The 288,358-nt window shown below is 42.5% G+C and overlaps 2 protein-coding genes across 3 annotated transcripts; one reads left to right on the forward strand and one right to left on the reverse strand.

Moving 5' to 3' along the window:
* Window positions 1-1,059: 1,059 nt before the first annotated feature.
* Window positions 1,060-240,416, reverse strand: PRKCH (protein kinase C eta). 2 transcript variants are annotated; one of them, XM_010354646.2, is made up of 14 exons: window positions 239,332-240,416; window positions 169,828-169,891; window positions 115,524-115,674; window positions 113,063-113,097; window positions 109,550-109,638; window positions 107,806-107,935; window positions 105,386-105,513; window positions 101,751-101,894; window positions 101,408-101,581; window positions 65,539-65,693; window positions 22,137-22,275; window positions 21,254-21,442; window positions 4,153-4,296; window positions 1,060-2,355 (listed from the first exon to the last, which is right to left on the reverse strand). In XM_010354646.2, the coding sequence occupies exons 1-14, from the start codon at window positions 239,692-239,694 to the stop codon at window positions 2,209-2,211; spliced, it is 2,052 nt and encodes a 683-aa protein (XP_010352948.1). In that variant the 5' UTR covers window positions 239,695-240,416; the 3' UTR covers window positions 1,060-2,208. The 2 variants fall into 2 exon arrangements, with proteins under 2 accessions (XP_010352948.1, XP_030787608.1); XM_030931748.1 differs by lacking the exon at window positions 239,332-240,416 and adding an exon at window positions 180,543-180,614.
* Window positions 240,417-280,250: 39,834 nt separating this feature from the next.
* On the forward strand, window positions 280,251-283,985 carry TMEM30B (transmembrane protein 30B). The gene has a single exon (XM_010354644.2). The coding sequence runs from the start codon at window positions 280,590-280,592 to the stop codon at window positions 281,643-281,645; it is 1,056 nt and encodes a 351-aa protein (XP_010352946.2). The 5' UTR covers window positions 280,251-280,589; the 3' UTR covers window positions 281,646-283,985.
* The last annotated feature ends 4,373 nt before the right edge of the window (window positions 283,986-288,358 follow it).

Here is a 288,358-nt window from a genome sequence, read left to right on the forward strand (position 1 = left end):
GTGATCACAGACTTACCAAAGACAGTGTTTTGGCTCTGCATGGCTATGATAATGAGTTTTGTGAATGAAACAGGAGGCATGCTTTATTTTTCGTGGTTCTTTACCAGAGTGGAGTTAACCATACCAAAAAGCTAATCAATCCCACAGAGCAATAGAAGAGCCAAAGTAGAGGAGCTATGAAGGCCAAAAAAGTCCCAAAGTCAGAATGATCTCTCCCTTTCCCAGACTAGAGCATCAAAGATTTCGACCCTAGACCTGGATCTACTCTTTATCAAGCCCAAACCCTTTGGGAAACCAATGAACTCAACTTCTCTGAGCCTTTCTTCGCATTTGTAGTATGTACTGCAGTACTCACACTATCATCAGTGGGAACAGTGGGCATGTCATGAAGATCTAGTGGCATGATGTGGGTGAGAGTGATGACTATGAGTGCTAAGTGCTACACAAATGGAAAGGGAAACTCCTAGCTACTCTATTCATTAAAAAGTAAGTGTTCACATTGGAATGCAAAAAAAGAACCTATGACAGAGAAGAGACTATCGGTACTAGCCAGCTACTCCTCAGCTGCTCTGTAATTCCCCCTTCCCATCTGTAGTTAGAGGGAAGCCATGTTTTAGTCAGTCAGTGTGAGGAGAGGTGAGGCGTGTCCCTCCTAGGAGAGGTAGGCAGGCAGCTGGTGTCCCCTCCATGTCTCTTCCTTGCTCTGGAGACTTTGGAAAGCTACATTTTCCAGATGGTGTAGTTATACGATGGAGGAGGATTGTTGAACTTACATGCTACTTTATGTGAATGAGAAATAAACATTTATGATGTCTAGCCCCTGAGATCTTGAAGGTTGGTCTGTTACAGCTATGCCTAGCAGTCATCACCCTCATTCAGGACAGAAGTTTTGGTAAGAGACAGGCCACATCTACTTCAGAGAATCACAGAAGCTTACATCAATCTCTCCACTCAGGAATTTTCTGTGAGTTGAGTTCTACCCATTCTGCTCAAGGTTTTATTTTGATTGGAAGTCTACTGTCTTAGTGGGAAGGAGACAAATCATTCCAGTCAAAAAACTGCCTTTTGCTACAAAATGCATTTATTTCCAGTCAGACAAAATTCTTGAACTGTATATTCGGGTACATATTATAAGGTCATCTTTGATATATGCCCTGTTTACAAGATCCATTTCTAATTATTAAAGTGAATATCAAACACACATCTTTGCATCTTAAAACATAAATAAACTGCTAATGTTTATAAGCCATAAGTCTGGTCACTGACATGAGTGGCCTGCAATTCTTCAGTGATGAGCACACAGTGATACAGACATGATCAGATTCCCCAGGTAGGCAGGCAGCAGGCACCTGTAATTCACCCGCTGACTGTGCTGCTGTGGCAGTGACCCTTCTTGTGAAAAAAGAGTTATGTGCAGACAAAAGTGTGACATATGCAATGTGGAGAGGCATTTCACAGAATGCAAACACCATTCAGGTAAATTGGTAGACTCCAGAATGAATGAAAGCTTAATGAATGCAAACCTGTTGTTTACAATACTGGGTATTGTGGCACCTTTTCACTGGACACTTTAATAAATATCTATTAAAGAAAGTAAGGATAAGAGAAGAAGCTGAAGCAGTTGTCTTGGTGCACAACATATTTTCAAGATTGGGCTTTAGGTTGTGAGTTTCAGAGATACCATTTTTTCTTTCTTCAGAGTAAATCATTCTATTTGGAAAGCCCCTCATTTCCTTAAAAAGACCTTTAAATTCTTCATTAGCATTAAGAGACTTCTTGTAGACTGCCAGGAATTGGGGTTCATTGGCTTAAAGAAGAGCACAGCACAGTTGACAGAAAGTCTTGGTTTGTGTCTTGAATTAAGAAGCCTGATTGGCTCAGAATTTCTTAGGTCTACTTTATTCTTCACACTTTCCCTCCTTTTGGCTCCTGTTAACATCCCAAGCCCATAGCCACAGACGCTCATAGGTGGAGCAGTATACTTCATAAAATCTCATTTCAGTATCAACGATTTCTACTGCCACGGCTCCCTCTGGACTCGAAATAGTTGATATCTTCAAGTTCCATCCTTCACAGAGTTCTCCACTTGCTCCTTGAAGGTAAGGTTCTTGTTCTAAGGCTGATGCTGGGAAGGTCTCATAGAGGAAATTCCTGGAAAATCTCTATTCCCTTCGGGTTCTTGTGCCCTCTCTCTCACTCCCCATAAGGCTACGGTTGCAATTCTGAAGACATGTAGGAAAAGTTTCTAAACTCATCCTGGTTAATCATTGGAAGATGTCCCTCATCAATTGGAGTTAAAACTGGCTCTTCCTTTATGAAGTCAGGGTCAAAATTACTGACATCTTCTCGGGATTTCTGCCAAAAAAAGGGAAACAAGGGTCAGATTTTATGCGCTTGAGGCTTACTCATCTTGCATGGGACATAGCCCATTCCAGTGAGTTCAGAGGAGTGCTCTGTAGCTTGTTCAGTGCATTATTTACACTTATTGTTATGATTAAACCATGCTTTACAGCAAGTCTACTGCATGGTGCATTATTATGGCATTTGGCAACCACCAATTCACTAATTCCATGAAAATCTTGCTGAGCAGGCCTGTCTTAATAGGAGGCTAAGGATTAATTTGGTCATCCAAAAGCAGCTGGCTCACTCACCCTTTATTCTCATTTCACCAAGGTGGCATTTCCCAGCAGGCCTTGCTGAGGGGTGTGCAGCTGTATTTGTCAACAGAGGTTGGTAGGTTCATATTTGTCCTACCTATTGTTTGCACAGAGTTCTATACATTTGAAGAGATCTTCCCAAAAGGCTTCTTGGAAGTGCTGAGCTTAGGGAATAACTGTCGGTCATTTTACTCTCTAGGTAGATGCATTACGCCCTGCTGGACCAGCTGTGCAGTCAGGACTACAGGCTCCAGTCTCTGAAGGCCATACTCTCCCTAATCCCAGGGGAGCTGGCAGGGGGCTGACCATTGAAGGAACGGCTTTACCTCTGGGTGCCTGGCATCCAACAGCCTAGTAGGCTGTTAGTGATTAAGTGCACTGTATGTTTTTAAAAGTTGAGTATTTTATATTTGTATAAACAAATGCTGCAAAGATCATTTCTAAGTGAGTATGACACATTTCACTGCTCTTACTTGGATCAATGATATTTCTTTATCACTCTTTTTTTTTTTGAGACAAAGTCTCACTCAGTTACCCAGGCTGGAGTGCATGACGCAATCTCGGCTCACTGCAATCTCCACCTCCTAGGTTCAAGCAATCCTTCTACTTCAGTTTCCTGAGTAGCAGTGATTAGAGGCATGCATCACCACACCAGGCTTTTTTCTTTCTTTTTTTTTTTTTTTGTATTTTTAGTAGAGACGGGGTTTTGCCATGTTGGCCAGGCTAGTCTCAAACTCCTGACCTCAAGTGATCCACCTGCCTCGGCCTCCCAAAGTGCTGGGATTATAGGTGTGAGCCACCATGCCAGGCTTCCCGATCACTCTTGATCTATCGCTAACCTGGCTTCTCTGCCTTCCCACTGTGGAGCTCTTGACCCACAGATGAGAACGAGCTCAGCTCTCAGACCACAAGCGGGACCACCCTCAGGAAGCCCACTCCCTCAGCTGCAGAGCTTGGAGAGGAGCCCCTGGAGCTCCCAGTATTTCTTTGGTCAAAGGGAGCCTGGCCTGGACTTTGCGCTGTAGCAGCTATTACAGACCCAGGCTCTCCAAGCCAAGAGGCCAGGCTCAGTGAAGTAAGCAACATCTCACACCCTCTCTGCTTTCTCAGGGGCTTAGAAAAGGCATAAAAAGTGCCCCAAGGAGCATGAGGAAATTGGCTAGAACAATGACTTTCTCAATTAGCCAAACTCTTTTGGGGAAACCTGCAAAGTTTCAGGCCTCTTATACCCTACAAGATTTTAATTTAGGTTAAGGGAAGTTGGAGATTGGGTAAACGAGAGGTGAAACTTCTAAGAATTAACCTGGGCACGTGAAGACATGTTGTCCCATGGACAAGGAGCCCAGGTTCCCCCCAGGGGAGGCTGCCCTGTGCAGTGACCAGCTGAATTTCTCGTCTGTCACCCACAGGGGCTATCTAGCTGTTCTATGGACTTTGGTGGAATGCTGTGACATCTGAAGAAAGGAAAATCTCTGTGACAGCCTGGGACACTTACGATTCTGGGTCTGAAAGGTGGTTCCAGTTGGCGATGGTTCAGCTGGGCCCAGTCGATTTCCTTAAAAAAAGGATGTCTCAAGATGGCGTGCTCACCTCCCTGAGTCAAGCTGCCCAAGCGCATGGTGGGGTTCTTGGTCATGAACTGAGTGAGAGAGACAGAAAGTGTCAATCATTCATTCACATACAACCAGCATGTCACAAGACAGCAGGCATCAGCCATGGCAGAGGAGCTGTGTGAGACTTTCTGGCAGGTCTTGCTTAACTAGCTGGGTTTTCCATCACAGGCAGCACAGTCAGTATGAATCATGCCTTAAAGGCGCGATTGCCTGTGTGGATTTATGGCTTTTCCCACTTCCATTTCAGACATGGCCACTAAAAGAAAGCAGGAGGGTCCAGTTTTCTTTTCTGTAAACACCATGTATTTTTCTTTCCTCTTTAAAGAAAAGAAGCTCTTTATAACAGTGTGCCTTTCCCCAGCACTGCAGTTGTGGGCAGCAGACATCTTCTGAATGGGGCTACTTTCAGAAACAGCTGTGTCATTTTTCTGAGTGACCTGACCAGCTGGCCAGGATTCCCGCTCTCTGACGAGACCGCAGAGAGGAGAGAGAGTCGTTATTTTTGAAGATCTGTGTGAAGAAGCAGCAAAGGTGACATACTGAAAAGGTCTGTGTCCTGGCTCTAGAAAAAACCAAGTTGGCCACTTTTCTTTATGCAGTGAAGATATCATAGCTCTAGATGAAAGGCTTTTCTTCAAGATGTTCCCCCCACCGCCACTGTTTCGAAGTAGGTTCAATGACTGAGATTCCATTGCTCCATAGACGAAAAACTAAAATGAGCACTGCCACACAGCTAAGCAATGTGTGCATAGAGCTTCTCCGTCTTTCCATCAGTTGGGAAACTTCCTTACTGCTGGGTTCCTATCAAAATATGCTGGGCTAAATCTGCTTTCCCAAAATAGCCAGGAAAGATGTTCTGATCGCTTCCTGAGCAAGGACTAGTACAGGATAATTCACTTTTCATGGCTGGAGTGTGGTTCTCAATTTCAAAGACATTGAAACTAATTCCCCATATTGAAAGAAAATTGTCTTGGATAAAAAGTTTTGTTTTTGTTTTGATTTAAATCAAACTATCTTTAAATAGACTTATGACAGTCTCCAAGCACTTCTTTCCAAATCTGATTTGTGAACAAGACAAAAGTAATGCTGTGTTTATAGAAATTGTTTTGGAGCAGAATTTACAGAGAAAATCTTGTTGAAGGTGCAGACACGGAAAGACGGTATTTGGAGGTGGTCCCCCCTGCCATGCCAGGTGTCCAGAGGTGTCAAGCTGCCAGTGTTGATTCAAATGAAAATGATAATGTTGAAGGAGGCTGCAAAAGTTCCTAAGCAACCTGATGGGATATACCTTGTAAAATGCTTTCAAAAAAGCTTCAAACGGCAGCTAATAAATGAATATACTGACAGGGTTTAATTGCTTCTCGTCTCTCCTAGTAACAGGGATTAAAGGCCACAGGTGGTTCTGGGTTGGAGGCAGGACCCAAAAGTAAAAGCAGCATTCAGAGCGGCACAGGTCCAATCAGAGCAGCTGCCATTCGAGGCACTTACAGTGGTCACCGGGGATTCAGGAGATGCATATCTTATAAGTAACTCAGTTCTGTAAGAGCTAGGAGTTAGTTCATACTACTTGGGCTCTCACTGAGTAAGCCTGTGCAATGCAGGCAGGAAGGGGGAAAATAGTTACAAAAAAGAAATGAGTAGATTCTTGTGTTAGGAAAGTCAACGGGATACAATTCCTGATGGAAGAGCAGTTGCTATTCTAAGAGCTAGTTAACAAAAACTAATGCTGCAAAAAACTCGGGAGACAGGACGGCAGAACACACCCAGATGGCCTGTGGGAAATTCTCAGGCCTGCCAATGATGTGAGAGAGGACATCTTGTGAATGGGTGGGTACAGCTTGTTCTTCTGGGCAAGACAAACAGTGCGGGACTCTATATGCCAGGGTGGCTGAAGCCCCAGTGTCCAAGAGGCTTGCTCATTCCTCCCTGCCCCTGGCACTGAACCCAAGCTTCCATGGGGCACTGTGGAAGAGGCCTTGCCTGATGACAAGTAGACCAAACACGACCGTCCATCCTCTAAAAACTGCACCCTTGGAACTGGGGAAAGGCAGAATAACCCTTTCACTAGCTTGATACTTAGCCTCTTGGGCTTCTGATAAATCCTTTTGAATAACCAAGCAGTTTTGTTTTTATTTTTAATACCTTGGCCTGAGCCCTTTAGATGCAGCCATTCTCAACTTCACACACACACACACACACACACACACACACACACACACACACACACACACACACTTTGATTCAACTGACAAAGGTTTTTAGGGAGTCTACTATATGTAAGGCAGCACACTAGGGGTTTCTCGGGGACATGCAGATGACAAAGACAGTGTCTCTCCACCCAGGAGCTAATGGAGAGAAGGCGGAAGAGTCAAGCAAACTTCATAATACACAGCCGGATGAAAGGAAAAGAGACTTAGATCAAGTGCTGTGAGAGTTCGGAGGAGGGACGGGGCAAATAACATTGGGGCTGGTGGTGGGAAGGCAAGTGACAGCCTCATGGAAGAGGTGGCATTTGACCAGAGATAAGGATGAACAGAATTAACATATTAGGCATGAAGGAAGAAAATGTGTCTGAGGACACAGCCAGCACAAATGCAGAGGCATACAAGTGCCTGGTACAGCTGGCATGCAGAGATGACTGAGGAACCGCGGGGGCAGCCAGTGGGATCCATCAGAGGTGAGTGATGAGAGCTGCATAGCAATTTAGGGGATGACTCTAGCCACAGTGTGATGAATAAATCTTAAATGGAGAGGCAGCGCCTGGTGCTAGCAGTTCGAGGCTGAGACAATAGCTGAGAACACACGAGAAATTCAGCAACTAGGAAAGTTTCTAGTTAATCAGAAGGAAGAGTTGGAAGCACATTCTGGAAGGCTGTGGAAGAAGGAACACAATCCACCAACTGCCTGGAAGGGAGTGAAAAGTCCAAAATCTCAGGTTCTCCCTGGCTGCCTGATGGGGCAGTGGTGTTGAGTAACAGAAACAGGGAACAAAAGAGGAACAAGAGATTATTCTTTGTAGCATGAGTATCAGTAGCAGTGTTAGTAGTAGTAGTAGTTTTGTTAGTGGAACAAAGACAAAAACAGCTCACACTTAATGAGATCCTATAGTCTGCCAAATCTGGGAGGTTGATGGGCTCAGCTTTGCATTGGAGGTGTATGGGCACCCATGTGCAGATGAATTCTAGGATAAATCTGGGGTGCAGGCCAGGGCTGGCCATCTAACGCTCAGAGACATTGAAATTTGAGTAACCACTAAAGCTGGGAGGATAGGTTAGATTGTGGAAAGGGACAGAGACAGACCAGAACTGAGACCAGCCCTAGGTCTCAGACACATTTTATTCGGTCTACATAATGCATTTTGAAATAATTTTAATTACTTCTCAAACATTTAAACATTAGGAAATGTCACATCACATGAAAAGTCAGGTTTTCCGCTTCTCAAGGAAAATGAGATGCTCAGGAACACGGTGCCTGCACTCCTCTTCCATAGAAATGGCCTGGAGTGGAGCAGGGGCTGCTGCTTCTCATGGGGCATCAGAGACCCAGTCAGCCACATGCCCCACCACTCCCTATCGCCTCCCACCTGGCTGGTGTCACTCATGGACTTTCATGGCTCCTGACCCCTGGCGTAGAGTGGGAAGCAGCCAGGGTGGCAGCTGGAGGAGCTCATGAAGAGGCCAGAGGAGGATGAATACCATGAAACAGAAACCAGGACTGGGAGGAGAAGGGTCCGGGGTGATGCTAAGGGGGTGGAAGCTTTGTGTGTCATGGTGGTGGTGGGGTGGCCCTTCTACCACTACCCCTCTCCAATGATGTGAAGATGAGTAAGTAAGGGAACACTCAACATTAGTCCCAGGGCTGAAATCTTTCACAGTTCACGTTGGTGCAGATGTGTGGAGTTGGAGGTGGATAGCTTTCCATCCTAGGCTGGGCACGGGCCTTTCCCTAAACACTCTGTTTCTACTGCTGTGGATGGTGACAGCATAATCCTTTTGCAGAAAACTTTCATTATTTGCTTATGTCCCTAATGGGACCCAAAGGCCAGTAAGTTAACAACTGTGCTGCTCAGGGCCATCACTTTCATCCACATCTAAGGTCACACTGAAAAGTTGCCTCACCTCAGCTGACCTTCTCCCTGACTGTGATCCAAGAGGGAAAGTCGGCCAAAGAGGAAAATAATGTGACTTCATGAAATATTCTGCACACGTTTACTGAAGGAAGCAGAATGTTTTCTAGGGCCAAGAAAAGCACTTTACAAGCTGCAGAGAGTGAGGGGACCAGGGTGGAAAATCTGGATTCTCCCCCAAATATAAGTCTCAGACTCACTGGAGAGCAGCAGAAAGAGAAGGGTCAAGAACTCGGGGAGTCATTTTGTGCTCCCCTTCCTGCTGTGGCCCTCATTACAGTGGAACTGAACTAGAGGATACTCAAGGACTCAGAGGCACACCTGGCCCTCAGAATGAGACACTTAACAGTTTTTTTCCCAGGCTACAGAGTAGGTGTGGCTGCAGGGGAAAACCAGTAGACATGCTCCCTCCTGAGGCTAGCTCTAACAGGACACATAAGGGATTTGGGCCAGGTTTGTATAAGAATGTCCTGGGAGGCCTTCTGCAAGCCAGGGAAGGCTGAAAGATCTAACAGCTTCTCTGACATGGAGGGTTGGTCAGGATCTGCAGCTTCACTGCTTGTGTTTGTGTAATTCTTTCACCACTGAGTTACTGTGTGACCTTGGACAAATTTCTTAGCTTCTCTGGGCCTTAGATTTCTCAATTCTAAGATGAAGATTTTCCTATATTTCAAAATGTTGTGATGAGTCCATGAGAGAATTAACATAAAGCGCCTGGCACAAAGAAAGCCCTCAAGAAATGCTAGTATTGTGACTATCTTGTTGCTGTCCTATGCTCGAATACACTGTCCCTAAACACTCTGTTCCCACTGCTGTGAACAGTGGCAGCATAATTCTTTTGCAGAAAACTTCCGTGATTTGCTTATGTCCCTAATGGGACCCAAATGCCAAACTTGTAAGTCCATCCTGTTCTACTTAAAGGCAGGGGCACAGATAGAAAGCTGCCGAGAGACTACACTCTGAGGTCAGCCTTGACCCTGAGGCTCAATTGGCTCTCCCTGTTCCTCTAGAGCCAGGAAAGAGAGAACAAGATCTCTTTCTGCCTTCACTGTCCTAGGCTCCAGTAGTGCAGTGGGGAGGAATGGTCTTCGGAAAACAATGTTTCTTTTTCTTGCTTTTTAAAAAAATTTCTGAAATAGGATCTTCCTATGTTGTTCAGGCTGGTCTCAAACTCTTAAGCTCAAGTGTTTCTCCTGCCTCAACCTCCTGAGTAGCTGGGATTATAGGTGCGCATCACCATGCCCGGCTAATTTTTGTATTTTTAGTAGAGACGGGGTTTCACCATGTTGGCCAGCTTGGTTTCAAACTCCTGACCTCAAGTGATCCGCCTGCCTCGGCCTCCCAAAGTGCTGGGATTACAGGTGTGAGCCACTGAACCCGGCCTACAAACAATAGGTTTTAATGTGCAACTGTATCTGTATTAACAACAGAACAGAGATACTAAATGCAGCAAGATGGGTGCAATGGAGCAACTTCTTTACAAATCTGGTGTCAGGTATGGTGCTTATCACATCTTGTGGGCTGTGCTACACATGAGGCAGCTTCAGTTTTGAGTTGTTGGATGTTCCAGATTATAGAGTTTAAACTAATGCTGTGTCATTATGAGTCTTGAAAAAACCGGGCCCAAATGTACTTTGAAACTCACTAAAATATAAGTAATGGCTAAAAGTATTTTTTTCCTCTTTCAAAATCTGTCTGATTTCATAGGAAGAGGACAAGTTATATAAATAAAGCAATTAGTCTAATAAGATTTTCTTCCAGGAGCCAGAGAACACTGTATTTTCTACCCAATGGCTGGATTTGGCTGTTGGGCAAACAAAATAACCTTCTCCATTCATTCAATTTCAGACCTTAAACAAAGGGCAGAGAGAGAGAGTTAGCAGCTAATGCTGGCAAGTTAGAAGGGAAGAAAACCATGCCACAGAACCTTCCTGCCAATATTCCAGAGAGATGATCCTAAATGGGGAAAAGGCATTTTATGGCTCTAAAGAGGGTCCTGGGGAGAAAGGGCAGAGAAAGAGCACAGGACACAGAATAGAGTATGGTTCACAGCCATGATGCCCAACCTCGCCATGGCCATAGACCCTAATGGCCACCTCGGGCTGGCGAGAAGCACATCACGCATGCGTGTTGCAGGCGCGTGTCCGTCTGAAGGATGCTGCTGGCACACGCAGAGTCTGACCCAGTTATGAAGACCAACCTTCTCCTTTCATACCCATCCTGCTGGCTGTTGGGGAGATCTGGAGACACCCTGTGCTAGCAGCACCCTCCAGTTCAGGGCAGTGGTCACTCAGGAATGTGGCTGCACAGTATAAGAAAGACACCAGGCTTGGACCTGGCATTGATAAGTCACTTTTCCATAGGAGAAGGCAGTGACAGACATTTAAATGTAAGATGAGGCTGATGACAGTCCACTGGAGTGGGATGGGGCTTGGTAGGGTGGAAAGGACAGACAACAGACTTCTGGAATCACTCTGGGGAAACTGTGATCTTCCCAAGTTCAGGTTCTTATACAGAATGGTGCTGCTATGGAATACTGGATGAGCCAAGAGAAGAAGTGCTCTAGCCTGCTCAGATTGGATCTGGATGGAATTTGCTGGGGAGGGCTGGAACTAGTAACCTGCACACTCATGGCAATGGCCCACCCTGCCAGGTATCCAGACTAGTTTGAGAAAGGGGAAGCTACAGGAGTGGAGAGAGTAGAGAATGATACAGTTTGATACAAGTTACCGCTTAAGAAGTGGTAGCCATTACCACTACATATGTATGCTGCATACTCTTTTGTTGCACTAGGCATTAAGTGTTCCAAATTCGTTGGATATAATCCTTATAGCAACTGTGGTTATTATTCCCATTTTAAAGATTAGGAAACTGAGAAACGGACCCATCTGTAACCTGTCACATAGTTTGGAAGTGCTACAGTCAGGATTCAAACTCAGACCTTTGCTCTCAGTCCCTGTGCTAGACTTCCTCTCGAGGCTACCAATTTTCTTATTTGGATTCTGGGTTAAGACACTTGGACGGACAGGTGAGGAGAATCACTACACAGTTATCTTTATTTTCTCCTAATAAATGACACTCAGGACTTTGCCAGACGAGAATTCACAGCACTCTGTGTGTTTCCTTATGTTGTACTTCTTTGCCGGCTCATGTGACATTCTTTTTCCTCTGATTCCATGGAAGGAGAAGGGCTGAGAAGTACATACAGTGCAGGTGCTAAGTGAAGGAAGAGAAAAGTAACAGGGCTGGAAAAAATCCCAGGCATCCTTCCGCCTGAACACCTGGTTTTATTTCAAACTACTGAGGGTCTTTATGCTGGAAAAGATAGAAGGACACTTAAAATTTTCAATACACAAAGAGCTGTTGACCAGAAGAGGGGTTAGATGAGAAGTAATTTCAGGGAGAAATAAATTCAGGGAGTGGAAGTTAAAGGAAGCATATCTAAGCGTTATCATAAGAAAAATTAAAACACATAATGTGGTTGTAATACTCAATACCATTAAGTGATGAGAGGGCTTCCTGGCAGGAACAGGATTGTGTCATTGAAAACATCTGAAGCAGAGCCGGACTGGCCTGTCCGGCGTCAGGTCGGTGGCCACACCAGCGGCCTCCACAGTCTGTGCCCATATCAAGGGACTCTTTTCTTTCTTCTCTTTTTGCATTTATCACTAAAAACTCTGGGAGGAGAAAAAAAGCTGGCATTTTGAAGACTGTCCTTCCCTCAGCTACAGATGCTTTGTTTTCCTTGAGTTTGAAATGGGCTTTTCTTTATAAAAAATAAAGTGAAATAAACTTGCTCAAGCTGATCTCCCTGAGCCAGTGAAGGAGGAAGTGGGCATGCGGGTATATTTGAGAATGCTGGCGGGTCAGTGCCTTCTCTGGCAGGTTGTAACTGACCGGCATCAGAATATTCTGTGCGATTATCTCCAGAGACACACTACACAGTGTACTTTATTTTCTCTTGATGAAACTCAGTACGGTAAATGCCCTATACTGTTCCTGCAGCGGGGCAGGGGCAGTGCTCAAATCTGTGGTGGGCTTGCTGGCTGTGTTTTCCATGCTATCTGCAACTGGAATCCAGCAGCCCTTCATGAGCACATACTCAATTCCTTTCCAAGGTTCCCAACACCCCGCACCTTTTCTGTGTTTTATAATCATTATTGCTTCCCTGTATCTTCATTCCTGTCATGGGACAATGTTGATTAACCGTAGGTAAAGGTTAGAGGCGAGTCTCGGAGATGGAAACCCAAGGTCATGCGGTTGTGCCAATGCCCGCAGTTAGACAACATGCTTTTATTCCTGACAAACCAGTCTCAGGCAGCTCTGACTGATGGGGCGGATTTCACTGCTCTCCAATGACTTCCAAGTGGTAAGAAAAAGCTGCTGCTACCCTACATGCCCAAGCTATACAAAGTACTTTTTTCCAGGTATGATTCCCCAAATGTAGCTACTGAAGAGAAGTGAGTGCTAAACAAAGATTCCCTAGTGGGGACTATACAATGTCCTTTATTCTTCTCTCATGAAATCGAGGCCAATACCCTTCTTTATCCTGGATGTGCATTATCTTTGGCATCCAAACCAAATCTAATGATCAACTGCCCAAAATTATTGACCTTTGATAGTTGGCAAGGACAAACAAACAAAAAACAACAAAGTCAAATACTTCTGTTTGCAAGAGTTTTTCTAACTTGAAACAAAAAGCTTTTCTGACCCACAGACACTGGTTAGCAAATCTCCACACAGGAAAAGTTTCCAGGGTCATTTTACAAAAGCTTTGACATCTTTATCTTCCTGGCAGAGATGGAGATAAATGAGACATGCAGCATGAGTACTCTATTCAAAATAAAGAAAAAAAATCCTTCACACAGCTATCAAAATGGAAGGACCTCCCACCTTAGGAAACTTAAAATCTAATGAGGGAAAAAGAAGTAGAGAACAAGAACTTCAACAAAATTGTATGACTTAAAAAGACCCAAATACAAAATCTCCGGGAAGAGCAGTGTTTTTCTGTTTTCTGCAGACACTGGCCTTGATCAGTGAGCAAATGGTTCCTTTTCTGAAGGGTGTTAAGCTCACTAGGGGTTTCGGTAAGAGGCCTGTGGGGCAGCTTCCTTTCCTCAGACAGGCATTCCAGTCCTGACTGCCAGGTTGCATGTTAACCACTCCTCTTACTCAAGGATCTTTTGATAACTTTTTTTTGGATTTCCCCTAACAGTGTTTGAAAAACCAGCCCTAATGATCTGGGATTGGGTCCTCTGCGTTATTCAGGTCCCATTTTTCCTTCCTCTTCCCCAGCCTTCTCCTGGCTGACCACCTTTGTTGGTTTCCTTGAGCATTCCAGCCTCTCCCAGGAGGGGAGTAGGGAAATGGAGAGGAAGACAGTCAATGCTCCTGGATGGAATTCACTGTCTGGCGACAGATGTGGGACACACTCAGGGCTAAAAGAGGATCCCTGAATTAACTGTGGTTCCCCCTCCTTTGTGCATAGAGGCAAGCAGGATTCCTGCAGAAAATGCTCAGATGACGAAATCTGAGAGGCTGGATCACAGAGAAATCCACATGCATACATACATACTTTAATTTCTATAAAGCTTAGGAACAAAAGCACTTTATAATCTCCTTCTGATGCCAAGTTTACAGTGCTTCCAGAGTCGACAAAGGTGACTCAGGAGAATGTACCCAGCTCCTTTCAGCACTTATTTAGCCCAGGCACCTGTGTGAGCTCAAAGATAAAGGTGCCGATTTCACCTGAGTAGAGCCTGAGCCACGTGATTTCTTCCTGGAGATGATTCAGCAAAGGAGTACTAACCTCTGAGACAAGGCCTTGGCTTCCTGAGCTCTGCTGACTTGCCTGGGACTTCCCTAAACCTTTCCGGACCTAGACGAGGGCAAAATTCAGCAGAACCTCAGAAGCCCTAAGCAAATGACAGACTTCCTTTTGCCTTATCATTATCAGCATTTTGGGATAATTTACTGCCAGCCTAAGAAACCTGATGGCATGGTGACACCAGAAAACAGGTAGTATATATTCCCAAACCAAGTAAAAAAAAAAAAAAAAAAAAAAAAAAAAAAAACAGAAATAACAGCTGGAATGCCTTTTATTTTTTCTTTACACAAACGTGTGTGTCGTCATACGCCTTTTTTCTGTTAACTTCTGAGGATCCTGCCAGTGTGAATACTCCGTTCTCTGCGAGTCGCAGGTGAGGCTGCTTTTGAGGCACACACATGTTAAGTATTAAACAAACATTTGAAACAAAGATGAGAAAAACAGAAGTGGAAGCAAGAAAAATACTCTTTCCAGTGTGCTTATTTGGGTGCATATAGAGTTACTTTTAGATGTGCGATTACTGGTTAATGATTTAGGGAATTCTTTTCCAGTAGAAATCCTGGGCTAAAAACTGTGTGTGCTCTAACTACCCCCGCGCCCACTGATTCTGCACTCCATGGGAAAAGTTCTCACAAGCAAGTCCTTTGTCCACTACCCACGTCTATAGGAAATGTTTGAACAGCTACACACAAAGAACTCACAAGTCCACAACCTTGGGGGTGTTGTGGGTGGAGAGGGCAGTGGTAAAGGTGATGACAGGGAGGGCCGGTTGGGACAGTAATATTAGATTAGGGGTGAAGAAGATGCTGGAGCCTGCCTTGCCAATCACACACTTTTAGAGGAAGGCTGGACAGTACACACCCTCCCCAATCCCGAATGTAGGCACTCGCTGACATCACGCCAGATGAAGCCCTGAGGTCTTCAACATCTGTAACTCTATGGTACGTAACATAAACAGGTGTCTGAACAGTTTCCCCAGATACAGAATAATAATAATACCTTTCATTTAAAAAGGTAAGAGGGAGTTCAACAAGCTTCCTTCTTAAATAAATCTCCATCTCAGGAAGCCATGGAAAGATGCCCCCCCCACACTGAGATGGCAGAGAAAGGCACTGTGAAGGGCTGGCTTGGAGATCTCAGCTCTTCCTGCCTCCCAGTGGGAAAGGGCAGATCCAGCTGGGAAAGGATCTCCCAGGGCCCCAAGGAGGGAGCATGGGGCAAAGTCCAACAATGAGGATTCTCTCCTTCTCTGGTCTCTTTTCTGTTAAAAATGCTTCTTTGGGGTACCCTTTGTTACTACCCTGGGGGTTGAAGGACGCTTCTTGAGAAGGCATAGAGTTTCTTAAGGGACGCTGAAGAAATGAGTCGTGCTAAAACCACTGGGTAATTTTGTCTGTGGCAAAAAATCATCAGGGTGACATAGACTCCCAGGCCAGGAACCCGAGACTCTTACTTGGATTTAAGAGATGTGGCCAGGATCCACAGGGCAGCTTGTATGTGGCTCATATCATCTGCTCTTTCTGTATATTTGTATTGTAAACCATTTCTCTTCATTTGTGAAGATAGAGATCACTTTTTCTATACAGGCTACAAATGTTTCTTCACACACACATGCTGAGCTTGTTTGTATAAGATATTCATTTATGTGGTGGTTTTAAAAACTTTTCCATTGTGGAAATTTTAGACAACAGTAACACAGACCCTCATGTATACTCATCACTCAGTCTTGATGGTTACTGACACATGCCCAGTCTTGTTTCATCTGTTCCTCCCCACAACTCCTGAATTATTTTGAAAGAAATCCTGGAAGTCACTTAATCAGTAAATACTTCAGTCTGTTGGTCCACTCTTTATACAATAGCCAGGGTGATCTTTTGCACATGAAGTAGTGATTGCATCATTCATGCTTGCTTGGAATTCTTCAAAGACTTACGCTGGCACTTCAGATAAAGTCCAGTCTCCTTCGTGTGGCCTAGGATGTCCTTTGGGCTCTCACTGTTCCCTCAGCCTCCTCCCCTGAAGCTCTCACTGCCCCACCCCTTTGCTCATCACACTCAAACCAGCCTGCCACTGAGCTGCTCAAATGGACTGCTCCTTTCTCAAGACCTCTGCACACTTTCAAGCCTGATTTCTCTTCAGTCTTTATTAAATGTCATATCCTCCAGATGGCCTCCTTTGGTGGCCCAGGTCATGTTAGATCTGCCTGTTAAATAAATGCTTTCAAAGAACTTTGGATTTTAATTTTTTTCTCATTCAATTGTAAGTATACAGTTAAGGTATAATTGCTCTTTAAAATTTCTTTCTCCCTCGCCACCCCAACTGGACTGTAAATTCCACAAGAGCAGGATCATATTTGCCTTGCTCGTCACTGGATTTCTAGCACCTTGCACAGAACCTGAGTGTTGCAGAACCCATGCCTGCTATGCACGTGTACGTTGATATAAGCCTATTATATAAATAAACAGATCAGTATCTATTTGGCTATTTACACCCCACCTATGCATCTTTGGTCAAGATTTAAAAGCTCCTGGAAAAACAAAAATACAATTTCCTTAGGAATAAAAGCCTACCACAGCCTTGTGTAAAATTAAGCACACAATAACCTTGATGACGTTGCTGAATTGTTCAAGGAGAAGATGAGGATAATAACACCTCTAAGTGTGTTGTGAAATTACTACTCACAAGTTAGCAATACTAATCACTTACTCTTGTATTGTGCATTCCACTTGGAAAACGCTTTCATGTATACTGCGTTATTTGAAGCGCGCACTGTAGGTGTTATTATCACACCTTTACAGACTGAAAACCAGCGGCAGAAGTCAAATGAGGTCTAGGGTATGTTCTTTCCGTTCTAATATGTAAAGTCCTTTCATCTCTCTGGGCCTCAGTTTCCTAATCCACAGATGAGGAAATGTGGACAAAATATTTTTAAACTATTTCTAGCTCTACAATTCTGTGTTTATGCTTCTAATGATCACACAAAACTATAAAATTAAGGGCAAAGACAAATAATTACAGTTCACAACTTAGCACTCATGATTTCCCTACTGTTTTTAGAACTAGGCAAAACACCATCCAATGGATTCAACTATTCACATCAGGAACTCTTGAAGTCACCAGGCTCCCAGAATGTCTGATCTTAGGTGGACACAAAATTCTGGAAAAAGGCGTCAAGTCAATAGTGGTAAACAACACAGTATACCTTGATCTGGCCCTGTGCAACCAAATGAATGCTTGTTCAGAGTGCACATACCACATCTTATTATCTATTCATCTGTTGATGGACACTTGGGCTGCTTCTACCTTTGGGCTATTGTACGTAATGCTGCTATGAACATGGGTGTACAAATACCTATTAGAATTCCCACTTTCAATTCTTTTGGGCAAATATCCAGAAGTAGAAGTGCTAGATCATATGGTAATTCTGTTTAATTTTCTGAAGAACCTCCCACCATACCATTATCCACGCCAGTTTACATCCTCATCAGCAGTGCACAAAGGCCCCAACTGATTTAAGTAATGTGTTAAATGGCCTTTGATGAGTCACAATTTCTCAGTGCTTCATGGTTTCCTCCTCTATAAAACGAGGGGGTGGGAATGGACAATCTCTAAGTTTTCTTCTGGTAGTAAAATAACTATATTGGCCTAATTAAATCAAGTTGCAATTAGAGCCAGAAAGCAGCCTGAGTGGTTGGCATAGCACGCCTTGCTATCTCAAACCCTCCTCCTAATATGACAAATACTTTTGCAGAGATAAGGACAGAGTGTAAAAAACTCATTTCATGCATGCAGCTCTCAGCGGTAACAGTGCAGGACACTTCCTGGTAGGTACCCTGTGGCAAGCACTGCTTCAGGCACCCACACATGTTATCTCATGCCAACCACGCAGTAGCCCTGTGGGTTGATACCCCACCTGCTGAGGCATGGAAGAATTATGCCATTTGTCCAAGGAAATGGAGAGGAAACTAAGGCATGCAAGACTTATGCCATTTGCCCAATGTCACACAGCCTATTAGTCAAAGAGCCAAGATCTGCCCCCAGGCAGCTCTGCTCTGGAGGCAGGTTCTTAACCAACCCAGTTCTGATGCCTTTCCCTCCTCAGTGTGTCTCCTCAAGTCTAGCCTTGAGTGCTCTGAATATTTCTTTCTTCTCTTTGATCACATTTCTATTTAAATGTCTCAGTCCCCTGCAAAGACTAGCTGAATGTTCTCATCTATACCATTTAAGCTTCTTGTTTTTAGGCATGGAGAGTAAAATGTACCAAAAAAAAAAAAAAAAAAAAAAAAGAAAAAGAAAAAGAAAAGAAAAAGAAAAAAAAAAATCCCAGAAATCCTCTTAGTGATTTTTTTTCGTAATTTTATCTGACAACATTTAAGTGTTTTTAAGAAAATTACATTGAAGGTACATGCCTTGAAGGAGGAAAACATGGAATGCTTATTGTGTGCTCGGGAAGTTTACCTATATTATTTCATATAATCCAGACAATCACCCTTTGATATGGATTTTATTACTTCTATTTTACAAGCAAGAACACTGAGATTCAGAGCGGCACAGAGGCTCGCCAAGGTCACTCAGCCGGAAGGTAACAGGACTGGGAGGCAGGCCTTGCGCTGTGAGCCCAGAGCCCCTGCTCCTTCCGATGTGGAAGATGCCCAGAGAGAGTGTCAAGTGTCACTTAGGAAAATGAGTGCTAGACACATGATATGTAACAGTCGCAGCTGCTGCCTCCATCACTGGAGCAGCTGGCGTGAGAAAGGAGCTGAAATAAAGAGAAGTGAAGGGACTTGTAGCTTCCCAAAAGTGAACCTGCAAGGAGAGAGAACTCAGTCTCCACTGTATGCGATTCTTCTTAGGCACCAGAGGCTGTTTCCTCTTAGAGGAAAGACCATGAGGCTATTACTGGATAATATATTTGCTCGTTACCAAAAATATCCATATTTACATAAAAGATATAGCTTGAAGTAACTGAGCTCACCTGGTTAAAAAAGAAACAGTCTTAGAAATTCCATATGAATCTTAACCTTGCTTAGTACTTGTCCTAGGTTCTAGGCTAAGGGGATGATACCTAATTTCAGATTTAGTTGGAAAGAACTCTCTCAAGAGGACTCTGAAACACGAGAATAAGGTTGAGGACTTCTGAAAATGTAAAGACAAAAAATTAGGAATGTCCAACCCAAATGGTGATGTGGCCTCTTAAGATTTCTACTAGACCTAGATTCAAAACGCATATGGTATCTATCAGAGAAACACTGATCTGGATTGCTAATCCAGTGTTTATATTAGAGAATACAAAAATTTCTTGAGGCATGGACTGACTTTTATTTCCTACCCTTCATGGTACCAAGCCTAGTGACCAATGCTGACAACAGGCATTTCTTTACGGCTTGAACCAGTATTTTCATGTGAATTATGAACTCTGGGATCCTTCGTCTAAATATTAAAAACTACTAAATCAGCTACAGTAATTGGACTAAATATGTGGGGTATGGAAAACCATTAGTATGATGAAGGTGGCTGTTGCCGGCCACAGAAGGCTGGCATGCTTTTTCGCAAAAAGCCAGGTTCTGGGCCATGGAAGTAGGAAAATGATCATGCAAAGTCCGCCTCCCTCTGCAGCATGATGAGGCTGTGTTATCATGGTTTATGTGATCAAAATTGGCTGCGGCCAACCTAGGTGAGTACATTTCCCTTCAGGAAGTTAAGAAACTTCATGGCACAAATCCACGAAGACAAGCCTTTCTCTATGACTTTTTTTTTTTTCATAAAATTATAAAAGCCATGTTTATGGTTTCCTCTAAAATTTCCACTAATATAAAAATGAACTGTTCTTACAAAAACATGTTAGATAGGAGACATTTGGTAGAATCCCAAAGTACTGTGAGATTTTTATTTCTGTGAGATTAGTGCTTTCTCAATTTCAGGAGGGTACTGGCACCTCAGCTTGAGAATCGAGCCATGTGTTATGATTCACTTTGGTAATATTTGCCTCAGAAGGATTTCTGTGATTATTTCTCTTTTAGTGATGTAGAGAATTCTCAGGGACAATCAAGCCTTCAGCCCCAGTGCACAGTGACCCACATAAAAAATGTCCTTGAAATGGCACTGATTATAGGGCTAGAAGTTTCCAAAGAGAAACAAGTCTTTCAACAAGATAGCAAATATTTCTCACATTTTGCTTTTGCCTAAAATTACTGAAGGGATATAACTTAAGGATAGTAATTCTTATGCCATAGATACTATCCAACAGAATATAGATTGTTCTGATTTATCCCTTCTCAAACAACTGATCTTTTATTTGCCTTTATATCCCCTCTGCATATAGTAGGTGAAAAAACATGATTTTAGAACTCAACTAATGTGGTTACAGAATTGACCCAAATTACATGTACTTTATTTTCAACATAAAGGCGTCCAATACATGTTTTTCCTCAACTCAAAGGCGTTCAGCACAGTGCCTTAAATGCACACACAGAAAAGACTTTCTCAACATGATCCATTACAACACTGCACCTGCAGCCTGGGCATGGCACCTGGCTTGCATAAGAATAACTTGGAGACAAAAGAGATCTGCAGAGGCTTGGAAAACCTTCCTTCTCCTCTCCCAGCCCTAAAAGAAAGGCCCTTCATCCTACCGCTTGAAGATGCCAACAGAAACACAACTGATATAATAACAGGCTGGGAATGGCATTCACTTGACCCAAAACTCTGGTGTGACCTGACTGTATGGAGGGGAAACATCACCTCCCCTCAACTAAAGTTTGAAGTGCTAGAAATACTTGCTATTTGGCAAACAAAGTTATCAAGGACTATCAAAATTGGCCCCAAAATAACTATTGCATAAGAGAGGGTGTATTGCATAAGAGAGGGTAACAGCCTGAGAGAACTCTGGTTCTTTGCTTCTTTAGATTAGAACACAAATTTTAGTTAGAGCTAGTGGTTTACTGGTGGGAGGCACTGAAAAGACACCAGAAGCACATGAAACAAGCTGGTCTGCAATAGATCAGAAGCTAGCTGGGTAAGCCAAACTCACAGATTTGAGGATCCCTGTGGCATCTTCATGGAGCCAGGTAGGGTAGACCACCTCGTCATTCAGTATGGCCTCAAAGAGGTCATCTTCGTTCTCTGCCTCAAAAGGTGCGTGACCGCAGAGCATCTCATAGAGCAACACACCCATTGCCCACCAGTCTACTGCAGGCCCGTACAGCATTTCCTGGAGGATCTGTGCAAAGGGGGCAGCGGGAGAAGGTGGTTCATACATCAGATTAACAAATGTGTTCTTCATAACTAGGGAAATTGGTGCACTAGGAAATATCAAAGTTTTTTTTTTTTTTTTTTTTTTTTTTTTAAAGTCTCCTGTGCTACCATGCATATTTCTTTCCATTTCTACAGAGTGGTCTGTTTTCCCTGTGGTCAACTCAGAGATGCCTTCTCCGGTATGGTGAGGAAATATTTATGATTGGGCCACAGTGATGGGCTCGTGCAGATTCCGAACAGAAAGCGTTCTGGAAATATATCCGTGAGGAAAAAAAAGGAGACTAGGTTCACTCACTCATACGGGAAGGATTCAAGAGCCTTTCTTTAGTTCTGCTAAATGATGCTGAAATTAAATCACTAAGTAGAGACGAAGAGGAAAATAAATAGCCATGAGTGGCGTTCACTTTGTCTTCATTTACTGCTAAAGCCCAAAGCAACTGCAAAATCTACAAATTTTTTTTTTTTTAACTCAAATTCTTATTAGAGTGACTTAGGCCATTTTCAGCCATCATTCACCCAATGAGCCATTAACGAGTCTAGAGGTGTCCGCTTTCAACAGTGCCCCCAACGCTGCAGCACATAAAAGCAGCCAGTGGCATTTCTGGTCAGAGTTACTGGAGAGCTCAGATTTCAGAGCTGCATCAAGCAGCTGCACTCACCTCTGGAGCGATATAGTCTGGCGTGCCACAGAATGTGGCCGTGGTGACGCCATTGCAAATCCCCTCCTTGCACATTCCGAAGTCTGCCAGTTTACAGTGACCCTCGTGGTCCAACAGGACGTTGTCCAGTTTCAGATCTCTGAAAGATACAAAGAGCAGCATGCGATAGGGCAGCCAGACCCCAAACCATCCACCTCTCAGAATGGGCACACACACACACACACACACACACACACACACAACAAGTGCGGCCACATGCGGCCGTGTGAGCTTCTCTGTGCTATCTGGATGACAAATTTAGATCAAGTCTCAGAACTTGCCTCATGGCTCCAAGATGATGGGCCCATTAAGAAGGGGCTAACCACAGGAAAATGTGGGTTGTCCTTTAAAAACGGAGGGCAGAATGTGGCTTTTCTAGGCTTTCCACTTACCTTGTACTCAGCCTGTCCCCCATCCTCCACTCGAGCACCCATCTCTACCCATCAGAGTCAGAGTGAACACCCAGAGGGGAGGTGGCCACTGTGTGCCAGGGGTGGTGACAGGCACTAGGAGCACAGCTGATCTTCATCTGCAAGGAACTCACAGTGTAATGGGAGACAAATATTTCCTAGGCTAGAAGCTCCATGACGGCCGGGATTGTGTTTATGTGGTTCGCCACTATGCCTGGCATAATGTACTTAAGAAATACTTGTTAGCTGGGTGCCTGTAATCCCAACACTTTGGGAGGCTGAGGCAGGCAGATTGCTTGAGTTCAGGAGTTTGAGATGAGCCTGGGGAACATGGTGAAATCCCATCTCTACAAAAAATACAAAAATTAGTTGGGCATGGTGGCATGCACCTGTAGTCCCACCTACTTGGGAGGCTGAGGTGGGAGGATCACTTGAGCCCAGGAGTGAGCTGAGAGTGCACCACTGCACTCCAGCCTGGGCGACAGGGTGAGACCCTGTCTTCAAAATGAAAAGAGAGAAAAAGAAAGAAATACTTGTGTGTGTGTGTGTGTAAAACAAATAGATATATATCTTATATACAGACACACACACACACATATGGACAGGATAGACAGGGGAGGGGCAGAGGAGGGGGAACACACCAATTGCTGTATCATCCTAGTGGCATGATGAAGGTATGAACCAAGTGCTACGAGAGAAACATAAGAGAGAACAATTCCTTCCAGTGGGAGGAGAGAGAGAGAGCCTCACAGCAGAAGTAGAAATTGAGCTGGGTCTGAAAGCATGAGTCAGAGTCTCCCAGGCAGAGAAGGGGGAGTGAGAAGGCCGCCATGGAGAGGTGGATGGGGCGGGGACATGGCAGCAAGCCCAGTGGTGTGGCTGTGCAGGTGGACTCAGAGAACCCTCGGTATGGTGGAGGAGGCTGAGAGGCGGGCAGCACAGGACACAGGAGTGCTGGGGCCATGAAAAATCTCAGGGCTACAAGGAAAGTTAAGTCCTTCAAACCATGAAGGGTCCTGAATGTCACACTAAGGAATTTTGATTTTCAGATATTAGGCAAAAGGAACTTCCTGATGCTCCCTAATTAAGGGAGTAACTGATTCCTGGCTGGACAAGAAAAGATCAGTTAGGGGAGGCTGAAACCGTCCAGGGAAGAGATGTTAAGACCTGAACCAGAACAGTGATGAATGGAATGAAAAATAAGGAGTCAGTCAGGAGAAAGGAAGCAGGGCTTTGGTGAAAGCAAAATCAGTAATAAGGCTTGATAATCACTTAGAGATAGGCAGAGAGAAGCAGCAGAAATGACTCCTGGGTTTCTGTCTTAAATCCAGTAGGTTTGTGGGGATGTTAACCAGGAAAAGGAAAACCAGAGTGAGAAGAGGGTTTGTTTGTGGGTACCCCAGGTGCACAAGAAGCCTAATAGATTATGGAGACTCTGATTCAAGGCATTTTCCACCCCTCCTCCAATCCCTAAGAGCAAATTCACGTGGAAGGAAGTGAATATTCAGCAGCAGGATTGTTTAGTAAAGAGTCCTCAAGGTCGGCAGGAACATGGCCGTGTACTGATAAAGCTGTCTATAAATAAAAGGCAGTGCTCTCTTAAAACAACCAGCTTCCCAGCACAGGCACATGGTTCTCCTGTTGCCAACCACACCCCAGGGCACTGTTACAGAGGGAAGGTGGCACTGCTAGCCTCACAGGCACAGTCTAGACTGGACAGAGCGGCAGCTTGGCCTTTTGGGTGAGACATTTACACTTTGGTTTTTAAAGGAACAATATGCTCAGAGGCAACCCACATAGGCTGATCAGTGACGAGGAGGCTGCAGGTCACTAGGGTGGCCTGGAGCTTTGTGGTTAACTGCCATTGTGGGAGGCTGCCATGGCCTTGGGCTGCCTGGAGCCCCCCTCGCTGTGGCATCTTCACAGTGGCTGCAGCTGACTGCTCTTTCTGGTGTGTCACATTCACTATGGGTTGTGTCAGGGCACTCGAGGTTCTATTTTCCTGCCTCAGTGTGAGAATCAAGGTCTGTTGGCCTGCATGGCCCAAGGCAAAAGGTTGGTCTCCGTCCAGCCTGGATCACGTTGCTGGCTTGGAGGAGGTAGGTGATGACAGAACTGGCATGACTGGTTTCTACACAGTGTCCTGTGAGTTGATAACAGCCTGGCCAGGCAGGTCTTACAGAAAATGGGCACTAGAAAATGCCCAGGAATGGAAAGCAAGTCTGGTATTCCAGGAATCCCCAGTAAGTGTGGTTAAAGCAGCAAAGCTTTCATGGCACAGATCAATGGAACGTAGAACAGACTTCTCTGCTCCTAGCAGCAGCCTCCCCAGGTGTCAGGGGCATAAGGCAAAGGCATGCTGAGTACCTGTGCACCCACTTCAGCGAAGCAAGCTTTCTGTGTCTCTAACCCAAACCCAGTCCTGGCTCCAAATCAGCCCTTCTCCATGCAGAATCCCATGTCCCATATAAGTGTTTTCAGTGGGCTGATTTGTGGAAGCTGCTTCCTCCCCTTGCCCCACCACACGCATACAATATGAGCACAACCAATTTAACCTACAAGAGGTTGCAATCACAGCAGCGCAGGTCGGGAGCAGGGGTGAGGATGATTGGGGTCCTGTCCAGTGAAGGAGGCCAACACTCTCAATTCTTCCACAAGTGTTTTCTGACTTGCGAGGCACTATAAGGCCTGGGTGCCTGGCTCTTCTAGGGCTGAGGGCACACAGCAGAGAGGCACCTGGCTGAGGTTGGACACACTTAGTCTGCAGCCCCAGGAGAGAGCACAGCCGGGGGGACAAAGCCCATGAGCCCAGCTTTATCGACACTGTGTCCTAGCCTGACAAGCCAGGCCTGTGTGGACCTAAGCCCAGAACACTCTCACTCACATTTCCAAACAAGGTCACTGAGTTTCAGAATTTTCCCGAAGCCAGTATGCCTGCTGAGGTCTTGGAAAGGATCTTCTTGGGCAACAGAAACAAGTGCTAACAGAAATCCACAACGGTCTCAAGAGTTGACCCGCAGTTGCTTAAGAGTTTGTGACTAATGTCCCAGGTAAGAGGTCTGACTGCTTATTACTCAGCTGCTGTCATGGGCAGCAGGAATAGCGCAGGGAGGGAAAGTGCTGGGCCATCAGTTTTGTCCGTCAACTATTACAATCAGCTCTGCATGGGGAAGTCTTGGGACGCAGCTCTCAGAAGACACAAGTGGGCAAGACAAGAATGTGACTCATCCTGGTCACAGGATGCCCGAGGCCACAAAGGCAGGTTAGAGACCTTAATCCTGATTTCAATCTAATTTTAGGCATTCTCAGAACTGTATGAGCCGTAAAGGAAAAGCCATGGCTGTTCTCACACCAGGTGCTATCTAGTAAGACAGATCACTCAAACTGGGATCCCAAGAGGGTTCAGTTAAGAGCATAATGTAATTCCAGGCTACCAGTTCTGCCTTCAGCAAAAGTATCTCATACCTGCTCTATGAAGTCTGTCCTGATGTCCCCAGAGAGTCATAGTAATATCAACTCTGCTCCTAGGGTGCCCAGTTTATACTTCTATGATAGCACACCCTGCACTGTATTCCAGAGGCTCTGTCTGTGCACCTGTTTTCCTTCTTAGCAGCTCCAGCATGGTCCTGGCAGGAGGTGCTGACCAAAGGGATACACAGAAGCATTTCAGATGGACCCCAACGTGACTGCCCTGGCCAACTCGGAGCCTATCTTACTTTTAGGGGATAGAAGGACACTTCATAAACTTTGCTCCAAAGTACTTAAACTTATAAAAAGCCACATGTTTTACCCCTTAGAGATAGACTCAAAAGGGAAAAGAAGAAACCTGCAATCAAAATTTAAATTATCCTCTTTGGTGAAGCTGGAGAAAGAGATTTTGAAGGGTCAATTATTAAACAGCAAGGATCAAGCAGAACACTTATCCTTGTGCTGGCTTGCATCCAAACGGAAGAGCAGAACATGGAGGGGGTGACTCAAACAAAGCCAAAGATTACAGAGCCATTTACAGTCATGGTCAGCTTCCACTCTAAAGGGAAATCATGCCTTTATTTTTTTTTAAAGCAAAAGAAGTCACCCTAAGCCTCCTGACTTTAGTTTGAAATATGCAGAGGTCAGTTTTTGGCTTAGGAGTGCCTCAGCTTCCTATGCCAACATGTAACTCAGCAGCTGAACTTAACAAGGCTACACAATGAAGATTACAAGTTCATACAGGGCAGAGGCTCAAATCCTAAAATGCCAAAACCACAATTACCGGCTCGCCATTCATTAGCTCACTGAGCACCGGTATTTAATAGCTACAGCTTTTGTCATGCAAGCATAGAAGGGTAGAAAGAGTTATTCTATCCTCTGTGCTTGTCTGAAAGCTACATTGTTCTTGCTGGGTAATCAGGGTTACTTAAAATGCCCACAGTAGTTTCAGAGAGAATTCCCAAGTGATTGAAGACAAAGGAGATTCAGAAATTGGATTTATTTTGTTTCCACCATAAGCTATCCCGAGAGTAATAAAACAGATTGACATGAGTCTTACTGCTTAGATCACTAGAATCAGTTACTCTTCCAAAAGAAATAAAGGAAAGCGAGCTGAGAGCTGGCTCCTTGAACAAGAATGAATCTAGGATGCTATTTATATGAACTATTTTTAACATATTTTTCAACTTTTATCATGGGAAATTTCAAAATAGACAAAAGTAGGGAGAATGACACAACTCTCATACCGATCAAACAGCCTCGGCGGCTGCCACTGCACGTCCAAACATGTTCCCTCTCTATATCGACTCCCTCCCTCCCTGATCCATCTTTTATCAGATTATTCTGAAACAAATCCCAGACATGAACTATGTCATCTATAAACATTTTAGTATCCGAATCTAAAAGATAATATTTAATTAAGTACAACTTTGATACCCGTTATCATAAAATACACAGTCAATTTATGACTGTCAGCATACTGCCATTTATCTGTTGCTCATTTCGGGGTGGTGAGTCTGTGGGTCTGTCCAGACAATCTGGAAAAAAGCTTTTGTGAATAACAACAACAACAGTGTCTTCAGTGGTGAATATACACTGAATGTTCATCAAATGCTAAGTGCTTTATCCGTATTATCTTATTTTATCCTCAAAATAACCCTATGAAGTAGGCTCAACCCCAAGATCATATAGCTAGACAGGGGTAAAATCAGGATTCAGATTTACTTCTGCTCACCTCCAAGGCCTGGGCTTGTAACTTACTACACCAGGCTCAATCCCTTCCATGTAGTGGTGTCACTGGCCAATCCTCCTGACAGACTGTTTCCCAAAAGGACTTTAATTGAAACAAGAACCACCTGAGAGAATCAATAAATATCCTAAGATGGCACTATGATAGAGGGATGTTTTATGCATATTACTGTGAAATGCATACTCGAAATATTGCAAAGCAAGGTTCTTTTTTTCTTTTTTTGTTTTGTTTCTTAGCTTGTGCATAAATAAAGAGTTCAATGGATTTTACAGTCCTTGAGGATACAGGAATAGGGGAGTGCACAGCAAATCTCTCAAGTGGTCAAATGTGCAGATCATTTGCTGCCTTCCCCTGAGGAGGAGGAACTAACATGTAGGTAAGTGTGAAAAGGGGGCATCTGCCAAGTGAGTGAATGTGGGTTATGATCTTAATTTCAGAATAAAACTACTTAGGACTGGCTTGTGTTTTGAGTGTCTCGGTTTATACTTAAAATTGTTTCAAAGCAAGACTGATCGTATTAAATTGGCAAAAGACTTTTGAAAAGTCACGGAATTAGCAAAAGTATAACATTTGGTTTCATCTTGAGTTAGACAGTAGTGCCATTCATGTATCACCTGACATGAGATATTCATCCCTTTACCCACCCAACCATTCTTTGAGTATCGTCCATGAGCCTGGCCATATGCCAGGATCTTGGGATACAATAGTAAGCAAAGGGGGCACCATCTCTACCCACAAGGGGGTTAATGTATGGTGGGAGAAACAGACAGATCACCACACAAGTAAATTTACAATTATCAACTGTGATGAGTGCAATGAGGAGAAAACATGGGAATAGATCAAGGGATGGCCTGACCTAGCACTGGGGGAAGATTTCCCAGGAAAGTGACATTTGAACTGAGCTGTGAAGATTATTAACCAAACAAAGAGACAGAAAGAAGGGAAAGTGAGGGTAAGGAGAATTTCAGAAGGAAGGAACAGAGGTGAGGGGGTTCAGTTAAGAAATGAAGACTAGTGTGGTTGGAGTCCTGGGTGGCAAGAGAAGGGAGTATGGAGATAGGAGAGAGCAGGGACCAGATGAGGCAGGGGCCAGTGAGGATTTCAGTCTTTAGCCCAATGAACCATGGAAAACTCTGACTCAGGAAAGGGGTGACATTAGATTTTCATTTTACAAGACTCCAGATCAGAGGAGCTGAGAATGAACATGAGGAGATCATTTGGGAAGCTACTAGAGTATCCAGGAGGTAAATGATGGTGGCCTGGTATAGGGAGGGCGGTGAGGTAAAGAGAACTAGATGTGTCAAGAACTATTGGGGGGAAGCAACGGAATTTAGTAATGGAAGGATGTAGGGGATAAAGGGAAGGAGGTATCAGCAGGTTCTCGATCACAGAATTTATTTTGGACAGATTGAGCTACTATTTTTAGACATACAAGTGGAGACATTTAATAAGCAGCTGAATACACATGGCTAGATGTCAAAGGGAAGGCTGGATCAGAGCTACAAATTTGAGTCATTACCTGGGTGTGGATGAGTTCACCTTGGGAGAAGGAATGAAATGAGGAGAGAGCCTGAGACTGAGCCTTGGGAAGAGGAGCTCCTGAGGCCAAGATCTCTGGTCTTCTTTACACTTAGACTACAAAAACTAGTGATGAATTATACTCAGAGTAGGGTAGCGGAGCTGTGTACCTAGAGAGTGCGGCCCAAATCTTTTGCCTCCATATGGGCCATCTATAGTCCAGGTAAGCTTTAAAAAGATTAAGGCTGGGCACAGTGGCTTACGCCTGAATCCCAGCACTTTGGGAGGCCGAAGCGGGAAGATCACTTGAGCCTGGGAGGTCAAGGCTGCAGTAAGCCATGTTCACACCACTGCACTCCAGCCTGGGTGACAGAGTGAAACTCTTAAAAAACAAGTAATAAAATTAAAAGATTAGAAAAACATCAACCTTGTACATTCAGAATAACCCAATGAATTCTTTTCAGGTTAAATTCTCAATCTCTGCTACGTGATGTGATACTCTTGTGAGTGTAAAATTAAGAATCTTATTTTACAAAGATATTGGTTGCTGCATCCTATGTAATTAGCAAAAAAGCTAAATGAGGTATCAATCGTGGAATGGCTAAATTATGGTATTTCTATGACAGAATCTTATGAAAGCTGCCAAAATTTTATGAAGGACTAAAAATGTAAGAAAATGTTTATAACAGAATTTTTAAATGTCATTTGAAAATGGTGTTTTTGATTATAAAATATTTTCATTATGTAAAATTGATCATTCCTGAAAAAAACAGAGAAAACGATGATGGGTTCAAAGTCTTCCAGTCTTTTCTTCTCAATGCTACACTAACACAGTATCATACAGTAACATACTTTTCTCACTTAACAATTGTCTTGGACATATTTATACTTCCTATGCCTCTGGCTCATTCTCTAAAATGGCTGCATACAATTCCATTATAAAAATGTACCACAATTTAACCAGTTCCTCTACATAAACATTTGGGTTATTTTAAATTTTTTGCACCTTCAAACAATGGCGTAATGAACATGATTTGCACACTTGTAGGAGTGTTTATCTAGGATACATTTTTTTAGAAGTGGAAATGCCACATCAAAGGGCATAAATATTTAAAATTTAAACAGATGTAGACAAACTGTCTTCCAAAAGCATTGCATCAATTTATATTCCCACCAGTAGCACATGAAAGTGTCAATGTTTTGGCTCCCTTGTTCAGGCTAGATGGAATCATCCTTATAATTCTTGCCAAACTGCCAGTGAAAAATGAGCTCATTGTTTCAACTTCATTTCTTGACTATTAATGCAATTAAGCTTTAAGAAGAATATATGCTTAAGGGCCATTTGTATTTTTTCTTGCCTATTTGCATGGTTTAACCATTTAAAAACTTGAGTTGTTTATCTTTTTTATTATTTTTTAAGAAGCTCATATTACAGAATAGCAATAATTTGTTATATTGGTTGTATGGGTTGTAAATATTATTGCCTGGTTGAAGTTTTGTTTTGATATAGTCCAGTTATCAATCTTTCCTTCATAGCTTCTGGGTTTCATGACTTACTTATAGGCTGACACAATGCTAAGTGAAAGAACAGGATACAAAGTTGTATTTTCAATATTCTCTTAATTTTGTTACAATTGTGAGGGAGAGGAATAAGGAAATGGAGAAAAGACAGGAGGAAAAAGGAGATGAGGAAAAACATAAAAGTCTATTTCCGAGTGATATGCTTATGAGTGATTTTTGTTTTCTGTTTTGGATTTTCTAAATTTCCTATAGGAATCATGTGTTACTTTGTTAACCAGGAAAAAAATCATTAAAATGTGTTTACATATTCTAGCTTTAATCCTTTTTTTTTTTTTTTTGGTTTCTCTAGTATTTAATGCCATAATTCCCAAGGAAGATGTGCAGGGAAAAGGACCCACTGGTCAGAGTGGAAAGGATTTCTTTTGGAACCCAGGCTCCAAGGGAATGTTGGAAAAAAACATCTTATTTGCTTAGAGAACCTGCACATTTGTAGACTTAGAATTGAACTTGTTGCCACCAGTTCATTTTTATTTTTTTTACCACAGAAATTACTTAGCGTCTACTAAGTGTCTATGATTGTCGTGGATGGCATTTATATTTTCAATAGCTCCACAATGTGTCCCTGAAGTCTGAATGAACTTAAGTATGAAAATGAATTTCCTACTAAAAGCAGCAGCATTTCTAATTATTAAATGAGGTCCCTATGCCATTTCTCCTCAAAAACACTTAATCAGGTGTTCCTGAGACTGACCTATTGGAATATCTGCTGAAGACCATGTATATGAGATGTGAACATTCATCATTATGAGGCTGAATGCAAAATAATTCATTTTATAATGAAGCAAGTCAGTAAAACAATATCCAGCCCAGTGTTACCAAGGCTCTTCTGAGGTTCTTCCCCACTACCCCCTCATACCTCCTCCCAGCAGCTACTTGGGATGAGAAATGACAAAAATGACTCTTATTTGAATCTGGTTATTTCACTCTCTTTAAAACAGAGCCAGGGCAGGAGAATCGCTTCAGTCTAGGAGATTGGGACCATCCTGGGCAACATAGTGAGACCCTGTCTCTACAAAAATTTCATTCATTCATTCATTCATTCATTCATTCATTCATTCATAGTCTCATTCTGTAGCCCAGGCTAGAGTGCAGCAGCGTGATTACAGCTCACTGCAGCCATGACCTTCTGGGCCCAAGCGATCCTCTCACCAGCTATCCAAGTAGCTGATATTCCACGCACATACCACCGGCTAATTTTAATTTTTTGGAGAGATAGGGTCTCGCTGTATTGCCCAGGCTGGTCCCAAACTCTTAGGCTCAAGTGATCCTCCCTCGTCTTCCAAAGTGCTGGGATTGCTGGGATTGCGGGTATGAGCCATTGTGCCCAGCTATACAAAATTTTTTAAAAAACTTAGCCAGGTATGGTGGCACACTCCTGTAGGTCCAGCTACTTGGAAGGTTGGGGTGAGAGGATTGCTTAAGCCCAGGGATTGGAGGGTACACTGAGCTATGACTGTGCTACTGAACTCCAGCATGGGCAACAAAGCAAGATCCTGTCTCAAAAAACAATAATGAAACAAAGAAACAAACAAACAGGGCACACAGACTCACAAACTAATTCCCATAGACTAGGTGTTGGTCTTCATCCTGTTCTGGGTGTTCAATGCCCTTGACGTGTAGGCAGTATGTTCCCACCGTCACCACTGCAGATACACAGGACCAACTTAACTTGAGCAAAGGGACTAAGAGATTTCCCCTCACTTTGTTTCATGGTAGAAAAAATAGACCAAAAACCCCCCATTTGCTGACTCTCTGGACAAATACAAGAGGAAATGAGTTTGATAAACATCCTCAGTGTACCAAACATACATCTCCTTAGGACCATCAAATAAATGAGCCATCAAGCTGACAGCTGAGCCTCATAATTTTTTTTGTTGTTGTTTTTTTGCATTCCACATCCCCTATCACCATCCCACCCAGGAGAGCTGAAATTCCCTGGCTGAAGTGGTGCAAATTTATTTAGCAGCTCCTTACAGTACTTTTATTTTATGGTTGCCAAGAAAACCTCTCTCACGGACTCTCCTTGCCAAAATGCTCAGACATGATACCTGGCAGCGGGTCAGCTTATAGATGCACTCAATGATGAAAAGCAGGAAGGCCAGAGGACTTCAGGCAAAGACACCAGGAGACAACAGACCCTTGGCGGCTAAGGATCTCCTGACCATAGGGCCTTGCTCTGATAACACAGATTGGATGCTGTGGCCAACAGTACACTTGGACCTGACAGTCCAAGGGGCATAAAACAGCCAACAAGCCAAATATCTTCCCCAGTGGAGACAGCCAAGTGCAGCTGACCCACAGAAACCACTGGGTCGGCTTTGCTTCCTGGAGGCAGAATCCAACAAGGAAACGAAGGTTTTCTGATAGCCAGTCACCCAAGGGCAGGAGGACAAACAGCATCCAAGAGCCATGGCAGATTCTGAGAGCCACCAGCCAGAAACAGGATAGGTATGAAGGACCCCTTACTGGCTGGCTGCCTGCAGGGCATGTGCATGAAGATGACAGAATGGTTTTGAATGACGAGAAATCAGAACTCAGTTCCCTCTTTAACATTAATATCTTAATCACAACCAGGGGTGGTTGTGGCACAGAATAAGCATGGGCAAGGACAGATGGGTCCTGCTAGCCTTATGTTGGACACATGGCACCAAGACCAACAAACGAGTTCACAGAGTGAAACTATTAAATGTTTCAGGGCACACAGTGCTAGGTAAATGCTAGCCATTATCAGCACTGCCACTGTGGCTGTTATTAAATGGATAAAGCTATGGCTCTCATCCTCAGGAAGGTAAGCTACACACCCGAGCTGTCATACAAATACACAGAGCAAAGAGTAATGAGACGTCTTAGCCTGTCTACCCATCCTGGTCCCCTCTAATGGAAACAGTGCTATTCTTACTAGAGGAATACAGACCCTATCAGCACTGAGGCCAGTTCCCTGAAGACATTCAATTGTCAGAAAATAGCGACGTCCTTGCTTTGCCAGCGTTGGAATTTTTCTTCGACTTGGGAAAAGCAAGCAGTGAAAGTTGCAGCCATTTGCTGTCCCAATGCAAGGCTTTGCACAGAGTGTGAAAAGGGAGGTGGTGATGAGGAATACTTTACCACAGGAAAGAGTGGAATTTACGGGACCAACCTCAGAGGGATGTGCAGGCTGCTTTTGGCAATTGGCTAAACGCAAACCGTTGCCAGCATCAGTAACGCCTCACGCAGTATCAGAGGGGAGGCAGCCTGCCCACTAGAATCAGAACTGTGGCCACCTCAGCAGGTCTCATCTGGTTCCCTGCTATCCCCATTAGAGATTAAACCTGAGCCATCTAAACAGAAACCTCTGAAAAACCCAAGAGGACGCTTGTAGTTCAGAACCACCCAACCAGGCTCTTGGAATTAAAAACATACCTCACATTTTACTTCTAGATTACAGATGATATTGCTTGGTTCTCTAATTATGTTTTGTATAAAAAGCTTTGCTTCTCCTAATTGGATTACAAACTCTAAGGTCAGGTCTGGAATATTTCTCATATCATCTCTAGAGTATCGATCACGGGCTAGACACAAGACAGCAACACACACAGTAAAGTGCAGGGAACTTTACTGATTTCCTACTAATACTGGACTCACACCATAGTAACATGTGCAAAAGGCATCACATTTTCCCCTAAGAAATCTCCCTTGGGAGAACTCACTGGTACTTCTTGAGCACTTACTCTGGTCCCAGCACTTGGTTTTGCAACCAAAGGGCCCAGTTTTCCCAAATAGCCATTTAGTTGTTTTCTTTAAATATCTAAGTACTTACATGTGAAGACACTGTCTGAAGAATGTTTCTAATTTTGTGTCATAGCATTCTTAATAAAAGTCATTATTAAATGTGCAAGTGTGAGTCATTATAACTTCCTAAGATTTTAAAAGTAAACAGAATTCAAAAATCAGGCAAAATTTATTTTTTAGCCTATGTGTGTTATTTTTACTTTAGAAAGTGCCACCACCATACATGCTACCAAAAGTAGCAGATGACTAGACTAACATTCTTCTTGCCTAAATGCTGGACTAATCTTGACCCAATAAATAGTGGCTATTTCAGTTTGGAGCCCTGTGCCACATAGAGAGATGAGCCAAAGGCAACTTCCCAACCATGCTTTTACGGTGGCCTCCCTCAATCTGCTTCCCTCCCCTACCCAGGTGGCCTTGGGGAGGTCATACAACATCTCATCTGTCTGTCTGATTTCAACAGGCAGCATATTGTGAGGCTACGGGCACAGACTTTAGAGCCTGATTAGCAAAATTTAGTTTTAGTTTTACCAGCTGTGTGATCCTGGGCATGTTACTTAACCACTCTGGGCTTATTTCCTCATTAAGAAATGTAGATAACAACAGTTCCTGCCTCATAGAAATTACGAGTTATTTAATGCAAATGGCTTAGTATAGTGCCTGGAATGCATTAAGTGCTAAAGAGCCCTTGGCTATTATTTATTCATCAACAAGAAAGATAATATCTACATGGCCTATTGTCATGATTTTTATCAGAATCGATATTGATAAAGAGTAAAAACAAGCTTTGTAAATTCTAGATAACTACTGCAAGCTTTTGCATTTTGGGCAGGTACGCCTACTATTAAGTGACACATCTGGCTTATAAACTACTTTCTGGGTAATAAAGTCAGGAGCCAAAGCCAGATGGGTCATACAGTGTCATGGTCTGTCACCAGTACTTTGGGGCAATGAGCAAAATGCCTCCAGAACTGGTTAAACCCCACCCGCCACAACACCCCTGTCTATCGACATCTCTGCTAAGACCAAATTCTGATGCATTAAGATACAGGAATTAAGATCTCTGTTTAGTGTCAAATGCCTAGATCGGTACAATGACAAAAAGCAGGTTTAAGTTGAGGTTGATTTGGTTCATCCTAGACTATCAAATGCCACTGAGTTCACCACAGGTGACTAGTTCTGGTAGGGAGAACAAGTTGAAAGAGGATGAGGGAAGTCACTGAATCCTGTTGCTATCCATGCCACCACTGTGGCTGGAGAACTTTATTTCCATTCTGGAGAATTTCGAATCTCCAGAAATAAAACACGAAATTCCTAGGAAGTGAAACAGTATCTGTACTTCACAATGTAATCAAATAAAATTCAACTGTACAGCCAGTCCTTGTTCTCCACCCTCTCCCTGTCTAATTGCTTAGGACCTATACCCAACGGCAGATGCTGGTTTGACACACTCAGTGGTGTGATAACACCCAGACCATGCAAGGCCACCTGCAGACTTTTCTTTTAAAATGTTCACAGTTATAAACAATTCTGTGATAAATGAAGGAATCTTTTTGACATGTCTAAATCTATGAATATTTTTATCATGTATTTTCACAAATAAGCAATCAACTCCAAGTACCGTGTTCACATTTAAGAATTTTTATCAATGCCACTGCACTGGTGTTTGCCTTCCTTGGTCATGGGGACAAAAGGAGGTAGGCAGAGAGAACAAATTTCAAAATCCTGCCTGGGCTGTTATATGACTTATTTCTCCACCTAAAATGCAGTCTCCATGAGAAGAGGTGACTCATTGCATTCATTTCTATATCTTTATATTTCGGAGTTATCTTTGGTGCCTAACACAGTGCTTTGCAAATAGCAGGCCCATAATAAATGGCTGTTAATTTGAACAGCAACTCCCTCCCCGACCATTGGGTTTGGCTAGGTTCTGAGGAGACCGCAATGAGGAAGGATTAGGGAGGATGTGGGGGGACTAGTTGGGAGCCGGGTGGATTCTGGTTTGTGCTGGGACCCTGGTACCCATCTGGGACCTCTAGGGCCAACATGAAGCTGCTATTGCCTGCAGAGGTCCCCTGTCTTGGGGATGACCTAAGACCAGGACAGCACACTTGTGGCTCTGTAGCTCTCAAGTCCACCCCAGACCAGGTGTCAATCCTTCAAGACCAGTCTAGAACCAAACTGATTCCAAGAGATAACAATGTGCCCTGCTTGGTGACTGCTACTCATGTTTGGCTTATAGATGAGAAAAACCTTTGTTCCTTTTTTTTTTTTTTTTAAAGGAGAGGAGTACTAAAAATTCCACTGACTGCCCAAACAGGATTTACATGAATTTCACTGGCTACTGAAGGACACAGTGAACTCTTGGAGTGGCTTCTGTCATTAAGACAGGGTCTGTGAGCAGACAAGTCAGCCAGGTTGGGCAGCAGGCTGGCGTCCTGGTATCCCCAGCACTTTCTGATGGACGCAGATTCTTCCCTTTCTTCAGAGGCAGTAGGCGTGGGTGAAGCGGGGCAAGCATGCTGGAATGCTCGTGCTATCTGGTGACTGTTCAGGTGAGTTAGTCAAAGGATAAGAAGAAGAACTGTCTTAAGTTAGAAAGCAGAGAGTCTGGTCTTAGTTCTGTCACCTTTCTGGGCCTCAGTTTCCTCATATGTAAAATGATGGGATGGGACACGATGATATTCCCTCCATATTTCTCACATCAGTCAATCACTATATCCATATGTCCTCCTCTGCCCAGGGCAATGCTACTCAAAGTGTGGTCCACAAACTGCTGCTCATCTGCAAACTGGCACTGACCCATGGTGAGGTAAAAAAGTAGAGGCACAGAGTTTTTAGAAACTTTTATAACTATTTGACAGTATGACAAACTATCATACTGTCATACTATAGGACAATATATGTCTGCTGAATCTAATAATAAACACGTGGGCTTCAGATTTATATGTATTTTGAAATTTCATTTTTCTAGTAATTTACTTTTAATATATTTTATAAAAAGTATTGGTCGTAATTGGACTGAAAAAGGAAAAATTAAAACACATTGGTTTACCACCACAGATAAATAGAAGAGCCCATTTCTCTCCTGGGCTGACTTCTGCACTCTTAACTGAAGCTTCTCTGTCTCCAAAGCCTCTGCATCCCTTCCTTGGCCAAGTTTGGTGTCTCTCTGCCTGTGCTCCAATGGTGTTTGGTACATACTTCTAACAACAGCATTTCTTGCACTGACTGTATCTGTTGGTTTCCCTGCAGATCTTCTCCATGGTTATTTCAGCTCTCTAGCCCCAGAACAAGGTACCTAGCACAAGGCTGGGTAGCCAATTAAGTACTAACTGAACTGAACAAACTCTTGAGTTTCTTACCTTAAACTTTGGTTGTATTCCCTTTATCCATACACTTCTTGAGTGTAAAGTGTAAGGTTCTGTGCATGGTGGATGCTGAGGAAATGAGGAAGCACTAGTGAGAACTGCTTTCTGCATCTGGTGGTAAATCTTTTATGCTACCAATCCCATTGCGCTGTTCCTTTTCCAGCTCTCAGTCTGATTCTACTCTTACTGTAAGTGTCAGCTTGGGCAACACAGTGAGACCCTGTCTCCATAAAAAATTTTTTAAAACTAGCTGGGTGTGGTAGTGTGTACCTGTAGTCCCAGCTACTTGGGAGACTGAGGTGGAAGGATCACATGAACCCAGGAGTTTGAGGATATGATCATGCCACTGCACTCCAGCCTGGGTGATAGAACAAGACCCTGTCTCCAAATAAATGAACAAACAAACTTATTTCAAAAAACCCAAAACAAAGAAAATTGGGCTTGTAGGTACAAAAGTCAGTGACTAATGTGTGTGGCTGGTGATTAAAAATCCTTACAAACCAGACAAGACAAATCACTCCTGTACATCTTGCATAAAATTAAAAGGTCAGTCAGGAAGAAAAGGAATGATGAAATTTCTTAAGTTCATCAAGCTGAAAAGCTCATTTGATGCTCTGGGTTTTTTTAAAAAGGCATTTCATGGAAAACTCCCAAACCAGAAGAAATGGAATATTACATAGGAAACCATTTAAAAGCTCAGAAAATCCTTTAAGCCCAAATCAAAGAATGCAATTTCCATCATATGGAACTCATTTCTTTTTGAAAGTCGGTAAGTCAAATTTTTTTTTTACCAGGAATCGGCTGGTTCCCTCTGCGTTTTTTCCAGAGAAGGCAGTTTAGGAACACAGTTCCAGAACCTCAGCCTCATGAGTTCTACTCCTGGATTTTCCTGGATTTTCTGAGGCTGTGGAAAAATTCTCTTTCCCTCTCTGCTTCTGAGCCCTACTTTAAACAACAAAAAACAAACAAACAAGCAAAAAAAAAAAAGGGCATGTGATCATCTGCCCAGTTTCTGGATGTAGTGTATGAAATCCTGTCCCCAGAGCTCCCTGAGTGCTTCTGATCCCCAGAGCCAGTCAGCCTATGCTCACGTAGAGTTTGTAAAACACAAGCAAGCACCACAGACACAACGAATGATATATTTTCCCATTAGAAAAGGAACTCTATTCCCCAAATTAAGAAACACAAAATCAACTGACGAAAAAAATTTACCAAAATTCAAGATCTGAAAAACATGAATTATTTGAAAGTAGAACATTTCAACTGTCTGATCTATGTTTAAATAAACAAGCTAGAGTGCCAGCCACTCAGATAAAAACTGCAATTTCACTCTGAGTTTGACAGCCTTTCCATACAATGTTCTATCTGCCCACAGAGCCTGGATCCCATCGACACAGAAGAGAACTTTAAGTTTTTGATCTGGGTTGTGTGACACATTCCTGACTAGGAAGGTGGTGCTATCTCTCCTCCTGTAACTTTCCACTGATGCAAAGGAGGTCACAAGCGCCAGGAAGCAGCAATGACAAATGTGTGTGGGCAGAGGATCATGTGCCAAGGCGGGGCACAAGCTTTCTCTTTCGCAAGAAGCATTTGTGCCATCTTATTGGCACACATTGGGGAGGCTGTGTGCCTTTGTAGTTTATGCCATAAAGAAGCCAAGCCTCCAAGCTATGGCTCTGGGGATGCCTTTTCTTTCTCATGTGGTTCAGGAGGCAAGGAGCTTCCTTCACCCTGCCAGGCCCTCAGAGGTGAGGACTTGGAGCCATCCGAGAGGCTCTGGCAGTTCTGGGTCGGGGGCTGCCCCAGTCTGACTCCTAGCAGGCTGGAGCCAGGTGTGACAGGTGAGTGGCCTGGAAGGGTGCCCTTTGCCCTCCTAGGAGTCCCCCAGGCAGGCTCTGCAGTGGGCCTTCTAAAGGAGGCTCTGCAACATGTGTTCGCCCTGGACCACGGTCACCCGCCAGGCATTGGCTCTCAAGAGCAGAACCACAGGTTTAATAATTCTACATCCCAACCAAATGGAGACAGTTAATTATCCCACTTGCTAGTGCCAAGGAAAACTCACCGGCTATATGAAAAGCAAGAACTGATGGATAATACGAGCAGAGGCTCTACTTGAGTCATTAAACCAAAGTAAGATTAGAGTTCACTGTGTGGTGACTCTATTTTCAGGCAAATTGGAGGCAACGACAAACTTAAATCCTACCTAAGTCTCTCGCCACTCCTAAGTGTCTCCTCTGGAGGCTCCTCCTCCTCCACCCTCCCTTAGAGGATAGGTGGTTCCCTAAGGTTCTGTTCTTGGCTCCTGCCTGGGTTTAATTCCAGCATTCCTGCCACACCATATGGTACCTTTGTGCAAATGAGAAAAAGGTATCCCTTTCTCAAGACATCTAACTGCCATCTGCCAGAAAATTCATAGTCATTACACAAATCTATGATGACTAGGATGCAGTGGCACTCCCTAGAGTTGTTTAGGGCCCGATCTGCCCAGTTGTGCACAGTAGCCCTGCCTGGCACTCTACCTGCGCAGCTGAATCCCATGAGTTCAAGTATTCCCCTAGACAGATGGCTCCCCAATCTAAACCTCTACCCCCACACCTCTCTCTGGAGTGCCAGGCCTACATCTCTCACTGCTTTATGGGCAAAACTACCAGAAGTGTTTCTTCAAACACAAAAAAATAAAAACTAAACTGTACTCCGTTGCTGTCCCTACTCAGTTAAAAGCTCCTTCACTGGAAATCTTGGAGTCATCTTTAATGCCTATTCCTTGGTCCCCCATTCACATCACTGGACTCCCTTCAATGTGAATCGCTCCCCCTCCTCTTTTCCTTTCTCTTCCCACCATTACTGGCTTGCCCCAAGCTGTGACTGTTTCTTGTATGACCTATGACAAGACCTCCTACTTGAACTCCTGGCTTCCAGGCTCACTCCTCTGTACTCTAACACATTGTATTTATTTCCTGTTAAGTCTCTTTCTCAAAAACCTCTGATGGCTTCTACTGAAAGGCAAATAAAGCCCACACTTCCTAGCCCAACATTCAAAATCTTCCAGGTTCTCACCCCCACCTACCTCAGTTGCCACCTCTGCCCTACTCCTTCCCAGGCTCTGGTCCTCTGGTCATACGGAGTCCTCATGATTCCTTAGCACAGGACGCTTTTCTGCCTCCATGCCTCTGTCCCTATTGCTATGTCTACCTAGCACGGACTTCCCTGTTTCACCATTAATGGAAAACTTGCATATCAGGCTCAAGTGTCATCTCTTCAAAGCCTCCACTGAATCTCTCCGTCAGAATTCATAGTTTGTTTTGTTTTGTTTTGTTTTGAGATGGAGTCTCACTCTGTCACCCAGGCTGGAGTGCAGTGATGCAAGCTTGGCTCACTGTAACCTCTGCCTCCCAGGTTCAAGTGATCCTCCTGCTTCAGCCTCCCAAGTAGCTGGGATTACAGGAACCCACCACCATGCCTGGCTAGTTTTTATTTCATTTATTTATTTTTAGTAGAGACAGAGTCTCACCATGTTGGCTGGGCTGGTTTCGAACTCCTGACCTCAAGTGATCTGCCCACCTTGGCCTCCCAAAGTATTGGGATTACAGGCGTGAGCCACCACACCCGTCAACATTCATAGTTGCCTTTTCTAAGCTCTCATTGTATTCTGTTTGCATTTCACTCTGAGCATTTATGGTACCATATCTTACACTGTCAATTTATGTGTGTTTGGAATTACCAGTAGTCTAAATCCTGAGAGCAAAGATCCTGATTTATCTTTTGATCTTCAGAGGCAAACAGCACAAGCAGGTGCTCAGGACCTGTTGAACCTGGTAACTTAATGGTGGAGAAGTCTCCCTCATGGTCAAACAAAGCCCACAGATGGCTTAACAATGGTCTCCGAGCCTGCATGTTTTCAAAGCGCCAGTCAACAAAGGGCTAATGAGTGTGTTGGAGTATGCCAGTCATAAGATGAAGGGCATTGTCCAAACTAAAAAAGTCATTTAAGACACAAATACATATTTATGCTGTAATTTACAATCTGCATCAAATGCAATTCCTGGAAACCGCAAACTCTGGTACCTTGGAGAGGGAATGGCAAGATTCAGGGCCCTCTTTCTGGAGTCCACTTCTATCTCTGCATAGCTCTCCAGACCCTGGACTGGCTCAGACCCAGCAGTCAATGCTAATAATGCATTACAGGAATATGAACATTAATCAGAATAATGGTCACCTTGGGGAAAGTGAGAACATGGATGGGAATCAAGTGAGGACAAATGGGACGCATACAAATCTAATTGGTAGCATTATCTTGAGAAAATAACAGAAAAAAACTTGACTCTAGGTTCTGACTGAGTAAAACAGTGTCCTCATGTTTCACTCTTCAAGATACATCTACAGAGTCAAGAAAGTTAGCAAGGAAAGACCATTTACAACACATGGCCTCATATGCAAGATAAACTCAATCATCTTATTCATGTTTTTCATCTTTACCATATGTGATACTGGGACATCCAAACCCTTTCCTCTTATCTGAGACCATATCCCCCAATTTCTGGGAAAGAAATGACCAGGAGCACAAAGATACCCAGATGGAAACTGGGGAGGGGTAGACTGACTGCTTTTCTGACACAGTGGACTTTATACATCCTCCTCCTGCAGAAGACTGACCAGAATATACAAAAGGAAGCACTTTCAAATTTAACTGATCATTTTACCCAACTATCGAGGCTCTGTCTTGTTTCCCTTTTGCTGTCAGTAAGATGGCCTTAATAATACCGTTAACAAAGCCACCCTCTATCACTGTACCTAGAGAGGAAACAATTCCTCTGTCACTACCTAGAGAGGAACACAACTCTAATCCCTGCATCGCTTTGATTCATGATCTGTGCTGCTCCCTCCCCTTTGATGCTTCTGAAACAGGAATGTTCCTTAAAACTAATGGCCAAAAAAAAAAACACTTGCCAGCTGCTAGTATAGTTGTTTTAATCAAATCAGCAATCATGGGCATTTTGTGATCTGTGGTTTTTTTGAATCAAGGAAATATAGTAGCTTTTATCATGTCAACTGCCGTGTCAATTGCCATGTTAAAGGTTGGAGGACCAAAAGGAAGAGGATTTTTAAAAATAACTGCTTTGACATACAAAAAGCTGTAGATATTTAATGTACGCAACTTGATGTGTTTGGAGAGGTGTATACCTCTAAAGTCATCACTACTGTCAGTGCAATAAACCTATACATCATCTTCAAAGGTTTCCTCCTGCCTCCTTTGTGTTTTTTCTTGGTGATAAGAGCACTTAAGACGTACTCTCTTAGCAAAATTTTAAGTATACAGTACAGCATTGTTAATCATAGGCCCTATGTTGTACATTAGATTTCCAGAGCTTATTTATCTTGCATAACTGAAATTTTGTACCCTTTGATCCACATCTTCCCATTTCTCTGTCCCCCAACCACCCTTGGCAACCACTATTCTACTCCTCGCTTCTATGAATTTGACTATTTTAGATTTCATACATGAGTGAGATCATGCAGTATCTGTCTTTCTGGGTCTGCCTTATTTCACTTGGCATAATCTCCTCCAGGTCCATCCACACTGTCTGGAATGATAGGATTTCCTTCTTTTTTAAGGCTGAATAATATTCCATAGCAAGTTTTATCTATTTGTCTGCAGAAGGACATTTAGATTGTTTCCATATTTTGACATCAATAATGCTGCAATGATCGTGAGAGTGCACAGATCTCTGAGATCCAGATTCCAGTTCCTTTGGTTATAGATCCAGGAGTGGGATTGCTGGGTCATATGATAGTTCTATTTGTAATTTTTTTGAGGAGCCTCCATATTTTTCTGCTTAGTGGATGCACCAATTTACATTTCCACCAGCAGTGCATAGGGTTCCGTTTTCTCCACACCCTTGCCAACACTTGTCCTCTGGTTTTTTGATAACCATCCTAACACGTATGAGGTGACATTTCATTGTGGTTTTCATTTGCATTTCCCAGATGGTTAGTGATGTTGAGCACCTTTTCATAAACCTACTGGTCATGTGCATATCTTCTTTGGAGAAATGTCTATTCAGGTCCTTTGTCCATTTTAATCAGGTTATTATTACTGTTATTATTTTTTGCTATTGGGTTGTACAAGTTGCTTATATGCTTTGGATACTAACCCCTTATCAGATCTGCAACTATTTTCTCCCATTCCATAGCTTGCCTTTTCATTTTGTCAAGTGTTTCCTGTCCTATGCAGCAGCTTTTTGTTTGATATACTCCCTCTCACTTATTTTTGCTTTTGTTGGCTGTGCTTTTGGTGTCCAAGCGAAGATGATTTTAGCAGGGAAATTTAGGGCTTAGACATGTGCATTCACCTTCAGAGAAAATAGTCTGTGGTCATTCCATTTGAAGACCCCACTGCCTTAGAAGAGGCGCTTTCTTATTGTTCCACACTATTTCATTAAATGCCTGTTCAGGAAGAGCCACTTTGGGACCACAGGGAAGATCAGGCAGCTAGGTCCCTGCTTCTGAGGGTTTTTTTCTCTACTTGGGAGCCTGAGAATAAAGAGCCCCAGGGCAGCTGGTTCAGGGCTGCTTCCATCCTTCATGGAAGTCTGAAGAGAAACTTTCTGGAAGAGTGGCATGGGGAGGGGTTGGCTAAAGAAGAAGAGAAGATGAGCTTTCCAGAGAAACTCATGGGAGAGCCCACGGGGGTTCACATTTGGTTCAGGAAGGCCAGCACTGCACACTAGAAATAGCCCCCATCCCTGGACTGGCCGGGACACCACTTACCCACCCCCCTGACTTCAATCAGAGCTGGGACGTACAGCCCCACTGACGTGAGGCCTGCTTGGTGCACCGAAGTTCCTCCTGCTGACTCACACTGAAGTACCGCCGCAATACGGAGAAATTCCATGACAAAAGTCAGTATTCCTGACATTTTCCCAAGCACTCAGATTTTCCAGTAGATTGCACTGAGCACAGTATTTCTGTCATCCAAACTGCGTAGGAATAGCTCAATGTTTCCAAAGTGAAGTGGAAAAACTCACCGTGGTAGTAAAATTCTAACGCTGCTCTCTTTTTCTCTGAGACCCACAAGGGGACCTATTGAAATGTAGGACTGAACCAGGCCTGGCAGGCGTTGATGTGGAACTAAAGTATACCTGGGGACTCTGGAAAAAGTGAATACGTGGCCAGAGCCAAATGCAACCTGAGGACACTTCCTGCGGGTCTGGCCCAGGGCTCACCTTTCTTAACTGAGCTTTAGGTGAATGGATATGCCAGTCCCCTCTGGTTAGAACCGTGAGACAGGAGTGTCCCCATTGGCCTCCACTCTGAAGGTATTTGAGTTGGAAACCCCAGAAAAAACACTGCTATAGACTGAATGTTTATGTATCCCCAAAATTGGTATGTTGAAACTTAACCTTCAATGTGACTGTATTTGGAGGTGGGTCCTTTGGGAGGTGGCTAGGTCATGAAGGTAAAGCCCTTGTGAATGGGATTAGTGCCCTTAGAAAAGAAATCCGGCTGGGTGAGGTGGCTCATGCTCGTAATCCCAGCACTTTGGGAGGCCGAGGTGGGCAGATCACCTGAGGTCAGGAGTTCGAGACCTGACCAACATGCAGAAACCCTGTCTCTACTAAAAATACAAAATTAGCCAGGCGTGGTGGCGCATGCTTGTAATCCCAGCTACTCAGGAGGCTAAGGCAGGAGAATCACTTGAATCTAGCAGGTGGAGGTTGCAGTGAGCCGAGATCATACCATTGCACTCCAACCTGGGTGACAGAGCAAGACTCCATCTTAGAAAAAAAGAAAGAAAAGAAAAGAAATCAAATCCTAGGGAGCTCTCTCACTGCTTCCACCATGTGAAGACACAGCGAGAAGGCAGCTATCCACGAACAAAGAAGCAGGCCCTCACCTGACACCAAATCTGCTGGTACTTTGACCTTGCACTTTCCAGCCTCTAGAGCAGTGAGAAATAATTTTTTGTTGTTTACAAGCCACCCAATCTATAGTGTTCTGTCACAGTAGTCCAAACGGAGTAATAAACACTTTAGACATTCAACAGTGAAAGAAGTGCGGAGAAAGGTATCTGTCTCTTCACTTCCTTCAGCTCTATGAAACAAAACCCCAAATAAAAGCTCACTTATTTCCTTCCATGTAACTTTCACAATTGGTAATTACTTTTACTTGTTTGTGTGCTTATGCTAGAATGCCTGCTTCCTGTGGGCAGTGAGCAGGCCTATTGTGGTCACTGCTATATCCCTAGGCAAAAAATAGGTCTCAATGAACATTTGTTGAATGAGTAAATAAATGACTGAATGCATGGATGGATTAATAAATGAATGCAAACCCATGAAGTTATGGCTACAGACAAATTTATACCTCATATAAATATATTAATGTCTTATATAATGTCTTATATAATGCTTTAGTTACTAAATTTCCGATTTCTGAACGAGAGGAGAATACTCCATCAAAGGAAAATGCTGGAGAAATTCCCCTCCTACAGAGGGACCCCTCTCAATTTGTAAAAACACCCTTTTTCGTTTGGTTCTACCATCTTAAAGAAAAAAAAGTAGAAATGCAGACACCTCTTTGTAGGATGACCATGCAGTGTACCGTCCAAAATGGGCCTCAGATGGCCAGGTGCGGTGGCTCATGCCTCTAATCCCAGCACTGTGGCAGGCCGAGGTGAGTAGATGACTTGAATTCAGGAGTTCAAGACCAGCCTGGCCATTATGGTGAGACCCCCCCATCTCTACTAAAAATAACAAAAATTAGCCAGGCATGGTGGTGAGCACCTGTAATCCCAGCTACTTGGGAGGCTGAGGCAGGAAAATGGCTTGAACCCAGGAGGTAGAGGTTGCAGTGGAGTACCATTGCACTCCAGTCTGGGCAACAGAGCGAGACTGTCTCAAGGAAAAAAAAAAAAAAAAAACATAACCCAATAAATAAAATGGGCCTCTGAGAGTAAAAAGGGTCATTAAGGGGGATTATGGGAGTAAATTTGGACTTTTCTGGGCAAATGATGACATGGGGTCTGACCTACCTCTGCACCAGGTAAGTTAATCTAAGCTCATTCAAAGTTAAAACAATTTTTAAAATAATTCTTCCATTTAAAGTGTGTTATTTATTGAATTCTTCTTATCTTGAACTCTGATGAGTTTTTATATTGAGAATTAATTCTTGCAAAGTAAAGTATCTTGAGCTTCTCTGGTAAGTTTTTGATTCTAGAGTTAAATCTTAAAACACAAAGTATAACACAGGTCACTTTCCCTGGATGATATATCAAGTGAGATATTGTGAAAATACTCTGCCATGGTAAGCCCTCGACTCTACCTCCTCCTTTTTATGAAAACAGAATATATGGCACAAAGCACAGCTGCCCCTGAGCCATGCTTCAGAGGTAAAGCACTTTGTAACAGACTCACTTCCTTTCCTAGCGCCACAGAACAAAGATTACACTCAGCCTTCCTGGCCATAAAACCTTCAGTTTTTCCCATTCCTGCTGCCAAAGCTGAAATGCCGAGAAATGCTGGGAACCTGGCCTGTGATTATACACACTTCATATTTTACATTCTGAAACCCCAAGGAATAAGCTGTCGAGAACAGAGTCCTATTTCTTAAATGGCAGTTGAACAGATACAACGCTCAAGCTCTGTTGAGCGTGGCTTAGTATTTGCATAGGCAGAAACAGACAAAGACTTCACAGATTCTGCCAGTCTGTGGGCACCTTCCCGGCATATGTGGCAGACCTCAGTTAACTTTTCTCACTTATTTCTGTTTTGTTGTTTTTTAACCTTCTGAATTACTCAACCAGATTCTTACAGGAAAAAAAAAAAAAAAAACCACTAACACACATACAAATCAGTCACAAGGAAACTCAGTTATGGCTTCTGACGAGTTTGAACCTGTCTGTTTGCAAATGAGAAAACAAAATTTCAGTGTTCTTTAGGCCAAATAGTATCTACCCTGCTCCTTGGTGCAGCAATAAAATGGACAGCCCCACAGTAATCAGATTTTGGGTTTGCTTTTGTCAAAATTTTCCTCCTCAGTTTTGTAAGTTGATTTCACTGCCACAGTGTATTTTTCTCAATTCCATCTTCTGTGTAGGAGTCAAAAAAAAAAAATAATAAATAAATAAATAAATAAATAAATAAATAAAAGCCTGCTTCCCTTCCTCTCCTTCATTCATCCCTTTCCTTCAAGAATCAACCTAAGAGCCACAGATCCCCCAGGAAGGGCTCGAAAGGGTGAATTTCATGACTCGGTGTCACCTGCCTTCCTCTGCTGCTCGGCCCCATTTCTTTGTCAAAGGAGTGTTAAAATCCTCACTGGGTGAACTTGGGAGAGGCAAGCTTCTAGCTGCTTGGATTAAAGACTGAATATCCCCTCTTGCTTCATTTGCAAGATTTGGGGCTGCTCCCACCTGTTCTTAGAGGGCAGGAGCTCATTTTTAATTTTTTCTCTCTTGACAGTATTTGGGACAGCGCCTATAGAGAAAGGTGTTTGAGAACTCCCTGGTGAATAAGCACTCTACTCTGCACAACAGAAGGCACTCTATAACCATGGTAGAAGTATGTGCTGCTACTCTTTAATCCAGTTATAAATAATGACTGGTGCAACTGCTCTACCTGGAGCAGTAGTACTGGAAAAAATCTTTGTAGCTTGTAACTGCAATAAACATTTATAAGACTGTTGCATGATCTGAAAAACTAGCAGTTTCTCCAACAAGAGATAGCAGAATTATTTACAGGACTTGAACTCTCACCCACAGACCCTTCTGATAAAAGAAAAGATTGGCTGGGCATGGTGGCTCATGTCTGTAATTCCAGCACTTTGGAAGACTGAGGCATGCAAATCACAAGGTCAGGAGTTGGAGACCACCCTGGCCAACATAGTGAAACCCATCTCTACTAAAAATACAAAAGTTAGCCGGGTGTGGTGGCATGTGCCTGTAGTCCCAGCTACTCAGGAGGCTGAGGTAGAATCACTTGAACCCAGGAGGCGGAGGTTGCAGTGAGTGAAGACCATGCCATTGCACTCCAGCCTGAGTGACAGAGTGAGACTCCATCTCAAAAAAAAAAAAAAAAAAAAAAAAAAAGAAAAAGAAAAAAGAAAAAAAGAAAAGATTGCCTACCTATTACCTTCTTTTAAAGGGTTTAGATTTCATCTCTCTAAAGACTTAGGAAAAAAATCTCTGTTCTTCAAGTACATAATATACCACCATTTGTTTTTCAACAGGAGACATTCAAATGCAGAGCTTGCATATGCATAGACCATTTCCGGAAGGACATGTAAGGACATGTCTCAAGGAAGAGGAATTGAGAGGCTCAGGACAAGGGTATGAAGAGGATGTAGCATTCACTGTAATCATTTTAGAACAGCTAAGTCCTTTTTATGTATATGCATTAATTTACATTTTACAATTAAATTAAAGTGACATTGCTCTTTAGTCAATAAATGATACTGTGTTTCCACCCATCTTCTTATCATTTATCTCCCCACCATGAATTCCTGCAGACAAATGTTGGCTCAGTTGCTAGAAATAAAACAGAAATGAAGACAAGAAGAGAGAAATATTGTCATGCCCTGTGCCAGAAATTGAAGGATAACAAACGAAACGAACAAGAAGAGCTCAAGACATAAGCCCTTATGTAGCCATGACAAATGAGGAAACATATGAGACGCTTGGTGTTTAATGCTGTACTGTCCTGTATACGTCTCTTCCCTGCCCATCTACTGCCTCTCACACCTCGCTGACTGATTTCTCTTCTTCCACGATCCACCACTCAGTCCTTTGGCTTATTTCCTTTTAAAAATTTTATCCTCAAAATAGTTAACACATTCTCACCACAATCAGACAATATAAGATACATAATGAAAAATTAATAACCACTCAACCCATCTCAAACTTTTGTTTCTGTTCTACAGCTTTCCCCATGTACATGTCTATGTTCAGATGGCTTTTGCTACTACTTTTAATGGGATTAAAATAAGCACACACCCCTCTTTCTTTTTTTCATTTATTTGTCTATCAGGGACAAACCATCCAGGTCAATATACGTAGATCTAATGTATTCTTTCTTTTAATTGTCGCAAAATATTCCACAGTATGGGTATAACCATAATTTATTCAACAATTTCCTTATGGAATCTGTCTTTCAAGTAAATTCATTGTTTAATTTCCTCCCCTGGATCACTCTTCTTCTTAACAACTGATAATGTACATGGAGGATTCACTGATGTCAGACACTGGAATAAGCAAGCCACATGAGTTAATTTTCACAGTAACCCCATGGAATGGATAGTACTGTCATCCTCATGTAGATGAAGAAACTGAGACTTAGAGAATTAAAGAGTTTGTACAATATCACAGAATTATAGTACACTGTAGGGGTAAGTTTTAAATCTAAGCTTGACTTCAAAGCCTTGTTCTTAACTGTAAGCCAATACTGTCTCATTTTCACGCTATTCCCATGCAATCAACCTGAGTCTGTGGCCACAATCTTAAACATTAGCTGGGTATTTACAACTTTGAGATGGACCATTTGAAGGAGTTCCAGAGGTACCTCTACTTTGACATATCCAAAAGTGATCCCCTTGTCTCCCCCATTCCCACCCTGTGTTTCATCTTGGGTAATTCACCCTTGGGCAAGTCACAGATTGACCTGAGAGGAAAATATCCACTTTGCAGAGTGGGCTGTGTGCAGAGATCCTTAGTTCTGGGATTTATGACTACCTTCTTTATTTTCATGTGCATGTAGAGGCTGAAGCTATACTCTCAGATAGATGCAGGGATTAAATTCCTGAGATCCTCACAACAGGGAACTTTAAATACCCTTTTTTGAGATCACCACACCAATTAACTTTCTACCATGCTTGCTACTCTACAGTCAGCATCAACGATATCCAATTAAAGACCAAGGACATGCATGGTGGCTCACGCTGCAATCCCAGTACTTTAGAAGGCCACTGTTGGAGGGGTGCTTGAGCCCAGGAGTTCCAGACCAGCCTGGGCAACACAGTGAGACCCCATCTCTAAAAATATTACAAAAATTAGCTGGGTGTGCTGGCACGCACTTGTAGTCCCAGATTCTTGGGGGGCTGAGGTGGGAAGATGGTTTGAGTCCAGGAGATCCAGGCTGCAGTGAGCTGTGATTGCACCACTGCACTCCAGCCTGGGCAACAGAGGGAGACCCTGTCTCAAAAAGAAGACCAACTCTTATCCAAAAGAAGTAACACGAGCTATAATAACATAACTCAGTTCAGTTAGCCAACTGCTAGTTCAGAGAGTTCTGATTTCATAAGAGAAGAATGTGACAAGTCAACTGGATACTGACCCAAGTATCTAGAATGCATAACATGGATGGTTTATGGATTACTGAGAAAACAGTAATACTGAAGAAACAGCCAGAATGAGCAACTATCAGGCTAATAGTATTTCCTTCGTTGACAGGTAAACCAGATTGGGAGACCCAGACTGACTTCATATATCTCCACAGCTTTCTTGTAAGAGAGTTATATTTTTTAAGTCTACCTCTTATAGGTGGTCCAGAACCAGTGAACTGAAGCTACCGGGAAACACTGTTTGAGTCAACAGAAAGGCGAAATTTCCGAAAGTCGTAGATCCCTGAAAGTGGAGGAAGTAAGTTCCTCTTTGCCCACAGGCATTTAAGTACAGAAAAAAAAAAAAAAGACTGCACGGCAGATGTTAGATATTCACGCTTTGAAAGAAGAGGGGTATACAACTTTGAACTCCATTCCAACTTCAAGATTCTAGAATTTTGTCAGTGGAACACAGTAAATTTTGATGCAAATGCCAAGAGCGGGGTAGAGCAGCAACTCTGTACACGAAAGCGCAGGCTTACATGGCTACTCCAGAGGTCAGAGGAGCAGTAAAAACGGAGGAGCGAGATGTGAGAGGCCAGGCAGTCAAACCGCCACCTTCCCATTGCTGCACCAGCCACACATCTAGCAAACCAGACACCCCCAGGACACTGTTCTCCAGGGTGTGGGGTAGTTTGCCTGTCAGGTTTCACTAACTTGTCTTTGCAACTCAACTGAGAAATTCATCACGTGGGAGCATTTTCACCAAAGAGCAACAGGGCACTTGTACCACTTTACATTTCTACGTAGGAAGTTTACAGAAAAGTACAATTTGACATTTGCAAGACAAAGGAAAAAAATCCCCTTTCAAGGACATGCTGCAAACTATTTATTATCAAAAGGTACACTCTAAAACCACAGTGCACTCAGCTTTTCTTCCTGCCAGGCTTAAGTACGGGGATCTAGGAGAAGGATTTGGTCTCCACACACCTCAAAATAGAGCTCCAAGACTAACATGCATGGCTAAATGAGCCAAACGCATGCCAACGCCTCGGTCTAATCTGTGGCTCTTCTCTCGTGCCCGTCTACTGTGTGTTCCACTGTAGCAGGAGCGGTTTTCCTGAGGGCTGAAATCATTTCCGGGTAGATTTTGCACTATCAAACCAAATAGCTTCAAAACACATTGCTTAATGTAACAGAAAACACTGAACACGTGTATGAATGAATGACTGTGATGGATTGAATGTTTTGTGTCCTGTCAGAATTCATATGTTGAAGCCAAGCTCTAATGTGATCGTATTTGGAGGTAGGGCCTTTGGGAAATAACTGGGACTAGATGAGGCCACAAAGGTGAGGTCTCATGATGGAATTTGTGACCTTATAAGAAGAGACACCAGAAAGCTTGTGCTCTCTCCATCCCCTCACCACATGAGAACACAGCAAGATGGCAGCCACCTAAAAGCCAGGAAGAGAGCCCTCATGAGGAACCAAATGGGCCAGCACCCAGATCTTGGAATTTCCAGTCTCCAGAGCTGTGAGAAATACATTTCTGTTCAAGGAATCCAGTCTGTGGTATTTATTATGGCAGCCTGAGTAGACTAAGACAATGACTTTGTAACTTCCATAGAACTGGGTTTCACAGACAAGCAGTGGTCACATCATGAGGTTGGGGCTTGACAGAACTTAACTGATAAAACAGCAGGTTACCAATGTCTGACATCATGTTGAAAAACATAGCATCACATGAGATCACTTCTAAAATAGCATTTTCGCCCAGGTGCAGTGGCTCACGCCTGTAACCCCAGCACTTTGTGAAGCCCAGGTAGGGGATCACTTGAGGTCAGGAGTTTAAGACTAGCCTGGCCAACATGGTGAAACCCTGTCTCTACTAAAAATACAAAACTTAGCCGAGTGTGGTGGTGCACACCTGCAATCCCAGGCACTTGGGAGGCTGAGGCAGGAGAATTGCTTGAGCCCAGGAGGAGAGGTTGCAGTGAGCTGAGATCAAGCCACTATACTCCAGCCTGGGTGACAGAGTGAGACTCCATCTCTAAATAAATAAATAAATAAACAAACAAACAAACAAACAAATAAGATAGCTTTTTTTAATGATAAAAAGACAACATTTGTTCAATACAGAACATTTGAAAACCATCAGAAAGAAAATAAAAATCACCTATATTACCTCAGACAACCACTGTTGATGTGCTTGGTATTTATCGTCCTGTAATTATTTTTCTCTACAGAAAGTAAAACTGACTGATGGGATGAAGTCTTTCTTTGGGTAGTCTCTTCTGATCACAACTGCCATTACACTCATGTAGTCAGTTTAAAGAACCCATCCTCTTATACTGAAAAGGACACTCCTGAGAAGCAATTCTACTTTCAAGACACTCAATAGTTCAATAGCTTCAGTGTGGATATCCACAGTCTACAATATCAACACAGAATCACTGGGTGCCTATGGGGGTGCTTGGGGACTAACTGCAAGGGGCACTAAGAAACTTTCTAGGATGACAGAAATGTTCTGTATAGTATTTGGAGTATGGATTACACAATGTGTACATATGTCAAAATGTATCCAATTGTGCACTTAAGATCTATGAGGGGAACTAGAAAGACAGCACCAATACCCATCACTGGAACATGTGTTTGATGCTTTTTCCAAAAGTGGTAGCAGACAGAATGTTTAAAAAGTGGACATCACTGAGCATGTACTATATACCAGGCCCTGGGCTAAAGGCTTTACATGCACCTCCACACCACAAACTTAATTCTAACAACTACTCTCAGGTGAGTATTTCCAGGACTTCCATTTTACCATTGAAGAAACTGAGGCTTAGAGAGGTAAAGTAACCTGATCAAGATCCCACAACTGAGAAGTGGCAGAACCAAGACTGGAAACACCAAGGTCCATTCTACTCAGAAGCCCCAGCTCTTATCCACAATGCCAGCTCTAAAAGTCGTTAATGTGTGTGCCTTTCCAGGAATCTGTTCTAAGGAAAGAATCAAAGATGGATTCAAATAAATATGTATGAGGATGCAAATGCATCACTACTACAGATGTGCAAACATGCTTTTCAATCAATCAGAGAAACTTTTCAGAAGGCTTTATTTAAAAAAGACTGCTCTGAGTTCTGAGAAAATCATGGGTTTGGGCCAGAATAAGACAATCAATGGGCAGCTCTCCCCAAGCTGAGTGTCATGTCATAGCGCTGTCATGAGGAGCAGGTGGGTTAACGCAGAGAGCTCAGAACAGAGCCTGGCTCATAGTAGGTGCTCAATAAATGGTAGCAATCATAATATACTCTCAGTCCTAACCTGTCATCTTAAAATAGAAAAAGCATAGACTTTGAGGCGTTGGTCAATTCCATGAACACCTAAGAACATCTAACACTCCTGTCATTGTCCTAGGGGGTGGGCTTGGACAGTCACAGTCCCTGCCCTCATAAGCCCACGTGCTGAGGGGAACAGCCTATGGAAAGCACTAAGGGAAGGGTTCCACAGGATGCCATGGAGCAGAGGGGGCACCTAACCTAGATGGAATCGGGAGGGTAGGGGAGTCCAGGAAAGGCTTCTCAGAGGAGGTGATGACTAAGCTGAGACTGCAAGGATTAGTAGCTGGAAGCTTGGCAAAGAGATGGGGCAGCATTCTAACCACAGGAAAATGCGTGGGGAAAGGCCTGATGGGTAAGGGCACGCAGCACCTGCATGGATTCAAAAGGATATCACAGAGTGGCACTGTAGATTCCACCACATACTGTGTTACCTTGAACAAGTCCTTTCACTTCCCAGAGCCTCAAATATAGGATAATGTCACTTACCTTTGTCTGTAAAATAAGGATACAGTTGTCATACAGAAGCTACAATTGAACAGAGGAGTTTATCCTTACAGGACAAATGCTCAACACTGTGGTTAGCATTCTGTATTGTAGACAGGAAAAAAAAAGGTTTGGGCCCTCGACCCCCATGACACCCGAATTCATCTGCTCCAGCCCACTGGTTTCTCTGCTGCTCCTTGATCCCCCTGCACACTCTCCCTCCAAGGACTCGGCCTAGAACGCTCTTCTCCCAGATATTCACATGGAGCTGTCTCCTCCCATCCTTAGGTCTTTGTTCATCTGCTCAAATGTCCCTTATCAGAGAAGCTTTTAAAAATCTCTATGTCAAACAGTAAATCTTTGTTCCTGAATTTTATATTGCTCTTACCAAGCTTTTATCCATATGCTGAATCACCCTAACATTCAATATATTTTCTTCTTTTGTCCTACTTTTGTCTACTTTCTATATTTTGTCCAACTACTTGTGCTAGAAGTTAAGCTCCCTGAGAGGAGGGGGTTTTGTCTGTCTTATTTCCTGTATTTTTCCAGAGCTCACAGCAGTGTCTGGAACACAGCGAGTGCCCAACAACAAAAAAAATTATTTGTTAACAGAAAGAACAAACACCCCAAGCTCGAGGGCAGGACCTGCCTTTATTTTTCTTTTACTCCCTGAGAGCCTGACAAAGCTTTGCGTTGGGTAGACTTTTCATAAACATTTGTTTAACTGTACAATTCAATTACTTTTCACAAATGGTTGTGTTCACTTAATATATAAAGATTAAATGACTGTATTTTTCTTGCTCAGCAAATAAATCCAAGATTGTCTGTAATTATAATGAAGCAATTGGTTGCTTGGTCAATTTGGTGGGAAGAAGAGCAAAACTGGTGGCCTGGTTTCATTAGCTGGTGAAAGCCACTAACACATTTATCAATTAGTTCCAAATAGCCACAGCCTTCACTGATGAAAAGGCCAAACCCTGATAATGCCAAACCAGGATGAGCATTCTGGTTTAATATATGAAGTACAGAAAAATGATCAAGGTGTCCCAGGGCTTAAATTTCTATCTTTTATAAAGTTGGGTCCTTTGAGAAACTGCATTACTGGGATTACACCCTCAGGGTGTTCACCCCACTAATGGTCTGAAAAAGTTCTTGAATGTCCTCTCAAATTAACCATCAAACATCTGCTTTAATACCAGAAGGCGTAAACTCAAAATGAGGTCAACTGCTTCCCCTAAACATTAGAAACTGTTGAAATTGAAACAAAATGCCAGAGTCTAGTCTTCAGGTTGTACAAACTGTCACATATGCCCTAGGACTTCCTAAAAAAATTATCTCAAGGGTTTACGGTAAGTACGTGGTAAGTATATTAATCACTTGCCATTTCAAAATATTGTGGAAATACAGAGAAAATGATTTCGTTTCAAAGAAAAGCATGACCAGAGTTAGTTTACTACAGAGACTAGTCTTCAAAAGGTTGATTTTTACAAGCTAAAACTCCAATTTCTATGAAGAATTACCTGTTGCTCAGGCAGTGTCTTGAGGATAATTGCTGCCTATGCCTATGGATACCAAGAAATCCCAAATCAGGTGACAGCACATATGCAAAGATAACCTCTTACATTGACACGGCATGTTCCGAAAAGCATTTGCATTTGCACTTCCATCTGATTTGAGTTTTACAAGGACCCTGCTGGGAAGCTGTGTCAATGGCACCTCTACTGTACAGATGGCCCAAAGGGCTAGGGGCATTCAGCAACCTGTCCACATCCCCAGGACCAGGGCTGGGTCTAGCATGCAGGGCTTCTGAACACCATGTCCAGCATTCTTTCAGTAGGAAGAATATATGCAGCATCACACACGTACTTTAAAGTAAGTGATCTTTTTCTACACTTTTATGGAATTATATTTTTTATAGACTGGCACTTTGGGGATATTCACTCTAAATGATGAACATACCAATTGTTTCTATAACCCTGGAGCCAAATTTAGGCAGATTTCTAATGGAGTCTGGTTCCCCAGGGTTCTGTCCTTCACTCGCACTGTTCCATTTAAGAGACTCCTATTGGGTGATCTCATCCAGTCTCGTGGTCTCAACTAACAGCTATGTCCTGATGACTTACAAATATTTAATTTCAGCCCATCCTCTTCACTGAGCTTCAGACTCCTGTCCCCCTGCCCACGGAGCATCTCCACTGGAGAATGCCTCAGGTAGCTGTCATTCAACCTTTCTAAAATTTCTTCCTCTTTTGCCTAGACTTCTTCCCAGGCACATGATCTCTCCTAGCTAATGGTACTGCCATCCACTCCACCTTCTAGCTAAACACCTGGAAATGATTTCCGGTTTCTTTTTTACCCTGAATCCACCCAAATACTAAGTCCTATCAGCTTTACTTGCTATTATCTCTTATGCCTTTCTCATCAGCCGTACCATCACTGTCTTAGTTCAGGTCCTCATTATCTTGTTACTTGGAACACAGAAACTACCTCAAAATGAACCTCTCCCCTGCAACCTGGCTGCTACTTACCATGCATATGTCCACACATGCCATGCCCCCTGCCCGCACATAAATGTAAAATATAAGCCCACTCATGTCATAAAACTTGCTGAGAATTCTTCAACGGTTACCTGCTCCATAAAGCCCAGACTCCCTGGCATGGAATTTGTGTCTGACACGGCAAGTTTTCTATCAAATAATGATTCTCTCGCTTCTTAATAATGGAATGCTGATTTTTAGCTGGAACATGGCCACCTGTAATACTGTATTTCCTGGTCTTCACTGGAGCTAGATGCAGCCATATGATCAAATTCTGGCCAATTCCATGGTCAGTGCTGTGTGGAATTCCAGGAGGCCCCTTAAAGGGAGCTGACTCAGGAGGAATGCTCTCTGGCCCTTCTTACTACATGGAATTGGAATAGAGAGATGATTCCTAGTTCTTCAGCAACCATTTAGACAAGGAGGTGACCCTGTCTTCAGCAGAACAGAAAGCACAGAAATGTGGGCTGCAAAAGGAATCCATGGAGCTTCCATGGCGGGGTTGGACTACCTACCTTCAGACTTTTCACATGAGAGAGCACTGTTTATCTGGCTTATGCCACTGTCATTTTTATGTTTTCTGTGATAGGCAATGGAGCCAGGTCCTAAGTGACCCAGAATTCAAACATCTCAAGAAGAGTAAGTGCTTAACACTTCATTTCTGCTGCCTCTTCTAGCCTTCCCTTTTCCCATGCCTCAAACTTCAGGGTCTAGTGCTATCAAACTTCCTGCTGTTTTCCATTTTAACTACACATTCACCACACTTCTCTGCTTTGCTCAAACTTGCTCCCCTACCTAAAAACCCTCCTTATCTTTGTTTAACTTTTAACTCTTCACACTCAGCTCAGGCCTCACCTCCTCCAGGAAGTTTGCCTGAACATCCATCTTAAGGCAAGTGGCCATTCTCTCTGCTCCTAAAATACCCTGGGCAAACTCCAATTATGGAACCCAGCTGCCATGACTTATTAATGGCTATCTCTCTTACCCCACAGAAAGTGCCTCAAAGGGCAGACATCGCATCTACTCATCTTGTATCTACACCACCTAATGCAACATCTGTCACTAAGTGGCAGCTCAGGAAATATGTTCTGATCTTGACTGGATTTTCCTCACTGCAATGGAGTAAACAGGGTTGAATGCCTCAAAATGTCTTGATTCACTCTTCATGTCAGCTCTAAGTTGAAGACTGAAACAAAATTTTCTAGCCATAGTTTTGTTTTCTTCGAGATGGAGAGCAAACAGCAGATGAGTCATCTGAAGAGAATATCCACTATGAGAAACGATTTTTGGACGTTTCAGACCTGAAGTCCCTCATCTGTAAAAGAGAACTTGGCCCTTAGCAACCTTTGAGGTCTCCTCTGGCTCTAATATTTTATAAACCCATTGTTGAGTATAAATGCACAGACCTAGACACAGGGAACTCACTGTAAATAGACGGCTCCTCCAGGGACTGGTAACATGACCGGCCTTACCTAACCTTCAAATAAATTATTTACAAGGAGTGTCTAATAAAATCTTGAAGTGATCAGCTGACTGAACACTGTAGGATAATAAAATGCCAAGTGAGGTAAGATAGGCTTCCTAGACTCCAGTCAGGCTGGCCTGCTCTAAAAACCCCTGACCTTGCCACACTCCTTCCTGTTACTGGGCATCTATCTGCGTTTGCTGTTTCTTCTGTCTCAAATGCTCCTTCCTTCCCTCTTTACTGTGACCTCAGCTCAAGAGTCACTTCCTTATAAAAATCTTCCATTTTTCCCTAACTGGGTAGAATCACCCTATTCTAGGTTCTCATTCATTGCATTATATTTCTCCTCTTCATAGCACTGGTCATGGTTGCTACTTTTTATTGGTATAATCATTTGATTGACATCTTTCTCCCTCACTGGATCATACCCTCCACCGGCGAGTATTTTTGTTTTTGCTCATCAGTACATCCGTATCCTTGGCAGAGGGTTGACGCTCAACAAATACTTGTTAAAAGATCTCCAGAGGCCGTGCAAGGGCGCAGAACAGTGACCAGTGAGTTTCACTATGGGAAAAGGGAAGACTCCATTTGAGGGAAACGCTGAGCTACTCTAATCAGCTGGAAAGCTCTCAGCTCTCCATCATATCCTTGAAGAAGGATCTTGGGAGTCAGGAATGGTGGTCACTTTCTGGTGAGAGTTGAAGAGCAGTCACTGAATGAGGCCATCATGGCACAGCAAGGCATGACAAGCTAAGTAAGAGAGGAGACAAGCACATGACTAAAAAACTCAAAGAGCCAGTATCAGTCCCAGGTGACGGCTCACAGCCAAAGTCTGATGTGAAAGTGACTAACACGCTGAGCATTCCCATGGCTGGCATGTACTGAATAAACAAGGACTATACAAACAACAAATGACAATTTGTAGCAGTCTCTGCAGTATGCAGATCAACAGAGAAGAGACCTACTTCTTGCAGCAGAAGGAATAACGTTAGCAGATGACAAAGGGAAAACAGAGTTGTTAAATTTTACTTTCATCTTTATCTAAAAAGATTTTTCTCACTGGAATGAGTAGAATGAATATAAATACAGAACTGAATTCCAACAGAGGTGAGGTGACAGTAAGAGCCCAAAATTCCAGGCTCAAATGAAAGACATCTGGGGGACTCAAAGTCTGCTGATAAGAAATACTGAGGAGTAAGAGAGGCCCCAGGAGGTGGGAATCAGAGAGAGACTGCCACAGGTTTCCAGAGGGGAAGAACTGCAGAGAGAGAGAGAGAGAGAGGGAGAGTGCACAGTAACTCATACATGTAAAATCCATCACTGGCCACAATTTTTTGTTTTGTTTGTTTGTTTTTTTGAGACAGGGTCTCACTCTGACACCCAGGCTGGAGTGCAGTGGTGCAATTTCAGCTCACTGCAACCTACACCTCCTGGGCTCAAGTGATCCTCCCGTCTCAGCCTCCCGAGTAGCTGGGACTACACAGGTGTGCACCACCTTGCCCACCTAATTTTTGTATTTTTTTATAGAGACAGGGTCTCCTCATGTTGCTCAGGCTGGTCTTGAACTCCTAGACTCAGCAGATCTGCCCACCTTGGCCTCACAAAGTGCTGGGACTACAGGCATAGGCCACTGTGCCTGGCCCCAACACACAAATTCATTTGGGAACAGATCACTTGTGAATTCTTAGACCAGGAAGTGATGCTCACAGACAAGGCCACTTGCCAAGCAAGGCTACGCCCAGCTGAGTTATCCAGAGTCAGAGAGGCACCTGTGGACCCTCATGAACTTTGAGAAACAAGAGCTAGATGATGTTGGCAATTGGCATATTCACTGATACCTCAACTATGTTCAGAGACTAGCTTAACAGGGCTTAATCTTGGGAATGAGATTGTTACTCTTCCCAAATTCTGAATTTTTAAAAGAGTCAAAGTAAGTAGACATTTTTCTCTCAATTTGAGGAGAAATCAGCAGTTCAAAGTTGAAAAGTTAATGTGCCACGTAATCATGGGAGTAGAACACAGCATGTCAGGGTTGGCAGTCAGCCTCTGTGGGGCAAAAGCTTCCTCTGTGGGCCACATCTGCAAAATGGGATGGCGAAATACCACGGGAAGCATTTGGAGCTTTTGGGGTAAACACTAATTACCACTCACCCAGCATGCCAACAACTGCATAAGGCACAAAGCAGTCAGACTCATTAGTTGAAAAGCCTGTGCTGGAAAGTGCTGTGTGCCCAAGTGTAACATGGTGAGGAGGAAGTGAAATTTAAACTGCCCTTCTATAAACTATTCCTCACCCAACATATTTCAGATACAGTATTCCACACTTCGTCAAAAACAGCAAATCAAATGTGTGCTGGTTGGCTTCAGGAGTTTGGGGTTGAAATGTCAATGACAGCTGAGTTTCCCTTTAATACAGTTGATGAAACACGCTGAAAGACGTTTGGTCAATGGGATGCATGCCCCTTTGTTTCCCTAACTTTTCTGTAGGGCTTGACTCTGGAAAAAAGTCAACACCATGAGTAAATTATTCATGAGCGCTGTCTGGCCTCCCAATTGGCCAAGAAGCCCAGGACAAAAGAATGAATAGTCTTTTTTTCCCCTTGGGAGAACTGACTTGGTGACTGCTTCCTTCCCAGCCTACTCTTCTTGGTTTCTGGGCCACAGCAGGTTCCAGACCCTCCAACCAAAGGCAGAGGGGCAGGCCCTTCCCTTGCTGAGTCTCCCAGGAACTGGGCTTCTGTTCCTCCACAAGATACAAGTGAAAACATCAGAGAATCCGGGTCAGAACACAAGTCAGAACGCGTGCAAACATTACTGGCCTGTGTCCTCTTGCGCAGGCACAGGCAGCTAAAGAAGAAATTCATGTCAGAGGAGCCTAAGGTACTACCTTCTGAAGCCTTCTTTAACAGTGACTTGCACATGGTATCATCTTTTATTTGCTGGAAAATAAACACCTCTCTCCCTCCCCTCCCTCAAAGAACCCAAACAGACAAACAACAGCTCTATTTGGATAGGTCAGAGGCATCTTCTGAGGAGATTATTTTTTAGCTCTGATAAAGGGCTTTCTGGGACATGCATGATAAACGAGGCTGTCTGATACTCCCAGGTTTCTTACTGGGCTCTTGTATCAAATCCACACCCTCTGTGACCTAAATGTGCCCTTTACTGTGTGTGAATTCCAAGGACTTGGCTTTCAAAGACTTATCCTTAAGACTGTGTTCCCAGCCAGTATACTGAATGGAATTAAATTATCCTGTGAAATAAATCCACGGGATAAAAATAGCATTTGAATCTATTCTAATTAAATGTGTTCCCTTCAAAGTCAACCATATCAGTTAGAGCCTGAACATGGGATTCCAGTCCAAACGTAAATTAAAATCAATTCTCAGAATTGAACCCCAGATACCATGAATTGAAATAAAATTTGTCAAGACGGGGGCTGACACTGCTTCACCAGAAACCACATCAAGTTACAGTGTCTACCCACCATATTTTGAGACAAATGAGACAAGTAGACTGAGGGGCAGTAACATCCAATGCAGGAAAGCAAGCTTGCTGCTCGGCCCAACTCAAAGCTTCTGAGGATTCAAGAAAACTTGAGATAAGACTGAATTGCTTTTGCCCACTCTACCTTATTTTCAGGAACTGAAGTGGTCCTATCACCAAAAAGGACTAAGAAGCTGAGTACCACTCTGTAGTGGTACTCTAAATCCTCAAGTCTCCCCTGAGGAGACAGTGTAGCCCAGTGGTTAGAACGATGGTTTGCATTCTGACTTCACTACCAGTTACCAGTCTGGTGATGAAGTCTTTGGAAGACCTAACTATTCATCTGAACAATGCGGATACTATTATTGTTATAAAATAATATTGTTAGAAGAATTAACAGAGGAATGCAAGGGAAGTGCTGCTCCTGTAACAAGTGTTCATTTTATTGATTTACTGATTGATTGACACACAGGGTCTCGCTCTGTTCACCCAGGCTGGAATGGCAATGGCACAATTACAGCACACTGCAGCCTCAACCTCCTGGGCTCAAGCAATTCTCCCACCTCAGCCTCCCAAGCAGCTATGAACGACCACAGGTGCTTGCCACCATGCCTGGCTAATTTGTTTAATACATATGTATGTGTATTTCTTTTTTTTTTAATAGAGATAGGGGTCTCCTTATGTTGCCCCGGCTGACCTCAAACTTCCGGCCTCAAGCGATCCTCCCCGCTCAGCGTTCCAAAGTGCTGGGATTAGAGGTGTGAGTCACCACACCCAGCCCAAGTGTTCAGTTTAGGTCTTGTTGTTAATATTATTTTGATCTGCAAAAGAAGTCCCTGCCAAGTAGGGGAGTCATTACTTACATGTAGTTTTTAAACTACATGTGGAAACGTCTCTCTTTGGGGCAAGTGGAGTGGAGATGGCTGGATTAGCCGCAGAGAGGAGAACAAAAATGGAACTCACTGCCCAGAGTCTGATAGCACAAGGAGGACGCTTAACTCCTTTCCCCATTAGAGATCATACCAGCAACCTCCACAAATCATACACTGGGAAGAAACTGGAGAGTGGGGAAAAAATGCTGTGCTCTAATCTCCACAGCCTGGTCAAGAAAGCTCAAAACAGGCTGCCTAATCAACCTGCAGCAGCCCCGTGACCTAAGAACGAGCAGAAATCCTGGACTGCGTTCAAACAGGTGGCTCCGACTGCCCTTATCCAGGTTGGTTCCCAGCTCTGCACCCTCTTCCCTCCTGCACCGTGCCATGAGGCTGTGATAAATGCACTGTATGGAGTTGAGGTCTGGGGGATCTGCACTGAGAATGAATTAGAGGAAGTGCCTCTGTGGTGCCTGCCACGCCTGCTATGCAGTGCTTGCCTTCCCACTTCACTCCAGCATCATCCACCAGTCCTACTGCATTCTCTCTACAAGATTTACTACTTGTTCCCTTCCTGTTTTGACTCCCACAGTATTTAAGAATATTCACTGTTTTTAAAGCTCTTATAATTTAATGATGATGTCAATACTACCATGAGTTTATGAAAGGAACTGCATTTAACAAGGTTAATAAATAGCAAATTTCAATCAGGAAATCCTTTACTTTGGCATTCATGCCCCTCATATACGAAAATTTTTCTCTAAGGAAAGCAACAATTGCATCTTAAGAGAAAAAGAGTTTATGTGAGCCGGGTGCGGTGGCTCACACCTGTAATCCTAGCACTTTAGGAGGCCAAGGTGGGAGGATTGCTTGAGGCCAGGAGTTCAAGACTGACCTAGCCAACATTGCAAGACCCTGTCTTAAAAAAAAAAAAGAAAATAAATAAAACAATAAAAACGAAAAAAAGAGCATATGTGGAAATTAGGTTATATGATTTAAAGAACAGGAGGACACTGACAGCAGAAAAAAAAACCAGGAAAATTTAAGAATAAAAATTGTCTAACATTCACTATTACATTTCTCACTGTCTCTGACCTTCTCTCTGACTAAAGTTACATTTGATATCTGTTGAATTCTGAGACTTAACAACATCAAGCAGATTTGGAGCCCATTCAAAGTATAGTATATTATGATCAACAGATTGTGTGTCACAAAATGGAGAATCAAATAATATTTGGGAGGGGGCTACACACGGAAGATATTATCATGCAGGGCACTGCTCACAAGCGGCTCACCTAGTTCCTGACTGGTGAGCCATGCTCCACATGACTGTGATTCTTCTTATAGCAACTTAGAGCAGGTTAGCCACACCCTTTAGTTAAGGTGTGGATTCTTAAAATGGAATAGAATCATGGTTAAGGGATTCACTTCAAATGTTAAAATGAAAAAAAAGAGAACAACGCTGTGTTTAGCATCTTGCAGGGCTTGGCTACGACAAGTCCTTAGCAAACCCTGGCTGAACCAACTGATGAATAAATAGTCTCTTCTGAGCTTCTCGGGCCTATTTTATGAATACCAAGTGGGGCAAATTTTAGTTTGGAGGCAGTGTTTATTACTGTCATTCATTTATCCTAATGGATCCTTGGAACCTTTGTGAGTCCTGGGCAACATAGCAAGACCTCTGTCTCTACAAAAAAATTAAAAATTAGCCAGGTGTATTGGTGCGTGCCTGTAGTCCCAGCTATCTACTTGGGAGGCCAAGTGGGAGGACTGCTTGAGCCCAGGAGGTCAAGGCTGCAGTGAACCATGATTGTGCCACTGCACTCCAGCTCAGGCTACGGAGTGAGACCCTGCCTCAAAAACAAAAACAAAAACAAAAACAAAAACAAAACTTCTGTGAATTCCAAAAAAGGTTTCAACTGATCGTCATGAGAAGTGGAAGGATGGATCATGCCAGGAGAGCGGGGGAGGCAGCGAATTAGAAGAGAGGGCAGGAACCAAAACTCACCTATAGATGATTCCTTTATCATGGAGGAACATGAGAGCCGAAATGATTTCTGCAGCATAGAAGCGAGCTCGTGCTTCATCAAAACGACGAGACTTCTGAATGTGGAACATCAAGTCACCCCCATTCACAAACTCCATCACAAAAAACAGACGATCCTGGATACAAACACAAGAGAGGGCCCAATGTGGTGTAGCAATTAACCTAGAGCTCCATCAGCATCATATTGCCCAGGGCTGTGGCACAGAGAGGAACTGTCAAGTGGATGTATTCCAGGAAACATCCTGACCATGGGTCAGAGTGCAGTGCAACAGGTCTGGTGGGATTAGATCCCTGGGGCAGAGCAGCACCTGGATATCCTGTAGTTAGTTCCACACAGCCTTGAATTGCTACATGAAATGAAAAGTACAGAAGGCATCAGAAACCTTTGATTCGAGTTCCAGCGCTGTTCCTTAAAGGTCATGTACTTGGAGAGAGAACATAAATCGAAAGGTATATGCCTTTAATCTGGAACACATGGGGTTAATTATCCAAAGTAAAGGACACCTAGTAGGTGCTCTAGTTCTCACAAGTGGGCAGAGAACAATCACAGAAAAAGAACACCCTTTTAGACAAGCCAGCCAAACAGAAGTGGAGGCCGGGTACAGTGGCTCATGCCTGTAATCCTAGCAATTTGGGAGGCCTATGTGGGTGGATTCCTTGAGCCCAGGGGTTCAAGGCCACCCTGGGCCACATAGCGAGACCTTGTCTGTAGGAAAAAAAAAAAAAAAAAAAAATTAGGCAGGAGGATCACCTGAGCCTGGGAAGTAAAGGCTGCAATGAGCTGTGGTTGTGCCACGGCACTCCCACCTGGGTGACAGGAGTAAGACTCCTTCCTCCAAAAAAAAAAAAAAAAAAAGGTCAAATGACAGCCTCATGGTAGCATCCACATTGGAAATACCACTCAGTCCTTCAAAAGACTGAGTCAAGAGTGGGAATGTAGAAATCAGTGAGATGCCATCTCCCCTTTAAGTGACTCTCAACCTAGGAGGTAAAGTGGACTCTTAAAATAAAAGTCACTATGGAGTGTACTAAGTACTATGCAAGTGGTGTGAATAAAGTGCTATGGAAATCTTGACTGCTTCATGAAAGAAATGTGTAGGTCTCATTTAAAAAGTGATCCAAGATTTATCTAAGTGTAAAACGTTTTGCTTCAAGCACCTCTAAGATCAATGGGTTTCCTCACTCCTTTCTGTGACATTTATGAAATTCCTAATTAGCTGGTGCTGAGTTCAGATGCGAGATCCAACAGAGAGTAGAGCAGACATAGCCTCTCCCCATACAGAGTTTGGTGTGAGAAACACATTACTCCAAAAAAAAAAAAAAAAAAAAAGTGACACAAGCAAATCGACAAATTCTGGTAAATCCTGTGAAGGAAAAGTAGAGGAAGTGTGACATCTGGTCACCTGCCTGGGGGTCAGACAATGTCTCTGAGCAAGTGAAACGTGAGCTAAGGCCCACAGGATGAGTGCCATTGACTTGGGACCCGTGCTACCATTTTGTGGGACTGGAGATTATTTTGTGAGGAAATTGGTATTTTACCAAAGGATGTGGATACGCATAACCCATCTTTATTTTGAGGGGAGACAGGGTCTTATTCTTTCACCCAAGCCGAAGTGCAGTGGCGCGATCTTGGCTCACTGCAGCCTTGACTTCCAGGACTCAAGCAATCCTCCCACCTCAGCCTCTTGAGTAGTTGGGACTATAGGCATGTGCCACCACGCCCGGCTCATTTTTTTGATTTTTAGTAGAGATGGGGTCTCACTACATTGCCCAGGCTGGACTCAAACCCCTGAGCTCAAGCAATACTCCCACCTCAACCTCCCCAAGTGCTGGGATTACAGGCGTGAGCCACCACACCCAGCCTTGAACCTGTCTTTATGTGTGGTTTTAAGTGCCACCGGCTTTGCACAGGGTGTTTCCACACATTCACAGCTGAACAATGGGCAGAGCATGGTGCGTGCTCCTGCTCAGCTCCCACTGCATCCCTGGTGTAACCACACAGATCCCTATCAGAAGGAAGCACGGCTTATGACCTCATATGCCCTATTTTAACTAACGCTTTAATTAGAAGGAAAAAAAAATCCTCTGAATTTATTAAACACTTCTTTCTGCTAAAAGTGAAGCAAGAATTTAATAGTGAAGAAGGAATGGCAAGATTCACAAAACAAAAACCACTACCACCAACACAACTCTTCAGGTTGGCCAATGTAAGCCAACAGGCAAACTATGTAAATACAGCAAGCCATCTGACTAAGCTGCTGGCCTTCATTTGAGGGTGACTGACAAGGGGAGAGGCAGAATTGGGTGGGACAAGCTTTGATGAGCAATGGCTGTCCTGTATTTTCTAAATGGGAAGGACTAAGGTGGAATTAGCAGGTTAGCAATGGGGTGGGCAGGGGATATACACACACAGGAAACATCCCAAAAAGCTGCATCTGCATAGTAAGTTTTTATGCCAATGCTGTGTCTGTCCATTTGGAGGGATGGCCACAGACGGCCTGAGGAAAACTAAGGTGAAAAGCCACCCTGAACCATCTCTGGGCAAGGAGGTCATTCTTAACATGTTTTCATTAACCAGCCTGTTCATCTTCCTCGTGGATCTGAGTGGCAGTCACATGAATTCCAATTGCTCTGAACACCTGGCTACTGGAACTGGGTCAGTGGGGAAGTGGCCATTCCTTAGGCTGCTATAAGTGGCACACTTGGCAAGAGTTTTAAGGCAGTAGGCATCGAAAGCCTAAAGTCTAAAAGCCAGACTGTGGGCTAAATTCCAGATCTGGGGGGAGAAAATCCTGCCCTCTAGTCTTGCTTTAGCCCAGCCCCATCCACAACCCTGGAGGCAGATTCTCAGATAATGCACAGACTCTGGCAGATTCACCTCTGCTACACAGTGAGGGACCATAAGCTTTAGAATTCTGGAAAGATGGGTTCTGCTGTACCTGTTTCTTTTCATTCAGAGTCTCATTTCTAACCTCCTGTCTGGCACCACCTGGAACACAGGGTGTAATTCACAGCCCTCAGGCTATGAGCAACTCTTGAAGCAGACAGGAGACATAGGCCAGCTGAGACACGACAACAACTTAATGCAGAGTACTGGTCCATCCTATCAAAGACCTCAAATAATGTCACCAGGCATAAAAACAAAGATATGTTCATCAACAAGCAAAATGTTTTTGCTGTGAGGAAACCCTCTGTTGACCTGCACTTCTGTTCACTCCATTTTAAAATGTTTGCTGCAGAGAGGGAAAGATTTGGCAGCAATTTCTCCAAGATTACTTTTGAAGAGAAGGAGATAAATGACAAAAAATCTCTAGTGTTTAGAAAAGAAGATGCAGGCCGGGCACGGTGGCTCATGCCTGTAATCGAAGCACTTTGGGAGGCTGAGGCGGGTGGATCACTTGAGGTCAGAAGTTCAAAACCAGCCTGGCCAATGTGGTGAAACCCTGTCTCCACTAAAAGCACAAAAAAATTAGCTGGGCGTGGTGGCATGCGCCTCTAATTCCAGCTACTCGGAGGCTGAGGCAGGAGAATCACTTGAACCCGTGATTGCAGTGAGCTAAGATTGCGCCATGTACTCCGGCCTAGGAGACAGAGGGAGACCGTCTCAAAAAAAAAGGAAAGAAAAGAAGACCCATACATCATCAGGTGGTGGTGGGGTGAGGAGTCATCATCAGAAATAAAATTATATTATGTCCTTTTTTTATTTTTAGTAGAGACGGGGTCTCACTATATTGCCCAGGCTGGTCTCGAACTCCCTTCAGGCAAGTGTGCAATAAGTGATAGCTGCTGCTGAAGCTGCCGATGCTTGTGCTCTCACGTAGGTATTTTTCAGTTTAAAAAAAGATCATAAATGTGAATGTGCAGAGTGATTTTAGTTATAGCCAAAAATGCAGATAGATGCATAGAAAGCATAAAACAGATGGCTATAGAGTGACAGAAGTCAGTTTTTTGTTGTGGGATCGGGGGTGACATTTCTTCTTTATACTTTTCAGTATCTTTCAAGGTTTCTATGATGAGTGTGTATTACTCTTGCAATTAGAAGCAAACTAAAGTCACATGTGCCTCCTCCGATTTTCATCTGAAAGACGGAAGATAAGACATGGGAAAGACACAGTTGTGAGGCTGTTTGAGAGAGCCCTTGTTTAGGCAATGGGAGTTGGAAAGCAGCGACAAAAAGAAACTGTTGCATCCCCGCTGCTCATTATTAAGGGACACGAGTAACCAGCCATGTCCCATAATGGCCTTTCTGCTGCCTAAAGTAACCAGGCCATTGGGCTTGTTGGAATGGCATCCACATTGAGAATTGGCTGGCTCTGGTTCGGGTCCCAGCGGCTCCACTTGAAGCCTGGTGCGCAGGCTTTACAGCATATATTACAGATTGCAGAGATCTTCTGTGGTTCCTTTAAGGTTCTGGACAAAACAAATGTTTACTAAACACACACATGGTATGCTAGGGCCTGGGTAAGGACCCAGCCTCCTAAAACTAATATGACTCCACACTGCTCTCAGGAAGCTTACGGACATGCAGGCACAGCATATCGCCACAGTGTGTTAAGTGCAGTGGAGGGGAACAGAAGGTGTTAAGGGGACACCGAGCAGGGCATCTGAGCAGCCTGGAGGTGGAGGTGGAATTTGGCAGGTGGGGTTTGGGGGGAAGCTTCTAAGAGGAGCCAGTTCCCCAGCCTAGAAGGATGAGGGCATGCAAGTCAGGCTGGAGTAGGGACTGAGGCGGGAGGTGTCAGGAAGCCTGTGCCGCTGAAGTGTAAGATGTCAGGCAGATGGGAGGGACCGCAAAGGCAGGCAGGTTGTCAGGTGCTGGAGTGGGTGAGTGTGAGGCTTCGCTGTAACTGTACTGCTATTTTCAAAATGAAATGCAGAAAAAGCAAAAAGCTACTTAGGGGTGCTTTGTTTCACTCCATCTCAGGTCACCCACAAATGAGACGTGCAGGGTCTCAGCTGCCATTAATAAACATGATCACTCACTACTGGTCTCTACTAGAACTATAAGCCCAGTGCCTGGGGTAAAACAGGTGCAGCTATGGTACTTGGCTTGAAAAAGACTCCAGTAATGTTGGAACTTGCCACATAGAATAAAACAACATCAGCTACAAAAGCAAATCACTCCAGCAAAATTTTACCCCTTTGGAATTAATTCCAAAGGAGTAAAACTTTTCACATTTAGTGAATGCCCTTTACAAAGCTAAGACCTGTATTTGAAGTTCTGAAAGGAGGCAAAAGATAACCTCTCACCTACAGCTCTACTCTCAGTCTGTGCTATTTAAGAATTAGTATCACTGATGACTCGACAAACACCAAATCATGCTTCACAAATTTAACTGTGAAGCAACTAGGTGAAGCATTTTTTGGAAATCCTGCATTTACGGAGGTACTGGAAGATGGATTATGGTTGTAGTGAGTCACTCCTATGGCAGAGAGGAGTTTCCCAAATCCCACTCTAGACAGAGATGGCAAAGATGACTGTTTCAGTATTTAAATCTGTGCATAGAACCATTTGGGTTTTTCTAAAGTCCAATTTCCTAGAAACTGAGGCTGCACATCTGTACAGCCTTACCTGAGGCTTTTGGTTCTGTCAGGTAAAGTCTGCCCTGACTTGTGTGGTAGGAAATCTCAGGGTCAGGAGACCGGTTTAACATCACTTCTAAAGCCCTTCGTCCCTGCTCCTCTCTTTTGTCCCTGATTCAGCCAACCACAAATACAAGTCATTAACATGGGGTGATGAACACCTGTGGGAGTGAAAGCAACTCAGAAATCCCTTTGTCCCACACCCGGTGTGGGAGGCCAAGGAGCTGCTGCCTGGTAAATACAGAATTCCTATCATCACTTGCTCTGATGACACTGACCTGCTGCAGTCTGGGTTCACTCTCTGCCCTGGCTATCAGTTCAGAACGATTCTTTCCCCAGGCCCAAGGGGCTAAAAACATCCCCTGAATAATGGTTGTCAGTATAAGTAGGGTGCATTCCCTAAGGTTCCCTCACTAAGGGCTGTTGGATAGAAGTTAAAGCTGATGGGCAATTTGTATGAACCAGAGACATAACACCTGGGTGGATGAAAGTGCTATGCCAGGATGATACAAGTGACAAGATAATGCTACCTAAGGAAAGTGACTGGAGAGCAAGCATGGACCAGGGCAAGATCCTGTAGGGTCACTGGGGCAAACATCTTTGGAGGCATCTGTTCAGCTCATGGTGATCCTTTCCTCAGCATTTACCCAGGCTCCAGCCCAGCCGCATGGGTAAACGCGAGCATCTGTGCACAACCAGTTAGATCGAGCTGCGCCTGTACAGAGTCTCTTTTCCAGAAAACTGAAACTGAGATAAAAAGCTTTTAACTTAGTCTGGGCTGTGTGCTGGAACTGAGGAAACACGGGTTAGGAAACGGAAACTGCTTTTGCAGTGTAAATGTGGGAAATGCCTAGGTATAAGAGAGTGGAGAAAGACTGGGTGGATGGATGAATGGACAGGTGGATGCGTGAAGGAGAAGAATGAAGCAGAAACATAGAGTGAGCCAGAGACAAGAGATCAGGGAGGGTGAGTGAGCCAAGAGCAAAACTGCCAGGGTTCCGCATGTCCTTCTGGTTTCAGATCAGCCAAGACCTGGCCAATTCCTGCCCTTGGGTTGCATGAGACATCCGTTGTACCTCCGAATCTTTATTTTTAGTTTTTTTTTTTTTTTTGCATAGCCTTAAATAAGTTTTTTTACTACCTGAAGTAAATTTTCTGCTACCAGGAGAATTTCAGCTAAAATATACACAATTTTTGTTTTTCTTTTTGAGACAGGGTCTCACTGTCACCCAGGCTGGAGGGCAGTGGCAGGATCATGGCTCACTGCAGTGCTGAATTTCTGGGCTTAAGTGATCCTTTCAACCTCAGCCTCCTGTGCAGCTGGGACCACAGGTGTGTGCCACCACACCTGGCAAATTTTTTGTATAGACTGGGTATCTCTGTGTTGCACAGGCTGGTCTTGAACTCCTAGGCTCAATCAATCCTATCTCGGCCTCCCAAAGTGCTGGGATTACAGGTGTGAGCCACCATGCCTGGCACACACACCAATTTTTTTTTTTTTTTTAATACTTTAAGTTCTAGGGTACATGTGCACAACGTGCAGGTTTGTTACATATGTATGCATGTGCCATGCTGGTGTGCTGCACCCATTAACTCGTCATTTATATTAGGTATATCTCCTAATGCTATCCCTCTCCCCTCCCCTCTCCCCACAATAGGACCCGGTGTGTGATGTTCCCCTTCCTGTGTCCAAGTGATCTCATTGTTCAATTCCCACCTAGGAGTAAGAACATGCGGTATTTGGTTTTCTGTTCTTGCGATAGTTTGCTAAGAATGATGGTTTCCAGTTGCATCCATGTCCCTACAAAGGACACGAACTCATCCTTTTTTATGGCTGCATAGTATTCCACGGTGTATATGTGCCACCTTTTCTTAATCCAGTCTGTCACTGATGGACATTTGGGTTGATTATAAGTCTTTGCTATTGTGAATAGTGCTGCAATAAACATACGTGTGCATGTATCTTTATAGCAGCATGACTTATAATCCTTTGGGTCTATCCCCAGTAATGGGATGGCTGGGTCAAATGGTATTTCTTTTTTTTTTTTTTTTTTTTTTTTTTTTTTTGAGACGGAGTCTCGCTCTGTCGCCCAGGCTGGAGTGCAGTGGCCGGATCTCAGCTCACTGCAAGCTCCGCCTCCCGGGTTACGCCATTCTCCTGCCTCAGCCTCCCAAGTAGCTGGGACTACAGGCGCCCGCCACCTCGCCCGGCTAGTTTTTTGTATTTTTTAGTAGAGACGGGGTTTCACCATGTTAGCCAGGATGGTCTCGATCTCCTGACCTCGTGATCCGCCCGTCTCGGCCTCCCAAAGTGCTGGGATTACAGGCTTGAGCCACCGCGCCCGGCCTCAAATGGTATTTCTAGTTCTAGATCCTTGAGGAATTGCCACACTGTTTTCCACAATGGTTGAACTAGTTTACAGTCCCACCAACAGTGTAAAAGTGTTCCTATTTCTCCACATCCTCTCCAGCACCTGTTGTTTCCTGATTTTTTAATGATTGCCATTCTAACTGGTGTGAGATGGTATCTCATTGTGGTTTTGATCTGCATTTCTCTGATAGCGAGTGATGATGAGCATTTTTTTCATGTGCCTGTTGGCTGTATGAATGTCTTCTTTTGAGAAATGTCTGTTAATATCCTTTGCCCACTTTTTGATGGGGTTGTTTTTTTCTTGTAAATTTGTTTGGGTTCTTTGTAGGTTCTGGATATTAGCCCTTTGTCAGATGAGTAGATTGCAAAAATTTTCTCCCATTCTGTAGGTTGCCTGTTCACTCTGATGGTAGTTTCCTTTGCTGTGCAGAAGCTCTTTAGTTTAATTAGATCCCATTTGTCAATTTTGGCTTTTGTTGCTGTTGCTTTTGGTGTTTTAGACATGAAGTCCTTGCCCATGCCTATGTCCTGAATGGTATTACCTAGGTTTTCTTCTAGGATTTTTATGGTTTTAGGTCTAACATTTAAGTCTCTAATCCATCTTGAATTAATTTTCATATAAGGAGTAAGGAAAGGATCCAGTTTCAGCTTTCTACTTATGGCTAGCCAATTTTCCCACCACCACTTATTAAATAGGGAATCCTTTCCCTATTTCTTGTTTTTGTCAGGTTTGTCAAAGATCAGATGGCTGTAGATGACACACACCAATTTTTAAGGGGTAAGAAGTTTCCTTATTTATTTCTGAATCTGGGATAATAACACCTATAGCTACAGTGATCATGTAAAGATTAAACCAGAAGCCAAATGCCTCACACAGTGCCAAGCCCAGAAAAGAATCTCAATCAATAGAAGCTATTGCTACCACTACATTATATAAAGAGGAGACGTTGTGCCCAGTGCCCAAGTCCCTGGTATGACTAAGAGGAAGCCCAGGGCAGCAGTGACACCTGGACTCTGGGGCCAGGATGCTTGAGGTCCAAGAGCAACTCCTGCTGTGCTGTACTTAGCTTCTCTCTGACAAAACTCACATCTGCAAAATGGGGATAAGACAACCCAGCTCACAGGTTTGTGAGGATTAAATTATTTAAGCTAAGGGCTTCGAATAGTGTCTGGCATACTATAAATGAAATGCTCAAGAGATGTTAGCAACTATTATTATCCTCATCATCATTAGTGCATCCGCTGCAGCTTCAGCCCCCATGGCCGTCTGCTACCAGGGCTCCAAAGGGCCTGCTGTATGAGGCATAGCAAGGCCCCTTGGCTGTGGCTGTGGCACACGTGGCAGTGAGCTGCGTGCCCTGGGTCTAGAGGTGATGCCTCCCTCATGGACCTCCAAGACTGGCAGAGGTGCACACACACTCACAAGTGGACAGGAATGAAACAGCAGCCGAAACAGCAGCTGCAGTAGCTCCCCCAACCCTCACTGTGCGACAGGGGTATAGTGGGTCGAAGGAGGTGGAAGGAGTCCTGGCCCAGCTGCTGGGACACAGGGACATTTCCTGATGCTATATGGTAATGGCCTTGACCGGATAAGGACTTTTCTTTCTGGGAAATGCTTGCTGAGCAAGGGGTTACAAACCTAGATTTGATAACCAAAACATACTAACCAAGGTTTCAGTTCTGATAAGTTTTCTAACACTGATTGGTAATTCATATTTTCTATTTTAAGGGGTTTATAATAATTATTATTGCAAAACAAATGCCCTCCTATGTACTACAAACATACTGTAAGCAAGACTTTTTATAGTATTCTCCCTTTCTATAAAGTTGATTCAATCTCAGAACCAGATTGCAAAAGATTTTCTTCCATTTAAAGTAAAAATCCGTTGTCTCTATGATTTAAAGACTGCATTTGAAGATGTATTATTGCAGAAACCAAGGCAGCAGGAAATAGTCACCATACTCAGAATTTTTGTGAGGATGCAGATTACCTTTTGGAAATAATTCAAAGATAGACATAACATGTAAGTTATGAAAAGTGTAGCTATTGCTTTAAGGCAATGTTAAGCTGGGAGCCACATCTATTCTTACTTACCCAAGTTCTAAGAACTGCCTTGGAGTATATCTATATGAATAACAAGCCCATGCTGTACGAAAAGCTGCAGAGTGCTATTGACGGCTGGGGGAAAGGAGAAGGAAATCTCCGTAACAGATAGCAGTGTTGAACTTCTCCTAAATACCGTTGCTTTATTATTCTTCTCAGACAAAGTCATCTACGGGGTGAGTAGGGAGCTCAAATCAACAGGAAACAGTTACTGACGTCAAAGAGGTCACAGTGGAAAAGCACCCTCATGAGGAAATCTGATTGCACCATGTCTGAACTGGAAACAACTTGAATTTAACCACATTAAGAAAGATTACACAGCCTTCAAGGAAGAAACAATGAGAAGGAGTCTAATGGCTGCATTTTTTTTTTGACTTATCATTTTGCACAGCCCAGAAGATGTCAAAGGTTAATTCAATCATCCAGCAACCCGTGTCAAGCCCACAGGCAAGACACATCCTGTCTGAGCTCAGAGACTAGTCTTTGGGAAGGTGAAATATGTCCTGAATATAACAAACTCTTAGGACCTTGCACTTCAAACCTGGAGGGACACACAGCTCTTTTCAAAGACCAAGTGTTTTCCTGGTAATCTGGATGCATTATAGCCATCTCTCATAATGAAACCCGACAAGGCTTACTGGCATGTATACACTAGACTACAGAAACAAAGAGGAAATCTAGCTTGCAGTTTAACACACTGTGAAACATACAAGCCAGGATGTTCTTTAAAGCATAAATAAGCGGTAACATATGATAGGGGGCATAGCAGAGTCACAGCACAAGTCCACCCTTCCTGATGGAAACTCCTTTGGCATTTCTGGTCCACATACAGCTTTCCAGTACCATGGTGTAGGGCTGGGCTGGATCTGTGCACTTGGTCTTGTTTTCCATGGGGGACCTGAAACCCTTGAAGGCAGAGCCCAGATGCTAAGTGAACTATCTTTAATAGCACTAAGCACAGTGCCTGGCCAATTGTGAGGGTTAATAAATGCTTCAGGAGTGAACATAACAGGAACCATTTTTGTCTCCTGGTACAATTAAACTGGCACTTTAGAAGAGCTGGAACAAACTGACAAGATTAGTTTCACCCAACCATTTTACAGAAGCAAAGGGCAAAGAAGTGAAGTACCTTGCCCATAGTTAAAACCGTTTGTAGAAGAGTTAAGTAGGAGAATCAGGTCTGCTGATGCTGCATTTTCCTTTATAAAGCTTTGATTTTTCTATTTATAAAACTAATTACATATCCATAGTTCAAATGTAATTACAAAGTAAATAGATAGAAAATTGAGAAGAAAATAAAGAAAATGAAAATAAAATCACCCTAATCCTGACAATCAGATATAGAAATCTCAAACTTTCAGCTTCCAAAGAACTGGAGATTTCAGGGCAAGTAAGAAATTTTCAAGGTAATGTTAACTATATTTAATTTTTCCTTTGTGTCCTAATTATACTTAACATTCTATAGCATGTTTTAAAAACAGAAAGGAAAAAGTAAAAAAAATACGCTTCTCTTTTCATTTATATTGCATATTATTTCCTGATATAATTAGTCATCAAGAACATAATTTTTTTTAAATAGTTGCATACTATTCCCAATGCCAGTTCTATGAAGTCCTGCAATTAGCTTGACTTCTAATTATGTTAATGAAAATAAGAGGACATGACTTTTATAGTCTCTATGCCATAATAAAGATCGTTTTTTTTTAGCCTGGTAAAGCAGGCATCTCTGAGTGGAGATGATTGCTAACTGGGCATGGTGTTTCAATCGATTGGGCAATCATTTAGACATCACTAACCTTTAGAGCACCCCCTAGTGGTCGAGAAGAACGTTTGAACAAACCTCCTAGTCAAAACTACCCACACTTGAAATACACTAAAACTAAAGAGTCACAAAGAAGATATCCAGGAAGATTATCTACTTTTAAAAAAAGGTTTAGCAACTTAACAAAAGCATCCACAATAGGATTTCTTTAAGTCACTATTTCACATAGTGAAATTCTCTTTATAAAGATTTTGGTTTAAGCATCAAATAGGGTATTTATGGACTTAGTTTGTATAGGGCCTATAGGATAAAGAGTAAAAATACCATTTCATTTATTTAGATGATTTTTCATGACAGAGAACCCTAAACTGTAAACTTTTAAGACAACCACAATTTCACTTCTCCCTCTGATCTATGTATGAATTTGACACTTTTGCCATGTGGGAAGATACTTTGGGTTATAGTTGATTAGACACTTTGTCCAGTTAGAGAAGTAGAGATTATGGCCAAGAATACACCGTATCTGCCTCAAGGTGATGCCTGGGAATCTACTGGCTGAGAATTCATTTGTCTCCCCATCTGCAGTGTTGACGCACGGGCTGAAGTTTCCGTGTGGAATGTGCCTTTCACATGTTATTTTGAGTTTGATTCCTCCACCATAGCCACGACAAACTCTTCTCTGGTTCTCTTTTGTTGGGGAACAAAATCTGTTCAAGTAAATGACGTGCCCACGACCTCCTCCTAAACCATTAAAAAAATTTTTTAAATTATAGTTTAAGTTCTAGGGTATATGTACACAATGTGCAGGTTTGTTAGATAGGTTATATGTGCCATGTTGGTTTGCTGCCCCCATCAACTTGTCATCTACATTAGGTATTTCTCCTAATGCTATTCCTCCCCTAGCCCCCCACCTGCCAACAGGCCCCAGTGTGTGATGTTCCCCTCCCTGTGTCCATGTGTTCTCATTGTTCAACTCCCACCTATGAGTGAGAACATGCAGTGTTCCCAAACCATTTTTGCAATCTGGATTACATATTGATCTCCACTGTCCATTAAGGAAGAAAGTTGCAGACCTTACTCTATAAAGATACAGAGGTTAAATTAACAGAGATGGAGCTCTAACAGGAAGAGAAGTAGTCATCAGAAACAGCTTAAAAGGTTTATATGGGAGAAAGCACATTGTGTTAACTTTGAAGAGAAGCTTCAGTTGGCTAAGTGGAGTTCAGATGGGTTGTTAAAACCCCCAAAACGAGCAGATCCTAAGATGGTGACACCAAGCACCTTATGCCATATCCAATAGAACTCTGAGTCTGTTAGTGAACTGACTTCATCTCAGCACTTGATTTATCTTACTATGAAACCACTTCCTTCTGATTCTTCTTCCACTCAACCTTAACCCTTACTTAGAATTCCTTCTTCAAGTCTCCTCTCTTCACTCTCTCTATAAACATCTACTGAAAGATTTTTGATTTTTTTTTTTTTTAAGACAGAGTCTCGCTCTGTTGCCCAGGCTGAAGTGCAATGGTGCGATCTTGATTCACTGCAGCCTTTGCTTCCCGGGTTCAAGTGATCCTCCCTGCCTCAGCCTCCCGAGTAGCTGGGATTATGGGTGTGCACCACCATGCCTGGCTAAATTTTGTATTTTTAGTAGAGACGGGGTTTCACCATGTTGACCACGCTGGTCTCGAACTCCTGACCTCAGGTGATCCACTCGCCTTGGCTTCCCAAAGTGCTGGGATTACAGGTGTGAGCCACTGTGCCTGGCCTGAAAGATTTTATATTATAGTTTCTAGTTACCAAGAGGACATGGATGACACCAAACTGATCTCCCATCTCAACTGTGTTTCTGAAAAACGAGCATCTTACTACTAAATTTCCCCCAAACTGAACTCAGGCTTTTCCATTCTCTCCAGGCTTCCAACTGGCCAGAGCCCTGGCTATTCCCACTTAAAAAGTCCTATCAAGTCTACCTCCTTAGTGTTTCCTTGACTCCACTCTGATTGCTTTCTTGGGGCAGGCAAGTCCCCAGGTTGCGGGCCCAGCATCCTCACCAGATCTGCTGCCATTAGCCTCCCTCTGTAGACAGCAGCCAGAGAGAGCCTTCTAACATGCAAATCTTATGTCACTCCCTCACTTAAAGATTTTGCTGGCTCCTTTTACCTAAACATTTTAGTCTAAGCTCCTCAGCAAAGGACATCAGACACATTATGACTTTGCTTCTTCATCACCACCCTCCCCCCACCACCACCATTTCCCCTCTTACAAATCTGCCTCATCTAGTCATTTGGGGTTTCCTGGGCGTGTCCTGCAATTTTAAGCCTCTGTACCTCTGCACTGCTGTTACCTCTGTCTGGGAGTCTATGCCCTCCTCCTGTGACTACAGAGTTCCTATCCATCTTCAAAACACAATTCAGACAGCCCCTCCTCTGGGAAGTCCTTCCAACCTCCACGAGGATCAACCATAACTTTCTTCTCTCTATCACATGGTGTTATCATGACCTTTGACTGTAAGCAATTAAAGGGCAGGTCCACATTTTGTTCTTGTGTCTTCATCCCTGGCACATAATGTATGCTCCATAAACATTTACAGAATTGAATTTAAAATGCAAGATAAGTACACTATTACCATTCATTATAGTACAGAAATAGCTGATGTCTCTGTTGGCCAGGGTCCACCTTCAATATTTAGAGACCATTCAGCCTTAAGATAGCATTTAAGGTGCCTACTTTTTGTTTTGTTGTTTTTCTTTTTTTTGTGGGTTTTAAAAAAATTGAGACAGGGGTCTCACTTTGTCATCCAGGCTGGAATGCAGTGGTGCAATCCCAGTTCACTAATGCAGCCTCAACCTCCTGGGCTCAAGCAATCCTCTGGTAAGGTATCCACATTTCAAGTTGAAGTGGCATTTCCATGTACGGGAAACAGAACAAAAAAAGCCAGCAAGCGGCTCTCCCTCAAAGCACAATCATATTGCTTTCAGCACGTTTTTCCATGCTGGTTGGGAACCGTTTTGTAAAACTCTGATTATCTGTTTGTACAATTCAACCACATGTACCACACACAGGATGGGAATCTGACTCACAAAGTTCAGGGTGGGGAGGATGCTTTTCATAAAATGCCACTCAATGCCTTGATGGTAAAGTGAAAGTGTAATTATTAAATGCTAAAACAAGACAAGCTGCAGTATTTCTACTGCTTGCTTTTTAAAAATAACCCATTTTAGATACATGCTCAGTCAGCTAATCTTTTGCTCCCTAGATGCCCCCAGGCTCTGATAATAATGCCTTATCGAGCAGCAGGCTTCACTGTTGAGAGCTGCCAGCAGCATGCCAGCCCTCACTCACATTAAACAGACACTGCACGCTTCCGCTGTCTCCCCTAAGCTCAGGGGCTCCATCCCTAACAGTGCCACTGTCAGTGCAGGCACCAACAGCTGTAATGAGCCCCCAACAGGAACCCTGCCTTTCTACAAACTCAGACAAAAAATAATGCTTATATTTTCATAAAGAAGGTCTGACACATTTGGCGTTGGCCTCTATAAAAAGAAAAGTGATCGTCTAACCCATTTGATTTTTCATATCAAGGACAATCACCTTGACAGTAATGTAAGGGAGCCAGGGGAGATTCTTCCCCCTGGGAACCAATGTCTGGAGACATGTTTGGTTGTTACAACTGGAGAGGTGCTGCTGGTATTTGGTGAGCTGCTGGTATTCTGGGATGCTACTCAACATCCACAATGAACAGGACAGCCCCCACCCCCAACAAAGTAGGCAAATGGCATTGCACTATGCAAATCAGTGATTTTTTTTTTTAATTGCAAAGGATGAAAACTTACCAGCCACTAGATTATTAAAACAACCTGACCTGTTGGTGAGGGTCAAGATGGTGAGAGCAAAGTTCTGAGCAATGTGGAAGGGCACTTTTTAAAAAAAAAATCACTTACAACTGGTGATAAAGATCATTTTTTTAGCCTGGTAAAGCAAACAGCTCCGAGAGGCGATGATGGCTAACTGGGCATGGTGTTTCAATTGCGATTGGCCATAGATGTGTCCTGAAGCCCAAATAAGAGGCACAAATGAAGTGAATGAGCAGATCCTATATCTACGAGCTTCCGGAAGACAAACTAGAAACCAGTCTTACCACTGAACTTCCCCAAAACTGAACTCATGCCATTCCATTCTCTCCAGGTTCCCACCTGGCCAGAACCCTGGCCACTCCTCCTTAAAAAGTCCTATCAGGTCTACCTCCTTAGTGTTTCCTTGACCCCACTCCTATGATTGCTGCCTTGGGGCAGGCAGGTCCACGGGCCACTGGCCCAGCATTCTCACCAGGTCTGCTGCTATTAGCCTCCTTCTGTAGACAGTAGCCAGAGAGGAGCTCTGCCATGTTTGTTCCCTATTTTTCTTGGTTGTGTCCAACTCATCTTGAACCGACTTTCACCACTGGTAGGTAGACATGATTGTAGAAGGTCTGGGCTTGCTGCAGGCACAGGTTAGTTTCCACTTCACATGCCCTCAGAGAAAACCATGCAGTCTGTGGCTTGGTGGTCCCTGGGGAGTGAGGAGCCAGAAGAACAAGAAAGCTGACTGACAAACACTTCCCAGGGTTCACTGCACAGCAATGGAAGAACATGTATGGAGAGGAGGGAGGAATTTGGCTGGCAGGGCTCTCCTCTTTTGTTTTGGTTGGGAATTATATATTACATCATTTTAATGTTTAGAACGTCATCTACCACAAGAATGGAATTAAGAGATTCTGGGAAGAGTTCCAGGACTTCCATTTGTAACACCTAAGCCATAAATCATTCCAGACCAGAAGCGGGCAGGAGTGAGCTAAAAAATACAGGCTCTTTTGCTGTAACTAAGAATTGGAAGCCTCCCACAGAAAGGAAACAGGAACTCCCTGGGTGGCCCCAAAGAAGAGACAGGGCATGCCAAAGCCCTCCAGCAAAAAGGGGAGGGTCTGCTGGCAAGACTGAGCCAAGCTACTAGCTTACAGGGAAGGAAGGAAAAGGAACCTTGTAAAGAAAGAGTCAGTCGCTCTTGATGGCACATGGGTTAATACAGAGATGGAGACGGGAGGTAGACAGGGCGTCCTCATAGCCTGATGCAGGGGCTGCCGGTGAACAGACTAGTCTAGCCAGCGGGATGAGAAAGATCGTGCAAGTGGCATTGGGAACAAATGCAGCCTATTGGGGCTGCTACTCTTGCCATTCCGCCTCCTGCTTTAAACTTCCCAACTCCTATAGTGACCCAGAACCCACCGCTAACTAGAGACAGTACCAAGGACCAAGGATTCGAGCTAACCCTCTCCCCAGTAATCTCACTGCATCCTACAAAAAATATAAGGGAGCACTTGATCTGCAAATGCAGCTTCAGACAAACCCCCCAGACTCTTCAAGCAGATGACTGCTCTGAGCCTGCCTGAAAGGAAAATCCAGCAATTGCCACAGGGAGCAGCCTGCCATGGAGGGTCACCAGCTGAGACTACAAGATGAACAACCTGTTCCTGAGCTTCAGCCTTATAAGCTTCCCAAAGAATGTCAGTTTCATGAGGGCAGGGACTCTTTTCTGTTTTGCTCACTGCTTCGTCCTCAAGGCTTGAAGGTGAGCCCTACGCCTCGCAGGCACTCAGTGCATATCTGCTGAATGAATGAACACATTCCCCGCTAACCTGCCAGTGCACAACTCTCTATGTGACGAGTCTGCTAACTTTATGTTGACGGGCTGTTTCTGTTCATGAGAAGCTGTGGATAATTCTGGACCTAGAAGAGATGGATGCAGCTGGGTTCTCAGCAGAGATTAAGCAATTAAGGAAAACCCAAGTATTTAAAAACTAGAATATATTACAGGGTATGATTTTGATCCAAAGCAGTCAGGCTTTCAGACTGCATGATTTTCTCTTCAGGGTGGGGTGGCAGCCCCTTGGCGGCCACTTCAGGTCCTACCTGGCAGGCCCAGCTGGTCACAGCAGGAGTCAACCCAGCTTCCTAGGGAACCATCTGCAGCCCACACCCGAGGGGCTGCTTAAAGCTATTAGTTGGCTTTAGTCTCACGGCCAATCAGGTTGTACTTCTCAGCAAAGACGGGCACATACTTAAGAGTTTCCCCTAGAACCCAATGTTCATTTTCAACTACCTTTCCTTTTGTAGCATAAGGACTATATTTACTACATGCTATCTACTGTATACTTTTCTTTCATGTGTATTAGTCTTCTCTTCCCAACTAGAATGAGTTTTTAAAAAACTGTTTCTAGCCAGGCACGGTGGCTCATGCCTGTAATCCCAACACTTTGGGAGGCCAAGGCAGCAGGATTGCTTGAGGTCAGGAGTTCAAGACCAGTGTGGGCAACATAGCAAGACCTCCAACTCTGCAAAAAATGAAAACAAATAAAAGAACTGTTTCTTTTGCCTAGCATTCAGTTAGTGGGATTCTGGATTGACTGATTTTTCACTAAACTACCTGGCAGAACACCCATCTCATTTTCACCCTTTGAGCAGTCCTGGCACTTGGTATTTCAATAAAGGGCCCTACTGAAGCCAGAGTATCTATAACTTGGCAGCCTTTAAGAAATCCAAGTTGGGGGGGTGCGGAGCAAGATGGCCGAATAGGAACAGCTCCAGTCTCCAACTCCTGGCACGAGCGACACAGAAGACCGGTGATTTCTGCATTTTCAACTGAGGTACTGGGGTCATCTCACTGGGGAGCGCCGGACAATCGGTGCTGGTCAGCTGCTGCAGCCCGACCAGCAAGAGCTGAAGCAGGGCGAGGCATTGCCTCACCTGGGAAGCGCAAGGGGGAAGGGAATCCCTTTTCCTAGCCAGGGGAACTGAGACACACAACACCTGGAAAATCGGGTAATTCCCACCCCAATACTGCGCTTTAAGCAAACAGGCACACCAGGAGATTATACCCACACCTGGCCGGGAGGGTCCCACGGCCATGGAGCCTCCCTCATTGCTAGCACAGCAGTCTGCGATCTAACCACAAGGCAGCAGCGAGGCTGGGGGAGGGGCGCCTGCCATTGCTGAGGCTTAAGTAGGTAAACAAAGCCACTGGGAAGCTCGAACTGGGTGGAGCTCACAGCAGCTCAAGGAAACCTGCCTGTCTCTGTAGACTCCACCTCTGGGGAAAGGGCACAGCTAAAAAAACAACAGGGAAAGCAGCAGAGGCCTGTGCAGACCCGAACGACTCTGTCTGACAGCTTTGAAGAGAGCAGTGGATCTCCCAACACGGAGGTTGAGATCTGAGAACGGACAGACTGCCTGCTCAAGTGGGTCCCTGACCCCTGAGTAGCCTAACTGGGAGGCATCCCCCACTAGGGGCAGTCTGACACCCCACACCTCACAGGGTGGAGTACACCCCTGAGAGGAAGCTTCCAAAGTAAGAATCAGACATGTACACTCGCTGTTCAGCAATATTCTATCTTCTGCAACCTCTGCTGCTGATACCCAGGCAAACAGGGTCTGGAGTGGACCTCAAGCAATCTCCAACAGACCTACAGCTGAGGGTCCTGACTATTAGAAGGAAAACTATCACACAGGAAGAACACCTATACCAAAACCCCATCAGTACATCACCATCATCAAAGACCAGAGGCAGATAAAACCACAAAGATGGGGAAGAAGCAGGGCAGAAAAGCTGGAAATTCAAAAAATAAGAGCGCATCTCCCCCTGCAAAGGAGCGCAGCTCATTGCCAGCAACGGATCAAAGCTGGTCAGAGAATGACTTTGACGAGATGAGAGAAGAAGGCTTCAGTCCATCAAACTTCTCAGAGCTAAAGGAGGAATTACGTACCCAGCGCAAAGAAACTAAAAATCTTGAAAAAAGAGTGGAAGAATTGATAGCTAGAATAATTAATGCAGAGAAGGTCATAAATGAAATGACAGAGATGAAAACCATGACACGAGAAATACGTGACAAATGCACAAGCTTCAGTAACCGACTCGATCAACTGGAAGAAAGAGTATCAGCGATTGAGGATCAAATGAATGAAATGAAGCGAGAAGAGAAACCAAAAGAAAAAAGAAGAAAAAGAAATGAACAAAGCCTGCAAGAAATATGGGATTATGTAAAAAGACCAAATCTACGTCTGATTGGGGTGCCTGAAAGTCAGGGGGAAAATGGAACCAAGTTGGAAAACACTCTTCAGGATATCATCCAGGAGAACTTCCCCAACCTAGTAGGGCAGGCCAACATTCAAATTCAGGAAATACAGAGAACACCACAAAGATACTCCTCCAGAAGAGCAACTCCAAGACACATAATTGCCAGATTCACCAAAGTTGAAATGAAGGAAAGAATCTTAAGGGCAGCCTGAGAGAAAGGTCGGGTTACCCACAAAGGGAAGCCCATCAGACTAACAGCAGACCTCTCGGCAGAAACTCTACAAGCCAGAAGAGAGTGGGGGCCAATATTCAACATTCTTAAAGAAAAGAATTTTAAACCCAGAATTTCATATCCAGCCAAACTAAGTTTCATAAGTGAAGGAGAAATAAAATCCTTTACAGATAAGCAAATGCTTAGAGATTTTGTCACCACCAGGCCTGCCTTACAAGAGACCCTGAAGGAAGCCCTAAACATGGAAAGGAACAACCGGTACCAGCCATTGCAAAAACATGCCAAAATGTAAAGACCATCAATGCTAGGAAGAAACTGCATCAACTAACGAGCAAAATAACCAGTCAATATCATAATGGCAGGATCAAGTTCACACATAACAATATTAACCTTAAATGTTAATGGACTAAATGCTCCAATTAAAAGACACAGACTGGCAAACTGGATAAAGAGTCAAGACCCATCAATCTGCTGTATTCAGGAGACCCATCTCACATGCAGAGACATACATAGGCTCAAAATAAAGTGATGGAGGAAGATCTATCAAGCAAATGGAGAACAAAAAAAAGCAGGGGTTGCAATCCTAGTCTCTGATAAAATAGACTTTAAACCATCAAAGATCAAAAGAGACAAGGAAGGCCATTACATAATGGTAAAGGGATCAATTCAACAGGAAGAGCTAACTATCCTAAATATATATGCACCCAATACAGGAGCACCCAAATTCATAAAGCAAGTCCTTAGAGACTTACAAAGAGACTTAGACTCCCATACAATAATAATGGGAGATTTCAACACTCCACTGTCAACATTAGACAGATCAACGAGACAGAAAGTTAACAAGGATATCCAGGAATTGAACTCATCTCTGCACCAAGCAGACCTAATAGATATCTATAGAACTCTCCACCCCAAATCAACAGAATATACATTCTTCTCAGCACCACATCACACTTATTCCAAAACTGACCACATAATTGGAAGTAAAGCACTCCTTAGCAAATGTAAAAGAACAGAAATTATAACAAACTGTCTCTCAGACCACAGTGCAATCAAACTAGAACTCAGGACTAAGAAACTCAATCAAAACCGCTCAACTACATGGAAACTGAACAACCTGCTCCTGAATGACTACTGGGTACATGACGAAATGAAGGCAGAAATAAAGATGTTCTTTGAAACCAATGAGAACAAAGATACAACATACCAGAATCTCTGGGACACATTTAAAGCAGTGTGTAGAGGGAAATTTATAGCACTAAATGCCCACAACAGAAAGCAGGAAAGATCTAAAATTGACACTCTAACATCACAATTAAAAGAACTGGAGAAGCAAGAGCAAACACATTCAAAAGCTAGCAGAAGGCAAGAAATAACTAAGATCAGAGCAGAACTGAAGGAGATAGAGACACAAAAAACCCTCCAAAAAATCAATGAATCCAGGAGTTGGTTTTTTGAAAAAATCAACAAAATTGACAGACCGCTAGCAAGACTAATAAAAAAGAAAAGAAAGAAGAATCAAATGGACGCAAGAAAAAATGATAAAGGGGATATCACCACGGACCCCACAGAAATACAAACTACCATCAGAGAATACTATAAACACCTCTACGCAAATCAACTGGAAAATCTAGAAGAAATGGATAATTTCCTGGACACTTACACTCTTCCAAGACTAAACCAGGAAGAAGTTGAATCCCTGAATAGACCAATAGCAGGCTCTGAAATTGAGGCAATAATTAATAGCCTACCAACCAAAAAAAGTCCAGGACCAGATGGATTCACAGCTGAATTCTACCAGAGGTACAAAGAGGAGCTGGTACCATTCCTTCTGAAACTATTCCAATCAATAGAAAAAGAGGGAATCCTCCCTAACTCATTTTATGAGGCCAACATCATCCTGATACCAAAGCCTGGCAGAGACACAACAAAAAAAGAAAATTTTAGACCAATATCCCTGATGAACATCGATGCAAAAATCCTCAATAAAATACTGGCAAACCGGATTCAGCAGCACATCAAAAAGCTTATCCACCATGATCAAGTGGGCTTCATCCCTGGGATGCAAGGCTGGTTCAACATTCACAAATCAATAAACGTAATCCAGTATATAAACAGAACCAAAGACAAGAACTACATGATTATCTCAATAGATGCAGAAAAGGCTTCTGACAAAATTCAACAGCCCTTCATGCTAAAAACGCTCAATACATTCGGTATTAATGGAACGTACCTCAAAATAATAAGAGCTATTTATGACAAACCCACAGCCAATATCATACTGAATGGGCAAAAACTGGAAAAATTCCCTTTGAAAACTGGCACAAGACAGGGATGCCCTCTCTCACCATTCCTATTCAACATAGTCTTGGAAGTTCTGGCTAGGGCAATCAGGCAAGAGAAAGAAATAAGGGGTACCCAGTTAGGAAAAGAAGAAGTCAAATTGTCCCTGTTTGCAGATGACATGATTGTATATTTAGAAAACCCCATTGTCTCAGCCCAAAATCTCCTTAAGCTGATAAACAACTTCAGCAAAGTCTCAGGATACAAAATCAATGTGCAAAAATCACAAGCATTCTTATACACCAGTAACAGACAAACAGAGAGCCGAATCATGAATGAACTTCCATTTACAATTGCTTCAAAGAGAATAAAATACCTAGGAATCCAACTTACAAGGGATGTCAAGGACCTCTTCAAGGAGAACTACAAACCACTGCTCAGTGAAATAGAAGAGGACACAAACAAATGGAAGAACATACCATGCTCATGGATAGGAAGAATCAATATCGTGAAAATGGCCATACTGCCCAAGGTTATTTATAGATTCAATGCCATCCCCATCAAGCTACCAATGAGTTTCTTCACAGAACTGGAAAAAACTGCTTTAAAGTTCATATGGAACCAAAAAAGAGCCCGCATTGCCAAGACAATCCTAAGTCAAAAGAACAAAGCTGGAGGCATCATGCTACCTGACTTCAAACTATACTACAAGGCCACAGTAACCAAAACAGCATGGTACTGGTACCAAAACAGAGATATAGACCACTGGAACAGAACAGAGTCCTCAGAAATAATACCACACATCTACAGCCATCTGATCTTTGACAAACCTGAGAGAAACAAGAAATGGGGAAAGGACTCCCTATTTAATAAATGGTGCTGGGAAAATTGGCTAGCCATAAGTAGAAAGCTGAAACTGGATCCTTTCCTTACTCCTTATACGAAAATTAATTCAAGATGGATTAGAGACTTAAATGTTAGACCTAATACCATAAAAACCCAGAAGAAAACCTAGGTAGTACCATTCAGGACATAGGCATGGGCAAGGACTTCATGTCTAAAACACCAAAAGCAACGGCAACAAAAGCCAAAATTGACAAATGGGATATGATTAAACTAAAGAGCTTCTGCACAGCAAAAGAAACTACCATCAGAGTGAACAGGCAACCTACAGAATGGGAGAAAATTTTTGCAATCTACTCATCTGACAAAGGGCTAATATCCAGAATCTACAAAGAACTCAAACAAATTTACAAGAAAAAAACAAACAACCCCATCAAAAAGTGGGCAAAGGATATGAACAGACATTTCTCAAAAGAAGACATCCATACAGCCAACAGACACATGAAAAAATGCTCAGCATCACTCGCCATCAGAGAAATGCAAATCAAAACCACAATGAGATACCATCTCACACCAGTTAGAATGGCAATCATTAAAAAGTCAGGAAACAACAGGTGCTGGAGAGGATGTGGAGAAATAGGAACACTTTTACACTGTTGGTGGGATTGTAAACTAGTTCAACCATTATGGAAAACAGTATGGCGATTCCTCAAGGATCTAGAACTAGATGTACCATATGACCCAGCCATCCCACTACTGGGTATATACCCAAAGGATTATAAATCATGCTGCTATAAAGACACATGCACACGTATGTTTACTGCGGCACTATTCACAATAGCAAATACTTGGAAACAACCCAAATGTCCATCAGTGACAGACTGGATTAAGAAAAGGTGGCACATATACACCATGGAATATTATGCAGCCATAAAAAAGGATGAGTTTGCGTCCTTTGTAGGGACATGGATGCAGCTGGAAACCATCATTCTTAGCAAACTATCACAAGAACAGAAAACCAAACACCGCATGTTCTCACTCATAGGTGGGAACTGAACAATGAGATCACTTGGACTCGGGAAGGGGAACATCACACACCGGGGCCTATCATGGGTAGGGGGGAGGGGGGAGGGATTGCATTGGGAGTTATACCTCATATAAATGATGAATTGAGGGGTGCTGACGAGTTGATGGGTGCAGCACACCAACATGGCACAAGTATACATATGTAACAAACCTGCACGTTATGCACATGTACCCTAGAACTTAAAGTATAATAAAAAAAAAAAAAAAAAAAAAGAGTTCCAAGTTGGGTCCAGGAAAACCATAACCAAGCAATCACCACCCCAAAAGCTTTCAGTCATCATGAGACACAGGGACAAATTGTGACCTGAGTTGTGTTCTGGTTACATCAAAGATTTTAAGTACACAAAACTCCACATACCATCTTACCAGACACGGAGGTCGTGGTCTACTCAGTCTCTAGGTTGTCAACGATAACACCGGCTACCAAAATCGAGACCAGTTATAACGGAACAACCTCAAACTAAAAAAACAAGCCGACTATTTCAAATCCTTTTGTCACACCAAGTATCTTGGTAGTCCCATCCAAAGAGACAGAGTCAAAGACACAGCTTGAACTTCAGGTTCTCTTATTCCTATTCATTTTTGTGGCCCTATTTAGAAACAGACGGTTAGAAAGCCTGGTAGCCTGAGAGGACAGAAGCAAAGGTCCCAAATAATCCCCCCAAAATCCAGATCCTGGAGAGGGCCTATGCCCATTTTGTCTTCAGAGAATCTTCAGCAGAGAAGGAGGCAGGTCCAACATACATTGGCCCCAAAGTCAGATCTTGTCTGACTATGGAAATAAATCCGCAATTAATAACCTAAAAGAAAGATGGAACACTATGAATAAGGTAGGAACATGCAGAGACAGGAAACACCATGCTCTGGCTCATTTTCTGTTTTGATCGGAGCCAAAGGCAAACTGCAACCAATGACCCGTAGCAGACCAGATTGTACGTGTAGCAGTCAGTGCTCAGGGAAAGGGGGAAACCTAGTTCCAAACAGATCAGAGGAAATATCCTCAGGTATTTCACAAAAGGCCAAAAACCACCTACTGTGGAAAACTGCCTCTATTCCTGTCTAATGACAGTATTCTCAGCTGTACATATTAGAGACTCAAAGCTTCTATTTGTGATATAACGGAAATGGCTTGTATATTATTTAGCAGGACAGTCAGGTCAGGAATCCATGCACTGACTCTGGTTTGCTATGTGATCTGGGGCAAGTTGTTTAACTTCTCTGGATCTCAGTTGCTAAGCCTTTAAAATGAGGATGATACTCTTTCCCGGATGCTTTGGGTATTAAATGAGATATTTTGTTCAATGGATATTTATGGAATGCCAATGTGCAGTTTAGTTTCATAGACATTGGTAATGAATATGAGCACCTAGGACATATGCTAGGGTCTCATGAACTGCTCTTTCCTTCTTCGCTCATCCCCTCCTGCAAAGTGGGTACCATCCAGTCCCCAGGAATCTACCAACTACCCCAAGGCATGAATAGAGGCTTCTTCAGAATCCCCATGCCTGTGAAGGGGAAAGTCTCCCAGCCTTTCGGCTATACTTTCCCTTCTCAGCTAACCCTCTGTCACGGTGCTTCTTCCCCTTGCGCTGCGCGTCACAGTAACACAGAGCACAAGCAGTAAAGCCACGGCAGGGGCCGAGCATGCCTCCTCCTCCCCACATCCAGCAGCTGGCAGGGGCTCAGTCAAATGCTCAGTGAGCCCGCGGGAAGGGAAAGGGGAGCTGGAGGCGCTGGAAAGCATCAGAGCTGGACAGCGCAGGCTGCAGCCCCACTACGTCCCCACATGTTGAAGCCAGCTGGAGAGGCACTCCCTAAAGGTACATTGGCCAACAGGTCCAACAGTAAGGAACACACCTTTAGGTGGAGAGGCTTATCTCAAAAAAAAAAAAAAAAAAAAGGCAGGGGACCTTGTTAAAGACAAGTGGGCCAGCTAAGCCAGAATTAGAACTCAGAGCTCTTGTGCTGAAGGTCACAGTGCAGTTGTCTGCCTGGGGAAAGATTAATTCCAGGGCCACATGACTGCCTTGCTGCCTGGCTGCTCTCTGCCTCTCCCACTTCTTCGCTAATATTTAATACAACAACAATGGAGAAAGTAATACAAAGAAAAGAATGTTCCTTTGTACTCATGCTGCCAGGTACACTGAGCACACTGAGATCATTTTGCACCAGCACGTATGCAGTGATGGCATTTATTTCACAAGATTCCAAGATATTCTGACCTTCAAAAACCAGGATTTCAACTTTGTTGGCCATTTGTTGGTTTCTTATGGAAAGCTATGGTCCTGCCAGGAACTCCATCCTTGCAGGCTGATATCGTAAGGACGCCCCAGCAGGCAGAGGAGCGGGAGGAGGCAAAAGCACCGGGCATCGGAGCGTCCTGTGGCCACCTGAAAGCGGTGGATCCTAAACACAAACTTAAGTCATTCGCAAAACAATGAGGGGTACTTGGCTCAGCCCTCTTACCCAGTCCCAGGGCCTGCTCGTGAGACGCTGTTTTGGGCACTGGCCACAAAATGTCTTCCGTTTTCCAAATAGAAACCTTTGCTTCCACAAACTGGGTCTCTGAACAAAGCCTGAAGCCTCAGACCAATATTTACTTTGTCGCTCCCCCTTCCTGTGATGGCTCCCCTCCACCCCCAACCCCCTAGTCTTTCTCTCTCCAGGAGGAGAACGGAAGGGGAGCCCCCTGGGAGCTGGGGATGGGGGATGGGAGGCCTGGATTCTGGGACATTCAAGCCAGGGACTCAGCTGCTGACACAACCCTCACTGATTCAGATAAAAGGAGTCTGATGTGAATTTCGCCAGAAATGAGTCAGGGAAGCAGCATGTACTAGGCCGTATCCCAGGTCCTGAGAGACCAGGGGTCTGGTCCCTGACTTAATAATGGCTTATTCCTCCTACCCCCACTGTTAAAGAAATGTAATCCTAGTACCAAACTTGGTAAATAGGAAAAAAAAAATCATTCATAATTCCACTACCTTAATCCAGTCCCTGATAGCTTATTGGCATAATTTACTGGCAGTCTTTTTTGGGGGTGGGGAGGGGAACGGGTCTGCCAATTCACTATCTTGGGCAGAACCTGACATGGATACAGACTGTTCATCATGATAACCTCTGTATTATTTCCTGGATTCTAACCTCCTATTTTTACCATTTTCTGTGACAGATTTTAGGCAAATGACTTAACTCCTCAATGTCTCACTTTTCCATTTGACATAATGAAGATAATAATTGTACTTATCTTATAAGGCTGTTATAGGAATCATGTGCAATAAACAATACATGTTAGGTGCTTATGACGGTGCCTGACAATTTAACTACCTAACATAAAATTATCTCTTGATTGGCTGAAAATTCTCATCAAATAGTGTATTATTGAAGTGTACCCCCCACTGCTAAATGCTGAAGTTGTTTCTAATATTTTCCTATTATAAATAATGCATGACACCAAAGCAATCTTGACAAAAATTATCAGAATCTTGACAGAATCTTGAATCAAAGAACAAAGCTTGAGGCATTATACTACCTGATTTCAAAATCTACTACAAAGCTACAGTAATCAAAACACCATGGTACTGGCACAAAAACAGACATATAGACCAATGGGACAGAATACAGAGCTCAGAAATAAATCCACACTTTTACAATCAATTAATTATCAACAAAGATCCCAAGGACACACAACAAAGAAAGGACTGTCTCTTCAATAAACGGTGTTGAGAAAACTGGAATATCTACATGCAGAAGAATAAAAATAGACCCTCATCTCACATCACATAAAAAAATCACTGAAAAATGGACTAAAGACTTCAACGTAAGACCTGAAACTGTAAAATTACCAAATGACAACCTAGGGGAAGAAATCTGTGACACTGGCATAGGCAATGACTTTTAAAAATATGACCTTAAAAGCACAGGCAACAAAAGCAAAAACAGACAAATGGAATTATATCAAATTAAAAAGCTTCTGCAAAGTTTCTACAATCAACTGAGTGAAGAGACAACCTGTGGAATGGGAGAAAATGTTTGCAAAACACATATCTGGATAAGGAGTTAATATCCAAATATAGAGGAAACTCAAACAACTTTATAGTAAGAAACAACCCAATTTAAAAACGGTTAATGGACCTGAATAGACATTTCTCAAAAGAAGACATACAAATGGCCAACAGGTGGTGGGAATGTAAATTAGTTCAACCACTGTGGAAAACCATGTGGCGACTCCTCAAGGATCTAGAACCAGAAATACCATTTGACCCAGCAATCCCATTACTGGGTACATACCCAAAGGATTATAAATCATTCTACTCTAAAGACACATGCACATGTATGTTTATTGCAGCACTATTTACAACACCAAAGACTTGGAACCAACACAAATGACCATCAATGATAGACTGGATAAAGAAAATGTGGCACATATACACCATGGAATACTATGCAGCCATAAAAAAGAATGAGTTCACGTCCTTTGCAGGGACATGGATGAAGCTGGAAACCATCATTCTCAGCAAACTAACACAGGAACAGAAAACCAAACACCACGTGTTCTCACTCATAAGCTGAACAATGAGAACACAGGGAGGGGAACATCACACACCAGAACCTGTTGGGTGGGAGGGCCAGGGGAAGGAGAGCATTAGGACAAATACCTAATGTAATTGGGGCTTAAAACCTGGATGACAAACCAGGTGCAGCTGTATTGTAAATAGTGCAGCAAACCACCATGGCACATGTGTACCTATGTAACAAACCTGCACATTCAGCACATGTATCCCAGAACTTAAAGTAAAATAAAAATAAAGTAAAAAAACAAAAAACAAAAAAACATACCACACACACAAATAGCCAACAAGTATAGAAAAAATGCTCAACATCACTAATAATCGGGAATATGCAGATTAAAACCACAATGAGATATTATGTCATACCTGTCAGAACAGCTATTATTGAAAAGATGAAAAATAACAGGTATTGGCGAGGATGCGGAGAAAAGGGAACCCCTGTATAGTGTTGGTGGGAATGTAAATTAGTATAGCCATTTGGAAAATGGTATGGAGGCTCCTCAAAAAATTAAAATAGAACTACCATATGTTCCAGCAATTCCAATACTGGATATACATCCAAAGAAAATGAAATCAGCATGTCGAAGAGATGCCTGCACTCTTACGGAATAAACCTAAGTGTTCACCAGTGGATGAATGGACAAAGAAACAATGGAATATATACACAATAGAATACTGTTCAGCTTTTAAACAGAAAGATATCCTGTCATTTGCAACATGGATCAACCTGGAGGACACTGTATTATGCGAAATAAGCCAGGCACAGACAGACAAATGCTGCTTCATCTCACTGATATGTGGAATCAAAAAAAGCCAAACTCATAGAAACAGAATAGAACAGTGGTTACCAGAGGCTGGAGGATTACAGAGATGTTAACCAAAGAAAATATATATAAATAAAGCACTGAAAATTAAACATTTTTATGAATAACATTTTATTCTTTATATTATTTTTATAGTCTAGATTATCAGAAAAACAGATCCAAGAGTAAACATTTTATGAGTTTTAGTTTAGGTTACCAAATTAGCCACAAACTATTAGGATTTGCAGTGCTATCAGAAACATATAAGGATGCCCATCTATACACTTGTAAGCAGTGTATATGATTATTAAAAAATAGGGGAAATAATCTATGGGTTCATAAACCTCTGTAGCAACCTTGATAAATTATCAAATATTTGAAATTTGCTTACTATTTCCTTTTTGCCAAGAACAAAAGGACCTATAAAATACTTACCTTCTCAGTGCTTGCTGTCCCCTCCATGTGGGTGTCCGGGCTGGCCATTGGGAAGCCCTGGGACCTTTTTTCTTTGGTGTGAGGAGGGAGGGGGTCATCACCACAATTGAACTGACTCGCTTTTGAACAGCACTTCACAGTGTACAAAATATTCTGCATTCTCTCATTTGACCCTCACAGCGATCCTGTTTTCATTTTAATGACGAGAACTTTAAGGCTCAAAGGAATTTTAGGACAGATTCAAGCCATTTAGATGGCGGAAAACAAAGCTAAAACAGAGTGCAGGTTTTCTGCTCCCAAGGGCGATGCCATTTCCATATTGTCAGGCTGGGGGGGGCCAAGACAGACAGGAGGTGTTTAAGCCGAGGCTGAATCAACCAACTAAATGCGGAATAAAACAACATATGGAGTCAGAGTCAGCCTGACCTAAACTTGAACCTTGTCTCTGCCACTTACAATCTAAGGGATCCTCGGCTAGTTACTGCCCTGCTCTGGGCTTCAGAGAGACTGATTCCACAGGGCTGCATGAGGGAAGTGCTGTTTTTACAAAGGCCCTCACAATGAAATGCTTTGCAGATCAAGTGGCTCCAACACCTCCTCTCACTCCTAAATTCTCCAGGGGAGACTGTTACAGTTCAGCATTACACACTGATTAGCATCTTACTTGAGAAGCCAGGGCCTGCAACACTGGGCAGCTAAAAAGTAAGCAACTTTCTGCTGTAATTTCTCATAGCAAGTAACACTTTCTGTTCTTCATAGTTTTACAACAGTGAATGGGAATTGTCACTGAAGACTTCTGACAGATGAACGCACAGCGAACAAATGCCATGTGCATTGTGGAGTCCGATACCTTGCAAACCTCAAAGAAGGCATCAACGACAGCAAAATTAAAATTGTATACCTCTATCTCAGCATGAGAAAAACTCCCTTGCTGCTACCTTTTTTTCCTTCTTTTTCTTTTTGGAGACAAAGTCTCGCTCTGTCGCCCAGGTTGGAGTGCAGTGGCACGATCTTGGCTCACTGCAACCTCTGCCTACCAGGTTCCAGCGATCCTCCTGTCTCCCCTCTGGAGTAGGTGGAATTGCAGGCATGCGCCACCACACCAAGCTAATTTTTATATTTTTAGTAGATGGGGTTTCACCATGTTGGCCAGGCTGGTCTCAAACTCCTAGGCTCAAGTGATCGGCCCACCTCGGCTCCCAAAGTGCTGCCTGCGCTCAGTCTCACTTGCTTCTTTGAAGTGGGTTCCCACTACTTCTTTATCATTTAGCCTAAAGCAGGGGAACATTCCCTTTATCCTTTGCTTTGGAGACATCTACTACAATACACACGTCGTAAACCACAATGGCAGTTCCATGCATTTGGTTTCTCTGGAGGAGAAATAAAAACTTTGCGGTAGTGACTGCCACCTTGTGGTCAAACATAAAACTTCCACTAGGAAAAACAGACTTCAATGCTAGTAAAGGCTTCACCCACTAAACACTGGGAATCCCGTGTGGCCGCTAAAATTTTGGTATATTGTATAATTTATATATTTTCCTGGAACATTTTGATTGTATATGCTATATTGATTGGGTACGCAATCTGTTCCAGGTTTCTCATTTTACTCTACCATAACATGATCTAATTGTTGATGAGATCTTTGCTTATACTCACCAGAATTTCCTTTTACAGATCAAATTCCCCTGAGTTAGGTATACTTCTTTATTTGCTTCGGCAGTAGTAACTTGGAACCACTGCTGCTGCAAGACCAGGCTAAGCTCACTAAATACCAGTTGACTGCTTGACTCAAAGGTTACCAGTTGGTGAAGATGACCTAACCTCATGTCATAGGAAACCATGTGATCTTTGGCTCAGGCCCTAGGAAGGAGATCTGAGCAGTCACCTGGCTCTGCGGCTTGACCCGTGGTGTTCATGGTGGTGTTCAGGAGGCTGGCGCTTGAAACCCTGGCGGGCAACCAGTATCAGCTACCAGCTATCCCTCTCAAGCCTGTAGCTGTAACTCCACTCCTCTATTCGAAGAAAAGAGCCCAACAAGGGGGTGAGGGCAGGGGAGGGGCTTTACGCTGGCAAAGTGCCCAGCAAAGGAAGGGTTTCAAGGCTACTCCAGGGAGCAGTGTGGGGCAGGGAGAGCTGCAGCTGCAGGGGAACCAAGGACCGGCCCAGCAGAGGGAAAGAAGAGGATGGGGGCAGGAGCAGCATGGGCTCCAGGGCCATCAGGAGTCACTGAGGACCAATGAGGAGCAGAGGGGAAGGGAGAGGAGTGCAGGGGAGTCGAGGCCCATGAAGCCATTAGCTGCCTCCCCAGTTTTTTTTTCTCTTGATAACGCTGGAGTGGCATGGGAGTCCATGCCATGTATCTCCTTCAGTGCATCCTGTCACCAAGCTCCCAGACTTCTCTGCTCCACCCATTCTCCAGGCTGCATGTGTCCCTCCCAACACAGATTTGAATACAAGTGATCCTGAAACATACGAAAACGCCCAGCTTCAGTTACAGCTAGAGGAATGCAAGTTAGAACTTCAAATACACCATTTTTCTAACCTCTCAGATGATCCAAATGACAGATAGCATGCCATGATGGGAAGGCGGGGGAAATGCATCTTCTCACTCAAGCTTTGGGAGTGTGAATTTAGAGACGCAGCCCAGCAAGTAGGGAAGAGCCTGCCTGTACTCTGCTGTCAGACCACCTGGCTTCAAACCCTCTCTGCCACTTCGGAACTAAGCTTCTTTGTACCTAAGTTTTCTCCTCGTGAAATGGGGTGATAATAACAGAACTTATTTCAGAGGGTTACCGTAAGGATTAAATGAGATAACAGACATAAAGCACTTAGAACAATGTGTGGTATATGAACAATAAAATGTTCGCTATCTTTAACCACAATGGAGGAGAGGGGCAATTGGACTCTATCAAAATGTGAAGTGCATATACCCTTTGACCAAACAATACTACTACTAATAACATGTCATACAGAAACACCAGCATAAGCACACAAAGACAAAAGTACTAGGGGACTCACTGCAACAGTGACTGAAATAAAAGACTAGGAACATAATACATAGCAACAGAGGATGACAAGTTAAATTAATTATGTCATGTTCTAAAATGGAGTACTATGCAGCCATTAAAAATGAGGCAGCTTGGTATATAGAAATACAAAATAATTTCCAATATATACAATTAATATTATTTCTTAAAAAAAAAATAAAGTGGCCAGGTACAGTGGCTCACGCCTGTAATCCCAGAACTTTGAGAGACTGAGGTGGGTGGATTGCTTTAGCCCAGGAGTTTGAGAGCAGCCTAGGAAACATGGCAAAACCCCATCTCTACAAAACAAACAAAAATTAGCCAGGTGTGGTGGCGTGTGCCTGTAAGTCCCAGTTTCTCAGGGGGATGAGGTGGGAGAATCGCTTTAGCCTGGGAGCTTGACGCTGCAGTGAGCCATAACCATCACTGCACTCCAGCCTGGGTGATGAAGTTAGACCCTGTCTCAAAAAATAGATTAATTAAATTTTAAAAATACAGAATCATGGGCAAAGTATACTATTATTTGTGTTTTTTAAAGATAAATATGTATGCATATGTGTGCTGTTATATATGCTTTTGTGTACAGAAAATTCTCTCAAAGGCTATAAATAAAACGAGTAATAATTGTTTCTTTCAGAGAAAGGATATGAATATTTGGAGGATACTTATATTACCTATTGCAAGAAATTAGATTTTCATAATTAAAACATACAACCTGATATGTCATTCCTCTGCTTCAACTTCTTCCATGACTTTCCATTGCTCTCAGGACTAAACTCAAACCCCTTAACGCAGCCTGCAAGCATCTTCATGGCCTGGCCCTGGCCCACCTCGGCTGCCTCAGTTCTCACCAGGTCCCTCTTCAACCTCGATATGCTGCGTGTGCTGAGCCTCCTTCACACCTGATGCTCTGTCTCACCAGCAGACCTATGGTGTGCTGTTGACCCTGTATGATATATTCGCCTTCATTCTCTGCCTAACTAATTCTAACTCACTCATCTGGTCCCAGCATGGCTTTACCTTCCCTAGAGGTGTATTGCCAGCCTCCCTGAGCGGGTCAGATGCCCCTATCCCGCTCCCGGGGAATCTCCTACTTCCTTGATGGTGGCACAGGTCAGGAACATGCCCAGAATTCACTCTCCCAGAATGTTTTTTGACAGCAAGATTCTGACACCTCTGTGGCAGACCCTCCCTCTTGGTGCCTTCTCCAAGGCCATTTTCCCTCTTCATTGATACCAGAAGCCCAATTTTGAGCCTGATTCTAAACAGAAGCAGAATGTCCTATGCCAGAGGCTGAATCAAGGTTGGTGTGAACCAATCATGGTCTGCCAGCTTATCTTGGCCTGATATTTGCTCTTGCAGCCTCCTTGCTAAGGGCATGATATGGTTTGGCTGTGTGTCCCCACCCAAATCTCATGTTGAATTGGAATCTCTAATGTTGAGGGAAGGGCCTGGTGGGAGGTGACCGGATCATGAGGCAGATTTCCCTCCTGCTGTTCTCATGATAGCGAGGTCTCATGAGATTCGGCTGTTTAAAAGCGTGTAGCATTTCCCCTTTGCTCTCTCTCTCTCCTGGTGTCACGTGAAGCCCTGCTTGCTTCTCCTTCACCCTTCCGCTATGATTCTGTTTCTTGAGGCATCCCCAGCCATGCCTTCTGTATGGCCTATGGAACTGTGAGTCAATTAAACATTTTTTCTTCATAAGTTACCCAGTCTCAGGTAGTTCTTTGTAGCAATGTGAGAACAGACATATAGGGTAGTAGACCCAAGTCTAGGAAAGATCTTCCCTTCCTGAAAAAAGGAGACTGGCCATGAAGCTCTTCGTCCCCTGCCCTTGGGTTTTCTGCTTTGCTATCATGCCAAGGTGTGGCATCTAGGGCTGCAGCAAATACCTTGGGACCCCAAGGGAAAGACATGCCCAATGTCACTGAGCAACAAATCCAACCATAGCACTGTTATCATCAGACTTCTCATTATGTGAAACAACAAGTAAAAAGTTTACTAATGGACCAAACCCATCTTTTCTATTTATTGTTTAATCCACCGCTCGTCAAGTGTTTCATTAACTGTAGCCAGAAACATTCCTAAATGCACACCATTATAGGGCAGACAGATTCAATTCCTAAGACCAGTCCATGGTTTCAGGCAAAGGGACACTGCTAAAGCCAGGAGCAATGCCCTGGGATGTTCCAAATCAAGGTACCTCTCTGGGGCCTCTCAGACCCCTCTTCTAAACTCCTGTGCCCAGGTCAGAACCAGCCCAGCATTTAGGAGCAGAGTCACAGCCAAATTCATCAAGATAATCAGCCCATGGCATTTTCTCTGTTCTTAATTTCTGTAACCTTCACTCACCTAGAGAAGATTTATGTATGATGACCTTTTCAATCCTGGGACGCACAACCCTCACAGTGCTCCTTCCCTGGACAGCACAAAGGAAGGGGTGAATTCATAAGCTTCCATTTTTCCTCCAGAGGTTGTCAGAAGTCACCAATACCTCCATATGACCCTGCCTTGGGAGCCCATCCCCCAAAATTTCTGATACTCAACTTTACGAAATCTCCAGTATCTTATTGTCTCAGCACTTTAAGAAAAGAGGCTGTTGGTGCAGTGAATGTGATTCATACTTACAGGGGTCTGAAAGCAGCAGAACAACTGAGTGAGAAAGGGGTGATTGCGGGCCAGAGACAGGATCCTTTTCTCGGTCATGGTGCATTCCACATCATCATCCTGCAGAATCACGTCCTTCTTTAGCACCTTCACAGCATAGAGGTCTCCCGTTTCTTTTATTCTTGCAAGCATCACCTATGGCAAAGCAAAAGGAGGGAGCATGAGAGAGTCCTCTTGGGGATCTCAGGGTTTGTGCAAACAAGGGGAAGAAAGAATGGCACATGTGAAATGTGAGTATGTGTGTGTGTGTGCGTGAATACAGAGCATGCTTACTTCAACCCAAACAGTTAAAGCCAAGACTCACCTTCCCAAAACTCCCCTTCCCCAACACTCGGATGAACTCAAAGTTGTCGATACCAAGTCGGCTGGAAGAATTAACCCCAATCCCATTTCCTTCTTTGCTGTTCTCCTTTCCCTGTCGTCTTAGGGTCGATCTGGAAACGAGTTTCTGAAAGAGTAAGAACACAAAATTGCAGCAGGAGCACGGAGCACCCATACACGAAGAAGCCCTTACTGGCTGGGAGCAGTCTCACCCCCAGTATAACGTGGGGGAAAGATCAATTCAGCTTGACAGATGATCGGTTCTGCCACTCGAAGCTCCCTCAGTATCAGCTTCTGAATCTGTGCTTACTGCTTTGTGTGAAAGGTCAATTAAAAATACGTCTAAGCCATGGAGTTACAGTTAGCGCTCAAGTGGAAGTGCATGGAAACACCAATGCCTTGTGTGGTCCCTCAGGTGCCTTCTGCGGTGGCTTTCCATAGGAAGGTCCCATTCCATGAGCGCCACCTAGTGTCCACTTTTTACAGAGAGCAGTGTTCATGTTTGCTCAGAGATTCAAGCATCATTCAGCACCAGGGCACGAATGAAGCAACGTTTTTTAATCAATATTTTAAATCATATAGGAGAAATAAAAGTTCAGTGTGAATAGAACAATGATCAAAAGCATGAAGAATAAAAATTTAAATACCTAAAATCTCACCAGCCCCCTGCCAAAGATATCTATATCTATGTATAAATCACACACACACGTTTTTATACTGGGTTAATTTTTAAAAATGTAATCAAATTATTGTTTCATAACATATGTTTGTATTTAAAAATTTGTCATGGGTATTTTTCATGCCTTTAAATATCTTTCAAGCACATGAGTTCTAATGGCTATTCAATATCCATTTCATGGATATCTCACAAAATATTAATTCCCCTGCTATTAGAAAGATGAGGCATCTCCCATTTTTCACCATAATGAATAACACCGTAGTGAACACACTTCATGCAAATCTTCAAAACAGAGTAATTAAGGGTCTAGTTCTGAAGCAAGCTGCCTGGATTCAATAACAGCTCTGCAACCTAACCTGTGACCCTGAGCAAGTTACCTACCCAGCCTATCCCTGCCTCAGTTTCCTCTTCTGACAAAGAGGTTAAAGCATCTGCCACATGAGTCATTAGGAGGCCTAAATGAACAAATGCATATAAAGCACTTAGATTGGTGCCTGGCACATTCAATAAACTTAAGCTGTACTGTCATTATCATCATTCAGTTTCTTAAGATAACTTCCTGCAAATGGAATTCCTTCTGCCAAAGTGCTAATTTTGAAGACTTCTGATACACAGCCAACTTGCCATGTACAAAGACTGAACAATCTACAGTCCTACCAGCATGAGAGTTCTAGTTTCAACACAAAGAATGGAAAGTAAGTGTGGCTGCCTCAGTTGGCTTTCCAATTCCATCCTACTGAGTACCTGAGGATGTTGCTACCTAAAGGCAAGGTGACTTTCGCAGCTGGCCCACCTTGAGACATTTATAAGATAAGCTACCACTAGACAACAGATCAAAAGTCTAACATCCGGCCAGGTGCCAGATATCATGGATTAAGGATAGCTGATTCAAATGACAAGTGCACTGTCCATTCCTGAAGATTGTGCTGCATGGCCTTATCTTACTCCCACTGTATCTTAGAAGCCCTAGTTCAGGCTGACATCTTTAATCTCTGCTCTTACTGCCCCATGCATTAGCAATCCCCGCACAATACTGGCATCCTGCCTACCTACCCACAAGACAGACAGATCAGATTTCAAATACATTTTTTTACCATGATTTGATGAAACTCATTCATCTAAATCACATGTAACAGTTATTGCTGACTTAGAATGATCTAATATAAAGATTAAAATGTTTATCATAGTGGCAATTCATAAATTGTCAATATAAGTCCCTGATCTACTAGGCAGGAGTCTTTCAGTAAAAAGGAAATGAGGTGCTTGGTGCTGATATTTTCAGGATTACCAAGAATCTCACAGTGATGGCACTTACCTTTCTCAGTACCCAGAGATTAGTTAGTAAAGTTGATAATTTTCCTGAACTGGACACCAAGCTACACTGTTCAGATGTTACAGCCATGGCTATTTTCCATCTCTAGACACTGACCAGGAAGGCAGCAGTAAGACATGGGCTTGGGAAGCAGCCAAGGCTCAACTGGATGACAGCAGGTGGAGGTCATTCAGGGAGAGTGCTGACAAAAACATGTGCACTGCAACTGACACAACTCCACCCACTCCTGAGAGTCCAGAGGGAGGGACTCCTGTCTCTTGCTGAATGTGAGTGAGAAATTCACAATCCATAAACAAAACCTGCAAAACTGCTGGACTCCAGGGCTGTGCAGAGCCTCAGAGATCTTCAAGTTGAACCCCTTTAGAGGTGAGGATGCTGACGCCCATAGTTACTGGTCACCTGTCCTGCCTGGTCATCAGCCAAGAGCATAACCCAGGATCCTGCATTTTAGGCTTTCACCAGACCACAGTGACAGGAAGCTGACTTTAAAAAAGAAAAGAAAGGACCAGGCGTGGCAGCTCATGCCTGTAATCCCAGCACTTTGGGAAGCCAAGGCGGGCGGATCACTTGAGATCAGAAGTTCGAGACCAGCCTGGCCAACATGGAGAAACCCCATCTCTGCTAAAAATACAAAAATTAGCCGGGCATGGTAGTGGGCACCTGTAATCCCAGCTACTTGGGAGGCTGAGGCAGGAGAATTGCTTGAACCTGGGAGGTGGAGGTTGCAGTGAGCCAAGATCACTGCACTCCAGGCTGGGTGACAAAGCGAGACTCTGTCTCAAAAAATAAGTAGAAAAAAGAAAAAAGGGGGAAAAAAAGGAAAAGAAAGAAAAAAGTCCTTCTTCTACTTTCTATTACTTGTTGCCCATGCTCATTATTTCTTGTCATATAACTAATTACAATCTTATCTGTGAAACAAATTGCTATTAAAAACATGATTTTAGCCAGACACAGTGGTTCACACCTGTGTAATCCCAACACTTTGGAAGGCCAAAGCGGGAGGATCACTTGAGCCCAGGAATTTGAGACCAGCCTGCAAAATAAAGTGAAACTCCACCTCCACAAAAAAAAAAAATTAAAAATTAGCCTGACATACTGGTGCACACCTGCAGTTCCAGCTACTCGGAAGGCTGAGGTAGAAGAATCACTTGATCACTTGAGCCTGGGCAGTCGAGGCTGCACAGAACCATAATTGTGCCACTGCACTCCAGTCTGGGTGACAGAGGAAGACCCCATCTCAAGAAGGAAGGAAGGAAGGAAGGAAGGAAGGGAGGGAGGGAGGGAGGGAGGGAGGGAGGGGAGAAGAGGGGAGGTGAGGGGAGAAGAGAGGAGAGGAGAGGAGAGGAGAAGAGAGGAGAGGACAGAGAAAGAAAGAGAAAGAGGGGGAAAGAGAGAAAGAAAAAGAAACGGAGAGAGAAAGAGAAAGAAAGACAAAAAGGAAAAGAAAAGGAAAAGAAAAAGAAAAAGAGAGAAAGGCAGGCAGAAAGGCAGTAAGTCTGTTTACTGTATTTGCTAAGATTAGGAACTTTGATGAGACCACATGCTCTCATTTGGGCTCACCACATCTGAACAACTTCTAAATTACAACATGGAAAAAAAGTCTCACCGAGGTTGGAGAAATATTTCCGGGTTGGAGACCCATCCCCGCCAGGGTCTTGGCGAGCTCCACCGCATTTACCCCACAGTTAGGGGCCACGTTCGCTTGACATCGAATGTGCACATTCATTTTACATACTAGAGGGAAGAGGAAAACAGAATCTATGTTCAGAAAGGAACCAAGTCAACACGTGCTGCAACAGAGAACTTTAATAGCCTGAAAGATTATGACAGAGGAATTATACCGGCTGAACAGTATCATTTTCTCATAAAATTAAGCTCACACTAATAACAGTTCCTGACGTTTTATCTGTTTCTCTTTTCTGGAGAAGCAGAAAGCCAGGCATACTAAAGAAAAATAGATTTCAAATACATTTTTTTCACCATGATTTGATGAAACCCATTCATTTAAATCACATGTAACAATCATTGCTGACTTAGTAAGTTCTAATATAAAGATTAAAATGTTTATCATAGCGTCAATTCACAGGCAATTAAATAACAAAGAATCATGTCAATCGTATTTTTTTCTGTCTCTCAACAGTGAAATAAAAGGTAGCAGTTTGAATGCCACATGTAGATCACTGTTCAAACAGGATGGAAATGGTGTTTCTACCAGAAAAACCTCTATCTGCAGCTTTCTTTCTCAGTATTGTGGTTGGGCAGCCCTCACAGCACAGAGATGGGCATCCTGTGAGCCTGTGGTTCTCAGCATTTGCAGCTTGTGGTTCTAACTGCTTCACAGTGGGGAAACACAACTTTTAAAACTTTTTGAAGGTCAGAGTACAAATGGCAGCTGAAGAGGCGAGCAAAGCAAGCTAAGCTCCCAGGGCACAGGAAGCTGCCTGGGGACAATGAAGGATCTGAGGCGTTGTCAGCTGGAATAAATTCTGAGACAGTTTTTTGACATGGGCCCCACTGATGGGAGGTGAAACTGAAGTGACAAGCAACACATTCCTGTTTTATGGAGTAGGTCCATCTTGGAAGCACACACAGAGCCAGGTTTTGTGGGGCCTGAATTTACATAATTTAGGAAGCCCTCTTTAAGAAAAAGAACACCAAATCAAGTAGAGGGCTTTGGAAGGTGCCCTTGAGAGACAGGAGCCCTGAGACTTAAGCTTCATTAGCTTCATGGGAAACCCACCCCTCTCAGGAAGACAGGTGTAAGACACACGAGCCTACAGAAGCCTTTCAAAACCACCACGTGACCATAAAAGCAAAAATCACAGGGGCCGGATCGCCGCAGGTGTGCTACCCTCAGGCCACCAGGGAAGAGGACAATGCAGATGAGCCCTATGCGTGGCTCTGCACATTAGCAACAACCATGCAAAGCAGAAAGGGACTTCCCACTGGGCACCCAGACCCAGGTGAGATCACCACACTAAGATCAAGCTGCACCTGGACCAACACCCTACAAGTTATCCACGAGCTGGCTACTGTTTTGGTTTTATGAGAAAAAATTATTAAATGGTGTTCTCCAGAGATAGAAGAATGTACCCTTCTTAAAGACAAGTGACTGGTCCCTTTTTGTTGACAGAAGCAGGCTGCATAAGTCCAAGCAGTCAATGGAAGTTGTCTGGCTATACTCAATGCCAATTCTACCTCCCCATTGCTCTCCTCAACTGGCAACTTGGGGTGTGTCTGATAAGGAAGGCTTCAGGTGCACCCCACAGCAGACAGATCATTACATTTCCATGCGGGATGGCTCAAGGCCAACAGCTCCCTAACTCCTAGCAGGACAGGGATCAGCTCTCACCTGCTCACAGCCTTTGCTAGGGCCAAAGCTCCAAACTCTCACTCCACTGGGCACAGCTGGTGAGATCCAAGCTCACAAGTAAGGCTTTATCTTCCTTCATTCTACCCCTGTCTCCAATCTCTATCAGAGTCCTCTTTCACAAGACCCAGGGCAGCTCTTTTTATGCTGTGACAACTCAATTCCTGCTGATTTCTGGTGAGATCATCAGATCCATTCTCCTGCCATTTCTTACTCTTAATCCAACTTTCTCATCTGGCCATCTTACCTCCTTCCCTCCTCCTACCTTCCATTTCTTTTAAATTTTTATTTATTTATTTTCTTTTTAGTGCCTCACCTGACTCAATCATCTTCCATTTCTGACTAAGATCCCATCTTTTTCTCTTCCAGACACCTATTAAAATACAGTGTCTGGCCTGTATTTGTCAGCTAGCGAGCTAGATCATTGAATGTAACATTTGACTTAATGTCCTGTGGTTAGAAAATGTTGGCATCATATATGAAGTTCTCTTTACATGCCTGACAAGAAACACGTAAGTTTAAAATGACTAAGATGTTAATTTACAACATATCTAAAACCATCGGTTCTAGGACACATTCTGAGCCCACAGAATTCTGAAAGCTTGGGGCATAGTGTTCCCATGAAGAGGTGGGTACCCAGCACCTCAGCATCTCACTTTTACACTGAAGTCCTTGTCGCATTATTCCCCAGAGCAGTGAGCCACAGTGGTCGCAGAATGTTGGCACTTTGTAGTTGTGGATGCTGAACTTGTGTGGGATGTTGATCCCGAACCTCTGTTCTGCAATCTGTAAAAAAGGAAATAAAGGGACAAGAGCTAAAATGTCAAACCAACATCTTTTGTAAAAACTGTAATAGGAACCCATCAAATGCAAAGTGTTACTATGACACCCGAGCTAGGTATATTATTTTACTGTACTCAGCCCTGATTAATTACTCAGGTCTTACTAACCAGACTAAACACATTTTCTAATGAACAGGACAAGACAGAAATGTGGGAAACACATTTTAGATCATTTGCCATTTTGAGAAACAGAAATTAAGATTTTCATTTCATCTTTCATATTCAGGCCATATTTCTCTCCTTGCCAATTCCCTAACACCCCCATCTATTTTCCAGAACCCTTTAACTTCAGGATTAAATGGGTCTTTTACATACTATATATACTTGCCATCACTATAAGTTCTTCCAGACATTGTGTCATGGGGGGAAAAATAAAGAGACTCAGAAGCCATGGAACCACAGAAGGAATTTATTCCAAAGTGACATTAAAGTAACTACTTATTCAGTCCTTCCAGCCTTTCTTTGCCTGGCATTTGCAATCTGACAATCTGAGTTAAATCTCAGTTTCCAGCAAACAATTCCACTAGGCATGTACTCTGCAGTCCATACCACAATTTGATGCTGTAACAACGGACCCATGCATGACAAGGAGTAGGGTAATCATTAGTCCTCTTGAAACTTCTCTGGCCTCTTTCTTGGAAAAGCTGTGGTTTATACCTCTAGGTATACTCTTTAGCAATCCTGTATGTGTACTGTAAAGAACCATTGTGTTCCAGAGTCATTCTTCCAATGCCTCTGCAAATCTACTGCTAAGTGTCAGCAACACTCCATTTGCTTTTACCTCCAGAATTTAAAATGTATGCCTATTGCAGATGAATGCAATATGAGTGGCAAGAATGATGCTGAAGCTTATACACACAGACACACACATACACACACACACACACACACAGAGAGAGAGAGAGAGAGAGAGAGAGAGACAGAGAGAGAGACAGAGAGAGAGAGACAGACATCTTCCCTGAAATTTCCTAAGAGGCTGGAGAAAGCCAGCAATCTTTTTACCTAGGAAGCATAATTTACAGTTATTAACATATGCGTCACATCAATTTTATGTTGTTTAACTTACAAAAACTGTGTCAGGGTAACACTGATCCTGTTTTAAGACTGAGGCAAAGAGAGATTATAGGCCTTGCCTCAGCTCATACAGAAGATGGCTAACAGAGGCTGGATTCAGCATTCAAATCCAGACTGTCAGATGCCAAGTTCAGGGCTCCTTTCACTCTGCCAAAAGTCTCTCCAAATGAGTAGAATCAATCCATATAGCTTATACCCAGCCAACCACTAATGGGGTCCTCGCAAAGGAGGGGTGATGCCACATAAGTACAGAAATACAAATGCCATAATTAAAAAAAGAGAGAGAGAGAGAAATTTCTATTCTAATACCACCCTTGGCTTCAAAGAATGTGGAAGGGAAGTGGCAGGGGAGGGGGAAAGCAGAGGCTGGGGGACGGGGAGAAGGAAAGAGGGGGAGGAAAGGACGGAGGGAGGGAGGGAGATGGCGGCACACAGCACACACAATACACATACACACTTAATCAGCAAACTGCTATCCTCTTACCTTTGAATCCACTTTGTTAATATTGTTTTGGCAAGTACAGGCTGTAACAATTAGATGATGGCAGCGTTTATGGACGACACAGGTGCACACTAGGAAATTAAATCCAGCAATTATACATTGATCAGAAGCTCACAGTCCAGCCAGTTACAGCAGAGTCAACCAGGGTTGCACCGTGCCAACAAGACTAGACTCGTCTGGCCCAAATGACAGCAGCTGGTACGCCCATCCTTCCTATTGCCTTTGCCACCATCCTAACACAGACCTTTGCTCAGGCTCAAACTATCCATTATCAAGTCCTGGACTTATTTCTTCCTTCCTGACTTTATTCTATCCTGCACCCACCACCAGAGGACTCTTCTAACACTCTAGTCCTGCCCCCATAATCAAAAACCTTCCATGATAATTCACTGCTGATCAACAAAGTTCAAATATCCCACCCAGGTTCCAGGCCCTCCAGAGGCTGCGCCAAGCTGCCTGTCACCTTTCTTCTATGGGATCTACTTGTTCCAGTAAAAACTACATGGGTTGCTCTCCTGGAGCACATCTGCACCCTTCCAACAAACTATCGATGCCCTTTCCTCTCCCTGGGATATATTTTTTGCCTATCAACTAACTAAATCTTAAGTTTAGGACAAGATGTAACTCAAAAAATGTCTCTTCCATGATAATACTCTACCCCTACCCCCACTTCTAGACTGAAACCACCTGCCCTCCTCTGATCTCCCACAACCCTTAGCCTGCCCCCTCATTTCAAACCTTCCACCCAGCCTTGTAATGCCCTCAGAATTCCCTGCATGACGCCTTGAACAGAGGAGGCATTCAGTAAATGTTTGCTGAATGGCTTAATCAACTGTTGAAATATTTAGAACTTTCTGAATAACGTTTTTTTCATTCTCATCTAGGTAAGTGCTACACAGCACAGATAGTCGAGCTTGTCATCAAAGGATAAACACACGCAATGAAGCAGTATAAAAATATACATCATCTTAAGATCTTTCAAGACATGTGGAAGGTTTTAGGATTAACTACATAAAGAGAGGTGACATGTCAGCAAATAGCATTATACCTTAAAACAAATTTAGCTTTCATCAGATTCAGTTCTCAGGAGAGCCAAATTGAAAGTGCCCACAGAACTGGTTTTTTTATATGAGGGGATCTCAAAACCATCCTTTACACAGAAAGACTTTATTTTTTGAGGTATTTGGTTTTTTCCTGGTTAGCTTGGTAAAGGCTTATCAATTAATCTTTTCAAAGAATCAGCATTTGATTTCATGGATTTTTTTTCTGTTGTTTTACTATTTTCAACTTCACTGATGTCTGCGCTAATTGTATTATTTCTTTTCTTATGCTCACTTGAGGCTTAAATTTATCTTCCTTCTTTAAGAGTTTCCTAAGTGGAAATTTCGAATCTTGGTTTTAGATCTTTCTTCTTTCCTACTTTATGCATTTAATGATATACATTCCCATCTGAGCACTGCTTTTGCTGTATCACACATATTTTTATAAGTTATATTTTCATTTTCACTTGACTCAAAATATTTTTTATGTTCTCTTGAGTCTTCTTCTTTGACCCATGTGTTACTTAGAATGTGACGTTTAACCTTCAAATATTTGGGGGTTTTCCAGCTATCTTACAGTTATTGATTTCTAGTTTAATTCCATTGTGGTCTAAGAAGACACTGTTTATGGTTTCTCCTGTTTTAAATTTGGTAAGGTATGTTTTATGGCCCAGAATGTGCTCTATGTTGGTAAATGTTCCTTGTGAGCCCGAGAAGAATGTGAAAACTGCTGTTCTTGGATGGAGTATTCTATAAATGTCAATTTCACCTAGTTGTGATAATGCTGTTTAGATCACCTATATCCCTATTGATTTTCTGCCTGCTGGATCTATCAGTTACTGAGATATCGAAGTCTCCAACTATAGAAGTGGATTTGTTCATTTCTCCTTGTGATTCTATCAGTTTGTCTCATGTATTTTGATGCCTGTTGTTAGGTACATATATACATGTTAAAAATTGTTACGTACTACTATACTGGTCTTTAAATAAAACAAAACTTATATAAAAACATTAAATCTTCTTGGAAAACTGACCCCTTTGTTGTTGCCCCCTCTTTATTCCTGATAATTTTCCTTGTTCTGAAGTCTGCTCTGTCTGAAATACCTATGCCAGTTTGCTTTTGATCAGCGTTAGAATGGCATACCTCTCTCCAACCAGGCATTTGGTTTTATACGCCTCAGGGAGATATCACCAAAGTAGTGTCTGCATGTCTCCTAACTAATAGTCTTTACTGCTCTTTACATAGCAGGTGACCCACTGAAAATCAGGCCATCAAATATTCAGGCACTATAGGCCAAAGTGAAAAAGAAAATAACAATAGAGATGTATCACAAATCCCATGTTTTAAACTCAAAACCATAATCTTGTTTATTCAGAGCTTCTCAACTTGGTGTGCATAAGATGGGCTACCACGCACTGCAGGGCATATTCCTGTGCTCACAGGCTCATGCCACAAAGGGATAGTGATTCTGGCTTGGGGACTGTCTTCTCACTTGGGACTGAGATTAACAGCATACAGGTCAATTATTGCTGTCATATTGATTATATATTTGTTTTTTCCGAACTTTGAAAGTTCAATGGAATTGTTCATACATAGTAAAGTCAACATTAGATCCAAGAGTATGTCTTATTCAGTCCATCCAAGGGAAGTAATGTTTTACCTCACCTCTTCCAGAAGAGAAGGCGAGATTTTCTTATCCACATGTAGGCTACTGCTCTAGGATATGTGGTGCCATTTTATCAATCATCCACATAGTGAAATGGGTCCCATGTGTATAAGCTCTGTGATGATACTCACGCCAAAGGTTAGGGGGGACCCAAATGACAGGTAAGCCTGATTGGCCTGGCTAAATCACCTGACTGAGGGCTCTTCATCCATTCCTGCCATTGTATTTCATTCCAATTATGCTAGAAACGTAAATTGGTTTTGTCTTAGATTGTGAAAAATAAATGTAACATGTAGTAACTTACAAGATCACTGACAGCTTAACTTTGAACATTTCTTACTTTTTTTTTGAAATCATAAAATTTCAAAAAACAACTTGGAAAATAGCTTATGTTCCCTGAAAAAGAGAAAACAGTCGTGTGCTACTTTTCACCCCTAACAATTATCAATAGGATTGTAAAAAACAAAAGTTTATCTTCAAAATTTAAGAGTATGCTCACAAAATCACATTACTGTTTAGTACTCTCGTGTTATTGCAGAGACAAAACTTTAAACAATGAAACTTTATTAGGTAGCCTGGCTTTAGAAATAAAAACATCCTCTCTACATTGTATAAAATATGGCCAAGATCTAATCAAACTAAAGAGCTGTATCTACTAGGGGGTTTCCTTTGACCTACAGAGAGTTATTTATCACAATATTAAGGGAAGAGACCCTGTTTTCTCTTGGTATAATCATTTTTTAAACATAGGAACAAAATGAAACATGGTTTTAAAAACGTTTCCTTACCTTGGCACTGATAACCCTGTTTCCCAAACACTCCCCTGTTGAAGAGAAGAAAACTACCATCAGTCAAATATTTCAGCAATAAGCCTCTTATAGTCCTTAAGGAAAACAAATTTCATCCTCTCCTCCTTTATGAAAACTACAATTTCAGGGAAGAAGCAAAGATGATGTGCTTTCTGAGCCACTGTTTGTTACTATGAGACACAAAGAAAAAACCATGTGATGGATTAGAATGTGCTGTATGATACAAATGGGTGGGTCACAACCATTCCCATTCCATCTGCCTCCACAGCAATTTCCTAAGTCCTCAGTGGCAATAAATCCTCATCTGTACGTGTGATTAAGCCTTGGCCTGAGGAGTTCCCACCTTATTCTCTCTCACATAAAGATGTTCAGATGCTTAAGTAAACAGACACAGATACACTGTGGAAATGCACAGATGAGTCTACTGCAGCTGCCTGTCCCAGGGGACCTGCCCTTGTGCCCGTGTCCATATCACCCCTGGAGTCCACAGGTGGGCAGAGGTGCCACCACAATATACCCTTCAGGCTCACCACTTCCATCTTTGCCTCTCCTGAATATATTCTATGGGTGATGGTGATGGTAATATTAGGAGTATTATCATTCTCATGAACAAAGACCACAATAACTAAGCCCATAGGATGTGCCAGGCACTGAGCCAAGCAGCTGATATATACTATTTCATTTAATCCTCACAAAAAGCCATGGGAGGCAGCACACAAAATAACATGGTTAAGAGCACAGACTCTGAAGCCAGAAGGCCTGATCCTTTGAGCCACAGTTTCCTCATCCATAAAAGGGACTAATGATAACAGTTCCTACTGCACAGGGCTCTAATGAAGATTAAAAGTTGTAATATAAAATGCTCAGAATAGTGCCTGGCCCTTTAAGTACTATATGAAAGTTTATTATACAAGTAAAATAAGATTGTTGTTTCTATTTCGGAAATGAAGAGACATTGACAGGCTACACAACTTGACTAAGTTACACACCTAGTTGGTGATGAGACTGGATGTCAGAGTCCATACTCTTAACCATATATATTAATATATACACCAATATTTTAAGTGTGTGTGAGAGAGAGAGTATGAGTGTGAGGGTGTGTGGGTGTGGGGGAGGGAGGTGTTAAAGGTTGGTTGGGTGCAGTTAACGTTTCTTTGGTGGAAAAAAGTCAGTGAAATGATCAAATAAGTTTCCATTACAAATGTCAGTTCAGGTCAGGGGCCATCACCACTAATGCCTATAGGAGCCTAGCAGGTCATGTAAAAGAAACAGAAAGGTGTGACATGAAATACACTGCAATACGCAAGCAGCCTTAGGTCACAAGTGAGAGAACCACAGAGAGGTGGGGCTGTGGCTAAGTCGAGTGCAGCCTGATGCAAAGAGGAAACGTGACCTCAAAAACACCAGGGCTGCTAATTCCGCCCCCCCCAAAAAAGTAATAGAATTTTTTTCCTAAACACAATAAATGTTATGACACATTTGTTGGCTTCATATCTACAGCCAGTTTAGGGTCTCAAAACTTGTTTCTTGATTAAAAATGTCAGAAATATTAACTAGCCCTAGGTTCTGACTGTTGAAGATATAAAACCCAAAGTAATCACAGAATACAAAATACAAAGTAATTGATCAACATTCAGAAACTGCTCTGACCCAAGGGCTTCTGCTTCATTAAACAAAATAATGAAAGTTGACAATAAAAACATAGATCTCCTTTCATGCTACCAAACTGTTTTCTCCTTCTGAGATAGGTGTGTGAGGGCATCTTGCTTTCTTCCCTTTCCAAATAAATATGCTTAATTTATCATTAAAGATAACTACTGCTTAAATTTATTTTACATTTGCCACTGAGACTGAGACTTAAGCTTCAGTTGCATGTCTAGTAAGATATTGCCCCAAATCTCTAGAATTTCTCCATGTTGAATTATCTTAGTTCCTAATTGCCAGGGATTAGATTATAGTATATGATCACTGAAGGCTATTATCTTCTGCTACATACCAAGAGGCTGAAGACTACTTTGTGTTTAGTTTTCTTGCAACCATTAATTTCCATAAGTCATTATGTGATTCATGCCTTCTTAAAGCAATGCTGTTGATTATTCTTTGGTCCTTAGGGGCTGATTATCCAATTTACTGATTGTCTATTTATTGACTTATTAGCTTTTTTCTCTGATTTATGCTTTTTGACCAGTTTAGGATTCATTAGCATCTTTACCAAGATGATTTTAAAAAGAAATAATATCTAAAACTTGGATCTGTAAATTATTTAGATGTTTTTGCAATGGAGATTTAAATTACTGGATCAACATATCAGAGTAAGAGGCAAAAATCAGATCCCAAAAGAATTCTTAAATAATCATGCATTCTGCTAAAGTCATACATAACCAGAGGAAGCCTATTAGAGAGAAGCTCTGAGGAGGACGGAAGTCAGAGAACTCCTTACCAGATAAACTCCCTGCAGTGAGAGCAGTAGGTGGGCTGCCTCAGATAGGTGGCCATGAACTTGTGTCCATTGATCTGGTGGACTCGCCTTCGCATAGCCCTTTGGCGCTTCCTGGTAAAATGTTTGAAGATCCGGTCTCTCTGAAGAGTAGCTATATATTAAAAGGAAGGAAAAAAAGAATAAGATGTAAGGAACCTAACGCACCTAATAGATGAGAAAGTTTGATAGTTCAAGTGCTCCCCAAATTATTTTTTCTTTCTTTAAGATCTAAAACATCCCCCCCAAAATCCTTATGGTTTCCTAATAGGACTCTTGTTTTTTTTTAAGATAGGATCTCATATTGTCACCCAAGTTGAAGTGCAGTGGCTCAGTCATGGCTTACTGCAGCCTCAAACTCTCAGGCCCAAGTGATGCTCCTACCTCAGCATCTCAAGGTGCTGGGACTATAGGCATGCACCACCATACCCAGCTAATTAAAAAAAAAATTTTTTATAGAGATGGAGGTCTCATTATGATGCCAGAGCTGATCTCCAACTCCCAGGTTCAGGTGATCCTTCTGTCTTGGCCTCCCAAAGTTCTGGGATTACAAGTCTGTGTCACCGCACCCAGTCATGTGGCTTTTTAAGGTTAGACCTATGCAAACCCCTGAGATGCCCACTGACTGGTTATAACTGGCTATCATAGGCCAATCTCTTGCAGCACAGACCAAGGGTTTCCCAGGGTTCTGACAGGGCAGTATGTGACATCAGCATGGTCTCCTAGCTCCAGTCTGGCTGTCTGTGACCTCACGTCTATCTATGGGCTGTAAGCATTTCTCATTATTCTTCTTTCATTCTGGTATCCTCACACACTGAATGGGGGAATCACCCACAGCACAGACTATGAGAGCTCTGTCCAAAAGCCATTGGTACAGGACCACCTCTGCTAACCTGGAATAGGTAGAAATTAACCTGGAATAGGTGCAAAATTCCTTTTCTAACCTCATGCTTTTAAAACAGTGGTTTCTAATCTGAGGACTCTGAAACTGCATCATTATGTCTTCCAAAAAATTATACTAGAATTTTTCTAGTGTATACAGAGACTTGTGATTAATAAAATATAGCTTATTTCCTCAATAATGCTTTAATCATTGAAACAAAGGAAATTTAAGAAATCATGAAAGAATAATTTGCTAAAAAAATTTTAAACCCTGGAAGAGACAGAGGATTTCAAAGATAATCTCAGATACCTGTTAAAAAGGAAATTATAGAACAATAAGAAAACACAGAAAAATACTATACTCCTAGGATAAGATAAAGATAATAAAACTTGGCCGGGTACAGTGAGTGGCTCACGTCTATAATACCAACACCTTGGGAGGCTAAGGCAGGAGGACTGCTTCAGTCCAGGAGATCAAGGCCACCCTGGACAATATAGTGGCCTGTCTCTTAAAAAAAATTTAAAAAGGGATAATAAACTCTAAAGCCATCAAAAGTTCACAGATCTGCAATTTAAGAAATTTAAACTTCTATCTGGCAAAAAAATACAGAGCAGAAAGTTGAAAGAAAGAAACTGAGGAGAGGACTTGTAACACATGACAAAGGATCACTATTTATAACACACAGACATCAATTAAGAAAAAGATGAACAATCCAGTAAAAATGGGGCAGAGAATGTGAAGAGGCAATTCCTAAAACTGTAAGTGCAAACAGCCAATAACCATGCCAAGATGTCCAATCCTACCCAAGACGGACACATAAGACCCAGAAACTAAATCACATTTTTACCTCTTAGGTTGGCAAATACTTAAGAGGATTGCTAAACTGTCCTTTTTAACAAGGATGAAGTGAAACAGGCACCCCCATCCTGTTGGTAGGAGTATAAACCGGGCTCCAGTCCTGGCCCTACCACACTGGCTCTCTTTTTCTTGCTAAGCCTCAGGGTTCCCATCTAGAAACCAGGTGGCCCCTTCTTCCTAGGGTTTTCCCAAGGACTGAATCAGGTAACACATTCAAAGAGCTTAGCACAAAGCTAAGCACATCGCAGCATTAAAAAAAAAATGCAGTTATTTAGGGCAAGCACAGTGGCTTACATCTTTAATGCCAGAAATTTGGGAGGCCGAGGTGGGAGATCACTTGAGCCTAGGAGTTGGAGACCAGTCTGGGCAACATAGTGAAACTCTTTTTCTACCAAAAAAAAAAAGAAAAGCCAGGTGTGCACTTGTGGTCTCAGCTACTAGGGAGGATCACTTGAGCCCAGGAGGCTGAGGCTACAGTGAGCCATGATTGCACCTCTGCACTTCAGCTGGGCAACAAAGCAAGACCTTCTCTCCAAAAAAAAAAAAAAGAAAGAAAGAAAAAAATGTAGTTATTTCAATAATAATTTTTGTGGAGACCAATGTGACAATACCTGTCAAAGAATTAGAGTCTACACAATAGATCTCAAAGAGTGAAATGCAAAAAGAGTCAAAATGAATTTGGCTAAGACACCAACATCTTCAGAGATTCCACCACAGTTAAAATTATACCTGCCTCAGTTTTTGTTTGGAGGTAGGTGTAATCTTTGGCAAACGGCCTGGTTACTTTCCTTCTTAAGTTTCCCATAGGTCTCAAGAAGATAAAGATGCTCCTGTCATCCACCCTGTGGGAATAGTGTCATAACTAATAATCCTGACAGGTTCTAAGGACTGCATAAGAACAGAAGTTACTACATTACACTGCCCTCTTCCATGCAAGATACTTCTAGAAGTCATTTAGAAACCACAAAGTGAATAGATTTTAACATTCCTTTGCTTGTAGATGACAAAATTAGGCTAACGGTATCACTCTCTATCTAGCCTCTGTTTTCACCAGCCTGAGACCCAGCTCAATACTGGCCAAAGCAAAACTTGTATTGAATTATTAATAGTAAACACTTATCATACATAGATGCAAATTAAGTTCTCCCTGAGGATCTAATTACCAAGAATCAACTTTTTTAATCCCTTAATACTACAAAGATTCGTTAAAATGCCAGTTCACTTATATGTTTAATATTTCATGAATTGAATCCTATTTTTTTTCTTAACAGCTATTGCCACCGCAATTTTCCAGTTGATTCCTTATAACCAGAGGAGGATTTAGGAAAAAACTGCATGTCAATCATTTCTTGCTGCCTTCACTCCTGACTTTTCACCTTCCTAAACTGCCCTTCCCTCTTTTCTTCCAACCATTAAGAGTTAAATTAGACTTAACCTAACTGCCTCAGAGCCTGAGCAACCTCCCCCAAAATCCTAAAGCCGGGTGACATGCTAACCCACTGTTCCCACAGCAGCCTGGGAGTGCACCTCAATCTCTTCTCTCACAACCTGGGGCCGTGTCTCTTTCACTCTTGCCCCAGGCACGTCCCATGCACTTTTATACAGGGAGTGGACAAACTTCACTCTGCCCTTTTACATTACTTTGCACGTGTGCCTCTTTCTTTAGAAAACAAACATACACACTCACGCACCTACACACACACCTGGGAGTTTGCAAGACATTTGGTCACATAAAGAAAACTGCGGCCCCCATGGCTTCCAATGACTTTCACTGTCACCATGTTCTAGACTGCTGCCATGGACAAGAGGAAACAGCTCTCCTCTTGCACTCTTTTTGCCTACAGACTCCAACCCCACTTCACCATCGGAATGCAGAGGGAACTTCCTCATTGTTTGCACTGCCTCCTGTTTACTTAGGACTGAGTTAAAAGGACTCAAAACACGCTACTGAATACTATGGTGCTTAAATCAACCAGAGCTTTGAGAAATCTCTCAGATCATATTTTAGTTAGACACGTCAGGCAACCCTAACATGCTCTGCAGCCAAAACTTGCATCACAACTTCTGTTTGGCTCCTTAGGTGCTCAATGGCTCTAAATAAATAGGAAGCTGGCTCTGTGCCCCGGCACAAAAATTCACATTCCAGTCTCCAGAGGGGCGCTGGCCTGGAGCCCTGATCTGCCTCACCAGGAGTGGGTTTTGAAAAGCCACCCATCCACAGGGTGCAGAGTAATTATGTCAAATATAATGAAGATTAACTATTCTAAACTGAAACTGCATCTCTTCTGAACTAAAATTATATTTCATAAAACTGGACTGCCATCCCATGCTCGTTTTGAGAACTTTAGAAAGCGCAAGTGACTAGGAGTCTCCAAACAACCCCAGGGTAAGTTTTCATTTGCAAAAAGTTGCACTGGACTGAAACTTGTGTTGGTCATGTGAGGCTTCTGTAGAGGAGGAGTTTGTCTCTGAGAATTCCTATTCTCTTGCTGGGATTCTGTAAACTGTTTCAACCTTATCTCAAAAACAGTAAATATATCACCCTCTTTGGCCTTTTGTTCTATCTGCCTGAATTTATGGTTTTATATTCCAGCAGCAGAAATATATATTTGAAAGTACTTCTAAAACATGCCAACATGGGGCAAACGCGTGGATCATAGCTCCTCATTTTTAAAATGATTGTAAGCAAATTAAATCAGAGAAAATTTCTGGCATGGCACTTTTTAGTTTCCAGAATTACTGGCATAAAATGCACAGAGAATATAACTTCAATTCAGTGTAAAATACGATTTAACTCAAGTTTAGTTTGCCTAATAGCAAAAGCGCTGTGGTTTACTAAGACCTGTGGCTTATCTTTAAGGGGGCTACACTGAGAAGACAGAACAGCCTTCTAGATAACAACAGACAAGAGAGTTTGGTGGTTGAGGCTGTGGAATCTGGAGCCTGGGGTGTAAAGACTGCTTCTCCTCTTATAAGCTCGGTGGCCCTGGGCAAGTTGTTTAACATCCTATGCTTCAGTTTCCTCACCTATAGAACACAAACAGTATGTTCCTCATAGGGCCACTGAAGGACTTGATAAGTTAATAAGTACAGCATAATTAGAGAAGTACCCGACAGGTAGTAACTTACCCAGTATAACTGTGAAAACCCTTACTTCACACTACCCCAGAGTTTTAGGAATAGAAAGGATTTTTTTTTTTTTTTTTTTTTTAAGAGACAGGGTCTTGCTATGTTGTTCAGGCTGGTCTCGAACTCCTGGGCTCAAGTGATCCTCCTGCTTCAGCCTCCCAAACTGCTGAGATTATAGGTGTGAGCCACCGCACCTGGCCGATAGAAAGGATTTTTAATTCAAGTGTCTATTGTCTAGAAGAAGAATGAATACCTAGGATTGAGGCCTAGAGAAGTTAATGTACCTGAGACACATTTAGCTAGCTTGTGCTAGAACTGAAATTAAAATCTTCCACACACCCTGCACTGTGCCCTTTATTAACACCAGGTCTCCTGGTATCCCTGGAAAGTAATAAATTTTCTAGTGAGGAAACTGAAACTAACAGGAAGGTTAAGTGAGGTCAAGCAGTCAATGACAGAAGTGAGGATGCCAGACTCTGTTGACTATTGTTGAACTACTGGATACACTACCAAATGTCTTTTTTCTTCTTCCTGAGATATTTGTTTTATCATTTGTACACATGGGAGAAAACAACTGTGACAAAAACAAACAGAAAAACCTTAGAGTTAACCAAAAGCTACTAACCACGAAAGAACCAGAAAATATTATGCGGTTTATGTCTGCAAAATATATCCCCGGAAGGTAATGAGGTAAGGTAGCAAGAGAATTTTGCTTAACATCATCAAAAAAACTGAATAAGCAACTACCTGCATAAAAAATGATGCATAAAAATGTAAACAGAGATGATGATGATACCTGAGACAATAATGACATAAACAGAGATCAGGACATGTGTTAAACAAATGCCTAACTTAACTAACTTAAGTTGTAAATACCCATTTAAATGGGTATTTGCAACAAGCACACCCCACCAGTGGGTGACAGTGACATGGGCACTGAGCAAAGAAATCACAGGAGTTGCAGATCTAGTCCTCTAACTAATTAAGGAAGACTTCCAGGTTAGCAGTCTTTGGAAAAGAGGAAGAAGAACCTGGTGAATTAGAACAGGGAGAAGGTACCAGGAATTTTGTGCCAGCACCTGTGATAAAGACTGCAACAAAGGGTTTTGGTATTTAAAAATAGGAGCAAGGCCGGGTGTGGTGGCTCACGCCCGTAATCCCAGCACTTTGGGAGGCTGAGGTGGGCAGATGACCTGAGATCAGGAGTTCAAGACCATCTGGCCAACATGGTGAAACCCCATCTATTAAAACTACAAAAATTAGCCAGGCGTGGTTGCGGGTGCCTATAATCCTAGCTATTCAGGAGGCTCAGGCAGGAGGACTGCTTGAACCTGGGAGGCAGAGGTTGCTGTGAGCTGAGATCACACCATTACACTCCAACCTGGGCGACAGAGTGAGACTCCATCTCAAAAAAATAAGTTGAAAAAAAAAATGGCAGCAAAAGCCCCCTCAATGGCACTAGCAGTACAGAATCCTCTGTGTTTTTTGAAAACAGCTTAACTATGTAACTCATAGTTATTTCCAAACTCAGATAAAGTAGTTGGACTCACTGTATTAGACCTGCATCTCACTGTGGAGACCCAAATCAACGGGTGCTACATGTTTCTCAGGGCTTTGGTTCCCTCCGAGGAATCTCAGCCCACACAAACACCAACCATCCTGCAAACTAAATGGGATGGCAAAAGAAGGAGAGGAAAATAATTTGTTACTAGACTGAATCTCTTGAGTAGGACCTACGGCTCATAGCACCCACACAAGCTAAACTCATGCTCACTCATCACTCCAGCCTCCTCTGCCAGCAGAACAGTGATTAGAACAGAACGTTGTATGTGAGCATCTGCAACAGGGCCCAAGTTCCATCCAGAACCACGAGAAAAGCCTCTCACCACATCAGGATGGGAGAAGAGTCCTGACCTCACATTTTCCTCTCATTATCATCTTTCCTTTTTCATGTCTGTGATCTGTGCAAACTCCAAAGTACAAACTCTCCCCTTCTCAGTCCTTGAAGAAAGAGGACTTGGCTCCAGTAACAGCTCTGGTTCCTCTCTCTACAATCCTCTTTCTTAGTCTCCTTCACTGGCTTTTCTCTTCCACCCCATTTTTAAATATGTGTATGCCCCAAGGTTCCCTGCATATCATGCTTCTAGTCTTCCTGGATGTTCATTCATCAACTGCCTGTACACTGAGGATTCCCAAATATACAGCTATAGCTCTGGTTTCATTCATTCATTCATTTATATTGAGATGAGGTTTGTTGACATATATATCATATATGATATATATGATATATGTAGATCTAAGATATATAGATCTACATCATATATATCATATGTGTGTGTACGTGTGTGTGTCTGTATTGTGTATATATATAGAGAGAGAGATATGAGGTCTCATTATATTGCCCAGGCTGACCTCAAACAGCATCTGGACTCAAGCCATCCTCCCACCTGAGCCTCCAGAGTAGCTGGGACTACAGGTGCATATCACTGTGCCTGGCCAGCTCTGGCTTCTAGCTAATAAACTTATTTCTAAGCTGTTTCTCAGCATCTCTTCAAGGTATCCTCAAGCTACCTAAAACTTGGCATTTGTTGGGCTGAACCCTCTTCTCGGCCTCCTCCACCCTCTCTTTCTCCTAGCTAATTGTACCACTATCCTTGGAGTCATCCAAACAACCTTAAAGATGTCTTCAGATCTCTCTTCTGCTTTGCTTATCCTTGTTCTACTCTGTCTGCACCTGTCCTCATTTGGATTCCCCCAGGAGCAGAGTTCAAGATAGGGACTTAAGTTGCAAGTACTTTATTCAGGAAGGAACCCCAGATGCACCAGGGGATTACAGAAGTGAGACAGGGAAGGGAAGGAAACCAACGATAAGGGTATTACTGAGCAGGTTTCCAGGGTAGGCAACTGAGGCTCGATTCCTGTCAGGAATTTCAAGGACCTGGTTGAACATCCTCAGCGGGTGAGGAAGTTGGGTTATTTATCCTCTGGCTCCTATTCATCACTGGCTGATGGCTGCTTCAGGGCAGGGGGGTATTAATTTTTCAGCATTTCCAGCTTTCTTTTGTGGGATGAGAGGGACTATGGGTGGGGCATCCATATTTATTTATATGCTATAGTAATGTATTTATATTTACCCTGGTCCTGATTTCTCACTGAAATTTTACTGCTACATATGCTTTTTAAAAATCTTAAGTAGGGTTGGAGACTTACTATGTTGCCCCAGCTGGTCTCAAACTCCTGGGCTCAGGTGATCCTCTCCCTTTGGCCTTGCAAAGTGCTAGGATTACAGGCATGAGCCACTGTGCCCAGCTGTGCCATATACGCTTTCTGTAGACTTCTTCAAGGTGAAGTGAAGTAGAAAATGTTTATGATAATAATCTTCAACTTTCAGTGTCTACTCCTTTCTGCATACATAATGATGGAAATTCCTCCTGTCCTATTATCAATTGCAAGAAGCCTACAGTTCCCTTCTGCAAAAATATTCAGAATTCCTATTCTCTTGCTGTGATTCTACAAATATTTCATTTTCCTCTATTGATATTATCCATAAAAAGGCTTTTAGCTGCCACCTCTTCATTCTTCCTTTTTGGTGTTATTTTTTTTCATTAATAGTAGGTCAGACATTCTTCTTGTTTTAATACATGAAAATTAAACATTCCTCAATGGATCATCACCACTCGGTTTCAGGATGATGAGGAAAAATGTTTCTGTTCCATCACATTTGGGTTGCATAATGTGGAGGTGCAACCCCACTGTGACTCTCACTGTCATCCTATCTGAAAAACATCTCAAAATGGTATTATTGTCAACTCCAAGCTTAAACGAGATAATGTATCCTGGTTTTATATACTTGAAAATGTAAACATTTTCCAGTTATCTGGAGATTTTTTCTCTGATTCTTCATTACTAAATTTAACTGGAGAGAACATGTCTCATTCATGAGCCTCTGTCCTCCTGATAACATTTTAAATGTAATGTAAATGCAATGTAAGGGAACAACGTAGCTATGATGTGGTCTCCGCTGTCAGAGAACAGGCACCACGGAAGATCTCTCCTTTTGATTTACTGTTGTCCTTGTTTATAAAGACAATATGATAATCACTATGGAAAATGTAAGTGGTACAGAAAACTATCATGAAGAGTTTCTTTTTAAAAATCATAAATCTTATTACATCAATAATCACTGAAAATCCTGGTGTACATGCCAAATATATACTGTACATCTACAGTCTTAAATTAATGATGTATGTCATACTCTATGTGTTGCACAGCCAACTACTTTTCACCCAAAACATCTTTCCATATCTTTTTAAAAGTTGCTGTTTCTGTTCTTGTAGCCACTAATAACACTAAAGTTACCATTTAATCATATTTCATAAAGTATGTATACATCATCACAACTTAAAAGTAACCTGATAGCACGATCATATGATCCCCATGAAAGCAGGGCTCCTCTGTTTAAAATCTATGTATTTTTCTCATTTACTTGAAGCTCAGGGACTGTTCTCTCTACCCCCCACCCCAGCCTCCAAGCCCAGGTTGATCTTTCTTCCTCACAAAAAAGATTCTTATACAAACAACCTGTCCAACCAAAATCTTTTCCAGATAAACATATGTTTCCTGCTGAGAACTAAAAGAATCCTGCCCTTTAGTTCGGCTTACTCCATTTCCTTTTTGATTTTTTTTTTCTCTGGTATCCACTGGTAGACTTCTAAAGTCACTTTTAAGCTCTCAAGTTCTGGTTTCATGATTTTAGGAGAAATCTTAAAGGATATTAGCCATGAGGAGTATGGTGCCGAGTCATTTCCTTCTCCAAGTGCATGGCAGAGAGAAAGCTCTGCTGCCTTCCTCGTGTTTCTGATTCAACATGATTTTTAAAACTGCTGTACTGTTGCTCACTGTAAACAGACTAATTTGAAATCCAACACCAAAGATTAACTACCTTTATTACAAAACCGAGGTGAGAGCTTTGAACCTCAGCCACCATTTTTTGATAGCTTTTTTTTTTTTTTTTTTTTAAAGAGGTGGGGGGGTGAGGGGACGGGAGGGAACTTAGAGGACAGGTCAATAGGTACAGCAAACCACCATGGTACATATATACTTATGTAACAAATCTGTACACTCTGCACATGTATCCCCCCCACCCGTTTTTTCTTATTAAGGAGAAATAAAGGAAAAAAAAGAAAAAGGTAAAAGGGGTCATGGTGGCTCATGCCTATAACCGCAGGACTTTGGGAGGCTGAAGTGGGAGGATCACTTGAGGCCAAGAGTACAAAACCAGTCTGGACAACCAAGAGTACAAAACCAGTCTGGACAACGTAGTGAGACCTTGTCTCTGCAAATAATAAAAAAAATAGCCAGGTCTGATGGCACATGCCTGTGGTCTCAGCTACTTGGGAGGCTGAAGTGGGAGAATCGCTTGAGCCCAGACAATCAAGATGGCAGTAAGCTGTGATCACGCACTGCTCTCTAGCCTAGGTGACAGAACAGGACCCTGTCTCAGAAAGAACAAAAAAGAAGAAAAGAAAGATTATTAAAATAATAAATAAAAAATTAAAATGCCAAGCATGGTGGCACACATCTGTAATCCCAGCACTTTAGGAGGTTGAAGTGGGAGAACTGCTTGAGGTCAGGAGTTTAAGACCAGCCTGGGCAACATGGCAAGACCCCATCTTTAAAAACATCTTCGAAAAAATCAGCCAGACATGGTGGGATGCACCGGTAGTTCCGGCTACTAAGATGGCTGAGGCAGGAGGATCACTTGAGCCCAGGAATTCAAGGCTGCAGTGAGCCATGATCATGCCACTAGCCTGGGTGACAGAAGCAAAAAAAAAAAAAAAAAAAAATAGGCAAGAAGACAACTGCTTTAATCAAATGTCATTTACTTTATATGGTTACTCCTCGTCAGAAGCTAACAACTTAGAAGCATATTATCCTAGCTGCTAGGTTGGTTTTACTTGTTTTTTCACAGTTCTGCTATGCTTATAGAGGAATAAAATAAAACTTAAAAGAGATGAAAAAATTAACTTTGCTTTTAAAACAGTATAAACAAAGGTTTGGTAGTGATGGGGATTTAAACCTCTAATGAAAGCAGATTTTGGATTTGCAATAAACTCCCTCCTCTATGATCCAGTGTTGTTATCTCTTTGCTACCAGAAAGAGAACATTCCACTAGTCAAGGACAAATGGATTCTCTTTTCTTAAAATTCATTCAAAGGGTTTTTTCTCTATTACTGTAATAATCCAGTGTTATCCTTGGGTAAGTGTTTGTAATTTTCTAGGAAAAGTAAAAATGTATGTAAGAATATTTGAAATAGCTGGGTAAAAACCATGAACAATGCCTTCATCTTCTAGAAATTTTGGTACCAGTGCAATAAACCATATTATCATTAAGTCTGGATATTTCGGTTTCAATTCAGAGGCCTATCATAATCTAGTAGCCACACAGTCTAAATACACAACAGTTCAACAAACTGTGAGGGTTCCCACTGAAAAATAAGAAACAACAGACCTCTCAACCCTAGGTTGTCATTCAATTCACAAGCCACTTCTGGGCCAATCAGGTATTTTGCCCCATTTTGGGCACCAAGTGGCAGACCATCTTTTGCTATGACTGTGGTCTCAATATAGGCTAAAAGGACACCTAACCACTTCCTTCCATCTCCATCATATGCTTCTTCAATTGATGGGTTTTCAACACTAAGTTCAGGATATGGGTGGGATGTAGGGGTATAATGGTGAACAAGATACAGTAATGCCTTCAACTGACCATCTATCTAATGCTGGAGCTAGACTGTGTATGGCTATCACTATGTGCAGTAAACGTTTCCATGGGAGTGTGGAAGGGCAGAAACTTAACCAGATATGGGAGAATCAGAGGATAGCTTCTCTGAGGAATGACAATAAAACTATAAGCTAGTGAAGGTTTCAGAACAAGGCAAAGGGATCTGAAGCAGGAAAAATGGGGAAGGGTGTTGCAAGAAGAGTAAACATTATGCACCAATGCCCAGAGTTAAGAGAAAATAAAGTTCAAGGAATTCTTGATATTCACCTTCTGACCTAGTCACCTTAACACCTAGTACCTGTGTCATCAACCTCCAATACGGTACTTACAGAATGTCTACTATTTATTAGGGCTAACACCACCAAGCAGTACAGGGAAGAGTACTCCAGGGTTCTCAGATCACTATGCTGGGCTGCAGAAAGAACTACTGGATCTTCCATTTATTTGTTTCTCATCTTCTTCACTAAAATTTTGTGTATATTTTATGGTGTTTATAACAGTACTATATAAATATAACATTTATAATGAAATATATTTGGAGTACATGCTCAACTATTGTTCACGGATGGGTGTGTGATCAAGAAGGTTTTGAAACTACTGATCTAGATGCACGGCATTCCAGTTGGAGAAATAAGCTATAAAGAGATAAGCATCAAGCACCCAAGCTAAGTGCCATCTACAGGGTGAGAAACAGGAAAAGATCCCCATCAGCTGGGGTAGTCAGGAAAGGCTCCACGACAAAAGAGGAGAGCTTATACTAAGGTAAGCAGAGAATTTTGGAGAGGACCCTCTTCCTGGGAGGAATGACATAACCCAGGGGAACTATGTTGGGAAACAACTAGAAAACCAACTTCTCTAATACAAAGGGTTCTCACAGATGTGACAGATGTTGAAGATCCTAGCTTGGGGACAAAAGGAATCAGGACAAGGGGGTATCTTCAGTATCAGGCTAAGAAATCATTATCAGCAGCGACTCTGGAAGTAATGTATTCTTTCTGTGCCTGGTGGCAGGCTTTTCTGGAAATGGAAAAGGCTGAGTCAAAAATGAGTGAAGTTCCTTCTAGCTCTTAAGAGTCCATGATCCCAGTGAAACTAGGGTTATTGCTGGGCACAGTGGCTCGTGCCTGTAATCCCAGCACTTTGAGAAGTCAAGGCAGGAGGACCGCTTGAAGCCAGAGGTTTAAGACCAGACTGGGCAAGAAAGCAAGACCCTGTGTCTATTAAAAAAATAAAATGAAGTAAGAAACTAGCTTTCCAGAATGAGGGCAAAATAAAGATATTTCAGAAAACTGAGATTGTTCACTACCAAATACTTTCACTAAAGAAAGAATGTACTTGAAGAGAATGTACTTGAAGAAGGAGGGAAATGTTCCTAAAGGGAACTATACAAGAAAATGGTATGTTAAAAAGTTATAAACATGTAGGTAAATATAAACAAAGAATGATGGAATAAGTAATAACATCTAGTTAATGGAGCTTCAAAAGAAAAATAAAAAGACATCAAAAATATCAAGGAATTGCACATAAGCCAAGAGTAAAGTGATTGGAGTTAAAAACATTCTAACATCCTTAGATTGCTCAGTAGGAGGGTAAAGTGGTGGGTAACTTCGTTACATAGACATGTTAAAATTCCAAGTATAATCACTTAAAAAAAAAGATTCTATCTTCCAAACCAATAGAGGGTGAGAAAAAATGGAATTGGTAGAGACAGCGGTAGAGGGAGAATCTCATAAACTTTTAAAAATAGGAAATCTAACCATCTGTTGTTTATAAGGCACAAACCTAAGACATGGGTAGAAAAAGTAGAAAGTAAATGAATGAAAGAAGATGCAAAGCAGGGCAAACACTAACCAAAAGACATGCAATACAGCCACATTAATGTCAGATAAAATACACTGTAAGAGAAAGAATTGCTAGAAATAAAAAGAAGTGATTGTATAACAAAAGGTTTTACCAGGAAAATATAACAGTATATCAGTAGCAGAGCTTTAAAATAAACTAACAAACAGCATTTACTCATTACTGCAGAGCTATATTGTTGCAGAGCTGAGTGGTGTGGCAGGATTACATTCCCTTCTCTAAGCATGCATTCTGGAACACTCTAAAAAAAAAAAAAAAAAAAAATCCAAATGGCAACATTAGCAGCAGCGAATCCATATGGGTCTGCAGCAACTTGATTCTTGCTTCCTTGCAGGAAAGAATTTGGCGAGAGAGGATAAGGTAGAATGAAACCAAGGCAAGTTTTAGAGCAGAAGTTAAAGTTTATCAAAAAGTTTGAGAACAGGAATGAAAGGAAGCAAAGTACACATGGAAGAGGGCCAAGTGGGCAACTTGAGAGATTCAAGGACCCCGTCCAAAGCTTGACTTGGGATTTTTAGACAATGGCATGGTGCTGAGGTTTGCATCTCCTCTCTTTATTTTTCCTTGGGGTGGGCTGTCCGCATGTGCAGTGGCCTGCCAGCACTTGGGAGGGGCCGCATGTGCAGTGTGTTTACTGAAGTTGTGCACATGCTCATTTTAGGCAGTTTTCCCTTACCAATTGAGTGTTCCTAGAGGAAGGTCATACACCAGTTAAACTCCACCATTTTGTGTCTTAGCATGCAAGTCTGAGTCCACTCATTCAACACCTGAGATCTTAATGAGGAAGCTGATGATTGGCCGGGCTCACGCCTGTAATCCCAGCATTTTGGGAGGCTGAAGTGAGCGGATCACAAGGTCAGGAGATGGAGACCATCCTGGCCAACATGGCGAAACCCCATCTCTACTAAAAATATAAAAAATTAGGTGGGTGTGGTGGCACGCGCCTGTAGTCCCAGCTACTGGGGGGGGGGGGGGGGGGCTGAGGCAGGAAAATTGCTTGAACCCGGGAGGCAGCCGTTGCAGTGAGCTGAGATCACGACACCGCATTCCAGCCTGGGCGAGGGAGCAAGACTCCATCTCAAAAAAAAAAAAAAAAAGAAGAAGAAGGAAGCTGCTGCTTAAGAGCTTAAGGTGTTTTCTATCTACTGGGAGTCTGCTTTCCCTGGTGCAAGCTGTGACCAACTAGTGTGTTAGAGAGACAGCTTAACAACCACCTGACCATCACCTGATGGTCGCCTGACATTCCTGTGGGGGGAGGGAGGCCTCTCCTGCCCTGCTCATATCTGCCTAACTACTCTTACAGCAACATCAGATACAGTCCCTATTCTTTTATTCCACTAGCTGTTCAAAATCATACCACAGCTGGCATCTGCTTTTCTATTCATGGAGATATGCTTTGTTTCTCTTGGGTAAATGCCTAAGATAAGAACTGCTGGGTCACAGGGGAGTGATCTGTTTAGTTCTGTAAGAAACTGCTAGACCATTTTTCAAAGCGGTTGTACCATTTTGAACTCCCACTAAAAATACGAAAAGTTCTAGTGCTCCACAGTCCCACCAACATTTAGTGTTGTTGGTCTTTCTCATTTTAGCCTTTCTAGTGATATCTCACTGGGGTCATAATTTGCATTTCCCTAAAGCCTAAAATTGCTGAGCATGTTTTTATGTGTGTATTGCCCATTCATATTTCTTTTGAGAAAATGTCTGTTCAAATCTTTTGTTCATTTTTTAAAAATTGGGCTGTTTGTCTTTTCATTGAATCATGACTTTCTTATATAGCTATTTATTTAGGGGGACACAGTTAGTCACTGTTTTTCCTATTGAGAAAAGCAACATATGCCTCTACTCTTGATTCTATGGAACGTACCTGAGAACTCTTTGCCTAAGACTATGTATATGTAGGACTGAAGGTAAAGAAGGTTTCAGAAAGGTTAGGGATCATATTTACTTTTTCTACATACATATTGGAAGACAGGGGGCGAGGGGAGGTAGAGAGAATGAAATCTACAAAATCCCATCTCTATAGTATTATTCTGGCCAGCAGATAGACAAAAATCACACTTCTGCCAAGTTTTTATACCATCTCTAGCTGAATAAGATAAACTAGTTAAATTTTAATATTTTTAAATTTTAATAAGATAATTCAAATTACATTGTTTCTGCTTCCTCTCTATTTACAATTCCTAATACATATGGGTTTTTATTTTATTTTCCTGCCCTTTTTAGAATGAGTATGAGTCTTGTTACTTTCATTGTCAAGTTCTTTATTAATTGAAACAGATTTGATTTTAGTAACTACCACTGTAACTAGCCAACTACGACACAGTCCACAGGACACACATCCTAGGATTCCCTGAGGCCCTGAAAACAATGGGTGTGACTATTCTCCATTATTTCAAAGTAATGTACTCAGTTACTGTACAGACTGATTTTTAAAAGAAATTCCTCAAATCCTTCTTTGATCACAAAGACAAAAAACAGTGGACAAGCACATGCTCTCTAACTGTAAAGCATTTATAAATGTTTCTTCACCATCTGTCTTTGAGAAACAGAAGGTTCTATAGTTTTCTATTTAAGCTATTACCCAGAACTTATAAATTGGTTCCATAACATGAACATAGTAATGCTGATGAAAACGGCATAAAAATCTGTGCCCTTTCTGGTCTTCCAGTCTACTTTTTCTTGGTTTCATATTTGTATTGAAGAAGAGGGTAGAAGCCAGTTTCACCTGATTTGCAAGGAATGAAACCTTTCATGCTTCCTTCTGTTGTCCAGACCAACAGAAACTCATGTAAAATGCTAGGAGTCTCTAAAACAATTTAGAGGTAATTCCCTCTTGCTTTAATTTTGCTTCCTTTAAGAACTTATTTTTAACCTTTGGCCTTGACTATGGAACACAGGAAAATGGTGGAATGTCAACTATGGCATGCAGAATTCTTTAAACCATCTAAGCAAAAAAAGAAAAAACTATAGTTACACATATTTAGACCCACCTCTCCTCCAAAAAAAAAAAAAAAAAAAAAAAGGTATTTTAAAGAGACAGAGTAAAAGCTAGCTAGAGGGAAAAAAAAATGTTTTTAACTTTTATAGGCAATGATTGAATTTCAGAATCAAACCAGTGGGGAATACTTTCTGTGACTGATAGACACAGAAATCTTTCATCTTCCCAAAACAAGAGCTCCCACTAAAGCATTTTTGGTGTTTAAGGGCCAGGTTACAGCTTTATTCAGACACAGAAGTAAAGAGGATCAATTATCAAAAAAACCTATTTTGATAAGGGCCTACAACAAACTGCCCCAGGCTCAAATAAGACAATAAGCAAGTTTAAGCTATTCTCAGCATCTGGTAGAGACTGGTTATACGGTGAGGACTCAAAGAGGAAAGCCTCTTCACTTGGTAAACCAAAAATAAAATTTCAAGCTCCCCCTACTGACTGAATGGACCCCTTCTCAACCAAGGGGATTAAAAAATCCTGAAAAACTAGTTAAGGCCATGATGCAAAGAGGGAGTCAGACATGCCTCATTATATCCTCTCCCTTCTGGAGTTTAGACTCAACTGACCAGCATTAACATGAAAATAGAGATCCTAAAACCGACAGAACAGACCCTTATTGTTACAAAGGCTAGAGTGCAGAGCACCTATAATCCCAGCACTTTGGGAGGCTGAGGCAGGTAGATTGCTTGATCCCAGGAGTTTGAGACCAGTCTGGCCAACATGGTGAAACCCTGTCTCTACATAAATACCTACTCAACCTGACTCTGGTATAGCATCATGTGAGATACATATACATATACATATACATATACATACATACATATATATATATATATTTGTGGAGATGAGGTTTCACCATGTTGCCCAGGTTGGTCTCAAATTCCTGGTTTTAAGTGATCCACCTGCCTCAGTCTCCCAAAATGCTAGGATTATAGGTGTGAGTCACCACACCCAGCTAGCATCACATAATAGATAAAGGTAACAGCTGGGTGAAGTGGCTCATGCCTGTAATTGCAGCACTCCGGGAGGCTGAGGCAGGTGAATCACTTGAGTTCAGGAGTTTGAGACCAGCCTGGGTAACATGATGAAACCCTGTCTCTACAAAAATACAAAAATTAGCTGGGCATGGTGGTGCATGCTTGTAGTCCCAGCTACTCGGGCAGCTGAGGCAGAAGGATCACTTAAGCCCAGGAGATTGAAGCTGCAATGAGCCATCATCATGCCACTGCACTCCAGCCTGGAAGACAGAGTGAGACCCTGTCTCAAAAACAAAACATCCAAAGAAGAAAATCAAAATATTTTATCCCAAAATATGTTTCTCTGCCATATTTTGAAATGACCCTGCAAAGACACCTTTTGTGGAGGAAAATCTGCATCTGTAAAGAATCTCTTTAACATAACTGTATCTTTCCTCTTCCAGGTCCTCCCAATCCTAAAGAGATTAACTGTTGAATCTAGCACCTTTCCTAGGTCTATATGGGAAACATTTACCATCCATTGTCTCTAAGGGCTGACACCTATGAGACTTCATCTACATAATAAGAATCTCAGTCTCCACAACCTCTTAGCTTAACCCAGACACTCCTTTCTATTGATTCTAAGTCTTTGGGTAATAACTAATTTACCTCTTTCAACCAATTGCCAATAAGAAAATCTTTGAATCCACCTGTAACCTGTAAGCACCCTCCTCACCTGTAACCTGTAAGCATCCTCCCCCATACAACTCCCCGACCCTTGCTTCAAGTTGTCCTGCCTTTCCAGACCAAACCAATGTATACCTCACATGTACTGACTGATGTCTTATGTTCCTCTGAAATGTATAAAATCAAGCTGTAACCCAACCAACCTAGGCACATGTTCTCAGGATCTCTTGAGACTGTGCCTTGGGCTGTGGTCACTCATATTTGGCTCAGAATAAACCTCTTTAAATATTTAAGGTTTTGACTTTTTGTCGACAACTGCTTTCAAAGAGTGCACATATTTCCCCATTACAAACAGTTTCTAATCCACTTTGGTAAATTGAATTCCTGAAGTAGTAAATTACAAGAGACGAAAAAGTTGAATTCTCTCAGACAAAACTTTCCACATTTGCTTGTAGTTGTATGAGAAAATTCCTCTGTGAACACAAGGCAAGGCACTTTATACTATAATTGTAGGTGAAAATTTTTTGAACATAAACCATTTTAAAATAAGCCATAGCCTTCTAACGTAAAGCTGTATAAATTACAGAAAACTTTCTCCTTCCAGTATTTGTGGCAAACTCTAAAACAAAACAGAAATCTTCACATAAGACTGCTTGGACTTTCCTGGGGCAAAATTACCATCCAAAACTAAAGAGAAATTACCCTAGATCAAAGCATTATAAAGCAGTAATACTTGTGATGAAAACATTCCTACTGAATTTTGTCCATACTTGTGAAAGAGCTAAGAGTCTTGCTTCAGCAATGACAAGCTCAGTGTGAACTGAAAACTTTATTCTGGATCATGTTTCTGGTGTCTGTGTTTGGGATTAATAACTAAGAAAATAATTCTGACATTTAAAAAATTGTTTTCATTGAAGGTGATGGCAAACACATTGCACAACAGGGAATGTGACAGCTTAGCAGTGTGTGTAGGCCATGGGTAGAAGGAACAAGCAGGGACATGTAAATATTCCTCTACATGAAAAAGCCAAATGAAAGTGTTCCAGGTTGCATGTTGGACTGCTTCCCACTGACCTAGAAGTCAAATGTGGCTGGGGATCTCCAGAAAGAAGAGAACATGGTTATTGTATTAGTCTGTTCTCACACTGCTATAAAGACATACCTGAGACTGGGTAATTTATAAAGAAAAGAGGATTAATTGTCTCACACTTCCTCATGGCTGGGGAGGCCTCAAGAAACTTACAGTCATGACAGAAGAGGAAGCAGGCATGTCATACATGGCAGCAGGCAAGAGAGAGTGTGTGTGGAAGAAGTGCAGGGGGAAGAGCCCCTTATAAAACCAACAGATCTCATGAGAACTCAATATACAAGAACAGCATGGGGGAAACCACCCACCATGATCTAATCACCTCCCACCAGGTCTCTAGTCAACACTTGGGGATTAGAATGCAAAATGAGGTTTAGGTGGGGACACAAAGCCTAACCACATCATTCTACCCCTGGCCCTTCCCAAATCTCATATCTTTTCACATTTCAAAACCAATCATGCCTTCCCAGTAGTCTGCCAAAGTCTTAACTCATTTCAGCACTAACTCAAAAGTCCACAATTCAAAGTCTCATCTGAGACAGGGCAAGTCCCTTCTGCCTATAAGCCTGTAAAATCAAAATCAAGTTAATTGCTTCTAAGATACAATGGTGGTACAGGCATTAGATAAGAACACCCATTCCAAATGGGAGAAATTGGCCAAAACAAAGGGGCTACAGGTTGATGCAAGTCAAAAATCCAGTGGGGCACAGTCATTAAATCTTAAAGCTCCAAAATGATCTCCTTTGACTCCATGTCTCATATCTAGGTCATGTAAATACAAGGGGTGGGCTCCCACAGCCTTGGGCAGCTCCACCACTATGGCTCTGCGGGGTATATTCCCCTCCTGGCTGCTTTCACAGGCTGGTGTTGAGTGCTTGTGGCTTCTTCAGGTGCCCAGTGCAAGCTCTCAGTGGATTTACCACCTGCTGGGGTCTGGAGGATGGTGGCTCTCTTCTCACAGCTCCACTAGGCAGTGCCCCAGTGGGGTCTCTGTGTGGGGGCTCCAATCCCACACTTCCCCTTTGCACTGCCCTAATAGAGGTTCTCTATGAAGGCTTTGCCCCTGCGCAGACTTCTGCCTGGACATCCAGGTGTTTCCATACATTGTCTGAAATCTTGGCTGTTTCCCAAACCTCAATTCTTGACTTTTGTATACCTGCAGGCCCAACACCACGTGGAAGCTGCCAAGGATTGGGACTTGAACCCTCTGAAGCAAATAGCCTGAGGTGACTTTTTAAAAATTTGCCCCTTTTAGCCATGACTGGAATGGTTGGGAAGCAGGGCACTAAGTCCTAGGCTGCACAGAGCAGCAGGAGCCCTGGGCCCAGCCCATGAAACCATTTTGTCCCTTCTAGGCCTCTGGGCCTGTACTGGGAGGGGCTGCTGCAAAGGTCCTTCACATGCCCTAGGAACATTTTCCCCATTGTCTTGGTGATTAACATTTGGCTCCTTGTTACTTACACAAATTTCTGCAGCCAGCTTTAATTTCTCCCCAGAAAATGGGGTTTTCTTTTCTACTGCATTGTCAGGCTGCAAATTTTCCAAACTTCTATGCTTTGCTTCCCTTTTAAATAAGTTCCAATTTCAGATTATCTCTCTCAAGTTCAAAGTTCCACAGATCTCTAGGGTGTGGGCAAAATGCTGTCAGTCTCTTTGCTAAAGCATAGCAAGAGTCACCTTTACTCCAGTTCCCAAGAAGTTCCTCATCTCCATCTGAAACTACTTCTCCCTGGACTCCATTGTCCATATCACTAGGAGCATCTTGGTCAAAGCCATTTAACAAGTCTCTAGGAAGTTCCAAACTTTCCCACATCTTTCTATCTTCTTCTGAGCCCTCCAAACTGTTCCAACCTCTGCCTATTATCCAGCTCCAAAGTTGCTTCCATATTTTGGGGTATCTTTACAGCAGTACCCCACTCTACCAGTACCAATTTACTGTATTAGTCCATTCTCACACTGCTATGAAGACATACTGAAACTGGGTAATTTATAAAGAAAAGAGGTTTAATTGACTCACAGTTCCACATGGCTAGGGAGGCCTCAGGAAACTTACAATCATGGCATAAGGGGAAGCAGATATGTCTTACATGACAGCAGGTGAGAGAGAGAGAGTATATGGGAGAAGTGAAAGGGGAAGAGCCCCTTATAAAACCATCAGATCTCATGAGAACTCCCTCACTATCACAAGAACGGCAAAGAGGAAACCACTCCCATGATCCAATCACCTCCCACCAGGTCTCTCCCTCAACACTTGGGGATTATGATTCAAGATGAGATTCAGGTGGGGACACAAAACTTAGCCATATCAGTTATTATATTAAAAATTAATGACCTTCATTAGTAAGGTGAATGGATCTGGGGTCGAAGACAACAGACTTTTACATTGCTGAATGTGCCACACATCCCCAATGGTATTATAGCCCCACCTATTATTTAAGGCCCTCCCATTCCCGAACCAGCACTCCCTTCTAGGTATCAACCACCACTCCCCTACACAAACAAACCTGTGTTCCTGTCAAACTGATGCCCTCACCATTCGTGGCCCATCTCCTGCCAGGATTCCACTCATGTCACTCCTCCCGCTTGCAATGGCTTCCCACTTTTCTAAAGCCAAACCTCACAACAGTGCTTCCTCATCTAAAGGTATCTGCAGACCACCCCAGCTAATGGTGTGCTCTTTCTTACTCAGTCACTGCATCATTCTATGGCCCTTCTGTGCATAGTACTCCAGGTAACCGTCACACTCTGACACATTCAACTGTCTGTGTATTTCTGCCTTTTACCCTCAAGTAGACCAAAAATTTCTTGGAGATCAGAGCTAGATTTTACAGTTTTGCATCCTCCAAGGTCTGTCATAATGAGTGTCCAATACCCATCCTATTAGTATCCTTGCAGATTATACTGATGTGCCACTGAAAATTATAAAATGTAAGTTAAAGATCTCTTGTCCCCATTTCTTAGTCTGTAGGATACTGTGGTTCAGTGGGACTGCCTGCTTTTCAAAGGCCATCTCAGTGTAGCAACTGTGGTGTAGGAGTGATGCTGTGAAAGGGCCTGGCCTCAGAATCACCTATGAATTTTAACTTAGGCTCCAAAACATCTTCACATATAAATTTGGGCAACTTCATTCATTCATTCAATCAAACATTTGTCGCACAGCAAATTTATAGCAGACATTCTTAAGAAATACGGATATTTGAATGACAGGATCAAAGGAAACAAATAAAAGAAAATAAATTAAAATAAAAGAAATATAGACATAAGCATGAATGAGATCAAGTATGTGGCTGTGTGTGCATGCACACACGTAATATATAAACCAGGCCCTCAATAAGATTAGCCTACTGCAATGTTTCTGCTTGTTTTTTTTTTTTGTTTGTTTGTTTGTTTTTCTTTAAATGGGGATGCCTAGACTCTATCCCAAAGTAAGAAAGAATATCTGGGGTGGGAACCAAGAATCTACACTTTTAAATCCTGAGAACCAGTGGTCTAGGAGGAAGGACACACAACTAGATAGTTAAAATACAAAAGCAATTGTTGCTTTATCTCCAGTATGCATGTCCAGCGTACTATGGGACAGAGGGACCCCTGATGGTGCCTGGGGAATCTGGTGCACATATAGAGACGGTGATGCCTGAATTGGACCTAAAGCTTAAGCAGCAGAGTACTAGAGGGAGAATGAGGGAAACAGGGTATATACTAGAAAGTACTAGAGGGAGAATGAGGCGAACAGGATATATTCCAGAAAGGTGCTTTGTAGTAATCTGCACCCTGCTATGCTCCTACTTAAAAAGCATTTAATTGGCCAGGTGCTATGGCTCACGTCTATAATCCTAGCACTTTGGAAGGCCATGGCAGGAGGGGAGGGTCGCTTGAGGCCAGGAGTTTGAGGCCAGTCTGGGCAACATAGAAAGACCCTGTCTCTACAAACAACAAAACGTTTAGCCAGGCATGGTAGTACACGCCTATAGCCCCAGCTACTCGTGAGGCTAAGGTGGGAGGATCACTTGAGCCCAGGAGTTCGAGGTTGCAGTGATCCATGATTGTGCCACCGCAATCCAGCCTAGGTGACAGAGTGAGACCTTGTCTCAAAAAAACAAAAAACAAAAACAAAAACGCTGAATGGCTCCCTTCAGGCCTTAAGGCAAGGTCCTTAAAACCATATACCTGCATCTGGCACCACCCACTACTAAAACCTTATCAGTCATCCATCCCTGTCTAGCCTGGGATGCATACCTGCCCTAATTTCTTTCTTCCTCTCTTCTTCTAACTCTCCCATCCACCTCACACTAAAATGACTTACTTTGGAGGTGCCTTATCGGAGAAGCCTCCCTAATTCCTTCAAGTCAAGGCCTGGTGCCTTCCTTACAGCTCCCCTAGCACCAAGACCAAAGCTCTTATCACACAGCACCACCTTTGCCTGCTTAGACCGAGGACCAGGGGGTTAGGGGACGTCACCAGTGCCTAGCATGTAAGTAGCAGTGAATGAATGAATGGGTGGATTGGTGTTTTCATAAATTAGTAAGAAGTAGAAAAGAGCTTGCCACATTCAGGTACCTACAAGTAGTACACTACTGCTAGGACTACAATGAATATGAAGGACTGGTAGGAGATGAGATTTAAAAAGTAGCCCAGGAAGGGAAGGAGGCGTATAGGCCTTCACAGATCATAGGAAGGCACTGAAAAGTTTTCCTGCGGCGCTGCAATATTATCGGATTCCATAAATTCTCTCAAGATAAGGCCAAGAGAGAGAGCTTAAGTCACAAGGCTGACTTGTGATAATTATGCAAGAGTATGCACATAAGAACAATTTGTACATTATAAAAGTTATGTATACATGTAGGAATATTTTCTGCAACTCCTAGCTATTAAGTCCATTCAATCTTACAGTGTTTAGTTTTCACATCCCTATCAATATTGCCTGAAACTGGCTGTATATATTGATGACAAAAGGTGACAAAACTGCAGAGAGCTCAGAAAATACAGTCACTTATAGGGGAACTATGGGGGACAAAAAGTATCCTGGGAACTCCACTCCTCTTTCAAAACAAACCAATTATACACCTGGGGTCACTGATAAAGGCACTACTAGATAACGGCTACTATAAACTAACATTAGCAATGGCAACCTGTGTTGAGGCTCTGTTTTCAGTTCAATGGTCTGTGTATTTATCTGATAGCAATAATTCACACCAGAGATTTACATAAATCAAAATAATTTCAAATATTTAGCAAGGTTTTGTTTTATTCTTATAGCCTATCTAGAGCCAGAGTGGGTAGGAAGCTTCAGGTCCCTCACCCAAGTTCCTAAGCAAGTCACCCACTCCTCCAGCCCATGGCAGTGGCACTGGGGGAGATGGGGGTGATAGAGGGATATTGCAACTGATGCTTAGCCTCTTCTGGGAACTCTAAGCAAACTTCTATAGGACTCCTGAAACATTTCTGGAAGTGAGTTTCTTAGAAGGGCTGGAGATCTGCAGATAGATCAAATGAGTTGTGCTTACTCAATTTGTTCCCAAGGCTAACTGTAGTGGTCATGTGATCTTTTGGGAAAATAAAACATTGCTGTATGTGCCCAGAGATCTTCACAAGCAGCCAAACAAAACACAGAGAGAGTCCTTTAGCTAGGCACAGGCTGCCTGCTGATTCACACTGCACTTGAGCTGTGGAATGAGGTTAGGATGAGTCTGCTGGGGAGACAGACTGAAGCTAAGACCCTCTGGCAGCAAATTCCCTCCCTGAGCCTGTGCGTCTCCCCGCAGGTGAGGATGACTCACATAGTGGTATTGTTCTTGTTTATACTGATGCCCGCATAAATGAGGTACAGTTTCTGGCTGTGGGACAGGCTCCAACAACACTTTCATCATCCTAAGTGAGGGAGGAAAAAGTAGGAGTAGTATGTGCCAAGCTCCCAGCATCCCCCACACAACCAATGCTCAGAGTGGCCAGGCATAGAGTGGCTCTGGGCTTCTGAAAGGAGAAGAGCAGACACAGACGTGTACACATACACACACACACGTACAGAGGCACACGTGACCCGCTTAGTACAAAGGGCAGAAGGATAAAAATCTACCTTGGAACAACCATGGTCCAAGGTCCAACCAGCCAGTCTGGTTGAAAGAGGCTGCAGGTGCTGGCCCACTCACCACGGAGTGCCCCTGAGCAGGGTCAGTGCCACTGAGTCCCACAGAAGCTGAGTATTTTGTACAGTGAGGGTGATTCTATCACTAGGCTGTGAGTCACAGGCCTTCAGCTGGCATCTCTGGCAAAACAAGGCAAATTGTGGTAGCCAAACCTCAACACATAAGGAGCAAGGCAGACACCACACTTCGACTCTTCCCTTATGCTACACATACAAGTATACAATGTATACATAATACACAGAAATGTTTAGTGTACATGTGAGTTCAAAGTGCTTGTCGATTTGTCTAATTTCAGCTCTTTTGGTTTGTTTATAACAAGTTCTCTATGTCCCAGGTTTTAAAAATGACAACTTACCCTCTAAGATAGTGCATCTATACAGCCCAGAACGCCCTACCAGGTCTCAAACACTGCCAGTCAGAGACCCTGGGCAGAGTTCTGAAGGAGGAGCTTAATTAAAAGTCTGTTTTCTATATTGTATTGCACTGATTCTCAATTGGAGGTGATCTTGCTCCCCAGTGGACATTTTGCAATGTCTGGAGACATTTTTGTTGTCACAACTAGAGAATGTGGGGTGCTGCTTATGTCATCTAGAGGGTAGAAGCCAGGGATGCTGCTAAACATCTTACAACACACACAGCAGCTTCTACAACAAGAATTATCTGGCCCAAAATAGCAAGCATGCCGGGGTTGAGAAATCCTTCAGTATTTGGATTCTGTAGGAGATTTCATTCGGGAAAGAAAGAATTTTGTTGCTTAAAAATAAATGAAAACTTCTGCTGTAGGACACCTACCTGGACCCAAACTATTCAACAAAGTGATACTCTTTTGTGTTGTGCTTCAAAGTCCTAAAATAGCATAGATTTTCACATCAGACATTTGCTTTTAAATTCCTATAATAGGTCTTTGGGAGAACAACTAGCTGCCCTAAAGCGCTAAGACTCTGTCTTTATTTCTATTAAACATGGGGAGGGAATCAAGGGCCCTGTCACCACCTAGTAGGACATAACGGCAGGCAAGCCTCCTACTGAGCTAGTGTAGGATCTAAATAACTTCAACCCGAGAAGGAAATCAGATGGAGGCAGAGTGTTTCTCTTGATAGGAAGCCACGGGTGTTGGCTTCAGAGAGATCAACTCGCCATCAGTCGGCAAAGAGCCAGAAGTTAAATATATTGCTTCTTTTAGGAAGGAAAGTGAACAATGGCCTCTTCATTTGAAACCACAATGGGAATTTAGGAAGGGGCAGAGTATAATTCCCAGGATGGAAAATGGCCCAGGCTTCAGAATTAACATCCTTGCTCTCATGGGACAGACTCCAAGAGGCTTTTCAGTCATTGCTGATGAACTATCTATTTACTAATTACAATGCAAAACCCAGAGTCCAACCGGCACTTGTCGATGCTGAAGGGTCAGGGAAATAAAAATGGTGGCCGATCTATCACAAAGGCCTCCTGCTACTCTGAGGTTCTCTGAGACACTTCTCAGCAACAGAAACCAGCACCCACCCCGTGCTTAGGCTAACCTTTCCAGGTATAAAGACAGATCCGCATGACACATCTCTCTAATTCCACTTCATCTTCCATCCCAACCTTCATCCAGAGGTTGTCAGGCCTTCTTCCTGGAGACTCCAAAGAGCCTCTGTGCATTAATCATTACACATCACGCTAAAATTTATTTTGATGATCGCCTTCCTCTCCAGACTGTGAGTCTATTGAAAATAGAATTCTGTCACATTCACCTCCTTATCACCAGGACACAGGCTAGAGCCTGGCCCATGAGGGACTTAATACTGAATGAATGAGCTCGACCTGTCAGATGCAAAACATGCTTCAGAGTATAATATAATATAGTTTTGATAAAACTCTACATGACGAGTACACTTACATTGTACGTGCAGTTTGCAGTGTGTGAATGTAAGTGCAGAACTCACTATAGTAAACACAGCCACAGAACAGGATAGACCTGTGCAGATATTAGATCTTTCTCCAGGAACTATTCCATATGTAAAACAATTGCAGGGTGGAGAAATTCAATAAACAGCTGGCCTTTGAGATGGCAAAAGACACACTCTCCCTTTTCAAGTTTAATCAGTGGGTCAGATGATCTGGCCTCTACCCTTTCAGCAGAGAAATAACCAGTGTGTGGCTTCCTCATCAGTCCTTGAAAACATCCACAAATAACACTCATACACAAATGTACTGCAAACACAAACAGGCTTTCAACCTAGATGTTTTCATTTAGACTGTTAAGTCTTGTCAGATAGACATTCAATCACACTACAGGCTCTTCTTTATTTCTTTTTTTTTTTTTAAAGGAAAACAGTCTACTAGGACCATTCCCAAGCTGTGGGTCTAGGACTTCAAAGACAGAGGGAGGACTCCTTAATAAGGCACCATAACATCTACAATGCACCAAGCACTGTCTCTGAATGAAAAATAAGTCTAACATATGCACAAGTACTGATATACTTTCATAAATTAAAAATAAGCCCAATTAAAGGCTTCACTAATTTACTAAATTTTTGTCATTAAGTATATGGTTAGTCAAGAGATACAAAGTACAATACTTATGTGAGGCTCTGGGAAATTTAGCAGTGGCATTCGTAATCAAAAGGCTTAGAAACCACTAAGCCAGACCATTTAAAGAGCAGCCTCTGCTGTGCTGCACTGACAGCCCTAGAAACCAGGCGCTTTCAGTTAGACCAATAATGAAAGCTCAAAAAAGACTGCCAAAAAGAGGGAAAGTAAAGACAGTTCTATGCAGTAAAGCAATTGGGTCCAGACAACAGGAAGGAAGCCCTTTCAAAGATGTCTATCCTTAAGGAGCAGTCTCGCCTCTGGAAATAACGATTAATAAAGGGACTTTAAAACCCCATTCTATACTGGACCCCAACCCCTCCTCTTCAAGTATGAAGGATACTGAAAAAGGGATGAAGAGAGGAAGACAGAATTTCAGGGCCCCTATGTACAGCCCTTACAAATATCAATCTACGTCCCCTTTAATGTTTTAAGTGTTAAAACAATGTTGGGTGGCAATTTTCCTGTTGTCCCAGAATTTCACCTGAGGACAAAGACACAAAGTACCCCACAATCTAAGTTCCGAGAGCATCCTCCCATCAGGGCTTCCTGGAGACAGGACTGCTAAGCCCTTCCACCACTTCCTCAAAGTCAGAATGAGTCTGAGAAAGGAAGGGGGTGTTGGCCTTAGAGGGCAAGCAGTGTTTCAGGTGAGAGACTATTCCCTCCCCAACAGAAAGCCAAGGGCAGGAGGCTCCAAGGGGTTTTGCCACAATGTGAGTTTACTATCACTCTTGGGGGAGGGGGAAAGGGAGAGGAGAGAGAAGCAGGGGTGGGGAGAGGAAAAAGAGAGAAGGGAGAGCTGGGAAGAAGTTAGGAAGTGTTGTATCTCATGACAAGGCCTCATCATCTTCTTCACGCCCAGCAGCTGAGCCAAGCTGGGAGATATAGGCCAAGGAGATCTCAACTGAGTTTGAGACTAAAGTTTTCAACATAAACAAGATCCAATCTTAAATACTACAAGAGATTGTTTTAAAACTGAAGGTGAATAACCCAAGCACCCACTGATGGAAGAATAAACAAACAACATGTGATCTATTCTAACAATGGGATATTATTCAGCCTTTAAAAGGGAGGAAATTGACTGGGCATGGTGGCTCACACCTGTAATCTCCGCACTTTGGGAGGCAGAGGCCAGTGGATCACTTGAGCCCAGGAGTTCAAGACTAGCCTGAGCAAACAGCGAAATCCTGTCTCTACAAAAAATACAAAAATTAATTGTACTTGGTGGTGCACGTCTGTAGTCCCAGCTACTCAGGAAGCTGGGTGGGAGGATGGCTTGAGCTCCGGGTAGGGGTGGCGCAGAGGTTGCAGTGAGCCAAGATCATGCCACTGCACCAGCCAGGGTGACAGCGACATCCCGTCTCAAAAAAAGAAAAAAGCAGCAGGGGTGGGGAATTTTGACACATGCTACAACATGGGTGAACCTTGAAGACATTATGCAAAGCAAAACAAGCCGATCACAAAAGGATAAAGACTGTATGATTCCACTTATAGGAGGTACTTAGAGTAGTCAAATCTATAGGACAGAAAGCAGAATGGTGGTTGCCAAGGGCTGGAGGAAGAGGGAATGGAGAATTAGTATTCAATGAGTATAGAGTTTCAGTTTTGCAATATGAAAAGAATTCTGGAGATGGATGGTGGTGATGGTTTTACAACAATGTGAGTGTACCTAATACCACTGGACTATACACTTACAAATGGTTAAGACAGTAGATTTTTATGTTATGTGCATTTTATCACAATTTTTTAACAAACTGGAGGTGACAGGAAAGTTATGGAACCAGCCGAATATGGCATTAAGCGATCCACTACCCAAAGGGAAACGAAGATTCCACATAGTGTAGCCTAAAGTAAGTGCTGTCAAAAAGTACTGTAAACATCCCCAAATGACAGTCCTCATTAAATTGATGACATATCTTCATCCTTCAATGGCTAACCCTCTTCCTCAGCTCTCCTAAGGAAATGGAAGTGTGGGTGAAACCTCTTCCGCAAATACCACCCCTGAAGTGATCACTTAATGTCAAAGTTGCTGTGGGAGATGGGGGGTAGGGGGGCCTTCTGCAACTCTTGTTAAAATGGAAAATGACAGGAACTTCTTCTTTTTGCCTTTTCTTTGCCTCACTTTATACCTTCACATATCACCATGTTGGGGAGGGAGAGGTGCAGAGGTACACCATAGAACACACACTTCAAATTGCTTTTAAGTGAGCAGGAAAGACAAAATGTGTAGGTGGGGAAAATGTGTGCATTCATGCTTCAGTGTTCAGAAGAAGGCAATGACAGAAACGAAGTGAAGAGAGTGCTGATATGGGAGGAAAATGACGACTGGGGTCTCAGCCAGAGGAGTTTGAAAGACAGCACAGAACCAGAGCTCACAGGAGAAATGGGGCCTGAAGGTAACCACTGAGAGTGTTCCTGCAGATGAAAGGCCCTATGAGGATGGGTGCCCACTTCTAAGATACTGAAGAACATAAACCCAGGAAGGAAACAGAGGAAGGACAAAGAGATAGAAACAGAATCAGGATAGTATGGTACTTGGCAGAGGGGGAATGCCTTTATCATTATATTCAACATTTCATATTCAAGAATGTGGGGACAGAAGATGTATGTTTGCTATCCAAAAGATTAAACAGGCCAGGTGCAGTGGCTCACGCCTGTAATCCCAGCACTTTGGGAGGCCAAGGCAGGCGGATCACAAGGTCAGGAGTTTGAGACCAGCCCAGCCAGCATGGTGAAACCCCGTCTCTACTAAATACACAAAAAAATTAGCCAGTTCAGCCTGGGCAACAGAGTGAGACACCATCTCCAAAAAAAAAAAAAAAAAAAAGGAAAAGAAAGATCAAATGAAGGCCAGGCTGGGTGCAGAGGCTCATGCCTGTAATCTTAGCACTTTGGGAGGCTGAAGCAGGCAGATCACCTGGGGTCAGGAGTTTAAGACCAGCCTGACCAATCTGGTGAAACCTCAACTCTATCAAAAATACAAAAATTAGCTGGCCATGAGGGCAGGCACCTGTAATCGCAGCTACTAGGGAGGCTGAGACAGAAGAGTCGCTTGAACCTGGGAGGTGGAGGCTGCAGTGAGCCAAGGTTGTACCACTGCACTCCAGCCTGGGTGACAGAGTGAGACTCCATTTCAAAAAAAAAAAAAAAAAAAAAAAGATTAAATGAAGCCCATTGGGAGTGCCCAGCACATGACTGGACACAGGAAGCTGGAACTCAGGAGAGAGATCTGGGCTGCAGACATAGATGGAGGGGTTGAGAGCAACAGGCAGAGTGAAATCCCAGACTGAAACAGATGACCAGAGATGTGAATGGGGACAGAGGCGGGCTGAAGATGGATCCCCCAAGAATATAAACTGCAGAGGGTGGTAGAGAAGCCCAAAGATACGAGAAAGGAAGAGTCAGGGAAGAATAGGATGATCCACAGCCTTCAGAGTTGCAGAAGTCAAAAAGTGTGGGCTCTGAGGTGGAAGAGTGATGAGTAACGTCAAACACAACACAGATGTCCGATAAGATGGGGCCTGGAAACTGCTTACTGGATTTGGCAATATAGATGCCCTCAGTGACCCTATCAAGTGCTACTTGAGCAGAATAGTGGTGAGGGAAGCCAGAGAGCTTAAGTAGCAGCTGGAGGAGAAAATAGAAGGCAATGAAGTAAAGAATTAGTATGTAGGCTGTACTCTCAACACAACTGGATGAAAAAGAGGAGACAAATTAGAGTAGCCAAGGAGATTTTTAGGATGAGGAGGCACAGCCATGTTTACAGATCAGAGAAAGAAAACGAGAGAGAAGGAAATGGAGAAGTTAAAGAAAGGGAAGCAAAGTTCGTGAGGAAGCACAACTCTTTAGCAAAAGCAAGGACAACTATCCTCTGGAACAGAGGCTAAGGACTAAGGATGGGTGGGAATGCAGATAAAGTCAGCGTAGTTGACAGAAGTCACACCTGATGCAATTTTCCTGATTAAGTAGGATCTAAGCCACCTGCTTAGAATATAGGCACACGGTACATGGGTGGCTTAAAAAGAATGATGAAGTTTGAGTCATCACTGAAGGGAATGGGAGAAGGAGCTGGGGGTGCTAGGGACCACCACTCAGAATAGAGGCCTAGGGTTTCTAGTCGTTTGAGGCACCCAAACGGAGAACATGAAACAGAACCAAATGCAGCAGCATGGTCACACGAAAGATTGCACAGAAAGGAGAGGTACACTTTGTAATTAGGAAGTGTCTGGGCAAAAGAGAAGCAGGGGCTGAGTAGAAAGTTGGTGGTGAGATGCAGATACAAAATGTTTGTCAAGATAGTTGGCTGTAAAAGGGGGAAAGAAATAGGATGGTAGCTAAGGATACTATAATCAGGTGAACAATTTTTTTTTTTTCTGTCTTAAAATCATCACAGGAGAAGCAGCCAAAGGAGAGCAAGGGACTAAACGAAGTGTGGTCAGACCAGGTAAATGAACATGCAAGAATGTGTTAAGAGGCCAAGAGAGGATGGATCCACCCAGGAAAACGTGTAGCTTCTGTAGGAAGAGAGGTTCCCTGGCAACCAGCAGAAAGGAAGAAAAGAGATGGCCACCCTGAGGGACTGCGGGCACACAAAGATGGCAGATCTTGCAGGATTTTCTCAGCAGAGCAAGAGAAAGAGAATGTGAGTGGGAAAAAAAGTGAGAAGGGGCATTCAGGTGTAAAAGTTTTGCTGAGAAACCAACATAAGAAGATTGCTTCCATTTTTGCTAAGTATCTGCTTAATACCAAGAATTTATATGCCATGGGTCCAGACGGCACCATCCAATCATCTGTGAGATGACTGCTCAGGTCAGGCATTGGCATAGCAAGCATGAAGGAAGATTAAAGGGTCAAGTGAACCCTGGGCATCACTGAGTTAGCACTGCAGGGATGACCCCACAGTCTGGGCTAGAGAGAGCACTGAGTAGATAAGTAGGAGCTTATGGTTCAGATAAATTAGCAGAGGCCAGGTTCAGGTCATATGGGTTTTGTTGAAGTAACATAAGGATGGAGTTATAGAAAAGCAACCTATGTTTGAAATCCAATTTGGGTCTTTTTGTTTATTTTCTCTATTTCCATTTTTCTATTTGTCTTTTTAAAAATTTTCCATGTTTGTACTTAACATATGGAATATAGTTATAACAGTTTTAATGTCCTTATCTGCTAATTGTAACATCTGCGTTAGTTCTGGGTCAGTTTTGATTGGTTGATTTGCTCCCATTATGGGTTGTACTTTCTTGCTTCTTTGTACATCTAGTAATTTTTGCTTGGATGCCAGACATTGTGGTTTTTGCCTATTGAGTGATAGTGTTGTATTTCTATAAAATCAGCTTTAATCTTGGACACAGTTAAGTTGGTTGGAAATAGTTCCGCCCTATCAGATCTTGCTTTTTAGATTTAAAGCCAAGCTCAGTTGGGTTAGTTAGTCCCCACTAAGGAGGCAAGGCCCTTCTATGTACGCTACTCTACCCAATGCTCCATGACTCTTGAAGTCTTCCAGTCTGGTTGGTGGCAGAAGCACTATTCCTGGCCCCATGTGACCACTAGAAACAGTTATCTTTGCTCCTTTTGAATGGTGCTTTCCCCAGACTCAGGCAGCTTCTTTACACTGATCAGTTCTCAGAACTTTGTAAATCTCCAGAGTTATCTCTTGGTGCAGCTGTCTCTTCTCTAGTACTGTATCCCATGATCTCTAGCGGCCTTAGTCTCTCTGGACTCTCAGATCCATGTCTTCAACTGAGGGAGTCTGGTGGGCTCCACATGGTTCCCTTTTCCTGTACTATGGCTTGGAAACTCTTTTAAGTCAGTATGAAAAAACTCATAGGTCTCACCTCATTTGTTTTCTCTCTCTCAGGAATCACTGGCCTTTGTTGTCTGATGTATCTAGTGTCTTACAAATCACTGTTTCATTTATTTTGTCTGTATTTCGTTTTTCACATGGGAAGACAAATCCAATACTTATTTTAGCATCTTGGCCAAAAGTCAAGTCTCCCTATAGATTTTAAACTGAAAAATCCGAACTATCCCATCAGTTTAAGGCCTAATAAATACACGTGTGGCTGACTGGAACAGGCATCCTCAAGTGTTAGGTGCCTGCCCTGTCCACTCTTTTATGCGAAGAGTTATTCTATGTCACGCCATAATCATCCATTGACACCATTCCTATCTTGGTCACTGAGGACAAGGGACTGGGACATGAACCAAAGAGACATGTAAAGGATGGGCATGAAGGTGGTGTCCTCTGAGGTGGCTCAAAGGTCTGCACAGTGAAGACAGCCTCTGTTGGACGGGATGGTCTCTTGGAAGTTGCCGGGGCTCAATCCTTGCTGAGTTCTGATGCACTTTCCCCAGAGGCCCACTGCATACCCAGGCTTGGAAGTCCTGACATTCAAATGACTGAAGGCCTAAAGAAAAGACAGCATCCACGACATCTCATACTTTCTGTCCCTTTGCAATCATTCTCATTTTCAAAATTCATCTGTGCACAGCTCTTCCTGGCAGGCTTCATGAGCCCAAGCGATACAGCTATTGACATGGTTTGGAATTAGCCAGGCACACTGGTCAGTGTTGATAGTGAAAGGCGATCAGAACAGTAGGAAATGTGACCAACCAAGGGACCTGGCCGTGATGGCTATGTTTATGTGTAGCTACCACAATAGGGATACAGGTCGGGTACATTGCCTACAGGTAATGCTTATCTTTGAAATTAGAAGATAAGGAAAGCTCTGGGAGAGAGGAAAAGTGCATCCAATAATATGCTGGGTACTGCAGAAGGAGTAATTTAGCCACATCAGTGCTTTTTGCCTCACTCCATGGGCCACAATTGGTGCTGGAAGCAAGAAGCAAATACACAGTTAGAATCCATTCACCAGGATCACCCCAATACCCCTAGAATCTAGGGCCTAGAGAAAAAGAGCCATTAACAGGATGAAACCTGTCAGACTACCCCGAAGCAGCTGAGCCTAGCAACAGCCCATCAGACTTATATTACCCTACAGGCAGGCAGCATGGAGCAGAGTAAAAAGATTAACCCAAATCCACTCAAGTTAATCAACTGTTTGTCAACACATGTTCCCATTTCACATGCAATGACATTGTAATTTTACCTTCAAAATGCGTAAGAGATATTTTAATTAATAATCAAATACTAGATTTAAAGTGGATTTAACATATCACCATTTTTAAGAACGGGGTGGTGGTGAAGTCCTAAGGGAAACAACCTAACGAGCAAACAAAACCTGCTTACAGACTCAAGAGATGCCATCTGGTCATTCAAAGACAACCAAGCCACTGCAATTAAAACCGTAACAGTCAACACACACTTTAACTTATAACTGAGAAGCTAATTTAATAAACTAAGGCGAATATTTGGGAAAAGGCCAAAGGCTGTGAAAATACACAGAGTGAACCAACTCAATTTATTGGTGAATAAGTAACAAAACAAACAACCACAGCCACTCCAAGTTGATAGGCAGCATTTGATCAGGTCATGAGGCTGGTGACCAAACCTAACAAGCTCCTAGTAACAGGAGGAAAAGGCAGACGACAGGGACCAATGCTGCCTGACAATGTACAATGCTGGCCCTGGCACTTACCATTCAATCTCTAGAGATAAGAAATTAATAACAAGTAGCATATACAATCTGCTTTTAAAACATTTCTTTTTCCTGGGACCTAGAAACACCTTATAAACATTAACTCATTTTTTTTTTATTTTTTTTTTTGAGACAGGGTCTCACTCTGTCACTCAGGTTGGAGCACAGTGGCACAATCATGGCTCACTGCAGCCTCAAACCTCAGGGTTCAGGCAATCCTCCTGCCTCCCAAGTAACTGGGAATACAGGGGCACACCACACACCACCATGCCTGGATATATATATATATATAATTTTTTTTTTTTTTTGGTGGAAATGGCTGGCATCTCACTATGTTGCCCAGGCTGGTCTTGAACTCCTGGGCTCAAGCAATCCTCTTGCCTCAGCCTCCCAGAGTACTGGGATTACAGGTGTAAGCCACTACCACTCATTTATCTTAACAGAACTACAGGGAGAAGGTTCTCATTGCATTTCTATATCTGTACTAAAAGAATCAGCCAGAGTAGGGATGGGTTTCAAACATATCCCAAAGAGCAATTCCTTGAACCCATGGCTGGGTCGGGCTATACTGGAGAGTAGAACTCCTGATCTGTGTTCTGCTATCTACCAGCATTCCCATGGAGCACCCATGGCAGTGTGCATGCCCATGAACAGGGCTGTCTACGCCCACAGCCACCACCCCCATGACACAGTTGGTCTTCACCAGGAGAGGCAATGTGGCGACATCAATTAGCTGGACCCTCAAGGAGTGGCTTGGGAAAAGGTATGATACTGGCTCTGGTGGGCGGATTCAGAAATAGGCCAACATATTCCCTGTGGCCCAGTGAACAGGAAACTGACAAAGCAGCACACACTCTCCTCAGAGTTAGTGAATCCCTCCCACACCTTCCCCACCCAGCCCTGGAATTCTCTCTTACCCACAGCTTTATGGATGATAGTTCCTACAAAAGGCATCTAGAAACTCAGACCTGTAAGTACATGACACCCTCCTAGAATATGACATCTATTCGGTGACGTTCAATAGCTGTCTAGGATTTTTGAAGCAGTGGCCGAGAAAGGGGGCTTCTGTAATCACATTTTTCCAGTATCTTTGAGATGATTCACCACCAAGTACATGGAAGTAAATGGGGCACCGATTTCCTTCCCGAGTGGGTGGGAACATAGTCTGCATCAGATCCTAATGCTACACTTTGTGGGAGTGTGCTTGTGTGTATAAGCTCATGTAACCTTCACAGCAACCCTGGGTGTAGGTATCATTAGTCCCTTGTTTTACACATAAGGCAACCATTGCTTAAGGTCACGCAGCCAGGAAGGACAGGCAGCAGAACCAGGTCCATCTGATACAAAACTGATGATCCTCCCCTACTCATGCCTCTATCTCCAGCACAGCTACAGATCCCCAATAGCAATTCCCAGGAAATTTTGACTGTAAGGACTAACACTGACACCAGAAATTAACTTTTGGGGGGCATTCAGGGAACTGTAGGCATCACCTGAAAGCAGGCTAATCTTCTGATCCAAACAAATTGAAAAAATGAAGAGATTTCTCTCTCCACCATGCCCCCGAAAGCTCCCCAAAGTAGTGAGACTCTGTACTACCCAAAACCTAGAGTGGGAGTGCCGCTGAGTAGAATGGGATGCTGAACAGTGCAAGAGAGACACCTGTATGGTATTCCACAAAGGGAAAGTATTTTCAGTTTTGACTCCAGTAAAGAAGTGATCTTTCTCACTAAAACATGTTTCCAAGTCCCCCCCAAGGCCACTGCACACTGCCCAGTAAACACATGGGACAAATGCTCAGATTCAGGATTGTAAAGTGAGGCCAGAGAAGGAGGCAAAGAGGTGTGAAGTCAGAGGAAATTCAGACAACAGGAGATGTGGGACACTGGAGAACCCTTCCCTGTCTGAAGAGTTCAAGTTGGAAAACCTCAAAAGCATTATTCTATGCTGCATACAAAGCAAAACTGGTCTGCAGGCTGATTTCAGCCCATCGGCAGTCTGTAATACCTGGTTAGAGAAAGACAGAGGCACAGACAGACAGACAGACAGACACAGCCAGCATGCAGTCAATATTCTGCATATCGAACAAAAGGTTCTATAAAGGCTGTACTTAAGCGTGACCTTCAAGCATTCAGAAAGGCTAAGACCAAACACGTAGGAATTAAAAGTCTCAAATGAGGACGTCCAACACCTGAGGAAGAGGCATGGAAAAAGTGACAGCTCCAAGACACATTTGAGCAGGGCCCTGAAGCTGTTCCTTTCACACTCTGGCTGAGTGTCCCCACTAGTGAGGCTGAGTGTCCTCACTGAGGAGGGGCTGGAAGGGGACAGTAGAGTCCTACTGAATTGCCATTCCTTAATATGTTTAACGAAATCAATACGGTTCCCTCCCAGAGTTAAGCTTCAGTCTTTGTCGATGAATTCCTTCTGAAGTCCTACGTTAGAACCCCTCCAAGCAGTTACGTTCTCCTGTGCCTGGGTGGATCCCAAGGAACCTTTAGATAAGATGGTGGTATCAGACATGCAATGCCGCCTTCAGAATGGTAGGGTATTTGGACTTACATATAAGAGCTACTATACCTTTCATAATAAATGCATTATTCATTTTACAGAGACACCTGAACTCATCATCTGAGTATTAATTACTAAAATCCCTATAACCTTAAGATTTAGATATGTAAACTAAATGGTCAGAGCATGAGAATAGTCTCTGATGAACAGAATGACCACTTTTAAATGAGTCCCTACTCTAACACCCCTCCTTGCTTAAAACTACCCTATTCCTGCCCACCATGTAAATGGTGGTTGTTCTCCCTTCTGAGTAGCAGATACATCCCATAATACAAACTGTGCCATAAGCATCAGCCCCGGATCAAAAAGTGAGATCTTGTAGCGGATGCAGAAGGTCATGAAATTGACTAATACACTGCTCCAATCACAGCAAACCCCTGACAGAGTAAATCTCGGATGTCGAGTTCATCACCAACAAAGAGGAGACCAACACTGGTGGAGTCATGCCTGTCTACTGGAAAAACTGATGAAATCTTCACATCTTTTTGCAAAAATAACCCTGCTCGGCACAATGCTGAGAAAGTCAGCATGAAGTGGAAGCTGTTATCATGCTTTCAAATCAGTCAGAGAAATACATACTGAGTTATGTGCTCCATTCTTGGTCCTAAGAATTAGCACACAGGTGCCACTGGAACACAAACACTGATAAATATAAGATGAATGAAATTTCCTTTCACAAGTGTTGTCATTTTAAGAACAGCATTAATCAAACCTTTTTAAAGATATATACTATGAAAAAAATTGTGGCTCCCATTTTAACTGGAACCACTTTCAATTGCCTTTTCCTGGTCTCAGTTACCCCACGAAAAAGGAAATGCCTGTAACTTGTCTCCAGTCTAACTGCTGATGGGCAGCAAAGCCAACATTCCCATCCTGATTTTATGACTTTCAAGCCTGGCTTGAGTCTCCACATTAGCACTGAGTGTTTGCAGACATTAACAAGGCCTGTAGCTGCTGAGTCTCATGTGCCCCCCTAACAATGCAAAAACTGTAACCTGACCCTTGTAACAGCATTTCAAAAGGTTCTTAAAATAATACATTTGGGGTTTTTGTCAACTCTTAAAAGACTACTCCAAAGCAATACACTCCCCTATACATTTTTTTTTTTCCTATGTGTATTTTTCAACTAGCAAATCTCCCAGCCACCAAAACTTTAATCAAATTAGGTATAATTTAGGACACAACAGGGGTATCCAAATTGGCCAACCACTGGAATCAGCCAAGGTGCTTATCCGAATCCTGTTTCCTTGGCCTCTTCCCCAGAGATTCTCATTCAGACTGGGTCCTGAGAATCTGTATTTTTCAAAATTCTCAAACAATTCTATTGCTTTAAAACAGATCCTCTTGGCATTTCATATTCTTTGAAGGTCCTATTCTCAGTACTTGGTAAATCCCAAATCTTAGGACTCACATAATGGAAGCATCCACATTTGCATGAAACAAGAGGTATCATCAAAATTCAGTAAGAATTAACCTTCCAAAAGCTATATACTAAGTCCCTATAAGGTACCTAGACTGGGCTCCAACCTACTTACCTCTCCAGTTATTTAGTAGAGATGTATCACTAACACTTATTAAAACTCCTCAACAAATGATAGTTCACCACAAGTTCAAGAACAGAAGATTTGGCCAGGCATGGTGGCTCACACCTGTAATCCCAGCACTCTAGGAGACCAAGGGGTATGGATCACCTGAGGTCAGGAGTTCGAGCCCAGCCTGGCCAACATGGTGAAGCCCCGTTTCTACTAAAAATAGAAAAACTAGCCAGGCGTGGTGCTGTGTGCCTATAATTCCAGCTACTCAGGAGGCTGAGGCAGCAGAATCGCTTGAACCCAGGAGGTGGAGGTTGCAGTGAGCTGAGATCGCGCCACTGAACTCCAGCCTGGGTGACAAGAGTGAGACTGCCTCCAAAAAAGAAAAAAGAACAGAAGATTCCAGCTGTGCCTAAATTTTTTGACAAAAAAATTTTTATTTTTGATGGGTGAGGTGCTCAAATAAGAGTAATTTCTTAATAACCCATAACTAGAACTGAATTACAGCTAATTATATTTAGCAGTACATGGACTTGTTATAGATTCCCAGACAGTCAGTTTGAACTTTTAATGCTTATTAAGCTGGGGATTGGCTCCTAATTTAGCTTAGAACAAAAAGAAACCATGAGGGAATTCACAGAACTGGAGAAAGTCGTTATCATGAATTCGGAATGATTTCAGTATTAGCAAAATACATCAAGTCATAAATAGATGTGATGTTGTGCTCTTCAAGCCCCTAACCAATGGGGAAAAGAAGCTCAGTGAGCCATATGGTAAGCCAGCACCAAACATAAGTGAACATCACTTAAGTGACAAGGGTATGTTCTTGAAGAGGGAAGTGACATTAGCAGGGTACCAAAGTTGTGCCAACAACCATGTGGGCACCTCCCCTGACCTCAAGGCCCAGCTACACTCCTCTCCCTGCTGTAACCCTTACAGTTTTTGTACTTCCTGTTCCCTATCCCAACAGACAGACTCAAGGTCCACTCCCTCTCTTTCTTTAGACCTCTGGCTCAAATGATACCTCATCAGAGGGGCCTTCCCTGACCATCTGTTTGAACAAAACAGCATACGCATAGGACTCATCTCTGTCCCCTTACTCTGTTTTATTTTCTCCACAGCATGTACCACCTGTGGAGGTACATATTATGTTAACCTTTCTAATTGTTTATGTCTCCACATACACACCAAATTCTGAGTTCCGTGAAAATAAACCAGTGTCATTACTAAGTACATACATACACACATGCATGAATATATACATCCATTACATAGTTTTCTACATAAATACTCTGTTGGTGGGCAGGTGGGTGGGTGGATGGATGGATGGATGGATGGATAGATCAATCCACTAAACCTAAGTGGTGATAACATACAAGTATTGCTTGACCCAGAACATTTTGTAAACAAATGAAAATTCCTAGAGGTGGCAACTGATTTTCTCCAAAATCCTATGAGAACTAAGTTTCCACTTACAAAATCTAAGGCAGTCTCTTACATATATAAAGAATGTATCTGCAACCTCAGGCCACTGTTGTCCATGCCCCACACTCCCCGTCAACTTCATGCAGTGGGTCATCCACTGCTGACTTGAGACCAGAACTCTCAGACATCAGGATGAAAGAATGATGTTGAAGATGAGCATCATGGGAGAAGGGAAGAAACAGGTCTTCCTACCTCCTACCTGTCCACTGACACAGGGTGTTATTAGGGAAAGCTTAGGAAAAGGGTTACCAACACAAGTGGCCTGGAAAACAGAAACTCTACTGTCTTGTTCATTTGAAACAAAGAGAGCAGGGAGATAAGGGGTTGCTGGAAATAAAATGGAAGTATAATGAAAACAGACGCTTGAGCAATTAACTTTTCTAGCAAAAAATTAAATCATTCTTGTTTTACCCAAACCTCAGTTCCATAGAGAGAATATCACATCACTATAATTTCGAGGCAAATACAACAAAGCTTGAAAAAAATTAACAAACGAGTCAGCCTCTGTTTTTCAAGAACCTTGATTACAAAAGGAGAATGCTAGTTAGTAAATGAGTGCCACAGAAATGTCTCCTGAGGTTCTGTCCATGGATCTTGAGCTGTTTTTGAGGTTCAGCTTTTAGTGCTTACAGCACTGACCACTTGCTCAGAAGTATGGAGACTTACCTTGTTCAGCTCAAATCAAGCAAAGGTTTAGCATGAAGCTATTTGTGACAGGCAGCTCTAAAGTTAGAAACCACCATAGGCTTCTGAGTTGTTTTGGTGTCACTTACTGACCTTATTTTTATGAGAACAGGCATATAACAAAAACTGGCTGAAAAAGTACAATGCACAGTAGAAATAATCAGAAACAAAAAGAAAGTTTCAAAAAAATGACAATTCTGTCACCTGTATCACCTAATTGTATATATTTTTTCTGATTATAACATACACAACTATGTGTCAGTTCCTTCTCCTGGTGGTCATTAAAATTTAAAGCACTGGGCTTTTGAAAGAATATAAGAAAAAATTAACCTAGAAACTATAAAATTTTTTTGGTCTGAGTACCCCTTTATAGTCTTAAAAAATATTATGACTCAAAGAGTTTTGCTTTGAATGGATTCTATTGATATTTGTCAAATTAGAAATTTAAATGGAGACATTTAAAAATATTTATTAATTTATTAAAAACAATAACAATTCCATTACATATTAGTATAAACATTTTAATAAAAGATAACTACATTTTAAAACATTCCCCCAAAGATGAAGAGAGCGGCATTATTTTACAATTTGCAAATCTCTTTAATGTCTGACTTAAAAGAAGACAGCTAGATTTTTTTTGAGAGTGCAGTGGCGCAATCTTGGCTCACTGCAACCTCCGACTCCCTTGTTCAAGCGATTCTCCTGCCTCAGCCTCCCGAGTAATTGGGATTACAGGTACACACAACCACACCCAGCTAATTTTTTTGTATTTTTAGTAGAGACAGGGTTTCACTATGTTGGCCAGGATGGTCTTGATCTCCTGACCTCGTGATCCGCCCGTCTTGGCCTCCCAAAGTGCTAGGATTACAGGCGTGAGCCACTGCGCCGGCCCTGACAGCTAGATTCTCATATCTGCTCTGTATTCAATCCATTGCAAAGTTGTTCTAGTTGAAGTGCATGAATACAGTCCAGCCTCACACAGAGTAATTTAAAAATATAATTTTAATAGATTTTTCAGATAATTGCAGATATTCTTCTTTAATACCACATAAAATTAAACAAGGAGTAGTTTCTCAAAAGTTGGTTGCAGTGTAAAACTGTATCAATGAACTTTTCATACTTTAATATCCATTAGTCTACCTTACGCTTTCAAGAGATCCTTGACCCATACATGATTTTATAACATCTCGTACTGGCCATTGTGAAAATATGTGTTCACTGAATCATTGGAAGTCATCTTCTAAATGCTGACATATCTCATAACACAATTTTTAAAAATTACAATTGTTAATAACAACAAACTCACGAGAAAAGAGTAAGTACTGGAAGTTGTCAAGCTCACAATGGTGGATATAAACTTTCCAAAATTCTAATTATGTTGTGCAGGCTCTAATTTTATCACTGGCAGCAAATACTTGCATTTGTTTTCCTTGAAGTAACAGGTGCAGTTCACTCGTTTTTTAGAAAATGTCTGACAAATTTGCCAGTTCCATAGTATGGTTTGTCTGTCATTCTTTCAAAGGAAAAATGGTGTTCCATGCAAAAAGTGGCTAGCTCAGCTAACAACTCAATCACACAACTGCTTTTCCTTGAGACACAACAGTATTTCGTATGAAGCAGGAATGCTTTTAGCATATTTCCCATTTTGTCACACAGAATGTTACAAAGATATACAGTCAAGGATTGACCTTCAATAACATGAATAATGTTTACTGTTCCATCAAAGACATTCTTAAGTGAAACTAGATTTTTTCCTCCTGCAATTGTGTGGCCATCAAGAATACAATGATGACTTTATAGTTTGGTGCCATGGTTTTACTCACCATTTCTCTTTTGCACCATCGGGGCAAATGTCAACACAGTGGGGAGAAAAAAAAGGATGAATAAAATGTTCGTATTACAAGGAAAACAGTTTTGAACTGCAGACTTCCTGAAAATGCCTCTGGAACTCTCAGAAGTCTGCAGGATCACACTTTGAGAACGAATTTTAAAATTTCCAACAAAGCCACTACCTAGTTTTTTCATTCATAGTCAAAATAAAAGAAGTCGGTACGGTGAAGCCAATGATGACTGGGGTATAGAAAGGCAAACAGTGCTATCATACCTATGCTGAACTCACTGATTTTATTTTTATCTTCTGAGTTCTAGCTTAAGATGTACTTTTTTTTTTTTTTTTTTTTTTTTTTTTTTTTTGAGACGGAGTCTCGCTCTGTCGCCCAGGCTGGAGTGCAGTGGCCGGATCTCGGCTCACTGCAAGCTCCGCCTCCCGGGCTCCCACCATTCTCCTGCCTCAGCCTCCCGAGTAGCTGGGACTACAGGCGCCGCCACCTCGCCCGGCTAGTGTTTTTGTTATTTTTTTTAGTAGAGATGGGGTTTCACCGGGTTAGCCAGGATGGTCTCGATCTCCTGACCTCGTGATCCGCCCGTCTCGGCCTCCCAAAGCGCTGGGATTACAGGCTTGAGCCACCGCGCCCAGCCGCTTAAGATGTACATTAAGAGAAGCTACTGACAACAAAACTTGAGCAAATCTTAAACTCAATCTGCCTAGAGCTTTCTGGCCCATCCATGCCTAATGTCTGAGAACACTGCACCTTTCCCGGGTGAATGTCGGTCCTCAGGTTTAAGGAGGAGGAACCCAAGGGAAGCCTTGCAAAAAGACATCATCCCAAAAGACAAGACTCTCCAGAGGGTGGGATTATGCTACCCTGAGGACAGTTTTCCTGTAAGATGGAATAAAGAAAAAAACTAAAATGCTGCCCCCCAATCCCCAACTCCCCAGATAGCTGGATGGTGTAGAAAGATCCTGGACCTCAGCATTGCAACCTGAGCTTGTGTCCAGGCTCTGGCACTTACTATCCAGGAAAGACCATAGCAAATTAGCGTTACTGAGTCTAGTTCACTATTTGCCTATTGAGAATTACATCAGCCTCAGAAATTTGTTATAGAGAGAAAATGGAATAATGTATAGCATGGTATGAACATGTAGAGGTACTCAATTACTAGGTAAGAGGCTATCCTGCTACCAGGAAATAAAATGAGGGCTCCTATTGCTATTTGCTAAATTACAAGCCAACTCCAGTGTTTGGTCCTCAGAAGGCATTCAACGAATGAGCTAGATATTATGGAGAAGAGGAGAGAGCATCTATGACAAGGGACAATTAGTTTCAATTTAAAAACATCATTTGTCCCTTTCCAGTTCCTATTCTTCCATTCACTCGATTCCTTTCTTTCTCTCCTACCCTGTCTTCAACCTGATAGCCATAACTGCTTAGACCAGCAAAAAACAAACACAAAAACTAAAGTGGTCACTCATTCTTCAAGCTAATATGCCAAAAGAATAAATTTTTTTAAAGCCACATTTAAAAAAAATTAAATCAACAACTTGTCACCAGGCTTGAAACCTGAGAAAGGAATGCTATAAATCAACTATCACCAGAGATCACTTTTTCTCTTTAAAAATGACATGCATCTGAAGTGTTGATACAGTGGGTAACTGTGGGCTGCAGCTTCAAAACAGTAACACATGCTTTATCTGCCTTGTTGGTCCATGTGCCACAATGACTTAGCAGAGAACATAATTCTTTGTAAACCACTGGGCTTGAGACAAGAAATGTGAGCTGAAAACTGAGGCAATGGGACAAAAAGAAAAAGATCAGACTCCTATTCTGCACCATTGTGCACTGCTTTACTAGAGCGAAAAAGCAGATGCCAAACTTTAAGTGTCTTTCCATCGTCTCCCCAGAAGAAATGTGTATCTGTTCCGAGTTATGTATTAAATGTCTCAAATAAGGAACAATTCAAGGTTTTAGCAGAAGTAAAAGGTCTTTTTTTTTTTTTTAAACAAGCTTCAAATTCACAAATAACAGGTTCTTTGTCAGGGTTTTGTTTTTGAGGAAGTTTTTCTTCCCCCAAAACTGGTACAAAATAGAACACCTTTATGTTTGCTTTGGGAACTCTGGGGAAGAAAACAAGTACACTAAGAACCTTTGTCGTACTATCTTTATAAAGATACTTCTACCATTAATCCTTCTGATTTACCTTATTCTTTCAGGAAACTATCTTAAAATTAAACTTTGCAACTGCAAAATGTTATGTAATTGTTAGTAGGAGATGATCTACTTGTCATTCATTGTGAGTGAGAACTGGATAATGGAACAAAAGGAATTATCTTCCTCACTTCTTCCTGCCTGCAGTTTTTGACTCACAGCTTATCATTTATTTAGCACTTAAAAAAAATCTTTCTGAAGCACAGTACTTTAGTCATTTCCAATTTTTAACTTAACTTTTCATAATACATAAAAACTGAGAATTATGGATAAAATATATACATTTAAAAACCCTCCAGCTTTCATTTGTAAGTGAAAAGAGGTATCATGTTCAAGCACAAGCATCATTTTGATGTCATAACCCAGATTCTTGTTTTTAAGAGGCAGATATTCTTGAAATTTGTCATTTTATTTTACTTTTTAACTCATTAATGAAAATTTCAAATACATGCAAAAGTAGAGTAGTATAATAAACCACATGCAACATATAATCATCACCCAGCTTCAGTAAACAACTCATGGCTAATGGGTTTCAATTCTATCCCATTTCCTCTGCCCACCTCTGCATTATTCTGAAGTAAAGCCCAGATGTCATATCATATCATCAATAAATATTTTTAAGTGTATTTCTAATGGATGCTCATTTTGTTTTAAGCAACCACAATACCACAATCACACCTAAATAACATAAACAATTCTGTAATATCCTCACAGATCCAGGCACTGTTTCCATTTCTTCACTTACCTCCTGGGAGTTAATGTTTCTTTTATAATTTGTGTTTGAATTAGGATAAAATGTCGCCCATATATTGCAAATGATTAATTATGCCTCTCTCTTGTTATTTTGATTCTCTTTCCTTCACTTTTTTCTTCCAATGTATGGTAGAAGAAACCAAGTCTCTTCTCCTGTAAAATTTTTCCACAGTCTGGATTTTGCTGATTACATCCCATGGTGTAATTCAAAATGCTCCTCTGTCCCCTGTATTTCCTCTTAACCGGTGGTTGGATCTGGAAGGCTGACTGGACTCAGGCTTGATTTCTGGGCAAAACTACCTCTGCTTTTTGGTAAGATCACAGTGTTGTGTGGGCTTCCATCAGGAGACACATCATGTCTGGTTTTTGCTTTGTGGGCCAACCATTTAAGTTTGAGGTTCCCTGAATCCAAACAAACTTCATTTACTGCAAACTATGTTCTCTTCAAATCATAAAATCTTACACCATATTTCTTAGTAGCATAATAACCCAGCTACATCTTTTTGTCCTCACATAAGACGATGTCATACTTTTAATTTCTTTCTGTTGTTGCTCTTCCAATTAAAGCAGTTATGAGTTTAGCTTCATGCATTTTCTTCAGTTTCCATCGTTTCAATCTATTCTTTTATTTTGCCACTCCACTCTTTCAGATAAAACTTAGTCCAACATAGTGACAATCATACAAATGGCAACAATGACAGCATCTAAAGGCTGCATTAAAAATCCAGGGCTGTTTCATCACCATAATAAATTTCAATTTGATCAGACTTCAGATCCAGTTCTTAGCTCCAGGAATGCTTAGTTAGACTAAAGATTGACATTAGACAGCTTTTTCAAAATAATAAATCACTTCTACTTCTGCCTCAGTGCCTAGGGGAATTCTGCACACGATGGAGAGTGACCCCTTTAACAAGATGAACAACAGTGAGGGGTTTCTGATCCAGTTGATAACTTTATACCTTGGGCTCTGTGAGGACTTCCACAAAGCAATGACTGTAAAAGAGTTTTTCTTGTTCTATGTAAGTTCAATGAAGACCCCTCACTGTAGGTTTTGAGTAGGTTCATCTGTTCTTTTTACCCCAGCATTAGGCGTAAACCTGCACACAGCACACTGTATCATCAAACTTGGAAGAAACCACTGTTACCACCAATGCAAACACTACTTTTCAAAGCCGTTTGTGTTCTGTTCTTTCTTCTAACTTCATTATCAAACAGTTTCGTGCCCATTTGGAAGACGGTAAACCATCTGGTGAAACAGTCCTGGCATACAGCAAGCACTCAGGTACTATTGCACAAGTAATATCTTAGCAAAATGGGTGTTCATTAAGTAAACCTTCAACAGAGTTTGGTTGGTTTGATAAATTATAATCCATGAGCCAAAGTCCTTAAATGTTAATGCTCTACAGAGTTCTGCTGCTGGTAAGCTTTGGTTTTCTTGCTAAATCTTCTCATTGGGCCTCTTTATTCATGTGCCTATCTTCCACCTGGCACCTGGAGCAACACCTCAGGCCCAGGCATCTTGCCAAACTCTGGAATCTTATTTCCAATTTCTCCTAGACATTGTAACTTAAATTTCCCACAAGCACCCCAAACTCTTACTTGTCCAAAGCTGAATTCATCATCTTCTCCCAGTTTCTACCCTGGTAAATGACTCTGAGGCACCATCTGAGCATCATCTGAGACTTCTCTTTCCTCATCCCCCACATCCAGTGGATTGCTAATTCCTATTGATTTTACTACACAGACATCTCTCAAAGCTGTCCCCCTCCTCTCCACCCCTACATATTCCAACCTAATTCAGGCCCTAATAATCTTGCCCTGAGACAACCTTTCAAGTCTCTATAATGGTTCTCCACACCTTAGATCTATTCTTATGAACTAACACCCCTTCTCCACCCTTGAACCTACGGCCACCAAATCAGATCTCTGCTTAAAACCTTTCACTGGTATCTTATCATTTCTATTAGCCTAGAAGTGGTGTGAACATGCAATCTGTTGTCTGACCTGGCACCCTTTTGAAAGTGAACAGTGGCATTGTTGTATAATCATTCTGGTGTAACCAACAAACTGAGCCTGTCCTGGGCAAGCCCACACTTAAGCCCCACCCCCAAATATCTGGCCACATCCCCCCATCCCACTCCCCAATCTTCAGCACCTCCACACTCCCCACCTTTAGCACCTCCACACCCCTTTTCGTTTCTTGTACAAACTGTCTCCCTCTCTAGGCACAGTCCTATTTATCATTCAGACTTGCTTTAAACATCACCTCCCCTGAAAAGCTTTCTCTAAACCCTCCCGGCCAAATTGATTACACAGTCCCATGTGCCAACACTGGGACATGAACTGGGCTTATTCCTGCCATGGGACCTGGCTCCCTGCAGTGCATACGTAATATGCATCTGCCTTCCCTCCTATGAGCTCCTGTGAGAGTTTCTATGTCTTGTTTATCTTTATCTCTCCAGCATCTATGATGTGATTACAGGTCTGCACCCAGCAGGTTTTTCTCATGTCATTTCTCAATCACGTCTTACATTTAACAAAAATGTTTTTGCCTGAGCTAATTCAGTATAATTAATGAAAAACTTAAAAATGAGACAGAATGAGGTAAGTAGCAGTCAGTAGCCTCAATGCCAGTCCTGTATATCACAGACCACAGTCCAATTTAAGTAATTTCTTTTTAAAAGGAGATCTTTGAGATTATAGAATCTGAGCTTGTGGCAGAACCCCCATAGGAGATCATGAAAACAGGCATAGAGATAAACCAACATTATGCTAGTTCCATGAAATTCTTGAGGCTTCTTGTATAAAATAAAGTCTTTTTTTTTTTTTTTTTTTTTTCTGAGACAAGGTTTCATTCTGTCACCCAAGCTGGAGTGCAGTGGCATGATTTCAGCTCATTGCAACCTCCACTTCCCAGGCTCAGGCAATCCTCCCACCTCAGCCTCCCAAGTAGCTGACACTACAAGTGTGTGCCACCACACCTGGTTAAGTTTTGTATTTTTTGTAGAGATGGTGTTTCACCATGTTGCCCAGGCTGGTCTCAAACTCCTGAGCTCAAGCGATCTGCCTGCCTCAGCCTCCCAAAGTGCTGGGATTACAGGTGTGAGACACCATGCCTGGCCATAAAATCAATGTTAAGATAAAACAAACTTGCTAAGTATATAAAAGATGGTCCTGGGGCAGGGGTAAGGGAAATGACTGGGATCTTCTTGCTGTGACAATAGGAACATGGAAATGAAAATCCCACTAACATACCTTCATATAGTACTTTATAGTTCGCAAAGCACTTCCCTATATATTATATCATCTGACCTTCAAGACAACCCCGTGAGACAGACTGAGGATCAGCCAACATTTCCTGAGCTTTGACAATGCCTCCAGGATCCCAGGACAATGCCCTTTTCACAGCCCAAAACACACTGTGCAGGCCTGACCTTATGCTGCTTTTCCGTGAAGGCTTTCAGCATCCAAGATGGGAACCAGAGCTCCAAATGTTTCACCAGCCAACCTGTCATTTTATGGCTGGGCATAATCTAACGTGGCTTCCAGGAGTGAGGCCAAGCTAGGGACATGCTCGCAGTGCCAGGCCCAGGTTACTGTCACAGCTGTGTCAGGCACATGGCGGGGGTGGTGAGGGCGGGTGGAGGCGGGCTCCATTTCCTTCTTTCTTATCACAAACAGAGAGGCAGCCATCACGTCCTCTGCATGTGACAAGGGAGCTGTGTTTTAAAGGCAGCAGCAACGTGTAAGCTGAAGCTGAGCCCCAGTCTAGGAGCCAAACTGAAAAAACAATGCACCCACAGAGACACAGAGAACAGATCTGTGGTTCCTAAAATATATCCGACCCATAGATTTCAACATTAAAATTTCAGCATTAAAAGTCTATTTCTTATGGATAAAGCAGCTCTTCCAGCATCTTTTAAAATATGCAAACACACCTAAGAGGAGTAGAGTACTATGACATCAATCTCTATCACTTTAATGTGAATTAGCCTATGAATTCACTGTCTTCCTTATCAGCAACTCTTTCTGGACAGGGACCACTGGGCTTCTTGCTGCAGTAAGAGACAACTGTTGGCAGACAGAAAGGACTAGCTTAAAGCAAAGATGGAATTACCAAAGATAAACTCAATTCATCTCACAATTTCACCCAGGGTCAGCTCTGAAAGAAACAATTGCAATGACCTAGTAAGAACTCAGCCCCAGTATGACTTACCATTTCATTCTTCTTATCACTGAAACTAATAAATAAATACAATGAGAACAACCAGATGTATTTGGTAAGCATTTAGTCCTAGAGAGTTGGCACGGCTCTAAAAAAGTCATGTAATGATTATGGCACAATCCGACCTGGTCTAACATGCATCGCCTTACTTCACTGGCCCCTTGTAACTTAATGCAGAGAGGTGATTCAGCTCATTCAGAATCTTACCCACTCCTCCTCCTGGCCTCTTTCTCTCTGTTGTGTTTCTTTCTACCATAGTTGATCCATGTTCTATGTGCATGATGAGAATGTTTTATCAACAATGTTCCATAATACTACATTCATTTTATTTGACTAGGCTAGGAAGAAACTCATTTTTCTCTGTACATAAAAGATACCAAGCAAAGCAAAAAGACCTTAGAGCAGGCAGAACACCCACCAAACTGTAACCTGGACAGTTTTTTTTTATGACAAGTATTTCAGGTTTCTGCTAAATCCAGGTTTGTGCAAAAAGACAAGATTTAATAATGGAGACAATATACTGAAAAACTTTAACATTAAAACAATTCACCCACATGAATGCGAATGGTTGACTGAAAGGAACGGAGAAAACTATTTCTCAAAGAAAGTATAACCCAATTTTGCAAAATGCCTATACCAAACATACAAACCATTAAGCCACATGCTTAAAAATCTTCATGAGGTTTGAGTAATAGTGAAGTAGCTTGATATGGACCAACCCTCCCGACAAACTATTAAAATACCTGGAAAATATATTTTAAAACAACTAGTTGATGATGTGAGAGAACAACCAAAAACATGCACAAACAAGAGAGAATTTGACACGTGAAAGAGGGAAACTGCATTAGGTGAGACCCACATTTGTAGGGCTCTTCTCCAGATTATTCCCCAGGTTGTGCAGGGTTGGGTAAATAGAACTCAATATGGAACCACAGTTTTATTGGCTTGAAAACAGAATAGACAAAATTCAAGACTACCAGATGACTAGATATTGAGGAAAGAAAGCCTGGAAAGATGGGGCCACAGAAAGAAGAACCTCCACATATGTAAACTCTTCAAGTCCTCACATCTTCCTAAATTGTGCATGTGCAAGGGAAACTCTAAGAGGTCCAGATAGGAGCAAGAGCTAGAACGCTGAAAGATAGGAACTGAGATTTCAGCTGTTTCCCACCCATAGGAGAAAGAGAAGTTTGAGTGTCATAAAATTAAAGGGCTTAAAACACCTTGGGATTTCTACCAAAACCTCACACTGGCTATGCCTTATGAGCAAACACTATGTCCAAGGACGATAACTGACTAATGTGACTATAGATGGGTTTAAAGATACTCAGGATTATCAAGTGTCAATTCCCCTCCCTTCTAACTGATCTATAGGTCCAACACTACTTCAATTCAAAATACAGCAGGATTTTGTCTGGAAATATATAAGTTGATTCTAAAACTGACATCAAAATGCAAAATACCAAGAATAGGTAAAATAACCTTAAACATACAAAAAAGAACAAAGTTAGAGGGCTCATACTATGTAAACACAAGACTCACTATAAGGCAACAGTAATGAGAGACAGTGTAATACTGGCATAACGATGGACAAATAGATCAACAGAACAGAACAGATAATCCAGAAACAGACCCACATTATATGGTCAACTGATTTTCAACAAAGGTTCCAGGGTGATTCAAGTGGTCGGGGGAGACTTTCCAATAAATGGTGCTAGAACAACTGCATTAGTGTATTGAAAAAAAAAATGTTTCAACTCCTCTGTCACATCACACACAAATATTAAGAAGGCACACAGACCTAAACAGAAAACCTAAAACTATTTGCTTCTAAAAAAAAAAAACAAACAAACAAACAAAAAAAAAAACACAGGAGAATATCTTTGTGACCCTATGACAGAGAGATCTCTTAGGACATAAAACATACGAACTACAAAAGATGAGATGATTAATAAATTGAACTTCATAGAAATTTAAAACTTTTGCTCAAAGACACCATTAAGAAAATGAAAAGGCAAGCCACAGACTGGGAATAAGTAATCACAATACATATTTCTCACAAAGGGCTCATATCCAGAAAACAAGAACTCCTCTAAATCGATAATAAAAAGACAAATCCAATTTTATAAAATAGGACAAAAGACTGGAACTGAAAATCATCAAAAAAACAAACAAATGGCCAATAAACACATGAGAAAATGCTCAACATCAGGGAAATGCAAATTTAACCCACAGGATATAATTTCATACCCACTAGAATGTCTACGATGAAAAGCAACAGCCATAGAAAGTGTTAATGAGGATATGGAGTAACTGGAACTCTCATACATTGCTGGTGGGAGTGTAATAAAACCACTTTGGAAACCATTTGGAAATTTCTTCTGAAGTTACACATACACCTACTTTATTACCCAGCAATTCGACTCCTATATAATCACTCAAGAGAAATGAAAGTGTTATGTCCAGGAAAATTTATGTGTAAGAAGGTTAATAAAAGTATTACACATAATAGACAACAATAGGAAAAATCCCAAAAGTCCACTAAGAGGAGAACGGGTAAACAAATGGGTGCTACATTTATATAATGGGATACTACTCAGAAATAAAATGAAAAAAATACTGATGTACACAATGATATGAATCTTCTAGAAAGTATGCTGAGTGAAAGAAACCAGACATAAAAGAGAACATACTGTATAATTCCATGTATATGAACTTCTAGAGTAGGTAAAACTAACCTGTGGTGAAATAAAGCACTTTACGTATTGCCTTTGGTAGCCGGGGATTGAAAAAGGGTACAGGGAAATGTTCACAATAATGGAAATGTCCTGTATCTTGGATTGGGCTGCTGATTATGCAGTTTTGTGCATTTGTCAAAATTCAAGAATTGTTCACTTCTAATCTATCATTTCACCCCCATATAAATTTTACCTCAATTAAAAAAAAAAATTGGATGGGGGAGTAGGGAGTATGGTAGCTAGAGATGAGGAACAGAATCCCTTACAGGTCACAAATGAGATAGAGATTAAAAAGAAGATAACTGGATCCCTAAATTTCTTTCATAGACAAACTAAAAGGTTGGCACAAAACCAAAGATGTAAAGTAGAGTTCCACAGTCATGAACCAAAAAGACGCAAAAACCATTCAGCTACAATGACACTGAATAAAAACAAAAACTCAGTGAGTGTGTTAAATGAAATGTGAGATTGCCAGATTTAGCAAATATATTTAATTTGGCAACCTGAACCAATAGACCACTGGGCAACAAAATACTAGCCAGCCCAACTTAAGAAAGTGATTTTTTTAAGCATCTCTTACAACATGCTCTTTTTTATAATTTCCATGATAGAAATTCCTACTGAGTATAAACCAGGATTATGTATTACATATATTCTGGAAACTACCCAAAACTCATTCTTACCTTCAGTGAAACTCCCTGTAAGGGTTATTACCACGAATACTTTGCCTTCTGGCTCGAGATCCACCTAGAAAGAGAAAAAAAAAATGTATATTTTAGTATTAAAATATTTTTTGTGGGCCTTAAACAATTAATCAAAGAGAGACCTAATGTGTAAATCACAGCTACAAATCAAATAAATCTAAGTCTTTCATTAAACAGTAGTGGGGCAGGGAAACAAGTGAAAGCTCAAAAAACTGTAAAGATTGAAAAGCAAATCTAAAAGAAACCACATTTTTTCAGAGTTTCCTTCCTCTTAAATTGTACTCTCTCCCATTTTTGGCTAGTCATAATATAGAGAGGCACATCCATATACTTGGTAATTGTTTTTGAGACCTCCATATCTTATGCATATGGCTTATAAGAGCAGCATTTTACTAAACCACATGAAGAATATGAAATAGAGAAATAATGGTAACATACAAGGTAATGAACACATGTGGCTTGGTCAACTGCAAATCTTTAGTTTTATGGAATAAAATGTATAAAGAGTCTCTGCTACAATTTTCCACCAAAGTCTAGTCAATCTTAAGGAAGCACTGGGGAAGGAAGTGTAGGAGCCTTGCACTCACTACTTTTTTTTTTTTTTTTTTTTTTGAGAGAGGTAGTTTCACTTTGTTGCCCAGGCTGGAGTGCAGCGGCATGATCTCAGCTCACTGCAGCCTCCGCCTCCTGGGTTCAAGAAATTCTCCTGCCTCAGCCTCCTGAGTAGCTGGGATTACAGGTGTATGCCACCACACCTCATCAGTTTTTGTATTTTTTAGCAGAGATGGGGTTTCACCATGTTAGCCAGGCTGGTCTCGAACTCCTGACTTCAAATGATCCTTCTGCCTCAGCCTCCCAAAGTGCTGGGATTACAGGCATGAGACACTGTGTCGGGCTGCTACTCTTGACCAGTCACGGGAGTATCAACATACCTTGAAGTTACCTATCAGCTGAAATATCAAGACATGCATTCTGCAAGCAATGCAGCTTGAAGTCTTTTCATGTGGTCTCGTCCTCTGCATATAGTCCAGTTTCCTGAAGACCCCATGCAGCATGGTGCCCAGGATGAACAGCACCCTCTGGCTCTGTTCTGATCACCACTAGCTGAGGTGGATGGATTCCCCTCTTCCTACCAGATGCTAACTTCGCTATCCATGAACACCTCTAGGCCTTGCATTGTGAGGCTCTTGTGGACTCAAATACATGAATTTACAATTGTCCTTAAATAAATCTTTCCAGATTCTGCCCATGGCTCCATTTTTATTTTATTTTTCTCTTTTTTGGCTGTGGTTCCATTTCTGCCTTTGACCTTCCATCTGAAGAGAAGCCTGACTTATAGAGAAGCTTGAGTAGAGATACAAATGATCATTTTTGGTTGAATATTAAATTTAAATAAGCTGCAAATAAGTCACCTGGTACAGTGGAAAGTGCCCCCTACTAGACCAGGCCAAGAACTCTAGTCTGATTCTGTCACAGCTGGTTCTGGACCCTGAGCAATGTCCTTTACCACACTGAGCCTCACTCTTCCAATCTGAAAAGTCCATGGCATCATTATTTAGCATTTCTTCTCTTTTCTTTTTTTTTTGAGCCAGGGTCTCACTGTCTCCCAGGCTGGAGTGCAGTGGCACAATCATAGCTCACTGCAGCCTTAAACTCCTGGCCTCAAGCAATCTTCTGCCTCAGCCTCCCAGGTAGCTAGGACTATAGACATATGCCACCATGCCCAGCTTGCTTGCTTATCTAGGTACGTATGTATGTATGTATGTATGTATGTATGCATGTATGTATGTAGAGACAAGGTCTCACTATGCTGCCCAGTCTAAACTCTTAGGCTCAAGCAATCCTCCCACCTCAGTCTCCCAAAGCACTGGGATTACAGGTGTGAGCCACTGCAGTTGGTGTTGGCCTAGCATTTCTAACATAGCCTCCACATATGATCTCAAAGATTTTTTTGTTTTGTTTTTTGTTTTTTTGTTTTTAAGACAGAGTCTCCCTCTGGTCTGTCACCCAGGCTGGACTGCAATCATGACTCATTGTACCCTTGACCTCCCAGCTCAATTGATCTTCTTGCCTCAGCCTCTCAAGTAGCTGGGACCACAGGCACATGCCATCATGCCTGGTTTAGAGAGGCATGTTGCTCAGGCTGGTCTCGAACTCCTGAGACCAGGCAACCCACCCACCTCGGCCTCCCAGAGTGCTGGGATTACAGGCGAGAGCCACCATGCCCAGCCGATCTCAAAGATTCTTAACAGTACGACTTAATTTTTTTTAAAATTGTATCTACCCATGACAAAGCCCCCCAAAATGCACTAGACTTGCGCTAGGTCACCACCACACCCTGATTATATACTTTTTCAAAATAAAAGATGCCTGCTTTGTTCAGACTCAGAAAGCTTAACCTGCATAACAACCTATTCTTACAACCCTCCCTTTCGCTACATAAAACCTGTTACCAATGTGGTTACCACACTATAAATCACCTCCCTGTTCAAATCAGCTACTTGCATCATAACTACTAACAATATCCTCTTAACTATCTTAATACCACTTGTGAACCTTTATAGAACAGCTCTGAAAATAGAGCTCTCAAGAGAGATGACTAAACAGGATATCAGCCTCTAATTGTCTCCACTCTCTGCCTTGACTTGTTTCAAGTCAAAAATACGTTATTTTTAAAAGCCACTCCCTCATCTTCAATATAAAGGCCTGCCAGAGAATACATACATACACATACATTTGACCTCACAACATAAACTACTGCTGGCACAGGCACAGTTGCTGACTGGCCGCCTCTGCTATCCTGCAGCCCACAGCCAGCCCGTAAACTCCCTTCAACTCTTCCCTGAGGGCCCACAAAGGCCTTTCCATCTCAAGATGGGTCAGGAGCTACTCTGACAGACAGCAGAAGATTCCACCAGTTAGAAGCAGGAGTTCTCACATGTAGAACAGGTTTCCTTCCGCATTTTTGACCCAAGCCACCCATTGTGGTGGAAAAGCCAGATTTAAACACGGTCTTTAAGTGTTGTCCACCTAGGGCAGATGTGGTAAAACACTGGACCTCAGAACAAGGCTTTACAAACTGCAGGTTGAAACTTTTTAGAGACACATGAAAGCAACTTAGTGGGTTGCACACAATAGGGAATTCTTTTTTTTTTGGAGACAAAGTCTCGCTCTGTCGCCCAGGCTGGTGTGCAGTGGCACCATCTCAGCTCACTGCGACCTCTGCCTCCCGGGTTCAAGTGATTCTCCTGTCTCAGCCTCCCATGTAGCTGGAACTACAGGCACATGCCACCACACCTGGCTAATTTTTGTAATTTTAGTACAGATGTGGTTTCGTTGTGTTGGCCAGGCTGGTCTCAAACTTCTGACCTCAAGTGATCTGTCCATCTCAGCCTCCCAAAGTGCTGGGATTACAGGTGTGAGCCACCACACCTAGCCCACAACAGGGATTTTTAAAGTAGAATAAAAACAGAACAGAAAATATGAACATGCTACAGGTAGTAAGGAAAAGTACTGCTTCATGCAACTTTCGTGTGTAGTTTTGTGTATACATATAAAAGGGTACACTGGGTTTTAATGTAAAGATGTATTCCTTACTGTGTCACAGAGAAACAGTTTGCAAAATGTGGCTTTAGAGGTTATTCGTTCCTTCTATACACTGCTGATGGGCTGTTATCATTTATTCATGGCGGGTGCTTAGATACCTCCCAGTGACAACCAGCTCATTACCTTAACAGCTGGCCTATTCCATTCCTGTACATCATAGACAGATCTTTCTCTATGAATACAAATGCAGCAAGACCAATAATTTCCACTGATTTACCTTAGTTTCGCCCTCTACAGCTCCAGTGGACACTGTCTCTAGCTAGTACATCCATCCCAGTTTCTGGGAATAACACTTGAGCTTTATTTGAGAACTACCCCTCCCTCACATGTAGTCCAAATGGCTCATCTGGGATTCTGCCCCTAGCTCCAGAGTGGACATGTGACCAGGCCTAGCAGATCAGAACACTGACTGAACTCTGCACAGCTGGCCTGGGGCAGGCACATTCCTTCTCTCTGGCTATCAGTGTAATTACAACTCCCTACCTGGTATCAGCATCTACTGGTTCAGGTTTGGGCACAAAAATCCAAGTAGGTCCAACTAGGAATCGTGGATCTACAAAGAAGGGACAAGATCTCGCTTCTGCTAAACTTCAGTCTGAAAGGACACAAACTTGGGAGTATCTGGCACCTGTGTTGTCCCCCCACTGAGCTACAGAATGAAGCCAACAAAAAGGGGAGAGCTGAGGGACAGAAAGAGAACCGCTCTTCATAACATCATTTAAATCCTTAGATCAAGCCTTGCTTGATTCTTTGGGATTTTTTTGTTATTTGAGCCTACAAATTCCTTTTGTCTTAGCCAGTTTGAGTTGGGGTTTCTATCACTTGCACTCAAAAAACATATCCGAATTGTCAGCCAAAGAGAATAGGTCAAATATTTGACAACAATTATCACATCCCTCTATGCCTTCTAACATTCATGCTATCTCCTGCAGTCTGCCTCCCTGCCTCCCATCAGCACTGAAACAGCTCTAGCAACTTTTATGACGTCCTACTGTCAGATACAAAGATATGTCTGTCTTCATCTCAGTTGATCTCTCTGTCTTCCTCTTCATGAATCTCTCGTTCCTTACTTCCAGGACACCACCCTTTCCTGGCCCTCCTCTCACTCCTGAGCCCTGTATTTACCTGTATTTACCACACCAGAAGCCCAGCTCCTCAGCAGGTACATGCAATCGCTCTCAGATCCCAACATGTCCACTCTCAAAGTCTCTCCTGGATCCACCCCCACTCCACTCCTACTGCCGTGGTTCACCTGGCCTCCCTGAACGGGCTTCCAGTTGCCTTCTATCTCCAGACTACTGTCCTCCAGCTGCTGCCAGTGATATGTTTCAAAAATTAAAATCTGACCATGTGGCTTCCTAACTTAGAAACCGTCAGTGTTTCCTCTCCTGTCCATGATGAGGTCCAAATTCTTTAGCATAGCACATAGCCCTAGACACTATACCCCTTCCTACCTTTCAGCCTAAGTTCTTCCCACCACTACAGCTGCATACCCCAGCATCCTCATCTCTTAATTCTTGTACACTCTCCAGGGAGGTATGTTATTTATTTTGAGAGAGCAACCAAACGCATTATGGGCCAAGCAGCACACTGGGGAATATAGTCAAAATTATGAAAATTACACATTACTCATCTGTAGCTTATTGCCTAGTGATTTGGGGATATGTGATCTTTCTGGCTGGAAACTCCTTTCTTCCTTTTCATACTTGTCAGACTCCAATTTGTCCATCAATTCAAGACCCACCTGTATAGGGGGACCTTCCTAGACCTCTTTCAGACAGGTGGGCAACTCCACACCTGTTATGAAGACTACTGCTGGAACCCACATCATGTTGTAGTCATTATGCCCTATCCCCAAGGAGACCCTACCTTGCATATAAGGGGACAGAAAATGGTTTGTGGAACAAATGAGTAAACAAAATAGATCTGGGTACCTCAAACTCTCAGCAACTTCATGTAGGACATGATTTTCTCCTCCTTCACCATTCTGGTCAGTTTCCTCCTGACATGCCCCAATTTCTCCACATCCCCATTAAAGGGTGAAATCAGCCTGAGTGTGTGACCTGACCTTCATGAGCGAGAGCAAGATTATCACTAACGTTGATCTTCACAGCGACAGTGCCCTTTACCGATGCAGCGAGAATACACGGGCGCTCTGAGAAGCCCCAGTGGCCCAGGCTGAGCTTACAATGAACTAAAACCTGTGCATCTTTTCTAGGTGCTATAAGGCTTTGCTTCCCACATCCTGTGCTTGTGCAGTGGTTAGGCTCAAAACCTTCACAAAAACCTAAGTGCTTCATTTTTTTTTCTGCAATATTTTGGCTTGTTCCAGGTCACAGGGTTCACTGGATGGCAAATCCAGTCAGTTCATTCACTTCCCTTCTCAGTTTTATGGCTCCCCAAATCAGGGCCCCAGGCTACCTATGTCATTGGCTAATGCAATGACAGAGTGTCTAATAGGACAGAGCTGAGGTCAGAGTCTAGGGCAGCCCCACATTGAAATGAACACACTTAGCATTCTTACTCTAACAGTCATTCAAGGAGCAATAAATACACTGACCCCCTCCCCTAAAGACCACTTCTCTTGGTAAAAAGAACAACTCCTGGGCCCTTGTTGAAACCCAGATAACAGTGGTCTGTTAAAAAAACGTGATTTTTATACACAAATAGACAAATGAACAAAAGTATAAAAACTCAGTGTCAACAAATGGTGCTAGAACAATTGGACATCCATACCCAAAATAATGAATTTCAACCCATACGTTGTAACTTATACCTAAATTTACTCAAAACAGCTCAGAGAACAAAACATAAACACAGTTTCAGCCTTTAGGGTTCTCTATGTTGTTTCTACTACTCTGTTCTACACTTTAGAGTCCCTGAAGCTCTATCCTGTGCCTGGTTCGCAGCAGCCACTCGGGAAAGCATTTCTTGGCTGAATGATTCCCAACATGCACCCTCAGAGCCATCTAACCCTTGAGTTCTCATGCCAAGTAACCCCTTCCTCAAAAAGCCATCAGTGTTGAACTCACATGAATCAGCGCTGCCTCAAATACTACACCTCCCTGTCTGAACTTATCCCCTATCTCCCACATTGTGGCTGCGTAATAATAGCAAAGACAGAGAAGACCTGGATCCTGGTGCTCTGTCCTGACCAGTTTGTGACATCAGGAAGGCCATTCAACCTCTTTTGCCAAAGAACCACAGAGAGGGATTAAATATAAGATTCCCAGGCCCCACAGGTGATCTACTGATTTTAAATTTTCTGGGGCAAGGGAATGGGGTCTAGGCATCTGCTGTTTTTAAAAGTTCTGTGGGTGACTGTGATATAGCCAGACCACGGACCAACATCTGGGAAGCCTGACCTAGATTCTCTCTAAGGGGCCAATTCCCGCTTTAAAGGGCTCCAATCCCATGTTTTCTCCTAAAGCTTCCAGTGGTTATCACTGAATCACTAGAACCACTGTTGTTCTGCATTCCCAGGCTTAAAATCCCGGAGCCACTCCAATTCGAGGCACCGTGACCATCTGTTTTTCCTTTTGTTCCCTCCATCACTCTAGGATCCCTGTCACTGCAGGCCTCCTCCCCTCATTCTTTCTCCTGCAGTCATGGGACACCCCACCAGAAACAAACAGCCTTTTCTAAAGTGCTGTTCTCATCAACTTCCCCCTCCAAAGCCTCCGCTGGCTTCCCAGAGTCTTCAGAATAAAACACCCTGCTCCACGTGACTTTCAGGACCACTTGGGCTCCCCTTTCGCTGCCTTCCCACTAATCTATCCAAACTTTGTTTTCAAAATTCCCTTCCTTCCATTGTCACTTTAGAAAGTTAAAATATAAAAAGAAGAAAAAAATCCCTCTTTAAAACCTGCTCTCCTAGTCAGGCCCGCCTCCTGGCTCTATCACTCAGCCACGCATTTGCTCATGCCATGTTCTCTGCCTGGAAAGCCTGTCTCTCTTCACTGCATCTATCCATTCATTCATTTGAACCTTTACTGAATGACTCCCAGGGTTGGGACAATTGCCAGGTACTCAAGACTCCCCAGAGGAGCTCCCAGGGCTGCAGGTTGGATGGGTAACTGAGCACAAAAGATGACACAGCTTCAGGAGCAGAAGGAAGAAACTGGTGCCAGGATTTGATATTCACATTGATCCCTCCAGTCTCAAAATTCACATCTCAACTATTATTATCTTAACACTTATCAATACCTTGAACAATTACTTACATTTTCATACATGTATCTCATCACTTGCAATGAGTCTGTAACCTCCATTGCAGCAGGATCTGATACTATGTTCCCAAGGAGCCTAGCAGAGTTCCTTGAACCAAGTAAACACTCAATACATATCTGTTGAGTTGACCTAAGAACTAAATAAGGTCATCTGACCACCTCAATTTCCTCACCTATAAAAATAGGAATGGTAATATTTACTACAGAATAGTCTTACATGATAGCACTTTGTATAAAACAAAAGCACTCCAAGATGGCTCCAAGGAATACTGGTGACATATGGATGACAAGGGCTCACTGCTTAGAAATTATACTCTGTTAGCTTGATGTACCCACCGCAGATCCCCAGCATAGCCACTCCTACACCCTCAGCCAAAGTTTGCTTTTCCTTGGCATCACTTTGCGGGAGTTGGGCAAGTACTTATATCACTGGCTAAGTTTCCTTGTCCATGAAACAAGAGTTGTCTAAAAATATTCTAGCTCTAATGTTCCATGATTCTAAACAGGCTTGGATAAAAGCCTGCACAAAGGACTCAAGAGAAACATTCATTTAATTAACTGGTAATAATTTACAACCATTTCCCTTCACAAAAGCCATTAGAATTGATCACAGACAGGAAACTTCTAGCTACATAACATTCATTTCAGCCTGGAATAAGCAGAGGGATCTAGCATATTAAAAGAAAAAAAACAATTTTCGGGGCAAAGGTAGAAGGTTCATCTAGACTCTATGGGCTTTGAGCAAACCTCTGTAATAAAGAAGTTGACAAAATTCAATTCTTGGCTGGATGGCTCTTTTCTATGGCTTTCCTAAGTCTTACTCTAGGGATAAATAATGAACCTAAAAACATGATAAAGCATTTCATGATTCTCTTCCACCTGAAATTATCAAGCTTAAAAATGAGCATTCAAATTCCTAAAGAAAAAAATTCTAACAGGATTGTACCAATAACCTAACAGGAAAAATAAGGCTGTATTGGTTTTTCTTGTTTTTGTTTGTTTGTTTGTGTTTTGAGACAGAGCCTGGCTCTGTCACCCAGGCTGGAGTGCAGTGGCACAATCACAACTCCCTGAAACCTCCGTCTCCTGGGCTCAAGTCAACCTCCCAACTCAGTCTCCAGTGTAGCTGGAATTATGGGTGCATACTACCACGCCCAGCTAATTTTTGTATTTTTTATAGAGATGGGTCTCATTATGTTGCCCAGGCTGGTCTCGAACTCCTGAGCTCAAGTGATCCACCTGCCTTGGCCTCCCAAAGTGCTAAAATTACTGGTGTGAGCCACTGTGCCTGGCTTAGGCTGTGTTTCTAATAATAAAAACAACAGCTATGTCTTTAGCTTGGTCAACTGCTAAGTGCTTGACATATATTATCTCTCACCTTCACCACTTGCAGTGTTAAGTATTATAACCACCATTGCACAGATGGAAAAATGGAGGCTCAAGAAGGTTACTGAATTGGGTGAGGTCACACAAACAGTGAACACCAACATTCAGACACTGAGAAGATGCCACACTGGTGCCGCACCAGTCTCCCCTGAGGCTGCTCTGACTGCATCTGCCTGAGGTCCGTCTGTTGCTTTCTCTCAGCCTGAAGCATGCCTGCCCTGGCTTCTGGCACATGAGGTCATCACATCACTCATTCCCCTGGGAACCTGGGCAAGACGTGTGCTATCAGCACCTGAGGGTGCTCCCGCCTCACCGCCTCACTGCCAAGGCCACTGGGAGTGGCACCAGCCTGATGTGCCGCTGGATGGTTCTCAATGAGGGCCCGAGGCAGGAGCTGCTAAGCAAGTCTGTGCCGGGGCAGGGAAAATGCAGCAGGCAGTTTAGGTGCCATTAGTCAGCTGCCCGGAGAGTCCTAGTCAGCGTCACATGCTGTAGACACACAATGTGTCCCCCCGACGTGGGAAGGGGTTTAAAGGAAAAGAAGTTGCATGAGGCAAATACTACATCCCTGCTAATTTTCTACTTTTATCTCTGTAACAATCAGACTAGGTGTTATGTGTCAAAGCATACTAAGAGAAATCACAGATTAAAAACTTCCAGTAAACAATGATGGCAAAAACTGAACAGAAAAGTAGGGCTTGTCAAATCTGACTGGTTTCAAATGAAAGAAAACACTGTCATTACCTTACTGATTAAAGCTTTGGTCCACCCTTTACCTGTTCAATCTGGATCCTATGCGAGGTCAGAGAGCAGGTTGGAAAAGAGGCCCAGGCCGTGATCACAACTCCGACATTGCCCACCTGCCACTAGGGGAGGTCACCGGGCTTCAGCTTCTCAAAAACAGAGTAGACTAAGCCTATCAATCCTTTTCTATCTAATATTCTAAAGTTCCAAGTCCTAAACAGTTTCTGAACTTTACAGAGCAAGTAGACATCTGAAGACTACTAAAGAAACTCTCTAAAATATATCCTTAAGGCTCACAATAATTCTTCCCCCTCCCAGCTAAACATACTCACACGGTTGCTACAAATTTAAACTTAGAATTACTTCAACTCAGATCCCATTACCCCCAGGTTCTGGCATAGGAAGGTGTTATCTTCTGGCAAAAGTAAAACTCTTTTACATTAAAATTAATTTTTCAAAGTTTTTCTGCCCATAGCAAAAATCACAAATAGTCAAGTTGGATACCTCTGAGGACAAAACTATTTTTTTTTCTAACAAGGAGATGGCTAAAGGTAGAAACGGTCTACTGTGTGCTATGGTGTTATGTGTGTGTCTCAATCTTTGATTCCAATATCTGAAGAATCGAAAATGTAAATTAAATGAAGGATGCCTTAGGCTCTTCAAAATACTCCACTGCAATTCCTCCCACTTAAATTCCCAGGTAATGTAATTCTGTGCTGGAAGGCCTACCTGATACCTCCTCTGTGAATGAGGACAGAGGCTCTGAAGAGACCAAGCCCAGCCCATCAGGTCCAAAGCTTCTGGTGCTCCTAATAGACCAAAAGGAGTGGGGTGAGTTCTCCTGAAGAAGTCAAATGTCCTCTCTGGAAATCAGGAGACGACTCTTGGTATAGGACCACAGGCAAGACTGTGCTCTCCAGAACTAAGAAGGGGTTGGTTGCAGTGGCTCAGACCTGAAATCCCAACACTTTGGGAGGCCAAAGCAGGAGGATCACTTGAGTCCAGGAGTTCAAGATCAGTCTGGGTAACACAGGGAGATTTCATCTCTACAAAAAATAAAAAAGAGCCAGGTGTGGTGGCATGCACCTATAGTCCCAGCTACTTGGGAGGCTGAGATGGGAGGATCACTTGAGGCTGGGAGGTCGAGGCTACAATGAACCACGATTGCACCACTGCACTCCAGCCCAGGTGACAAAGTGAAATCCCATCATAAAACAAACAAAACAAAAAAGAACCAAGAAGGTACTTTTCTTCTTCTCCGATAAGGCGTCCCTAGGGACCTCATCGGCAAAGGAGACCCTGGAGTAACAAAGGGGAACCACAGAAGAGTAACTGTGCATCCCCTCCATACCGTGTGTCCCCCACATAAAAGAACACTTCAAAAAGGCACTTTCCACATGAGCTCGCCCCTCCTCGTTTCTGCTAAGTAGACCCTTCCAGAAAGGGAGCATACACTGTCATTACTAGGAAGAGGTACTAAACAGAAGTGACAGGTGTGACCCTGGCTGGAGATGGGGAATATACTCCCTGCAGCCTCACAGCCCCCTTTTTTCTTTCACACCTCTCTGGGTTGCCTAGAGACAGTGGTCATCGGCCCCACAAATAAGCCTCCTTCTTTGCAGGGGAACCTTCACAATAAAGGAAAAATGTCTTAACAAACTGAAGATACCAGGTGAAAAACAAGACATAAACTAACCCAGAAGAATTCTACATTGTTGATTCTCATCATCCATTGTAATGGAGGAAGAAGGCAAAAGCTCCAGCAAAACCAAAACAAGAACTCAAAACTACATATTTAGCATACACAAGCATTTCAAGATGTTTCAGAGACTTGTTTGCTTAATTATTCATTGCTCAGTCTCCAGGCCAACTTTGGAAGACTCTGAATCTGAGGGGGCATTAGAAAATAGATCGAGTCTATGTGTCTATCCCAACAGTTACTCTATTATAACACCTTTACTCCTCTTGGTCTTCTGGAGGGAAGGAGATGAAAGTTCCACAAAAGAGGGAATGTTTGTACAATGCCTAGAAATTCAGGTGATGGTTTTCCTGGTGGACCTGGGGAGGGGAGGCATCTACACAGAGAGGGGGAATGTGCAAATGCACATCTGTAATAGGGGTTACAGATGCTCAAATGTAAGCTATGTAAATGAGACAAGTCAGAAATAGGGCTGCAGAGGAAAGTGTATCCAATCAATAATGGACTCACGACATGCTGGCAGGCTGGTCCTTATCCCAGGGCAATGGGGAGCCACTGAGAGGTTTCAATAAGCAAAGTTACAAGGTCATATCTACATGTCAGATCCCGATACATGACTGTTGGGATTACAAGGGGAGAGAAACTGGTGGTGGGAATTCATGTTCAAAGGCTATTCCAATGATCTGAGTGAAAGACAGTGGTGACTTGAGCTAAGTCAGCAGCAGAAGCGATAGAGAGGACGGGGCAAATAGGAGAAAGACATAGGAAGGAGCAGCAGCTGGACTTTTTGTAACTGATGCAGGTAGGATGGAGGTGAAAGAGGAGTCAGAATCACGAGGCAATGATGATCCTTGGTGCCATTAACTGAGACAAGGACTCCAAGGGGGAAGCAGAACTGGAGGAAAGACAAAGAGTTCAATATATGACCTTTACCTATGACATCTGAGCATCTACTGGGCTTTCCTTAACAGCTTCTGAAAATTCAGATGTGCGGGCCGGGCGCAGTGGCTCACGCCTGTAATCCCAGCACTTTGGGAGGCCGAGGCAGGCGGATCACAAGGTCAGGAGATCGAGACCATCCTGGCTAACATGGTGAAACCCTGTCTCTTCTAAAAATACAAAAAATTAGCCAGGTGTGGTGGCGGGCGCCTGTAGTCCCAGTTACTTGGGAGGCTGAGGCAGGAGAATGGCGTGAACCTGGGAGGCGGAGCTTGCAGTGAGCCGAGATTGTGCCACTGCACTCCAGCCTGGGCAACAGAGCAAGACTCTGCCTCAAAAAAAAAAAAAAAAAAAAAAAAAAAATTCAGATGGAGAGGGAGGAGCACCACAAATTACAACCCACTGTGGTCTCAATTGAACAGGTAAGTGGCAACATCAAAAGCACTATTCAGTGCTGGGTGTGGTGGCTCACATCTGTAATCTCAGTATTTTGGGAGGCCAAGATAGGAAGATCACTTGAGGCCAGAGCTCCAGAACAGCCTAAGCAACATAATAAGATTCCATCTCTACAAAAAAATTTAAAAATTCGCCGGATGTGGTGGTACATGCTTGTAATCCCAGCTACTTAGGAGGCTGAAGCAGGAGGATCACCTGAGCCCTGGAGTTGGAGGCTGCAGTGATCACACCACTTCATTCCAGCCTAAGTGAGAGAGAGAGATGCTGTCTCAAAAAAAAACAAAAAAACAAAAAAACAAAAAAACAAGCCCTATACAGATTAAGAGGAGGAGCAATCACTGGGCTAGGGCAAAGCTTTACCTGGGAAGTGGGACCCTGAATTGAGGCCTGAAGGCAAGTTTCAATTAGTGGGAAGTGAGACCATTCTGAGTCAGGAGCGCCTTGTGAGAAGAGATAGAACCAATATCAGAACACAAACTTGATCAGTGTCATTGGAGGAATGTCCATACAGGAGTAAGAGAGAAGGCTGGAGGCAAAACGTAGAAAAAGCTACACCCAGAGAACTGTAACCTTAGGTTGTGGGCCAAGGGGAGCCACTAGAGGTTTTTGATTATGTAAAATGATAGAGATTAACATGTAAAAGGAACATTTTGTCTACCAGATCAATGAACAGAGAGACAGCTATGGTCTAGAAGTATGAACCGTTTGCTAAGGGTAAAATCAGTGGAAATTAATAATCATGGGAAGAGAGCAAACAAAAGCAGTGGAAAGCCCAAAGGAGTATGGAGTTTGGGGCCTGGGTATCCTAGATTGGGGTCAGCAAACAGCAGCCCAAAGGCTGATGCCAGCTGCTGCCTATTTTTGTAAGTACAGTTTTACTGAAACACAGTCACAACCCTTTAGTTACATATTATGTACAAGATGAGTAGTTGTGACTGAGACCTTATGGCCCACGAAGACAAAAATATTACTCTCTGGCTCTTTACAGAAAGATCTGCCAATCTCTGTTGCCACTAATCAGCCAGGGAACTCAGGGAAAGAACATGTTTTAAAGGGAAGGAAATGAGTTTAAATTTGGACACAAAAGTACTCAAATAGAAATATCTGGCAAGAAGTTGGAAATAAAGACAAATCATGTAGTTAAACATAGGGCTGGGGTTATGATTCTCAAAAGGTAAACACTAAGTCTAAGAGCTGTAAAACTTTTCAAGAAAGAGCACAGGAAAAGAAGAAAAGAAAAAACAGATTCACTTAAGGAGTGAAAGAAAGAACCAGAGAAAATACCATCTGAGAGGTGGGAGGAGTCCCCAGGTTTAACGTCATGGGACATGGAAACAAGCAGCTTCAAAAGAGAGGAGAAGTCAAATGTGCAGATATGGAAGATGAGGTCTTTAAAGGGGAGATGACAGCAGATGACCTGGGAGATAACAGGTAGACTTCTTCCATGATACCCACCCCATCATTTGCAGTTCTGTTGGAAAGGTCATCCTTATGTTAAGCTAAAACCAATCCATATCCCCATAACTTCCACCTGCAAATTTCATTCCACCTCTAAAATTTACCCTGCCAAGATGGGGAAAGAGAGAGATGTGGAAAACAGCACAGAAGCTGCAAGGAATACGTGGTTTGATTAAATTGTATCTCATTTAAGTGAATTAGAAGGTAAAGCTAGAAATTAGAAGGTAAAGCTAGAAATGCAATGGACGAAAGGTTTGGATGCCAAGTTAAGAACAGAAATTTCATTTCAAATAATTAGGCTAGCAACAGTCCTAAAACAACAGGCTGGAGGACAAACTAGAGGGGTATAGACTGGGCTGGAAGCACTGGACAGAATTAAGAGACTATCTCAGTGGTACAAGTGTGTGGTGGAGGAGGCAGGAGAGAAATATCACAAAAGAAGCTCAGCAGGACTTGGTGAGTAAGGATTAGGGATGATGAAAAGCCCAAAGGCGGCTCTAGTATCTGGAATACTGTAAGACTAAAACTGCAAGAAGTAAGGCAATCTAGAGGGTCAGTTGGTTTGGGATGACTCTGGTTTTTAAAAATATTGATTTGTAGGGAGATTAGAAATGTTTGAGAAAAAGATAAATGGGACCTGAAACTTAAAATAAAGGGCTGGGCTGCAGGTAGAGTCATCCACACAGGAATAACTGAACCGTAAGACAGCGGACTGACCCCCAAGGAGCAATTGTACAGTTCAAAGAGCAAAGAATCAAGGATCAAAGTCATGTTTACAGAATGAGAGAAAGCAGAACTGGCAAAAGAGAAAGAAGAGTGCTGGGAAAGGCTCCCTGGCTACCCTCAGCAGACCTCCTTCTGAGTAAGGAAAAGTAAAGCAGCATTATCTCCATTATATTGCAGTCATCTGGGACTGAATTAGGTTTGGATTATTAAAATCCCATTAAAGGCCTTGAGTACCATACCCACCACACTGTGAATAAAATCTTAATGTATTTATGAGGTTTTTTTTTTTTTTGAGATGGAATTTCACTCTTGTTCCTCAGGCTGGAGTGCAGTGGTGTGATCTCGGCTCACTGCAACCTTCTGCCTCCCAGGTTCAAGTAATTCTCCTGCCTCAGCCTCCCAAGTAGCTGAGTTTTTAATAAACCTGGCTAATTAAAATTTGCCACACAAGGCTTCAAAATGTTCACCTGTCTCATTCTCTTACCTCTTATAAAATCACCTTTTGCCCATGGTATGGTTTGGCTCTGTGTTCCCACCTAAATCTCATCTCGAATTGTAATCCCCTCGCGTTGGGAAGGGGCCTGCTGGGAGGTGACTGAATCATGGAGGCAGACTTCCCCTTTGCTGTTCTCATGATAGTCAGTGAGTTCTCAAGAGATCTGGTTGTTTGAAAGTGTGTGGCACTTCCCCCTTCACTCTCTGTCTGTCCTGCTCTGCCATAAGATGTGCTTGCTTCCCCCTCACCTCCTAACATGCTGTTGTACAGGCTGCAGAACTATGAGTCAATTAAATCTATTTTCTTCATAAATTACCCAGTCTCAGGTAGTTCTGTATAACAGTGTGAGAACAGACTAACACAGAAAATTTTTACCAAGAGTGGGGTATTGCTATAAAGATACCTGAAAAGTATGGTAGCAACTTTGGAACTGGGTAACAGGTAGAGGTTGGAATAGTGTGGAGGGCTCAGAAGAAGACAGGGAGATATGGGAAAGCTTGTAACTTCCTAGTATTTGTTCAATGGTTGAAACCAAAATGCTGATAGTGATATGGGCAATGAAGTCCAAGCTGAGGTGATCTCAGATGGAGACTGAGTAACTTATTGGGAATTGGAGTAAAAGGTCACTCTTCCTATGCTTTAGCAAAGAGACTGGTGGCATTTGGCCCTGCCCTAGAGATCTGTGGAACTCTGAACTTGAGAGAGATAATTTTGGGTAACTGGCAGAAGAATTTCTAACCAGCAAAGAGATCAAGATGTGGCCTGGCTGTTTCTAAAAGTATACGCTCATATGAGTGAAGAAAGAAATGGTGTGAAATTGGAACTTACATTCAAAAGGGAAGCACAGCACAAAATTTGGAAAGTGTGCAGTCCAACCATGCAGTAGAAAAGAAAAACCCATTTTCTGGGAAGAAATTAAAGCCAGCTGCAGGAATTTGCATCAGCAACAAGGAGCCAAATGTTTATAGCCAAGATAATGGGGAAAATATCTCCAGAGCATTTCAGAGATCTGCACAGTAGCCCTTCTCATCACAGACTGGGAGGCCTAGAAGAGGAAAATGGCTTTGGGGGCCAAGCCTAAGGCCCTCACTGCTCTGTACAGCCTTGGGACCTGGCAACCTATGTCCCAGCCACTCCAGCTCCAATCATGGCTAAAAGGGGCCAATGTACAGCTTGGGCTGTGGCTTCAGAGGGTGCAAGTCCCAAGCCTTGGCAAATTCTATATTGTGTTGGGCCTGTGGGTGTACAGAAGGCAAGAGCTGAGGTTTGGGAGCCTCCACCTAGATTTCAGAATAGGTATGGAAATGTCTGGATGTCGAGGCAGAAGTCTGCTGCAGGGATGGAGCCCTCATGGTGAACCTCTACGAGGGCACTGCAAAGGGGAAATGTGGGGTTGAAACCCCCCAGAGTCCCTACTGGGGCACTGCCTAGAGAAGCTGTGGAAAGACAGACACTGTCCTCCAGACCCCAGAATGGTAGATCCACCAACAGCTTGCATCTTGCACCTGGAAAAGCCACAGGCACTCAATGCTAGCCCATGAAAGCAGTCGCAGGGGCTGTACCTTGTACAGGCACAGAGTGGAGCTGCCCAAGACCTTGGGAGCCTATCCCTTGCATCAGTGTGCCCTGGATGTGAGACATGGAGTCAAAGGAGATTACTTTGGAGCTTTAAGATTTAATGACTGCCCTGCTGGATTTTGGACTTGCATGGGGCCTGTAGCCCCATTGTTTTGGCCAATTTCTCCCTTTTGCAATGGGAGTATTTACCCAATGCCTGTGCCCCCATTGCATCTTAGAAGTAACTAACTTGTTTTTGATTTTACAGGCTCATGGGTGGAAGGGACTTGCCTTTGTCTCAGATGAGACTGGACTGTGGACTCATTAATGCTGGAATGAGTTCATACTTTGGGGGACAGGCCAAGCATGGTGGCTCATACCTGTAATCCCAGCACTTTGGGAGGCCAAGGCAGGCAGATCACTTGAAGTCAGCAGTTTCAGACCAGCCTGGCCAACATGGCAAAATGCATGTCTACTACTAAAAATACATCTCTACTAAAAATACAAAAAAATTAGCTGGGCATGGTGGTGCATGCATGCCTGTAGTCCCAACTACTCAGGAGGCTGAGGCAGAAGAATTGCTTGAACCTGGGAGGTGGAGGTTTCAGTGAGCCAAGATCACACCACTGCACTCCAGCCTGGGTGACAGACTGATGCTCTGTCTCAAAAACAAAAACAAAACTTTGGGGGACTATTGGGAAGGGCATAATTGGTTGAGAAGGACCTGAGACTTGGCAGGGGCCAGGGGCGGAATGATAGGGTCTGGTTCTGTGTTCCCCCTCATCTTAAATTGTAATCTCCACCTGTCAGGGGAGGGGCCTGCTGGGAGGTGACTGAATCATGGAAGCAGACTTTCCCATTGCTGTTCTCATGACAGTGAGTTCTCAGGACATCGGGTTGGTTGAAAGTGTGTGGCACTTTCCCCTTCGCTCTCCCTCTCTCTTTCTCCCCTGCTCCGCCATGCTGCTTGCTTCCCCTTTGCCTTCCACCATGATTTTACATTTCCTGAGGCCTCCCAGTCATGCTTCTGTACAGCCTGTGGAATGTGAGTCCATTAAACCTCTTTCTTCATAAATTACCCAGTCTCAAGTAGTTCTTTACAGCAGTGTGAGAACAGATGAATACAGCTAGTTCTTGGGAACCAGATTCACAGCCATAGCTACAACCCAACTAGGTCTTCAGCCCAGTGACAGCCTGAGAGCATTTTCTGAACATCAGGTAAAATCAAAGACCAGACTGGTTTCAGATGCAACTGAAGGACTCTCTCAGCAGGTGCAACTGGCAGGACTGTCTCTCAGACGCAACTGGCAGGACTCTCTCAGCAGGACTGTTAAACCAAATGGTGAGTTGAGGCCCATGAGATAATTTTTTTTAAGGCAGTGAAATTGTTCTCTATGATACTATAATGATAGACAGAGAACACTAAGCATTTGTTACAACCCATAGAACTTTATAGCACATAGAACTTGAATATATGCAATTAAAAAAAGTTAGGGTATCAAGAGATCCTGGGGTGGAATATGAAATGCAGACTATGACATGAGAATCAACTGTATCAAAATGCATGAAATAACCTCAATGAAAGAAGTGAGGGAAAAGGTGCTGGCTTAAGCACCTTTAGAAATGAGTATGGACTCTAGATCTAAGGGAAAAATGAATTTCACATAATGAATTTCACATAACCACTGAACTCTAGCCAATAAAGTTCTTTTTCATAAGGGGTACAAGTTAACAATTCTGAAACCACTATGCATGTAAGTAAATGGATGGTGGGTGGTAGGAACCAGTTTTCCACTGTTGGAGCAGGAGTTTGCAGACAAGGGGGAAAGGCCAGAATTATCCCTGTAACACTGTATTGGAGTTGAAAACATTAGCATGAACTCATGTTCAACTTAATATAGATACAGATGGATACATATAGCAATATTTATAGATATGTGTAAATACAAGGGTGAATATGCACCTATTTCTCTGTTCTGTCAGCTGAGCAGACCTAAAAGCAATGACACCTCAGTGGCTACAAGGACACGCAGTGTCCAGAACTTGGTTTCTAAAACCATTCTCCAACAAAAGGAACCCAGGGTCCCTGGAGAAATAACTGATTCTAGGGATGGGGCAAAGAATATACAAAGTGAGCCAGGGGCATCTCGTAGTGCCAGAAAGAGTAAGGAATTGATTTTTAAAAGCACATGCAACAACAAAAACCCACCAGGATCGGGGGTATGTCACAGAGACACAGGAGCCAATTGAAACAGCTCCCAAATCTGAAACAATTTGAGCAACACAATCATGTGATATTAGATTATAACCTGAAATATAAAATATGCAGGAGTCCATACTGATACAAATAAATGATAGAATAAATAAATAAATGGGGGAGAACAGACAAATCTCCCAAGCAGAGGAATTCCCAATAATTTCTCTAAGTACTACTTCCCTCAGGGAGGTGGAGCATAATTCTCCACAACTAAAGTGTGAGCTACACACAGTGACTTCCTTCACAAGAGTACAGTATGGAAAGATGGGGAAGAGGAACTTTATGGGAGAAATCTGACAAACATAATTTTAGCCACGAAACCAATGTTCACATCAACAGTGATAGGTCGTTTGGAGAGCACGTATGCATGTAAAAGCTAATTATGCAATTGATATGACACGATGGAATGAAATATGGTACTATGCCCATGTGGTCTTCCTCCCAAAACCCTTGTCTAACCACAGGAAAAACATTAGACAAACCCAATTTGAGGGACATTCTACAAAATACCTGACTAGGACTTCTCAAGCTGTCAAGCTCACCAAAACCAAGGAAAGTCTGAGAAACTGTCACAGACTAGAGGAACCTAAGCAGACATATAAACATGATGTGATATCTTGAATGGGATCCTAACACAGAAATGGGACACTAGGTAAAATCTAAGGAAATCTGATAAACTATGAAGTTTAATTAGTAATAATGTATCATTATTGATTCATTAGCTGTGACAATGTAGGATACTAATGTAAGACATTAATAATACAGAAAACTGACTGTGGGGTATATGGGAATTCTCTGTACTATCTTCACAGTTTCTCTGTAATTCTAAAACTGTTCTAAAATAAAATGTTTATTCAAGAAAAATGCTTTTAAATAAAAACTGTCTTCACTGAGCCCTAAATCCAGGTAACTCTTAGAGAAATTAAATTCTAAATTAGTAACTGATTACTACAGGTGATAAATTTGGTTATTCACTAAATAGATGAAAAGAGAGCCTGAGGCAGCAGTGCAAAAGAACACCTGGCCTTTCTAGACTGTGTATGTAACATTCCCATGTTAACGTTAAGTCACCCCCTGTCCCAACTGTCTCCAGCTGGCCAGTGTCACAGCACATCCCGCTCTGCGCCAGTTTCCATACTGCAGTGTTTGGTGTTATCCACACCCCTGGAGAAGACCCACAGTGAGAACCCCAAGAGTTTTCTATGAGTACTCCTATCTCCAAATTGTTTTCAGACAAGTTGTTGGTAAAGTGTCTTCTCTCCAACTAAAAACAGAAGTAGAAGAGAGAAATACAGACAGAGAGAGAAGAAAGAGAGAGAAAAAAATCAGCTACAAACTACTTCTAATGAACATCTAACATAATGAGTAATTTTTGGAGCTAAGACTAATATGAATGATATTGTGCCCGTTACACTCTTCGATTTCAGAAAAAGTTGCAGAAAATCTGAACAGGAACTCCCTATCCAAAAATGGATACAAAGATTTGGAGCAGGTTTAAAGCAGACAGGGCCTTTCATTTTTCTACCCAGTGCTAAATCTCTCCCAGTTCTCACGGGCCAGAATTTCCCTGATACACTTATTACAAATGCAGGCCCCACCCCCAGGTCTAGCAAACCGGCATCACACTTAAACTCCAGGTGACTCCAGTAAAGTTGGGCAACCACTGTAGTTTGCCTTCACTGTTCTCATCACCGCCTCATCCCTTCTCTTTTTCTCCAACAACCAAAGAAAGTATATTTTGTATATATTAGGGTTCTCAGTTTTTAAAAGAACACACACAGCCAGGCACGATGGCTCACACCTATAATTCCAACGCTATGGGAAGCTGAGGCAGGTGGATCACTTGAGGTCAGGAGTTCGAGGCAGCCTGACCAACATGGTGAAACCCTGTCTCTACTAAAAATACAAAAATTAGCCAGGTGTCGGTGACGGGCGCCTGTAATCCCAACTACTTGGGAGGCTGAGACAGGAGAATCGCTTGAATCTGGGAGGCAGAGATCACGCCACTGCACTCCCACCTTGGTGACAGAGCAAGACTCCGTCTCAAAAAGAAATAAAAATAAAAATAAAAAACCATACACATGCACACACATATATATATACACATAAACATACAGATATATGCATATGTGTTACTGCTTGCAGATATTATCTATGCATCAATAGTTTAAAAGTAAAGTTCTATTTTTTACCAAGAACTTTCTGTCACCTTCTTCCCAATTTTTTCTTTCCAATCCTTTGGTTAGTTGCTATTAATAATCTATTTCTTCTGGGGAAACTACTCCCATAACTAATGCATTAAATAGTCAAAACATATACTTTAGAGTTGATTCAAAAGACAAATGTCCAAGAAAAGAACAATGACTGCAATCAGATTTATCAATATATACTACATTCCACAAAACAGTCAGTACAGGAACTTATATTGTATCAACATGTAAAATCAGAATGGGGAAAATGAAATAGGAAATCAAGACTGGGAAAAGTTAAGATGCAAACTGTTAAAATTCTTAAAGTTGAGCTACAAATTTGAATCTGAATTTCTGAAGCAAAGCAAACAAAAAGAAAACCAGGTTCACAAACAAGATTCACGATAAACCCTCATAAAACCACACCAATTTCTCAGGAGAGGAGACTTTAAAGCCCTTAGGTCTAAAGAAATGTCTCTAATGCAGAGGTTCGCAAAGTGTGATCCCCAAGACGAGCAGCATGAGTATCCCCCATGAACTTGTTAGAAATGCAGTCAGGGACTGAATCAGAATCTGGGCATGGGGGTCCAGGCAGCTGTTTTAACAAACCCTCCTGGTGATGCTGATGCAAGCCATACCTTGAGAACCACTGCTTTAGTGGGTCTTCACTCAGCGTACACTGAAAGTGGTTACAAACCTGCTCGAAAGCATCCCAACAATCAGCCAGTGGTGTATTTTGCATACCAAGTTCTAGTAACGTTCTTTAGGGCAAAGAGGGTAAAGCAGATTTACAAAGCTCCAAACCACAGAACCAAGTACACAGCTTGGGTGTAGAATGGAAATATGGACAGCAGGATCACTGTTTCCCAGTGTCTGGCACACATTAGACTTCCACACCTTTCTGAACAAGTGAATAATGAAAAAAATGCATGCATGAATGAACATCCTTTAAACAATTCCCCAAAAATAACAATTATTCTCAACTGCACTTTGAGGGCCTATAATTAAATGTCATTTTCAAAGGCTACAAAAATTTTAAATGATTTTAGAAGGGAAAAGTCACCATTTATAATCAAACATCTTTCTACTTCAAATTCAAAAAATAAAATAAAATTTGCAAAAACATTCAAACTTTCACAGCACACTCCAACCATCGGCCCATCTTATAGATGGCTCCACAGTCTATAAGAGAGGAGGTGATTGGTGCCAGCTCTGTTTTCACTGATGGGAAAGATCGACATGAGGATCACTCACTTGGCCCAAGGCACATATCATGAAGTCTGCTGACCCCTGGCCTATTGAGCAGCAACTCTGCAGAGCCTGTTCTGCCTGTAAAGCCTTTCCTTGCAGTTCAGTCTGGAGGAGTTTCCTTGTGTCAGGTATTAGACAGAAGATCCGGCATGAAGCAGCCAGAGGGGAGGACATGGTAATCCAGGGCCTTTTCCCTGCCAGGAAACACACAAGGCTCAAAGGCAAGATCATCTTGGGCAGACACTTCTCTTTTTTCTTTTTTTTTCTTTTCATGACCAGGGATAATGAGGAAGTACTGGTAACAGCCAGAGAAGAGGTGAAGAGTAGGCTGTGAGTGTCAGAAATCTACAGCAGATGTTGGAAATAGAGGCTGCTGTAACGCAGCCCAGCAGGCAACATGGGAGGATGAACCTTAGTTAAGAAAGGGCTTAGCAGCCCGCTGGGAGTCAGAGGTTGCTCTTTCTCCTTAGAAATTCCTAACTTTGCATCCCATTTCGTGAGGCTCTCAGACACTTGGAAGCTCCTCCAAGGCCCTCATACTAAGCTTCACCCCCAGATCAAGAGCTCTCCAGATTAAGAGCCTGGGGAGCATATTCATTGTAGTTGTTACCAAGAAAGTCACAAGCAGGACACAAATCCACTCTGGGCAGTCTCTTTCCTTCTAGAATGATTCCAGGTCACAGAACATCCAACAGAGGCCAGAGTTAGGGGGCTGGCCCCAGCACCCATTCCTCCAACAAACATTTATTGAGCACCTGCCTACTGGGTGCTGAAAATAGGGAAATCACAGGACGAGAACAGCACCAAAAGACAGCTCAGGTGTGCCTCTTACACTGTAACCTCACCCACAATGACCTCATCCACAGTGACCTTGGTGGCAATTACATCAGGGCTGACCTCTGACACACACACACACACACACTTGCAATACCTGAGTAGTATCATCTCACACTTGTTTTCCAGGGTTCGTGTCCTCTGAGGACATTGAGTCAGGCATTTAGATTGGGTTAGGGGATGCACATCCCTTTGAGAATTACCCACTGACTCTACCCTTTCTCTGTGATGGTAGTTCATGCTTTCTTCATCTGCCTGTCTCTCGTCACTTTTCCTATTGTTCTTTATCACACTTTCTGCCTTCTCTGAGCTCTGTGTCTCCAGTCTGCCAAAGTAAGAAAAAGTCCTTTACATAACCCTTGGGTCATCACTTCCAAAAGCAATGGTCTCAGGACCCCTCTACACTCTTAAAAATTAAGAACCACAAAGAGCTTTTATGTGGGTTTTATCAATATTTGAATAAAACAGCAGGTCTCAAATACTATAAAACAGCATCTATTCAGGAAAACAGACTTTCCTACTCATCAAAGTATATGTTTTAGAAATCTCATGTTTAGTGCATCTTACTGCTATCTTAGAGAAGGGAAGAAGCCAGCAGAAGGAGCCACATCCCTAGACAGAGAGCTCCTCTCAGTGGATTTAAGGCTGGGGAGGTCCAAAGTTCTAGGGTCCAATTTTCATTCCATTATAATAAGAGCTCCCAGAGCCCTGAATGCCTCAAAGCCTCTGACTACGAAAGCAAGCCTAAGTATACACATAAACGTGAAGTACAGAGATGCTGAAGAGTCACTGGCTGTATGAAAAGGTTTCACATTAATTACAGAGCTGGGTACAAGCCTCCTTGCCTAATGAATACCATTCATATTCCCAAAGCAATTAACAGTACAGTTGAAATGACCGACATCCATTTCCTGATACCCAGGAAACCTGTGAACTCTGAGACTATCATCTCCAAAATGCTGAGTGTCAGGCTGGGTTCACCCAAAGTAGTCATCAGCCAACCTGCAACCTCCACTGAACTTCCATCAGTGACAAAATATTTTCCTCCTAAGTTTGGATCTGGCTCCTTTCTAGTTTTACTTCCTTATCAATCATTATCTTTGCTCAAGGAAATAAAGAAACAGAAAGGGATGCCCGGCCATAAAAGCAATTTTCCCAATGTAATAATGTGTCTAATTGCTTGCCTAAAGTTTTTTCAGTCTTACAAATCTCTCCTTACTGGGAAAAAGAAGAAAGTCAAACTTTTGTCAATATGCTAATTTTAAAAATCTTACTTGGCAAACTTGAACGACAGAAATTATACCCCAGTAACCTACATTTTCAAATACTTTCAAAAAGTGTACGATTTTTACTGTCTACACTTTATGGAGGGACCAGGCCTTATTTGCAAAGAGCTTTTTGCAATCACTGTCTTATCTTTTGACAGTCTGGGAGGTAATACATCATCATTATCTTATACAGATTGGGAAATTGAGGCACAAGGTAAGGCATAAGTGGTAGAACAAGGTTTCAGTCATTCCCAAGTTTCAGTTCCTCTACATGAGCCTTTTCTCTTCTCTTTTTAAGTCTTTACACCCTTCCTTTACTGTCACAGCATAAAATGATCTCTTTCTTCTGAACTCCTGTAGGAATTACTGCCTAAACAATGCATCTCCCCATTAGTCATGTCACGCCTTGCTTTTTAAACCCTGCATGATTAGCTAACTTTTCCTGTGTTTATGTTTTGTTTCTTCAGCTAAATGTGAAGCTCTCTAGGGACAAGAATCTTATCTTATGCCTCTTTATGTCCTCATACCACCTGGTACATAGTAGGAGGCCAGAAAATACATGATATGTTTTGCTTTTTCTCACCTTAGAAGACACAGATGCCTGCAGTTTTTTTTAAAAAATCAAATACAGAAATATACAATTCAGTATAAATCTATTGCGTCCCTCAGCACTAGAAACTGCTTAAATTTATTTTAGATTTCAGTTCTTGCTAATAATCCATTCTCTTACCCAGTGAAATATGTGAAATACATATTCCCTCTACACTTGTAGTCTACAGAAACTAACAAACTTAAAATTGACTTTAAATAGATTACCCAGAGCCACTAAACTAAACTGAATAGCAAACATTATGAAATGACTTTGAAAAGTGTAAATACATAAAAGTATTATCATAAGTTATATTTATTGTCAAAACTTTCCCTTAAAGAGACACAAGGTCAGACTTTTTACCACATCATAAATAAATGACAATAGAATCCCAACAGCATATTCAGATACACTATCCTATACCTGCCCCCTGCATATGGCTCAAAACATTTAGGACACACATCTATCTACTGTGTTCTTAAACATCCAAATGAAGTTTCTTATTCTATACATCCAATGTCATAATTCAGTGTGAATCTTACAAGTGGAATAAAAGTCCCATATCTACAAAAGTTTCCCTGTGGGCTATCCTCTACCTCACTGGCCTTCACTGCCAGGCCACTTCTCCCAGCCATTCCCATGGCCACTCCCTCAAACTGCTCTACCTTGGAGACTACATCACCCTACAGCCTCCTGCCCTTCTCCTATTACATCTGCTTTTTAACCATATAAGCCATCCAGGTCTATGAACTGCTTCCTTCCATCTTCTTAGGCCCCTGCTAGCCACACTCCTTCCTGTTCCTTATTTTTATTTTTAAGACAAGGTCTCACCCTGTTGCCCAGGCTGGAGTACAGTGACGCAATCACGGCTCACCGCAGCCTCGACCTCCCTGGGCTCAGGTGATTCTCCCACTTCATCCTCCCTAGTACATGGGACTACAGGCACGCACCACCACACCTGGCTAAGTTTTTGTACTTTTTGGTATAGATGGGGTTTCACCATGTTGCCCAGGCTGGTCTCGCGAACTCCTGAGGCTCGAGCAATTCACCAGCCACAGCCTTCCAAAGTGCTGGGATTGCAGGTGTGAACCACACCTGGCCATTCCTATTCTTAAAAGTACTCCCTGCACACACATACACACGTCCTCACACCTTCTCTTCTGCTACATCTGACTGGTAAAAATCCACCCTGGACCAGTCTCACCATCTGCTGCCTCTGACACACAGGCTGGGGAGCCACATATGCTTGGGCCACTGTAAATTCAGTTTCTAATCTCAGCTGAGCCTCAGCATCTCCTCACACTTCTTTTACTTTTCTTCAGTCATCTCATCTCCCATTTCCTTCAGTGACTGGGATATTCCAAATGGTCTCCATTCTCTTCAAGTTCCCAATCCCATTCTACCTTGCCTGCTACTTCATCAAATACTAAGGGTGACTTGGGTTAGCTATCTCAACTATAAACCTCTTAAAAGTGTCTCCAGGCCAGGCTTGGTAGTTCACACCTGTAATCCCAGCACTTTGGGAGGCCAAGGCAGGAGGATCGCCTGAGGCCAGGAGTTCAAAACCAGCCTGGGCAATTTATATATTCACATATTTTTTACATATATATGTAAAAAAATTTTTCATTAAAAACTGTCCCCTGCCCCTGCTTCTGTGACACCACAGATTCTACCTCCAGACCCATTCTTCTGAGTCTTTTCTAGAAATTTCCTCCTCCCTCCATCCCTCCACTTTGGTCTGGTATTCCCTTGGACTCCATCCCCTGCCTGTTGCCTTCTTCATCCTCAGAGTTCTCCTTGGGCACCAACCTACTCACATGGCTCTAACTACCACCTCTAGGTGATGACTCCCAGATTCCTGTCTCCAGACACCATCTTCCCAGAGCATCAGACTCACATTCAGTTGCCAGATGGACACTTTTTAAAATCAGTATGTTACCTTGGCCCTTACATACCAATTCTTCCTCCTATATTCCCCAGGTCCAAAATGGCCACCAGAACTTCAAGTGTCATTCTGGTGTCTTCCATCTCATCCACTCCCCGTAGCCAGTTGATCAAAGTTGTATCAACTCCAAATCTTGTGTACTTCTCAAACCCATCTTCTCTCCAGCCCTGACTTTCACTGCTTTCTTACACATATTCATCCTCTCACATTGAGCCGGCTTATCATGATAGGTCCCTGCCATCCAGCCCCAAATCTATGACTCAATGAGCTGCCATAGCAAACCAGGCAAATCTGACCATTTACACCCCTGCTTAAAATTTTTCAACAGTTCCCCATCAGCTAGAAGCATATGCTCTAAGCCCTCAGAGAGTATACTTGGCTCTTCATGGCTGGGCCCCCAACTGCACCTTTATGGTCCTTGATTCCCACCCTTATGCTTTATACACTATTGACATGGAAAGGCTTGCCCTTGCAAGTATACACAGACAGTTTAATGCACTGACACTCATGCTGTTCCCTTAGTCTACAATGCCTTTCTCCTTCTCTCTCACCCGTTCATCATCTAAGTCCTACCCATTGTTCAAGACTCGGTCTAGGTGACTTCTCCAGAAAGCCTTGCCCTAACCTCCCTTCTTCTCACATGAGGTAAGAGGCTGTTTTCTATGATCTCCCAGCTCCCTGTTACAACACCCATCATTTGATGCTAGCATCCCCTGTGCCAATGTCCATATCCCCTTCAGGATAACCTCATCTTCAAGACAGATGCCATCTCTGACTTGTCTTTGTACCTCTGGGGATTAACCCAGCCTCAGATGCAAAGAGGGTCATCCACACATCATGAAGCTTCAACAGAACACGCATCTTCAGGAATGCTGGCCTGAGCAACACAGGCATTAGGGAAAAAGGAACCTTCATTCCCTTTCCTTATGATCACTGCACAGTATGCTAGAGAGGAACATTTGATTATTCCACCTCCTCTGTGTCAGAGTCACATGAAACCCAACTTTTACAAATATGTAATAATGTATATGAACAGTCAAAACTTAGTGGTCTAGCCTCAAAAACTCTTTGGATGACGGATTTGTTATTACTCAGACTGCACTGTAATCAGTAAATAATATTACTCAAAAAAGCAAAATGTTCAAATAATCAAGGGTTTTGTTGTTTGCCAAGAAATAATCCTTTGAATTTCCCAGTCTCCCCATTTCCCTTGGCCCCTTGTTTCCTTTTTTTTTTTTTTTTTTTTTTTTTTTTTTTTTTTTTTCCAGTTTTAACAAAGGATTTTATTTTGTTCCCTAAAAAGTAAAATCTAGAAAACAGCAACTCACTGCAAGAGTTCTATAATAAAACATTTTCAATCATTCTCTCTTCTCTTCACATAGTGTACTCTTCATGTACATATCATCGGAAAGCAGACTGATAAAGGCAAACCCTGTGTGAAAGGCACATGGCATGAGCATTGCTCACACTGCTACACATCCTTGGGAGCCAAGGGAAGCCTTTTCTGCAATCTCCCCATTTTGATAGAAACTTATCACACATTTTTATAGCAATATATTTAAAGGTCTCTTCCCCTGCTCTTCACTTATCTACTAGAAAGGTACAGAATTAAAAGGTTTTTTTCCCCCAGCTGTGATCAAACATATTAAAAGAATATTAAAGCACATCTGGGTTATTCTAGAAGTTCCTGGGTTTTATATACTTGGATATTTACAGAGGAAACTGAACCTCAAGTTCTGCCGCTCTTCAAAATGGGTGACAGAAGAGAGGACATGATAGGATAGTTAAAAAAAAATTGATAGTCATTCTCTGATGCAGAGTGAAGCAAGCCTTCTCAACCATCAACCAATATGACCTCATTGGTCACAAGCCCTGCAGAGATCCAACAAGATTTGAGTTTTAAATACAGAACATATTTCAAACAGAACCAGTAGAGTGCTGATGTATGAACGGAATAATATAAAAAATGGAGATGAAGTATGACTATGATGACCAGGGTGGTCTCAAACTCCTGAGCTCAAGCAATCCTCCTGCCTCAGCCTCCCGAAGTGTTTGGATTATAGGTATGGGCCACTGCACTTGGCTTGTTTCCTTTTAGATAGTATAGCAATTAGTCTTAAAAAGGAATTTGCTATTAAAACAGATCATTTTGATCAGATTTAATATTTTTATTAATTTCCTAAGAGCATAGACTCTGAGATTATCTCACTGATTTTACCAAGAGCCCTTCCTCCTTACAGTTTGATAACACTAAGTAGATATGCATGGTAAAACTTAGATAAATCAAATGTAATAATAAATAAGAGTAAGGAATATGGCATGTTTATTAATTTTTAAAGCTCTTTCTGAAAATGAGTCAGCTTACCTTCCTTTTTTTATTCCACACATAGAAACTGTCCCCTTGCCTGTAAGGTAAGCATTATTATTACTCCCATTTTACAGATTAAGAAATTAAGGTTCAGAAGTTTAAACAATTTGTCCAAGTGTCAGGCATGGATTTCTATTCCCAGTCTATCTGCTCCCAAGCCCATGTTCCTATCTACCTATACTGCCTCTTCTCAAACGAGGACAATAAAGGTTATATAATGAGCCTCACTGTAACTAAACAGAGAGTTGAAAGTTTCAGAAAGACCATGAACAAAGTTCGCAAACAATTAACTCGCTGAAATTCTAATGCTTCATTGGTCAATAAAAGGTGTCACTAGCAAAATAAACTTGTAATGTTGGTTAGGAAGCTGCTCTGCCTACACTCTAACAACACTGTGATAATTACCTATGATAAACACCCTTTGTTCTTAAGTCTCTCACAAACCTTTCCACACTATACCCCAACTTACAGCTCCTCTACTCTGTTCCTCAGTAAGGAGGCACTACATGAAGAAGAGAAACAGGATGGTGAAAATAGGATTCACACCCTCCACCCTCATCCTCACATCTCTTCTCTCAGAAAAGGTTAATATATGAGAACTTACTCAGATACTAATATGAACAAGGCTGAGGGAAGAACCCACTGATGTGAAATCAAACAGCTCTCCATAATCCAAAAAATATCCCACCTGCTGCAGACTCTGAACTAAGTTCCCGAAGCCACCCAGGTGGGAGTCACCTATGGTCCACTGGGGTTGTCAATCACGGAATGACTCACACCCTACTTTCCGTGCGTAGCCACTGTAGGTAACTTGAACAGCGTATGCGAGAGGGATTGCAGAAGTCCATCACCCCTGACCTGAAAGATCCTTCCAGTCCCTCCCACCATCTAGGGTACTGGTATCCAAGTGTAAAAAGTAGCTGCTCCATGATGAAAGATTCTGGTGAGTTCCATCATATTACCAGATAGCTAGAACTTCCTAGAATGGTAACACCTGAACTAAACTCCTGTTTACTTCTTCAACTTCTCAGGCTCCTAGAAGCCAAGTGGGTTGGGTAACTGGGGAGGAAAATAAAGGAAAGTAGAAGATCCTGCCTTTCTTTCAATTTTAACTTTTAAAGTGTTTTTATATTATCCAACAATGCAAATCATTTGTTATTCTTTCATCCAAAGAAAACACACATGGCTTTCTTTAAGAAATGTAAATATTTAGTTCCAGGATACGTTTTAGCCAATTCGAGTTTTTTTCTTTTCTTTCTTTCTTTTCTTTCTTTCTTTTTTTTTTTTTTTTTTGAGACGGAGTCTCACTCTGAAGCCCAGGCTGGAGTGCAGTGGCGCGATCTCGGCTCACTGCAACCTCCACCATCCTGGTTCAAGTGATTCTCGTGGCTCAGCCTCCCGAGTAGCTGGGATTACAGGAGTCCACCACTATGCCCGTCTAATTTTTATATTTTTAGTAGAGACAGTGGTTTCACCATGTTGACCAGGCTGGTCTCGATCTCCTGACCTCAAGTGATCCACCTGCCTCGGCCTCCCAAAGTGCTGGGATTACAGGTGTGAGCCACTGCACCCAGCCTCTTCGAGTTTTTATAATGATGTGGTGCAGAGAAAAATAATTCCATTTACTCACGACATATTCCTCTCTTTCCCTTTAAGTTGTATAAGAAAACATTTTCAGACAGACAATATAACATTATTTGGTGTCTGAATGCTATTGTCCGTAAAGATACAGGCATGCTCTAATGATAAGGTGATAAAATGCCACATACACTATATAAAATGGTATAGTAAGTATCTGGTGTTCCCAGTAAGAATTATTTCATAGCTCTGTAAAACTCTGTGGTAAGGTGGCTTTGATATTACCCACCAGGACTTCCAAATTTAAAACAGCATTGTCCAGTAGAATAGTGTGCAATAATAGAAATGTTCTATATATGGTAGTTAGCCACTAGTCATCAGTTACATGTGGCTAATATAATTGATGAACTTAATTTTTTCCACTTCATTTTATTTTAATTCGATTTAAACGTAAGTAGTCACATATGGCTAGTGGCCACCATATTGGACAGCACAGTTCTAAAATGTCCCGAGCTCTTCAGTGTTCAGTCATCATCCTTTTAAAATAGAAAATTAGGATACAGGCAGCCTCTAAAGTGGGTCAGTCTATTTTACATCTCAAAGAAGTTCTCTCTCAGAGTATACAAGTTCCCTATCTCCAGATCAAGGGAAAACAGTTCCACGGTGGTGTGACACTCCTCAGAAAAATTTACACCTGCAGTATCTCCCATCAGGGAAGTTCTTATGCAAATAGAAAGTGTTAACATTACCATACGTTTTAAAATATTAAAGCATTCTCTGGGAAAACTACATAAAAATGAGGCCTGCAATGTGAAAAATTTTATTTTTCACAGGAATAATTTTCAGACACACTCTGACACTTCAGAGTTGACAGCCTCACTCCAGGATGTAGAACTAGGAACTCAGTGGGAAGGATATTAGGGTGTCTACTTTAGGGGTGGCTGCTCCAGCCATGGCTTGAACCTCTGATACCCAGCCCTGCCCCAGAGCATTGTGGTTCACAGAAACAGGAAACTAGGGTCATCCAGATGTCTACTGGTGCTTGAATTTAGTCCATTCAATGAACAAACATTTCATGAGCACTTACTACATGTCAAGCATCCAGCTAGGCACAAAAATATGAAGTGGAATGATACGTGGTTTCTGCCCTTCAGGACTGAGGTTGGGAGGAAAGACACATTAAATAGATTATGATCCAATGTGGTAAATGCATCATGGGCACACAGAATGACAGGACTCTATGGAAGATGACCTAACCTATCCTGGAAGGGGCAGGGAATGCTTCCTGGAGGAGGTGACACCTGAGCTGAGTCCTCAGGATGAGAAGGAGTTACTAAGGCAAAAGCAGGGAAGCGGGCATTCCAAGCAGGGTGGCTAACAAAGGTGGGAAAGAGCCTAAAGAATATGGCATGTGCAGGGAACACAGCAAGACTGTGTTGCTCAAGGATGCAGTGGTGAGAGGGAGGCTAGAATGCCACCAAGGGCCAGCAGGACAGCCAGGAATACCACGTTAAGGAACTTGGCCTTTGATTTGCATATAATGGAGCATCACGAGAGGGCTTCAACCACGGCGGAAACCCTGTTAGACACAGACAGGCAGCCTGGTAACACAGTGGAGGGAGGATCACAGGAACATAAAGAAGGCAGGAGGCTGTGGCTTCATCTTGGAAAGTAAGAATAAAGGCCTCACACAGGTAGTGGTAATGGGAATCAACAGAAAGGAAAACTGAGAAATGTCCAGAAGGAAGAAGTAAACAGTGATTAGAAATCAGCCACACTGGGTGACTGGATAGGTATAGAAGCTAAAGAAAACAGGCATTAAGGAGCTAAAGGAAAACGGCATTAAGGATGACTCCCAGGTTTCTGGCTTGGATGTCTCCACGGATGAGGGAAACTGAAAGAGAACAGCAGCAGCTAACATTTATTCCAGTCTTATTCGGAGCCAGGCACTGTACAAATGCATTACAATCTACCTCATACGAATTTCTGAGATGGATACTATTTTTACCCCCATTTTAAAAGAGACACTAAGGCTCAGGGAATTAAGCGACTTGTTCAAGTTCAAACATCCAGGAAGTACCAGAGCCCCAATTCAAATCCAGATCTGATTCCAGAGCCCTAATCTTAACCACCATATATAACATGGTCTCTAAATACAGAAAAAAAGGGGAGGTTTAGGAGAAATGGTTGTGCATTCAGCTCCTGGAAAATTTAAGGAGCCTTTCAGATACACACATGACAACAAGCAGAACCTAGTCACCAGGCAGTGCAAGTGAGAGACATGGGGATCACTGGCACATAGAGGGTGAAAACCCAGAGAGCAGATGAAGTCCCAAAGCCAGAGTATGTATGAGGAGAGAAGAGCAACACTCCCAGAACTAAACTCCAACAGTAACAGGTGGGCAAAGGAAGAGAAGCCCACGAAGGAGATACAAGACACAGAGGCAGCAAGAGAACAGAAGCATGGACCATTGCAGAAGCTAAAAACTCTTCAAGAGAGAAGAGTGGATACATTGGGTTAAATACAAGAAGCTCCAGAAAGATAAGGACTATAGCATGTCCACTGGAGGTGACAAATAGGTAAGTCATTAGTAGGTATGAGAAACACAAAAACAGGGAACACAGAACATTTGGCAGCCAAGAAGAAAGAGACAGCAAAGAAACGTGGCTGAAAATTAGAAAGAGAGGGAGGGACAACGACTAATAGAGCAAGGCCTAGGAGGATGCAGGAGCAGATGGGATACCCCTGGAGAAAACCAGATGAAGATAACTGTGACTACACATAAGTTTGCAGGCATCAGGACAGGAAAACGGAGGAGCTCATTCTAGGAAGTTTCAAGTTGTTTAGTAAAGTCAGATACAAAGTCATGTGTTAAGAGTGAGACGGGAGGAGAGGCCTTAAGAAGAACAGTAACTGCATGGAGTAATTGTTCAATAGCATGGGAGAAATGGGCAACACCAACCTGCCCAGTACAGCTTGGAAGTTCAGGCACACGTGTAAAGAAGGCAGTCCTGGAGGGTTGCTGACCAAAGATGGCAGATGTGCCGATATGCCACAGAATTGGGAGTACTGACCAGTGTTCCGAAGACCCACCATTCTCTAGAAAGTGAACTCACCACTGGTTGTCCACTGAAGTCTTTATTTTACTCTTGGGAGGGTTCTAGCCATCGTAAGAAATAACTAAATAAGGCCAGGCGCAGTGGTTCATGCCTATAATCCCAGCACTTTGGGAGCCTGAGGTGGGCAGATCACCTGAAGTCAGGAGTTCAAGACAAGCCTGGCTACCATGGTGAAACCCTCTCTCAACTAAAAATACAAAAATTAGCCAGGCATGGTGGTGGGTACCTGTAATCCCAGCTACTTGGGAGGCTGAGGCAGGAGAATCGCCTGAACCTGGGAGGCGGAGGTTGCAGCGAGCTGCGATCATGCCACCACACAGGAGACTCCATCTCAAAAACAAAACAAAACAAAATTTCCTATAAGAAAGAACTAAACAAGATAACTCTTTTCCCCCCCCAAGATATCCCAAGACAACACTTAATAAATTATCAAAATAACACTATTGCTACAGTTAAATCCCTTGACTCTTACTACTTAAGCCAATAAACTGAGAGAAAAATCAACTGACACTCAAAATATGCCATTGTCAAAGCCAGAGACAGCCCGGAAAAATACATCGGTCTGTTGGCTCTCAGATTTCACAGAAATTTGGCATAGGAGAATCCCAGTTCTTAAAATGATACTAGAATTCTAACTGGTAGAGTCCAGGGCTAAGCGTGAAAGAAATATCAGATCACAAACCATCTGGATTACAAAGGAGCACAAGGATAAAATGGGTACAAGCTCCCCTCCTTGGCAACTTAGCACAGGACATCCACTCTGGACAACAACAATAGAAGTACATGATTCCAGTTCCTCCCAACCCCCAAACAACCCACTGCACTCGACCAGGCAGCCTGCAAAACAATGGAAATGTAAGGTCACCCTCCTGTTCTCTGCCACCCCCCTCTACTTCCTCTTTCACCCTGGATGAGTTGTCATCTTTCCATGAAAGAATGCCAAGCGCTCAGTCAGTCTGACAGGCAGTTCCTGCTCTTCCGGTTCTCTGGATGCTTCCAAGGGGTGGCAATGTGTTACCAGAAAGACTACCCTCCTCGGTAGGCTGTTTTCCAGGCTTCCAGCCCTGGTGAGTCACTTGCCAGTTTCTACCAACTATAAGAAGATCTATCATGGAAGGAGACTTCACTTGAGTCCCGTGGGTCTGACGTTGCTGCCTCTCATGAAAGTGACACTTCTAAATTCAGACAGGACTATACAGGTCTTTTGGTGGAGATCTTCCAGTTTGGCTAGAATGCGTAAGTGGCAAAAAATTAAAGCATGACGTAGCAATACTAACAAAGTTGGCCCTGAATAGTAACATTCCAAGAAATGAATTCAGAAGCCACCAATGAAGCAACCAATAAAGTTAGGGCAATAGTAATCAAGAAATGTCCATGTTGAATATGAGATTATAAAATCTTCCCTTAAAATTATTTAGTGTATTTTTTAGTAAAAAGGTAAGAAGATAAATTTTGGTCAGATTACTTAAATATTTATTTGATGATCATCCTTTAAAAAAAATCCTCCATTTGACCCAAGGGATACACTAAAATATAAGAAAGTGGATCTTTTAAAGTCTCCTACCAAAAGATCACACTATCAGTTCCCTCAAGGAGCTAACAGTTTTTAAAAGGTCATATAAAGCAGAATAGGTATAGCTATCAGATAAGACCAGGAAAGCGGGGATGCTGAAGAAACAGAATTTTTTAATAATAAGAAAAAAAAAAAAAACAAAGATAACCAACATGTCAAAAAAAAGTGAAAAAGGTTAATGATAATGGTGTTCAGTGCAATGAGAAATAAAGTAGGATTTGCATAGAAAAGCAACAGTTTTAGCAGAAAAGAAGTTAAGATGAGCCCATTTCTACTGCATAATACGGACAAAAGGAAGACATTAAATGACATGTGGGAATTGAATCCTCTTGCAAGGAATTCAGTGTAAAGGAGGAAAAGATAATAGCTAGGAAAAGGTTTTCTATTTTCTATAAAGCACTTATACATCATCAAAATTATCCATTGAATCCATTTTTCAGTTCTAATCTAAATTTCTCAAGGCAAGAATCATATTCAAATATTTGTTCATCTAATTCATTTATGCAGGTACTCACTTGAATTTCTGTGCCTGGTACATGCCAGTCACAATGTCCTCGGTATTGAGGGTACCAAGGAAAACAAATCAGACATAAGATCTGTTCTCAGAGTTTACTGTTTAATAGTCTAATGAGGAAGGCAGAAATAAAGTAATCTTAGTTATTCTGAGATGTACAGAGAATATATAACTGTGACTAAATGAGAAGAAAAAGTATAGAAAAGCCTAAAATACTCTGGGGAACACATAAAGGCCTCATTGGGAATGTGGAATTTAAATGGAGAATTTGTCAGGTGAAGGGAGAGGAAGGAAGAGAATGCAGGAAATGGACACAGCTTGTGCATAGGTTCTAAAATTCATCTTTGTGTCTGCAGAGCCCTGTACACAGTAGATGCTGAATAAATGCTTATAGAATAAGTTCCTCATGCATTCAGAAAAAGTCTTCCCTAAGAAAACAACCCCTAAATATAGGGGGGAAAAAAGGAAAAAGAAACAGTTATAGGTGCAGACATGTTATTTGTAACACACACACACACAAATAGAAACAGCAATAAGATGGTAAATTATGTAAACCAGTGACTGAAATATTATGCAGCTATTATAAGCAACATAGAAACTGCAATTATACAATTAAGTGGGAAAAGGTAACAAATGAGTATATTAGGATTAGAAATACGGAAAAGTGTGAAAATTAAGAATAATATATCATTTTATACTGACTGATAACATTAAACAATCAAATACCAACCATCTCATCCATATTCCATATATGAAATTCCAAATGTCTTCTGTTTGGAAGCAAGTATTCCAGCCAATTTTCAGACAAAATCCCATTAAGACCAAACCATTCATTTTGGTCTGCTTAGGAATTGCAATGTTACTTCAAAAACATCTTAAATGATTGTATAGCCTTACATCTTTATAAAGTGATCTCCCATACATTATATTTTGGTTATCATCATTTGCTTCGTCCATGTGATTCTTCTTCTTATTATTATTTTTTCAGAGGTAGGGTCTCACTCTATTAACCCTGCTGGAGTGTACCAGTGCAATCATAGCCCACTGTAACCATAAACTCCTGGGTTCAAGCAGTCCTCCTATCTCAGTGTCCCATGTAGCTAGGACCACAGTCATGTGCCACCATGTCTGGCTAATTTATATATATAAATTTTTTTTTTTGGTAGAGACCGGGTCTTGCTATGTTGCCCATGCTGGTCCAGAACTCCTGGCCTCATATGATCCTCCCACCTCAGCCTCCCAAAGTGCTGGGGTCACAGATATGAGCCACCATGCCCAGCCTGATTCTTATTATTTAATAGGTCAGTATAATGTGCTATATAAAGCATCCAGGAGGAAGTGACTCCTAATTTCCCACAGGGTACTCCAAGGGCCTTATTTTTCTCCACTGACATTTTAATTACTATCACATATTCCTTTTTGTTTTTCCCAATACTATCACCTATAAAAAAATTTTAAGTGTATATGAAATATAATCACATTACAAAAGTTTGAAAAATTGAGAAAACAAGTCTTAATTGTCCTAATATAAATAAGTCTCAAACAGCTACAGATTGGTTAAATGTTTCCAGCTACTTTATGTAAATCTTTATATCTCATATGTATCTTTAATCATTTTTTTCTGATTATAAAATTATACACGCTTACTAGGAAAAGAATATAACTTGGGAAATTAAAGTCCCCCAGAAACCCACCCCACTTCTCCACTCAAGAAAAGTATTGCTAAGTGTTTGATGCTTCATTTTCCAGAATTTTCCCCCCTTTGACTATACAGGTCCACATCTCTTATCTAAAATCCCAATATTCAAAAAGTTCCAAAACCCAAACAAATTTTATAACATTTGTTGTCAAAATCTTACCTGAACTGACATAAGGCAGTGTGTAATCTTTATTTACCCCACTTAGTATGAATATCCATGTTTTGCCACAGAAGTATTAACATTTTTGATTACAGATGCCACCCCAGCCCCCACTGGAGGTGTTATTTAATAGTAAATGAATTTAATACATTGTCCTATGTAAAACTGAAAAAATCCTGAATTCAGAAACACATCTGACTCAAACTGCTTCAAATTAATGATGCAGACTTATACTGATATTACTATCATTCTCATTTCAGAAATAGGTCATATCAGGCATGCCTCTCTATTAGTATATTTTTTTCACTCAACAATATATCTAGGACATCTTTCTTTCTTTCTTTCTTTCTTTCTTTCTTTCTTTCTTTCTTTCTTTCTTTCTTTCTTTCTTTCTTTCTTTCTTTCTTTCTTTCTCTCTCTCTCTCTCTCTCTCTCTCTCTCTCTCTTCTCTCTCTCTCTCTCTCTCTCTCTCTCTCTTTCTTTCTTTCTTTCTTTCTTTCTTTCTTTCAGATGGAGTCTTGCTCTGTCAATCTTGGCTCACTGCAACCTCTGCCTCCCAGGTTCAAGCAATTCTCCTGTCTCAGCTTCCCAAGTAGCTGGGACTACAAGTGCACACCACCACGCCTGTCTAATTTCTTGTATTTTTAGTAAAGACAGTGTTTCACCATATTGGTCAGGTTGGTCTTGAACCCCTGACCTCAAATGATCCATCTGCCTTGGCCTCCCAAAGTGCTGGGATCACAAGTATGAGCCACCGCACCCAGCCTATTATCTGGGACATCTTTCTACATCAATTCACTGTGTTCTTTAACAGCCATGTGGATGTGGGTGGGACCAGAAAAATGAGAACAAATCTGATTTTAAGGAAAGGATAAATAAGGGAAATAGCTCAAAAAGCAGACCTATAGAAATTATTAGGGAGGAAATCGACAAGAGTAGAGATCAAAGAATTCAGAGGTGGAAAAGACGTTAGTGATTAATGGTCTTATTCTTTTGTCAAAAGATGATCTCATTGGATGACCTGAGTTCACACAGCAGTTAGCAGCTGACCTGGGACTAGAACCCAGGGGTTCAAGTTGCCACCCCTTTGTGCTGCTACTCTTGAGATTCCACACTCTTGATGGTGAGGGCCACCCAGGTTGACTGTGAAAAACGTGAAAGCAACTTATCCATGAGGGAGCACAGATGCTTCCCAGGGTTAGTCTGAGTTGTTAATATAAAAGTCTGTTCATCTAGCCTTGTGAGTAGCAGCCTTCTAAGTTAACAGCAGCATTTTATAGTTTTATAGCCAAGCAGAAAGAGATACAAGGAGCCATTGCCAATTACTAAGAATTGAAGTTGGATGTTCAAATTTAGGTCACTTTTTCCTCAATAGAAGCCACAGCATGCCAAGTGCATGTCACTTTCCTGACTAATCTTGTCTTTTTGGGCCCGAAGAGCTAAACCTATAATTGGAGAAGAGAACATGACACTATGATACCAACCAGAAAACCACCAACACCCAACGTGCATCCCTCAGAATCTCTCAAATCCTCACTGCGCCTCCGAACACCACTTAGTTCCCTCAAATATGTCCTTCTAACAAGCAAGCGTGCTTTCATGTATTTAGAACAAATCTTAAATGTACACATGCATCCAAATCCTAAAATTCAGAATACAGAAAAGCAGAGAAGGAGAGAAGAAAGACTAATGCTACCAAAAATCAGTCTGCCTTTTCCTGCCCGCCTCCTTGACATGCCACCACGTGGCAACACCACCTGCACTCCTCACCCACCTCTCAGGCTCCAGGAAGGGTGGCAGAATGCAACTCTGCAGGACCTTAGCTGGAATCACCATCTGGGAAAATGAAGACTTATAAACACATTCTTTCAGAAGCCTGCGTCCTCCATCCCCTCACATAGACAGCAGAAATAAATCACAACGATGTGGTTCTGTATCAGCACACCTGATGCTATGGCCCAATCAATTATTTTTGGGAATCAATAGCTCTCTTAAAGGTTTTTAGTAGAGTATCTTTTCATGAAACTTCTGCAATTTCCTAAATGAGTTCTACTTACGTTACATGAAATGACTGACAGATTAAAAATACACGTACCCATGTATCCTGCACCCTAATATGCAAAGTAAAGTAAGTGGTGCTTCATCAAAAGGATGCCATGAAGAGGAAGCAACTGAACTACCTGTTTCCTTGACTGAGGCCACGTAAGACAGACTAGCTCTTACAAGGAGAGACAAAATAACCTACAATCCCTCTACAGAAATGTTTGCCAACCATGGATATTAAAGGGCCAGTCTCTGAGCACTGTAAGATCTACAACAGCAAAGTTATTGGGGAATTTTTATTAGTAGTTTGGATTACATGAGGGTCTAAGCTAAGAGAAGACCTTTTAAGGGGCTGGCAGGGTAAACATCTACATGCACCGATCCTGCCCCCAGGGATGCTGGGTAAAGCATTGTAAAGCACTCCAGCTTCCTGGAATAGACAGACACGAAGTGTTGTTACCCCTCCATGGGGGAGGGGGGACATTCTTTCAGTGACTTTAAGAGACAAGGGACGCTGATGAACAGGTGAGGAGAGAGCCTCTGTTGTAGTTTCTAGCCTCAGTTTCAGAAATGATTCTGAGAAGCAATGATGTGCTTTAGTCTCTAGAGGAGTATGGAGTGAGCAGACAAGGTGTAAACACTGACTTTATAGAAGAAAAGTAATTCTTATTTTCTATAAAAGCCCATAAATCTAAATAACTGTCAGTTCTCTTCTCTATGTTTTGTATGCTGTTTCTATACAAAGAAACAGGTGGGGCAACAGCAAATGCTAGTGGTCCTCTGGAGCCCAGTGGTCAACAGGCTTTGGACAGGTAAATACAAGCAAGCGTGCTTTCATGTATTTAGAACAAATCTTAAATGTACACATGCATCCAAATCCTAAAATTCAGGAGAGGGGAGGAGACGTGGAGGAAAGGAGAGAGAGAAAGAGAATACAATGGGGGCAAATACAAAAGCAAGAGACAGCATATAAAGCACTATATAAATGACGGTTATTTTCCCAGCTCTACATTCCCGCAGCACCTTCCATAAACCTTCTTTGGGGCATTTAAAACATACTCTTGTCATATTTCTCTGTATGGCTGCCTCATTCACCTATATATCCAAGTTATGCCAAGCACAGTGTTGGCATAACTTGCCATTGAGTACTTGCTAAATACGGCTTTTGTAAAACAACCATGAACATAAGAATGAACACAGATTCGGACATACCAGTATTTCTTTTTTTTTTTTTTTTTTCCTGAGACGGAGTCTTGCTCTGTTGCCCAGGTTGGAGTGCAGCGGCACGATGTCAGCTTACTGCAACCTCTGCCTCCCAGGCTCAAGCAATTCTCCTGCCTCAGCCTCCTGAGTAGCTAGGATTACATGTGTACACTACCATGCCTGGCTAATTTTTGTATTTTCAGTAGAGACGGGGTTTTAACATGTTGGCCAGGCTGGTCTTGAACTCCTGACCTCATCATCCACCCGCCTCAGCCTCCCAAAGTGCTGGGATTACAGGTGTGAGCCACCGCAAACAGCATTTCTAAGGTGGCAAGCATTCCTCCCCATTCCCTACCAAAAGAGTCAAAAAGGTGTCATCTGGCATGCTCTACAGACAGCAGCTGTACCCCTAGCACCGAAGAACTGGGTTTGAACTCAGACTCTTCCTTTCCTTTTTATTGGCTGTATGTTCCTAGAAATTATCTAATTTCTCAGAACCTTGATTTCCTCATCTGTAAAACAGGGATAACAATATCTAACTCAACAGGACTGATGGGAGATAAACTGGAATAACAAATGTTAAGGATTGGTACATAGTAGGTACTCAATAAATGTGAGGTAGGGAGCATAAGATAGTGGAAGACCTGTCATCAAGTCCCAGACATGCCCCTAAAGTGATCTCAACTGAAATGGAAACAATGATCTACTTGCTTCCAAGAATTACTGTGTGAGGGGCAAAACAGAAAATGCATACGAAAGGAAACAGGATAAACACATGCACCCTGGAAAGGGTTAAGCAAATAAACATCTACTTAGAGGTCTCAAGTGCATACTTTTAAGAGCATAAACGGATAGCCATCATCATTTTATCAAATTCTCTGGATGATTCCATTTAACCCAAATCCCTTCTCCAGCAGGGAACACTTCTGTGTCAGTCACTCAGGCAACAAACACTGACAAGTACAACAAATACTAAGGGAGTGCCTATCGTGTGCTAAGTGCTGTGCTGGAAGCTGAAGCTGCTGGTGGGCTGTGGACCTTGCCCTCGTGGTGCTTACAGTCTAGGAGGGTGACTCACTGATTATAAATAGTTACGTGCAAGTGCCACAAGGCAGAGTGCCAGTGGCTACAAAGGCATAAAATAGGGAGGTGGAAAGATGGAGGGAGACCTTAACCGAGCCTGGAGGACTCCTAATAAAGGTGATATTAATGAATGGCTACCCATAGTGGCTTTTGGTGACTATGACAGGAGAGAAGGAAGAGGAAAGGGTCACAGAAATTACATACCAAGGTGGGTGTAAACCCAGCTCAGCATGGCTGACTAAAATTAAGAATGCAAGTAAGAAAAGTTCTGCCTTTCACTGTACCCGATAAAGAACTAAAGAAGCTTCCCTCCATCTAAACACAGTCTAAATAGAAAAGTGCCTTGTTTCATCCCAGCCCAAGCTTCAGAGGTGGAGGCAAAGCTTCTGTTTCCCCAAGCAAACTTTGTCTGTTTTGTCAGACCACCTGTCTCTCCAGACACCACACACGGTTCAAATGGCTCATGTTTTTCATCCACCAGCTTTTTCCTTCTATTCATTCAAAATCCACTTCATGGCCACACACCCCCGGAGCATTTTAAAACTGGGTGTACCACTGATGACTCGCCTGAAACATACGGGCAATCAGTCCTCTCTCTGGCCCCCTGCTCTCTGGCTGTGACAGACCACAGGGAGAAACACCCTCCCCGGAAAACACCAACTGTACTCATCTGTCTGGAGTCTGTACATTTGGGAAGTTGTACAAAGAGATCGGTGCTGATAAAACTGGAAGGCTGACTGTCAAATAAATTGATCTAAACCCTTACCAGAAAGAAGGATGGAAAGGAACCGGGGCATTCCCCTGTGGGTTTCCACAGCTCTCCTGGCACCCAGATGAATCAGCTTGGAGAAACCAGTAAGATACTCTCCTCCCTGGGCCTATTAACTTCCTTTCCTCACCCCACTGCCTCCACCAAGCTCGTTAAAGTACTATTTAATTCCGTTCCCTGAAAACTCTGGGTCCTCTCTTCCTTCCTATTTTGGCAAAGGTGGTTGCATCCTCCCTCACTGACTGAATGAAGTCAATGCTCATGGTGTAAAACAGTTTTAATGTGTGATACCTCACATCTGCCAATACAAATTATTAATGAAGTTCATTACTAGTTATATCAGGCTTTAGTGTATAAAACGGAGAGAGTCATTATTAGCCAAACTCTGATTAAAAGGACCCATCACCTCCAAGGGGCCTACATTAAGTGTCTTGTCTCATACAGCCTCTAGTTAACACCGGCCACTACTTAGGAGTAACTGAATCAAAGCCAGAACACAAACTTCCACAAAATTGGGATTAGGAAATAAACCACAGATATTCCACTTGCCTTAGGCCCAGAAACACCACTGTTAAGTCCAGCAAGGCAGGAGTTACTTCAACTGACCACACCTGGGTATGGGTACCAATGCCCAGAGAAAGCAGAGGAAGGCAGGTAAAGGAGGAACGAAAGCATGAATAGACCTGCAGTAACACTGTCCAGGGAGCCTTGAAGATAATAATAATAAAAAAAATTATCAGCACAACCAAACTGCTTTAAACCACAATACCTCATCCCCACAACTCCAGGGAAAACAATTAAATAAAAATTAATTTCATTTTAAAAAAGTAAATCAATCAATATTCCCTCCTTTAGCTTGGCACAAACCAAACCACCTTAAATAAGTGGAGTTATAACAGTCCCTCCTGAATTTTCACTTCATAGCTTTAGGAGTATCTACTCTGGATTTCTTTCCCCACCAGTCCCCACCCGTCAACATGCAACTTCAAAGGGACTCAAAGAAACAACTGAATCACCGGTGAACAGATTACAAAGCAAGGGGCAGCAGACAAGCCAAAGTAAACATACGGTAAAATTCCTAAGCCATTCCTAAACAATGCTTATGAGGACATCAACATCATTAGCTAATGCGGGAATGAAAAGATGGATGTGAAAAACTATAATGCTTTGGAAAAATAACTCATTTAAATGTTCATTACTATAATGGCTGTTTGGTTGAAGTCCAGGACTGCAGGTCGACTTTAAATCAAGCCCACATTAAACTGAATGGGCTCACAAAACACAGGCAGAAAGATGTGAAACATTTGCTCATGCTTGCTTTGGTCATGAAAGCTTTATTCCTTTACAGAATTCTGCATTAACACCATAGTACCACACACATGAAAATCTCTGTGCCCTAGAAATGTTTATAAATCTGTTTCCCCTATAAGACAAGCTCCTTGAGGGCAGGGAAACTATCTTTTTATTTCTGCACATCCCATGTGTTGCATAACCCCAGACACGTAATAATTGCTCCAATAAAATGTTAAAATTATTGGCAAAATAACAGTTAATTTTGAAAAAAAAAAACAAAAGGGAAAAATAAGGCCATCGGTGTAGGCCACAGCCTTAAGAACTGGGAAATGACACACTATCTCAAGTCACTGTTTGCAGAACGTACAACACAATGCAGCATGCTTGTGCTGATAAATTCAGTTGTGAGTTTACCTAGGAGTTCACTGACAGGAGTAAAGAGGATAAAATCAAAGGTATTATAGAAATGGATAATGTAGCCAGCACGATGTTTAAGGGGAGACATATCCCAAAGAAGATCAATCAGATTTGTATCATGTGATAATTTGATACCTCATTCATTAAATTGCTAAAAAAAAAAAAAAATTGGTGCCACCCTGAAAAGCTTTCTTGAACAAGGGAGGCATGTCCGTTTGGGGAGTTGTCATCTGCTGCAGATGCACACGCAACACATGTAAAGTGTTCCTGCTATCCAGGGCCCTATCAACTCTCAAACCTTTAATCATTTCTCTACCACTTGATATCAGAATTAAAAGGCATATAGCCTTAAAAGGCAAATACCCAGAGTCCATCTGAAAAATTTTTATTTTTCCTCATATCAACCACCTGAGGCAGGTGTAACGCAGCCTCGTGGTTCCATGCAGGTGCTCAAACTCTAGCTCCACAACTTTAAAAAAAAAAAAAGAAGTGGGGTCTTGCTGTGTTGTCCAGGTTGGTCTCAAACTCCTGGGCTCAAGCAATCCTCCTGCCTTGGCCTCCCAAAGTGCTGGGCCGCTGTGCCCAGCCTTCACCACTTATTTGGGGCAAGTATCTTAACCTCTCTGAGCCTCAGTTGCCTCACAAAGAGGAAGATAATAAAAGAATCTGAATATCTTGAAGGTATTCTGAGGATTAGTTAATGCACATGAAGTACTTAGCCTGACACCTAATTAATCCTTATTGTGTACCTCCTATTATTGTACATTATCCCACCTGCTACTCTATTCATCACTCCTCTGCTCGCCTTCCCTGCTCCAACACTGCAGCAGAATTTAAGAGAGAAGGAACAAGTTAATGCACAGTTCACAGCTATTTCAGCCACCATGAAATTACTGCTGTGGCTGTCAGCCTGGTCTCCACATACAGATATTGAAAGTTAAAGCCTCTGGATGGAGAAAAAATACAATTTTGTTGTAGCTGTCTTGTTTTCTATTGCTGCATAACAATGTATTCTCTTTTCACTTGAAATCTAAAACCTACATAGTCTGGAAAACCAAGTATGTTTATAAACATGAAGATGCTGACAAAAGACTTCACGACAATCTGCTCTTTCTAGCCTCAAAGGGACCACAGTGACAGAAGATCCCGGTACGACACTGTCCTCCCAGAAAGTGCTTGCTAGAAAAGGGTTTGAGAAAGAAGAGTCATTTATATGTAAATATCTTAGACTTGTTACCCCTAAAAATAGTGGAAAGAGGGAAACAATTTGTTAAGAAATATACCAGAAAAGGGAACTGAGGCTGAATGAGTATACAGCCTAGTACTGTGACAGGAACAGAAAGAAGCCTTCTTGGCCAGCCTAATGATAAGGTCATTCTCCCAAAGTGGAAACTGGAAAACTAGCACGTGAAGCAGGGCACTCTCAAGACCAGCCTCAAACAATCAACTGGGGGGTTCACAGTGGCCACTGGGTTAAAAATAAATAAATCTTTTGTTCCAGATGAACTTTAAGGTTCTTCGAGCTTTAAGGGGCTAGCAATCTGGATCTGGTGAAAACAGGTCACATAGGCAAGCGTTGGGAGGAACTTCTAGAAATAGCACACAAACAGCCATCACCCAAGCAAAGATCGGCAGGGTCAGGATTCATCAGTGCAATGGACCACTCTGCCACTCTCAGTCACAGGCAACCCTGCTGACTACAGACCCAAGTGCCACCCAAGGCGTACCTGCAGCTGCTGGACTGATCATTCCACAGCTGGCTCCAGAGGCCTGAAAAGAACAGGTTTGGTCACAAGGCAACCATCCAGCACTTTCCACTGCCTTGCTTGTGGCTCTTTTCCTCTCAAATAAGTTACTGAGATACATGAGGCACTTCATTCAAGTGCCTAAAAGTCACAAGAAAAAGATTAAGTTTTGCCCCCCAAATCCCTGTTTGCAGCTGCCACACCTGGCACTCAACAGCTTATTTTCATGGAAACACCTGGCATACAATGGACCCCCCCGCCCCCAGCCTGCCTCCCTTCATACCACAGGACACTTCTGTACTAGTGTGGATGGGAAATGCCAGTCACTGTCTAACTCAACTCCTGACCCTACTTCCTCGGTGGTGCTAGGCGTTTTACATTTATTTTCCTTTCTTGTTACGCATCCAGTGTCATGAAGCAGCAACTCTGGCAGCGTTAAGTGCATGACATCAGAATTCTCAGAGCTAAGGGAACTGGCAGAGATCACTGGGCTCATCACTGACCTGAAACCATGCTAAACCTCTTCTTTCCCAAGCACACAAGCAAGCTGTGTCCCTCAAATAACAAGCTCCATGGTGTTCTGATGATATACTGATATCATTTCAGTATGATGAGGGGGATTACTGGAAGTTTCACCATCGAGTAAGTCATCATCCAAAAGAGCCACCATTACAAAATACAGGCCCTGTGCAGCATAAACATGAAATTCTGGAGGCACAGGGCTTAAGAACTGTCAGGATTCTGGACCAGGGAAAAGGCTAAGATGTCTGGCTGTACTTCCACATAGAAGATTCAAACCTGGAAAACATTTGTTCTAAATAATCCAGATCCATTTCCTGGTGCCAAACGTAATTCCACTTATTTCAGTCTAACAAAGTTATAGACAAAACTCTTCTGAAATGTCTTTGTACTTAAAATTTTTAAGCCAATTTTACTCTTTCACAGTGTGTCACGGGCTGTTGTGCAATGAATTATTACTCAAAATATTACTTGATTACAAAAAGGCCAGGTCTTACGTCGGCACATTAGATATATATATATATATATATATATATATATTTTATGTTTAAAAGTGCTACATAAAAAAATCTGTCATCGTGCCCTGCACTCTCCAGTCCTGGTTCTATCACAGCTCCAGAACAAATGGAAATATCACCAATGAAATTGAAGACCCTCATTTCCTTAGAGACCGATCCTTTTATAGTTCCATAAGAGAAATCAGTCAACATGTGAGTCTTTTCTATCCAGTCTACTGTCTTTTTTTTTTTTTTTTAGGGAACTGGTCATTATTTCTCTAAAGGGACATTCTTTTGGAAAATCTCTTCCTTGGGTTACAACTATTTCAGATTCATTAATTTCCTAACTGAAGTTACATTAAGTCTCTTCTCCAGACAGGACACTAGCCTCCAAGCCAGTCTTTTGATTTATCAGTTCCAAAACTAGATGACTCAGGCAACTGCTATACTGGAAATGCCAATTGGGCCTTGAAAGTCAAGTCCATTTAAGCGGCAATTATATTCCAGCCCACCCTGTCAGCAGTCAGATAAAAGTAAAGGCAAGAAGTCTGTGTGAGAGGAATCAGTAAAACCACCTCCTTCAGAACAGTATCTGATCCACGGAGAAACTGAAAAAAACAGAACTGCCTTCTCCAGAGGTGACCCTTCCTTGGCTATCTTGAGAATGAGGTGACACAGTTCTCAAACCCTAAGAGCAGCTTCTACATGGCATTGTCTAATATTAGCTGGTAGAGAGAAATACTAAGGGCAATGTTTTTGGATGCTGGTCTTCAACAGATCATTTAAGACACCCCACTGTCATTTCTCATGTGGTTAGTCAGTGAGCCTGGTTTTAAGATACCAAGGTAGACCAGAACACACTGGAAAATTTGCAGCAAGAGATGTTAAGATCTGTTGCATTTCAATGAGGGCTGAAACACCTCCGCCCTGTGGGTTCTGCTGCACAGCCACAACAGTGGCAAAGGGCAGAGTTCCTGTGGAAACACTTACAGTGCAAACCCGCTGGTGGAAATGGGTCTCTGAAAAAACAAACGCTTCACACCCATAGAACATAGATGAAGCCCAATGGAATGGCAGGTTTGAGCCAACAATACAGAGTCTGAACCAAGTCAATCATTGACTTCACATATACGGAGATAAAAATCCATAATTAATTAAAGGATAAAGCCTACAGAGATGACATATTCTAGGATTTTTCAGATCTTTAAGCAGCTGCTCACTGACTAACTCACAATCCAGGGCAGCTCTCCAAGCCTTTTCTGTTGCCAGGAAAAGACAAACCAAGATAATCTACATTTATATGAGTTAGGTTGATCATATTATATGCTAATAAATGAATTAGCTCCACCTTCACCATCCTTCTGCTTGAATTTAATTAGTAGTTGAGGCTTTAAAAGGGCACTCCCTTCCCCTCCAAATGAGTTTGGCACTCCTGTTCAGAACACAGAGTTGGCCATCTAGAAAAGGCCCTGCCCTTTCCATGAGACAGCCCAGTTACACTGCAGAGGCAGGTCACCAGGCTTAGGACCTCACAAGGTCAGCCCCATGCAAGTCTCAACTGTCACACCTATCTTTGTCACCTTCAGGGGGAGGAGGAGAACTCTTTCTCATGCCTCACCTCAAGGCATCCAATTCAACCAACATTACTCAGCACTTACCAGGGGCCATGCACTGGCAATACAACGGGAACCAAGACAAAGCCTCTGACCTCATGAGAAATGTTCCTACCAATGGGATAAACCAGGCACAGTTTGCTTTTAAAAAGCACTTGAGCATTGTTAGTCCAGTGTAAAATGACCTGTACAGGTAAAATTTCATGGGAAAAATACAAATCCCAAACAGGAAAAAGGAGAAAAGGAATTGACACTACCTTCAACCTGGTTACTACTGACTTTCCCTGAAGACTGAACTTGTGCATCACCTCCTCCAAGAAGTTCTCCCTGAATACTTAGGTTCACAATCCCCTACTATCCGGTACCCATTTCTATTCCTAAACTCAACTACCCCGTGATGAAATTGTGGGTTTCTGCTGTCTCCCTCACTACAGGGAGAGCTCCTTGAGCTTTTCACCCCCAGCATCTACGGTGGTCTCTGGCCACAGCAGGTGCTCGGTGAATGCTGTGAAGTGAAACACGGAACAGTGTGCTGACACGTACATGTGGCATGCTCAGGCCTGTTTATGGATGTCTTTGTAGTTACACGGAGAGTGACGTATTTTTTCTATGTAACTTCTTCACCCCTATCTTTTCTAATGTAATACAAGTCCTTCTGTACAAATTGCAAAGGAATACCTTCCATCCTCCTTCAATATTTATTGTAAATAAGGTGAATTAGACATGAGCAGAGGCAAGAAAACCTAGTCTGTCCATTAGTACTTAGCTCATAAACTGGGAGGCAAGGAGAGGTGGAAAATGGAATGGGGAAGGCAGGCAAGGGCCAGCCAATTGGGAACCCTCCCCAGGAGCCTGAACTTTATAGGGCACAGGAAGCCTTTAAACGACTTCTGGCAGGAGGGAGGTTAGGGCTGAGTTTTAGACAGCTCATCCAGGCAGTTTGTGGAGGATGGATTTGAGGGAATACAACTAGATTCATGGAAACCAGTTCCGAGGCCATCACAATAATCCACATGTACGATATAAACAAGTGTGGTAATTGGGGGAAAAGAAGAAATTGACTCAGGAAGTATTTACCAAGCCAATCTGGCATGACTTGGCAATCAACTGAGGTGGGCAAAGAGGTGAAGGAGAAAGAAAAGTCTAGAATGGTGGCCAGGTGACTGAACAATGGTAAGGCCAGTTCTGACCAGGAAAATGGGAGGAGGAGCAGGTCAGGGGGAAAAATGGGATATTTAATTGTGGACATGTTGACTAGGAGATGCCTAAAATCCTTTAGTCCAAGCAGGTCTGTCCGGCAAGCATATCAGACATGGGACCTTGGACCTGCTATTGGGCCTGTCTAAGCCACAGTTTCCTCGGGTGGGAAAGGCAGGTGCTACAGTGCTCCTCCTCTCTCACAGACTACTGTGAACATTAAAGAAGACGGAGTATAAAGTAGTTTGTCCTAAGCCTGCCCCAGTTCCAGAAGCAGTAATTGGGCTCAGGGGGAAAGACAGGAGACAGAGCTTTGGAAGTCCTTGGCATATGGGCAATATTGTTGAGACTTACAAGTTGACAAGACCATGTACCGTGACAAAGAAAACAAAGTAAAGACAAACCACCTCCCACCTGCCCCAGCGGCCCACCCCACACCTCCACCCCCCCACCCTGGGAACACCAATGGAACACCAATATTTAGGGAGGTTGAGGGATGAGGAAAGAGATAAAAAAAGAAACTTAAAAACACCTCAAACACCTCAGTAAGCATTGGAAAAACACAGAAACAGGGGGGCAATGAATCTGAAGGATAAGGTAGCAGCCAACAAGACAAAGAACTGACTTGACTACACTGTCACTCCTGAGCTTTGCTAGCGCAGTCTCCTGGGGATGGGCACCGGGAAGAACAACCAACAGGACAGGGAAGGGCATTTGCAGACAGCTGTCGGGAAGAGGCTGAGAAGGGAAAGAAAAACACTGTGCCCCACCTCAAAACGAAAGTGGGAAAGGCCAACACGGACTGAAAGGCTGAGTTCTCAACAGAGATTTGGGTATGTTTTTAAAATCAAGGTTTTGCCAGGCACAGTGACTCACGCCTGCAATCCCAGCACTTTGGGAGGCCAAGGCAAGAGGATCGCTTGAGCCCCACAGTTGGAGACCAGCCTGGGCAACCTAGTGGACCCCGTCTCTATGAAAAATTTTAAAATTAGCTGGGGCATGGTGGCGCATGCCTGTAATCCCAGCTACACAGGAGGCTGGGGTAAGAGGATGGCTAGAGCCTAGGAGTTAAGGTGGCAGTGAGCTGAGATTGCGCCACTGCACTCCGGCCTGGATGACAGAGTGAGACCCAGGCTGGAGTGCAGTACAGTGGCTCAATCTCAGTTCACTGCAACCCTAACTTTAATTAAAAAAAAAAAAAAAAAAAAAAAGTTAAAATTAAATGAAGGCGTCAGGAGGACAGGAGAGGATGAAAACACAGAAGGGAAGGCCTGGCCCAGGGAGAACACAGAGGGGACCCAGGCAGAGCAGGTGGAGGACTAAGCCTGAACAGGAGGTCAGCTCATCCCAAGACTCAGACCTTTCTAAACAATGGCCCAAGCAGAAGAAAAGTAATGGGACCTACTTAAGTCTAGGGGATGGAGGAGTAGGAGGTGGGTGAGGGGCTTAAAAAGGAGAGTGGTGGGGAGGCCTCATTAGCATTTCTTCCAATTCTCTCAGACAGTTTCTTCCTTTTAATGTTAAGTATCCTTCAGGCAGAGAGCTGTCACTATGTAATTTGACTTCAAAATATTAATGGCAATAATATTAATGGGAACACTCATTTAATATCTTGACAGGCACAATTTTTCAGAATCATGATTTTTCCTATTTTAAAATAAAATTCTACATACATAAGTTTGGTCCTACAGGACCAAATGACAACAGAAGGAGTCAACACCCATCAGAAACAGTTTAGAGAGAAAAATGCATACTGAAGTTCTAATGAGGCAACTTCAGGAGTCACTTATGTTGTCAGAAAATGACAGTTTAAGGAAAATGAGTTTAAATGGCAACTTAAACTCAAGGTCACAGTTGCACCTAGATCTTGTTTATGCCCCCTGACGGTGTCCTGTTCTTATCAAGGGCAGGCTTTCATTAATACATTCCTGACATAGTGTGTGCTGGATGATGGTTTCAGTCTCTCGCTTTTTCCTATTTTGAAATCCATCTCTTATCACCCAAACAAAACTTAACATTTTGTTTGAGGAACCTGGGATTCAGCTAATCTTTTCACACACCTTTAATACTTATTTAAGTCTTCAAGGGAATAAAAACCGTACTGGTATATTCATTCTCTCTAAACTACTCCTGAGGCTGCTCTTAAACTCACACACACCAAAAAAAAGTATTAATATCTATATCTGAAATATGAATTTTTCAAGGGAAAACCTTTTAGCAAAAGTGTTTGAATCATGATTCAGACTCAAGACAGAGAATAAGGAATGATAAGGAATTTTTTCTTTCTGCAAACATTTCCTGAATCCCAAGCATGTGCAGGGCACCTTACCAGGTGGTGGGAGGAGGCTGGGGGTCCCTAATGTTCATGCAGATGGCAGTACTTCAGGGTTGAAAGCAGGTCAGTGGCCAAGGTGAGGGCAGACACCCACAAACACATTCTCATTCACTCCAGACATTTGCAACAGCAGCGCCCCAGCAAATCAATACAACCACAACCCAGGTACAGGATGTGCATGACAAGAAGGCGAGGAGGCCCAGCAAGGAGACTCAAAAACAATATATTCTTGGCACAGCCAAAGAGCTAACAAAGGCTTCTGAACAACCAAAACCAAGGCTATGCTAAACATCAAATGCAAACACTGTTGTGCCATACTATGAAGCAAAGGAAACTTTTGTTCTGAAATATTGTATATATACAGTTCAGAAACCTTTAACTTAAAATCAACTGTGAAAGATCTACGTCCCAGAACAAGTGTCCAGTAAACAAATAAAAGTAGAAATGATCACCTTCAAAATGAGTCCCCAGGTGGGGCACGGTGGCTCATGCCTGTAATCCCAGCACTTTGGGAGGCCTGAAGGGTGGCATCACTAGAAGCCAGGAATTAGAGAGCAGCCTGGGCAACACAGTGAGATCCCATCTCTACAAGAAAAAAAGTTTTCTAATTAGCCAACCACAGTGGTGCACAACTGTAGTCCTAGCTACTCAGGTGGCTGAGGCAAGAGGATCACTTGAGCCCAGGAGGTTGAGGTTACAGTGAGTTAAGATTGTACCACTGTACTCCAGACTGGGCAATAGAGTAAGATCCTACCTCCGTAAAATAAAATGTTTAATTGAGTCCACATAGGAAAAAAAGTACTTCATATTTTCTGCAAGCCAAATCAAATGTTCAGCCTGAGCAACACGGCAAGACTCTGTCTCGACATTAAAAAATTAGCTGAGCGTGGTGGCAGTTACTCGGGAGACTGAGGCAGGAGGATCACTTGAGCCCAGGAGGTTGAGACTGCAGTGAGTCATGTTCATGCCACTACATTCCAGCCTGGGGGACACAGTGAGACTCTGTCTTAAAAAAAAAAAAAAAAAAAAAAAAAAAAAAAAAAAAAAAAAATTGTTGGTGTCCTTGATCACATCTACAAATCCATATTCAAATAATGCACTTTTTTTTGTTTTTTTTTTTTGAGACAGATTGTCACTCCGTAACCCAGGCTGGAGTCCACGATCTCGACTCACTGCAACCTCCGCCTTGCCTCCTGGGTTCAAGCGATTCTCATGCCTCAGCCTCCCAAGTAGCTGGAATTACAGGTGCGTACCACCAAGTCTAGCTAAGTTTTGTATTTTTAGTAGACAGAGTTTCACCATGCTGGCTAGGTTGGTCTCGAACTCCAGGCCTCAAGCAATCCTCCCACCTCAGCCTCCCATAGTGCTGGAATTACAGGCATGAGCCACCACACCCGCCCCGAATGACGCACTTTTAAAACTGCAGTTTTCCTCCTTGAAAGCATGACAGAACAATTCACATCCACCAACTTGTATTGGATATTCAAACTAATCAAGGAAAATATATTTTAATGCCAATTGAAAGAGCCTGTTTACCATTATTTCCCTTAATTACAACAATAAAAGCACTCACTTCAGCTTTTCAAAGGCCTCTTTCTGTCCTTTGCAGCTAAATATTGCAACTTGAATTATTTCTGGTTTGTTAGTTCTCACTAACTCAGACCCTCTGCTGTCCAATATTGAATAAGCAAACCAACAGACTTAATTTCAAGGTTTTCCATGAACCAACTTTGGCCAACATTGTAACTATAATAATTCCAGCTTCATTTTCCCATATACCTTGCAAGATCTTTCAGAGAGGACCTATGTACAGAATTTACCCCCAATCCCTGTGATTCCAGGATAAGGAAGCCCTCTTCTCTTCCACCAGGAACTAGAAATCTCCTACTGATTTACATTCCAGAATCCTACATAAAAAGCAAAACCAGTGAGGAAGTGGCACTCAAAAATCCCTTCTCTTAAATTCTATGTAAATAAATGTATTACTGCTTTCAAAGTTAACTTCAGAAAAGGGCTGGGCCCATCCCTTCATATTGAAGTGCTGAGGGTAGAGTGGTGGTGATGATGGTGACACCGACAATCATTTTTCTGTGGTGGTATATGTCATGCCCTGTGTAGATGGCTTACATAAGTCCTCACTGTGTTCTGAAGAAACCCTGTGAGGCAGGTACTGTATTGCAGATGAGAAAACAGGCTTGCAGGAGTTAAATTATCCCTGCTAATAAGAGGCAGAATGAATAGCTGAACCCCAATCTGGCTGACACCCAACCATCACACTATGATGCACTGATAATTATGGTAGTTGTCCAATAAATATTACTCAGAGCCTGTATTTGTGTATTATTAGTCCATAATTATAGATTTTACATCCTAATTCATGTGACGTAGGCAAATGTCAATGTATCTCCTTTAAACACAGACCAAATAAATGTTGATCAGGGAGATGCCAAAATAGGCATTATCTAAAACTATTCAAAATAGGCAAAATTATCCAGAGTTAATCCACAAAATTACAATCAAAAAAGTAAATGAGCTTTCAGAAGTAAGCAAGAATCAATTATATCTAGTTTTGGGGGGTTGTCTTTTTTTTTTTTTGCAATGGCTGAGGTTTTATTTCCTTTACGATTACTGTTAGTATGTTTATTAATTCTCAGCCATAAATGTATAGTTTTGTAACAAATAAAAACAATTTGGGGCCCTATCAGTTATATCACTACAATGCAATTATCCTGTCCATCTAAATTACTGAAACTTTCCATTCATATTTACGAGTCCATAGAAAACGAATACACATTTCAGAAACTAAAAAATCTGGAAAAAACTTCAGAGTCTTGGTTTCCTTTCCCCATCCTCTCTTTAGAAAACATGTTACTGAAGGCAGTGGAGATAACCAGATGCTTCTGTGATGTCATTTGAGGGCACAAACAAGACTATACCCTATCCCACCCCTAAGAAACTTTCACACCACCACCCCTTTTCCTAAGAGGCAACCCTGCAGGTGTCTTTCCTAAACCAGTACGATTCTTTTCAGAAGGCCCTTGTCAAAATATTCATTTCCTCAGGAAATTAAAAGCAACCAAAGCTTCGCCTACCAAGATTAGAGAAAATAAATAAATAAATAATTTTGTTAAGGATTAAAATAAAAAAAGCAACTAGGCTAGGAATGGTGGCTCTTGCCTATAATCCCAGCATTTTGGGAGGCTGAAGCAGGATACTCTGAGCCCTGAAGTTCAAGACCAGCCTGGGTACCATGGCGAGCCCGTCTCTAAAAAAAAAAAAATTAAATTAATTAATTTAAAAAGCAACCAAAGCTAGCATTTCTCCAGTGCCTATCTTGTGCTGGGCATGTTTAATGTAGTTAATCTAATCTTCACACCAAGCCTATGAGGTAGCAAACATTAGCACCATTTTCCAGAAGAGAAAACTAACCATCAGAGATGGAGGGACTTGCTCATCATTCATACTCCTAGGAAGCGACAGATCTGGGACAATGCCCCAGCTTGCTGACACCAAGCCAACCCTCTTTCTACCACCTTCCATGGTTTTTCCACCCGCCAAGCTTGTTCCCACCACAGGGCCTTTGTTGCCTCTGCTTGGAATGCTCTTTCTCTAATCTCCACAGGGCTGTGTGCTTCTTGTCAGTCAGGCCTCAGCCAAATTGTCACTGTCTCTGTGCTGCAGAGTTGCTGCACAGTGCTTTACCTGTCCTTTGCAGACAGTGACCACTCCAGATAAAGCAGCCACCTTGTCACACTGAATCATGTCACCCTGCTTTGATTCTCCACTTGGTACCTACCCAGCATTTGTCATTTTCTTCATTGTGCGTTTGCCGGCTGGCTATCCACCTCCCTGTGCTAGGGCAGCAGTGCTGGAAAGCCAAGATGCTGGGTCTTGCGTTCTCTGCCCTATCTGTAATACCTAGAAGAGGCTCGGACACAAGGTAGGTACTTAATAAACACCTATGAATGACTGACTGGATGGTTTCCCTGCTGCCTCCACCATACACTGAGGTGGAGTCGGGAAAGAATCTTGGCCTGAAGTCTAGAGAGCTGGCTTCTCACTTTACCTTTAGCTAGGGGGCTGCTCTGTGGACAATCTCCATTCAGCTCAATTTCCACCAACATCAGGTTGTCTGTAAGATACTGGCTGAGTGAACTGGAATTCCAGAGAGGCCCAAAAAACCTGTTGGGTCACGGGGACTCAGACCATAGGAGACTGGGGCTCAAAGGGTAAGAAGATCAGGCAGGCCTCACCAATCTCATCATTTTGTCTTAGACTAACACAGCAGAGCACCATAATGCCCACTGCAGCTCAAAAAGAGGGTGAATGTTTTAAGAAAAAGTATATGAAAAAGATGAATCCTATTTCTTTTTACAAGGGAAAAGTTTATATTAACAAAAGATACCAAGCCAGGGTCACTCAAACTGTCCTAGTTTTGTTTTTTTAAGTTTTCATCTACTGCAAACCTCAAAGAAACTCTTTCAAAAAATAGAGGCTTTTGAAAATACCTAAATAACACAACCAAATAGGTCCTAAAATGGGTCATCATCTAGTATATTTCACCAGGAGCCACAAGTGAGAACACATTTTTAAGAATATCTTTTTCTCTAAAATGTGTAGCTCCTTGCTCCTATTTTCTACTATTTTCTATAATTAATTGAAGTGAAAATGTCCTCAAATACAAAGGAAACACCAGAACCACACCCTGAATGTTAGGAATTAATAAAAGCCTTATTTTAACTGAGGTTTCTCAACCTGAGGTCCTGTGTCCTTTAGGTTTAGGAAAGGCTTTAGGAGGGCTACTAATCTGATGACATTGTTCCCAGAATATCATCAATATGCACATACGTGCATTTTTCCAGAAACAGGCTCCACAGCTCTCATCATCACTAAAAGGGTCTAGGGCTCAACAACAGTTTCAAAAGCACTGCTTTAGATGGAATCTGCTCTCAACTCTTCAGTACCATAATTAAACAACAGTAATCTATAATAAAGCATCTAAGAGGCCCACAGCTTGCAAATAAATAAATGTATTCTGTTTATGGAATTAGGCTAATACACGTGTGACTTTTGGGTGCACTTCCCAAAATAACTTCAGAGCCCAGAACAAACCTGAGTATCAGAAGTCCAGAAGTCTCCTGAATATATTTCAGAAGGGAGCAGAATTTCCATTGTCCAATGGAATCATTACCAGAACCACAAAACTCTGACACTGGAAGGACCAGAGAGCTCAAGGGGCCCAGCCCTCCAACATCACAGATGCAAAAACCAAAGCCCATTGTAAGGAAAGAGGGCACTGTATCATATTTAAGTGCTCGTGACATGAGAAGTGGAGAGACAGAGCTATACAAGTACAAGGGACAGATGTGACTTACTAATAAATATGCAGCTTTGCGGTTTTTAAGTGCCTGGAGAACAAAGGCTAGGTCTGAAATGGGAAATACAGGACAAGGTATAGAATATGCTCACTCTGGCCTATATGACTTAATTTATTAATGCAATTATGACAGGGCTCATGTTGACCATGGTTTTATGCTCTGGCAAATTCCTTAATTTTTTCCACAAACACAAACTAAACATCTTTGGTAACTTTTAAGCATTTCTCTCCCTGTGAGGTCAAAAGTGTGCAAGGGTAAAACTTACCTGGAGTCAAAGAAACTTTTGGGAAGGCAGTACATAATAAAAGCATTGCTGGTAAGCTTCCTATTAAGTGGACTTTCTACTACAAAAGTCCTATGTGCTTTGACAGATACTGCTCTAATTTACTGGTGCTACAGAAGCATACTAACATAATAATCTTGATAAATATCTCCAGATAGGACCATGATTCTCAACAAAAATTTCCTGTCTCATAAAATTCTTTAACATAGCACTTAAACACTATGGTAGTCAATACCCTTGGGCTCATTCCTCCCTCTAATTAAAATGTCTGTCCTACGGTGATTTGTAGTATTTGTCATCACCTTGGGTGGATACACAGACTGGTGGCTACAGATGCTTTGGGACAATAATGTTGTAATTGCCATACTAGTGAGAATGGCTTCTAGCAAAACAGTGGGATTCTCAGTCTCTCTCTGACTTGACGTAACAGGGACATAACTTACAACCATCCCATAGAGCAAGGAATGCGTTAGCGTCAATCAAGAAATACAACTGCATGGCTTGAAATGTATTTCCTTAAGGCTGATTCTAAACCAAGAAAATAATACCAACATCACTAGCAATGCTATACAAGTCACTTAGATGTGAGCTAAATCCTCTCCAACTCTGAGCAATGTAGATTTGGACCAATTTAGTTCTTAGGAGTTACTAACTTTGATAACACATAATTCGTTTTGACAGTTTAAACCAAACCAATTACTCCGAAAGGGAAGGAATTATGTAATTGCCTAATACATGGAAGCAGAGGCTTTAGAGATGTAAAGGCCTTTAGAGATCACTCAATGCGGCCCCCTCACAATATAACCGGGAAAGGAGACCTTGATAAGTAGGGGCTTGCCTAAGGTCACAGCTTGAACCCAGTTCTCCTGACTCCCATTAAAGTATAGCATTCCCATATTGCTGGGAGTTGTATACTGAAATAAAAAGAGGGGTTTTTTGTTGTTTTTTCTGTTTTTGAGACAAGGTCTCACTCTGTTGCCCAGGCTGAAGAGTGGCAGCTCGATTATAGCTCTCACTGCAGCCTTGAACTCCTAGGCTCAAGCAATCCTCCTGCCTCAGCCTCCCCAGTAGACGGGACTACAGATGCACACCACCACACCAGCCTGGCAGTTTGCTTTCTTTTTAAATTGGATAGTTAACACAATAAAAGTTAACTAAAAAAAAAAAGTAACACACAAAAAAGTTAACTCCCCATATATTTACTAGTAAGCTAGCTTTCTCTGAAATACTAGGACACAAATATTTATGTAAGAAATATCTAAGTAAATATACATCTAATGTATTTTATAAATTAATAAATATTACATATCTAAATAAATCTAAGTAAGTATATCTATATTTTTGTAGATATAGATTAGATAGATATTAACACATATTAAATGTATGTATATGACACTTCTCATGAGCTAGGGCAAACTTGTTCAACCCACAGCCCACGGGCTGCAATGCATGCAGCTCAGAACAGCTTTGAACGCAGCCTAACACAGATTCGTAAACTTTCTTAAAACATTATGAGATTTTTTTTGAGGATTTTTTTTTTTTTTTTTTTTTTAGCTCATCAGCTATTGTTAGTGTTAGCATATTTTAGGTGTGGCCCAAAACAATTCTTCTTCCAACGTGGCCCAGGGAAGCCAAAAGACTGGACACCCCTGTTAGGGCAACAGTAATGCTTTGGCTAGAACTTTGGTTCCCACATTCTGAAAACAAAGGCTTGAGCTATAGTGTCACAAAATTAAACATGTCCCAGGTCCAAGCAAGTAATGAGTCAAGAGAGCTGGCTTCATAACAGGGAGTGGTGGGGTCTGTGGCAAACTGGAGCACCACAGCACTAAATGCCTTCAGTTTCAATGTTAAAAACATCTGTGCCAAATGAATATACTTACAGGCTGTCTGCAGGTCTAAGAGCTATCAGGCTTTTTTTGTTGTTCCGAATTAGATGATGATCCTGCTTCAACATCTATGATTATTTTATGATCTATACAAAACTTAAGGTATTTGATCGTTCAAATATAGAGTTCCCACTTTCTGCCTTTGCAGAGTCAAAAGTTGTTTTGCAGGTCATCTGTTCAAAAGCATGGAAACAGTTCCCTCCCAAACTTCCCAAAGATGGAAACATTTCTGTGGGTCAGGAACATTTACCTTCCAAAAGGGCATCTGAGATGTCCCTCTGGAAAACATTCTCAGGTCAGAAGTTCCTTTTCTTCTTTTGAGCAAAGACTCTTCACAGTCATTTAACTGAAGCAGGCTGTGGCTCTCTATGCTGGGTCCTTAAAAGCCAGCCCTTTGTTTTTCCTCCAGGAAGATGTTCCTGACCTCCCCAAACCAGGGGCTTACCTGCCTGTAAGTACTTCTGTAATTCACTAGTTGCTTTTGTTTGTTTTTTACCCCAATCTCCCTCCCCCTTGGAATTACAAGACCTATGAAAGAATGGGTCATGTGTGTCCTGTCCACTTGACTTTACAGGATACAGCACAATGCCTGGTACTTTGTACATGCTCAGTGGTGGCTGGATGCTCACCTAGGGCTTGGCATTTCAAATAGAAACATGTAATAGTCTGTCAGAGTCAGTACCACAAGAGCCAAGCAGATGAATCTTAGTCAATCACTCAAACGACTACACCCCGAACTCCCTGTGACCAGTGTCACGCGCTTCCATTAGAGGCCAATCCATTCATACGTCCGTTCTTTCAGGTTGGAGGAGACAGCGGCAAAGGAGATCTCAGGATACTGAGGGAACACTAGGAGGAGGACCAAACCTAGACTCGCACATCAGGGACAGTTGTCTGGGTAATTAATGTCCACAATGAGACCTGAAGCACAAGTAAGAATTAGCAAAGCAAAGAGTTCCTCCTTTTGAGGAACTGAAAGATGCTCATGGTAATTTGGGGAAATGTAAGAGAAATGGCTCAAGAGGAAAACAGGAGACAGATCATGGAGAACATCCTATACCACTTTAAAGACTCTGGACTTTGGCTGGGCGTGGTGGCTCATGCCTGTATCCCAGCACTTTGGGAGGCTGAGGCGGGCAGATCACCTGAAGTCAGGAGTTCGAGACCAGCCTATCCAACATGGCAAAACCCTGTCTCTACCAAAAACATAAAAATTAACCAGGCGTGGTGGTGCGTGCCTGTAATCCCAGCTACTGAGAGGCTGAAGCAGGAGAATCGCTTGAACCTGGGAGGCAGAGGTTGAAGTGAGCCGAGATTGTGCCACTGCACTCCAGCCTGGGCAACAGAGAGAGATTCTGTCTCAAAAAAACAAACAAACAAACAAACAAAAAAGACTCTGGACTTTATCTAAGAGCAATGGAGAACCACAGAGGAATTTTAAGTAAAGAAATGACTGTTGGTTTGGCAACTGAGAAAGACTATTTTGGATAGAGTAATGATAAGAGTGGAAAACAATGGACAGGGATTGAGTTTCCACTTAGGCCTCATTTTTATCACATTCTAATAAAGTGAAGCTAAGAAGTCAACACAAAAGGGGAACACGATCTAGTTGACTGTTTTTTCAGCTTTTTTTTTTTTTTTTTTTTGAGACAGGGTTTTGCTCTGTCATTTAAGCTGGAGTGCAGTGACATGATCATGGCTCACTGCAGCCTCAATCTCCCAGGCTCAAGTGATCCTCCCACCTCAGCTTCCCAAGTAGCTGGGACTACAGGCATGTGCTACCGTGCCTAGCTAATTTTATTTTTTTGTAGAGATGGGGTCTCACTATTTTACCTAGGCTGGTCTCAAACTCCTGGGCCCAAGGGATCCTATTGCCTTGGCCTCCCAAAGTGCTGGGATTACAGATGCCAGCCATAGCACCTGGCCCCAGTTGCTTTATTAAATAAAAAAGGACTACCAAAAATCCCAGGCACCTCTATTATTCTACACAAATGCTACTCTTCTCATAAAAATGCAGCACACTTTTACCATCACCACTAATCACCATTCTAAACACTTGCTACATACCAAAACTTCACTAAGAGTTGCATAAGATAAAATGATTCACATTCCACCCACCAACCTCATTCCTCTCCAAGGCTGAGGCACAACCTTTTAAATGCTGATGTCTTTGCTTCTGCCCTGACTTAAACATTTTGGGCGTGAAAATTACAAGTGAAAAACGTTATAACGTATTACAAGTTTTAAAATGATAGTCTTTTATTTATTTATTTATTTATTTTTTTTTTTGAGGCGGAGTCTCGCTCTGTCGCCCGGACTGGAGTGCAGTGGCCGGATCTCAGCTCACTGCAAGCTCCGCCTCCCGGGTTCACGCCATTCTCCTGCCTCAGCCTCCCGAGTAGCTGGGACCACAGGCGCCCGCCACCTCGCCCGGCTAATTTTTTGTGTTTTTTTTTTAGTAGAGACGGGGTTTCACCGTGTTAGCCAGGATGGTCTCGATCTCCTGACCTCGTGATCCGCCCGTCTCGGCCTCCCAAAGTGCTGGGATTACAGGCTTGAGCCACCGCGCCCGGCCAGGCCCAGTCTTTCAAGCACATATTGGTATGTCACTGATAGATTTAATAGAGGAATACTGTTCATCCAGTCACTCCTCAACTATTTTCATTTATTTCTTTTAGAAAGATGCTCCCAAAGTATTTATACTTTACTTGTCCCCCAATCACATAAAATTTGGTTTAACAAATATTTAATGTTTACTGTGTATGAGACATTGTCCCAGGGTTAGGACAGTGAATAAGAGAGGTGGGTCCCTGCTCTCAAGCCACTTGTAATCTGGAGCAAAGTACAATAAGCAAATTCATTAAAAAAATGATCTGAGAGAGGAATGAGTACAACGAAAGACAACAAGATAATAATGTGGCCAGGAAAATGCTCTCCAAAGGGGAAAATATCTGAGCCACAACCTGTTTGTGATGAGAAGCAGCTGGTCCCACTGCAGCAAAATTCTTCTTACAATGAAAATGAAGATGCTACACAGCCAATCCAATTCACATACACTGAAATAAAACTCCCTCAAGATTCTAAAATATGTTTTTCCCCTTAAACACCGTGAGTTGATCAGTCAGTGTTAGACACTCCTTCCAATTAGCTCAGAAAAAAATCAATCATGAGAACAACTGCACTACAAAATACAAAACAGAATGAACCACTAAATAGAAAATCTGGAAGAATTTTGGTGCTATAAATTCAGACCCCTGGATCCAGGAAAGAAGGGAAAAGATAATCCATGATTGTTCAGTAGTAACCGGGCTGCTTCACCTGACAGGACTGATTACAAAACAGGTACCTCACTGAGAAATTGAGAGAAAGCGGCCCTCCAAGGCTGCCGAGAACACAATGTCTTCAAGAGGGTTGAACCAGGAAAACAGCCTGGGATCCTGCCAAGCCGGTCCTTCCTTCCTGAGGGGGCGCCAAGGTCTTTCCATGACGCAGCCTCCAGCTCCTCCTGCCTCCCCATGTCCCCAGCACTCTGCATTAAGCATTAGATGCTGGTCCCCACTTAGAACGTCAGCAAATCAAGAGCAAGTACACGAAAGAAGAAAATAGGGTTTAAACAGAGGCAATTCTTCAGTTTTTGGAAGCCAGAGGAATTATGCAAAATAAACATGTTCTAGAAGCAACAGAAAAAAAAACTGACAGTGATAATTTAGAAAATCAGACAGTGTCCAAAAATCAGAAACTAATTTGTTTTATTGTGATTTTGTTTTTTCTACGCTCCTGTTCTCATAAATATTTTCTGCATTAAAGACGAAATAGGCTCAAGCCTGTAATCCCAGCACTTTGGGAGGCCGAGTCGGGCGGATCACAAGGTCAGGAGATCGAGACCATCCTGGCTAACACGGTGAAACCCCGTCTCTACTAAAAAAAAAAAAAAAAAAAAAAAAATATATATATATATAAAAAACTAGCCGGGCAAGGTGGCGGGCGCTTGTAGTCCCAGCTACTTGGGAGGCTGAGGCAGGAGAATGGCGTAAACCCAGGAGGCGGAGCTTGCAGTGAGCTGAGATCCGGCCACTGCACTCCAGCCTGGGTGACAGAGCGAGACTCCGTCTCAAAAAAAAAAAAAAAAAAAAAAAAAAAAAACAAAAAAAAGACGAAATATAGTTTTCAAGAGTCAGACTTGGCTCAACTGAAATTCTGTCATTTACTAGCATCTTAACACCTTCAGTAAAATATGGATAAGTCCTTATTGGTTTTTTTCCCCACAGCTTTATTCAGGTATAACTGTCATATAGTAACATGCACATACTTAAAATGAACTATTTAATAAGCTTTGACATATGTTTATAACTGTGAAACCATTGCCACAATCAGAATAATACAAATATTTATCTCCCCTAAAAGTTTCTGCCTCCTCTGTAATCCACCTCCCTCACCTCCACTCTCCATTTTTAGGCACCCACTGATCTGCTTCCTGTCACTATAAACTCCTTTTCATTTCTAGAATTTTGCATAAATGAAATCGTACTTTTTTGTCTAGCTTCTTTCACTCAGCATAATTATTTTGAGATTCATTCCTGTTGTTACATGTGTAACAGTTCATCTTTTTTATTACTGAGTAATATTCCATTCTATGGATAAATCACAACTGTTTAAACATTCATCTGCTGACATTTGACATGTTTCCAGTTTGGGGGTTATTACAAATAAAGGTGCTATGAACATTCGTGGACAAGCCTTTGTATGAATGGTTTCATTTCTTTTAGTAAATACTAAAGAGTAAGTTACATGGTAGGCATATGTTTGATAGTTTAAGAAACTGCCAAACTATTTTCCAACGTGATTGTACCATTTTACATTCCTCACAGTAGCATATGAGAGTTCCAGGTGCTCCACTTCCTCACCAACATTTGGTATATGGTCAGTCTTATTAATTTTAACCTTTCTAGTGGGTGCATATTGAGATCTCATTTTGATTTTAATTTGCATTTCCTTAATGACTCATGATTTTGAGCATCTTTTTTTTTTTTTTTTTTTTTTTTGAGGCGGAGTCTCGCTCTGTCGCCCGGACTGGAGTGCAGTGGCCAGATCTCAGCTCACTGCAAGCTCCGCCTCCCGGGTTTACGCCATTCTCCTGCCTCAGCCTCCTGAGTAGCTGAGACTACAGGCGCCCGCCACCTCGCCCGGCTAGTTTTTGTATTTTTAGTAGAGACGGGGTTTCACCGTGTTAGCCAGGATGGTCTCGATCTCCTGACCTCGTGATCCGCCCGTCTCGGCCTCTCAAAGTGCTGGGATTACAGGCTTGAGCCACCGCGCCCGGCCGGGTTTTCATTTTCTTAAACATTCTCTGGGAAGCAACAGTTTTTCATTTTGATAAAGTCCAACTTACAGATTTTTTTTATAGTTGGTGCCTTTTGTACACTATCCAAAAAATTTTTGCTGAACCCAAGGTCACTACAATTTTGTTTTCTTATAGAAGTTTCACAGTTAAACTCTTACATTTAGGTTTATAATCCATTTTGAATTAATGTCTTTGTATGATGTGAGGTAAGCGTCAAGGCTCATATTTCTGCATATGGCTATCCAGTTGTTCAAGCACCATTAGTTGAAAAGATTATCATTTCCCCCACTGAGTTGCCCTCTTGGCAGCTTTATCAGAAATCAGTGGATCATATATGTGTGGATCTATTTCTAGACTCTCTTCTATTCATTCCACTGATCTGTATGACCCTCTTTACTCCAATACCACATTATCTTGATTACGGTCATGTTACAGTTAGCCTTGAAATCAGACAGTGTAAGTCCCCCAATTTGTTCTTTTTCAAAACTATTCTTAGACTGGTCTTAGTACTTTACATTTCCATAGAAATTTTAAAGTCAGTCAATTTCTACAACAAACTTAGAAAGATTTTGATTGAGATTATATTGAATCTATTGAATACTTTAGGAAGAATTGAGATCTTAACCATATTGAATCCTCTCATCCATAATCTACAGCTAAAAGCTTCTCATGATCTAGCAAAAACTAAGTCACTAGGTTTTTGGGGGTTTTTTGAACCTGCTACTTCAAGAGTTTTTTGTTTTTGTTTTTTAAGTCAGTAATCTGTAGTTCCACTTGCAACACATAAATTTATTATGGAGTAAATTCAATTATTCCACATGTAACTCTCTGAATAAACTAGACATGTCAATTTAAAATACTAAAGATAAGTAAGTATTTCTGCAATCATGAACTTCAAAAGCACCTTTGGGCCAGATGCAGTGGCTCACACCTGTAATCCCAGTACTTTGGGAGGGTGCAGTGGGAGGACGGCTTGAGGCCAGGAGATCAAGACCAGCCTGGTCAACAAGGGAGCAAGACCCCATCTCTATTTTTTAAAGCATTTTTGAACCTATAAAGGATAATTTTCAAAAAAAAAAAAACAAGCATGCATTCCATACATTTCCAAATATTTTCTTAACAAGATTTTCTTAAAAAGAAAAAAAAGAAAAGAAACACTCTGCCCATCCTATCTACCATATCCTCAGAGTTCCAAAACACCCAAAATCTTTTTAAAAAAAAAATCAAAAAAAATCTGCCCTCTGATGCATACAAATGCATGAAAAACCGTTGGTTTCAAGGTCATTTAAATGCTGACCCTCCTTACCAACCAAACACTCACGTTTTCCAAAACACCACCAGTGGATTAAACATCTAAGTGTAATTATTTCAGACCATCATAAATACTGAAATCTGATTTACACTGAATCCTTTATTTATCCAGTGGAACAATAAGCAGCTCTGTATATGCCACCTAGTCAGACAACCTGGATCTTCCTACACTTATGACACCAAGAAGTCCTCATCTTTTGGCCTTCATGTAGGCCTCAGGTTCTCCACCTTGATTGCATGCTGGAATCACCTGGGGAGCCTAAAAGTACGGATGATGGGGTCCCACAGCCCAGAGATTCCTATCTAGAATCTTTAAAAGTGGGGATTTCTGAAAGGTCCCTGGGTGATTCAAGTGGGTAGATTATGATGATTGAGAAGGACCAGTCTAGGCTCTCTCCAGAAAGAGATGCTTCTCATGGCCATTGGCCAATCTGCACCACCATACTTCAGAACCTAGTGAGCTCCTCTAGAGCTTTGCCCAACCTAACTCCTAATCAGACAATAATAGAACTCAACAATTCCATCTGGATGCCTACACTCACTTCTATTTCATATCCAGAAATTCACAGGATAAATGTAAATATCTAACTGTATTTTAGCAATTCCTCTCTAGTCCCCACTTCTAAGTGCCACAAAGTAAATTAGGCTGAAGGGAAATTAACTCAATATAATTTGACGATTAAAGTTAAACAGTCATTACAGTTTTTGTACTTCTATTTAAAAGAAAGGAATAGCTCCACAAGCCATCTTTAATTTCAGAAAATATACGGTGAAACTACCAATTCCACAAAGTATAAAATAAATACCTAAATGAGCCTCCATCACCATCCATCTGATTTCACCACTTGTAAATTTCAAACAGATTTTCAATACTGATACTGGGTTCAAAACTGACTCCCTCCAGAACTTAAACTATTAAACTCCTGAGAGTCTTCAAATAACGTACTCCATTTGGCTAAACCAGACTACTTTATTATAATTATCATTCCATCATCTCAAAGTGGGAATGACAACACCTGCATCACAAAGACAGTGTGAGGATTAGTCAGTAAAAGCATGTTAGCACCGTGTAGAGTGCTCTAGAAGTTTTAATTTATTTACAGCAGAAATTTTGCCTCATGGGAACTATGTGAAAAGCAGAGGCAAGTGGGAAGTTGCGGGTAGCTACACGTCAACAGCCAGGAACACAGGCTGGTGATGTGGGGAGGGAAGGCAGTTAACAACCTCCTGAGGAGTCCTTGCAGCCTCTTCTCAGACCAACAGCAGCAGAAACCCAAACCTCAGGACTCCCACCTCGGACTGACTGAGTTACTTGCAAGTATATGTAAATCTCATCTCCTTGGAAAACTGCTAAATAATAAAACTGCCAACGTGCAGACCCAGGCGCTCAGATCCCTGCCAGTGTAGCTCATGTACCTCTGGGATGTGCAAGCCGAAACACGTGTGCACGTCTGAGCGGCTGAACCAACATGCATCCATAAACATTATGAATAATACTCGCGAGAATGTACGGCTTTCTCCTAAGTTAGCGCTTGAAGCCCTTGACCCAAATCAAGTCCCTTTCGTATCACTCCTTCCCTGCCTTTCCTACGTATCCACTCGAATGCTGAAAGTTGGAGCTCCTTATCCAAAGACTGGGCGGAAGGGGTGACACCGCCCTGGACCCCTGCCCGACTTCCCGTTAGGCCAAGCCGCCGTCCTGAAAGGGGATCGTGTCCAGGCCGGCTTCCTGGAGACACACCTGCGCCTGCACACACCCACCGCGGTCGCGTCACCAGTGCCGCGGCCACCTGGACGAGGACCAAAGTCTGGAGGGAATTCCCTCAGCCATAGAGCGATGGGAAAGCGGGACTCGGGTGAGTTTTGAAAAACATAAGGGGAACGGGAGTTGCGTGGACACAAAGGGAAGGGGTCACCGCTACTCACCCAACCCTCGAAGGTGTCCGAGGCGCCGGTCGTGCGCAGCAGCTCCTGGAACTGCAGGGTGCAGTTGGCCACGAAGTGGTCGTAGCCCAGGGGCGTCTCGTGGAAGACAGCCAACTCGAGGTGGCCGCCGTCGGTGACGTTAGCGCAAAACTCCTCGTTGTACGTGGGTTTGTTGGTCTTCTGCTTGGTGCTGGTCTGGCCCACGCGCACCTGGTCCACGCTCACCGTCAGATAGGGATCCAGCAGCTGGTGGCCCTTCTTGAAGAGCGAGTGGCGCAGGGACCAGCGGGTGGGCTGTAGCCCCACTGCCTCACCGATGCGGACCCTCAAATAGCCATTGAACTTCATGGTGCCAGACGACATGCCGGCGCCGCTGCCCCGGCCCCGGGGGGCCGCGCTGGTTCGCAGGGGGAGAACGCGGAGTCCCGTCTCAGGCCAGCCCTCGGGGCAGCTGCAGGAGTCGAGGCAGCCCTGGGAAAAGACAGCGCCCAAGCGCCCTTCGACTGGCCATTCTGCCTCCTCCGTGGGACTTTTTCCTCCCCTCCTTCCCTCCCTCCCGAGGTGGAAAGGAGGGGAGCCCGCCGCCGAGCCCTCAGCGGGCCGGGGAGGCCCGACCGTCCCTTCCAAGCGCGCTGCGCTTCCCAGGGGCTCGCGCGGGACTCGCCCCTTCTCCAGGGCCGGGCAGCTCCTCTCCCTGGAGAGCCGGAGCTACCCGTCCGGTGAGCTCCAGCCCCAAGCGTCTCTTCCCCCGCCTCCTCCTGCTTCTCCTCCTGCCCCCGCCTCCGAAGGCTCACGCTCTCCCCCACTCGGCGAGCTTCAAACCAGGAAGCGGCTGCCGCCGCCGCCGCATCCCCGGTGAGAACCTCGCGCCGCCAGGTTCCAAGTTCACAGAACCCCTGCAGCCGCTCCCGCGCCTTCCGGACCCCGGGGGCGTGGCGCGCGGTCCGCGGCCCGGCCCTGCGGTGGGTGGAACCCCGCGCAAGCCCCCGGGAGTCCAGTGCCCGCTTGCACCGCCCCGCGCGCCCTCTTTGTAGCGCTGGGTCTGGCCGTGCGCTGCGCGTTAGGGGCCACCCCGGGCGCAGGCCAAAAAGGAAAGGGTTCGTGGCCCAGCCTGAGCAAACACCTGAGGCGTAGGAGACTGGCCTGGGGAGGGATGGAAGGTTGGGAGGACGCAGAGGAGGGCGCTCCAGCCAGGAACCCGCGCAGCGAGGAGTCGCCCGCCCCCTCTCTCCCAACCTCCCCGGTGGGCCGGTGACCCTGTAGGGCCGTCCCCAAGAGGCCCTGGCCGGAGGCAGGCGAACGGCGGGGAGGTTCTTTTTCCTAATCTTTACAGGGATGGCTCATACCGGGGTCAGCTCGAACGCATCCTGTTTGTGCGCCTTTCCTGCAGAGGCTAATTACACAGTTGTGTGTATGTGTGTTTTAATAAGGCAGTAGTAATGATGGAAATCCTGTTCGCCTCCTTCCTCGGAAGGTGTGCCTCGTTGCACAAAGAGCAGGAAAGGTCGGTTCTTCTGGAGACAGACATGGCCAAGAGGTAATAAGTCTTTTCCTCTGCTGGTGGTTCCTGGTCCACCCATCCCTGCGCGGCAAGGGCAGAAAATGTTCACACACAGGCTGTCCCCAACACACACGCGGAAGAAATTGCCTCTTCTAGGAACACTCCATGTTGTTGTATTTGCAATCAGAGTGGCCAGCGTTCTGATGCTTCCCACCCCGTAGCCCCTGCAGATTTTGTCTCCGAGGAGGGCCTTTTGGCCTACTCTGCTATGCCGCAAATATTGCTCCCTGAGGGCCAGCCACAACCAATTTGTTTCCCATAAAGCCTAGGCCACTTTTTGTTGTTGTTGAGACGGAGTTTCGCTTTTGTTGCCCAGGCTGGAGTGCAATGGTGCGATCTCGGCTCACCGCAACCTCCCCCTCCCAGGTTCAAGCGATTCTCCTGCCTCAGCCTCCCTAGTAGCTGGTATTACAGGCATGTGCCACTATGCCCGGTTAATTTTGTATTTTTAGTAGAGAGAGGGTTTCTCCATGTTGGTCAGGCTGGTCTAGAACTCCCAACCTCAGGTGATCCGCCTGCCTTGGCCTCCCAAAGTGCTGGGATTACAGGCGTGAGCCACAGCGCCCAGCCAAGCCTAGGCCACTCTTAAGATACTTGATTACATTCTGTCTTGCTATACTGGTTCCCTTGGAGCAGATTCAGCTTTCTTTCATTCCTTCCTTCCTTCCTTTCTTCCCTCCTTTCTTTTGTTTTAGAGACTGGATTTTGCTTTGTCATCCAGGCTGGAATACAGCGGTGTGATCATGGCTCACTATAACCTCCAGCTCCCAGGCTCAAGTGATCTTCCAGCCCCCGCCTCCTAAAGTGTTAAGATTACAGGCATAAGCCCCCGTGCCTGGCCCCAGATTCATCTTTCTAGCCCCCATTCCTCTAAGGCCCTGCTCAGAACTTTCTAATTGAGTAGGTTCTCAACGATTTCACATGAGTGCAAGGAGGCCTGACCCGTAATAACAGCACTATATAGAATGAAACAAATAAGGACAATGGGCCAGGGGGGAGAGGGCCTGTCTTAAAAACACCAAAGCTTCCTTAGAGAACAAGGCAGGGATGCAGCCTATCACTCTAATGGCATCTTAGCTTTAGGCAGGGCTTGTGAAGCATGCTCCCAAACGTCCAGGGGGCTCCTGTTTGGCCTTAGTGCTCCAGGGGAAGATGTCACATCTACCATGTGGGTCAACTCTGTCGCCCTTTCCTCCAAACAGCTGGACTCTAACTTTAAGAGACACTAAAGGATTTGCTGCTGTTGGACTTTGGGGCTAAAACAGTCCCCATATAGAATCATGGGGTGTAGACTTTAATTTTTTTTTTTAATTTTAAAAAAGAAAACAGTCCTCAAATGGTAGGTGGCCACACAGCTGTCCTGGGACTGGAATATGAGGACACCAGACACTCCATCTTCACCCTATCAGTACCTATCAAGACTGGAAATGGTATCAGAGCAGTGAGTCAGATAGCCATGATGCCTGCCCTCCTGGGGATTATAGTCCCACAAGGAGGAAAAACAACAAATAGAAGAGGATGTATGTGGAGGGTGCAGTGAAGGAAAAGCCCACAGTGCCAAGGGGTGATGTATTACAACTGGATGGGTGGTCAGGGAAGGCTTCCTTGAAGAAGCAAATAGCAGAGAGATCAGCTCATTCAGAGCTCCCGAGAAGACAGATGGGTTGGCCTGTTTGGGAACCAAAAGCACCCTATGTGGCTGGAGCTGAGGAAAGTAAGGGGAAAGTGGCTGAAATGAGCTTGCAAAGGTAGTCACACTGACCAGACTGGTAGATCATAGGGAAGTCTTTGGACGTTATCTATGGGTCACTGGATGCCTCTGAAGGCTGTTAAGCAGAGCGAGGGCAAGATGAGGATTTGTGTTTTAAAATATCTCTCTAGGGACAAGCAAGGTGGCTCACACCTATAAACCAAACACTTTGGGAGGTCAAGGCAGAAGTACTGCTTGAGCCCAGGAGTTCAAGACCAGCCTGGGCAACATGGCAAGACTGTCTCTACAAAAAAATAAAAACTAAAAAATTAGCTGGATGTGGTGGCATGTGCCTGTAGTCCCATTATTTTTTTTAGTAAAATAAAATATCTCTCTGGGGGTGGACTGGAAGAAACAGCACGAGTGTGGGGAGACCAGTTATGAAGCTGTTGCCAAAGTCCAGAGGTGAGAAGATGGTGGCCAGGACTCAGGTGGTAGTGATGGAGATGAAGATAAATAGATGAATTCAAGAAGCATTTCAGAAGTAGAACTGAGAGGTCTTGATGACAGATTGAAGGGAATGAGGAAGAGGACAGTATCAAGGATGACTTGCAGAATCTGGCTTGAGCAACTGTGTGGACTAGGGAGCTATTAGGGAATTAAGAAACAGCATGAGACAAGGCGCGGTAGCTCATGCCTGTAATCCCAGCACTTTGGGAGGACAAGGCTGGGGGGATGGCTTAAGCCCAGGAGGTTTGTGCAACATAGGAAGACTCTCATCTCTACAAAAAAAAAAAAAAAAAACTTTTTAAAATTAGCCAGGGCACATGCCTGTTGTTGCAGGGGAAGCCAAGGCAGGAGGATCAGTTGAGCCTAGAGACCAGCCTGAGCAACATAGTGAGGCCTTGTCTCTACAAAAAAAAAATATAAAAATTAGCCAGACATGGTGGCGGGTGCCTGTAGTCTTAGCTACTCGGGAGCTGAGGCAGGAAGATCACTTGAGCCTGGGAGGTTGAGGCTGTAGTGACCCATGACCATGCTACTGCACTCCAGCCTGGGTGACAGAGTGAGATCCTATCTCAAAAAAGGAAAGAAACATGGCAAGAGGAGATTGGGGCAGAGGTAAAGAGTTGGGGGTAGGAGGGGAGGATGAAGAGTTCAATTCAAAACTTGTCAAGTTTGTATATATCTTGATACATTTAAGCAGAAATCTGAAGTGGGGAATTGGTTATGTGGTTGTGACACTCAGAGGGGCAGTCTCTTAGCTAAAGACAAAATTGAGAGCCATTGGTATACAGATAGTAACTGAAGCTAGAATAGTGGATCAGACTCTTCATGGGAAGATAGGAAGAAAATGCAACTTGAGAAGAGGACCCAGGACAGAGCCCTCCAGCAACTTCAACATTTATAGGTGGAGGAGAAGCAAGCAAGCGGGTTGACAAGCAGTAGCCAGGGAGGTAAGAGAAAAGCAGTAGCCAGGAAGATGTGATGTCCAGGTATTATGGAAACCAACCAAAAAGTTTTCAAGCAGGGAGGAATCGTCAGCTAGGTCAAATGATGTCAAGAGATTAAGTAGGCAAGGACTAAAGAATGCCACATGGGCTTGGCACTGTGGCTCATACCTGTCGTCCCAGCAATTTGGGAGGATGAGACAAGAGGATCACTTGAGCCCAGGAGTTCAAGACCAGCCTGGGCAACAAAGTGAGACCCTGTCTCTACAAAATATAAAAATAAATTTAAAAAGAATGGCATGTGGAGTTGGCATGGACAAGTCCTTAGTAATCTTTCAACAGTTTCAGTAGGGGGTTGTGAGTAGAAGCCTGTTGGGGTAGGCTGAGGTGAAAAGGACGTGAGAGAGTGAATGTAGACACCCTTTCAAGAGGTTTGGCTGGAATGGAAAGGAGAGTGAGAGCTGAGGAAGAAGATGGAATCACTAGAAGAAGGGCTTGTTTAGAATGGGTAAGCAACACTGAGGAGAGAGATCACAGGGTTCTGAGGTGGCAGGAGGGAATGACACCCAAGACATGGCAAGAGCATGGGCCTTAGTTAAAAAGAAACACCTATGTTGTGGCTCTCAGCCTGCTGCCCAAAATTGCCTGACTGAAGTCACACATTTGACGTGAAGTATTTAAACCCCAAAAGAATTACAGGCAAAATGCAGGCTACCATGGTAATAATTGTCAAGCTACCCTCTCACTGTCTCACTCAAACACTTTTTCTCTCCTTCCTTCCCCGTCTCATCATCTGTTGGTTTTGTTTCCCTCTCCCTGTTCCTCATTTTCTCTTCCTGCAACTGGCTTCCTAAATACAGCCAGGGAAGATGGTCATCAACAGCCCCAACTTCCTACATTCCCACCTTAATTGCCCTAGCAGAATGAAGATCTTTGCTATCAGCATCTCAAAATTAATCTCCAGGAAAACTCTTGTCTCCAGCCTATGTTATGTGACATAAGGTCAGGTAGGAAGCAGCACACAGTACAAGGTCTTCGTAAGAAGGAACTGTCTGCCAATACCAACTTCTCCTATGTAACAACTTCTATCCAGAGCTGGCCCTGACCCTGAAAACAGGGAAGCAAGGGGTCCCCTCTCTCTACACATCCCATGCTAATCACTAATGGCTTGTATGTGACATAATACAGCAACTATTGCAATACAGATATATCTGTATTATAGGTCCTTTTATAGACTAGAGGATTTTATTCCATGATCACTATTACTGTTTCTTGTCTTAGTCACACTATAACTTTAGACTTCTCTGTATATAATTCCTAGTACATTATCAAAATGCTTTTTAAATTGATTGGTTGCTTGATTGAATCACTGCCATTTTTCTGATTTCTTAAGGAACATTTCACACAACTCCCATTCCATTTAATAGAATTAGATAATTTAGAGAGTAGCATAGCCAGGTCAAATGTGACCCCATGTTACTATAAAATGGCACAGGCTTTGAGGGGCAGTTTGACAGTGTACATCAGAAGCTTCAAAGTAAAATGAGTTCTTTGCCTGAAGAACCAGTTCAGCCATAGTGGAATGGCTGAGTAAATTATAGAATAGCAACTTAATGGAATATTATGTAATTACTAAAATTATATATGATAAACAACCTAGAAAAAAACAGTAAATAGGCTGGGCACGGTGGCTCACACCTGTAATCCCAGCACTTTGGAAGGCTGAGGTGGGTGGATCACCAGAGGTCAGGAGTTTGAGACCAGCCTGACCAACATGTTGAAAGCCCGTCTCTACTAAAAATACAAAAATTAGCCAGGGGTGGTGGTGTGTGCCTATAATCCCAGCTACCCAGGAGGCTGAGGCAGGAAAATAGCTGGAACCTGGGAGGCAGGAGCTGCAGTGAGCCAAGATTGCGCCATTGCACTCCAGCCTGGGCGACAGAGCAAGACTCCTGTCTAAAAAAAAAAAAAAAAAAAATTCCAGTAAATAACATTTGAAAACTAGAGTAAGAAATATAAATATGCTAAGAAGTACAAAAATATGTATACCAAAGGATAAAGAAAGGAATGCAACATAGGTAAATGAAAACAATTTTTAGAGCATTGTACAAATCATAAACATTCTTACTTTAAAGGACTCTGAAGATAAAATAATTCACATAAGGCATTTGATACCTTGCCAGGCACATGGTACACTTCAGCTGTTACCTTGGCTTCTATATTATAATTCCCTGAGCATCCACCAGCCAACAAGACACTTTACAAACATTATTCATTTGATCCTCATGACAACCAAATGAAATGTTGTCATTATCTCTATTTCACAAATAAGGAAACCGAGAGTTGAAAGGTTAACTGAATTGGATCACACAGCTAATACACGGTAGAGCTGATATTTGACCAATTTTTGGAAAAACAAATGCCTAAGCTCCATCCCAGCATGATTTCAATGGATAGTAGGATTGAAAACTACCGCTACTATACACTGAGTACAAAGGGGAAGAAGACTAAGACTCTCAGCAAGCAGGAGAGAATGGTTTGCAGGGCAGCGGTCCTAGAAGTGCCTGTCTATATCCATTTCTGAGTAATGCAAAGGCATATCTAAATAAGTGGGGCTACAATGTCCTCCTCATGGGACAAAAAGAGCAGAAAAGGTAAGATATTTCAAAGATATAGTAACATTTCTCAGAATGAAAGAAAGACTGGTCTCATACTGAAAATGATGCAGTGTATTGGGCAGAACAAGTAAAGAAAGACCCACAACTAGAAACATCACTCTGAAGTTTCTGGACTTCATGATGGGTAAAGGAAAGATCTTCAACGACTTGGAGGAAGAAACAGAGGCAAAGTCAGGGCGGGGTGGCACAGGGGGATGAGATCAGAGAGTGAGGACTTCAGCTAGCCAAAGGGTTCTGACAGCCAGTCTGTTAGAGTATCAGTGGATGGACAGCTCATGATGAGAGAGAGAACAAAGGGAAGGAAGCCCAAAGGTGAAGAGTCCTAAGAGGGCAGGCAGATCCAGGAGACAGGCAGAGCTTCTCGCCCTTCCTTAGGTTTCCCCAAAAGAAGGACCTTCGATTACTATTTGCCTCAAAAGCCCACTTAAGTAAGACAGATTCCAGGGACTGAGATCAGAACAGAAAAGCACAAATAAAAGTAATCCTCCCATAAAAAGCAGTCAAGTTAGTAACACTTTGTACTGACAGCTGCCCAGGCAGCCTGGTGATCAAGAGCAACAACTTTATAACACATTTTTGCTACTGTTTTCTAACAGGAAAATCTAGTGAGGTTAAATATTTTATGTATGTAAACAAAACAAATACAAATCTCTCCTATGGCTAATTTATTTTTGACATCTCACCTACTTGAATCTACCCATATTAGAATATTTTCATTTGAAATCCTTTATATTACCTAAGTGCCTTTCTAGCAATTGTGTGAACCCTGGAAAACCTTGCTGCCATTCTATTAAGAAACAGATTTATAAGAGCCCAAATATAGTTTTGTAGATTCATACACAATAAAAAAAGAAACTTCATACACAATAAAAAAGACTTCATACACAATAAAAAAGAAGAGATAAATTATTTAGGGGAGCCAAATCTAACTGCATTTAGTCACTGCAAACATTTCTTTGTATCCACTTCTAACACGTGAAACTAGCATGTCACCAAATGAGGCAAAAATATCTTTCCAAACTAAAATAGTGTAAGCCGGGGCAACATTGCAAGAACCTGACTCTACAAGAAATTTTAAAAATTAGCTGGGTGTGTGGCACATGCCTATGGTCCCAGCTACTCAGGAGGCTAAAACAGAAGGATTGTGATGTGGTTTGGCTGTGTCCCCACCCAAATCTTATCTTGAATTCCCACGTGTTGTAGGAGGGACCCAGTGGGAGGTGGTTGAATCATGGGGACAGGTCTTTCCCATGCTGTTCTCATAATAGTGAGTGGGTCTCATGGGATCTGATGGTTATATAAGGGGGAGTTTCCCTACACAAGCTCTCTTTGCCTGCCGCCATTCACATAAGATGTGACTTGCTTCTCCTTGCCTTCCACCATGATGGTGAGGCCCACCAGCCACATGGAACTGTGAGTCCAATTAAACCTCTTTTTTTTTTTTTGTAAATTGCCCAGTCTCAGGTATGTCTTTACCAACAGCATGAGAACAGCCTAATACAGATTGGTTGAGTCTAGGAGGTTGAGACTGATCACCAACCATGATTATACTACTGTATTCCAGCCTGGGCAACAGAGCAAGACCCTCTCTCGAAATAAAATGGTTTAAAATTCTTTAATTCTGAATGGAGAACTTAATATCTTTGACATTTTAAAAAAGGATTAGTGATAGGAAGCATGTGAATATGGTTTAAAATAGTAATCACTTTCTCTAAAGCTATTATTAATATAGCTAATGGTCAGGTTGTTCCATTAACGTTTCTCATTTGGTTCTTGTCCATTAACAAGCCAAGTAGTTATTAACTACAAGTCATAACCAAATTATTAAACTGTATGGCTTGTGTAAGAAACCTGTGAAAGGAAAATGACTATTTTGCTGTAATAGCATCATTCTCTTTACCCTTTACTGGGTTTTCTCTAGGTCTTGATGGCATTCTCTGGTATACTCAGTGACCATCTGGTCAGTAATTTCATTCTGGTCATTGGGCATCATACTTGGATTTTTCAAAATCCTTTGGAATTGCCTTTAAGTCATTTATGAAAACCTCTACACACTCTTTTAGCCTTTGAACTAAATAGTTTTTATAGTGATAAAATTTAATGCACAAAATGTTTATTATCAGTTCAAATGATCTTGATGTTAAGGTCACTCAGGCCTTCTTAGTTATGTTTTTCATAGCTGTGGGAGGTGGGGGGAGAGTGATATGGTTTGGCTGTGTGGCACCCAGATCTCATCTTGAATTGTAGCTCCCATAATCCCCACATGTTGTGGGAGGGAGGTAGTGGGAGGTAATCAAATCATGGGGGCAGGTTTTCCCATGCTGTTCTTGTGATGGTGAATAATCTCAGAAAATCTGATGGTTGTATAAAGGGCAGTTTCCCTGCACACACTCTCTTGCCTGCCATCATGTAAGACATGGCTTTGCTCCTCCTTCACTTTCTGCCATGATTGTGAGGCCTCCCCAGCCATGTGGAACTGTGAGTCCATTAAACCTCTTTTTTAAAAAAATTACCCATTCTCGGGTTTTACTTCATAGCTGTATGAAAATGGACGAATACAGAGAGCTTCACTTTAAACTGACTATTTTACCAGGATGTAGCCATAACTATTTACTATAGTAGCCACTGAAGACTTTCTCAATATATTGTTAGTGAAAAAAGCAGGCTATCATACTATAATTCATCATGATCCTATTTGGTGTAAAATGTATATGTGCCAGACTGGCCAACATGGTGAAACTCCATCTCTACTAAAAATACAAAAATTAGCCAGGCATGGTGGCACATGCCTGTAATCCCAGCTACCTAGGAAGCTGAAGCACAAGAATCGTTTGTTTTGAACACAGAAATTTAGCAAATGTTCATTCAAAATGCTGGACAAGTAAAGTAGGTAAATTAAGGTACTGCTTCTTTTCAGTACTAATTTAATAAAATCCTACTATGTAGTTGATATGGTTTGGCTCTGTGTCCCCACTCAAATCTCATCTTGAATTATAATCCCTACATGTCAAGGGAGGGACCTGTAATCCCCACATGTCAACCACCCTGGATCATAGGAGCAGTTTCCCTCATGTTCTCATGATAGTGAGTGAGTTCTTGCAAGATCTGATTATTTTATAAGGGGCTCTTTCTCCTTTGCACACTCTCTTCACCTGCCGCCATGTAGGATGAACATGCCTGCTTCCTCTTCCACCATAATTGTATTAGATTGGTGCAAAAATAATTGTGGTTTTTGCCATTAAAGGTAAACACAATTATGTTTACAAAAACTACGATTACTTTGCACCAACCTAAATAAGTTTCCTGAGGTCTCCCCAGCCATGTGGAACTGTGAGTCAATTAAACCTCTTTTCTTTGTAAATTACCCAGTGTCAGGCAGTTCTTTATAGCAGTTTGAAAGCAGACTAATACAGTAAATTGGTACCAGGAGGGGGGCACTGCTGTAGATACCTGAAAATGTCGAAGTGACTTTGGAACTGGGTAACAGGCAGATGTTGGAACAGTTTGGAGGGCTCAGCAGAAAACAGGAAGATGTGGGATAGTTTGGAGTTTCCTAGAGACTTGTTGAATGGTTTGGGCCAAAATGCTGATAGTGATATGGACAATGAAGCCCAGGCTGAAGTAGTCTCAGATGGAGATGAGGAACTTATTCAACACTGGAGCAAAGGTGATTCTTGCTACCCTTTTGCCAAGAGACAGATGGCATTTTGCCCCTGCCCTAGAGATCTGTGGAACTTTGAACTTGAGAGAGATGATCTGAAATTGGAATTTAGGTTTAAAAGGGAAGCCGAGCATGAAACTTTGAAAAAGTTGTAGCCTGACAATGCAATAGAAAAGAAAAACCCATTTTCTGGCGAGAAATTCAAACTGGTTGCAGAAATTTGCACAAGTAACAAGGAGCCAAATGTTAATTGCCAAGACAATGGGGAAAATGTCTCCAGGGCATGTCACAGAGATCTTGGCAGCAGCCCCTCCCACCACAGGTCAGGAGGCCTAGGAGGAAAACATGGTTTTGTGGGCCAGGCCCAGGGCCCTGCTGCTCTGTGCAGCCTTGGAACATGGCACCCTGAGTCTCATGCACTGCTGCTCCAGCTCCAGCCGTGGCTAAAAGGGGCCAATGTACAGCTCAGGCTGTTGCTTCAGAAGGTGCAAGCTCCAAGCCTTGGCAGCTTCCACTTGGTGTTGGGCCTGCAGGTGCACAGAAGTCAGTAATTGAGGTTGGAGAACCTCTACCTAGATTTCAGAAGATGTATGGAAATGCCTGGATGTCCAGGCAGAAGTTTGCTGCTGGGGCAGAGTCCTTATGGAGAACCTCTGCCAGGGCAATGAAAGGGGAAATGTGGGGTTGGAGCCCCAACACAGAGTCCCCACTGGGAGACTGCCTAGTGGAGCTGTGAGATGAGGGTTACCATCCTCCAGACCTCAGAATGGCAGATATACCTACAGCTCGCACCAGGGGCCTGGAAAAGCCACAGGCACTCAACACCAACACCTGGAAAGCAGCCGGGAAAGGGGCTGTACCTTGAAGACCCACAGGGGTGGAGCTACCCAAGGCCATGGGAGCCCACTCCTTGTATCAGTGTGCCCTGGATGTGAGACATGGAGTCAAAGGAGACCGTTTTAGAGCTTTAAGATTTAATGACTTCCCTGCTGGATTTTGGACTTGCATGGGGCCTGTAGCCCCTTTGTTTTGGCCAGTTTTTCCCATTTGGAATGGGTGTACTTACCCAATGCCTGTACCCCATTTTATCTTGGAAGGAACTAACTTGTTTTTTATTTTACAGGTTCATAGGCGGAAGGGACTTTCTTTGTCTCAAATGAAACTTTGGACTGTGGACTTCTGAGTTAATGCTGAAATGAGTTAAGACTTTGGAGGACTGTTGGGAAGGCATGATTGGTTTTGAAATGTAAAAAGATATGAGATTTGGGAGGGGCCAGGGATAGAATGATATGGTGTGGCTCTGTGCCCCACCCAAATCTCATCTTGAATTCTTATCTCCATGTGTTTTGTTGAGGAAGAGAGGTGATTGGATCATGCAGGGTGGTGCCCTCCATGCTATTCTTGTGATAGTGAGTGAGTTCTCATGAGATCTGATGGTTTTATAAGGAGTTCTTTCCCTTTTGCATTCTCTCTCTTGCCTGCCACTATGTAAGATTGTGCCTGCGTCCCCTTCCGCCATGATTGTAAGTTTCCTGAGGCCTCCTCAGACATACGGAACTGTGAGTCAATTAAACCGCTTTTCTTTATGCATTTTCCAGTCTCGGGCAGTTCTTTATAGCAGTGTGAAGATGGACTAATACAGTAGTCAACATAATTTTAGTTTTAGAAGCCAGTAGGTAATAGCAAGTTAATTCAGATCTTCCATTCATGACCTTTTGGGGTGGCATGGGGAGTTAGATGGCCCAAATATTGGGATTTGACAAATTTGGGTGATTTTTCTGCTCTCAAGTTTAAGAACTCTAGGCATAGGAGACAATAGCTTTCAAAGACCCTGGTTTACATACTCACAAAATTGCTAGATGGCCTTGGACAAATCATATAATTGCACAGAATTAAATGAGAAACTGAATTCAAAGCACATTGCAAAGCCCTACAGCATTGTATTAATGTTATCAGTTCTGCCTCATCCTGCTGCTCACATTCCCTTCCATTCGCTTCATCCTTCCTGCCTGCCACAGATCCCCTCCCATTCGCCTCATCCTTTGGCCCCCGCCACAGATCCATGACAATACAGGGGGCTCAACCCTGCCACTTGCAGAGAACCTTCAAATCAGAGGTAATATTTTTTGAGAAAGGGTCTCACTCCTGTTACTCATGTTGGAGTGCACTGGCACAATCACGGCTCACTGCAGCTTCGACCTCCCAGGCTCAAGTGATCCTCCCAACTCACTTCCCAAATAGCTTAAACTGTAGGCTGTACCACCACACCCAGCTAATTTTGTATTTTTCTGTAGTGGCAGGGTCTCAATATGTTGCCCAGGCTGGTCTTGAACTCCTGATGTTAAGTGATCCTCCCACCCTTGGCCTCCCAAAGTGCTAGGATTACAGGCATGAGACATGGTGCCCAGCTCACAGGTAGACTTTTTGACACATTCTTTTAGTCCAAATATAATCACTTAAACTGAGATTCTATATATGCAGGAGGCTGGACATGATGGCTTATGCCTGAAATCCCAGCATTGTGGGAGGCTGAGGCAGGAGGATTGTTTGAGGCCAGGAGTTCAAGACCAGCCTGGGCAACATAGTGAGACTCTGTCTCTACAAAAAAATCTAAAACTAGGGCCAGTGTGGTGGCACATGCCTATAGACCTAGCTTCTCGGGAGGCTGAGGTGGGAGGATCACTTGAGCCCAGCAGTTCAAGGCTGCAATAAACCATGTTTGTACCACTGCACTAAAGCCTGGGCAGTGGAGTGAGACTCTGTCTCAAAAAATAAATAAAAAATAATATAACACACACATACACACACACACACACACACACACGTGGAGGAACACTTGAAAAATAACACAAGCAGTAAGAAACACAAAAGTGCTCTGGTGAGTATAACAAAAATAAAGGCAAATGATAAGCTCATGGGTACAATGGTACAAAAACCACATTGAGTACTAAGATGAAACTTGGTCTTGATACAGGAGAAAGGAAGTCAACAAAGGAATTTTACACATTTCCCTGAGTTACTCATTTTAAGAGTCCGAACAACTGAAATCAGGAAACACCTGTACTTGTTAACATTACTGAGGAAATGACTTTAAAAACTTGGACTCCATTTTAGATAACTGATGGCAGGCAGTGATATCATTCTAGCATCTATATTTCCATGTAAATGTACAAGCTATGTTTCTCAGTTTTGGTCTATTTATGTAATAGCAATCAGAGACTCAATGCATTATATTTATGGGATAATTGTTACACATTTTAACTTTTAAAATTACCTGGGGCCAGACACAGTGGCTCATGCCTGTAATCCCAGCACTGTGGGAGACCAAGGCAGGAGGATAACTTGAAGCCAGGAGTTCAAGACAAGCCTGGGCAACATAGTGAGATCCCCATCTCTACGAAAAAGTATTTAAAAATTAGCCAGGTGTGCTGATGTGCACCTGTGGTCCTGACTGTTCAGAAGGCTGAGGTGGGAGGATTGCTTGGGCTCAGGAGGTCAAGGTCACAGCTCTGATTGCACCACTGCATTCCAACCTGGGTGACAGAACGAGACCCTGTCTCACTCAAAAATAATAAAGTAAAATTACCTGGCATTTAGCTGCATGTTTGTTTTTGTTCCCATTTATAGTTATTTGAAGATTGTTATAATCACACAGAAATATGGCCATCATTACTTTAAGATGAAAATAAATATATAGAATGAATGTTTTATGATAAAAAGCAAAAACCAGCATTGTAATAAGATAGGCCAGAAGAACACAGGAAAAATGGGTCCATTTGAAGATGTGCTAGAGAACTCTGGACCAAACCTTATTTTACAGATGAGGAGCCAGAATAAGAGCTGAGTATCTGCATGTTGTTTATTACACATTCTCTGGGTCTTCAGAATGTTAGGCTAGAGGTTCCCAGAGCAGGTCATATTCTCAAGAAAATTACTGACTCAATAGGTCTTATCTGATTGATTGATTTAAATAGCATTATTGTTTAGATTGCTTTGATATGGTTTGTTAAACAGTAAAGTAAAACATATAAATTATGATGCTGTTGATGAGGTAGATCAGCTTTCTTAGAAATACAATGTCTGTGGCAAGTTTGTTTCTGGCATTTGCTTTGATGTGCCCATGAAATTATAACCAGTAGGAGAAAAAAAAAGTTATTTATTGTTGTTGCTTTTATAGTGGAGACTGGAGTCTTGCTATGCTTTCCAGGCTGGTTTTGAACTCCTAACCTCAAGTGATTTTCCTGCCTCAGCCTCCCAAAGTGCTGGGATTACAGGCATGATCCACCCGGCCCTGCTATTTTTAAGAAATTACAAGTTAAATCTTGTATCAGTGAACAAGGTTTGTACAGATGATTTTATTGTCCTGAAATTTTATTGTATCTCACTTTAGAAAATAGAAGCATATTAGAATATACTTTGTTCTATACCCAAATCTTGTGTTAAACTCTTTAAAAATGTCTTTTCAATGTTTGGTAAAAACTGCAATGAGTCTTACAGATGTATTTTTCATATTAATTATTAATCATTATAATTTAGAAATATTAATTATAATCATTTAAAGGAACTTCAACAAACTAATGGTTATTGAAGTTAGATTAAGAATACCTATAATCATGAAGAGTAGTGGCCTGACACAGTAATGAAAGATAGATCTTTACTTTTAAAAAGGAAAAATGTGATTGTGTGTTTTCATACATTATTAAGTTGTAGACAATACACCAAAACATACATAAGAGGACATCCACTTCTGGCCATAGTAGCTAATGCTAGTCACATTCTCCCACTAGAAACAACTAGAAATACACAAGATAATGGATTCCAGACACTTGACAAACATTGCAGGGCAGTGATCCTTGAAAGAAAGGAAACACAAAGTGATGTATATGTCCTCTTCAGCTTTCTGTCTGGGGACACCGACTAGACTGAAAGGAAGTGGAATCCAAGGAAATACGGAAGTCTTGCTGAGCTGAAGAGATCTAGATAAAAGTTTAGAGTGGTTGTCATCCTTGAAATTTGTAAGACAGAATACCAGAAAGAAAGGAGTGTGCAGAAGAGGACAAAGAAGATTTCACAAGGGTTCCTGTGTAGCCCATGTGCAGGATGGGACTTAATGAGGCCTAGAAGAGAATGGTTGCTATGAACAAGAGAACTGGGCCAAGATATCACAGTCCGTGCAGTACTGCAAACACTGGAATATTGTCCCAACCTAAATGGAGAGACCTTACTAAGCACCTCATGCGTTCAATTGAAATTCTAAAGAGGCCACACCTTAGGAGTAAATACCATGACCCAGACAAAGGGCCATGTTTCAGGATTAATGATAAAACTGACATAGAATAAATAATAATAATACATAACAAAACAAAGCCTAACAAGATCAAGAGGATTTTTTAGTAGTTTAAGAGCCTGATAGAATAAACCTCAACACCATTTAAAAGAAGATAACATAATCCAGACTCTGTATAACTCCTTTATAACAATATCCGACAGTAGGTTAAAACATATTACACCTGTAAAGAAGCAGAAATATGTGACTCATAATCAAAATAAGACATGGTCAATAGAAGCAGAATCCAAGATGACCCAAATATTGGAATTAGCAGATGAGATCTTTTAAACAGCTATTATAAATATATGTAAGGATGCATGGGAAAAGATGAACACATGATTAAACAGATGAGATGGATCAGCAAAGAAATAAACCAAATGGGTATATTAGAAATAAAAAGCAAATATCTGAAATATAAAATTTATTTGATGGTTGGAGCAGTCTGGAGGTGGCAAAAGGATGGATCAATTATCTCTAAGAGAGAGCAATAGAAATGATATAATTTAATAACAGTAAGGAAAACATTGGAAAAAATATGTAAACAGCCTCAGTGAACTCGGAACAACCCTACAAAGTTAGTATATATATAATTGGAGTCCCAAGGCTAAGCATGGTGGCTCACACCTCTAATCCCAACACTTTGGGAGGCTGAGGCAGGAAGATCACTTGAGCCCAGGAGTTCAAGACCAGCCTGAGCAACATAATGAGAACACCATCTCTACCAAAAAAAAAAAAAAAATAGCTGGGTATGGTGGCACATGCCTATAGTCCTAGCTACTTGGGAGGCTGAGGTGGGAGGATCACTTAAGCCCTGAAGTCAACGCTGCAGTGAGCTCCGATTGTACCACTGTGCTCCAGCCCAGGCAACAGAACGAGACCCCATCTCTAAAATAAAAAATAATAACAATTAGAATCTCAGTAAAAGAAAGGAAAAGAAAATGGGGTAGAGTGAAATTAAAAAAAAAAAAATTGGCCGGGCGCGGTGGCTCAAGCCTGTAATCCCAGCACTTTGGGAGGCCGAGACGGGTGGATCACGAGGTCAGGAGATCGAGACCATCCTGGCTAACACGGTGAAACCCCGTCTCTACTAAAAAAAATACAAAAAACTAGCCGGGCGAGGTGGCGGGCGCCTGTAGTCCCAGCTGCTCCGGAGGCTGAGGCAGGAGAATGGCGTAAACCCGGGAGGCGGAGTTTACAGTGAGCTGAGATCCGGCCACTGCACTCCAGCCTGGGCGACAGAGCAAGACTCCGTCTCAAAAAAAAAAAAAAAAAAAAAAAAAAAATTGGCTGAAATTTCTCTAATTTGGTGGAAAACATCAGCCTACAGATTGAAGAATCAACAAACTCCAAGCAGAATAAATATAAAAAATAAAATAAGATAAAGAAAGAAAATACACCAGCTACACTGTAGTCAAAAGGTTAAAAACCAAAAATATAGAATAAATGTTGAAACCGGAAAAAAAGTCAAAGACATAAGGGGAACAATGCTATGAATCACATACTAGAAACAGTGTAGGCCAAAAGAAATGGAATGATGTCATTAAGGTACTGAAAGAATAGATCAACCCAGCCTTTTTTTTGAGGCCATGTCTGGCTTAGTTGCCCAGAGTGATAAAATCACAGCTCACTGCAGCCTCTACCTCCTAAGCTCAAGTGATCCTCTCACCTCAGCCTCCCAATTAGCTAGGACTACAAGTATATACCACTATGTCCAACTAATTTTTTTTTTTTTTTGTAGAGACAGGGTCTCAACTACATTGTCCAAACTGTTCTTGAACTCCTGAGCTCAAGCAATCCTCCTGCCTTAGCCTTGCAAAGTGCTGGGATTACAAGTGTGAGCCACTACACCTGGCCAGAATTCTAACATTTTCTCAAAAATGAAAACAAAAAAAGACATTTTCTGATAAATGCTGGGAGGATTCATTGTAAACTATATGAAATACCAATAGACGAATTTGGGGGGGATGATGGAAAATGATAGCAGAGGGAAATCTAAACTACAGAAAGTAATAAATAGCACCAGAAATGGTAAGTAGATGTGTAAATATAAAGAACTTTTTTCTTCTCTTTTTTCTTTAAACAACAGACTATTTAAAGACAAATATATTGTAGGACTCTCAATTCATGTAGAAGTAAAATACATGACAACAATTACAAAAAAGGACAGAAGGTTTTGTTTGCGTGTGGTTTTTTTTATTTTAAGCAATGCTTTTGGAGAAAGAAAAAAAGGACAGAGTTAACAAAATTGTACTATTGTAAGATTCTTACATTTCACATGAAATAGTACATTATTAACTCTAAATAGACTGTTAAGGTTGTGCTGACTACTATGGTAGTCACTAGCCACAAGTGACTAAATTTAAACTTAAATTAATTAAAAATAAATAAAATTTAAATTTCAGTCTTCAGTTGTAGTAGCCATATTTCAAGGTATCAATAGTCACATGTAGCCAGTGTCTACTATATTGGAAAGACACAGAACATTTTAACTACTAAAGAACATTCAGTTGGAGAGTGCTGCCCTAGAGCCACCATGAAAAAATAAAAATATACAGACATATAACTTTAAAATCAATAGATGAATTAAAATAGAATACTAAAAATATTGTATAAACCAAAATAAAGCCATGAAGGAGGAAATGAGAAACAAAAAATGAGACAAACAGAAAACAAATAGCAAGATGATAGACTTAAATCCTACCAAATCAATAATTATATTAAATATAAATGAACTAAACAATCCAAAGAAAAGAAAAAGATTGCAAGGATGAATAAAAAGCAAGATTCAAGTAAGTGCTTTGACATGAGATGCAATGCATTTTAAAGATCCAGATAGGTTGAAAGTAAAAGGAAGTGAAAACATAGACCAAGCAAATCTAAGAAACCTGGTATTGATATACTATTATTATACAAAATAAACTTCAAGTCAAAAATAATTATCAAAGTTGAAGAGTGACATTCCTTAATAAAAAATGGTCATTTCATCATGAAAACATAAAAAATATAAACGTTTATGTGACTAAAAAGCTTCAAGTATAAGAAGCAAGATATGAAAATTAAAGGAATAGGCTCAGCACAGTGGCTCATGCCTGTAATCCCAGAAATTTGGGAGGCCAAGGTGGGAGGAACGCTCAAGCCCAGGAGTTCAAGACCAGCCTGGGCAACATAGTGAGATCCTGTCTCTATAAAAAAATTTTAAAATTAGGTGGGCATGGTGGTAGGCATCTGTAGCTGTGGCATCTATAGCTACTCAAGAGGCTGGGGCAGGAGGATTGTTTGAGCCCAGGAGGTCAAGGCTGCAGTGAGCTGTGATCACGCCACTGCACTCCAGCCTGGATGACAGAGTGAGACCCTGTCTCAAAAAAAAAAAAAAAAAAATTGAAGGAACAAATATACAATATATAATCATAGTTGAACATTTTTAATTCACCTGTGTACTTTGTAGAACTAGACATAAATATATTAATATAAATGATTTGAACACTATCAACCAACTTAACCTAATTGATTATAGAGAATACTTCACCTAGTATCTGCAGAATAGACACGATTTTCAAGTGCACATGGACTAGTTGCCAAGATAGATCACGTGCTGAAATATAAAATGTGGCTTAATAAATTTCAAAGGATTGAAAAATACAGAATATGCTCTCTAAACATAACAGAATGAAATTAGAAATCAGTAACAATAAGATATCTCAAAACTCCCAAATATTTGGAAGTCACACAACATACTTCTAAATAACTGAGTTAAAGAAGAAATCACAGTAAATTTAGATGATATTTTAGCCTGAATAATAATTTTAAAAATCAAAATCTGTGAATGTTCCATAGAGAGCAGGTCTATGCAAACCTACCCCCCCCCCCCCAAAATTAAGGTAGCTGAGATGTTGAAGAAAGAGGCTGACAAATCCATTTTCTCAGAAATAAACCTTTAATAGGAACTTAGGAACAGAAGCCATGTCTAGGGCAGCCATGAGATGAGATGGTGGATCCCCACACTTTCCCCCAACCCCAACCCAGGGCTTATATGCCATAAAGAAAGGGTATACTGCTTCAGAAGGAATGTGCAAAACAACTGAAGTGGACCCCTCTGGGAAAGGCAAGAATGCTATATGCTTCACAGCCTATACTTTGCTTAAGGCAGGATTTATGGTAAGTATATGCTTACGTTTTATGCCACAGATCATATAGTTATTAATAGAATAGTAAGGAAATAGTGTGCATAACATTATGCCAATAAATTCAACAACTTAGATAAATTGGACACATTTCTTGAAAAACACAACACATACAAATCTGACACAAGAAGAAATGGAAAATATGAATAGCCCTTTCTCTGTTAAAGAAATAGAACAGGGAAAACTCCGTGGTGATAGAAACCAGGTCAGTGGTTGCCTATGTAGAATGTCAACTGAAAGAGAACATGAGAGAACTCTTGGGAATGATGAAAAAAATTCTATATGATAAACTTTTTGTGGTAGTTACAAGGGTGTATCATTTGGTAAATCCATAAAATTTTGCCTTTAAGATATGTACTTTTTTTGAGACAGGATCTCATTCTGTCACCAAGGCTGGAGTGCACTGGTACAATCACAGCTCACTGCAGCCTTGAACTCCCAGAATCACGTGATCCTCCCACCTCAGTCTCCTGAGTAGCTGGGACTATAGGCACACACTACCACACCCAGCTAATTTTGTATTTTTTGTAGAGAGAGGGTCTCACCATGTTGACCAGGCTGGTCTCCAACTCCTGGACTCAAGCAATCCTCCTGCCTTAGCCTCCCAAAGTATTGGGATTATAGGCATGAGCCACAGTACCTGAACAGATGTGTACATTTCACTGTAGGCACATTTCACCTTAATTGAGCATAAGTTGCATGCCAAAAACTATGACATAAACACAAAATGTGAAACATTCTGACATTTTAAATCTTAAATATAATTGAAGTAAAAAAGTCCCAAGAGATATCTTAGGTAAGATATATGCAAAAATGCAAAAAATATCCTGTAACTTTATTTGAAAAATGTTTCTTTTCCTTCTGAATAAAAGTTCCAAAGTTCAAACCCAATTATATCTATTTCACTGATGATAATAATGGCTGTGTTGATTCATCCTTCCAGATTTAGCTTATGACCCTTCTTCAGTGTAATTTTTCTGGAACCACCATGATGAAGTAGAGTCATTGTCTGGGGTAAATACCTGAGGTTCATTCTCTCACACCAGGAAATCGAGGACATGGACACACAAGAAGTGGGTTTAAGAGCAGAAGTTTAATAGGCGAAAGAAAGAGAAAAAGAGAATCTCTCTCCTGCAGAGAGAGAGGGGCGCCTGAAGTACACAGGTTTTATAGACTGGCTTAAAACCTGTCTATAAAAGGAGGTGGTGTCTGATTTACATAGGGCCCAAAGATTGGTTGGACCAGGTGTGATGCTTACATAACAGGAGTAGAAGCTGACCACCCCACCCTACTCTTTTATTATGCAAATGGATTTTCTACCTTGCCAGTGCCACGTTTTCTGTTCTTTACCATTCACGAGGTTGACAAAGAAAAGGGAAGATGGAACTGCCATGCTGAACATGCCTAGCCCTCAGGTAGCCTTTCCCTATTGTCACAGTTGCCAGCCATTCACCCATGCAAGCTTCCAGCCTGCTTATCTATGTCTGCAGCTCAATTTTTCAGGCTGCTTTTCGTTAGAAAATAAATGATTTAGGGGTTGCTTTTCATTAAAAGGAAAACCTTACCAAAGACTTCCTTACTCTCACTATCTGCCTAAATATTTCTTTTTAACTCCTGTATCAATGAGGATTTAAATTTTCCCTCTCTGTTCCCTTGTCTCCCAGTATACATCTCCCTTATACCACCTGTATACTGTGTTCTGATGGTCTAAAATATAGTTATTCTCCTCTACCCCACATTATGTGATCTTTGAACATAAGACTGTGCTTTTATCTCATTTTCCCAGTGCCCATCATATTATTGCCAGGCTTAGCAGTGCTCAATAAATGCTGTTTGATCAAGTGGTTGAATGATATCCATATGGAGATTCTTTCAGTCAGAATATACTATTGGTCTTGAGAAGATGATTTAAACATTTTTTCCTTTAAATTTGATTCCCTTTATGTTACATGTTATCTAAGAAAACATATCCTACAGAAGTATTCCAAAATCCCTGACAAAAAAGTAAAACACACAACAAAACAAAAAGATTACATAGCAGATACTGAATGAAATGCTAAAAAATGCTCCAGTTCAATATTAAATGAAAAATGGAAAAGATAAAGGAAAACTATATTATGAGATAAAGTAAAGTAGAGAAATGAGACTTTGGATATACACTCACAGGCTTTGGATTATAAGAGAAAGAAAAACTTACGTATGGGGAAAGGATCTTTGCAATGGTATTACTTCTGAAAAGGTGAGACAGTATTCAAACTGATGAAAAATGTTATTTGTCCTTTGAAATGTTCATTTTAAAATAGGTTTTATAATAATGCATATGTTTGTGATCACATTTTCTTATATCAAATAACAATACAGTTTGTTAACTTCTGTAGCTATGTTCCAATTGCAGAGCTCTGGTTTGATTTTAGGTTGGGGGGTGAATTCAAAAATTTATAAGCTGAACTGAGAGGCTTTGCTTGTCTCAAAAAAAGATGTCATGGGAGATGAAAGTGGAGGTGAAAACCTGAAAGGCAAAAGGTTGCAAGTTTACTGCAAGGTTTTGAGACAAGGATGCTGTGGTACTGTTATGGTAGATAGCTAGTCAGGTATGAGCAGGGCAGAAGAGGGCTCCTCCTCCCCCACCAGGAATGCCAGGCCACCATCAAGTGATGGTCAGGTGGTTGTTACCCTGTTTCTCTAAAATAATAATTGGTCACAGGTGGCCCCAGGGGAAGGCAGTCTCCTAGTAGAAAAAAACCTGAAAGTTGTGATCCGCAGCTTCCCGATAAGATCTCAGGAGTTGAGTGAGTGGGCTCAAGCATGAGGATTAAGAGGCAACAGCGGCAGACTTTAACTGGTATATATGACCTTCTAGGAACTTTTGACTGGTAAGGGAAGAACGCCTCAGTTGAGCATGCATACAACTCCAATAAACAAACTGAGCATACAGCCCCTCCCAGGCACTGGCTGGTCATTGCACATGTGGACCCTTCTTCAGTGTAATCTTTCTGGAACCACCATGAGGATTTAAATTCTCCCTCCCTGTACCCATGTCCCCCAGTATACATCTCCCTCACGGCACCTATACACTGTGTTCTGATGGTGTAAATATAGTTATTCTCCTTTACCCTACATTACGTGATCTTTGAACATAAGATAGTGCTTTTATCTCAGCCCAACCCAAGGGAAGAACCAAGGGAGAAGGGACACCAGACCCCAGAAGCATGCCAACACATAAAACCCCAAGTCAAAAGGTAAAACCACGCACGTTATCTCTCAGGTCGCCCGCTTGGCCCTCTTCCAAGTGTACTTCCTTTCATTCTTGCTTTAAAGCTTTTTAATAAACTTTCACTCCTCTTCTAAAACTTGCCTTGCACCATCTTTCTGCTTTATGCCCCGTGGTCAAATTCTTTCTTCTGAGGAGGCAAGAACTGAGTTTGCTATAACAGAGGGATTCGCCGCTGGTAACAGTAAAAAGCAGGAAAAAAGAGTTTTGGTAAAAACAACAACAAAAAAACTACCCTCTTACTCTCAGATATCTACATACTGAAACAGGGCCACATGACAAAGTTTTATTAAATAGATACTAGTGTCTTCAATTAAAATAATGAAAATGTGTTTCACATTTCTAGAGTTAAGGCTAGCACCTCAGATAATTTGTAATTAGTAAATGAATTTGTGTCTTATTTCTCTATCATGTTGTAGATAAGGGATCATGATGTGGAGCTGCACTTCCTGGTTCCAAATCCTGGCTCCTCCCCTCATCCCTGGGTAAGTTGAGGGATGAGAGCAACAGAAGGTTAATCCTGACTCTCAGATCTCTGCATGGGGCATGTCACTGATGATGGTGGCATTCCCTGAGAGAGGGAACACTAAGTTTGCAGTTGGGCATAATGAGTACTATTTTGGATGAGTTAAGTTTAGAAGTGCCTGAAGACATCCAAGTGGAAGAAGTGGCTACATGGACTGAAGATACAGACTGGGAAACATTAATACCATCAAGGAACTGGAGTCCTGGGCACAAGTGAGACTGCTCCAGGGGAGTTGTAGAAGGAAAGGACACAAGGCCTCAGGCAGGGCTCTGGAGTGAAGGGGGTGTACAGCAAGAGAGAAGGCTGGAGATAAGGGCAACAAAGAGATTGCTGGTGTATCAAGGACTGTGCTATGTAGGGGATGAAGTCTGGGGATGAAATGTCAGTAACCTCATCTTCCATTACCTGATTAAAGATAAGAGTAATAAAGCTAGCTTCTGGGATTGAAAGGCAATTAATTGTATTCTTTTCTAGAGTTCAGACTAGCACCTCAGATGACTTGTAATTTGTAAATGAATTTGCGTCCTATTTGTAAGCACATGCTTCTGGTGATAAGGACCTACAAATGAGAGAACACACTAGACCAGGGGTCCTCAACCCTCAGGACACAAATGGGTAACAGTCCCATGGCCTGTTAGGAACCCAGCCACACAGCAGGAGGTGAACGGCGGGCGAGCAAGCATTACCCCCTGAACTCCACTTCCCGTCAGATCAGTGGCAGCACTACATTCTCACAGGAGCACAAACCCTATCCTGAACTGCGTTCAAGGGATCTAGGTCGCATATTCCTTAAGAGAATCTAATCTCTGATTATCTGAGGTAGAACAGTTTCATCCTGAAATCATCCCCTCCCCTTCTATGAAAAAATTGTTTACCATGAAAACAGCTCCTAGTGCCAAAAAGGTTGGAGACCACTGCAGCAAATATACCAGTTCACCAACATTCTTAGAAAATCAGCAGCACAGTGATCTGAAGTGGAGGTGAAGGAGTTGTATTCTCTCATTTGACTCAGGAGCCCCAGGCCCAAGTCTAAGTTTGAAAGGGATTATTCTTGTGTCATATAGAAAGGAACAGTTTCTGTATGCAAGGTAAGTTTCATATGAGACTGTGGAATTACATTCCAGATTTCTCTGTATGTTATAATAAACTATAACATTGGCAAATTTTATATGAAAAATAAAATGTTTCTACCCGGATTTAAACTATAACATGAAAATATTAACTAATGCATGTTACTTTCTTCTGCATAGCCTAGCATTTGAATTCCAAGTGCTTTCCATATTTGAGATGCACAGTGCCATCTAATGGTCACAAACCATAAACCAAAAGGGCATCAGAACTGAAATAATAATAAAATAGTAAAATCTAATACATTACAATAATAAAATAGTAAAATCTAATACAAGTTTCAAAATTGCATAGTTAACTGCTCTTGCTACAAAACTTTTATCTTTGCCTTAGTCATCGTCACGTGAGTTACAATCGCATGAGTTACAAATGATCATATTGCATAGATAACTACAGATCACATTTTAAATCAAAACAATTCACGACAAACCTGAAACTATAACTTATGTGCACTTTACAACTTTCTACTTTCACTCTTCAATCACCGGAAACTATAATACATAGGGTTCCTCATGCATATACACTATTCCCACAGAAACAAAATCATTAGAAATACCTTGGATGAAATAGTATGTTTAGGATAATTTTGTAAAGGGAAGGCTAAGATTAGGGGGATAGATAAAAGGATATTATCTTGATGTCTACAAGTTTAGCAGATGGCCAGTCTTCTGCATGGAGAATGACTATTCTAACCATTCTCCCTGCAGCCCTTCAAGACAGAGGAGATTATGGGGCTACTGAATGTATCTTGGACTTTAGAGAAAGAAAGTGAAGCTGAGCTGAGATCCATTGGTTCTATTTTGAAAAGATGCATCCCTTGGCATGACCTTCACAGCTCAGTTCTGGGGTCAAAGGAATTTTCCATTGCTCACACTGCCACTGAACTCTGGGGGCATAAGTGCAGAAGAGGTACAGCACACATGGAGAAGGGATGGGAGGAGCAGGGGTGTGTATCAGCTTAGCTGATCCCCCCTGAGGAGCTGCCAAGCTTCCTACCCCAAGAACAATGCCTCCCAGACAATGCCTCCGGGTTCTGTGACCTCTTCAAGATTAAGTCTCTTTGATCTCAGCCCTTCTGAAGTGGTTTGAACCGTATTCTATACAAAATTGGTAACTCCCCCATAAGAATTGCTTTTTAAATATCCTGCTGTATTTGAAAAAGAAATTTTAAAAATTAAGTTTACTCTTTTACTCTCTCCCAGCAAGTGAGATGTTCAAAACAACAAATATTCCTCTAAAATGTTATGATGTAGAAACTTCTATTTTACTGATTTGTCTTTTCCACTTGGCTTCAAGTTCTTTGGGGAATGAAGATCATATCAATACCTAGCAGACTGCTTGAGGCACAACTGCAAATGTTTCTTGAATGAAATTCTAGGCTTACCTGGATTCTAAGGGGGATTTCCACCACAATGGGAAAGCCACAAGAAAAGCAGCAAAGGGTTTTTTTTAAAAGGGTGAAAATATAAGTCATTTATCAGGGGTTTATCACTTTATATGGAGAGCATTTGAAACAATGATTTCCACAAATTGGCAGCAACAGTAACATCCATATTAAGTCATTGCTTACTTTACTTCCTCTTGGTCTAGAATATGCTGCAAAGGGAGAAGGAAGACCTGTGGCATGGAACGACCTATGGATACGGTTGAGAACCATGGGCTAGATGCTATGGAGACCAACGTATCATTTACTAGGCTTTACTGTGTGCCGGCACTGGATTAGGCATTACTCCATTTAAGCCTTGCTACCATCCTTCAGGATTGGTGTTAATATTCCATGTTGCCGCTCAGGAGAAACGAATTTCTTTTTCTTAAATTCAAGTAACCTGAGGGCCCACATTTACTAAGAGGCAGAGGAGTTAGATGTATCAATAGCTAAATTAGGTGGCTCTGCCCTCTAGCTGGCTAGGGACTGACAACATCAGTATCACCTGGTGACTCTCCCAGGGGAGATGTTTTTAAAAATCTTTTCTGGTAATTCTGTGCAACATGGCAGTCTGAAACCAGTCTTTCAGACCTGGAAGGCCTTTAAAAACCACAGGACTCTCTTTGATATTTTTTCTTTTGAATTTTTTAAAATACAGAATCCTTTTTCATGTTCTCTGTTTATAAAACAACTGCATGTCAATTATATTATTTTTTAGAAGATAGGTAGAGGAGCCAGGCGTGGTGGCTCACACCTGTAATCATAGCACTTTGGGAGGCTGAGGCAGGCAGATCACTTGAGGCTGGGAGTTTGAGACCAGCCTGGCCAGCATGGCAAAACCTGTCTATACTAAAAATACAAAAAATTAGCCGGGAATGGTGGTGCATGTCCCAGCTACTCGGGAGGCTGAGGCATGAAAATCACTTGAACTCAGGAGGTGCAGGTTGCAGTGAGCCGAGATCACACCACTGCACTCCAGCCTGGGCAACAGAATTATGGGAATTATGATCCTAAATCAACATAAAATTTAATTAAAAATCTAAAACTTCAAGGCCAGGCACAGAGGCTCACGCCTGTAATCCCAGCACTTTGGGAGGTCGAGGCGGGCAGATCACGAGGTCAGGAGATGGGAGACCATCCTGGCTAACATGGTGAAACCCCATCTCTTCTAAAAATAGGAAAAATTAGCTGGGCATGGTGGCAGGCACCTGTAGTCCCAGCTACTCGGGAGGCTGGGGCAGGAGAATGGCCTGAACCCAGGAGGCGGCGCTTGCAGTGAGCCGAGATCGCGCCACTGCACTCCAGCCTGGGCGACAGAGCGAGACTCTGTCTCAAAAAAAAAAAACCTAAAACTTCAAACAATGTCCATCTAGTGTCTCTCTGTTAAATCCCACATCTCTGGGAGTGGAGAGCACACCACCTGAGAGGGGCAGGCAATTTGACTGACCTGAACTGTCAGGCATCAACAAACAAATATGTGTAGCCACATTAGTGGGATGACGTATGCAATGAAAATAGCCACCTCGGAACATGGAAAGTATAAAATTCAATATAAAGCTACTATTACTTTAAAGAACTTGGTTATCAGCTCTGTTAATAGACAGATTCTGAGGCAGTTTTCCTGGTAAGATTTTCCTTGGAGAAGTACTGAAGTTCAGACCACAGGTGCTGTCTAGGAAACTAACTTTTCAGTTTGCAAGCAGAGGCTGAATGCTCTAAGTTTGCAGACTGGTCAGAGATGGTGCTGGCAGTACCTTCTATTATTTAGCACCTTAAAAAAATCTAACTAAATAAAGCTCTAAAAGCAGATTTATTATCACCCACAGATTGCTTCTAATAAAGAGCTCTGATTTTTAACAATTTTTTAAAAATCTTCAGGTGTTTTGGGAACTGAGTGATTTGGTCTCTGGTTGAGTATTCTGTTTGTACAAGCTGGACAGAAGAAATGCTGTCATTTTAGTCCTGGGATAAGATTCCCAGGACTAAATCTTGAATGTAAGGTCTACTTGAATGTAAGGTCAGCCAGAGGTGGGCTGTGTGGACCTTCAGGGGAGGGGACAATGGGAAGTCCTTTCTCTGCTTCTGGAAGACCTGGGTCCAGTCCTTCAGAAGCCTGTTCTTTGTTGTTGTCACACCTGCTGCCTAGCCCACCAGGCTTCTAAGCTCTAGCGTGTTGCCCTTGCCATGGTCATTTGAGATGAAGCTAAAAGGGCCAGGTGCTTCTTCTGCACCAGCTGACAGGCTCTCTGTGAAGATGGAAGGTCTATCTGTCCATGCAGTTGTAGTCAATCAGGCATTTTAGGGTTTTGCCCTAACAGACAGTTGGTACCCACCTGTACCTCTCCTGTTGCCCTCTTGGGAGGTTAATGAAGATTAGCTTGGCTTATGTTTTATTAATGTTATAACTTTCCACTTTCACTCTTTAATCATGTGCCACTATATTATGGAGGGCTTCTGGTGCATATACACTATTCCCACAGAACTCTTGAAATAAAGGTTGAATCATCACCTGGTTTTGTGAGCAGACAGGTAACATCCCTTCTTGGTGGTATTTTTCTTTTTTGTTTTAGAGATGGGGGTCTCACAACGTTGCCCAGGCTTGTCTCGAACTCCTGGCCTCAAGTGATACTCCTGCCTCAGCCTCCTTAGTATCTGAGATTACAGGTGCAAGCCACAGCACCCAGCTTGGTGGTTTTGTTTTGTCTTTTTTTTTTTTTTGGAGACGGAGTCTCACTCTGTTGCCCAGGCTGGAGTGCAGTGGCTCAATCTTGGCTCACTGCAACCTTCACCTCCTGAGTTCAAGTGATTCTCCTGCCTCAGCCTCCTGAGTAGTTGGGACTACCAGCACGCACCACTATGCCTGGCTAATTTTTGTATTTTTAGTAGAGATGGGATTTCACCATATTGGTCAGGCTGGTCTTGAACTCCTGACCTCAGGTGATCCACCTGTCTCAGCCTCCAAAAGTGCTGGGATTACAGGTGTGAGCCACCGCACCAGCTTGTCTTTTTTTGAGACAGGGTCTACTGCCCAGGCTAGAATGTACTGGTGTGATCACAGCTCACTGCAGTCATGACCTCCTGGGCTTAAGCAATCCTCCCACCTCAGCCTTTCTAGTAGCTAGGACCACAGGTGTGCACTACCACACACGACTAATTAAAATTTTTTTGTAGAGACAGGGTTTCTTATGTTTCCTAGGCTGATCTTGAACTCCTGGGCTCAAGTGATCCTCCCATCTCAGCCTCCTAAAGTGCTGGGATTACAAGCATGAGCCACCGTGCCTGGCACATGGTGATATTTTTAATGAGAAAATTTTCCTTATTGATTGGACCAGAGTTTGGTCTGTCACATTTTTCCCAAAGGTAATTTTTAAACTCTCCTCCTAATTTACTAGGTGGTTCATCTAAAATACATGCCACTTCCTGACTGATAAAATGTGAGTTCTGGGACTCTTGGGCCAATGTTCTACACAAGGTTCTAGAGGCACACCTATTTCACCACTGATCATTATTAAATTCTTTATCAATTTTGTGGAGCAATCTGATAAGAACCTAAGAGTGCTCACAGTTTTTATTGACCTTTCCATAATCTTTGACTCAGATGACTGAAATCAGCTATAGGCCGAGATATGCAAGCTCAGTATTGATTCCACATCCCCACTCTCACCCTCAGCCACAAAAACTTGTAAGAAACCTGCACTTAATACCACTGTGTTTCAAGGTCAAGAGTAACAGTCCATTGAGGATTAGATACAGTGTTTACTACAATTACAAAAAATACAGAGACCTTCCTCTGGTTCATCAGAGGCTTTCTCTGGTTCATCAATGCTATGGTTTTATTATCAAGAACCAGGGGGCAGCTGGGCACGGTGGCGCATGCCTGTAATCCCAGCACTTTGGGAGGCCGAGGTGGGTGGATCACCTGAGGTCAGGAGTTTGAGACCATCCTGGCCAACATGGTGAAACCTCGTCTCTACTAAAAATACAAAAATTAGCTGGGCATGGTGGCACACACCTGTAGTCCCAGCTACTGGGGAGGCTGAGGCAGGAAAATTGCTTGAACTCGGGAGGTGGAGGTAGGAGTGAGACAAGATTGCACCACTGCACTCCAGCCTGGTGACAGGGCGAGACTCTGTCTCAAAAAAAAAGAAGAACCAGAGGGCATTAATAGACAATTGATCTTAGCTGTTGTTATCACAAAGAAGGGCTGGTTTCTCTAAATCCAAAACCAACTTTCTAATTTATATATATATTATTTTAAAACATATGCACACATACCCTTCTCAGTATAAAAAGCTAGATGTTCTATAAGGGACTTACTGAGATTTGTTTATGGATAAAACTGACATTTGGTTATAAGAAATTTAAATTTTGTTCAGGCTAAAATCACTGAGGCCGTACTTGGTATATTGTCTTGTTGGAGCAAACACTAAATTATTTCTTAAGGAGAATCTGAGCACAGACAGACAGTCCTTTCTTAGCCTACCTCCAAGCTGAGATGCAGTGGCCTTCTGTCTACCATATGTCCTTGCTATGTACCTCAGTTTTAATAAGAAGTTGTCAATCCCTCCCTAGCTTGCTGGCTTATTAAAACATATGGCTCTGTATTTAACTGGCAACACGGATGCTCTGTGTGCCAGGAACTTATCAGGATGTTTAATCTTTTTTTTTTTTTTTTTTTTTTTTTTAAGAAACCCTATTAACTGAAGGATGTTTAATCTTGTAACTCACTGCTACTCCTTAACTACTGAACTTTGGGAAATGAGCGATATTTGCAGAGGATTATGTGAAGGACAGCAATGCACTCATTTCTTTTAGGTCAGTTTCAAACTCTCTAAACCACAGAATCCTTGTTCAAACCTTGTCTTTCTTAGAAGTCCAAGGACAGGAGAATGGGATGTTGGGAAGCTGCCCCTCAGAGGACATCTTGTTAGGTCCTCTAACCCATCCTTAGACATCAGGGCAGAGACCCACAGAATGGCACACCCAGACTGGATCATGGGGCCTCTGAATTGTGCTTTGACCGAGCACCATTCTGTCTCACTCTGGCAGATGTTACAGGAAACAATCCTAAGAACTGACTGAGGTATTTACCATAAGTATGTTGTTAAAGATGTTATTTTTCCCTGATTTCACAACATCTCCGGGAGAATCCCAAGGAGAACAGAGAACATTTTTCTTGTTTATTTATTTATTTTTAAATGGAGTCTTGCTCTGTCGCCCAGGCTGGAGTGCACTGGTGTGATCTCAGCTCACTGCAACCTCCGCTTCCTGGGTTCAAGCAATTCTCCTGCCTCAGTCTTCTGAGTAGCTGGGATTACAGGTGCCCGCAACCATGCCCAACTAACTTTTGTATTTTTAGTAGAGACAAGATTTCACCATATTGGACAGGCTGGTCTCGATCTACTGACCTTGTGATCCGCCTGCCTCAGCCTCCCCAAGTGCTGGGATTACAGGCGTGAGCCTCCGTGCCTGGCCACATTTTTCCTATTCTTTGAGGCAGAAATCTTTAGAGTTCTTCTGAGCTAATGGCTTCTTTTCTCTCACAGATGCAATGACTTACCCTTTCCCTTCTCTGGCCACAGGAAACTTGAGGCAGCCCTGCAGATAGCCACCAGCAAGGCCACAGGATTTCATGGCAGGTGCTTCACAAACCAGCTTCTCACTCAGCTCCATTCTATTTTACAAAATATATTCCTTCTGCCTTCACTCTTATGCTGTGAAGTATTTTTTGTATGTTGTTCTATTGTGTAAAGTCACCCTCAATACTTATTTTATTTTTGAGACAGGGTCTCACTCTGTCACCCAGGCTGGAGTGCAGTGGCACGATCATAGCTCACTGCAGCCTCCACCTCCTGGACCCAAGTGATCCTCCCACCTCAGCCTCCCGAGTAGCTAGGACCACAGGCACACGCCAGCATGCCTAACTAATTTTGGTATTTTTTATAAAGACAGGATTTTCCCATGTTGCCCAGGCTGGTCTCAAATTCCTATGCTCAAGCAATCCTTTTGCCTTGGCCTCCCAAAGTGCTGGGATTACAGGTATGAGCCACTGCACCTGGCCTTGGCAGTTTCCTTGGTAATGACCCTCATGTATTCTAGGTTCATTTTCTGGAGTAATACAGAATAAAATCACTCCTTGCCTTTTAAGGATGCTGAAGATGGCTACTATGTTCACCTCAAGATTTTTATGCCCAGCCTATACATGCTTAGTTCCCTGAACTGGTCCTCTTTGGATCTAGATCCTCATCAAGCTGGTACCTTTCCTTTACACATGACTTGGGTTTATAGATGTTCTTATTAAGGAATTTGCTTACGCAGTAATGTTTTAAAAGTGGGGCTGGGTGTGGTGGTTCATGCCTGTATCACCTGTAAGGTGATATAGCACTGGTGCCAGAGTTAAAGCTGCGGCAACCAAAAACCATATAGAAACCAAACTTTGGAGGTGCAAAACCCAAGAGCCTTGCTGAAGATGGCCTGCCTGACCTGCAGAGAGAAGCAGAGGCAACAGACAATGCAGAGAGAAGGGAGCTGCCTGATGACATTCTACTCCTGTGACAGCCAGATCTGCTTCCTTCAGTTCTTCCTTCTGTGACATCCCTCGTCTCTGAACAATAACAACCTCTTTATCAAAGCTGACTTGAATAAGTTTCCATTCCTTGCATCCCAGAAATTTCCGACTAAGTCAAAGAGAATCACCAGATGAAATACCAAGCTGAAGTAGGTAAGTGGCTCCCAGAGCTCCTATCATCACATCAGAGCCTGCTCTGAGTGAACTTCCTGGTATCATCTACAGTCTTAGTTCCATTAAGATTCCCAAACTTTGGCTTAGAAGTGACACAATGCAGCCATCCTCACAGAACTTTTCCTACAGAAAGAAAACTAAAAATTTAAACACAACCATTACGAATTTAGAGTTAGCATTCAGCGAAAAAGTCAGGGGCCCCTGCAACCCTCCATGGGTATACGATCTCCAGACTGAATATTAACAAGTCAGTATTGATCAGCACACATGACATAGGTTCCTAGGGTGCTGGACCAAGAGGTGTTTTTGCCTTTGAATCAGTGACCTAGGTAATGGAATTGAAAGTATGTTTATTAAGGCTGGGCATCGCAGCTCATGCCTGTAATCCCAGCACTTTGGGAGGCTGAGGCAGGAGGATTGCTTGAGCTCAGGAGTTCAAGACCAGCCCGGGCAACAGAGCTAGATTCTCTTTCTACAAAAAATTAAAATTTAATTTTTATTTATTCATTTTTCCTGGTGGTTCTGGGGGAAAAATGAAAAAAAGAGAGTATGCGTATTTGGCTTATTGATGATCTCACATAGGAAGGACATCTAAGCATGTTTTTGTTGGACACCTCAGTTTTCCTAGAGGATGTCACCCCTCCCTCCCTAGTTTATGGCTGTTATATATGGCTTTGCTCTGATGTAGCAACAGATATTTATTCAATTTTAAAATCTGATAACTTTCTGAAATTTTTGAAATGTTTACTTTTTTACCTGATAAATAAGAAATTCCCAAAGTTTCAAATAGATATAGTCACTATGCAGAGGATAAAGCCAGTCTGAAGTCGCTGAGGTGAAGACTTCCCCAAACCAGTGAGTTTCACTACATTGGGGACAGAGGATGGCAGAGGAGGTGGCTTCTAGCCTCAAAAGATTGGCAGGCTCCAAGACACTGTCATGGTGTACCCCTCCCTCTTCCAGTCCTCACCTTGGGTATAAACCCTTCTCACTGGCCACACTGGGCAGTCTAATTCAGTTTCTTTTTTTTTTTTTTTTCCTTGAGACAGAATCTTACTCTGTCGCCCAGGCTGGAATGCAATGGCACAATCTCAGCTCACTGCAACCTCCACCTCCTAGGTTCAAGCAATTATCATGCCTCGGCTTCCCGAGTAGCTGGGATTACAGGTGTGCATTAACATGCCTAGGTAATTTTGTATTTTTAGTAGAGATGGAGTCTTGCTGTGTTGGCCAGGCTGGTCTCAAACTCCTGGCCTCAAGTGACCTGCCTGCCTTGGCCTCTCAAAGTGCTAGGATTACAGGCATGAGCCACCGGGCGTGGTCCTAATTCACTTTTGAGTCAACCCCCTCTCTTCTTACCTGTATGGAGCTCTTCCTTTCCCTCGATCTCAATTCTGTCACCTAACTTGTCCTCTGCCTATTCTGGTGTTGCTCTCCTGCCAACTCACCAAGCACAACCCCTACAGCCAAACTCTACCCACGCAATTCAAGTCCAACCCTATCCTTGCTAGTTTATCCTTTTTTTTTTTTCTTTTCTTCTTTTTTTTTTTTTTTTTTTTGAGATGGAGTCTTGCACTATTGCCCAGGCTGAAGTGCAGTGGTGTGATCTCAGCTCATTGCAACCTCTGCTTCCCGGGTCCAAGCGATTCTCCTGCCTCAGCTTCCCGAGTAGCTGAGGGATCACAGGTACATGCCACCACGCCTGGCTAATTTTTGTATTTTTAGTAGAGACAGGGTTTCTCCATATTGGCCAGGCTGGTCTTTAACTCCTGACTCAAGTGATCCACCTGCCTTGGCCTCCCAAAGTGCTGGGATTACAGGTATGAGTCACTGCACCCTGCCAACTGTCTTTTAATCTGGCCATCCCATACCTAATGCCTCTGCTGTTTAAGACCTTGCTACCCATCTCAGTCCCATTTTTCACTTTATACTACCCCCTGCAACTCAACTCAACCCACCCAACTGTGCTCACAGTTCAGCCTCTTTTTTTTTTTTTTTTTTTTTTTTTGATATGGAGTTTTGCTCTTGTCACCCAGGCTGGAGGGCAATGACACGATCTCGGCTCACCGCAACCTCTGCCTCCCGGGTTCAAGCAATTCTCCTGCCTCAGCCTCCCGAGTAGCTGGGATTACAGGCATGTGCCACCACACCCGTGTATTTTTGGTAGAGACGGAGTTTCTCCATGTTGGTCAGACTGGTCTCGAACTCCCGACCTCAGGTGATCTACCTGCCTCAGCCTCCCAAAGTGCTGGGATTACAGGTGTGAGTTCACCCTCTCCTTGACCACTGTTTTGCAGTAAGTTAGTGACAAAGAACCAACACACCACGGCAGGGAGTGGAGAGAATTCGCTTCTGTCTTTTGTGCCTCTGGAGTGCTAGTTAACTAAAGTTTCTCTGCATCTTCCACTAGGGGGTACCACTCCATAGCTTTTGAAACAGGAAGTCTGCTGAATGCAGTTCTTAATAAAAAATGAAGTCCAGGCACACTGAATTTTTTTAAAACTTTTCTGAGCACATGCTGTAATTTTATGAAGCAATTTAATTTGATTCTTTTTAAATAAAAGCTGCCCCATGGGCAGAGTAATAGGCAACAATCTTGAGCAGTATAAACCTATATAAGGGAATGCCAATTAAAAACCCAGGTTCTGTTACAGTAAGATAAATAATCATGAATTAAATGAACTAAATGCAAAAACTGAGAACAGCCAGACAAGTGAAGTTATTTTTATTTTAGCAAGAGAAATGAGCATGCTAAACAAAAGCTGGCTTTAAAACAAAAGCTTTTGTAAAAACAAAAATACAAGCAACTCAGCTGTTCCTGGGACTCTGTGTAAACGGAACAGAATTTGCTTATCTTTGGGGTGTTAAGAGAAGATCTGTAACAATAAACACTGGTTCAAGGTTAACATATTTGGAGTTTTTTGAGAAGGAAATATGCCAAGGCCTTACAGTGTAGCATGGTTGAAGATGCAGGACGCTGGAATTAAGCTGACCTTTGAATCCCTCATCTCCCCATTACAACTATGAGAACTCAGGCAGCCTCCATTGCACTGGCTTGAATCTTAGTTTTGCATCAGTTCATTGAGTATGATAATTGTACCGAATGTCCCCATTTTTGTATGAATTAGACAGGACAATGTATATAACATGCTTACACAGTGACTCTAAGCTCTGGCTCACAGAGGCACTCAATAAATGATAGCTATTATTCAATGAGTCATTGTAAGGAAGACGAGGAACAGAAATCTTTGCTTAAAAAAAGACACACTAACAATCATTTTGCAGATATGGTTGCAGATAAGCAATTATGAGAACAGAGCAGTTAAGCAATTTGACCAAGGTCACATAGTTATATCCTAAGGAACTTTCAGGGTAGAATCTGAACTTCCTTAAGGTTGGGCCAGCATTCTTTCCCCTATCCTATACTATTCTCCTAGTATCTGAGAGTTTATTGCCATAGACGAAATATATTCTGTGGTTAGCTCTTCGTTTTGTTGGCAAATTTTTGGTGAAAGTATCAAAGTATATACATTGGTGTGGCAGTGTAAATACGACTCTAGCAATATGTATTTTTAAAGAGTTTGACCTTTAAGTCCCTTTCCTACTTTTAGAAATTTATCCTAAAGAAAAAAATCTGAAAGAAAACGTTAGGGGGAAAGGGAGACACAAAGTTTTTTTTAAAAAGTGTTATATGTAAAAAAGATGGTCACTATCATATTCTTTGGAATACTGAAAAACTGGATATAACCTACATGTCCAACAACAGTTAAATATGATAGACCTATGAATTATGGCACCATTAAGGAACATAGAAAATATTTATTTCAATCTTCATCTCATTCCAAAATGAGGCAATTTGACAACTAGAATAATTGTGTATATATCTTAATTACAACCTATTAAAAATTACATATTTACATGGATAAAGTCTGGGAGATAAAATAAAAAAAAAGGAAGTAATTTTAGCAGTATTTGGACTAGAAATGCCTTTTTTCTTTTCCTTTGAGTTCTTAATAATACTGATACAAAAAAAAGAATTGTTTAGAGTGAACTTGTTTCTTATTTTACTGGTACTAAAGAGTTTACATGATCCAAGTGTCCTTTAATACATCACAACATGTATAATAAAATGAGAGACATGAGATCTGAACCTTCCTTACATAGTGAACTCTGAGGAACGTGACAACGTATATCTGTATCAGTCTTCCACCTCTCAGAACTTATGAGCTAGAAGGGGAAATACAGTGTATATGTGGACCTTGGTACAGCTTCACCTTCAAGATCTTTAACACCCCATCTCATACCAGTACTTTTTCCTCCCAGCTTTCACGGCACTTGCCAATTAACATCATTAGGACTGCCAATCTACCAGTATCTTCTTTTTCTTTTGATCCACAGGATTGGTTTCATTTTCTCGCCATTCAGATTAACTACTAAGGCGCATCACTTTAGCCACCCCTCCACAAGGACTGCAATACCTTGAACTTTTTAATCTTTCAAATTCATCTGCCCTGAAAACCACCATATGCTGGTCACACTCAGTCATTTCTTTCTCCCAGCCTGAGGTGCAGGAGCCCAATGCCCAGCTGCATTCTGCAGAGGGCATTTTTATCACCCTGCCCTCTCGTTTCAGAGGTGAGATAACCCTGCACCTGTTCTCTGAAACCAGTGGCTCTGGCTGGTGGATCAGCGTCTCCAGCCTGCTTCTGCCTTTGAACCATCACTGAGCTTGCCACCCCTCTTTTCAACCTCATCTGCACGATTATCTTTTCTCTCAGAATAAACACTTCTCTGACCTCTATAAAAGAAGCCTTTCCTTTAGGATACATGCTCTTCTAGACAGTTATATCACTTGCCTTTATCCTTCCCTTTCCACACATTTCTAAAAATGGGCTTTCTCCTTTAGAACCTCAGTCTCTTTTTTTTTTTTTTTTTTTTTTTTTGAGACAGGGTCTTGTTCTGTTGTCCAGGCTGGAGTACAGTGGTGCGATCAGAACTCACTGCAGCCTTGACATCCCTGGTTAAAGCGATCCTCCCACCTCAGCCTCTTGAGTAGCTGGGGCCTCAGGCACATGCCACCACACCCAGATAATTTATTTTTATTTTTTGTAGAGACAAGTTCTCCTTATATTGCCCAGGCTAGTCTCAAACTGCTGGGCTCAAGTGATCCTCCTGCCTTGGCCTCCCGAAGTGCTGGAATTGTAGGCATGAGCCACCACGCGCAGCAAGACCTCATCTCTAAAAAAAAAAAAAGAGTGTCTTCCTATCTTGCTATCTACTTCCCCTTCCCTGCACCTGATGATAACCTGATTCCTGCCACACAAACCATCTGAAGTGTTCCCACAAAAGTCAAACCCCATAGTTCCTTTTCATTTATCTCACTTGAACCCTCAGCTGTGTTTAACTCTGTTGACCATTCCTTGTCTTTAAATATTCTCTTTTGACTTTGAAAATCTGTCACCTTTCTTAGTGGAATGAATAAACTAGTACCTTTAGGTCATCCAGGGATAGGAGAAAAGGAAGAAAGGCTCTGAGCTCAAGAATGGAGCTTGCACTTTTAGGGTGTGGTGGTGATCTACTAGATAAAGACTTAAGATTTACCAGATAGACTTGGTGTGATGGCTCACACCTATAACCCCAACAATTTGGGAAGCTGAGGCAGAAGGATCTCTTGGGCTCAAGAGTTTGAGACAAGCCTGGACAACTGAGGGAGACAACTCTCTCTCAAAAAAAAAAAGAAAAAAAATCTACTAAAGTTGTGAAAACTGAATTCCTTCCTAGAGGCTAGTTTTGTGGACTAGTGATTCAATGATACAGGGGTGGGTGGAACTCAACCATAATGATACAAAGAACTATTTATTCTTTATTGAAAAAAAGGGTGAATGGAGACTGAATCACACTATGGGAACTTGTTGAGAATTTTGGAACTTCCTCTCTTGGGGTATGATAAGAAGTAAGGGAACTGAAATTCAAGTCACTTGAATTTCCCTCAGTCTTCTCTAATACCTAAAGTTTCCAACTTGCATTCATTTAACAATATGGAATCAATGTTCCAGTATTAAAACAATATTACTTTTTAATTTTAGTGTGACTTGTAGAGTGCAATTTGATACTTGATTACACCCTATGATAAATAGCTATTATTGGCTATTTTGATTCTTACTCCTAATATGTCCCCTATCAAACTGCAAATGCCTTGAGGTCAAAGGTCCTTTTTTGTCTAATTAGCATAGGACTGAATACCTGGAAGATGCTAACAAAATTCCTCTGTTCAATTTAATACGCATTTTAACTTTCCAAGTTTCAATGGGTTTTGAATGACTCCTGAATACACTATATTATGCTAGGTGTAGTGTAATAGAGAAAACATTTGTATTACTTGCATTTTACAAGCTGGAGGAGAAGCAAGAACACAATACCTAGGGAAGATTTAGTAAGAAATCAGAATGTCCCAATACCCCCTTGGTAATATACCAACCTAGATTTAAAAAAAAAAGCAAGCCAGAATCCCAGGCAATCTAGGGAGCTAATCTGAGTTCTTTTTATAATAAATCCTATAAATCCTTGTAGTTCACCTCCTTAGGCCAGACACTCCAGATTGCTTTGTGGATAGCAGCTAGATCTCCTGGGACCTTGGACTGGGCCTTTCTCTAGTCAGGCAAATAATCTGAAAAGAAAACAAAATCACATGTAGTCCAGCACATTTTTTCCTTTCTTGGTTTCTCCACCAGCTAGAGAGTTATTTAAAGGCTCTGAACCTCTCCAGCCTTTCATTCTTTTTAAGGATCATTTTATTTTTAGAGAACTTTCCACATTTCCTAGTTATACAGCCAGACTGGGTGATCTGGCCAGAAAATTATTTTCCCTTAAAAAAAAAAAAAAAAAAAAAAAAAAAAGAAGCTCAAATTTGAATACAGGCGTTGAATTCGAAACAGATTTATCATAACGTAATTCCCTGGACACTCCCAACTTGAGACTGAAAGCTGGGCGAAAGGGTTTTCTGAAGCTAACCTAAGAGACAAAATGGTCTAGAGTCACCTTTTCCCCGCAAATAACAGGGGGATTAACAACCTGAAATCTTCAAGCCTCCAGGACCACGGTGCAAGCCCTCAGCAGAGGAGGCCGGAGCGCCTTTTGATTTCGGGAGACTGGCCCAGGAACTCTAGTCACTTGAAAGGCGGAAGAGAAGGTGGCACCTGAGCCAGGTATGAGCCACTCAGAGGCAGCCTGGGGCCGCCACTCACCTCGGAGAGGAGGAGCTGGAGTCCCATGACCCGGACTGAGAGGAAACGCGAGACTGAGTCTACCAGGTGAGGTAAAAAACACCCACCTGCTCACCTCGGAAGGGGCGGGGGAGGTGCGGCTCCTGGTGACCCGCGAGCGTGGAGCGCACCTGGGCGGAGGCGGAACTGGGGGGGTGCGGGCATTGCTTGTAGGGCCTGGAGGTAAACTCACCTCTGAGGGAGGCAGAGGCGGGGCCCGGCAAAAACCCACCTGAGCCGGCTGGAAACCCGACCCGCGAGCAGTACCCGGGCTCGCACGGCGCGGCGGGGGAGGCGCCCCGCGGCAGGGCCCGCCTCGGTCAGCCCGCGCGTCGGTCCCCGCGCGGCCGCCATGACCTGGAGCGCCACGGCCCGGGGCGCCCACCAGCCCGACAACACCGCCTTCACGCAGCAGCGCCTCCCAGCCTGGCAGCCACTGCTGTCGGCCAGCATCGCGCTGCCGCTCTTCTTCTGCGCGGGCCTGGCCTTCATTGGCCTGGGCCTGGGCCTCTACTACTCCTCCAACGGCATCAAGGAGCTGGAGTACGACTACACCGGCGACTCGGGCACCGGCAACTGCTCGGTGTGCGCCGCGGCCGGCCAGGGCCGCGCGCCGCCGCCCCCTTGCTCGTGCGCCTGGTACTTCTCGCTGCCCGAGCTCTTCCAGGGCCCCGTGTACCTCTACTACGAGCTGACCAACTTCTACCAGAACAACCGGCGCTACAGCGTGTCCCGCGACGACGCGCAGCTGAGCGGGCTGCCCAGCGCGCTGCGCCACCCGGTCAACGAGTGTGCCCCCTACCAGCTCAGCGCGGCCGGCCTGCCCATCGCCCCCTGCGGCGCCATCGCCAACAGCCTCTTCAACGACTCCTTCTCGCTTTGGCACCAGCGCCTGCCAGGCGGGCTCTACGTCGAGGTGCCGCTCGACCGCTCCGGCATCGCCTGGTGGACCGACTACCACGTCAAGTTCCGCAACCCGCCGCTGGTCAACGGCAGCCTGGCGTTGGCCTTCCAGGGCACGGCGCCCCCGCCTAACTGGCGCCGGCCGGTCTACGAGCTCAGCCCCGACCCGAACAACACCGGTTTCATCAACCAGGACTTCGTGGTGTGGATGCGCACGGCGGCGCTGCCCACGTTCCGCAAGCTGTACGCGCGCATCCGCCAGGGCAACTACTCGGCCGGGCTGCCGCGGGGCGCCTACCGCGTCAACATCACCTATAACTACCCGGTGCGCGCGTTCGGCGGCCACAAGCTCCTTATCTTCAGCAGCATCTCATGGATGGGTGGCAAGAACCCCTTCCTCGGCATCGCCTACCTGGTCGTCGGCTCACTCTGCATTCTCACCGGCTTTGTCATGCTGATCGTCTACATTCGCTACCAGGACCAGGACGACGACTACGAGGAGTGATTCCAGCTTTCCAGGGATCCTTCCTGCTTCTTGCCAAAACTCTTGCGAGCTTCTTTGGGCATCTCCTCCTCGCTCCTCACCCAATTCCAACCTTTCCGCGCTTTTCCTCCCTTTGTGAATGAGGGGACCAGAGAAGGGAATTACCCCCTTGCTCTTGGGGGGCTCGCTAGACTGTCTTGCCGCGGGGAGGGATGTTGACTGCAGAGTAAAACATCCTTGCAAACTCTTCCCACCTCCACGACACCGGGTTGCCATGTGAGGTTCTTCAAGTCTGAGAATGGAAGGGATGCCTATGGAGACTCCTGTTCAACCCCTATTAGAGGAAGAGATTGAGAGACCTAGCAATGTGAAGTAACTAAGATCAGGCAGCTGCAAGTGACTCCTGACTCTTGAGTCCAGAGCTTTTGCCACTACAGTACTGTGGTTTTCTTTTCTTTGGTGGGGGGAGTGGGTTGGAATGGAGAGTGAGGCCCACAAATTACCTGCAGAGATGTGGAAGCGTGAGGGAGAACATGCTTGTTAAATATGCAGGTAGATTAGGAGACGCCAACCAGAGATTCAGTCACAGTAAGGCTGGGATGAGACCCTCTAAGCTGTGTTTTAACAAACTCCTCTGGAGAGTCCCATATTCCCTCAAATTTGGGAATCGCGACCCTGAACCAGGTTGGGCCTGAAGCAGTCAACTGAGTTCACTTTTTCAGATAGTAATTTGTTCCCAGGGGCAGTGACGACCATGATGTTCCAGGTTTGGTCTGGCACTCTGCCTTGAACGTAGGAAGCTCTTGATGACTTGTGGAATGAATTTTTAAAAAATCACTATCTCAGGAAAACTAGTTGGCATACAGAGTTGTAGGACAGGGTTTATGTTATTCATTTAATATTTTAGTATTTTCGTATAAAAGCAAACAGGCAAACTTTGCCAGGTACTGTGTAGAAACTTGAAAATGTGAGACCAGTTTGTACAGTTCAGAGGAAATGCTTTAACGTAGAATCAGACAGCTGGAAGAGATCTTCGAGGGAAAGTAAGTTCCCTAAAGTCACATCTATGTCTCCTAGCTCAATCTTCTTTATCATTTAGTGTGTGTGTGCATGTGTCTGTTTAGAAAGGGCTTCATACCTTTTCCCTTGTATCTGGAAAAAAATGTATCCTTTCAAATGAAATCTGTTGATTTCTAGTAATCGTATTTGAATCAGTGCTAAGGCATATATAGTCTTTTATGTAAACTAGAATCTTAAGATTATCTGAACCTTTGAGATGATGTTAAAACTCAAATCATTCAATTGATTTTGATTGACTAACATCAATCAATATGTTTAAAGTTATTCTAAGAAGCAATCGTTTTATTTTTAAAAAACCTTGTATGGCAAAATAACTTTCAAAAAACCCGTTTGTGATATCATCTTACCAGTTTATTGGTAAACACAAACAGTTATTTGGTATTTGTCAGAATTCTTCAGTGCCTGCTGTTAAGCTATTTTCCAATTGTTAATTTGATTATACTCATTCACTTAAGGCAGTGCAAGATCTTGAAGTATTTTTTTTTTAGCAGTTAAGTAGTATTGAATTGTATTGAATAGTTTACATAGTTTAGTCTTTGAAAATTACTGAACAATGGACAATGTGCATGTCATTGCATCTGCCTTAGAACTTCTGGGACAATCCTGATTCAAGATATTCTATCCCATTATTTGCATATACCAAAAACACTGTTAATTCAATGTGCTGGCCTCCCAACTCCTGAACACGACACAATTTTATTATTAGATTTTGTATGGTGATTTTAGGCTTTGAAAATATCATTATATGTACATAGAGAAATTTTTATTTGTTACAAATGTTTGAGCAGCTCACTAGCCCAGCCCTCCTCTATTTTGGGTAGGAGAATTTACTACATTTTTTTACTATGTAGCTGAGAGCAACATGTATTTTGTTATTTTTAGAATGATCAGTATATTGCTATAAAATGTTAAATGAGACTATGAAAGTTAAAGTATTCTGATTCTGATTAAATTAATGAATATGGTTCCAGGCCCTGTTCTCTGGGTGTTTGAGAGAGAATAAAGGTTATGTTTGTCTTACCTTTGTTATCGACTTTGCTTAATTCTTTTGAACTATGATCTTAAAGGCACAAATAGCACTAGCCACTTTGCTAATTTCTTAATAGCAGATTTACACTGCAGCAAGAAAACCATCTTTTATAATAACATTCAGTTAAAATGAACTCAATTCATTGTTGACTTCCTAAAACAGAATTTGAACTTTATCAACCTCAACATGTATATAAACTAGATAGTCCTCAAATACTGTTTGAATTTAATAAATGTCAATTTAAAATTTTTTGTAGTATTAAAAGTTATTAAAGAATGTGATCATAGTAGTCTTCTGCATTTTACTTGAATTATAAATTGCAATTATTTATTGGATATTTTGGACTTCAAAGCAGCAGAAACTTTAAAACTGAAGTGGAATACATTTCCCTGCAATGATCTCTTGTGCTGTAGCATTTTGTCTGGTGTCTCAGGCTTCTTGTTGGCCTGAATTCCCTTGTTGCCCAGTAAATATTCCCTAGCTGGAGGTATCTTCAGGAAGTGAGATAGAAAAGAGTGAACCTCAGCAATTGGACTGGAAACGAGCTTTGACCTAACTTTGTAAAATAAAAGCACACAAGAGAAAATAAAGTAGTTCGTGAGAGCTCCTAAAACAGTAATATGTCACTGTATTTCCTCAGATAGTTAAAAAAATTAAAACAGTAATATGACACGAAAGATTTTCCAGGTATCTCCACAATCAAATCAACTAACCAATTTGCTCAGTATAAAATTATTATTGTTATTATTTTTGAGACAGAGTCTCACTGTGTTGCCCAGGCTGGAGTGCTATGATGTGACCTTGGCTGACTGCAACCTCCGTTTCCCAGGTTCAAGAGATTCTCGTGTCTCAGCCTACCAAATAGCTGAGATTACAGGTACATACCACCACAGCCAGCTAATTTTTGTGTACTTTTAGTAGAGATGGGGTTTCACCATGTTGGTCAGGCTGGTCTTGAACTTCTGTCCTCAAATGATCTGCCCTCCTTGGCCTCCCAAAGTACTGGGATTACAGGTGTGAGCCACCAAACCTGGCCTATGTAATTATTAAAATTCAGAGACAGACTAATAGTCTGGAATTTCCTTTAGAGCAAATATCACTTCATAATATATAATCAAAACCCTTTCTACCTTACTTAAAATCTGTTGCTGTCTTCCTGTCATGGGAGATCTCAACAATCTTGAGTTAACTCTCAGAGTTGCTGGTAGAGCTGCAAGGTCATCAACTAGTTCCCTATATGCCCTTGGATATAAGAAGTCCAAGGGCATATACATAATCAAAAAGTAAATTCCTGTCCAGGTGCGGTGGCTCATGCCTGTAATCCCAGCACTTTGGGAGGCCAAGGTGGATGGATCATTTGAGGTCAGGAGTTCGAGACCAGCCTGGCCAACATGGTAAAACCCCGCCTCTACTAAAAATACAAAAATCAGCCAGGCGTGGTGGTGAGTGACTGCTACTCAGGAGGGTGAGGCAGGAGAATTGCTTGAGCCTGGGAGCCAGAGGTTGCAGTAAGTCGAGATCATGCCACTGCACTCCAGCCTGGGTGACAGAGTGAGACTCTGTCTTAAAAAAAAAAAAAAAAAAAAAAAAAATTCCTTCTTCTGTTATTTTTATTGGACGTTTCTTTGTGTTCCAGATTTTTTTGTCTCTACCTAAAACAGAGCTGGCTGATTTTAGATGGCAATTTTTTAAAAAAAATTAACTTTAACTGTTTCCTCCAAGAGAATGTCTCTTAAGTCTCCTCCAACCAAAACAGAGTAGTTTTAAAAGAGTCATTAAGAAGGTCTTCATGAACCTGAAGTATATTAAGGTCCCAAAGAGATTCTTACATCAGAGCAGCATTTCGTCAGGAATTTGCCAATTTTTCTAATAGTGTTGATGCTATGTACGCAGGCATCCTCTATTATTTACCTGATTGTTAGCAATACAATACACTGAATACACTGACAACTCGTATTCAGGAAAAAATGTGTCCCCACTGCTTTGCCACCTTGCATTAAGATTGCTGTCATTGACTGGATTAAGAAAATGTGGCACATATACACCATGGAATACTATGCAGCCATAAAAAAGGATGAGTTTGTGTCCTTTGTAGGGACATGGACGCAGCTGGAAACCATCATTCTTAGCAAACTATCACAAGAACAGAAAACCAAACGCCGCATGTTCTCACTCATAGGCGGGAACTGAACAATGAGATCACTTGGACTCGGGAAGGGGAACTTCACACACCAGGGCCTATCATGGGGAGGGGGGAGGGGGGAGGGATTGCATTGGGAGTTATACCTGATGTAAATGACGAGTTGATGTGTGCTGACGAGTTGATGGGTGCAGCACACCAACATGGCACAAGTATACATATGTAACAAACCTGCACGTTATGCACATGTACCCTAGAACTTAAAGTATAATAATAATAATAATAATAAAGATTGCTGTCATTAGCGTACTCATGTCAATTAGGTTACCAGAGCACACCAGCATTCCTTTATTTAATGTACTTTGTTGTCCAAGTTCACTTAGGACAGAGAAAAATCCTGTGGCAATGAAGCCCAACATAAACTTTGTGGGTTGTAGGGAGACAGGAGAGGAGAATAAAGGGAAAGATGAGGTCTGAAGCATGAGGCATTTTTCTGGAGGAGCAGGATACCTAGAAGGCAAGGGATTGGCAGCAAAGGAAACCCATGATGAGGGCAGGGCTCACCACCAGGACTCATTGATGACAAGGTCTTTGAGAAATTTAGTAAGCGAATGGTGGCTCACCTCTTTCTGAACCCCTTGGCTTGTCTTTTTGATCAATTTGAGTGTGATTTATCTTTTTCCTTAGAAGCAAAAGGTATTACTGTCAAGAACCTTAGCTAATAGCCTTGCCCTCTACATTGAGCTCTTAACTAAGTTCCTATTATAGTGGCTGAAACCTTACATTACCGATGAAAACTGTAAATGATGTGTCATTAATAATGATACCTTGTTCTTCTAAAAGGCCTTTGTTCTGAAAGTCCGAGGTGCTTAACACTACGTGGTCTCATTAATCTTATCCATCAAAATGTATGAGGTGTTAGAAAGTCATCAAGACCAATGAGGTAGAAATACATTCCTTTATATTTTGCTCAGTTTTGTACAGAACTCTATAAAAGTAAGTAATGTTCTAAAAAAAATAGGAAGTATAACTTCTGGATAAGGCAATGACAATCATTGGAATGGACCATGAGTATTTTCTTTTTTTTTTTTTTTTTTTTTTTTAAGGGACGGAGTCTCGCTCTGTTGCCCGGGCTGGAGTGCAGTGGCCGGATCTCAGCTCACTGCAAGCTCCGCCTCCCGGGTTTACGCCATTCTCCTGCCTCAGCCTCCCGAGTAGCTGGGACTACAGGCGCCTGCCACCTCGCCCGGCTAGTTTTTTGTATTTTTTAGTAGAGACGGGGTTTCACCGGGTTAGCCAGGATGGTCTCGATCTCCTGACCTTGTGATCCGCCCGTCTCGGCCTCCCAAAGTGCTGGGATTACAGGCTTGAGCCACCGCGCCCGGCCGGACCATGAGTATTTTCAAAGGAAGACTTGATTAATTCTTGTTATTTTAATAAGTAAAAGACATTTCCAATTTTTGTTAAAGAATCCGAAATGGGAAAGGAAACATTTCCTATTCATGCTAAGTGACAGCATGTAAAACAGCTTCTACTCTTTTTGTTTTTTCCTACAGGTCTTGAAGGATGAAGGCTTATCTGTTATTTCAATGTAGTTTACAAGCAACTGAATTGTGGTCTTAAGTTTTACTTAGATGAGCTAATTAGCTCATATATTCCCTTTCATGTATCTTTAAGAATATTACTGAACATCATACATATAAGTGGCATAATCTGTGTCTCCAACCCTAACTTCTTTCCAAACTCACATTTCCAAAAACCTCTTGAACACATCTGAATGCCCTCCCTATAGGTACCATAACTTCTGTGTGGGCCATACTAACTTCATTGGCCACTTCTCCAAACCCATCCTTCCAAGAATAGCATCAGATGCTGAAAATGACTCCTGTGTCCACTCAAGGACCCCTGAATTGCCTCCCTGACTTCTTCCTTTCTGTTTCCTCTTAGAATCAACCTAGTTATCAGATCCTATTGCTTCTATATTCCAAATGCACTTTCAGTCAATTCTCTATCACTTCCCTGGCCCAGGGCTTTGCTATTTCTCTTCTGAAAGTTGGAGAAGCCTCCTAACTGGGCTCCAGTTTATTCTCCACATCACAGCCACAATGAGCTACACAAAACAAGTCTCATCATGTTACCCCTCAATGCAAAATCACTCATGTCTACCCACAGCCTACAGGAGAAAGTAAACTCCTCAGCAGGACATACACAACTTCATGGTTGGCCTCGTTCTAAGTCTTCATCCACTTTTCCTCCAACACCCCACCAAATTCCAGCCATATTGAATGATTTGAAGAGGCCCTAACCTCTGTGTCTTTGCTTATGCTGGTCTTGCTCCTCCACTTGACCACCAGAATCTACTCATTCATTCTTCCTTAAGACTTGGCTCTGTATTTTCATCTTCTGTGAAGTTCTTTGCAAGTCTTCCTTGCCTCTCCCATGCCCTGTCCTTATGCTAGTCTTCTCTTGGTACTTACTCCATTT

Source organism: Rhinopithecus roxellana, chromosome 5 (genome assembly GCF_007565055.1).
Source record: "Rhinopithecus roxellana isolate Shanxi Qingling chromosome 5, ASM756505v1, whole genome shotgun sequence".
Lineage (NCBI taxonomy): Eukaryota > Metazoa > Chordata > Mammalia > Primates > Cercopithecidae > Rhinopithecus > Rhinopithecus roxellana.

Excerpts from the sequence above, each read along its gene's own strand:
- PRKCH (XM_010354646.2), bottom strand. The coding sequence starts at position 239,694 with ATGTCGTCTGGCACCATGAAGTTCAATGGCTATTTGAGGGTCCGCATC. Across the intron at positions 113,098-115,523 it reads CACTGCAGGGAGTTTATCTG|GGGAGTGTTTGGGAAACAGG; the intron begins GTAAGGAGTTCT and ends TCTCTTCAACAG. Across the intron at positions 22,276-65,538 it reads GATAAAGGAATCATCTATAG|AGATCTGAAACTGGACAACG; the intron begins GTGAGTTTTGGT and ends TGTATCTTTCAG.
- TMEM30B (XM_010354644.2), top strand. The coding sequence starts at position 280,590 with ATGACCTGGAGCGCCACGGCCCGGGGCGCCCACCAGCCCGACAACACC.